The sequence below is a fragment of the Hyperolius riggenbachi genome, chromosome 1, assembly GCF_040937935.1.
Source record: "Hyperolius riggenbachi isolate aHypRig1 chromosome 1, aHypRig1.pri, whole genome shotgun sequence".
In the NCBI taxonomy this organism is placed as follows: domain Eukaryota; kingdom Metazoa; phylum Chordata; class Amphibia; order Anura; family Hyperoliidae; genus Hyperolius; species Hyperolius riggenbachi.
Window position 1 is genome coordinate 110,042,685 of NC_090646.1, and position 288,358 is coordinate 110,331,042.

A 288,358-nucleotide genomic window follows, 5' to 3' on the forward strand; every position below is an offset into this window, starting at 1 on the left:
CTTATCATGGTGTTAATAAAGATTAATTTTGCATCTCAAACTATGATGATAGCACCTCTCAGCTCAAGTGTGCGGCAAATAATAGCTGCTACACAAAATAGTTGAGACCATGGGCCTGATTCACAAAGCGGTGCAAAGTGTTTGCACGCCAGTGAAAAGCCCTTTATCATGCCTAAACTCAGTTTAGGCATGATAAGAAGAAACTCGCGCAAATTTTCGCGCGGTGCACAGTGCAGTGCGTGCGATGCGCCCATAAAACCCTATGGGCGCTGCGCGCGGGACTTTGCGTGCGATAAAGAGCACAAAGCGGTGCTAACTCAGCGGTGCAAAGGTTATCATGCCTAAAGTCTTTTAGGCGTGATAACTGAGTTATCACCGCTTTGTGAATCAGGCCCCATATGTGCGCTGAGTTTGGGGAAAAAAAAAAGAGTGGTTTGGATTCTCTGCCACTCCTTCATCTTTTGGGCCCCGAGGTAGGGAAAAGAAAGGCCATATTCTGAAAGTTTGGACTTGAACATTGATGCATTCCAGATTTATTGGAAGGATGTGGCAGAGGGATGAGATGGGATGCTTTTGTTTCCAAGATTATCTGTTTACTTGATTCATGTCCCGCCCCTGATCTTTTAATTTTTCACTTGGGGCAATGATTTAGGGAAAGTTAAAACGATAGACTTGCTTGGTAAAATGCAACCGGACCTTGTCCAATTTACTTAAGTCTTTTCCTGCTACTACTTTAATTTTTTCTAAAATTATCCTTTACCATTTGTGGTACGTTAAGACTCATCTGCATTTTCTAGAGGGGCTCAGGCCTCGGGTGGGAGGCATACAGAGCTGGAAGGTGGTATTCCTAGAATATACCACCCTGATTTATTCCATTTGTGTCCACTTGGACTTGATATTTTTAATATGGACGTTCAGAGTATGACTGAGTTCGCCGTATGCGGGGTAGCCAGACCTTAGCCTGGCCAGTGACGATGAAAATTGCTTTTTGTTTAACTGAATGTTAAAAGATATTGAGCTTGATGCACAAAGCCGTGCTAACTGTTTAGCACGGGTGTGCTAAACAGTTAGCACGTGAAGTGCCGTTTGTGGACTTTTGCACGCGCAGGTTGCCGCCAATGATCACGCGAATCGCGGCACTTTGCGCGCGCAAAAGTCAGCGAACGGCACTTCAAGTGCTAACTGTTTAGCACGCCCATGCTAAACAGTTAGCACGGCTTTGTGAATCAAGCCCATTGAGTCTAAAGACTAATATTTATATGGATTATATGGATTAAAATAAAGAGTTATTTATTAATAATGTATACATAGAAAGTTATAAGTTTAACTTTGAATATTATTTTACTTATATTTTGTATGTTTCAATAAATGTGTTGTTGTTTTTTAAACTAAAGTTTAATTTTCTGTTAATGACTTTGTGGTTGTGTATGAAAAAAAATATATTACAATGATTTTGTAGTATTGCCAGCAGGAAACCACCTGTTTAACTGCCTGAATTCTATTTCTTCTTACGTCTGAAGCAGTGGCGTTGGTTATCGCATATCATTTTATCCCTCATTCTCTTTTATTATTTTAGGTATAGGCTTGAAGCATTGGGTGGAAAAAAGTAAACATACATGGTATTTCCTACTGATTTCTGTCTATATTTTCCTCTGAGTTCTCTTTTAAAGCTTACAGCTCAACAGCAAAATAAACGGCTTTTAGACCTACAAACAGGCTAGAGGAATATTATCCCGGTATATGCATAAATTTCAGCCTTTCACACCAAACCCATATGATTTTTGACATACTCTCAAGCAAGCCATGACTTTAATTGCTAGTTTTAATCCAGTTGACAGAAATATATTTTTATCATTTTAATGAGGCAAAATATCACTTTTTCAGCTTCAAAAATCATTTTATTATCATTTTGACCCCATTACTTAAGTGATCTGCAGGTCCGCTGGCACTGTCGGAGTAATCATAACAGACAGGCATGACTGGCGCTTGGGACACAATGGTCAGAAACGAGGGGGCGAGGGGGCACAAGCAGTCCCAGAATCTCAACCATTTTGTCAAAGAAATAACTGTCTCAAAGGGAGAAAAAGACCTGCCAAGTGTCCCAGACTAATCACCGCCGATACTTTCAGCTGTGGGGTCATTATTCAAATAACTCACTCGATACAACACCAAAAACCGCAGAGACAAAAAATACAGATGGGGGTAGATCATCAAAGTTTTATTGTAATCTATTCCTGCCGTGTGGAAATTAATCATTTTTACCTTTTCCTTCAGTGTTTAATAAAACAGTATTATTGCGTTACATTAAAACTTGAGTGAAACATAAATTATATATGGTTACTTTTCCATCTCTAGCAGTCGTTTGCAGCAGCAGCGGCCTCACTCCAAATCCCTGACTGGCTTCCTCAGCCAGTTTCCATTTTTTTTACTACTCTGTGATGGTCACAACGTTGCAATAAAACCTCTATAACGTCCCTTGAATATTGACAATTAAAAGTGATTGCCACTTCATAACTGATATTAAAAGATGACACAGAGGATAATACACTGAGGATAATACACTGAGGATAATACAAGGCTAAAATTGTTCTCAGCATTAAAGAGGACCTGTACTCAGAACTTCCTCTCAGCTCCAACAGATAAGCAACAGCATAATAACCTTTAAAGAAAAACATTTCTTTGTTAAAGATGATACAAATCCTGAAATGAATCGGCAGTGTCTACTTCCTGCTTTGATGGAAGCAGACATATTGTTAACATCCTGTGTTTTCAAATTAGCCTCTCTGCAGTGGCAGTCAGCTGACACAGCAGAGTGATCAAATTACAACTTGTGATTAGTCACAGATGAGGGGGAATCAGACAGGCTAAATTCTCTAAATACATGCAGGGTGCATTTCTTTATTTTTTCCTTCTGTCTTGTGCAAGAGTTGAGCTCCACTTTAAAGAGGAACTATAACCAGAATAACTTAATGCTTATTTTTATAGCTTATTTTTTTTCAATATTAATTTATTATTATTATTTAGTCAGATTACCGATTAGAACTTTTATTCTGAGTTAAAATAGTTCTGTTACCTTTGTTCTTGACTTAGATATAAATGCTATTTTAGAGAACTGTATTGGGCATGGATGCCACAGTGCATATGTGACTCCATTCCCTGGAGTTCTTGGCTTCAGTAGGAAGGCACCCTAAAATGAAGTCCACTTTGTACTGTATATCTTCAACCTTGATTGTTTCTTATGAAACGGATGGGTACCCCTTTTTTACTTTACACATATTCTGTCCTTTTAACTGCAGAAACAAGAGTTGGTCTAAGAACTTCCTAAGCTGGGATTTCACTCCTGAAGAAGTGAACATTGCTTTGTTGTCAAAGTTCACGAAAATGTTGAGACTCTTTTTAAAACGTCAGCTGAAACTAATGTAGTATCTCAAATTTTTGATGAATTACTCTAAATCCGGGGTGACAGATGCAATTTTGCATGTGTGCCCTCCATTTGGAGTATATGTCCTTTTGTCCTGCAACACAGACTGTGAGCTTTAGCCATTAGCAGCAGTCATTCATGAAAAGTAAAACAAAAAAAAGTGACAGTGAAAAAATACAAATAAAGAATCACCCCCCTTCCTGCAGCAAAGTGTTAACGTCTACTTAACTAATTAACTCTGTATGTCACCTATGCTTAAAGAGTAACTGTCAGGCATAAAATAAAATAAAACAAACTTTATTTTTTGTGGTAAACAAGTAATAAAGATGCTAACCAGACAATCCAAAGTTAAAAATCACTCATAGTTTTCTTCTCCATAAAACATCATTCACCAGTTTCCATGGCTCTTATTTTGTACATCTGTCACACAAAGGAAGTTGCAGGGCATGCTGGTTTTTTTTTTTTCTCTTTTACTTTCCCCTCAGACTAAATTGATGCAGCCTGATTGGCTGAAGCCTCTTTCCATCCTGTTTTGCCTCCCCCACACCTCTGTTCCTCTTTAATTGGCCAATATTTCTCAATGCACTGTCCATTGCAGAGCTGGGTGGGAGAGTCTGAAGACTGGGAGGAGGGCGAGCAACACATACACAATCAGGCAGAGGAGAGTAATGGAGGAAATGATGTCAGGATTGGCTTCAAGATAGACACAGACAAAATGGAAAATCCTAAGAAAGAGTTTCTCTTTTTTACCATAGAAAAATCACTAAAATCAAAATGTGGACAGTAGTACATTACTTATGTTATGTAAGTAGAGCAAGTATTTATCCACTTATATATGTGGGTATTTCGAGATAGTATGGCTGAGGCTGCCAGCTCCACTTTAAAACAAACCTGAAGCAAAAATAAACTTAGGAGATAATGGGCCTGATGCTATTCCAGGTGATAAATAGATTGCAGATGCGAGCTACTTATCACCTTGCTATCGCACGAGGATTACCAGCAAATCCTATTGCCAGTTTCACTTGTGCGATGGCTGATCGTTACGGAGCATTACTCAGGCGAAAGCCTGAGCAATGCTCCCTATTACCGGGCGATAGGGAGCTAGGTTTACCATGTGGTGCTGTCCATCAGCACCACGGCCTCGCTCTCCACACATGCGCACAACCCGCCGAACATCCGCTGCCATCTTCCGCCACTGCATCTGGGGTCTAGTTCCGCCGCTAGTCTGTACAACCCCCCACGTAGCTGCAAAGATAATTGTAAGCAATTTCCCTCCCGCCTCTTTACACCCACCGGCCACCGCAAGTGAGTTACTGTAGGTGAGTTACTGTAATTACACTCGCTAATAACAGAGTCCCGGCAAAGCATCTTTGAATCAGCCGCCCGGGCTCTCCATTGGTTCACAGGCTGAGCCATTTCCATTGGTCCATACTGTGAACCAATGGAGAGCCCCGGTGGCTGATTCAAAGATGCTGCAGCTACGTGGGGGGTTGCAGAGACTAGTGGCGGCTGGTGGGGAGCTCTGGGGGTCTCCTTATTAAAGTAGACCCCCAGATGCAGCGGCGATGACGTGCGTTAGCATGTTTAGACCTGCTTTTTGCAGGTCTAAGCTAACGCCCATGTCGCTTCCCGGAGGCATGCAAAGTGCAATAGGATAGGGTGTAAGGAACTTGCTGGGCGATAATATCGCCCAAGCGAGTTTTTTTAACACCCTGCCTAGGGCTAAATGCAATTAGATCAGGCGACTTTATTGTCACCTGATTAACGGACTCACCAGCGTTTAACGCTGGCGAGTCTGACAATTGCATCAGGCCCAATGAATTGTATGTGTAGCATGTGTATTACAGCTAAGAAATAGAACATTAGTTGCAAATAAAAGTCACACATTGTTTTCCAGTACAGGAAGGGTTAAGAAACTTTAGTTGTTATCTATGTAAAAGAGCTTATCTGAGTTCTTCGGTCCAACTTAGATCGAATACAGTCCTCTTTTCTGAAGCACTTAAACAACAAAGACACATTGAGAGACAGATTGAGATTTTACTGCAGGCAAGTTCAAAGGATCATTAGCTCTACTCTGTTTTATAGTTTAAAATACAGGTTGTTGCCTAGCAATGCATTTGTGCAGCACTGAGGTTAACAAACTATGCACCACAGCAATCTCATACCATCGCTACAGACGCACAGGCTGGGGATAATTGTCCTCTATTAGCCCAAATATGGCATGTATGGTATCATTTTAAACAGGACGAGCCAAAAAATATATTTTGAGGCGTTATAAGAAACTGTGGCACTTGTCATGTGAACATTAGGAAGGGTGAAAAAAATAGTATTTTCTGCATTTATGCCTATTTTTCCCCTGTAAAGTGCCTATAAAATTAAATAATTCTTTAAAAAAATGTTACCCAAAGAAAGCCCAGATTGTCCTAGTAAAAAAAAAAACAATATATGTATCACTTTGATGGCACAAGCAATAAAAAAGTTATTGCTGTATCAATAGTGACAGGTGAAATGCCAAAATTGTCAGGAACCTTAAAGAGGAACAAATAAATCAATACATTGCAAAGTGAGAAGTTAAAAAACAAAAGAGAGTTAAATAAATGATTGATATTCGCTATGTAATTTGTTTATAATATTTTATTTACGATCAGCCTGCACGTAATCATCTTTACTACTAGCAGGAATGAAAAACACAGACAGCACCAACTACCATTTTCTATAACCACACCCCCTAAAATGTGGTAGGCTAAAAAGTTGTTGTTTTTATAGATGTACATATGCACAGAGAGAGATACTAGTTGCCTGACATTTGGAAACAGCCGTTATTTCCCACAATGCAACAAGGCTCACAAACAGGAAACTGTCAGGACCTAGGTCCTGACATCACAATGTGGGAGGGGTTTCACCACAATATCAGCCATACAGATGTCCCTGATGATCTATTTGAGAAAAGATAAAGATATCTCATGGGAAAAGGGGTATCAGCTACTAATTGGGAAGAAGTTCAATCCTTGGTTACAGTTCCTCTTTAAAGGGAACCTAAACTAAAGAAAAAAAAAAGATATGAGTTTAACTTCTACCAGCCCTCTGCAGTCGCCCTGTGCCCACATCATTATTAAATTATTCTCCGGTCCCCCGCAGTGACCCTCTTCTGGCTGGCTGAATGGACAAGACGATGGGAACTGCGCATGTGCAGTTGAGGCCTAGCACATCCTTGATCACGCTTCCACCGCCAGGAGCATTTCGAGCATGCACAGTAGAGATTTTCTCATATTAGGAGGCGTACAGACCATGGTTGCGCATCCAAATGGCTGAGGGTCACTGCAGGGGACCGGAGCATTGCTTTGTGACGGCGTGGGCACAGGGCGGCTGAAGGGGGCTAGTAGAAGCCCCGGGTAAGTTAAACTCTTTTTTCCCCTTCAAATCAGGTTAATTTTAAGGGATAAAAATTCCGGAACTTGAAATGGTTATGTTACCTCTAAATTCATGAATTTGACATACTCAAGAAACCTGTTACAGTGTGAAAACAGCCAGCTTGATGCAGTGCAGCTATTTTTATTGGTTTATAAAAATAACAATACAAAACAAAGAGAAAAAAAACACTGTTTGCAGGTTTGAAATAACTGATAAATGTTTAGCAGAACAAGCTTCAGGCTGCTGGCACAGTCCATAAATTGCATTTCCGTTATAATAATCATCCAAGTGTTCCTGTAGTTGGCACTTTAATCTCCCAGCTTCCGTAGAAATGAAAAATAATGCAAATTATTACGTATTTTTATAAATCTTAATTTCCTACATTTGCATATACTTGAAAGCTGCGGAACGCACATGTAGTTAAATGTTTTAATTAGTTCCCTTTTATACATTAATACGCAAATGCAATTAAGTTTATTGCTGTAACTTTTACATTTAAAACTAAGTCTGTAGTATTAGGTGTTTAGATTTCAACTGCAAAATATAGTCACGGTAACAGACACAAACATCGATCTTTGGCTATTTCTGGAAATTGTAAAATATTACTGTAATGATCTGCTCTGCTGTCTGCACAGGCAGACAGCTTTTTGACCATTTGTTAGGTCTGAGTGCTGCAGGTCCCTGGAAAAGAGACCTGTCTCCACTCTGCAAGCTGCAGAGTTGCTGTGCTGGTGAGGAATTTGCATCCACTTGTCATGCAAATTGCTTAGCTGCTTCCTCTGATGGCTTGCAGTATAAATACCGTTTCCTCCTAGAATTCCTTGCTGGTCATGGTGGCTTGTTCCTGCTAACTTACCTGGAGTCTCAGCCCTTTGCTTACTGTTTGCTAATATTGCTATCTTAGAGTAGTTCCTTGGGAGTGCCCTAGCATTCCTGTTAGCAAAGTCAGGTTGTTTGTTACATGTATTGCTTTGTACTGTCTATCTGTTGCGATTGTCTTGTCGCCAGCGGCGGTCGACAGGAAATCGTTCTGTCTGTTGGGATCGCATTCGCCCTAGCGGTAGAGGCGGTGGTTCCTTCTGTACTCTGTCTGGGAGTGTAGCCAGATCAGCGGTTGCTACTGGTTGCTCCATCTGTCTGTCTGTTTGGACTGCATTCGCCCTAGTGGTAGTGGTTCCTTCTGTATTCTGCCTTAGGAGTGTAGCCAGAGCAGCGGTTGCTACTGGCTGCTCCATCTGTCTGTCTGTCTGGAACGAACGTTTGCTGTCGTCTCGGTGAGGTAACCATTTAGCAAGCATTTGCGTTCTCTTTTGTTTTCGTGCTTCTTTGGTTAGTCAGGGTTGGTACGCTTCGTTGCTACTGCGCTCCTCGTGTGACGACCGTGTCGCGCACGCGCTTTGTCGCTATTGCGCGGCACGTGTGGTGACAGCGTGTAGTTAGTCCTGTCTGCTCCTGTGTGTTGGGTTTGTTATCAGTTCTGTCTTTATTCTGTTCCTTTGCTCTGTATTACTCAGTCTGGTGTCGCTATTAGCAATCGCCATTCTTGCGATTGCGTACCCACTTGGTTTTCATTGTTGTGTGTTCACCGTCGCCGGGTGGCGACTAGGTTGGTGGACACACATACATTCTGTCTCTGTGCTCTCTCTCTCTCTCTAAGGGCTATATTGCCCTATATTGCTTCACCTCGTACAATTCCCATCTGGCATCTGTGGCTGTGCAGAGGGTTTATTCCTCTGCACTCCACAGCTCCATCTGCCGGTCGGAATTTCCCTCTACAGGTGCATAGCACCATAGCTGAGTTCTGTTATTTTATACGCTTGTGGAGGATTTCCGCAGTGTCAGCGCGCATCTTGTGCGCTGACCACGGAAATAATTCCCCAATCGTTACAATTACTCAGCCTAAAAGGAAGTGTACAAGGAATGGGTATTACATGAGCAGTTGTCATTTTCAGATTCCTCCTTAATAATACTGACCAATCAGGTTTGTTTATTGCTGCGGAACCATCTGTGACCTATAAAATGTGCTGATTAACCAATCAGTGTAGTCTAAGAGAGGTTCATAAATGAATTGTACCATGAGGTGTGGGTGGCAGCTCCCTAGCCCTCCTCTTTATGCTGGCATCCATCAAAGGACTACATCTCCTGGCATGCATTGTGGTCTGTGGCCAGGGGTACTCAACATCTCTGGAGCTTCAGTCTGTGACACCTGCAAGTCTCCCTGGAAAAGATGGATGCCAGCATTAAGACAGAGAGTCAGAGACCTTTCTAGAGGGGTGCAGGCATGGCTAGTGCCATGGGCACCGCAGCACCATGGGCACTATGCCTGCCCCTGTGCTGCTCCCCGTCACTCAGACCAGATTAATTCTGTTATCTGGGGAACATGGCTACTTAATTTATGTATGTAGGGTACATCTGGCTTAGTGTTAGAAAAGAAGAAAGAGAGGGAATAAGAAGAGATATTTCAAAAAAGTAATATCCCGAGCCAATGAAACACAGGCAATCATAACATGTACACAAGAAAGGATGCTGTTTTTAGAGGGAAAGGGGGCTAACTCTGACTTGGGGGGGGGGGGGGGGGAGGGTGCAATTTAAACGTTTGCCATTGGCTCTATATTACCCAGATACGTCCCTGCAGAGAGTCAAGGAGCAGCCCTCCTACGGTAGGTAATGGCTCCTCTCCCACCTCCATTTATGAACCTTCCTTAAAGGGAACCTGAACTGAGTACAATTATTTAAAATAAACATTTTAAAAAAATGTTGTAGCAGCAAATGAATTTTACATACTTACCTCACAGTCAGTTCCTCTCAGAAGCTCACCATTTTCTTCTTACAGTGATCCCTTCGAGTTATGACAAGATTTGCACTGTCAGCGGATTGATAAGGCTGTTCCTGAACGATCCGCTGGGCGGATCGTTCAGGAACAGCCTTATCAGTCTGCCCGACAGTGCGTACACACGCACTACAATCTGCTGAAAACTCGCCCAGCAGGAGGTGCCGACAGACCCATCGTTGGCTGCTGTAGTGCGTGTGTACGCACCTTAAAGAGAAACTCCAACCTAGAATTGAACTTTATCCCAATCAGTAGCTGATACCCACTTTTACATGAGAAATATGCTGCTTTTCACAAACAGACCATCAGGGGGCGCTGTATGACTGATTTTGTGCTGAAACCCCTCCCACCAGAAGCTCTGAGTACCGCGGTACTCTGGGCAAACTGCCACAATGTAACAATGTTCACAGACAGGAATTAGCTGTTTACACCTGTCTCTAACAGCCAAAACAGCTAGGAGCAGCTATATAACCTGCCCACAGTAAAAATGTCACCATGTAATAAATGCCAGAATGTAAATTAGGGAGAGGAAAGATTTTACAATGATCAAACACTGACTAAATCATTTATACATAATTATGGTAAAAAATGAAGCACTTTTTTACTACATTATTTTCACTGGAGTTCCTCTTTAACCACCCTGGCGTTCTGATTAAATCGCCAGGGTGGCTGCGGGAGGGTTTTTTTTAAATAAAAAAAAAACTATTTCATGCAGCCAACTGAAAGTTGGCTGCATGAAAGCCCACTAGAGGGCGCTCCGGAGGCGTTCTTCCGATCGCCTCCGGCGCCCAGAATAAACAAGGAAGGCCGCAATGAGCGGCCTTCCTTGTTTTGCTTTCATCGTCGCCATAGCGACGAGCGGAGTGACGTCATCGACGTCAGCCGACGTCCTGACGTCAGCCGCCTCCGATCCAGCCCTTAGCGCTGGCCGGAACTTTTTGTTCCGGCTACGCTGGGCTCAGGCGGCTGGGGGGACCCTCTTTCGCCACTGCTCGCGGCGGATCGCCGCAGAGCAGCGGCGATCAGGCAGCACACGCGGCTGGCAAAGTGCCGGCTGCGTGTGCTGCTTTTTATTTGACGAAAATCGGCCCAGCAGGGCCTGAGCGGCAGCCTCTGGCGGTGTTGGATGAGCTGAGCTCGTCCAGACCGCTCAGCAGGTTAAGACTCTTGAGTAGCTAATATTTGCTCATCTGCTGCTCTAGGTGATCTGCATAGAGGAAAATACTGTTAAGTTCAACCAAAGGTACCATCTCTGTAGGGGACATGTACTGGCAGTCATTACCACTGTAATACTAATAAAAGAGCTTTAAGAATTAGGGGTCCTGGGCAGACATCAACAACAACATCACTTTCTCTACCTTTGTGTACAGAAATAGCTGTGAGGCTGGACTAAGCTGCATGTGGAAGAATAACGTATGGTGTAGACAGACAACTAAAATTATGTTTTACTTACAGCAGTGGACTCAAGGACCTGTATGGGTCCTGTGGAGCATAGCACTGGTCAGTGGTCACAAGTGCCGCCTGTGACCTCCTTTATTCTATGTTACTGTGATTTGTCTATTGCAACAGTCTACAACTGGGCACATGTTTAGGGTTTAATGAACTCGCCATATGTGGGTACCATAATTTAGTAGCATTTGTTACTTCCTGCAAACAGATTTAGATTTTTTATTTGCCTTGACATCACTGGCCATTTATAAGGGGGACCTTTTATGCTTAGTAATGTTATTTCAGGAACTCCAACATGTGCATAAATACACCCAATAGCTGGAATCCCAAATATTTATTACCAGAACATTCAAGAGTGAAGACATAGAAGACAGAGAAACGTATACTCTTGGGTGAAGGTGCTAAGTTAAAGTCTGCAATTATGAACAAAACAAAGAAGGACAAAGGGGCAGTGAAACAATAATAAAGATATTTGAAACACAGCAAGTCAATAATAATCACAAACCTGGAGAACAGGTTAAAGAACAAGCGACACCCATGCTAACCTATAAATAAAAAGCAAATATATAAGTAGATAAATACTACTTCTACTTACATAACAGATGTATTGTGCTATCCACGTAATGATTCCTGTGAAAAGGAAAAGCAGAAAATCCTATTCTAGGCAGTGGCCATCTTGCCAAGCTAATGCTGACATCATATCCTCCCTGACTCTTGTTTCCCCCTCCTCCCTTCTATTGCTCATTGTGTATTCATTAGCTGCCCTCCTCCCAGAGTCTTCAGACACTCCCACTGAGGTGTATACTAACAACTGCACTGTCTATTTTTTACTTAAGGCCCATACACACGTCGGATTTTAGCGAACGACCCGTTGTTTGAACGTTCCGTCGTTCGGACGTTTTCGCGTCAAATCCGACGTGTGTACAGACTATCGTTCGGGTGATAAGACTGGTTACCAACGATCCGCCGGGCGGATCGCTGGTAACCAGTCTTATCGCCCGAACGATAGTCTGTACACACGTTGGATTTGACACGAAAACGTCCGAACGACGGAACGTTCAAACGACGGGTCGTTCGCTAAAATCCGACGTGTGTATGGGCCTTACCACATCCAATCACTGAGTCACATCAGCCTTGCTTGTAAACACAAGTAGTCAGAGGGTGTTTCTGATAAGCAGCTAGATAGGGAAATAAATGGAAGAGGAGGAATATATTATAGATAAAAAGAACTCCCAGCATTCAACTCTTTGGCACTGTTTGGCACTAGGGCCAGTGCTCCTAAAGTATATGATAACTACAAACCATAACAGCAGAAAAAGTTTTGCAAGTTTTGAATGCAGGATTAGCATCTTTATCACTTAATACACTTAGACCAGTTGCTGTTGAAATTTGATTTTTATGGTGACGATACCGCTTTAAAAGATTTAGGATCTGGAAATGCAAGTTATGTATAACCTCCCTCAGTACCCACATCCCTTTATGGGGCACCTGGAAGGTTACATAGCTAGGTTAGTTGAAAAAAGACTTTTGTCCATCATGTTCAACCAGAAGATATACAACATTAGCCTGTACCCTCACAGATCAGAATCAGAATAATTTTATTTCGCCAAGTACAAGGGGAGTTGTACCCGGAATTCTTTTTGGCACTTACAGGGTCGGTGATGGTACAGTAAGCATTAGTTACAGCAAGCATTGCAGGTACAGTAAAACCTAAAGTGAACCTCCTGACTAAAAATCTACTCAGCAGCACTGAAAAGGCTTAGTGTTTCTTTAACAGTTTCACAGCATCAGAAATTTGTTTTTCTTATATAAGCCTTATTTTTAGCTGCACAAAAGCTTAAAGCGGATCCGAGATGAAAAACTAACTATAACAAGTAACTTGTCTATATATCTTATCTAAAGTTTAGATAGTTTACACAGCAAATCTAGCTGCAAACCGCTTTAATAGGAAATTATTATTTCTTCCTGTGATACAATGACAGCAGCCATGTTGTTTGTAAACATTACACAGAGGCAGGCTTATCTGTATCTTGATCGCTAAGCCTGTGAAAAAAAAAACGTATCCCCCTCCTCCCTCCTCCCCTCTGCCACTGAAATCAATGGCTAGTAACACCTCCTCCTGCCCAGACTGAGCTCCCATGAGCCATTGCTACTGCCAAGGCTCTCTGAAACCTTTGGGCGTGGTTTATTTCGTTTATAGGGAATTAGAGTATTAAAACAAAAAAGTATTTGGCTTGAGGAATGCCCTATAAACAATAGGAAAGGAACACAATTATGCAATGAGTAAAAGTTCACCTCGGATCCACTTTAAGCTCTGCCCCATCAAAGAAAACTGCCCGGGCTTTTTTACCCTGATGATGTGCAAAGCATGATGGGATTTCCTATGTTGTTATTCAAGTTGCCTAGCAAATGGGAGGGGTGATACGGACACAGGACAGTTGGAACTGTGTCTCATGCTCCCTGTGACCTCCTTTCAACCAAAAAGATGGCTGCCCTCATGAAATCAAACATTTGCCTGTTCTTTTAAAACAGGGTGGGTAAGAGATTATATTACCTATCTATTTTAATTAACATAACTAATGTAACTTAGTGACAGTATGTTTGTTTAAGCTGAAGTTCCTCTTTAAGAAGGCATTTGCACAGTACATAACCATTGTGAAAGAAGGACCAGAGGGGTAGTGTGAGTGCTATGTGAGTGGAGCTGCCACATTATCCTGCGGCGCTCAACAGCTCTGCAGCAATTCCAGATGCCCGCTGTGTGTCCTTGGGAACAGAGAAAGAGAGAAAGGATAGACGGAGAGCGAGGAGAAAGAGAGTAGAGACAGAGAAGGAGAGAAAGAAAATGAGAGATAAAAAAAGTCCTCCTGGAGTTGTGGTGGTGATACAGTTGACTAGTGGCATGGTTGGCTTGCTGGCCAAGCCTGTAGACTGTCCTAGGTACATTGGCTGCTGGGAGGCTGGGAGGCTGGTAGCTTCTGCGATGGACCAGCAGCTGTCGTAAACTGGTGAAACTGGCCATTCTATGCTTGAGATTTTTTGTTCCCAGCTTGCAGCCTGGGCTTGTGCGGCTGGTCGTAAGCAGGCAGGCAGCAAGACTTTAGCCGACTGGCAGTCAGAGCGCGGCAGCCATCAGCTGGTACCCACAAGGTGGGTTTCCGAGTCCTCAGGGCACCCCAAAGGGTCCTTGGTTTGCAGATTAGTGTGGGGCCAGGTGGACAGCACTGGCCTGCAGCTTAATGTGGGGCCAGGGGATCATCACTGGCCTGCAGTTTAGTGTGGGGCCAAGGGATAGGCGCTGGCCTGCGGCTTAGAGTGGAGCCAGTGGGTGGCATAAGCTTGCAGCTTTGTAGGGTGCCAGGAAATTTTTTTTTTTTTTTAATCTTTTTTTTTTTTTCTTGATTAGCTCAGAGCCTAGCCACAGTTTATGAAGGCCCAACCATATCGATAGGCCTCATCACCACGCTCTTGGTGTTGGGCATAAAGTCTCATCATATTTGCTAATCAGAATTTGCCAATCAAATTTAATTATTTCATAAAATTAAATAAAGAAGGGGAGAAAAGAAACAGACCAAAGATGAAGAAAAGTACCGCATCCTCCCGCGTACAAGGGTGCCAGGGAATTGACATTGGCCTGCAGCTTGTTTGGGGGGCGAGGGGATCGGCACAGGTCTGCGGCTTGGTGTGGGGCAACACTAACCTGTCAGCAGTCGGCCTCAGTAACCTAGAGTGGTTCAAGGGTGATGGTGCAGAGTGGATCCAGGCATTGCAGACAGGGGCAAGGCTGCCAGCAGTGATGGAGGGTCGGGTTCCCGCATGCCGTGCTGGACTGCCAAACAGTCACTGCATGGTGCACCCAGGCAGCGGCAGTGAAGTGGTGGTAGCACGGACCGGTATTCCTCAGAAGCAGCTGGGCCAGCATCATATCTCCAGGCTGCACGGTGTCCCTGTCAGTGGCTATGGAGTTCTGGAGCAGCGGCACCGTGCGTCTTCAGGCTGTGCAGTGTTCCAGGCAGCGGTGGTGAAGAGTCCCCAGGCAGCGGTGGTGAAGCAGGCAGCAGAAATGAGTTTGGAGCGTTTGGTGGTGGAGCGGCAGCAGAGTGGGACCCACCCGTGGGCAGTGCGAGTGATCTGCTTCCCACTGGTGTGGCAGACCAGGCAGCGGTGGTGAGTGTGAATCATTGATGTCCCTTGGCAGCGGTGATGGAGTGCTAGAGCAGTGCCAGCTGGGGCCAGCATCACATTCTCCAGGTTGTGCGGTGGCTCAGGCAGCAGCAGTGAGGAGACCCAGACAGTGGCGGTCAAGAGGCAGCAGTGGAGAAATACAGAGCTGCTGGGGCCGGCACCACGTGCGCCATCAGCTGAGCCGACCACGTGGTGAGCTGCACCTCAGCACGTGTGCCCTGTCGCTGGAGTCTGGGGAGCCAGAGTGTCTCACATCCTCCTGATGGTGTGGCGGAGCTGGAGGTAGATCATCGGAGCAGTCATGACCGTGAGTCCAGGGGGGAAAGGTGAAAAAAAGATAGATCTAGCCGGAGCCCTGTGGCCGTGGCTACCAGTCAGGCGCCATCCAATCCAGGTGATCCAGATGGCACAAAACCCTACAAGGCTTAGTCCTAACATGGAAAAAAAACAAAAGCTTCCAGACTCCAGATGGAACGCAGATGGAATCACTGGATCAACGCCAATGGGAATTACCTAGTAATTATAGAAATGAATGTCCTTCAATGCATGGAAAGCATTAAAGCCCTCTTTAATAGCAGATAGAATTTGCCATAACTACTTCCTGTCATAAGATATATCACATTTTAACTACCATTACTGTAAAGAACCCCTGTCTGAATACATGACTGGAATATGGAATTCAGTTCTGGGCACCGCATTACAGGAAAGATACTGCAGTTTTAGAACAGGTGCAGAGATGAGCAAAAAACTGATTAGAGGGATTGAAGGTCTCACTTACCAGGAAAGGTTAGATAAACTGGGCTTATTTAACAGAAAATATGCTTTTAGGTAGCCATACACTGGTCGATTTGCCATCAGATTCGACCAACAGATAGATCCCTCTCTGATCAAATCTGATCAGAGAGGGATCGTATGGCTGCCTTTACTGCAAACAGATTGTGAATCGATTTCAGCATGAAACCGATCACAATCTGTGGAGCTGCCGATGCCACCGCCCGCCAGTTATACATTACCTGATCTGGCCGGTGCGACTCCCCCGGTCTCCGCTATTTTCTTCGGCGCTGGTCTCCGGTCCGGCTGGCTTGCTTCACTGAACTTCTTGTCCAGGGGAAGTTTAAACAGTAGAGGGCGCTTTACTGTTTAAACTTCCTGCCGGGACAGTTCAGTGAAGCTGCAGCCCTGGAGCCCGGAGCGGAGAAGAAGACAGCAGAGACCGGGGGAGTCGCGCCGGCCAGAACAGGTAATGTATCTCCGCTGTATTTCGTCGGTCGTAGGGGATTCAAACGCCGCTATTGACGCACTCCCGACCCACCCGCGATCGAGAAAAATCTTCCGCACGGACGGATCGACGGGAACGATTGATTTTGGACAGAAATCAATCGTTCTGTCAGCGTTTGCACGACGATTTCACAGCAGATTCGATCACAGTGATCGAATCTGCTGTATATCGGTGGGAAAATCGTTAGGTGTATGGGCCCTTTAGAGGAGATTGAATTAACATGTATAAATACATCAGAGGGCAATATAAAAGTTTGACAGATTTGCTTTTTGTCCCTAGGCTTTTGCAAAGGACAATGAGGACATGATCTGCAGATGGAGGAAAAAAGTATTAGCCATTTATTTAGGAAATAAACATCCTTTACAGTAAGAGTGATTAAAATCTGGAATGTGCTACCATAGGAATTAGTTATTGCAAATTGTATATCTGCGTTTAAGGGGGGCTTCGGTGCTTTCCTTGCATTGAAAGATATTTATGGCTACTAGCCGACCCGCAGCATAGCATACGCTGCATAAGAGGGCAGAGGGCCTAAAGGGAGTATTGGGCACAGTGGCGGGGAGGGGGGTTGGACCCCCCCTCACCTGGGTCCCCCATGTGCACTCCCGCTCCAGCTTAAGCTCAGCAGGAACCCCCCCCCCCCCTCACCTGGGTCCCACTCCTGCTTAAGCACAGTAGCAGCTGCCACTATTAGTAAGAGGCAGCGGGCGGGGATGACTCACCTCTTCCGTGTTCCATCGTGCATTCCACTGTCGTCACTTCCTGCAATGCAGCACACTGTATTGGTGTAATTTGCCTTTTTAAAACAGAAGGAAATCTGCAATAATTCAGCTATAAGGCCTAGTGCACACCGGAGCGTTTCCGCTGCTGTTTGCGATCTGCTTGCGGGTGCGGATCCGCTAGGGTAATGTATTTCAATAGGGTGGTGCACACCAGAGCGGGAGGCGTTTTGCAGAAACGCATACTCCCGGGCTGCTGCAGATTTTGGATTGCGGATGCGTTTCTGCCTCAATGTTAAGTATAGGAAAACCGCAAACCGCTCTGAAAAACGGCACTTCAGAGCGGTTTGCCAGGCGTTTTTTGTTACAGTAGCTGTTCAGTAACAGCTTTACTGTAACAATACATGAAATCTACTATACCAAAACCGCTACACAAAACCGCAAAACGCTAGCTGAAACGCTGCAAAAAAATAAGAAAAAGCGTTTCAAAATCTGCTAGCATTTTGCGGATCTGCTAGCGGTTTTTGGTGTGCACTAGGCCTTAGTGAACATTTGTGGTTACTCACAATGCACTGCTACTAAATATGCAAATTACCCCTTTTCCCCCTCGGTAAGCCAAGCAAGCATCCAGAGCCACTGGTGTATGACAAGCATATAGCTTTAAATTTTACACAGTCATATCAAACCCACATGTAGACAGCCTGTTTCAGACTTTTGGTCCTCATCAGTACATGGCAGGGATTGATACAGCTGTATGCGATAGGGCTTGGACCAGTACAACAGAGTAACCAAGCAGCTCAGGGTGACCCAAACCACTCGGAATGTATAGGGGGATAAAAGGGACCAAAAATACCTCCTACTAAAAAAAAGCAAAGCTTGGTGTAATTTGCCTTCCTAAAACAGACGGAAATATTCAATAATTCAGCTATAAGTGAACATTTGTGGTTACCCACAATGCATTGCTACTAAATATGCAAATAAATCCTTTTCACCCTTAGTAAGCCAAGCAAGCATCCAGAGCCGCTGATGTATACCAAGCCTATAGCTTTACATTTTACACAGCCATATCAAACCCACATGTGACAGCCTGTTTCACACATTTGGTCCTCATCTGTACATGGCAAGGATTGATAAGGCTGTATGAGATAGGGCTTGGACCAGCACAACAGAGTAACCAAGCAGCTCAGGGTGACCCAAACCACTCGGAATGTATAGGTGGATGAAAGGGACCAAAAAGACCTCCTACTAAAAAAAAATCAAAGCTTGGTGTAATTTGCCTTCTTAAAACAGAAGAAAATCTGCAATAATTCAGCTATAAGTGAACATTTGTGATTACCCACAATGCACCACTACTAAATATGCAAATCATTCCTTTTCACCCTTGGTAAGTCAAGCAAGCCTATAGCTTTAAGTTTTACACAGTCATATCAAACCCACATGTGACAGCCTATGTCAGCCATTTGGCCCTCATCAGTACATAGCAAAGATTGATAAGGCTGTATGAGATAGGGCTTGGACCAGTACAACAGAGTAACCAAGCAGCTCAGGGTGATCCAAACTACTAAGAATGTATAGGAGGATAAAAGAGACCAAAAAGCCCTCCTACTAAAAAAAGCAAAGCTTGGTGTAACTTTCCTTCTTAACCACTTCCCGACCGCCCACTACACAGGGGCGACGGGGAAGTGGAGCCCTGCAGGACGGCCTCACCCACAGAGGCGGCGGTCCATTTAAGGGCATGGGCGGAGCTTTCGCGTCATCCGTGACGCGATCCTCCGCCGGCGCCTGTCACCGCTCGCTCGCCGCAACATCCCGCCGGCTATACGGAAGCGCCGGCGGGATGTTAACCCCGCGATCGCCGCATACAAAGTGTATAATACACTTTGTAATGTTTACAAAGTGTATTACACAGGCTGCCTCCTGCCCTGGTGGTCCCAGTGTCCGAGGGACCACCAGGGCAGGCTGCAGCCACCCTAGTCTGCACCCAAGCACACTGATTTCTCCCCCCCCTGCCCCAGATCGCCCACAGCACCCATCAGACCCCCCCCTGCCCACCCCCCAGACCCCTGTTTGCACCCAATCACCCCCCTAATCACCCATCAATCACTCCCTGTCACTATCTGTCAACGCTATTTTTTTTTATCCCCCCCCTGCTCCCTGCCCCCTCCTGATCACCCCCCACCCCTCAGATTCTCCCCAGACCCCCCCCCAGACCACCCCCCCCTGTTTACTGTATGCATCTATCCCCCTGATCACCTGTCAATCACCTGTCAATCACCTGTCAATCACCCGTCAATCACCCATCAATCACCCGTCAATCACCCCCTGTCACTGCCACCCATCAATCAGCCCCTAACCTGCCCCTTGCGGGCAATCTGATCACCCACCCACACCAATAGATCGCCCACAGATCCGACATCAGATCACCTCCCAAATCCATTGTTTACATCTATTCTCTCCCCTAAACACCCACTAATTACCCATCAATCACCCATCAATCACCCCCTATCACCACTTGTCACTTTTACCTATCAGATCAGACCCTAATCTGCCCCTTGCGGGCACCCAATCACCCGCCCACACGCTCAGATTGCCCTCTGACCCCCCCTTATCAATTCACCAGTGCATTAATTACATCTGTTCTTCCCTGTAATAACCCACTGATCACCTGTCAATCACCTGCCAATCACCTATCACCCATCAATCACCCCCTGTCACCCCCTGTCACTGCCACCCATCAATCAGCCCCTAACCTGCCCCTTGCGGGCAATCTGATCACCCACCCACACCATTAGATCGCCCGCAAACCCGCCGTCAGATTACCTCCCAAATGTATCGTTTACATCTGTTATCTTCTCTAAACACCCACTAATTACCCATCAATCACCCCCTATCACCACCTGTCACTGTTACCTATCAGATCAGACCCTAATCTGCCCCTTGCGGGCACCCAATCACCCGCCCACACGCTCAGATTGCCCTCAGACACCCCCCCCCCCCCTTATCAATTCGCCAGTGCATTAATTACATCTGTCCTTCCCTGTAATAACCCACTGATCACCTGTCAATCACCTGCCAATCACCTATCACCCATCAATCACCCCCTGTCACTGCCACCCAACAATCAGCCCCTAACCTGCCCCTTGCGGGCAATCTGATCACCCACCCACACCAATAGATCGCCCGCAGATCCGACATCAGATCACCACCCAAGCGCAGTGTTTCCATCTATTCTCTCCTCTAAACACCCACTAATTACCCATCAATCACCCATCAATCACTCCCTATCACCACCTGTCACTGTTACCTATCAGATCAGACCCTAATCTGCCCCTTGCGGGCACCCAATCGACCGCCTACACGCTCAGATTGCCCTCAGACCCCCCTTATCAATTCGCCAGTGCAATATTTACATCTGTTCTCCCCTGTAATAACCCACTGATTACCTGTCAATCACCTATCAATCACCCATCAATCACCCCCTGTCACTGCCACCCATCAATCACCCCCTGTCACTGCCACCCATCAATCACCCGCTGTCGCTGCCACCCATCAATCAGCCCCTAACCTGCCCCTTGCGGGCAAACTGATCACCCACCCACACCAATAGATCGCCCGCAGATCCGACATCAGATCACCACCCAAGCGCAGTGTTTCCATCTATTCTCTACCCTAAACACCCACTAATTACCCATCAATCACCCCCTGTCACTGCTACCTATCAGATTAGACCCCTATCTGCCCCTAGGGCACTCAATCACCCGCCCACACCCTCAGAATGCCCTCAGACCCCAGCCCTGATCACCTCGCCAGTGCATTGCTTGCATCCATTCCCCCCTCTAATCACACCTTGAGACACCCATCAATCACCTCCTGTCACCCCCTAGCACACCTACCCATCAGATCAGGCCCCAATTTGCCCCGTGTGGGCTCCTGATCACTCGGCCAAACCCTCAGACCCCCTTCCGATCACCTCCCCAGTGCATGGATTGCATCTATTTTCCCCTCTAACCACCCCCTGAGACACCCATCAATCACCTCCTGTCACCCCCCTAGCACTCCTATCCATCAGATCAGGCCCAATACAACCTGTCATCTAAAAGGCCACCCTGCTTATGACCGGTTCCACAAAATTCGCCCCCTCATAGACCACCTGTCATCAAAATTTGCAGATGCTTATACCCCTGAACAGTCATTTTGAGACATTTGGTTTCCAGACTACTCACGGTTTTGGGCCTGTAAAATGCCAGGGCGGTATAGGAACCCCACAAGTGACCCCATTTTAGAAAAAAAAGACACCCCAAGGTATTATGTTAGGTGTATGACGAGTTCATAGAAGATTTAATTTTTTGTCAAAAGTTAGCGGAAATTAATTTTTATTGGTTTTTTTTCACAAAGTGTCATTTTTCACTAACTTGTGACAAAAAATAAAATCTTCTATGAACTCGCCATACACCTAACGGAATACCTTGGGGTGTCTTCTTTCTAAAATGGGGTCACTTGTGGGGTTCCTATACTGCCCTGGCATTTTAGGGGCCCTAAACCGCGAGGAGTAGTCTAGAAAACAAATGCTTCAAAATGACCTGTGAATAGGACGTTGGGCCCCTTAGCGCACCTAGGCTGCAAAAAAGTGTCACACATGTGGTACCACCGTACTCAGGAAAAGTAGTATAATGTGTTTTGGGGTGTATTTTTACACATACCCATGCTGGGTGGGAGAAATTTCTATGTAAATGGACAATTGTGTGTAAAAAAATCAAACAATTGTCATTTACAGAGATATTTCTCCCACTTAGCATGGGTATGTGTAAAAATACACCCCAAAACGCATTATACTACTTCTCCTGAGTACAGCGGTACCACATGTGTGGCACTTTTTTACACCCTAAGTACGCTAAGGGGCCCAAAGTCCAATTTAGGATTTCACAGGTCATTTTGCGACATTTGGTTTCAAGACTACTCCTCACGGTTTAGGGCCCCTAAAATGCCAGGGCAGTATAGGAACCCCACAAATGACCCCATTCTAGAAAGAAGACACCCAAAGGTATTCCGTACGGAGTATGGTGAGTTCATAGAAGATTTTATTTTTTGTCACAAGTTAGCGGAAAATGACACTTTGTGAAAAAAAAACTATTAAAATCAATTTCCGCTAACTTGTGACAAAAAAATAAAAACTTCTATGAACTCACCATACTCCTAACGGAATACCTTGGGGTGTCTTCTTTCTAAAATGGGGTCATTAGTGGGGTTCCTATACTGCCCTGGCATTTTAGGGGCCCTAAACCGTGAGGAGTAGTCTTGAAACAAAAATGACCTGTGAAATCCTAAAGGTACTCATTGGACTTTGGGCCCCTTAGTGCAGTTAGGGTGCAAAAAAGTGCCACACATGTGGTATCGCCGTACTCGGGAGAAGTAGTACAATGTGTTTTGGGGTGTATTTTTACACATACCCATGCTGGGTGGGAGAAATACCTCTGTAAATGACAATCTTTTGATTTTTTTTACACACAATTGTCCATTTACAGAGGTATTTCTCCCACCCAGCATGGGTATGTGTAAAAATACACCCCAAAACACATTGTACTACTTCTCCCGAGTATGGCGATACCACATGTGTGGCACTTTTTTGCACCCTAACTGCGCTAAATGGCCCAAAGTCCAATGAGTACCTTTAGGATTTCACAGGTCATTTTGAGAAATTTCGTTTCAAGACTACTCCTCACGGTTTAGGGCCCCTAAAATGCCAGGGCAGTATAGGAACCCCACAAATGACCCCATTTTAGAAAGAAGACACCCCAAGGTATTCCGTTAGGAGTATGGTGAGTTCATAGAAGATTTTATTTTTTGTCAAAAGTTAGCGGAAATTGATTTTAATTGTGTTTTTTCACAAAGTGTCATTTTCCGCTAACTTGTGACAAAAAATAAAATCTTCTATGAACTCGCCATACTACTAACGGAATACCTTGGGGTGTCTTCTTTCTAAAATGGGGTCATTTGTGGGGTTCCTATACTGCCCTGGCATTTTAGGGGCCCTAAACCGTGAGGAGTAGTCTTGAAACGAAATTTCTCAAAATGACCTGTGAAATCCTAAAGGTACTCATTGGACTTTGGGCCCTTTAGCGCAGTTAGGGTGCAAAAAAGTGCCACACATGTGGTATCGCCGTACTCAGGAGAAGTAGTATAATGTGTTTTGTGGTGTATTTTTACACATACCCATGCTGAGTGGGAGAAATATCTCTGTAAATGGACAATTGTGTGTAAAAAAAATTAACAAATTGTCATTTACAGAGATATTTCTCCCACCCAGCATGGGTATGTGTAAAAATACACCCCAAAACACATTATACTACTTCTCCTGAGTACGGCAATACCACATGTGTGGCACTTTTTTGCAGCCTAACTGCGCTAAGGGGTCCAAAGTCCAATGAGCACCTTTAGGCTTTACAGGGGTGCTTACAATTTAGCACCCCCCAAAATGTCAGGACAGTAAACACACCCCACAAATGATCCCATTTTGGAAAGTAGACCCTTCAAGGTATTCAGAGAGGGGCATGGTGAGTCCGTGGCAGATTTCATTTTTTTTTGTCGCAAGTTAGAAGAAATAGAAACTTTTTTTTTTTTTTTTTTTTCTCACAAAGTGTCATTTTCCGCTTACTTGTGACAAAAAATAATATCTTCTATGAACTCACTATGCCTCTCAGTGAATACTTTGGGATGTCTTCTTTCCAAAATGGGGTCATTTGGGGGGTATTTATACTATCCTGGAATTCTAGCCCCTCATGAAACATGACAGGGGGTCAGAAAAGTCAGAGATGCTTGAAAATGGGAAAATTCACTTTTGGCACCATAGTTTGTAAACGCTATAACTTTTACCCAAACCAATAAATATACACTGAATGGGTTTTTTTTATCAAAAACATGTTTGTCCACATTTTTCGCGCTGCATGTATACAGAAATTTTACTTTATTTGAAAAATGTCAGCACAGAAAGTTAAAAAAATCATTTTTTTGCCAAAATTCATGTCTTTTTTGATGAATATAATAAAAAGTAAAAATCGCAGGAGCAATCAAATAGCATCAAAAGAAAGCTTTATTAGTGACAAGAAAAGGAGCCAAAATTCATTTAGGTGGTAGGTTGTATGAGCGAGCAATAAACCGTGAAAGCTGCAGTGGTCTGAATGGAAAAAAAGTGGCCGGTCCTTAAGGGGTAGAAAGCCCTAGGTCCTCAAGTGGTTAAAACAGAAGCAAATCTGCAATAATTCAGCTATAAGTGAACATTGGTGGTTACCCAGAATGCACTGCTACTGAATATGCAAATTATCCCTCTTTGCCCTTGGTTTGATATGACACTACGTCTTCTTCTTGCTTGGACCAGCCCCTTATTCTTGTTTGGACCGGCCCTGGGGGCAGGGCGCTACTTCTTCTTCTTGCTTGAAGGTTGAGGCACTTACTCTATTATATACTGTATATAGATAATTACTAGATAATTCCTGGTCGTGTTAATCCAAGGATTTTATCTGATTGCTATCTGGAGTCGGGAAGGATTTCTTTCCCTTTTGGGGCTAATTGGACAATGCTTTGTAAGGGTTTTTACCACCTTCCTCTGGATCAACATGGATATGTGAGGGTGCAGGCTAGTGTACTTTACCCCCCTTAGCGGTAAGCCTGACCTCAGGTCGGGCTATGCGTGCAGGAGGATTTCTCAGGCCCTGCTGGGTTGATTTGCATGATTTTTTTTGTACACGCAGCTAGCACCTTGCTAGCTGCGTGCACTTCCCGATCGCCGGCACTCCGCGCCGATTCACCACTATCAGCCGCGCCCCCCCCCTCCCCCAGACCCCTTGCGCAGCCTGGCCTGTCAGCTCCAGGCAGCACTGAGGAGTGGATCAGAACTCCCGGTGACGTCGATGACAATCGTCGCCATGGCGACGGGGGAAGCCAAACAGGAAATCCCATTCTGAACGCTGGAGGCGATCGGAGGGGGTGGGGGGATGCCGCTGCACAGCGGCTATCATGCAGCTAGCGCTAGGCTAGCTACATGATTAAAAAAAAAAAAATTAAGTGCTGCGCTGCCCCCTGGCGGTTTTAATAGACCGCCAGGGAGGTTAAACTTTCTAGTTGAACTTGATGGACGTATGTCTTTTTTTAACCTAGATAACTATGTAAAAAAAAAAATGTTTTCCTCCATACACAGATCACGTCCCTTTATCCTTTGCACATGCCTAGGGACAAAAAGCTCATCTGCCAAGCTTTTATATTGCCTTCTGATGCATCAATAAATGTAGTAAAGTAAAATCTCCTTCAATAAAATAATCCATAAATATCTCAAATAAAAAAAATCTTCCAACATGTGTTCATAAACCAGTTAATCAGTTTATTGACAGCTGCAAACTCCTCTGCTTTCAGATAACTTTCCTTGTACCTTCATCAGGAGAGCAGCACAGATGCCGGTATACAGTATTGTGGAAGTGGAACAAACAGATTGATGCATTATTCTAACACTCTCCACCTCCTCACATCACCAGTGCCAAAACAGAGGTGACTTGTTTTCCAGTGCCTTATGTCCAATATTTTGTAGCAATCAAGCAAATCTCCCTATTAGTGGTATTTAGCTGCATGCGGTTTTGCTGTTACACCTAATTAATTTTTGAAACCAACGTCAACTTCTAAAATAGCTGTAGCTTTTTCCTTTTTTTTCCCTCTGTCTTTTAATTTGACCTACTTGCTATATTCAGGATATCATTGGCACAATAATATACTAAACTGAAACAGAGGAAGAAGGGAAAAAAAGCAATTACGGAAATCTTTAAATGAACTCCTTGCAGTCTGAAAACTGGCTCATCCGCTGCCTTTCTTATACATCAGTGTAACACAGATCAAACATCATTTCATGCTAATTTAATTTAAATTCAGCTATTGACTTTATTTGCAATTTAACAGCCATTTTAAAGTGTAATTGAAAATAATTTTGACTGATTTTTCAATGCCACGCCACTTCTTTGCCAGAAAAGGCTCGCACCTGATCGCGGCTCGAAATATGGCGCCGGTGCCAGGTGTCATCAAAGCTGGATGCTCATTAAACTGTCAATTTAATAAGTCAGGGAGCACTCTGCGGCCAACATGTCGTAGATGCTCCTGCATAGCGTGGTATAACAGAAACCTTCATTTGTTACGGTTATCATAATGCCAATAAGTTCAAATTCAGACAAAACTTTTCTCGTCCCTGCCACCTCTCGATCTCCTCCATGCTGCGAGAATGAAGAGGAAGGCCACTGGGATCTCATGTGACCCCTCCCACCCGGGCAACTGCTTCCTTGAGCTCCTCCCATCGGGTCAGCATTATAGGGTCATCCCTTCCAGTACCACTGGGTGCAGGAGGAATTTCCAGGCTATCCTCCTGCTGAACGCTAGCCCAGTAGGCCTCCCTTTTAGTGTCCCTGGGGGGGCCCCGAGCACTGCATGAGGGGGCACAGCGCAGGAAGGAGGAGCAGCGGCGGGCACAGAGCAGCGGGGAGGGGGGGGGGGCAGTGAGGGCCCCCTTCGCTGCTCCCCCGGCTAGAATGTGCAGCGGCAGCGAACGGGAAACAACTTGATACTTACTACTTCCTGCATCCCGCTCTGCCTGCCACTGCTCTGGTCTGGTCTTCTTGCTTGTCCAATCACGCTCTCACTGTGCTTTCTGTGAGTGCGTGACACCCATTTTTTTCTTGCTGCGGTGCGCCGCGCGCACCGCATGTGTCTGTCTCCCTGGACTGTCCTCAGAAGTGCTCACAACCTATTCCCTACCATAATCTAATGTCCTACCAATTGATGTATTTATATAGTGCTAAATTTCTGGAGTACATGCGTATGTGAGCTCAAAATGCGGTGGCGATCCCAGTCCGACCCTCCAGGACTGTCGCTCTGTGCTACTCCTATCCCGTGGACAGCAGAAATTCCCCTGCGCTCGCTCCAGTCCTCCATGCACCACACGGGCACAGCACAGTCTTAGCAATCTTGAAGTTTAATATTACGTGTCCCAATATATATGTATATATATATATATATATATATATATATAAATATATATATATATATATATATATATATACAGTATATATATATATATCTTTCATGTTTGTAATTGAAAGTATGTCTGTACTGATGCCTGTTTGTTCTGTTCATGTGAGCCGCAAACAAATCCGGGTATGATAAACATATTACTTCGCAAATAAAGTTGATTCTGATTCTATTGAATGTAGTCACTGATGGAGCCAAATGTTCCTACACACAGATAGGCACCCAGTATGACAAGTTAGAACTCTTTACTGAAGAAAAAATCCGATATAGATCATATACAACCAATCAGAAAATGCAGTTTGCTTAGATCAGAGAGAATACAGAGTGAATACAGGAAATAACAATCGCATAAATATCACCATCACTTTTTACACACAGTGACATCTTGTGATTGTTTTACTGTACTGCAGTTTAAGGTAACTATGTTGTTAAACCTCTAACAGTCACAAGGTTAGAGGTGGAACCATCAGGCACTGGCGGGCAGCTGCAACTTTTGAGATTGTAGTACCCATGCATGGACATTTTACTGTCTTTTACACATCTAGGATGAGCCTTCACAGCCCAGCTGATTCTCCTGATTTATCTCCTTCCTTTTTTTTTTTTTTTAACCATAAAATTGCTTAGCAACAGCCTTACTGCCCATGCATGGCAGGTCCTGGCCATCATAAACCCCTTGCTGAGCTCCCTGTAACCCTCTGGTTATCAGATATTATAACACATGCACTTGCAGGTAGAGATACTTACACTGCGTCAGTGGTGCATAGTGTGCATGTCACAATGCTATTCATGCACAGTACAAACAGCAAACTGTTCTATTCAGTCACATAGCTTCAGTGTTGCAGCTTACTCCATCACTATGTTTATACTGTACATTGTGACATGGTCAGTATGCACCGCCAGATTCAAACATAAGGAGTCTGTCTGCAGCTGAGCATGTAAGTGACCTGGTGGCAGAGGTGTAGCTATGGGTGGGCAAGCGGGGACATAGGTCCCCGGGCGCAGCACTGTGAGGGCGCTCAGCACAGCTGCTGCACCCCCACACACGTGAGAGGCAGCTTGCTGGCTGCCTGAGATGCCCCTCTCCTTCCCTCTGCAGAGGAGTGCAGAAACGATACAGTAGCAGGAAAAGTGGGCACATCTGTCTATATAAACAGAAGGAAGGGGAACAAATCTGGCTGTATAAACAGAAGGAAGGGCAGCACATTTGGCTATCTAAAGGGGGGCACATCTGGCTATTTAAAGGGGGCACATCTGGCTATCTAAATGGGGGATTGGAGCACATCTTTCTATGGGGGAAGGGGACACATGTGGCTATCTAAACATCATTTGTCCATCTGTCTCCAGCCATTACCACGCCAACATTCTGATGCGCGTCCACGTCCATTTTGTCCGGGTGGCAAGAATTGTCTTTGTCTCTGGGTGCTTGAAACCATAGCTACGCCTCTGCCTGGTGGGGTCCTCTTGTCGCTACGCTACATCAGGACACCATAGCTAGGTACAAGCAATAGCTTTACAACTGTTCCTCCCATTGGGAGCTATAGAGGATGCTAGAAAAAGCCAGCTTTACGGGTTGAATACTCTCATTCTTTTTTTTGTTTCAAATTGGATATTCTGATGGACATTATCCATCGACCTGATACACTTATCATCAACCAGATTTCCTTAGTTTTTAAGTTTTTTTTTCCAAGCCTAATATCTATCTTCAGCCATATGCCATCTAGTTTATTTGCTGCTTTGTCACTGGCACATCCAAGATGCATGACTTTGCATTTATCAACATTAAATTTAATTTGCCATATATCAACCCGTACAGCCATGTTGTCAAGATCCTTCTATAGTATGTCACTAGCCAGAGGAGTGTTATCACTTTGAATCATTATTATTTGAAAACATGGCAACTTTGCTTTGTGTGCCATTCATTAGCAGGGATGCTCATCCGCATTTCGGGTATCTGTGTAACTCGGATATCCGACCATTTTTACCCTATTCAGCCGGATCCGGATTCCAGATAGTTGGGTAGATATCCGGATAGCTATCTGCGGATAGTTTACCCACCGACCCGGATATCCGCACCACCTCTCTCTCTCTCTCTCTCTCTCTCTCTCTCTCTCTCTGTCTCTCTCTCTCTCTCTCCTCTCTCCTCTCTCTCTCCTCTCTCTCTCTCCCTCTCCCCTCTCTCTCTCCTCTCTCTCTCTCCCTCTCCTCTCTCTCTGATCGTTAGGTATAATAGGTATGATTTCATTTTTGCACCTTGCTTTATCGCATGGGCAAAATGGTTTCCATAGCCCTGTAAGAGAAAGTGTTATAAGGGCCCTGCCGTAACATAGATATTACGGTAGCTAAGACTACTCCTGGGCTTTTCTTGTGGTTTAAGAGATGAGTGAACTGTGACACCACACTTAAAAACGAAAAAAAAAAACACAGCAAACAGCAAACAGAGAAGCTTCCCCATATTGGAACATTGGATTTGGTAAAGTCTTAAGCCAATGTGTTGACTCACCACACAGCCCTGCACCCGGCATGTGTCTCGTATGATTGTCTATATGATCACTCACCACACAGCCCTCCAAGCAGTGGACCTGTGTTTGATTCCCGGCCAAGGTATGTGAGCTTGCTTTTGACATACTACAAATCTCTGCAAGACAAGAGAGAGAGAGAGAGAGAGAGAGAGAGAGAGAGAGAGAGAGAGAGAGAGAATGAGGATGAGGATGAGGATGAGGATGAGAATGAGAATGAGGATGATATGTTTTTAGCTTCTAAAACGGGATAAGAAGCCTTGAAAAGACCATTTTCGGTTTTGAATTCTGATATCCGAATACGGCCGGATACTGGGGTCGGATATCCGAATTCAGTTCAGGTATAAAAATGTCAAATTCGGATATCCGACCCGGATCGGATATCTGGATATCCGGATCCAAATTAGTTCCAGATGGTGAAAAGTCGTATCCGATAGGGATGGTCGGAAATGCCAATTTCCGATTCCGCCATTGCCAAATACCGATTCCGCATTCCGCTACCAATTTCCGCATTCCAATGCGGAATTTCCGCCGGAAATCGTGGAAATTCCGCCCGACTTTAACATTGATTTTCTCAAAAACTATAAATTCTTTTTGAAAACTTTTGTTTGCATCTTGTTCAGGATTCTGTTTAATAAACCCTGAACATTTGGAGTTTCTAGGACCTACGGGGGCTTTGCTATCAACCACTAAAGTCGGTGGGTTTTTACTGTAATGTAAATGCAGAAAATAGGCAGATGCAGATTTTCTGCATTTTACATTACAGTAAAAATCCGCCGACTTTAGCAGTTAATAGCAAAGCCCCCTTAAGTCCTAGAAACACCAAATTTTCAGGGTTTATTAAACAGAATATGTTGAATAAGATGCAAAAAAGTTTTCAAAAAGACCTTATAGTTTTTGAGAAAATCGATGTTAAAGTCGGACGGAATTTCCACGATTTCCGGCGGAAATTTCCGCGATTTCCGGCGGAAATCCGCCTAAAGCACTTGCATTACCGATTTCCGCATTCCGATGCGGAAATGCAATTTCCGATCGGAATTTCGGAAATTGCATTTCCGTGGAATCCGAATGAGCATCCCTACTATCCGAGCATGACTGTTCACTAGGTCATTAATAAATAAGTTAAAGAGAACTGGAACCAGTACTGAGCCTTGCGGAGCACCACTGTTTACAGTTTCCCATTTTGAATTATAGTTGATGCAAACAGATATGTACTGCACTGCCCTTTTCTTTTCAATGAAGGAAGGTTGATAAGAGCACATCATCATGCTGCCATTACTGTGCACTGAGTACTGCAGAAGGCTCTGGAATTCAAGCAGCGTGGTGTGATATAAGCAACCTATCCTCCTCATTTAATATTTGGGAACACGTCTGCCTGTCTATGTCCAGCCACAGTGAATTGATTGAATACTGAAGCGATTGTCATGCTTCTTGATATCCGTTCTCTACCTGGCAGGATTATTCCAGCACTAATAGCCAGTCAACTGGATTCATTTTAAATTCCACACCAGCATAAGAATTAAATGATATATTTCAGGTTTTCAAGTTAATGCCAAGTGCATAGTTGATTTATTGAAAGAAAATACAATAGAGCGCAGTCAAAATGAAAGGTCTTTAGTCAATAGGAGATGAATATGGGATGAAATGCCAGCCTACTTATAACTTAATATCTATCACCCACAACAGCATCCATCTAGCAGGAAATCATCCCGAGATCTAGAATCTGCCCAGCAGCTGTGCTCACACTGGCTTGTGGTTTATATGGTGCTCGTCAGTATGCATGTGTGTCTCCACATGTACCGTTATAGGCAGACTGTATTAGCATGTCTGCAGAGGTGTGCGGTCATCTAAATAATCCTCTTTGCGCCTTTCCCCACATTTTTTCTTAGCAAAGACTTGTAAGCCAGAACCTCTGCTTTACAGTAAATCTACAATAGAGCAGCTGTCTATTGTCAAAACAGGAAAAAAGGGCGCAGGAGCCTTTACAGGAAAAATGGCGGTGTAAATTTGGGTGCCTCCCGGTGGCCAAATGTACCTTTTTGGCTTTTATAATGGCTGTGATATGCACCAAGCAGGGTAAATTTAATTTGTTTGCCACATATCACGGCTTTTGGTGGATAGAAGAGGGTTAAGGTTTAGGAAGAGGGGTAGGTTTAGGCGCCTTGGGGGGATTAGAGTTAGGCATCGGGGGTGGGGGGTTCTTAGCGTGGGACACCACCAGGGGGGTTCTTAGGGTTAGGCACCCCCAGGAGGGTAGAGTTAGGCATCGATAGAGGGAGGGATCTGTGTGAGAGTAGAGTTAGGTTTAGCCAGCCGTAGTAAAATATTGGTAAACATTACCGATATTTTTCTATCAGAAACCAGCAGTGGAATATCGCTAATTGTAGCAATATTCTACTAGCGGCAATCACCTGTGCCCTTTTTTCCAGGAGCCTTTTTTTCATGTGTGCGTAATTTGTACTGATGGTTTAGAAGGTAACTGCTTTCATATACAGAGGAGCAAATGTGCAATCTACTGACAGTTGAGCTGAATGTAAGCAATATCAAAGGAAAGGTCCTTAGCTACGCGGTACAAACTAACAAAAGGTGGGAAGAGGCACCCCAAACATTTTTGAATGGCTGGGAAACAGTGTAAAATAAACAATCTTACCTGGGTAGAGGAAGGAGGCACTCCAAGTCTGAAGAACTTGTGGTACAAGACACCGTATATTTTGACCTGAAGAAGCGAGTAAGACTCATAGAATGTGTAATCTTTAACCACTTCCCGACCACCCCCAGCCGATGAGCGGCGGCAAAGTCCGGGCCCAAACGACCGCAATACGCCCATCGGCGGGGGCGGCTGCGGGAGTGGCTATGCGGCGATCGCGTCATTCGTGACGTGATCAGCCGCTGGGGACTGGCTCCGCCCCCCGTTCGCTGTAACCCGCCGGCCGTTCGGAAGCGCCGGCGGGTTACTAGCACCCGGATCGCCGCATGTACATAGTATAATAGGCTTTGTAATGTATACAAAGCCTATTATACTGGCTGCCTCCTGCCCTGGTGGTCCCAGTGTCCGAGGGACCACCAGGGCAGGCTGCAGCCACCCTAGTCTGCACCCAAACACACTGATTTCCCCCCCCCCTGCCCCCTGATCGCCCACAGCACCCCTCAGACCCCCCCTGCCCACCCCCCAGAGCACTGTTTGCACCCAGTTACCCCCCTAATCACCCATCAATCACTCCCTGTCACTATCTGTCAACGCTATTTTTTTTTTAGTCCCTAATCTGCCCCCCACTCCCTCCTGATCACCCCCCCACCCCTCAGATTCTCCCCAGACCTCCCCCCAGACCCAGCCCCCGTGTACTGTATGCATCTATCCCCCCTGATCACCTGTCAATCACCCGTCAATCACCCGTCAATCACCCGTCAATCACCCCCTGTCACTGCCACCCATCAATCAGCCCCTAACCTGCCCCTTGCGGGCAATCTGATCACCCACCCACACCAATAGATCGCCCGCAGATCCGACATCAGATCACCTCCCAAGTGCAGTGTTTACATCTCTTCTCTCCTCTAAACACCCACTAATTACCCATCAATCACCCATCAATCACCCCCTATCACCACCTGTCACTGTTACCCATCAGATTAGACCCTAATCTGCCCCTTGCGGGCACCCAATCACCCGCCCACACGCTCGGATTGCCCTCAGACCCCCCCTTATCAATTCGCCAGTGCAATATTTACATCTGTTATTCCCTGTAATAACCCACTGATCACCTGTCAATCACCCATCAATCACCCATCAATCACCCCCTGTCACTGCCACCCATCAATCACCCCCTGTCACTGCCACCCATCAATCAGCCCCTAACCTGCCCCTTGCGGGCAATCTGATCACCCACCCACACCAATAGATCGCCCGCAGATCCGACATCAGATCACCTCCCAAGTGCAGTGTTTACATCTCTTCTCTCCTCTAAACACCCACAAATTACCCATCAATCACCCCTATCACCACCTGTCACTGTTACCCATCAGATTAGACCCTAATCTGCCCCTTGCGGGCACCCAATCACCCGCCCACACGCTCAGATTGCCCTCAGACCCCCCCTTATCAATTCACCAGTGCAATATTTACATCTGTTATTCCCTGTAATAACCCACTGATCACCTGTCAATCACCCATCAATCACCATTCAATCACCCCCTGTCACTGCCACCCATCAATCAGCCCCTAACCTGCCCCTTGCGGGCAATCTGATCACCCACCCACACCAATAGATCGCCTGCAGATCCGACATCAGATCATCTCCCAAGTGCAGTGTTTACATCTCTTCTCTCCTCTAAACACCCACAAATTACCCATCAATCACCCCTATCACCACCTGTCACTGTTACCCATCAGATTAGACCCTAATCTGCCCCTTGCGGGCACCCAATCACCCGCCCACACGCTCAGATTGCCCTCAGACCCCCCCTTATCAATTCACCAGTGCAATATTTACATCTGTTATTCCCTGTAATAACCCACTGATCACCTGTCAATCACCCATCAATCACCCATCAATCACCCCCTGTCACTGCCACCCATCAATCACCCCCTGTCACTGCCACCCATCAATCAGCCCCTAACCTGCCCCTTGCGGGCAATCTGATCACCCACCCACACCAATAGATCGCCCGCAGATCCGACATCAGATCACCTCCCAAGTGCAGTGTTTACATCTCTTCTCTCCTCTAAACACCCACTAATTACCCATCAATCACCCTCTATCACCACCTGTCACTGTTACCCATCAGATTAGACCCTAATCTGCCCCTTGCGGGCACCCAATCACCCGCCCACACACTCAGATTGCCCTCAGACCCCCCCTTATCAATTTGCCAGTGCAATATTTACATCTGTTATTCCCTGTAATAACCCACTGATCACCTGTCAATCACCCATCAATCACCCATCAATCACCCCCTGTCACTGCCACCCATCAATCACCCCCTGTCACTGCCACCCATCAATCAGCCCCTAACCTGCCCCTTGCGGGCAATCTGATCACCCACCCACACCAATAGATCGCCCGCAGATCCGACATCAGATCACCTCCCAAGTGCAGTGTTTACATCTCTTCTCTCCTCTAAACACCCACTAATTACCCATCAATCACCCCCTATCACCACCTGTCACTGTTAACCATCAGATTAGACCCTAATCTGCCCCTTGCGGGCACCCAATCACCCGCCCACACCTCAGAACGCCCTAAGACCCCATCCCTGATCACCTCGCTAGTGCATTGCTTGCATCTATTTCCCCCCTCTAATCACACCTTGAGACACCCATCAATCACCTCCTGTCACCCCCTAGCACACCTACCCATCAGATCAGGCCCTAATTTGCCCCGTGTGGGCTCCTGATCACTCGGCCAAACCCTCAGATCCCCCTCAGACCCCCTTCCGATCACCTCCCCAGTGCATTGATTGCATCTATTTTCCCCTCTAACCGCCCCCTGAGACACCCATCAATCACCTCCTGTCACCCCCCTAGCACTCCTATCCATCAGATCAGGCCCAAAAACATCCTGTCATCTAAGAGGCCACCCTGCTTATGACCGGTTCCACAAAATTTGCCCCCTCATAGACCACCTGTCATCAAAATTTGCAGATGCTTATACCCCTGAACAGTCATTTTGAGAAATTTGGTTTCCAGACTACTCACAGTTTTGGGCCCGTAAAATGCCAGGGCAGTATAGGAACCCCACAAGTGACCCCATTTTAGAAAGAAGACACCCCAAGGTATTCTGTTAGGTGTATTATGAGTTCATAGAAGATTTTATTTTTTGTCAAAAATTAGCGGAAATTGGATTTTTATTGTTTTTTTCACAAAGTGTCATTTTTCACTAACTTGTGACAAAAATAAAATCTTCTATGAACTCACTATACCCCTAACAGAATACCTTTGGGTGTCTTCTTTCTAAAATGGGGTCACTTGTGGGGTTCCTATACTGCCCTGGCATTTTAGGGGCCCTAAACCGTGAGGAGTAGTCTAGAAAACAAATGCCTCAAAATGACCTGTGAATAGGACGTTGGGCCCCTTAGCGCACCTAGGCTGCAAAAAAGTGTCACACATGTGGTATCGCCATACTCAGGAGAAGTAGTATAATGTGTTTTGTGGTGTATTTTTACACATACCCATGCTGGGTGGGAGAAATCTCTCTGTAAATGGACAATTGTGTGTAAAAAAAATCAAAAATGTGTCATTTACAGAGATATTTCTCCCACCCAGCATTGTTATATGTAAAAATACACCACAAAACACATTATACTACTTCTCCTGAGTACGGCGATACCACATGTGTGACACTTTTTTGCAGCCTAACTGTGCTAAGGGGCCCAAAGTCCAATGAGTACCTTTAGGATTTCACAGGTCATTTTGAGACATTTGGGTTCAAGACTACTCCTCACGGTTTAGGGCCCCTAAAATGCCAGGGCAGTATAGGAACCCCACAAGTGACCCCATTTTAGAAAGAAGACACCCCAAGGTATTCTGTTAGGTGTATGATGAGTTCATAGAAGATTTTATTTTTTGTCACAAGTTAGCGGAAATTGATATGTATTGTTTTTTTTTTTTTCACAAAGTGTCAATTTCCGCTAACTTGTGACAAAAAAAAAATCTTCTATGAACTCGCCATACTCCTAACAGAATACCTTGGGGTGTCTTCTTTCTAAAATGGGGTCACTTGTGGGGTTCCTATACTGCCCTGGCATTTTAGGGGCCCTAAACCGTGAGCAGTAGTCTAGAATCCAAATGCCTTAAAATGACCTGCAGTACACTGGAGGTGTGTTTAGCTTCTAAGGGTAGAATGGTTAATTTGCATATATTCAGCAGTGATGCACTGGGAGACATCTCAAGCTCACTCCAACCTGAATTATCGCAAATTCTTTCTGTTTTAAGAAAGCAAACTTTTGTTTTTCTTAACATCTTAGTAAGGGGGCTTTTAGGACCATTGTAGTCCCTTACACACTCCAATGAAGCAGTAAAGTGTTGTACCGTGTTAGCCATGAGTAAAAGCAAGAAGTTTTGAATCAGGATGATACCATTTATTGGCTAACTTAGAGATGGATAAACAGTGAGCTTTCGACTTATAAAAAGCCGGTACACTCCAATGAGTTCTGGGTCACCATGAGCTTGCTGGTTAGTCTGTACCTCTCGGTGTTACAAGCCCTACTGCATAGAGCCAAATTATTCCATGCCATGCACTGATGAGGATCAAACAATCCAAAACAGTCTGAATATCTAAGCCCCCTTACAAGCTAGAATCACCAAATTTGCAGGGTATATTAAGAAGATATGTGGGTACAAGAGGAAAAAGAAATTTTTCAAAAAGACCTTATAGTTTTTGAGAAAATCGATTTTAAAGTGTCAAAGGAAAAAAGTATACATTTAAATACAGTAAATGACAGTTACTGTAGCAAACCTAGCAGTAGTGTAAATTTACTAAAATCAAAAGAAAGGGCCAAGTGTAAGTGCCATGGGCTAAGTGCAAAGGGCCAAGTGCCAAGTGCAAAGGGCCAAGTGCAAAGGGCCAAGTGCAAGTGCAAAGGGCCAAGGGTCAAATGAAAAGGGCCAAGTGCAAAGGGCCAAGTGCAAAGGGCCCTTTGTCTTGGCCCTTTGCCTTTGCACTTGGCCCTTTTCATTTGACACTTGGCCCTTTGCACTTGCACTTGGCCCTTTGCACATGGCCCTTTGCCTTTGCACTTTGCCCTTGCACTTGGCCCTTTGCACTTGGCCCATTGCACTTGCACTTGGCCCTTTGCCTTTGCACTTGGCCCTTTGCACTTGCAATTGGTCCTTTGCCTTTGCACTTGCAATTGGTCCTTTGCCTTTGCACTTGGCCCTTTGCCTTTGCCTTTGCACTTTGCCTTTGCACTTGGCCCTTTTCACTTGGCCCTTTGAACCTGCACTTGGTCCTTTGCACTTGGCCCTTTGCCTTTGCACTAGGTCCTTTGCACTAGGTCCTTTGCACTTGGCCCTTTGCACTTGCACTTGGCCCTTTGCACTTGGCCCTTTGCACTTGGCCCTTTGCATTTGCAATTGGCCCTTTGCACTTGGCCCTTTGCCCTTTGCCCTTGCACTTGGCCCTTTGCACTTGGCACTTGGCAGTTTGCACTTGGCAGTTGGCCCTTTCTTTTGCTATTAGTACATTTACACTACCTCTAGGTTTGCTTAAGTAACTGTCATTTACTGCATTTAAATTTATATTTTTTTCCTTTTAAATTTTAAAATCGATTTTCTCAAAAACTATAAGATATTTTTGAAAAATTTATTTTTCCTCTTGTACCCACATATCTCTTTAATATACCCTGCGAATTTGGTAATTCTAGCTTTTAAGGGGGCTTAGATATTCAACACGAAAAAACGGACTTTAGGCGAAAATTAATGCGAAAATATCATTGCGAAATTTCACCTTTTGAAGCGAAAATAGTACTTATTTTCGCGAAAATTCGGCGAAATCAAAAATGGGATTTTCGATGCGAAAATGGCTTTGGCGAAAATTCGCAAGCAACACTGACACATAGCACATTACCTGCAATAAAGTATAGGATACTTTTTATTCCCATAGCCAAAAAGGGGGTGGAGACAAATACAAATTGCACTGGAAAATGTAAACTGCAGTCATTCTTACACTGTTACACTGGAGGTGTGTTTAGCTTCTAAGTGCACAATGGTTAATTTGCATATATTCAGCAGTGATGCACTGGGAGACAAGCTCACTCCAACCTGAATTATCGCAAATTCTTTCTATTTTAAGAAAGCAAACTTTTGTTTTTCTTAACATCTTAGTGAGGGGGCTTTTAGGACCATTGTAGTCCCTTACACACTCCAATGAGTTCTGGGTCACCATGAGCTTGCTGGGTAGTCTGTACCTCTCGGTGTTACAAGCCCTACTGCATAAAACCAAATTAATCCATGCCATGCACTGATGTGGATCAAATAATTCAAAACAGTCTGTATGCATGTTGGATTATTATGGCTCTGTACAAATTGACAAGCTGACACATCATTGCATTCCAGCAGTTCTGGAGGTGTGTTTAGCTTTTAAGGGTAACAATGGTTATTTTGCATATATTCAACCGTGATGCATTGGGAGACATTTTAAGTTCACTCCAACCTGAATTATCGCACATTCTTTCTGTTTTAAGAAAGCAAACTGTTGTTTTGTTTACTTTGTCAATGGCAGGTTTCTTAACCTTTTCGGGACCATGTGCATGAGATCCTACGCCGCACTTGTGGCTGTTCTAGCCTGATGCGGCGTAGGATCTACGCCGGCCCGAAATTTCCGCTCCCGACGCGATCGTGCGCACCCGGAGGGGGAGATCAAGCTGTCATATGACAGCCGACATCTCCCCCGAGTGATCAGCAGCCATCGCGTATGGCTGCTGATCACACGATCACTACGATCGCCGTCGGATCGTAGTGATCTGTTTGACAGCTGCGGCGGCAGGGGGGGAAAGAAGAGGATCCACTCACCTCCCTGCCGTTCCAGCGACGATCGGCGCCCCCCTCCGCTCTGGCCGGCATCTCCGCTTCATCTGACGTCAGCGGCGGGTCCCGGCTTGATGACGTCATCAAGCCGCGACCCGGAACTGCTCGTCAGATGAAGCGGAGATGCCGGCCGGAGAAGAGGGTCCCGTGCGGCTCATCGCTGGAGCCTGGAAGGTAAGTGAAGGCTGCTGGCAGAAGGGGGGGCCCAGGCCACCAAGGGGGGGACACAATGCCCGGCAGCCACACACGGGATCCGGCCGCCTGACCCCCCCAAACGCGCGCACCCCCTTCCCGCCAAAAATGCCTGGTCCTTAAGGGGGGGTAGGTGGCCGGTCCCGAAAAGGTTAAACTTTGCACAGTTGGTCACTGGATGACTGGGATTAATATTCAGAAAAGTGGGTGGAACCTACAAAAGCTAATCAAAATTCACCTATTGATTTTCAAAGGAGTGGAGTCACAGCCAATTAGATTTATTTCATTTCAATGCCAATTATTGATGCCAAAGACCGCAAAGCTCACAAACTAGGTCATCCTTGAGTAATTGTGTGTTAGGATTAGAAAAAGTGGGCAGAGGTAACACTAGCCAATTACATACCCGGGCAACGCCGGGCCACCAGCTAGTATGTTATATGTGCCACCAGTGTTTTTAGTTGTCTGTCTGGAGTCGTACTTTAACCCTCCTGACGGTCTAATGTTTTCCGCCAGGAGGCAGCGCAGCAGTTTTTTTTTTTTTTTTTAAATCATGTAGCAAGCCGCCCGCTTTGATTGCCTTCGGCGATCTCCGATCAGGAAATCCTGTTCAAAGAACGGGATTTCCTGGAGGGCTTCCCCTGTCGCCATGGCGACGGGGCGGGATGACGTCACCGACGTCACCGACGTTGTGACGTCTTTGGGAGTCCTGATCCAACCCTCAGCGCTGCCTGGCACTGATTGGCCAGGCAGCGCACGGGGTCTGGGGGGGCGGCGCGGCGGAGCAGATAGCGGCGATCGAGCGCGGGCCAGCGGCGATCGGTGTGCTGACGCAGCTAGCAAAGTGCTAGCTGCGTTTAGCAAAAAAAAAAAATTAAGCAAATCGGCCCAGCAGGGCCTGAGAAAACCTTCTGCGCTGCTTACCCCGGACTATGTTCGGGGTTACCGCCAGGAAGGTTAAAGAATCATTGATAGACGCATAACAAACGTATAATAAAACATTTCTATCTGATGCATTTCATCACACCTTCTTAAAAAAATATAAAAAAATAACTTGAACTGTGGAGCAATTTTAAGTTTCCTATTTGCAAAATGTGACAAACGGAATGTAATACATGAAACATTGGCATATCATTTATAAAATGTTTGTTTTTTAAACCTTTCTCTTTTCCATAAAAATGAATAAGGGACAAATTGCATTAAACGTACTGAGATATGAATAATATATGGTTCTAATCACAAGAGGCACGCACAGTGATGTAAGATTGATTGTCACGCAAGATGAACAACAGTATAGTGGAATAAAAATACAATTTGTTTTCATAATGCCTTCCTGTTGCAATTTTAGATAGAGATATAAGAGTGATGTTTATCTGATAAACTCCTTTACCTTCCTGAAGCACGTCAAGCTGTATGTTAAATAATATCTGAAAAAACAATAACAACAGCAACAGACCTTTGCTATTAAAACATCCAAGGATAAACTTAAAGGGTCACTTAAGCCAATCTAAAAAAATGAGTTTTAAGCACCTGGGGCTTCTAACAGCCCCCTGCAGCTGTCCGGTGCCCATGTAGACTCGCTCCAATGCTCCTGGCCCCGCCAGCAGCCACTTCCAGGTTTTGGCGACAGGAGCCGACAGGCCTGGGAACATGAGTGATTCTTCGCATTCCTGACCACAATAGCGCCCTCTATTGAAGCTAGGAATGCGAAGAATCACTCACGTTCCCGGCATGTTGGCTCCTGTTGCCGAAACCAGAAGTGGCTGCCGGCAGGGCCCGGAGCTTCGGAGCGAGTCTACATGGGCACCGGACAGCTGCAGGGGGCTGTTAGAAGCCCCAGGTGAGTAAAACTCTTTTTTTTTTTAGGTTGGCTTAAGTGTTCCTTTAACCAGTGGGGATGCAGAGGTTGTGACTACATTGAGGCCCCTAGTCTGACAATGTTGTATCTATACCTAGACAGGTATAGAGGCGCTCACACCAATGCAAACTGTCTGCTACCAAAGCAGTTTTTATTGATCTGAGGAAGCGGGCCAGCACCTGTGAAACGCGTTGTCTTATGTGCATAAATAAAATCTATACTTACCTTTTGTGGTTTGTCCTTGATGGAGGTAAGATCTAATTACTCCTATTTTACATATATAGTTGATATTAGAAATACCAAGCTCCACCAGCAATGTTGTCAGAATAGGTATTGCAAACCTCATGTTTCCAATCACCTAAGGAGTGCGACCAACCAGCACCTGCGCAGCAGACCTCGGATATCGAGCGGGAACAGTTAACTTCCTGCAGGCTCTGATGGTGGTTGCTAGTCTTGCAACCCACCTTTGTAAGTATATTATATCTAAGACCTAATATAACAACTCATACAAACAATACTGCGCCAGTGGGCTCCTGGTCTCTCTCATTCTCAGATACTTGGAGGCAACGTACGACCACCGAGAAACACGCCAGAACTTGAGGCCCCTAGAGCTGTGGGGCCCGAATGTGACCCTCCTCCAGTTGCATTAGCTCTTTATTAGTGCTTTTCTAAAGGTGCTCTCAATCGTGACTTTCATTAACAAAACATTAATTTTCCTCTCCTTACACCTTTCTCGCATAATGGTTGTCCTTAGTTTTGCTGGTCTGTATCATGCTATTGTTATGCATATATAACAATTTGTACTGGGTCCATGGAACTATTGTTAACTTTTTTCTTGCTAACTACAGCCCTAGTTTTGTTAAGCCCTGTACACCCTGGGGAATTTCTGTCACCCAGCAGGGATCAGTGCACCTTGTACTAGGGCGACGCTGTACAAATGTGTCACTGGCCTCCAGACTAGCAATGCATTTGCTGCTGTGGCAGGGGGCAGAGGGAGAATGGACGGAACATAATGAAGCAGATTCCCATAGGTAAGAGAGCAGGGAGAACAATGTGATTGGGCAGTGTTTGGTTGTTGGCGATTGCTAAACTTTAGCAGACATTGAGTTGCCGCTGTAAACACGCTTGAGTCATTCACCATTCTCATCCGAAGCGGTCTTTGTTTGCCATAGATGAGTTTATTCCAGCATGTGTATGTAGCTTTAGATGAGTCACATTTTCCATATGTGTTCAGATCCTTCTCCTTACTGTTGCTGCATTTTTGTTTCAGTTCAGGAAGAAAATTAATACTGGGGCTGAAATGTCAACATAACAACAGTCAGGCTACTAATATGATATGATATGTCATGGCAAGCAAAGATTGGGGATATACGTTTCAGGGCAATTTGTATAGACTACAACAGGATTCACTTCTGACACAGCTACAATTCAGTTTTCTAAAGCTTGCCTTATCTTGGCTGCTACATGTGATCAGCTCCTCCTCTCTGCACAGGCTCAATATTAAGAATAAACATGTTTATGCCATGAGTTTATATTTTGCTGCAGGTTCATTTTTACCTCATCCGCTATACAGCATATTTCGTGTTCTTATTTGAAAAGTTTTATTCTACTGAAAGGTCTGCATTGAACAACCAATCAGATAAAGTCTGATTAATGATTCCATTGGCTACAGACACCAATCATCTCCTCCAGCTTCCACCTTCTTTCTCAAGACAGATATCACTCTCCTATTCTTCCTGCTACCAAGCTAAATAGAAGCAAAGGCACAGTCTGCTTATAAAATATTAATATCACGAAAAATGTTAGATAAAAGGCAAATAGCTCATATGCAGCTCTTTAACAAACAACATCATTTATTTATTTTCTTGCAAATTTGACGGATTCTAATTGACTGTAATTTATAGTACGGTAATAAGTTAATAGTGAAAAGCAGCTGTTGCCAAAAACCAAGCCGCATTCATCAAAAGTTTAGCAACATCCAGACAGGCCGTGTTCCTAAAATTCTTCCCAAATAAATGAGACCATTTCTAAGATTCTGATTCATTTTTCCCCTTATCTGATAGAATTCCACCGATAAATCCTGGTATTTATTTAAAGACTTGTTTACTAAAAATGTACTATTTTTTCAAAGGAGCATCGTAATCCAGTGTTTTGTTGCTATGCTAGAGAAGCAATAATTCATTGGATGCTAAATTTGGATTCAGAAGCCTTAGGAAAAAGAATTCTTTTGTCATTTAAGATGTGATGGTTGATGAAACGCCTGTAGTGATACACATCAAGTGACATATGGGGAGTCTGCCGTCGGAGGGGGAGAAAAAAACGTGCATCAATAATTGAGAGTAAGATACATTACAACAAGAATTTTTATGCTGATTTCATAAAGAATAAAGTAACATGATTTTGGTTGTGAACCAAATCCACTTCAGACAAGGAACGGAAGCTGGAAAAAAGGGCGCTGGTGGCTAGTGCACGAAAAGGGCGTCGCCATAGACTCTAATGTAATTATCATTAATACGGCGCCCAAAGCAGAGAAAAGGGTGCCCAATAAATAACGTTAACACCATTATAGCATTACAAGTTTTTTAAATATGTTATCTATTATCTAAAATGTTTTATGTAATATGTTTTAGAAGCTTGCACCGTTATAGTTTTTGTCCTATTATTTTGTTTGTATGTACAGATTTTATGTTATCAAATATATTATTGTTTCTATGTATCTAAGGTTGTTTGTGCAGTGGTTAGGCACCACGGGCGTTGATAGGGTTAGGCACCACGGGGGTTGTTAGGGTTAGGCACAACCCAGGGGGCAGTTAGGGTTAAGCAACACCAGGGGGGTGGTGGTTGGGGTTAGGCACCATCAGGAGGTGTTTAGGGTTAGGCACCACAAAGAGGTGGTTAGGTTTAGGCACCCCCAGGGGGGGTGCTTTAATTTGAAAAGGGTACCAGAAAAAAGGGGGGCTGGTGTAGCCCATATATGCCAAATTAGGCTACAAAAAGGGTGCCTGGTGTAGCCCATATGCCAACTTCAGCTACAAAGGGCACCTGGTGTAGCCTATATATGCCAAATTTGTCTACAAAGGGCATCTGGTGTAGCCCATATATGCCAAATTCGGCTACAAAAGGGCACCTGGTGTAGCCCATATACTGTATGTCAAATTCGTCTACAAAGGGCACCTGGTGTAGCCCATATATGCCAAATTTAGCTACAAAGGGCGCCTAGTGTAGCCCATATATGCCAAATTCAGCTACAAAGGGCACCTGGTGTAGTCCATATATGTCAAATTCGGCTACAAAGGGCGCCTGGTGTAGCCCATATATGTCAAACTCGGCTACAAAGGGCACCTGGTGTAGCCAAAAAAGCTCGTTTTAGTTTATTAAAAGGATTCTGTTATAGGCAAAATTTGGTGGACTATAAAAGGGATCAAGATATAGCTGAGAAAAGTGATTACTATGACCTAACTTCTGTCTACTCTCACACAGAACCCTCATCTGATGGTGCCTAACCCTAACCCCCCTCCCTGGTGGTGTCTAACCCTAACCCCTCCCTGGTGGTGCCTAACCCTAAGACAGCCCTTGGTGATTACCATGACCTAACTTCTCCCTACACACAGAACACTCCCCTAACCCCCCCTGGTGGTGCCTAACCCTAAGACCCCCTGGTGGTGCCTAACCCTAAGAATCCCCTGGTGGTGCCTAACCCTAAGACCCCCCAGGTGGTGTGTAACCCTAAGACCCTCCAGGTGGTGTGTAACCCTAAGACCCCCCAGGTGGTGCCTAACCCTAAGACTACCCAAGGTGGTGCCTAACCCTATGCCCCTCCTGGTGATGCCTAACCCTAACCCACCTAGTGGTGCCTAACCCTAAGACACCCCCCACTTGTGATGCCTAATTCTAACCCCCCCTGCACCCCCCAATCAAAAATCTCAGCTAAAAAAGGGTGACCTCTTGTAGCAGAATCAAAAATCTTGTAGCCAAAAAACTTGTAGATGAATAAAAAATAAGGGCTACAAAGGGGTGCCCTTTTGTAGCAGAATCAAAAACCTTGTAGACCTTGTAGCCGAATAAAAGATATGGGCTACAACGGGGTGGCCTTTTGTAGCAAAATCAAAAACCTTGTAGCTGAAAACCTTGTAGCTGAATAAAAAATATGGGCTACAGTAGGACACCCTTTTGTAGCCAACAACCTTGTAGCCATATAAAAAATATGGGCTACAAAGGGGCGCCCTACTGCAGCCAAACACTTTGTAGCCCCGAAAAATATGGGCAGAGATGGTCATAGTCAGCCAACTTCGCTACGCTGGAACTATGCGTAGTTTTACGCAATTGTGCTTCGCCAAACTACGGCTTCGAAATCAAATATTTGCTTCGTATGCATTTTATAGACTACGTATTAAAATACGCAATTACACGTAGTGTGAAGCATAGTGTATGCGGATGCTTATGCCCGCATGCAGAAAATTTTACGCATTAATTGCATTGTAAATGCTTATAGAGGGAACTCTTCTATGCATACAATCCCCTTTCCAATGTGTAAATTTGTAAGCATACAATCGCACGTGGAAAATAAGACACGAGTAACCCATTCGTAGTTCACTACGCAATACACATGTTAACTACACATAGTGGGCGTAAGCTACGCGTAGCGGTACTTCGATACGAGTAAATACGTAAGCGTAGTTTTGAAACTTCACCTACGAACTATGATGTGTAGATGCGAATTACGATGCGTAAATTCGCACTGGCGTAGTTTCTGCTCATCCCTGAATATGGACTACAAAGGGCGCCCTACTGTAGCCCAAAACCTTGTTGGCAAAAAAAAAAATATGGGCTACAAAGGGTCGCCCTTTTGTAGCCGAAAATCTTGTAGCCGAATAAAAATGATGGGCTACAAAGGGGCACCCTACTGTAGCTGGAAACCTTGTAGCCGAATAAAAAATATGGGCTACAAAGGGGTGCCCTACTGTAGCCGAAAGTAGCAAAATAAAATATGGGCTACAAAGGGGCTCCTGCTTGTAGCCTGTATCAAAACTAGTGCGCCCTTTTTACCACCTAGTAGCCGATATTTGCAGAAATAACATTGATGTCTATGGAGGCACCCTTTTCATACAGGCAGTTCAGGCGCCCTTTTCAACTGATCCCGGGAGGGTTCTGTGTGAGAGTAGGGTTAGGTTAAGCTGTATTGTTGAATTGGGAACAATGTTTAATGTTAATATATTTTTGTTTTAAAATGGTATTAATCGTTAACCAATTTTGTTGACAATGTTTATCGTTATTGAGATTTCGTTATCCACCGACGCCAATTTTTTATCCAGACAGGCCCTTTTTCCTGGCGCCCTTTTTTCATGCACCCCACGGAACTGCTCTGCACATAGTTACTGCAAAAGCTTAAATGGAATATCACTCCATATCAGCACAACTCGAGTCACTTTGTTTCAGTTTCCACCATCGCAAACGAGACCTGATCCCATATTCACTGTATAAAAAAAAAACCTTGAGATTACATTAAAACTTTGTGTAGAGCTAAACTGAGTCACTAGAGGACAAGCAATAGAAATGCGCATCATTAAAAGTTTTGTTTACATTTTGACAATTAAGCCCTGTAAACACTAAACCAGGGCTGCCCAATAGATCGATCGCGATCTACCGATAGATCGCGACCGCCTGCAGAGTAGATTGCGGCCGGCCGGCCGCATTTTGTTACATTCTGAAGCCGTGCAGCTGCGGCTATCAGATTTTGCTGCCATCGCAGCATCAGTGAGTAGAGGGGAGATGCGGCTGTCAACTCTTTGTTGAGTGCATCTAGTTACCATCCCCCCTCTACCATCAAGGGAGTCCCCTATGGGCAATTCCTCCGTTTACGGAGGAATGCTAGCTCATGGGAGGACTTTATTATGCAGTCAGAAGATTTAAAATCCAGACTGGCTAGTAGAGGTTATCAATCACAATTAATAGATCAGGCCTTCTCCAAAGCAGCAGGGAGAGAGAGAGCTTCTTTGTTGAAACCAAAGGGGTATCAGAAAACAACAGAGAGGTTTTATATGCATTTCTCTTTCTCACCAATGTATGAAACCATCAAGCAGTCCATTAATAAAAACTGGTGGATTATACAACAGGATAGATTGTTAAAAGATAAGAGCACTTTTCCTCCTTGTGTTTCATATAAACGTGTCCCGAATTTGAAAGACAAATTATCCCATAGTGAATTTGTTAGTCCTCTAACAGAGACTTGGTTAGTGTCAAATCGCCCAATGGGTAATTTTAGGTGCCAACGGTGCTCGTGTTGCAACTTTTTAGTGCAAGGAGATACCTTCTACCGCTTTGGACAAGGTGCAGGATTAGACAATTCATCAATTGCAGAACCAAAGGTTTGGTATATGCTCTGGTTTGTCCTTGCCAAAGGATATATGTTGGTGAGACTACCAACATGCTTAAGGACCGTTACCAGGCACACTGCAGATCTGTTCACAGCGGTGAGGGTTGCCCAAGGGTAATCGAGCATCTTCGTCAAGCACATAACAGTGATGTAACTAAATTAAGATTTTTAGGCCTTGAACAAGTTAGACGGGACAGAAGGGGTGGAGATTGGCACCGCAAACTGCTGCAGAGGGAAAGTTTCTGGATTTCCTTTTTTGATGCAGTAGGACCTTTGGGCTTAAATGAGAAGAACAATCTTTCAGTATTCATTTAAAGTGATTTGATGCTTGTTTATAGTAAGATCTGTCATTCAGATAGAAGTTTTTAAATATGTAACTAAGCTGTACCCTCTTTTAATCATCTGTTTTCTCCTTTTTTTTTCCTACAGATTCTTTTTTGGCCTCTGCTTTGCTGGCCCTCTCCTCTTGGGGGTGGTGAGTAATAATATACATATATAAAAAAAACACTAATTAGAAACTAGATATTAATGTAATAATATTTGAGAGAATTTATCTCTACTTTTCATCCCCCCAATTGAGGCTTGGGCCATTCGAAGTAAGTTTAAAGTTTGTTTCTCAGTTTATTTTAATAAGGAATATATGTTTAATTGTGTAGCACCTTCCTCCAGCTGGCTACATTGCTGAAGTGAATTTATGAATTGCTATACTCTTTTTTGGCCACAAGATGGCATCATAGAGTATACGGCTCGAGATGCGACGTAGCTAGGAAATGTTTTTGAAGTGGAGCGCAGCGTGTCACTTTTGGTTTCTACGTAGCGCCGACCGGATGTGATGTAAGCAATATTCCCGGACATGCGTCTCACATAGAGGAAGTAATCCTCACACCACTGTTGGCGTGCGTTCCATGCACTTGCCCGGCGATGCAGCCATTACTGGAGGAGGAAACTGGCTACACGAGTCTGTATATGGTAAGAACCTATTTAAGGGGTAACTTTTGAGGGGGTGGGTTGTCCTGATGATGCGCCACAACACAGACGGCGCGAAACGGCTGTAGACCTCCCTGTACTGCCTGTACACCTCTCTCCATTTGTCCCATGTGATGCAATGTATGCCTTTTTAACAATTTTTTGAATAAAGCAAAGTTTTGTATGGGATGTGCATTGCCGCTCTGCCTTATTTTTGGAATTATCTTCTTACTGGCATGATTGCACTCCCAGCACTGAATAGCCTTACCTGTGCACAGTATATATTTCTCCTTTTTTGAGTTAGGTTAAGCTGTATTGTTGAATTGGGAACAATGTTTAATGTTAATATATTTTTGTTTTAAAATGGTATTAATCGTTAACCAATTTTGTTGACAATGTTTATCGTTATTGAGATTTCGTTATCCACCGACGCCAATTTTTTATCCAGACAGGCCCTTTTTCCTGGCGCCCTTTTTTCATGCACCCCACGGAACTGCTCTGCACATAGTTACTGCAAAAGCTTAAATGGAATATCACTCCATATCAGCACAACTCGAGTCACTTTGTTTCAGTTTCCACCATCGCAAACGAGACCTGATCCCATATTCACTGTATAAAAAAAAAACCTTGAGATTACATTAAAACTTTGTGTAGAGCTAAACTGAGTCACTAGAGGACAAGCAATAGAAATGCGCATCATTAAAAGTTTTGTTTACATTTTGACAATTAAGCCCTGTAAACACTAAACCAGGGCTGCCCAATAGATCGATCGCGATCTACCGATAGATCGCGACCGCCTGCAGAGTAGATTGCGGCCGGCCGGCCGGCCGCATTTTGTTACATTCTGAAGCCGTGCAGCTGCGGCTATCAGATTTTGCTGCCATCGCAGCATCAGTGAGTAGAGGGGAGATGCGGCTGAAGGAAAGGCGTGGCTGAAATTGAAAGAGGAGCAAATGAGGAGACAGCATCTCCTCCCCGACAGTCTACGAGACAGTGTCTCCTCCCCTCTAGGCTCCCTGTGATGAGATGTGTATAGAGTCTCCTCCCCACCTGGCTGCCTGTGAGGCTGTGAGATTTGCAGAGTGTCTTCCCCCTCTCCAGATGTCTCCTACCCTCAGGCAGAGAAAAGTACACAACATGGCCAAATAGCTTCAGTAACCTTCTGAAGCTGACTGCTGTGTTTGAAGGTAATAAAAGGATTGTGTGCTGGGATGGGGAGAAGGGATTCTGCAGTTATTTGCGACCTATGCTGGGATATTGTGTGTGTGTTGGGTAAGGGGAGGTGGGGGAGTCAAGACACTGTGTGTGTTTAGGGAAGGGGGGGGGGGGGGGTTGGTGGTAGATCTCCTGAGCTCGGCAATTTTTAAAGTCGCTCGCGAACCGAAAAAGTGAGGGCACCCCTGCACTAAACTGAAGTCGTTCAAGAAGCTAGCATGTGTCCAGGTGATCCATGATGTCACCTGCCGGATCTTTAAAGGGACTCCGAGCAGTGCAGAAACTATGGAAAGATGCATATCATTTTAAAGCTCTCTTTCTCCTCTTTCCGATGATATATAAACCGCTGCCCTACGCCTTTTAGTTTTCGCTATTTTTGCGATTGAAATTGCAACGGCCGCGATTTCAATCGCGAAAATAAAGAAAACTAAAAGGCGTAGCGCGACGATTTAGGTGTCGCCAGAAAGAGGAGAAAGAGAGCTTTAAAATGATATCCATCTTTCCATAGTTACATTGTATTACACAGGCCGACTTTTTCTGCTGAATAGAGCTGCTGACACTGGGGAAAGTGTTGTCCTGTGTAATACAAGTAACTATGGAAAGATGGATATCATTTTAAAGCTCTCTTTCTCCTCTTTCTGGCAACAATCGTCGCTCTACGCCTCTACGCCTTTTAGTTTTATTTATTTTCGCGATTGAAATCGTGGCCGCGGCTATTTCAATCGCGAAAATAGCGAAAACTAAAAGGCGTAGGGCGGTGATTTATATATCATTGGAAAGAGGAGAAAGAGAGCTTTAAAATGATATGCATCTTTCCATAGTTTCTGCACTGCACTGCTCGGAGTCCCTTTAAGTGACAGCAATGGTTAGGTTGTTCCCACTTGAGCGGAGAATGGACATGTTTTGTCCGTTCTCCACTCATTGAGTGAACAGCTTCTATTTTATAAATAGGAGCCTTTCACACTTTTTACGCTGCAACAGATCCTTGGGATCCATTGCAGTAAGCAGACCGTACTTCTGTGCAGTCCGCAATGCGTTTTCCCCTATAGCCTTTGGGGGGGAGCGCATCCATCCTGGGCTCCAGTTGGATCATCGGAGCTGGCATTGTACTGTCCGCTCCCACTGGGAACCGAGCCTCAAACTTTCTGACCCCCCCCAGCCACATGCACAGCTCCATCGAGCACAGTGCTGTAGTCCCTCCTCCCCAACCACCGAACCAGCACCAGTACATGTTGCCCCTCCCTTTGCTGTAAGTATTGAGTTCTGATAGGTATAGTACATGTGCACAAACCTTTACAAGCGTACATTCAAAATAGCCGCCGGCAAATTTAAAAACGGTGAAACCAAAAGTCTGCTGAAACGCCTGTTGAAATTAAATACTATTCCCACACCAGATTATAGCAACTCGGGAAGGAAGGGGTGGACGTAATTTGGGCTCTTAGTATTGAGGACAGCCACATTTCCTTTTTTTTGTTCAGTTGTGCCCCGGCTATTGCCGGCAAACAAATTCGTCACTGAGCGGCGCCATAGTCGTAATGCACATTACAGCCTATGACAGCGCCCAAATCATCGGCGCTGTGACAAAATTAGTTGTCTCTCCTTTACAATCCCTCAGAATGCCCTCCATAGACTTTTGTGCATTTTACAGTATTTACAAAAGCTTCCATTTGCCCCTGGGGACTTCCCTGCTGCTGCCCAGTACTTCACCCCACACCACTTGGCTGGGTCAATAGATGATTCCATCCAATAAAGTTCATACAAAACTTTGAAAAGTCCTTGTAGTGCTGCAGCCAAACTGAGTGTTATTCAGCATATAGCAAATTCAAAATATCCTCCTAGGCTGCGCTCCACATTCAAAACGCAAACGTCCCTCTGAGACACAATAATCAGGTATTATAAATGGACAACAGTCTCTGTTGGAATGCCACTCACCAGATGTTGAGGTCACAAATGACCTACTGTATATGAGCCTTCAGGGGTGTGCCCTCCCCCCCCCCCCCCCCACCACTGTTGTCCATGTATATGACTGTTGTAATATAAATGGACAACAGTCTCTGTTGGAATTCCACTCACCAGATGTTGAGGTCACAAATGACCTATATAAGCCTTCAGGGGTATGCCTCCCGTCCCTGTCGTCTCTTTGGCTAGTCCTTCAGCTTCACGGACACTCTCCACACTGGATCCTGTAGTGAATTCTGGTTCTAATGGCTCAGTGATGTAGGGACAAGAAAAAAGAGAGGAAGACCAGCTTCCAAAAGTGTAAAACCGCTTTTATCTAAAACTTGTGGTGCAAATGCGAACAGGGGGTTACAGACTCCAACAGGCTGACTTAGCTCCCAAGTGGCTGCCTGCATATGTGAAAGTCCTACTCCCGTCCGTGTGCCTCTGCGTGGGGCCTGACAGCATCCGCGTTGGTTACGTAAAAGATTAAGTGTGATGCCAAACCACCTTACCGCAAAAGTACACCACTGGCATAATCATTGCATGATGCATAAGATGCACATGCAAAACTGTACTACGTCACTCTGTAGCTCCAACAAACTCATGAGCATGTCCCTAACGTAATGCACTGTAGCGATGACTAACACATTTGATCCCCGAAAAAAAGCATCCTGCCCACCACTTTGCTTCTATTCACTCTCTATATTCACTTATTAACCTGATTGCTAATGCAACTTGACTACTTCAATGTTTGGTCCTGTTGGGCTTTAAAACAAAGTCATTTGCTATGGCTACAGCTCCTTCCTGTCACGCCATCATATGTCATTCCATACCCATGGGGCTTCGGGATTAGCATGTGCACATGGCCACCCACATGTCTCCACTAACATCTAGTAATTGGCCGAGCGTCACTTGGGGTGAGGGTCAGGGACTGTCAAACACAACCTGGAAGCAATGTGACAGGCCAGAGCAGTGACAGTGGCTGGGGACATCACATTAGGTAAGTGACAGCAGCAGCAGCTGGAAGATTATGTTCCATCTGCTTAAACAAGTGTCTACTTTATTATGTTTTTCTTTCCTTTTTACATCAGGATCACTTCAAAGCAATCAAGAAAAATATAAAGATTAAAACTTCATAAATAAGCATACAAGACGTTGACAACAATTTAATAAATACTTTTTCTTCCAGATTCTTGCTTAAATCTAATAGTGACTGGTTCTCTTTAAAGTGAACCTGAACTGAAAATTAAATGTCAAAATAAACATGCACATGTCATACTTACCTCCTGTGTAGTCTACTCATCAATTTCTTTTTCCTCTCCTGCATCCTGTTTGCCCACTGTGATCAATGGACTTCTCCGTCTTACGTTTTGAAAATGACCAACACCCCATAACAGTTTAATGATCAGCACACTGTTAAACTGTAATATCGCTCACTTGAGCCATAGGGAAACATGGACATTACCTTGCTCATTGGTTGTCCTTTCAGTTATAACTGACAACAACTGATATATAACTGAGAGCAACTAATATATTTCAGTTCTGACACAATATTGTCAGAACTGGAAGGAATCATTGCCAAAAGAAATTGGTGAGCTTCTGAGAGGAACTGACATTTAGATAAATATGTAATATTCATTTGCAGTTACTGTACATCATGTGTTTATTTTAAATAATTTTACTTGCTTACAGGTTCACTTTAAATGTTTCATTTTTTTTTTCTTATTGGCAACACACAACTGCTGGAAAGGTAATGGTGCCAAGTCTACCTTCATTTCTGCTTCTTTTTCTTCTACGCTGGGCACTTGGACACAGAATGCTGCTGGAGTCCAGCTGGATTTTGTCCATGGCAAACTGCTCCTTTTCCTTGCTGTGCACCTTCCCACATGCTGCGGTGTCTCTTATTTGTTCATAATTATCCTTATTGTGCATGCTGATCTGCAGTCCCTAACCCAGCTTTGTGTCATAAAATCTAGGCCATGATTATGCGTTATCTCGCAACAAAACCTGATAGGAATCAAATTGAAAGTGAATCTACGGCAGTCATTTTTAATGTACACAGAGAGCTCCTCCTCCCCATTTTATTCTTCACACATAATCGCACTGAAGAATCGTACTGTATTACTTATCACACTCGGAACAGGCTGTATACATCTAGATAAAGCAGGAGACTTACAAGGAACTGGCATAAAATGCGTGAGATTATTCATGGGAATAGGAAACATCTTTTTTTTTCACCCTCTCACATTAAACAAAATAAGAGTGCACTAGAAATCTGCATCATAAGACTGGAGATAAACTGGTCTCTAAAGGTATAATAATATACAGATTATATATAATTGGTAATATTATGAAGGTTACCAGTGTTAACAAATAATATAATATAACACAGATTCTCAGTGAAGTCAATCTGACATTGAAATATTACCTGCTTGGAAATGTTGTTTGTTAATTTATTTTAATTGCATAACCTAAGCTCACTATCATGCTGGAAGAGGTTTACACAGGCTTTTTTTTTTACATCCTTCTCAGTGCAAGTAAAAAATATTCTCTCCGGTGCTAAAACCTATATTTGTTTTTTTTTACTTTATATTTGAGTTTTTTGTTATTGGACAGTTCTCTGAATGTTTGCCATTTAGCAATAAGCCAGACAGGACATAAAACAGCTCGTAGGCATGGCACTTTGTACTGACATTTAAATGGGGTTGTAAAATCCCAAAAAATAAAAACAAAATGCCAAAAAAATAGTTAGTGCATATATTTAAATCACCTATCTTTTAAAATAGGTGCCCTATTTTAGAAAAAAAAGATCATGTGATCCTCCCTCCAGTAGTTTGCCTGGCTCCTCTTAACTGTACCCTGGCTGTTGTGACACTGACCCCTTCCATGGACCACACCTCTCTACCATGAAGAAGAACCGAAAGGAGATTGAGTGGCAGGCTGATCATAATGTGGTCTGCAGTGCAGACGGTGATACATTGTAACGATTGGTGTCAGCAAAACAGATTTTCTGATTATTAGTGATCTGCAGTATCACCAATATCACAGATGCTATACCTGATTATGAGATGATCTGCAGAATCACCAATAATGCTAGTATAGCCAGACACAGGACAACCAATGTGAGATAGTGTTTGGTGCAACAGTAATGAGGAAGAGGAGATCTCCCGAGGAACGGGTGACTCAGACAGTGCTGCAGCCAATGATCACCTGAGGAGCAGGTGATTCAGACTGTACTGCAACCAGTGGATACCTGAGGAGCAGGGACCACTGTCTGAGCTGCAAGGATGATCACCTGAGGAGCAGGCGATTAAGACTATACTGCAGCCAGTGGACACCTGAGAAGCAAGGACCACTGACTGTGCTGCAAAGGCTGATCACCTGAGGAGCAGGTGATTAAGACTATACTGCAACCAGTGGACAACTGAGGAGCAGGTGTTACAGACAGTGCTGCAGCTGAGCTTCACCTGAGGAGTGGGTGAAGGCTACTACAGATCCCTCACCAGTGGCTAGGCCCACTGGTGAGGATAGGAAGGTCAGACAAGCAGAGTAGGCAACGTACGGACAGATAAAGTACAAAGACAGAAGGCTGATTCAGTGTTGAGTTCAGGCAGAGTCGGCAACAGGAATCAGATGGGCAGAGGTACAGAATCAACAAGCAGGAGAGTAGTCAAAGGAAGCAGAAGGTCATAACAGATAATACAATGCAATTAGTACTTTAAGCTATCAACAGAATCTGGCTAAGTGTGGATCCCCAGCTCCAGCTGGTTCTAGCACACTTTGGGATCTGATTAGGGTCTGAGCGCTAAAACTTTAGCATTTGCAACAGCAGACACGGGGCAACTAACAGACTAGTACTATATATAAAGAGAAGCCCCGCAGCACCGCCCCATCACTCAGCCAATCCAAAGTACCATTGGAGTCAGCTGACTAGGCAGATCAGCTTACTCCCTTCCTATTCGCATAAAGGTCCTGTTGCCTGGCGCGCGCGCGTAACCTTCAATTTATGTGCAATAGAAGGACCAGGCAGAGCAGCAGCATGTAACTGCACGGCAGAGGCCGCCGGCTGATACGCGGAGATAGCCGCCATGCCGCTTGCCTCTGCGGCGGTATCTCCACTATCTATTACATACATACTGTATGTTCATATTGCACTTCCTGGGCTACAGGAAATGGCAGATAGACTTTTGAGTGGCAGACAAACTTTTGCCATTAAGCAATCTTGCTGAAAGGGCCAATATGATCCTGAAACATTGGCTTTTGTTTTCTTGAAATAAAACTAAAGTTCATGAGGAGGTGCCAACTTTTAGATGATTGGTTTGTGTTGGCAGCGTCATTCTCCAGAATTCACTGAAAACGCCTTCCAAGCATTGTACCATTACCCTTAGAGAGTGCAAAACAAATTAGTAGGACAGCCAGGTAACTGGTACTGTTTAAAAGAAAATAAATATGGCAGCCTCCACATCCTTCTCACTTGAGGTATCCTTTAAGTTATGCATTTTTGCCAATTTTAATAACATTTGGATGGTAGACCTCTAAGAACTGAACAACTATAGAATTGAAAGGAGGGATGGAAGGTCTCACTTACCAAGAAAGGTTAGAAAAACTGTGTTTATTTGGTCTGGAGAAAAGATGCCTTAAAGCGGAATATAACCCTGCATTTCAACTTTGCTCTAAAACATTATTTACAGCATATTATATGCAAAAAGCCATTTTTTTTTACTACACCAGCATTGGAAGGGTTAAACACAGAGGTTTTAAGTTCCGTGCAGACGTTCAGATAGTTACATTCTATTTAGTTAGATGTATCTATTGATAAACAGTTACACACTCTTTGGCTGTCCTCCAAGCTCCTTCTCAGTGAGAGAGATGAGTCACAATAAACACTTAAAAGATACATATTTGTAAACAAAAAGTATCTAACTGAAGTTCGGATGCGTCTGCAGAAATCTCTAGGGACTTTAAAGCCCTGTGTAACCCTTCCAATACTGGTCTAGTAAAAAAAAAAATGCTGGTTGCATATAATATACTGTAAATAATGTTTTAGAGCAAAGTTGAAATGCAGGGTTATATTCCGCTTTAAAGGGGATCTAATTAACATGTATAAATACATCAGAGGGCAATATAATAGCTTGGCGGATGAGCTTTTTGACCCAAGGCTTTCACAAAGGACTAGAGGACATGATCTGCGCATGGAGGAAAAACATTTTAGACATTTATTTTGAAAAGGGTTTTTTTTTACAGTAAGAGTGATTAAGATGTGGAATGCATTGCCACAGGAAGTCGTTATGGGAAATTCTATATCTGCATTTAAATGGGGCTTAGATGCTTTCCTTGTGATTAAAGACTTCCATGGCTATAATTACTAGGTAGTGCCCAGTGGTGTTGATCCAGGGATTTTATCTGATTGCCATCTGGAGTTGGGAAAGATTTTTTTTCCCTTTTGGGGCTAATTGGACCATGCCTTGTAAGGGTTTTTTGCCTTCCTCTGGATCAACAGGGATATGTGAGGGAGCAGGCTGGAGTTGTATTTTATATTCTGGTTGAACTCGATGGACGTATGTCTTTTTTCAACCCAAATAACTATGTAACTATGTGTAAAATAAAACACCATTGCAATGCTGTTCCTTGAAAATCTTCTTAAACTGTTGCTAATTGATATATAAACCCAACATGAGGTTTTTAGAGCTCAGAATTAAAGAAAAAAAATGGTGTTCACATCGGTAATTGTTATACAAACTGGGCACATTTTTGTCTTGACCGGAGTCTTCTTTTAAGCGCTGAGTTTTACAAAAGATAACAGCTAAATCAATTCAGAAAAACACTATGAGATTAAACAACTGATAGTCTTTAGAAAAACACCATTCATTAAGACTGCTAATAAGGCCTAGAGAGTTTACTGTGGTTAAGAATATCAATCTTCATCAAAACCTTTCCTCTTTCTATTTTACAATAAAGCCCAAAAGGTCAGATTGACTCTCTGTGGGTTGAATTAATGCCTAATGTACTGACAACCTTTTCTCCGCATTTAAAGCTGTGTAATACCAAAGAGATCTATTAATGAAAAAGTCAGTGTTCTCATTTGCATATTCGTGCCCACAGTCTCTAAATGTAATGCAAATAATGAGGTTAGGTGTTAATTGCTTAGGTACAAGACTTTTACTGGAAATTATATTCTTATGACTTTTGATCTTTTCATTTTAACTTATGTCTTAAGGATTCCATAGAAGCTGGTATGTCACACGGAGCCAAAGAGCAAAGGGCAGGGAGGGACTTCAGGCAGCCAATCAGAATTCAGCTGACAGCCGTAAAGATAATTCTTAACAAAAATTGACCAGATCTAAAGTTTTTGATAAGCTGTCACTTTCTGATGTCTGTGAATATCGGAGTTGTTCAATGAGCCAATAATTCAGGCTTGTGTGTGCAGGGCTGTTTCTGGCCATTGTGGAGCTCCAAGCAAGGCATCTTTTGTCTCCCTACTCCAATTTATTGACGAGGAAGGTCACAAGCTGCATAAATTAGTTTTGTGGGCACCAAGAAGCAATTTATACTGTAGTTTAAACAGAAATAATGTTAGTTCGCAAAATAAAATTCTAAAGGATACACAAATTATTATCAAGCCATATACATCTCACTGGCCTAAATTTACAGAACCCATAAAACAAACCCTTCAAAAAGGTTTTGAGGGGTGTGTGTATCCACTTTATAAACATTATACTGTTTTTGTACAGCCTGGACAGGATGGTTGTGAATGCCCATTCCTGTTTCCGGGGAAATTAAAATTTCCGCCAATGACAATTTCCTATTTCCATTTTTCCAATTTCCCATTCTTTTGATTTTCCGTTTTTTTTTTTTAATATCCTTTTTTTTTTATTTCCGATTTTAGAATTTTTCAGTTTTTCCAATTTTCCAAATTCAGAGGAGTATTTCATTTGTCATTTTTTGCATCAGAGAATGAATGACATGAAAGAATCGGAAATTTGAAAAACAGAAACTTGTGATTGGTCCAACATTACCTCAGTAATCCGATTCGTGCAGAAATATTCAGCATTTTTTGATTGATCCAGTTCCTTGATTGGACTAAGATTACCGGGTAGCGTTAAATTGGATTTGAACAGAATTTTGATGTCCATTTTCCCTTTACCGATTTCCGATCAGAAATGCCAATTTCCGATCGTAATTGCAGAAATTTCATTTCCATGGACTCTTAATAAGCAACCCTACAGCCTGGATCTTTAAAAGTTAGAATATTGTCCTGGAAATCCAATCAGAGTTGCAACAATTGACACAGCAGATGACATTCAGGAGTTAAAATTGCAATCCTTCCCTTTCCTAAAGGAAATAGGAGTTGGGTATAAGAATTCCACATAGTACAGTGTACTAAAACTAGCTCTGTGGTGCCCCCTCTTACAGTTGTTACCTCAGAGCTCAGACGCCCACCTGGTTTATCTAAATCTAAAATTGGCCCTGCTTGCATGCAAACGCACAGTTTGGAATTCCAAGCTGAGTACAATTTGCATGAAGTTGGAATTATTTGCACATCAACAATCAGTTAGATAAGTTGGTGCACACATTATCAGAACCACTCAGAAGTGCTACTTCCAAAAAATCAGCAAGTTCAGCGTTCAAAACAGGGAAAATGGGAGCATACATCTCTTGGATAATATATGTTTATTTCTTCTGTTAAATGCACTGTGGCAAAACAAATTCAAAACAGGCAGGCATTCCATATACTTAACGGAGCAGAGAGACACAAGTCTGTACAGTGTCGACAGCCGTTTTGCACTGGACCACCCAGCACTTTGTCAAGATTATTTTCACCTCGTTGACCATCTCTAGTAACTGAAGAAGGCCTTCTGCTGTTATCAGAGTCTATTTACGCACCAGACACACCATGAAGAGCTCTCTTTGATCTACACAGATACAGATATACCCCCAGGTCTCAGGGTAGGGGATAGCCTTGGACCCCATTTACAGGCTCCTAGGGCCTCTTTCTCAAAAAATGCGACCGTCTCCAACTAGCCTGGACCTCCGAGTGGAGTCGGATTTATTTATCTCCACCTGCCTGCAGGGGTTGGTTACCCCTTGCAACCTCCCTTTGTAAGTACCCTCTGTTTATATTGTTTTGTTCTCTTATCATTTGTGACGTACTGCACCATTTGGGCTCCCAGTGTCTCTGTGTATTTTCGTTCCAGGGTGACTGTTCACCCTCTACTTTATCCTCTCTTTGATCTGGTCATTTTATGCTGACTACCAGTAGTGTATGGGTATTCAGAACATTGAAGTCCATTTACAGAATAGTAAAAGAGGAAAGTGAGAACCAGAGTAAAATATCTGTTCATAGCAACCCACCAGATCTTTTATCATAACAAGAAGAATAAAAAGTAATTGGGTTAGTTAGCTATTATAGTTAAGCTCGTGAGCTTTTTCTTGGTCAGTAAAGTTACCCTTTAAGAAAGGACCAACAGGGAATCTTGGGAAATAGAATGGGTGGGACCTATCTGGTCTTTACAGGAAATGCTTACATTACTACTTTGACAATTTGACCATTTTTAGCTATGGATCAGCTGATTGGTTTGACATGTATGTTTAAATATAAAGGCAACAACTCATTAGGTAAAGCCTACTTTAATTTGTAACTTATAGTTTAATTAGGCATGATCTAAAAATACACATACACTCTAAAAGCGAAGTAAAGTAATGTTCCCCAACCTACTTTCATAAAAGAACTTGCAGTCGATAGGAGTTCATTAACTATACCCCAATGGCAGAGTGTAGAGCACATTGGGCTGGGAGAAAAATACATTGGGTTCAAAAATTTCCAGACGGTAATTATGTAGAAAGATTCATCAAATCCCTGATCGTATAATCTTCTGACCATCTAAGACAACTGATGACATCCTCCATAGAGTTCCTCACAAACATGTCTATCAAATTCTTCAGATCAATAGGCACTAATGTTTCATCCATTAACTTCCAACACTTTCACTTTTTTTTTTTACTATTAAAAAACAAAACAAAACAAATAAGATTATGCAAAAAAAAAAAAAAAAAAAAAGTTAGAGAATAATTCTACAATATCTGTTAAAATGAGCAGCAAACATAGAATTTCCCCAACAAGGTCACCCAGGAGTGTGGCCAGGCTGCTCATGCACAGTACGCACCAACTGGTGGGGACTGGAGGACTTACTGGGATAGCCTTCGGAGGATTGAGGCAGCCTGGGAGGATGGCAAGGAAACCCAAAGCCTGAAGGGGGCTGGAGGAAGTCCCAGGTACACAAAAATGCTGTCTATTTGGTCTCAGGTGCACTTTAAGCTAAATTCTGCCCCTTCCTGTACCTTGTTCTTGTCACTCCACCCTTAGCTCTCTAACAGTCTGGGACTAGAACTGTTAGAGATGCAAGACTCTGGCACTTTAATGGTAAATAGCTGAATGTGGGGATTAGCATCAGAAGAGCTTGTCTCAGCACTTGAAGGATGGGCATTAAAGCAAACTTCAGAAATCAATTCAAAAACTATTTGTGCAGCGCACAGGTGCCGAACTCCAGTTCCCGAGGGCCATATCCATCCCAGGATTTAGGATTGACTGAGAAATGGAGAAATGTGTTCTACTTGATGAATCCAACTCTTCCTGATTCAGCCCCATCAATGAATCTCAGCTGTGCCAAAAATGTGTGAGGACCTCTGGTATAGACTGTCCCAGAGGCTCCCCAGGTGCACAGAAACTGATTTATTTGCAGAGGTATGCTTTCTGAGATAATACAGGACTCCGATAAGTTAATCAGGCAAAACTAGATTACCTCCATTGTCTTTAACTGATACCGCACCACAAACCACAAGTGTAAAACCAACCTCAACAAAACAAGTAATCAACGGAGAAAGGAGTCAGGACTACTTCATAGAAATGCACTGACAGGTGAAGCACAGGCCTAACAGGACTGCTACGTAGAAATGCACTGAGCGTAAATATTGTCGCGTCGCCTGCGAGTTGGGCGCTGAGAGAGCCGAATGACGGCTCTCCCTGCTGCTGAAAAACTCCCCGGCAGCGTTAAATACTATTCACCCTCTGAGTTGCTGCACTCCTACCTCCCCCCTCCTCACTCACTGTCAGACTCCTCACACAGCACAACAAGCTGTTTTTCCCCAATGATGACCTCTTCACCTCGCTCTCTTCTCGCTTCTCCTCCTACTCTGACTGCATGCTATTAGTGTAAACAAAGTACAAACATGCTGCCCCTATAATCTCTGCGCCAGATGTAAATGTTTCACCATGTTTCATGAGAGAACCACCCTCGTTCATCAGTGCTCAAGTACTGCAATTGACCAATTACCCAGTTCACCCATGGCCAATATCCACAATAGTGTATAGATTTAACAATATAAATCTTTAAACGTTGTCACTGGTGAGATTTTTCTTATAGGCTGTGCTGCTTCTTCTGCTTTAACATAATCAACAGACTAATACACATCCCGGTATTCATCCACAGCTACATGAAAAAAACATAAAGCGCATATCAGTGATCACATAAGACATGCACATGCAGTCACTCTGCCCCACTCACAAGGCAACGATGCAGAAATCTAAGCACACGAGATGCTGTTTTATGGAAGAATGAGCTGCATTTGGTTAATGTGTCTGTTTCAATGGTCGCAGGCACTCTTCCTTAAATATCAAGTGATCACTGCACGCTACAATTACTTCTCTATGTTTAGAAATGGATACTGGTGATTGCTGTGAGTTTAAAACATCCAGATGCAAACACACATCAAAGTAATAGATTTCCACTGAGCAAGCAACACAAGCAGGTGAAATGAGTATATAGAACAGAACACAGACAGTCTACTGCAGACAAACACAAACACTGCAAATAAATTAGATTGCATGCATTTTGAAAACTCTTCCATCAACATCATGTCACTGTGCCACTTGATGTACCATAGGGGCCGATTTATCAAAATTTGGGGAAAAGAAAATGAGAACTTAAGTTGCCGTAGCAACTAGTCAGGATTCCTCCTTTATCATACAGAAAAATGATGACTGGTTGCTGAGGGAAACGTCTTTGTTTTCATAAATCATATACTCGGTTAGAGGAACTGTTGTACTTGCACGTTATACTTTCCTAACTCCAGGATGACCCAGTTATTTTCACCGTGAGGACAATGGTGTAAAGCAGCTAAATCCAGCACCAGGATTCCTCATTGGACACCAGCACTATGTTAACTTGATTGGTGTACCAAACTCAGCCATGCTGAAACTACCACAATGATAAAACAGGAATAGCAAGAGACCGTTCATGTTACTGGTATTTCTCTCCTCTTCATTAGGAGTGGTCAAAAATGCGATTTCTGATTCTGTGGAAGCAGTAGAGTGTTGTACCGTTTTAGCCATGAGTAAAAGCAAGGAGTTTTGAATTAGGATGATACCATTTATTGGCTAACTTAGAGATGGATAAACAGTGAGCTTTCAGCTTATAAAAAGCCTTCGTCGGACTGGTTCCTGACAAATACTGAAAAGCACAGCTTATATACACTGACATACAGAGGAGAAACATTTAGCAAACATACATGTAATTAGATGCCTCAACTGTTACTGAGGAGGCTTTCCCAGGCATCCTGGCTTTCCCAGGCATCCTTTTACAGCCCCGTAGCAGCAGTCTCAGCCTCAGTCCCTCGCCGCAGCTCCGGTGGTCCTCATTGTCTTTACTGGCCCACAATGCTGACGACCCGCCGACGGGGTAGGCTTTCCTGCACCATGCCTGCATGTCCACATCATCAGACGCATACTGTGCCTATGCAGTAGTTGTGCGGAGGCGCAGTACACACCAGATGACGTGGACACAGCGCAGAAGAGCCGACCCCGCCATCATTGTGGGCAGCCAGCGTGGACAAGGACCACTGGCACTGTGGCAAGGGACTGAGACTGCTGCTCGGGGCTGGAAGAAGCCCCAGGTGAGTAAAACATAGATTTTTTTACTTCACATCATAAGTCCTTTAAAGGATCATTGTGATTATGAAAACATGTAAAATATAAAAAACATGTGTGCTCATAGTGTTCATAAGATGTACGTGTCTCCCAGGGTAAAAATGCACTAAAAATGACTTCTTTCCAATGAAGTTAGTTAAAGTAGGTATTATTAATCTGACAACTCTGACCTACTTCTGATGGTTTTGGTCCAGTACACCTCCTCATGGGGGTTCCTTTGGACTTTTTTTTAGTTCCGTTATTGACTGTACGCACTTTGTTGTCAGGGACATTTCAAAGTGCATGTTGCTTGCAAGGAAATGGAACTTTAGTAACCCACAACGAAAGTCCAGGATTTAATGTGACAACAATTCTTACTCAGCGGGATAGTGTGCTGTAGTGTACACAACACACTGTCCATGTACGTGTTGTGACAAAGTGTTGATTTACAACGCGAAACAGCTATTGACCTCTCTGCTCTGTTTGATCCAGTTCCACTAGTATAGAGAGTGGTTTGCCTTGCTGTCTGGGTGTTTGAAATGAACTGTTGGAATACAGTATTGGAACTTGTTTTGGAATACATGGATGTTGCTCTGCTATTTATGCTACACAATGTACCCTTTTGAAACTGACACTGTCCTTGTGAGGAGCATGCATTTTAGTTGTCCCTAGTTGGATGAAATGGTCACACATATTTGCCCCTGAAGAAGCAGTTTTCTGAATGTAAAACGCGCGTCAGAACTTTTTTGTAAAGAAACTTGTGCAACAAAATGTTAACTGCTTCACATAGGACCGTTGATGATATGCCTGGACTAATTATTTTATAGTGCCAATTAAAACCCTGAAGTTTTTTTTTATTTAAATACATATCTTACAATATTATAACTGATACATGCACGATCTTAAGCCCCATATTATTATTATTATTAATTGTATTTATAAAGCGCCAACATATTACGCAGCGCTGCACAATAGATAAATGGGTTAACATACAGGTAGAACATACGGAAACTCACAACAAAACAAGATTATGCAAATTATTTGATAACAATACAGTGTCATAGGTCAAGATAGAGACTGTTCGAGTCTACAAGAAGGGTGGTTGTGAGTAAGATTGCATAATCAAGCTGGATGCACTAGGGAGGAGGGCCGTGCCAGAGGCTTACAATCTAAAGGGTGGGGTGGAGACAATAGGTGCGTCTTTTGAGAGGGGTCTAACAGAACATATTATGATGCTGGTGTAGGGGGTATGCGAGCGTGAAGAGGTGAGTCTTGAGAGCTTGTTTGAAGGTATTAAAGGTGGGGGCGAGTCTGACGGCTGGTGGTAGAGAGTTCCAGAGAGTAGGGGCAGCCCTGGTGAAGTCCTGCAATCGTGCATGTGACTGAGTTATGCGAGGTGCGACTAGGCGCAGGTCATTGGAGGATCGGAGGGGGCGGGCTCACGCTCAACAGCGGTCTTTTATGCAGCACAATTATCAAACAACTTTTGTTGTGAAACAAGTTGAAAGAACCCAAAAAAGTTGTTGGATTGACGGCTTATCAGTCTCATCAGTTGTGTGAACAATAGCAAGCAACTTTATTTGGTTGTTTCAACTTGTTTCACAACAAAAGTTGTTTGATAATTGTGCTGCATAAAAGAACACTGTTGGGCATGTGTATGGGGCTTTAGAGGATAAAACGTTGTGTATTTTACACAAAAGAGTTGAACTAACTTCTACCCAATCAGTAGTGAAATTCATTGTTGTACAGAAGTAAGAAGAACAATGTGAAGCCTCTCTTTCTTGTCTCTTTTTACTTAGATTTCAGGCAGTGAAGTAGAAGGATGTAGGTTTTTACTATTTTTCATTTATAAAGTGCCAAAATATCACACAACACTGAAGTGTACTCTGTCCATGTAGAGTGGCCAAGAATACATTTTAACTGTTGTTAATTGCTTTTATGGATGTATTTGTTATGCTTTAGTGTTTCCTTGTCCAGTAAACTTATGTTTTGTCTTCGAGATATCGGCGCTCTGGCATTTTGTTTCCTTAATGTCACTGCACATAAAAATACATTTAAGAATGCTTTCTTGCTCTCCAAACCATTACAGTAATAGAACGTTGTGAGTAAGTAGTGGAATAAGACACAGAGACTTTTTAAAAAGTATAATTTAATATGTTTTCATTGAGTGAATGTTGTGAAGAACATGAGCTGAGCTCTCAGAAAAAGTTACCCCTATTGAACCCCACCTGATGTTAGTTCCCTCCCCCCTCCCCCCTCATTTGTCCGCTTGGTTTAATGCGGCCCTAACCACCCTGTTAAATTTATATCGCTACGATATTTGTAATAACTATAGATAATGTGCCTGAATATAATGTTGTAGCACTGTTGATATAATGTATAGTACCAACTGCTTCCACCCAGGTTTTCTGGGCCCTTATCTGTACTTGTTATATTTAAACTCAAATAAAAACAAATTTGAAAAAAAAAAAGAAAAAGTTACCCCTTCAGGGAATTCAGATGCTTGTGACAGCCCACTATTCCCAGGCATGTTCTTCATGATCACTCAGAGAAGGTACAGGTTTCCTGGTAGTATGTTCCAGCTTGCAGTTGCAGAAGCAGCTATTGCCAAGGTTACAGGAGTGTCATCCAAGATGGTGGCAGTCAGGACTGCACACATGCCAGATGTTGACATCGCCAGTACTAGTAAGGCTGATGCTGTACTAGATAACAGGGGAGCACTGAGCCATGGAACAGGGAGACAACTGCTCCCATCTTGCCAGCAATCACAGAAGCCCCCCTACTGTAAGTATTTGAGATCGATGATAGAGAGGTGCCAATGAGAGTAAAACAATTAAAATATGTTTAAAAACAGAGATAGTGGTGGACTTACCTCCAGAAATTTGGGCACTGATAGTGTAAATTTCAAAAAAGCAGTTCTTTATTCAAAACAGCAACAACCACTCCACATGTGATGCATTTCACAGGTGTACCCACTGCCACAGGCAATTTTGTGGAGTGAAGCTGCCAGGTTCACATGTCTGGATAAGCAAATGCTACAAAAAATTGACTGAGGAAGCAGGTACACCCATGAAACGCATCGCATGTGTAGTGGTTGTTGCTGTTTTTTAATTAAGAATTGCTTTATGGAAATTAACACTATCTGTGTCCGAATTTCTGAAGGTAAGTCCACCACTACCTCTATTTTTAAACATATTTTAATTGTTTTACTCTTATTGGCGCCTCTGTATTATCAATCTTAAATACTATCAACGTTCACCCTTGGTGGAAGGGTGTACCCCCACTAGTCTTCTACTATAGAGGCTTTTAGCCCAAGTGGCGACGGATTCAGGATCCCCATCTGCCCATCCAGTGGTCACCTTTGTGGTGACCCACACTTGTGGGTATATTGAAGCTAAATATACAGTATTTTATTATATGGTCCTGGTCCCAGGAAGTCCCTTCACAAGGGAAGTGGAGAAGATCCTCTTGCCTGTAGAGAGGGGGAGACCGGGAGCCCAATAGTGCAGTATCGTAAGGTAAAATCAGGTAAAATTAAAAGTGTGGGATTGTGGGTAGTGGATACTAACAAGAATGGGTTGCAATCCTGCAACCACCATATGGGCATGCAGAAAAAACACTGTTCCTGCTCGGTATTCCGAAACCTTCTGGAACTGGGTGGTCGTTCTCCTCCTATGGACCTTTCTACTGGTGAACTGCATGCACGAGTAGTGAGGGCTATCACCTCTTTTAAAGGTGTAGGATTACAACTGGGTTGAAAGTTTTGGGAGGCGCCCAATATAGCTATAATGATAGGACTTATAGTTACTAGAAACAAGGAGTCTTTATTATAAAACGGTTATATTGTTGAAGTCAACAATATACCCGTTTTATAATAAAGACTCCTTGTTTCCATCTGTGTGAATCTTCATTGGAGGTAAGACTCCTTTTTTATTTACACATAGTAACTAAAAATCCTATCATTATAGCTATATTGGGCACCTCACAAAATTTTCAACCCAGTTGTAAACATATTTTAGCTTCTTGAGGCAGCATACTGCACTATTGGGCCTTTCGGGTTCTTCTTTATTTTTCCTTTAACGTAACATTACATCCATCACAGAAAACCTCAGCCACACAATATTGTCCACATAGTTGCCCTTTTGGTGTTACTATGGTCTGTAGTGTTCTGTAAGACCACAGATACAAGTCTTACGAACTGTGCATGCACAGAATTGCTCCTGGCTACAGATGCGCGATCAGCCATGCATGCGCAGTAGTCCACAACTGAGCCAACTCATGGACTTTACAAACAGCACAAAGGAGAGAACCAGAAGGAGAGGGCCAGAAAGACATCAATGGATCTAACAGACTACAGTGGGCTGGAAGAAGCCATAGTACATATTGTCTGGGTGCCGCTCAGTTCGGCGCCTGGAGAGCTGAATGACGGCTCTCCCTGCTGCCACTAAACTCTGAGGCAGCGTTAAATACTATTCCCCTCAGAGTTGTTGCAAATCGGAGGAAGATGTAATACAGGTGTGGCAGCTGCCAGAGCCCCGAATTACCGCTATGCGGGGTGTGCATCATAGCATTGCTGCTATGAAGGCGCCCAGCTTCGAAGCACGATGCTAAGTGCCGCGCCCTGAAATAACCTGCTTAGAAAAATCCTTTTGGTCCCTTTATCTCAGGTACACTTTGAGCACTTGTAAGAGCAGGTCCTCTGACTGCTGGCAATGGTTTCAACAAGCCAACAACGCCTCCTGCTGCAGAGAGCGGGATTGCAGAGCAGAGGATGCTACACTTTCTAACGCACGGGAATGAGGTCTGGTAAATACCCACTACAATGCTATGATGTGCTCTCAGCGCCAGAATACTTCATTAATTTTCCACAAAGCAACTCCCAGGTTCCAATCACAGCTTTTATAAAGTTATCACCAAACAGATAAACTGAAAAAAAAAAAAGACTTTCGCTGATCGAAAAAACCTAACTAAGCGGCTTCAACGTTCCCTGTGACACCTGAAGTACTAAAGCAATCAGTCTCTAATCTTGTTTAACGGCCTTCGCTTGCTATAGATCACAAGCAATATTTTTCTCATTCTGAGCTCTGCGAAAAGACTGGCACATATAACTTTGTAAGCGATCCTGACATATGACAGAAGGAGGACAAATATGGCAATTATTACGGCCCTGGCTTTCTTAATGCATGGCACAGCAAGACACGGCAGCTGCCGCTAATGAAAAGAATACACAACATTTTATAAAGAAAACGCAATGACATTAAATGATATCTACTACCTCATAAATAAAAACAACGGACGTAAAATTGACCCGGGCTTCAGTTTGTTTTGTTTGCTTTATCACTAAAGTAGATTTAAGAAATGTAGCTGTTCTGCTGTCTCCTGATAAAACGGAGTCCTTTTGGAAATGGATGGCATGTGGTGGCAGCTCTCTGTCACAAGGCGGGTGGATCATGTGAGGTGAAACTGAGCAGAGCACAGGCCTGGATTTACGTAGGCATTTAGGCACAGATGTCCTGGGCTGGTACTTTTGACTTTGTTCTCTATGGACCTACAGACCCACGATGAACTGCACCGCAAGTGTGCTGGCTGGTCCAGCTGTCACCTATCCCCTACTTTCTCTGCCCAGTGTAGGTAGCTACAGGTGCCCCTTAGTATAGCCAGAGGAACTTTCAGTATTAAGTACTCTCGGCTTAAGGGAGATCTTATCAGGGGTAATCTCGCATTTACACTCTGCTCAGGACCCTGCATAGTTTAGGCGGGAGGGAGGGAAAGTGGGGGGGGGGGTCCAGGTGGGAAGTGACCTGCAGAGGCGCTGCACCTAACTGAACTACTTCTGAGCTGCTTCTTTTTTGTATTTTGCTGAGGAAGCGGGCTTGAGACCCGCGAAACGCGTTGCAATTGTTTCTACTGGAGTACAGATTAAATATTTTTGTCTATACTAATCACAGTGGTTGTGTTTGGCTTCTGGGGAGGTAGGTCCACCCTTACCCCCCTGATTTTACCGGTTTTATATTGTTTCTTGTTTTATTCTGCTGGCACCTCTGTCACTTCTGCATACTGTTATCCACCTGGTGGATGGGTGTGAACACCCCTTCTTTCCTACTACAGAGAGCGACTTCTTAGCCTGAGTGGGGACAGGCCTAATATCCCCATATGTGCAAAGAGTGGTTGCCTGATATCTTGGCAACCCATGTTTGTGAGTATATCAATATCTGTTAATCACAATAGATTTCAAATATCATCTGTAATACATTATTGGTGGCCCCCGTTTGTTTTTTCTTTTGTTTTACATATCTAAATAGTGAGGTGGATCTCTTATCTTTCAATATGCTTGTGAAGTGCTAGAAATCCTGTATGTGTCAATCATATTGGTTGCATTCCTCTATGCTATTGCTCTTATTAATATTCCATATTGTGGCACCAGACCCTTAACCCATTCGCGTTCCGTCATTTTCACGTGAGAAATGTTCACCTCCCATTCATTAGCCTATAACTTTATCACTACTTATCACAATGAACTGATCTAAATCTTGTTTTTTCCGCCACCAATTAGGCTTTCTTTGGGGGGTACATTTTGCTAAGAGCCACTTTACTGTAAATGCATTTTAACAGGAAGAATAAGAAAAAAATGGAAAAATTCATTATTTCTCAGTTTTCAGCCATTATAGTTTTAAAATAATACATGCCTCCATAATTAAAACTCATGTATTGTATTTGCCCATATGTCCCGGTTATTACACCGTTAAAATTATGTCCCTATCACAATGTATGGCGACAATATTTTATTTGGAAATAAAGGTGCATTTTTCCATTTTGCATCTATCACTATTTACAAGTTTAAAATAAAAAAAATATAGAAATATTTCATCTTTACATTGATATTTAAAAAGTTTAGACCCTTATGTAAATATTTACATGTTTTTTTTTTATTGTAATTTTTTTTTCTTTATAGTAAACAATTTATTTGGGTAGTTTTGGGAGGGTGGGAGGTAAACAATAGATTTATAATGTAAATGTGTGTTCATTTTTATTTTTTTTTCCTTACAGTTGTAGTATTACTTTTTGGCCACAAGATGGCGGCCATGAGTTTGTTTACATGACGTCACTCTAAGCGTAACACACACTTAGAGTGACGCATCGGGGAGGGAACAGCCAGAAAACGCACAGCTTCCGAGAGAAGCTATCGCTTTTTCAGCGGGGGAGAGGAATCAGTGATCGGGCACCATAGCCCGATACATTGATTCCTTGGCTACCGAATCTGCGGCCGGGAGTGCGCGTGCACGCGCGCGATCGGCCGCGGGAGCGCGCGCTAGCGCGCATGGTTCCTGGACGTAGTTTCTTTGTCCAGGAACCAAAATAGGTTAATTAGGGTTAGTTGTGTGAGTTTATGCATTTACAGTCCTGGGACTAGAGTTATGCACTTGTAGGCACTGTGTTAATATTTCTGATATGTGAAGTTTTTTTTTACCAGAAATGAAGAATTTAATATTTTGAACATTTCAGTCTTTATTTTCTTATTTAATATATTCATAACTCTTCATGTAGAGCTGTTTACTCTAATTTATATCCTTTATCACATATGTGTGCTGTGATTATTCTTTAATAGTGGTTTTGAGAAATCGGGGCGTAGTTAAAGGTGTGGCAGGGGTGCATCTTAGTGTCCCCTTTTTCCTAGCTCCAAAAGTTGGGAGGTATGTGTATGCTTTATACACCATACTATCTGTGACTTTGCCACTGTATGTTACTGTATGACCACCGACCCTGTAGTGCGAAAACCACCTCCAGGTACAACCCCATTATACTTGGTGAAATAAACCTGATTCTGATTCCCGATGTTCTTCTATATATTCAGGGTGGTTTCCAAATATTCCCCTTTGCCTAAATGAAATTTTGTTTACTAAATAATGTCTAACCCTAAGAATGCCCCCCCCCCCCCCCCCCCCCCCCCCACACACACACACACACACATACACCACATTAAATCCTCTTTTGTTAACATTAGTTTGTTCCTAATGACCAATCCTAACCCTCCTCTCCCCCCACCCCCGAAATCAAACATCTCCCTAAATGCCTAAACCTCCCCCCTCCCCCAGCAAACCACTTCCTAAATGCCTTAAATGACGGGACCCATTACCGAAGAACAAGAAGGCTGAGGATGGCAGCATGGGAGCAATCCGTGCGGATGGGGCTGGAGGAAGCCTCAGGTATGTATAAAACTTTTACATGTAGTCATCTCTGGTACACTTTAAATCTACAAATATAACTGGAAAACTAAAGACTTGCGTAAACTTTTTCTGTACAGTGCCCAGCTATTTTTTATTTTTATGTTCAGTGCCTCAAGCTAGGTACAGACCAAGCCTCATGGAAGGGCAGCCGGGAATTCTAGAATCTGAAGTCCTTCATGTAAACAAGCTCCACCTCCCGGCACTCAGGATAGACACTGTGTACATCTTAATATAATGAGGACAATGCCACTGCTTTTGTAATGGCCTAAGGGTGTAACAAAGCCTGGGTGACACAAAGCTTACAGAACTCATCTGGGATTGGGAATTGCATTACATTTCAAGAGGCATCAATTCATTTATTTGTGTTGATTCACGCTCAGCCACACTTAATATTTAAAAACAAAAATATAATGTTCTTAGCGAAGTAAACAGGCATTTGTTCATTAATCCACTGATCACATAACTTTCACAAGTTCCCTATCAAAGACATCCGCCAAAGCATCCAGGAAAGGGCACCTTCTGCATTTAATTAAAAAGGTCATCAAAGGTCCATCACTTCCTTTCCTCTTATGACCCTGCAAAATAGATCTGACTTTCTCATCTTGGATGATTCTTATTTCCCCTCTAACCTCACATCATCATCTTCAAAGTCATTGCCGGCCTCTGAAAGAAAACGGATGGCACTCTACTTATTTACCTTCTTTGCCGTGAAGAACGAAGGTGGATCACCAGTTACGGAATATATAGAAGTTCTTGTTTTATGAAGGTTCTTTATTGTAACAGTTCCATTTCCAGTTTCCATTAACCCGCCCGTCATGATTAATGGGACGGCACCATCCTGACATTTATAGACTTATTCAATAAGGCGGCGTGTATCATGGCCGAATCAGTGGAACCGATGCAGGTGAATAAGAGCTTAAAAATGTAACTAATCTTTCAGAATCTGGCTAAGACCTTTACATTTTTTGGCTCCGTGTCATGAAAAAGATACAGTCTTGCTCAGATATTGACTGTACTATTTATAGCAGTTACATTCAACACATGGACAGGACAGACAGTTTAGATGTCATTCCCTTGTACGGCATGACTACATTTTCATGCACAGACCACAGGAAAACAGGTCAGAGTGTTAAAAATCGACTGGCTGAACATGTATGTGATATGACCTGGCTATGGGGAGAGGGTTTAAATCATCACCATTAAATGCCCTCCATTTGGATCCTCGACCTTTAACTCATTAGCAGCTTCAAATGAAATGTTTTGTTAGAAAGCTGCTGGTGCAGTGTGAGCCTTGTCGGCATGCCTCGATTGGCTGCCTAGTGCAGACAAACAAGTGTTTTGTAGTAAGCAGTTATATTTACCTGTTCTGGACGACTTCTTCTCTTGCTCCACCGGCGGCTCTAAACTCTCGGTAGGTCTTCTGGGTTCCGATCACATCCGATCACTTGATATGACATGTGATCGGAATCCAGGAGACCGTGTCAGTGTTAGAGGACCAACCGGTGGTGGAAGAAGGGTGATGGCAGAGATGAAAGATAATCTTCTATCACCCCTATTCCACCATTGGGTGGCGCTGTAAGGCTGGCACGGTCTCCTGAATCCCGTTACGAGATAGTAACCGAGATGATATATCAAGAGTACTTTGCCGCCACGGTGGAGGAAGAAGAAGCCGATCCAGGCAGCCATTCGGACAGGTATGTATGAAAGCTCCTTGCCGCCAACGATGCCACCCCATACCCTGCCGAGCCTGCCAGGCTGCGGACGGCACACTTCCCGAGCGGCAGGAAAGATTTGCTCTGCAGCCAAAGAAAGCTGACAACTCTGATAGTTTTTGCACTATTTTATCCCCAATGGGAGATTCTCAATATTACCTTTATTCTTTAGAAAAGCACTAAGATGTCAGCCATCTTTTCTACCTGTTTATTCACTATACTGGCAGTTAGATTGAGCAACTGCATTTCGTTAAGTATTTAATGCAAACCTGAACTGAAAATTAAAAGTCAGACTAAAAATATACATGTTATACTTACCTCCTGCGTAGTCTGCTCATCAATCTCTTTCTTCTCTCCTGCGTCCTGTTTGTCCACTATGATGGATTTTTTTTGTCCTCCATTTTAAAAATGGCAATGACCCCGTAACAGCTTCCAGGTCAGCTCACTGTTAAACTGTAATATCACCCACTTGAGCCATAGGGAAGCATGGACATTACCTTGCACATCAGTTGTCCTTTCAGTTATAACTGACAGCAACTGATATATAACTGACAGCAACTGATATATCTCAGTTCTGACAAAAGTTTGTCAGAACTGGAAGGTGAGTTTCTGAGAGGAAATGATGGTGAGGTAAGTATGTAACATTCATTTGCAGGTACGTCGTGTTTATTTTAAGTAATTCTACTTAGTTCAGGTTCCCTTTAAATAAAGAAATAAATGATAATCATCCATGAAGAAATGGACTAGCCCCAAACCTTTCAGATCTGTCAGAAGATTTTCACTACCTTCTGTTAATGACAGAGACATAGGAAAAAGTAATAAATAGTGCGTTTTACTTTGGGAGAAAGGAATGTATGCAGAATGTATAAATGTGTGTTTTTAAATACGTTTTCAATCATTGTCCTTAAATAATATAATGGTTGTAAATAGCTAGACCAATATGTACATTTTATTAAATCCTTCCTGCTCTACAATATTTCATGTACACAGATTATAAAAACGATTTTAATTTATATTGTGTGTGTGTATGTGTGTGTCTGTGTTTGCGTGTGCGTGCATGTGTGTGTCTGTGTATTTGTGTGTGCGTGTGTGTTTGTGTGCATTTACGTGCATGCGTGTGTGTGTGTGTGTCTGTGTGTTTGTGTGTGCGTGCATGTGTGTGTCTCAGTATTTGTGTCTGTGTGCATGTGCATGCATGTGTATGTGTGCATGTGTGTGCATGTGTGTGTGTGTGTGTGCGTGTGTGTGCGTGTGTGTGTGTGTGTGTGTGTGTGTGTGTGCATATGTGTGTGTGTGTGTGTGTGCATATGTGTGTGTGTGTGTGTGTGTGTGTGTGTGTGTGTGTGTGTGTGTGTGTGTGTGTGTGTGTGTGTGTGTGTGTGTGTGTGTGTGTGTGTGTGTGTGTGTGTGTGTGTGTGTGTGTGTGTGTGTGTGTGTGTGTGTGTGTGTGTGTGTGTGTGTGTGTGTGAATGTGTGTGAATTTGTGTGAATGTGTGCGTGTGTGAATGTGTGCATGTGTGAATGTGTGTGAATGTGTGTGTGTGTACGTGCGTGTTTTTGTGCGTGTGCGTGTGTGTGCGCTTGTGTGTGTTTGTTTGTTTCCCCCTATATGTTTGTAAGTGTGTGTTTTTTTTTACCCTGGCACTGTATTACATTGTATAGCCTGTTTGGTTTCATGTTATTACATGGAATATATTACAAAGCTGTGAGCCTTGCAGAAAGGATAAATATGCAATGTCTTCCACCCAGAGATTAATTTAAAAGTGCTGACCCTTTCACTTCTTTCTGTATAATAAGTAGATGTATACTCCAATTCATCAGGTGCATTCAGCCTTACATTCCCTTTATTATGCACACACAGAACACATGACTGATGGGTTTTTAAAAGCATACCAGATTGGAAAGTATATTTATTGCAGGCAAGTTGTGTGCAACATTGTAATAACCTCACAGAACTCATTGTTCATTTCTCTGTTTATGTCAAGAAAAACAAATATGCAACAAATGTCTAATGTTTGGAATCCCATGCACATAACATACTGGTAAGTTAATTGTTTTCCCTAAAATTGGCTGTAGTCTATGGAAGGGGCATTGTTATTACTAGTATTATGATTTTATATTGATATAGCACTGATATCTCCTACAGCACTTTACAGTACAAACAAAAATCAGCAGGTGTCTTCAATCTCATATATAACGTATTTTATGAAGCAATCCAATAAATACAGCCATGAAAAAAAAACCTCCTACCCCCCCTCCCTAAAAAAGTGACAATTGATGGCCATCTAATGTACATCAGCTGATGTTCCAAGCACACTCCATGCACAACCACAAGCAGTCAGGTGGCCCCCATCTAAGATCCTCTAAGACAATGGCTTCATATAGATCATAAGCTTATCAATCTTAAGATATTTGTCTGACAGTTGGTCTAAAGAAGATCTTAATATTGATAAGCGTATGAGCTATATGAAGCCATTATCTTCTTAGAGGATGTTAGAAGGTGGCCACCTGACTGCTTGTGGTTGTGCATGGAGTGTGCTTGGAACATCAGCTGATGTACATTAGACGGCCATCAATTGCCACTTTTTTAGGGGGGGGGGGGGGGTAGGAGTTTTTTTTTCATGGCTGTATTTATTGGATTGCTTAATAAAATACATTATATGTGAGATTGAAGACACCAGCTGATTTTTGTGTGTACTAGGGATTGTTACTGTCACGAGGTGGCTCTCCAACACACGTGGGGTACTCACAGTAATTTATTGGTTATGCGCTCCCCATTGTAATTTTTTCTACAGCACTTTCCAGAGCATATAGTCATTTCACTAACTGTCTTCATATGGGGTTGCAGTCTAATCCTTTCAATAGTCAATTATCCATGTTGTAGACCAAAGCCACATACACAGATTACAGGGGACAATTCAGGGGCCCGATGCTGTACAAATGCATCACTAGTATTCTTGCTATGAAGAGGGCGGAGGGATGGCATACAGGAGATCAGCGAAGATTGACTGGACTGGAGGCAGAGCTACAGTGCAAAGCTCTGCCTCCCCCGGGCAGCAAAATCCACGACCTGGAAAGTCGTGGAATTTTGCCCCGGGATTTTGTGGCGTTCTGCCGCAGGAATGCGGCCTTTCAGCTATGATCTTATTGCTGAAGATAAACAGCCAGTAAAATCAGTTATTTTTTTTTGGCTTCAGACTTTCTTTAAACCCCACGTTTGACCTGCAGGCTCCGGCCTGCTAAAAACCAGAGTCTTTTTGAAATGTTTAGCCTTTTAATCACTGTGATTAGTTCAAAGTCATTATAGGGTCAGGAGCCAATAAAATGGATTCCTGACTGGTGCACGGAAGTTGTCATTACATGTTTAGCGGTGACGGAAGCACAATTGTGGTGGGAACCAGTAGGGCCAGTTAATGAAATCTATGCCCTGGCAGAGATAAGAGGCTGCAAAGACGATGTACAATATATTTAAATAGGCTACACCTGGAAAAGGTTAAAAGCCCCCCAAAAATCTTTCTTGTGTGAAATCTTTTTTTCAAAGTGTGGTATCCATGGGAAGTGTTTTTGAGCATCAAAGTAACCACAGAAAGCTGCATTCGGGCCAAACAAGTTCATGATACACATATACAGACGCGGTCAATTGCTAATGTTGTACATGCACACATTTACCTATAGTAGGCACCCTGTAAAACCTGATATGATTTTTGCTCATCTGGGGCTTTCTTCAGGTCCCTGTAGTCTCTCTGCTTTCTTGATGTCCTTCTGGTCTCTTCCGTTTGCCATTGTGAAGTCTGCAGTCCAGCTGGGTTGTGGGCCACTGTGCGTGCACTATTCTTGGTCAAGCGCTTCCTCTATTGTGCTCCTATGGCTAGGAGCATTCTGCGCATCATAGTTACAGGTTTAACCATTTGGGGACTGGCTGCCTAACCCTCCTTAAGCACCAGGTGATTTTGCATGCGGGGGGGGGGGGAGAGTTTGGGGGGGCCAGGAAGCCGGATCCCCACTTTTGGTAATGGGGCATGGTGTGTCCCCCTGTAGCCAGATGTCCCCCCTGTGGCCAGCAGCATTTATTCACCTCCCAGGCTCCAGTGATGAGCCGCTGTGGACACCTCCGCTCTTGGTGGCATCCCTGCTCGCACTGGCGCTAAGTTCCGGGTCGCTGGTGTAAGGCTTGGTGGTGTATTCTCCACAGTCAGCATGCAACGCATGAGCTGGCGTGGAGGAGGTACACACACTAGCACAAGGAAACAGGCTATCCCTAGTATAGTGGAGGGGAGGACTGACTCCAATAGGAGATTGTGGCGCACAGAGCCGGTGCAGATCTGACAGCCACAAACAATGCTTTCGTTATAACGTCTCAGCGCAAAGTAGCGCTGAGCGCATAAACCAGAACTGAGGAGATCAGGACAGGTAGACAGAATGAACGCTTGCTAGCTAGCGGCTACTTAGCGACTGCAAGCGTCCAAAACCAGACAGACTGGAATGAGGCAGCCAATGCGATGCGGCGATGGCGTGCCTCACAAAGACAGGACAGGATAGTCAGAAAATAGCAGGATTAAGATAGATGAACGTAACACAGATAAATATACAATAAGTATGTTTTCCTAGCGTATTACAATTACAGCTATCAATGAAACTATTTGTAACGTCTGACTAACATATGTATATATCGGCAATGAACCGATATATGACATAAGCAGGAACGCTGACTAGGACTGGATTAATACAGGGAACAGGACTCAGAAGGATTCGCTATCTCTTCGCAGAGATGAACGCAATCCACAAACGGTAACAGAACAGGATTCAGAAGGATTCGTTATCTCTTCGCAGAGATCAACGCAATCCACAAACAGTAACAGAACAGGATTCAGAAGGATTCGTTATCTCTTCGCAGAGATGAACGCAATCCACAAACAGAACCAGGAGCAGGGTAACTACCTCAGCACGGGTGGTCACGGTACGCGCAACCTACCAAAACGTACTGGAAGCTGACTAACTGCACACAGGATATAAACAGTTCGTGTACGTATACATCAGCGACACTGATGTATTAACGTAACACAAATACAAGGAAAATAATAAACGTGCTGGTATGCATATATATTGGCAATGAACCAATATATGATGCAAAGACCAGCAAAGTATCTTTAGAACAAGAAACACGATCGGGGGCTGAAGCGACAGCAAGGCAGGCTTAAGCTGAAGCTATGAAAACCCAAGGAAACCCTGCAGGAAGCAGATCTTTATACTGAGGTCATCCAATGGGAGCAGACATGCAGATTCCCACACAGGTGAATGATAATCAGTCACAAGCTGACAGCAGGGAAAGACAGACAAAGCTATGCAACTTGCATGGAAATAGATCAGAACTGCCTGAGCTGCAGCACTACTACTTCCAGTAATAGCTGCTGCAGCAGCGATCATTACAGTACCCCCGCCTTTAAAAGCGGATTCCAGACGCTTTTCAAAACTGAAATTCCCAACAAAACAGTCTGACTGATAATTCATGATGACCGGGACAGCCCGGCAAGACCGAATTCCAGAATCAGTCCCCACAAGACTGGACCCATCAGAACCAGAACCTACAGAACCATGCCCATCAGTACTACAAGCCCCAGTGTGACACCCATCAGAACCATGATTTCCAGAAGAAAGCCCTCCGAAACTCCCTGAGCGATACCCACCGCCTTCCAGGAACCGTTCAGAAACGCCAAAGCCTTTGCAATGCCCACCGGTACTGTCTTTACCAACACAAAACCCACTGTTGAACCAGTCCAAGGCACCAGGACAAGTTTTCTCAGAGACCTCCCAGAACACCTTGAAGCTCCAAAGAGATCCCCATAGGTCAGAATGCCCCTTAGGCTCACATGGAGAACCATCAAGAACCCCTATGGAACCTAGGGCAATTCCCGAGTCAGGGCCACAAGGACAAACATCAATATCAGGGCTTTCAGGGACCAGAACCATCTCTGGGCATGCAGGCAGACTGGCAACATCAGAACGTGTTCCCACTAAGGAAGCATCAGAGCACGCTAACACCTTAGACACACTTGGGCATTCTGGCACACAAAGAACATCTGGGCACACCGGCACAAGAGAAACCTCTGGGCATGTCAAGGAACTGTGAGCCTCAGGGTCAGCCAAGACAGGACCAAAACCAGGACTGGCCAAAAAAAAATCATCATGACTAAACTTCGCAACTACTGGACTTTTACACGAGAATGCTGGATCAGACTTAGATGTCGCTGATTCCAGCAAAGTCAGTAACAAATCAGATTCAGGGGCACTAACAAGACAGGACAAATCTTCTGATGTATGCACTGAACCAGACAGGGACTCCACAACTACCTCTGGACTGGACAGAGACTCATTTAATACACTGGATTGGAGCTCATGAGGCGCTGCAGAACAAGTCAGTATTGCAGCAGCCCCCACTGGACTAGGCAAAACTGAGGAATTCCCTGGACAGGAAGGGAACTCTGGAACCTCTGCCACAGCGGCCAGAGAACCAGAATCTTTCAGGATACAGGGCTGGGTTTCAGGAACACTCATCAGACCGGACTGAAATTCTGAGATTTCTATTATTTTGACCAGAGAATCAGAATTATCCATGTTACAGGGCAAGACTTCTGAAACATTCAGAGGACAGGGCTGGAGTTCCTCGGCTGTTACAACACTGGAGAGGGACTCAACAACATTGGTTAAATCAGACTGTGTACAGGACAAGGTATCTGACACACTTGCTGACGAGGACAATATTTCAATGGCTTCTGCTTTGCTGGGCAGAAATTCATCAAGTTTTATTAGAGCAGACTGTAATTCCAAAACAGCTGCTAGACAAGTGAATATTACTGCAACACCAACTGAGGTAAGCAGTGCTTCAGCCTCCTCTGCTAGAGGGTTTAAAGTATCCAAAGTACTGGGTGAAGCATAAGACTCTGCGACCACAGCTTCACTGGACAGGATCACTGAACAGTCCATATTGCAGGGCAAAACCATGGAAGCACCTGCTGGACAGCATAATGATTCTGTGACCTGAGTTTCATTGGAGAGATCTACTGCACAATTCATGGTACAGGGCAAATTTATTGGAAAATTTTCTGAACAAGGTAATAATTCTGCGATTTCAGGTTCACATAGCAGATGCTCTGAGCTATTCACGAAACTAGAGCGAGGTGTAGAAACAGGAAGATCAAGACACAATGTTTGCGCATCTGAATCACCATTCATTTGTAAAATTGGAAAATTCAGATGCTGGGGTTCTGAGTTTACTAGACAGGATTGCTGGGACTCGGAAACTGATGTAGTGCATCTATTGGCATCTGCTGGATCAGACAGGAGTTGAACTTTATTAACACAGGTAATTTCTGCAGAAGTGTTTGCAGAGACAGGCAAGATTTTTCTGGTGTCTGTTTCACTAAACAAAGAGTCATGAGTACTGGCTAGGCTGGACTCGGAAGTCAGCAGGACCTCTGGATTCTCTGCTGAGAAATTTGCGCAGGGCAAGGTTAAGAATGTATCAGTGGCTTCTGTTTTACTGGGAAGTAACACTGAGTTATCCATGGTACAGGGTGGAATTGCAGGAACTTCAATTTCACACAAAAAGAGCTCCGAATCACCTGCTGAATCAGCCAAAGGTGCTGAAGCAGGCGGGTCAGAACGCCAAATTTGCGAATTCGGAGTCACATAAAAATCATCCAAAATCAGTTCCCACACATCAATCAAGGGAGCCACACAGTCATACCTACACACACCAGCCTCTATTAGGTTATAGGCTGACTTAATGCATGCGTTCAATACCATTTCACTTTTTGCACTGTAAAATTGACAAAATGAACTTGAATCATTCTTCCATTCACAGACCAGGGCTTCCATCTCTCCCCTCTCGAATGGAGGATCCCATGCATACTTAACAGCGAAACATTTAGGCTGATCACAGTCTGCAGATATGATTGTGGCAGGCACATGTATAGGGTTAATTAGCAGGTGATTGGCAGATTCCTTATTCTTAAGAATCTCCAATACCTGTAGCAAGTGTTGAACTGTAGTGTATGCAAACTTCCCTTGGTTCACAAATAAGTTGATTTGTTCAATACTCTGTAATATCTCATCATAATCATACTCAGATAATTCTTTTAAACAAAAATCTTTATTTTCCCTAGCCAGGGAGGAAAGTTCATTAGTAGTTTCATAAGTCCATTTAACTCCCCTGAAAGACAATTGCATTTCATTATCTGTTAATGGCAGAATCTCATTATAGGTCTCAGTCGCTAAGGATAACGATTCTGCAGATTGGACACGTTTCTTAGAACGTTTGCGTTTTGCCTTTGACCTTGCGGTTTTTGGTGATTTATTCAAAGCTGCAGGAAAATTATCAGTAACACTTTCTGCTTGCTGCTCATTCTTGCAAGCAATTGAAGGAGCAGCTGATTGGCCTGCTGCCAGGAGTCCATTAAGAGGAAAAGGCAATGGATCTATGCGCAACTAGTTATGGATCACAAACGCTAGAAATTCCAGCGGTCTATCTTTCAAATCGGAATGATTGAGAACATCAAATGCCCACTGGAATAATTCCCCTTTAAACAAAATATAACTTAGTTGGAGTGCCCAGGTTGAAACAGGAGTCGCTTGGAGATCAGGATTGGTCAGGAACCTGGCACATTCAGAGAAAAACTCATTTTCTGTTTCAGAGCTAAGTTCTTCAAATTTCTTAAAGGAACAGGAACCATAATTAACAGTGTCATACTTTCTGGGAATCCCCCCCACAATGGGGATTGGTAATGGGGTTTTCATAATGTAAGGCTTGGTGGTGTATTCTCCACAGTCAGCATGCAACGCATGAGCTGGCGTGGAGGAGGTACACACACTAGCACAAGGAAACAGGCTATCCCTAGTATAGTGGAGGGGAGGACTGACTCCAATAGGAGATTGTGGCGCACAGAGCCGGTGCAGATCTGACAGCCACAAACAATGCTTTCGTTATAACGTCTCAGCGCAAAGTAGCGCTGAGCGCATAAACCAGAACTGAGGAGATCAGGACAGGTAGACAGAATGAACGCTTGCTAGCTAGCGGCTACTTAGTGACTGCAAGCGTCCAAAACCAGACAGACTGGAATGAGGCAGCCAATGCGATGCGGCGATGGCGTGCCTCACAAAGACAGGACAGGATAGTCAGAAAATAGCAGGATTAAGATAGATGAACGTAACACAGATAAATATACAATAAGTATGTTTTCCTAGCGTATTACAATTACAGCTATCAATGAAACTATTTGTAACGTCTGACTAACATATGTATATATCGGCAATGAACCGATATATGACATAAGCAGGAACTCTGACTAGGACTGGATTAATACAGGGAACAGGACTCAGAAGGATTCGCTATCTCTTCGCAGAGATGAACGCAATCCACAAACGGTAACAGAACAGGATTCAGAAGGATTCGTTATCTCTTCGCAGAGATGAACGCAATCCACAAACAGTAACAGAACAGGATTCAGAAGGATTCGTTATCTCTTCGCAGAGATGAACGCAATCCACAAACAGAACCAGGAGCAGGGTAACTACCTCAGCACGGGTGGTCACGGTACGCGCAACCTACCAAAACGTACTGGAAGCTGACTAACTGCACACAGGATATAAACAGTTCGTGTACGTATACATCAGCGACACTGATGTATTAACGTAACACAAATACAAGGAAAATAATAAACGTGCTGGTATGCATATATATTGGCAATGAACCAATATATGATGCAAAGACCAGCAAAGTATCTTTAGAACAAGAAACACGATCGGGGGCTGAAGCGACAGCAAGGCAGGCTTAAGCTGAAGCTATGAAAACCCAAGGAAACCCTGCAGGAAGCAGATCTTTATACTGAGGTCATCCAATGGGAGCAGACATGCAGATTCCCACACAGGTGAATGATAATCAGTCACAAGCTGACAGCAGGGAAAGACAGACAAAGCTATGCAACTTGCATGGAAATAGATCAGAACTGCCTGAGCTGCAGCACTACTACTTCCAGTAATAGCTGCTGCAGCAGCGATCATTACAGCTGGTTGATAATGTCATCAAGTCAGGGCTTGGCACTTACGTCAGAGCAAGCGGGGATGCCAGCCAAAGTGGAGGGGAGCGCCGATCGCCAGGGGAATGGCAGGAAGGTGAGCGGATCCTCTTCTTCCCCCCTACCAACGCATCAGTAACAGGGATCACTATGATCCGCCAGCGATCAATACATACATGATGGCTTCTGATCACTGAGAGATGTCAGCTGTCATATGACAGTTGAATCTCCCCTCTCAGGTGTGCACGATCGCGTCGGGAGTGGAAACGGCGCGTGATGTAAATCCTACGCCGCATCAGCCTAGAGCAGCCACAAGTGCAGCGTAGGATTTACTTGTGTCGGTCCGAAAGAGGTTAATAAACTGTGCATGAGTAGAATGCTCCTGGCCACAGAGGTGGTGCTGACAGCAGCACAACAAAGGGGGCCAGGAGAACATCGAGGAGGAAGCCCCAGATAAGTAAAAATCCTTTTGCCCACTCATCTCAGGTTCAATTTAATGCAAATGAACAAAGCATCAGTTACAATCTGGCCTCGTTATCACATATACAGTACAACAGATAGCTAAAAATGTAGCAACAAGACAATATGTTTTTTCCTTGTACGTTTAACGGCTGTACCACTCCTATTACTGTATTAAAACAATGCAGACGAGATGCCAATTAATTTGAGTAAGGAACTAACACTGTCTAACAGACATAAAAAATAGTAATTGTTTCCCAACTGAAAGTTAATTGAAAGTTTAGTCAACTATACAAATTTTGACATTAAATACCACGTCTTTTGTATCTTTAATTATTTAGACCTTTAATCAACACAAACCTGAACCAACGCTGAACAAAAGAAGCAATTAAATTCACCCACCTCTTCTAATTTACCAAAGCAATTTACATTGAGCAGGAGGTCATTTTTTTTTTCAATGTACAGAGGGAATAGATATAGAAGAATATACAATAAAACTACTTGTTCATTCATATAATATATATATAAAAAACAGGATGTATGTGGTTACAGTAAAGCTGCTTTTTATTGCTTTTCTGTATAAGTGCTCTGTGTATATCACAGTGTTTCGCTTCTGATGAAGACAGACAGTTAATATAGATGCTCTGACATAACCAGAAAATACAGACTGATATAGATCACACAGAAACATTCTAGGGAGATTTCGAGTGGAACTATCAGTAACTCTCCAAGACTGCCTGTGTAAATTGCATCTTTGTCACAATATATTCCAATAATACTACTGTACTTTGTCAAATATATACTAATAGTATTTCACTGGTAAAATAAAGTGTGCAGTATAGTGGCCATCTGACTAGCCCTCCTACCTTGCAGCACTAAAACTGCAGATCTAAATCCTGCCCAGAAACACCATCTGCTATAGAGTTTATCATCTCCCCTTGTTTATGATGATTTACTCCAGCTGACAGTGCTTTCAAAATTTCAAAAACATGCAGGTAACTAACTCCACCCATAGAACACTTTTAGGGATGTTACACTGAACTACTTTGAGTGGCACTGAGAGTAGGGAAACCCTTTTATACAAAGCTCTACATCAGATGTCCCCTTTATACTTTCCCTTATTAATCTCCAGATACTAGCACCCCTTGGAACTATTGCTCCTCCCATGAGACCTTTTTGTCGTCCAGCTTGGTCACCTCCTCTTACTCTTGCATCAATAACTTCTCACAAGTCTCCCCTCTCAGGGCAGGTTCTACACTTTTTGCTGCCTGAAGCAAACTTGTGAGGGTGTGCTCTATAATTCAGGCAGGAACAGCAGAGCCAAGGAAAAGACTGAAAAAGATTTGCTTAGTGTAGAGTTGATGCCACCCCCTACAGTCTGCTGCGCTGACTCACGTGATTCAGTCATCTTCATGGTAGGGCCAACCCTGTCTCCTTTCCTTTGTAACTCTCTCCCACATTCTGTCCGTCATGCTTCAAGCCAGGAAACCTTCAAATAAATCCTTAAAACACATCTTGTCAGACAAGCTTATAATTTTTTACAGCTTGAATTAGAGGCTTACTGCCTCATCCGCTAAGCTCTTTGTCTCCTCCCCTACAAGTGTCTCCATCCCACAATCATCTAGATTGTAAGATCACAAGGGCAGGAACCTCATTCTAGTGTTTCTTGTTTCTGTTCTACTTTATTAAATGAACGCGTACCAGTACAGACACAGCAAACCTTTCTCTTCCTGTCTGAAAATACGACTTTAGCCAAAAGTTATATTTTTCAAGGAGTGATTATGGTAACTGAAGGGAGTGAGGGGCGGGATGGACAACACAGAGAGGTATCTGGATCCAGCATGAACTTTCCTCTGTGCTTAGCTTTGGTAGCTTTGTCTTGAGTCAGGTGTGCTTTAACTCATGACGTATCTCTCCTTATTTGACTAAACTCAAAATGTACCTCTACTTGTCTATTCTATATGTATTTATTTTAAGTATTTATATAGCGCAAACATATTATGCAGCGCTGTACAGAGTATATTGTCTTGACACTAACTGTCCCTCAGAGGGGCTCACAATCTAGTCCCTACCATAGTCATATGTCTATGTATGTATTGTGTAGTGCATGTGTCATAGTCTAGGGCCAATTTTTAGGGGAAAGCCAATTAACTCATCTGTATGTTTTTGGGATGTGGGAGGAAATTGGAATGCCCGGAGGAAACCCACGCAGACACGGGGAGAACATACAAACTCTTTGCAGATGTTGACCTGGGTGGGATTCATGAATTATCTTTCTTTATCTGTTTATCTTATCTCTCCTTATAGGGTACCTAAACTGAGAGGGATATGGATGTTTCCTTTTAAAGTATACCAGTTGCCTGACTCTCCTGCTGATCAATTTGCTTCAGTAGTATCTGGATCGCACACCTGAAACAAGCATGCAGCTAATCCAGTCTGACTTCAGTCAGAACACCTAGTCTGCATGCTTGTTGAGGGGCTGTGGCTAAAAGTATTAGAAACATAGGATTAGCAGGAAACTCAGGCAACTGGTATTATTTTAATGGGAAAAAATCCATATCCTTCTCAGTTTAGGTTCCCTTTATAGTTAAGGTGAAAAATAAGTAAGGGGAGATTATTCAAGAGATTAGTTTTGTCAGTAAACCCCGATGTAACCAACCTATCGCACGGCATGTTAGACTTTAGTTTTGCCTCCACATGACATTAGCACTGACCAACAAACATCAATACTATCACTAAGCAGTCACATAATAAAAAGCTTTTTCTTTTTCTCCTACTACACCACACAGCACAAAAAAGAGTCTCAACAGCATGAATAGAAATACAATTCTCTTATTTATACCCATCTCCATTTACATGAAACACTAACTCTGAACAAATCAAGTATGAAAAACCTTGCCTTTCATGGCCTGCTATTATTTCCACATTGCTATATAATGAGAAAAGCTGTGGCCCTGTTAGCTTACAAAACAAATGAGGGGAATACATAGTTTTCTCCTAAGAATCAGGGACAGGTGTGCATGCAAGTCTATGAAAGAACGGACAGGAAATAATTTATTCAGGTCAGTGTGGTGTGTATTTGTGACAGGTTGTGAAGACACTGCTGTTCTATATATATATATTTGGATATATATATACTGTGCTTTCCTGAAAATAAGACAGTGTCTTATAGTCATTTTTGCTCCAAAAGATGTGCTATGGCTTATTTTCAGGGGATGTCTTCTATCAGGAAGGGCCCCTCAGGGGAACATTTCCTGTTGTACTGTGCTGTTGTTGATGTGCTGTGTGCCCTCCTGCCTTCCCCATTGTCCCGCCTCTTCCTCTGCTGGATCCAAAGGCATGCTACTGTACTGATCAGGTACCTGCCCTGTCATCCATGTGCCCAGCTGATAACCTTGCTGTGTGTTGAAATGACAGGACTGGTGCCCAATTGGAACTGCACTGTTTAGTCCCTGCTTGCTGGCTGACCCTTCACGCCCCTTTAACTGCCGCTACTGCTTATTTATAGGGGATGTCTTATATTTCTATCAGGAAGTGTCCCTCAGCAGAACATTTCTTGTTTCTTTGTACTGTGCTGTTCCTTCTGCCTTCCCCACTGTGATGCTTCTTCCTCTGCTGTACAGATCATGCACCTGCCTTGTCATCCCTACACACAGCTGATAACAGGATATATGGGGCCTGATTCACAAAGCGGGGCTAACAGTTAGCACCCCGGTGAAAAGTCCTTTATCTCGCCTAAACTCAGTTTAGGCATGATAAGTTAAGGTGTGATAATTTTAGGTGTGATAAGTTTAGGCATGATAAGTTTAGGTGTGATAAGTTTAGGCATGATAAGTTTAAGAACCAACTGCGTTAGCACCGCAGTGCACAGCTGATCAAAAGTTTTGTGCTAGCAAAGTCTGGTGCACTCCGCATAGAGTTTAATGGCGCTGCTTTGCGTGCGGGACTTTGCACACTATCTATACTTATCTAAACTTATCACGCCTAAACTTATCACACCTAAAATTATCACACCTAAACTTATCACGCCTAAACTGGCTTTTCACCAGCGTGGTGCAATGGTTATCACGCCTAAAGTCTCTAACTGGGTTAGCACCACTTTGTGAATCGAGCCCATACTGTATGTATGTATGATGTATGTATGTATGTATGTATGTATGTATGTATGTATGTATAGATAGATAGATACAGTGCTGCCCATAATTATTCATACCCCTGGCAAATGTTGACTTAAAGTTACTATTATTCTACCAGCAAGAAATTTTTTGATGGGAAATGACATAGGTGTCTCCCAAAAGATAATATGACGATGTACAAGAGGCATTATTGTGGGGAAAACATTTCTCAGCTTATATTTACATTTGAGCAAAAAGTTTCCAGAAATTATCCATACCCTTCACAAACTGTCACAGTCTGTGGGAAAATCCAAAGTTCTATACCATTCCAAATAGGCCAAGCTGTTCTAAAGCATCCTAATTACCCTGATTAATTGGAAACAGCTGTTTTAATCATAGGTCATTTGTCCTTTGGACATGGGGCAATGCAGGGGCACGGTTTACACTATTCCATTATGGTTTCACTTTCTATATTGTGCTCCTGCTTTGCCTCATGTTTAGGGGACATGTATGATGTCATAGTTTAATACAATTAACATTCAATAAGGTTTATGGTAACCTCATATGTGGTCATCTTGAGAACCGTATGTTTTGAGACATTTGTAGGCTGATTGGCCTGTTTTGGACTAAAATTGTCCTTTGGAGAACATATATTCATATGTAACAACTTTTTCAACAATAATCATTCGTATATGACCTTTTATACTGATTTACAATTTATAATAAATAATACAGGTGGTTGAACAGCATATACTGGTAGTGTGTGGTGTTTTGTTGTAAAGAAGAAAGCGACCTGATTGCAACTATTACAACTCTTCCCTTATTTAAAACTTAAAAAAATAGATTCAAAAGTCTACATCTGATATATGGGAATTCTGACCAATGAAAAAAAAAACACATTAGGAGGTAAGCCGCAGGGTTTTTCTCCTTTCCATGTTGAATGTGGAATTCCCTTCTACAGTTCATGAATTTATGGTTCCTGCCATATTTCAATGTGACAAAAAATACAACAGCTAAAATAATATTCTAAAATATTTTGGAGGTGTTATGATAAAGATGTTTATATGCTGTGTGATAGGAAGATCATCATAGATTTCCATAAGAACACCTGTATTGAGAAATATATCCTACATGAATGTTCTACAACTGAGAAGCGCAATTTTCATTTGTCCTTTGTCAGGTAACGATATAACCCCAAGTGACTCTAGGGAAATTTTTGTGTAAGCGAAAAACCATAAGGGGCATGTGATATATGTTACAGAGTATACCGCTTTAGGGTTTCTTAATGTAACAATTTCCCAAGAGTCCTTAGCGTGGTTTTGACCTCTCTTCATAGCATTGCTACTTTGTCCTCCCCTGTACTGATGTCTGCCTTGTTTTGTTTGAATATTATTTGTACCAACAATTTTATACACATGTAGGGCATCAGCGTGGTACACTGTGAATGGTGTGTGTGTGTGTGTTTGTGCCCGTGTGTGTGTGTGCCCGCGCATGTGTGTGTGCCCTCGTGTGTGTGTGTGCCCGCGTGTGTGTGTGTGGGGGAGCCCCAAGTATGTATACATTTTTTATTTTGCCTCATCTCAGGTACACTTCAAGGTGCCCATACACTATGAGACATTCCTCAGCAGATTTGATCACTGTGATTGCACCTGCCAAAGATGGCTGCTTCAGCACACTTCCTCATTGTCATTTTGATTGGCAGTGATCTTTCAGCTTGTGGGTAAGCAAACATTTGCAGTACAGTGCAAAGAAATATCCAGATAAGCAGTCATTTGAGCCAGATAATATTACACTGAGCGACAAGTTTCAGAGTGGAGATGCAGATTATTAAATGTCTATTTGTGACAAGTAAGTGTACTTTAAGTATACGCAAGAGTTGACATGCAATGCAGTAAATGTACAAAAGATATTCAGGGCGTTAATGTCAGCATTCCGCATAATCCGAACAGACATGAAAATCACATCAGGTATTATGAAATTGCATTTCAATGTAACAAAAATATTAAAGTTACCAAGACTGACAAATCATAAATGCAGACAGAAATAAAAAATGGAGGCCTTAGAATAGAACATGGGAGAGGGAAGGAAGATAAGAGATGATCAGGCAATTGCCTGGAAGATATGAGGAGAATCCTGTGAGATGCAATCCATAGGATCATATTTTTTATGGATCTAGCATAAGTGTCATGTTGTTAAAGGACCACTATTTGTAAAATGTAAATACATGTAAACACATACAAATAAGAAGTATGTTTCTTTAGAGTAAAATGAGCCATAAGTTACTTTTCTCCTATGTTGCTGTCACTTACAGTAGGTAATAGAAATCTGACAATACCAAGAGGTTGTGGACTAGCCCATCTCATCATGGGGGATTCTCATGGTTTTGTTTAGTTTCAAAAGTACTTAGTGAATGACAGTTGCTCTGTCCAACTGCCAAAAAAAGTACACCATGAGCAGGGAGGCTGGCCAGCATCATTGTATCATCCTTTTCAGGGAGTGTCTGTATAAAGAATTAAGGTCATGCTGAGAATCCCCCATGAAGAGATTCTCTAGTTCTAAACCTGTCGGTAGTGATGCTCAAATACCCCTTTTTAAAATTCGAGTTTGGTCGAATTCGAATAGTAAATTATTCGAGGTCAGTCGAATATTCGAGTCGAATAATTTTTACTATTCGATTCGACCTCGGACTTCGAGCTCACTATTCGAGTCGGTATTCGAGCTAACTATTCGAGCTGACTATTTGAATTGGCCTTAAATAGCTTCCAACACTTGTTTTGAGGGTGAATGATGCAAGAAACCTCTTTTTTTCCAAGTAACAACAGCAAGTGATTATGTGGGGATGTTCCTTTAAAAAAAAATGTGGAAAGAGAAGTTGTGTCCTTAATTTTGTTCAGTAGTGTTACTGTATATACTTGTTCTTCTTCTTCTTTATCTTTCTTCTTCTTCTTCTCGATCTTCTTCTTCTATATCTTCTTCTTCTATATCTTCTTCTTCTTCTTCTTCTTCTTCTTCTTCTTCTTCTTCTTCTTCTTCTTCTTCTTCTTCTTCTTCTTCTTCTTCTTCTTCTTCTTCTTCATCATCTTCTTCATCTTCTTCTTCATCTTCTTCTTCTTCTTCTTCTTCATCTTCTTCTTCTTCCTCTTCTTCATCTTCTTCTTCTTTTTCATCTTCTTCTTCATCATCTTCTTCATCTTCTTCTTCATCTTCTTCTTCTTCTTCATCTTCATCTTCTCCTTCCTTTTCAATATCGTCTTCTTCTTCTTCACGTATTTCTCTTTTCAATTTTTTTTTTTAAGAAATGCAGCTATTTTTGAGCGTAACAAATAGCTGGTGGGCGCACGCATGTTGGAAGCGCCATTGTATGTGCTCCCTGGCAGTGGAAACACAAAGACAGCAGGAGGTAAATTCAGCAGCAGGAGGAGGAGGATGAGTGTGTGGCAGCAGGCAGTCAATGAGGCAGGCAGCTCGCCGTGACATAATAGCCCTGGTACCTAGCGGTGATACCAGGGCTGTAAATAAACACAACAGGAGGTCCCAGACAGCGGTCGTGCAGCCCACATTGTGTCCAATACACAACTGGGACAACACAGTTTTCAACCCGGGCACCTCAGAAAAATTAAACCTTTTTTTTTTTTTTAATGGTTTGTTTGGTTTTGGTTTTGCAACCAATATAGCTATTGTTTGACGTAATAGCTGGTGGCAGAGTGGCAGCAGAAGGTAATTCTGTGTACCCTGGCAGTGGGAAACACAGACAGACAGCAGCAGCAGGAGGAGGAATGGAGGAGTAGGCGAGCAGCTATTGTTTGACGTAATAGCTGGTGGCAGAGTGGCAGCAGAAGGTAAATCATCTGTGTACCCTGGCAGTGGGAAACACAGACAGACAGCAGCAGCAGGAGGAGGAATGGAGGAGTAGGCGAGCAGCTATTGTTTGACGTAATAGCTGGTGGCAGAGTGGCAGCAGAAGGTAAATCATCTGTGTACCCTGGCAGTGGGAAACACAGACAGACAGCAGCAGCAGGAGGAGGAATGGAGGAGTAGGCGAGCAGCTATTGTTTGACGTAATAGCTGGTGGCAGAGTGGCAGCAGAAGGTAAATCATCTGTGTACCCTGGCAGTGGGAAACACAGACAGACAGCAGCAGCAGCAGCAGGAGGAGGTATGGAGGAGCAGTGTGAGTGTGGCAGCAGGTAGGCAGCGTGACATAATAGCCCTGGTACCTAGCGGTGATACCAGGGCTGTAAATAAACACAACAGGAGGTCCCAGACAGCGGTCGTGCAGCCCACATTGTGTCCAATACACAACTGGGACAACACAGTTTTCAACCCGGGCACCTCAGAAAAATTAAACCTTTTTTTTTTTTTATGGTTTTTTGGTTTTTGGTTTTGCAACCAATATAGCTATTGTTTGACGTAATAGCTGGTGGCAGAGTGGCAGCAGAAGAAGGTAATTCTGTGTACCCTGGCAGTGGGAAACACAGACAGACAGCAGCAGCAGGAGGAGGAATGGAGGAGTAGGCGAGCAGCTATTGTTTGACGTAATAGCTGGTGGCAGAGTGGCAGCAGAAGGTAAATCATCTGTGTACCCTGGCAGTGGGAAACACAGACAGACAGCAGCAGCAGCAGCAGGAGGAGGTATGGAGGAGCAGTGTGAGTGTGGCAGCAGGTAGGCAGCGTGACATAATAGCCCTGGTACCTAGCGGTGATACCAGGGCTGTAAATAAACACAACAGGAGGTCCCAGACAGCGGTCGTGCAGCCCACATTGTGTCCAATACACAACTGGGACAACACAGTTTTCAACCCGGGCACCTCAGAAAAATTAAACCTTTTTTTTTTTATGGTTTTTTGGTTTTTGGTTTTGCAACCAATATAGCTATTGTTTGACGTAATAGCTGGTGGCAGAGTGGCAGCAGAAGGTAATTCTGTGTACCCTGGCAGTGGGAAACACAGACAGACAGACAGCAGCAGCAGGAGGAGGAATGGAGGAGTAGGCGAGCAGCTATTGTTTGACGTAATAGCTGGTGGCAGAGTGGCAGCAGAAGGTAAATCATCTGTGTACCCTGGCAGTGGGAAACACAGACAGACAGCAGCAGCAGCAGCAGGAGGAGGTATGGAGGAGCAGTGTGAGTGTGGCAGCAGGTAGGCAGCGTGACATAATAGCCCTGGTACCTAGCGGTGATACCAGGGCTGTAAATAAACACAACAGGAGGTCCCAGACAGCGGTCGTGCAGCCCACATTGTGTCCAATACACAACTGGGACAACACAGTTTTCAACCCGGGCACCTCAGAAAAATTAAACCTTTTTTTTTTTTTTATGGTTTTTTGGTTTTTGGTTTTGCAACCAATATAGCTATTGTTTGACGTAATAGCTGGTGGCAGAGTGGCAGCAGAAGAAGGTAATTCTGTGTACCCTGGCAGTGGGAAACACAGACAGACAGCAGAAGGGCAGTACACAGCAGCCCACTGTAGGTGTAAAATGTGTGGCTGCAGGCGACGTAATAGTCAAAGTGAACCAGGCTGGCTTAGTGAGCAGGAGCCAGGAGGTGGTAAAGGGTGGTAAGGCACATTAACGATGGTTCCGGCAGCCAGTTCATGTCCCCCTCTCGCCGACAACAGGGGCCAGGAACTCGCCTTCCACCCACGCCTGGTTCATCTTGAGAAACGTCAGTCTGTCCACAGACTTGTGAGACAGACGTGAGCGTTTCTCGGTGACCACGCCACCAGCTGCACTGAAGCAGCGCTCGGACAGCACGCTGGAAGGGGGGCAGGACAGCACTTCCAGGGCGTACTGCGCCAGCTCGCTCCAGATCTCCATGCGCTTGACCCAATACTCCATGGGATCAAAAGGGGCATCGCTGTCAAGCCCGCTGTACGACCCCATGTAGTCAGCCACCATGCGGGTCAGGCGCTGGCTGTGACCGGAGGAGGATGCTGCTGCATGCATCTCCTCTCTAGTCACTGCTGCCGGAGCCTCTACAGTCCTGTAGAGCTCGTGGCTGAGAGACAGCAGGTCTGTGGGGCGCTTGCTGCTGCTGGATGCAGGCACCTGCTGCTGCCTCTGTGCTGGCTGCTGGACAGTGGGGGTGGAAGGCTGGGGGAAGGCTTCCTCCAAGCGCTCAACAAGGGCCTGCTGCAAGCTCCTTATTTGTTGCGCTGGGTCTCCTCCTGCAGGCGGCAGGAACTGGCTCAACTTCCCCTTGAGGCGTGGGTCCAACATCATGCTGATCCAGATGTCCTCCCTCTGCTTCATCTGGATCACCCTGGGGTCCCTGCGCAGGCACGTCAGCATGTGCGCTGCCATTGGGAAGAGGCGGGCCACGTCTGCTGGCACATCGACGTCAGTGCTGTCTTCATCCTCCTCCTCTGCCGCCTCATCCTCTCTCCACCCCCGCACCAACTCAGCTGCGCTGTGCTGATCCCCCTCATCAGCAGCCAGGTCAGGGACCTCCACCAAGTCCTCCTCCTCCTCCCCCTCAGAGGTGGACTGCGCAGCTGGTTGCCGCTCCTGCTGGTCCAAGGCTGCCGCTCCCTGTTCCAGCAAAGCATCGAGGGCCCTGTTCAGCAGAGAAACCAGGGGCACCCACTCGCAGACCATAGCATGGTCCCTGCTCACCATGTTTGTGGCCTGCAGGAAGGGAGCCAGCACTAAGCACACCTGCTGCATGTGCCTCCAGTCATCATCGGGGACGATGGACGGGAAGTTGCTGGTCTTGTCCCTTCTCTGAGCTGCGGAAACAGTGGCCAGGGCAAGGTACTGTTTGACAGCGCGCCTCTGTTCAACCAGACGCTCCAACATCGCCAGGGTGGAGTTCCAGCGAGTCGGAACGTCAAGGATCAGCCGATGGCTTGGCAGATCCAGCTCCTTTTGCACGTCTTCCAGGCTCGCACAGGCTGCAGCCGAGCGCCGGAAGTGACGCACAACATTCCTTGCCGTTTCCAGCAGTTCGCCCATCCCCTGGTAGGTGCGCAGGAACTTCTGCACCACCAGGTTCAGCACGTGAGCAAGACAGGGGATGTGGGTCAGGTTTCCCCTGTCTATTGCGGCAACCAGATTGGCCCCATTGTCGGCCACCACCTCTCCGACTCTGAGGCCTCTGGGGGTCAGCCAAATCCTCTCCTGCTCCTGGAGTTTGGCCAACACATGGGTTGCCGTCAGCTTGGTCTTCCCAAGGCTGACCAAGTGCAGCAGCGCTTGGCAGTGGCGGGCCTTCACGCTGCTGCTGAGGCGGGGGGTTTGGCCAGGTGTGCCGGAGGATGGCAGAGGATCGGAGGAACCTGCTGCAGTTCCCCTGAGCCTGCGGGGTGGCACCACCCACTGTGTTGCTGCTGCTGCTGTGCCCGCTGCTGCTCTCCCATCCTCACCCCCTTCCACCAAGCTGACCCAGTGGACAGTGAAGGACAGGTAGCGGCCTGTCCCGAAGCGGCTGCTCCAGGAGTCCATGGTGACGTGGACCCTTTCACCAACCGCGTGCTCCAGCCCTCGCTCCACATTGGCCATCACAAAGCGGTGCAGTGCAGGAATGGCCTTGCGGGCAAAGAAGTGTCTGCTGGGGAGCTGCCAGTCTGGGGCTGCGCAAGCAAGCAGCGCACGAATGTCGCTCCCCTCCTGCACGAGCGTGTACGGCAGGAGTTGGGAGCACATGGCCCGTGCCAGCAAGCCGTTCAGCTGCCGCACGCGACGGCTGCTGGGAGGCAGAGCCCTAACCACCCCCTGGAAGGACTCGCTCAAAAGGCTCTGGCGTGGCCTTTTGCTGACACGGGAATCAGCAGACACAGCAGAGGAGGCCACTGAGGACTGGCTGCCAGAACAGGCCTCAGTGTCGGCGGCAAGAGTTGCAGAGGGGGGAGGAGCAGTGCGTTTCCGCACTCCTGCTGGTGCTGCTGGAGGAGCAGGAGGGCGGGTGGCTGCTGTTGCTGCTGCTGCTGCTGAAGGCTGTGCAGTGATGGGTGTGGTGCCACTGCCAGCACCAGATGCCTTCAGCCTCTGGAACTCCTCATGCTGGTGGAAATGTTTAGCCGCAAGGTGGTTGATGAGCGAGCTGGTGCAGAACTTTAAGGGGTCCGCACCTCTGCTCAACTTCTGCTGACGTTGTTTGCAAGTGGCGTACTTGCTGTACACTGTGGGCATGGTGAAATATCGCCAGATTGGTGACTTAAACATCCCCCTACGGCATGGAAGCGCTGCTGCCTGTCTCCCTGTGGTGGTTGGGGGGGGGGCTTGGGGGGCTTGGGTGCGGCTGGTGGTGGTACTGGCAGATGCTGCTGCTGCTGCTGCTGAGCCTGAGACACCAGCAGGCTGTGGGACATGCCTACTGCTGCTGCCAATGCTTGCAATGATGCGCCTCCTTGCAAGGCCCACAAGAGCATCCTCCTCCTCCTCCTCAGAGCTGCTGAGGACGACATCCCCTGGAGGTGGTGGCACCCAGTCTCTGTCTGTCACCGGGTCATCATCATCCTCCCCCTCCTGAAACATGTCCTGCTGGGATGAGGACCCCCCAAACTCCTCTCCTGATGCATGGATGGGCTGCTTGACTGTCGCCACAGTCTTGCTGTCCAATCCCTCATCCCCCAAAGTGCCCATCAGCATCTCCTCCTCAAGATCGCCAACAACAGCAGACAATTTACTCATGATGCCTGGGGTCAAAAGACTGCTGAATGACAGGTCGGCGAGTGACGGTGAACTGGCCTCCTCCCCAGACCCTGCTGGGCGGCTGCTGCGAACAGGGGTGGTGGTGGTGGTGAGGGTGGAGGCCTCGGATGCAGAGCTGATGGCGGGCTGCTCATCCTCCGTCATGAGTTGCACCACAGTGTCTGCATCCTTTTCCTCAATGGGACGTTTCCGACCCGGCTGGAGGAAAATGGGAGCAGGTGCTACACGCTGCTGCTGCTGTGTCTCTGCAGCGTGAGTTGCAGATGCTCCTGCTGGGCGGCGCCCAAGGCGTCCACGGCCAGTGGCTATGGGAGGAATGTTAGCCACTGACGCTGCTGCTGCTGCTGCGGAACTGTGCATGGTGGCGCGCCCGCGGCCGCGGCTTGCCACAATGCTGCTCCCTCTCCTCCTGATTCCCTTGCTGCCCTTCCCCTTGCCCAAACCGCGCTGGCTGCCACTTCCAGACATCTTAAATGTTTTGGGCGTATAGACAAAAGTTTTGTAAAAGGGCGGGTGAAAAGTGGGGTACTTTAATGGAGTGGGTTGGTTGGTGAGGTGACTGAGTGAGTGTCCCCTAGTACAGTAAGTAAGTAGTAACAGTCAGGAAGTACAACTAGCAGTTACAATAATCAGTAGTAATCACAAGTAAATTTAGTGTGTGTACACTCAGACAGTGAGTGCACGCACGCAGGAGCTAGTAGCCTATGAACACAGTGACTGAGTGTCCTAGACTCCTAGTACAGTAAGAGTAAGTAGTAACAGTAAGTAGAACTAACTAATTACAATAATCAATCAGCGATCAGAAGGAAATGGAGTGTGGGTGTGTGTACACTCAGACAGTGAGTGCACGCACGCAGGAGCTAGTAGCCTATGAACACAGTGACTGAGTGTCCTAGACTCCTAGTACAGTAAGAGTAAGTAGTAACAGTAAGTAGAACTAACTAATTACAATAATCAATCAGCGATCAGAAGGAAATGGAGTGTGGGTGTGTGTACACTCAGACAGTGAGTGCACGCACGCAGGAGCTAGTAGCCTATGAACACAGTGACTGAGTGTCCTAGACTCCTAGTACAGTAAGAGTAAGTAGTAACAGTAAGTAGAACTAACTAATTACAATAATCAATCAGCGATCAGAAGGAAATGGAGTGTGGGTGTGTGTACACTCAGACAGTGAGTGCACGCATGCAGGAGCTAGTAGCCTATGAACACAGTGACTGAGTGTCCTAGACTCCTAGTACAGTAAGAGTAAGTAGTAACAGTAAGTAGAACTAACTAATTACGATAATCAATCAGCGATCAGAAGGAAATGGAGTGTGGGTGTGTGTACACTCAGACAGTGAGTGCACGCACGCAGGAGCTAGTAGCCTATGAACACAGTGACTGAGTGTCCTAGACTCCATGTACAGTAAGAGTAAGTAGTAACAGTAAGTACAACTAACTAATTACGATAATCAATCAGCGATCAGAAGGAAATGGAGTGTGGGTGTGTGTACACTCAGACAGTGAGTGCACGCACGCAGGAGCTAGTAGCCTATGAACACAGTGACTGAGTGTCCTAGACTCCTTGTACAGTAAGAGTAAGTAGTAACAGTAAGTAGAACTAACTAATTACAATAATCAATCAGCGATCAGAAGGAAATGGAGTGTGGGTGTGTGTACACTCAGACAGTGAGTGCACGCACGCAGGAGCTAGTAGCCTATGAACACAGTGACTGAGTGTGCTAGACTCCTAGTACAGTAAGAGTAAGTAGTAACAGTAAGTAGAACTAACTAATTACAATAATCAATCAGCGATCAGAAGGAAATGGAGTGTGGGTGTGTGTACACTCAGACAGTGAGTGCACGCACGCAGGAGCTAGTAGCCTATGAACACAGTGACTGAGTGTCCTAGACTCCTAGTACAGTAAGAGTAAGTAGTAACAGTAAGTAGAACTAACTAATTACAATAATCAATCAGCGATCAGAAGGAAATGGAGTGTGGGTGTGTGTACACTCAGACAGTGAGTGCACGCACGCAGGAGCTAGTAGCCTATGAACACAGTGACTGAGTGTCCTAGACTCCTAGTACAGTAAGAGTAAGTAGTAACAGTAAGTAGAACTAACTAATTACGATAATCAATCAGCGATCAGAAGGAAATGGAGTGTGGGTGTGTGTACACTCAGACAGTGAGTGCACGCACGCAGGAGCTAGTAGCCTATGAACACAGTGACTGAGTGTCCTAGACTCCTAGTACAGTAAGAGTAAGTAGTAACAGTAAGTAGAACTAACTAATTACAATAATCAATCAGCGATCAGAAGGAAATGGAGTGTGGGTGTGTGTACACTCAGACAGTGAGTGCACGCACGCAGGAGCTAGTAGCCTATGAACACAGTGACTGAGTGTCCTAGACTCCTAGTACAGTAAGAGTAAGTAGTAACAGTAAGTACAACTAACTAATTACGATAATCAATCAGCGATCAGAAGGAAATGGAGTGTGGGTGTGTGTACACTCAGACAGTGAGTGCACGCACGCAGGAGCTAGTAGCCTATGGACAGTGACTGAGTGTCCTAGACTCCTAGTACAGTAAGAGTAAGTAGTAACAGTAAGTAGAACTAACTAATTACAATAATCAATCAGCGATCAGAAGGAAATGGAGTGTGGGTGTGTGTACACTCAGACAGTGAGTGCACGCACGCAGGAGCTAGTAGCCTATGAACACAGTGACTGAGTGTCCTAGACTCCTAGTACAGTAAGAGTAAGTAGTAACAGTAAGTAGAACTAACTAATTACAATAATCAATCAGCGATCAGAAGGAAATGGAGTGTGGGTGTGTGTACACTCAGACAGTGAGTGCACGCACGCAGGAGCTAGTAGCCTATGGACAGTGACTGAGTGTCCTAGACTCCTAGTACAGTAAGAGTAAGTAGTAACAGTAAGTAGAACTAACTAATTACGATAATCAATCAGCGATCAGAAGGAAATAGAGTGTGTGTTGTGTGTGTACACTCAGACAGTGAGTGCAGTGCGCACACGCAGGAGCTAGTAGCCTATATGAACAGTGACAGTGAGTGTCCCTACGGGTACAGTAAGAGTAAGTAGTAAGTAAGTACAACTAACTAACAATAATCTATCAGTAATCAGAAGGAAATAGAGTGTGTGTACACACAGACAGTGAGTGAGTGCACACACGCAGGAGCTAGCTAGTAGCCTATAAACAGTGACAGTCAGTGAGTGTCCTACTCCTAGTACAGTATAACTACAATACTATTAGTAAAGGACAGCAGAAATACTGGTATAGATGAGAGAAATAAACAGAGGACAGCTGCCCACAGAGGCAAGGCCCCCCTGAGGCCTAAACCTGTAAGCTTGCAGCAGCTGCCTGTCTCTAATGTAACACACAAGCTACTAACTAAAATACAATGTCTATCTAACTAACAACAATATAGGTGTATATGGCAGGTGTAGGTGAGCAAAAACGCTAGGTAAATGATCACAATAGAGCACTTGCTAAGCCAAAGCACAAAGGAGCAACTCTCTCTCTGTACAAGTCTCAGGCAAGCATGGAGAAACGGAACATGGCGGCCGCTATTTATAGGGTAGGGGCTGGCCAGGGTCCCCCTCTGTGATTGGCTGCCGTCAGAGGGCCTGGGAGCCCTCTGATTGGCTCTAAGGACATCAATCTGGGCTATGACGCTATTCGAGCTCGGTACCGAGCTCGAATAGCGCCGAGTTGCTCGAATAGCTCGAATAGTGAATGGGCTATTCGAGTGTACTCGGATAGCCCATTCGAATAGCTCCAGCTATTCGGAGCTCGAATACCGAGCTCGAATAGCTGAAAAAGAGCTCGAATATTCGAGCTACTCGAATATTCGAGCTCTGCTGAGCACCACTGCCTGTCGGTTCTGTCAGATTTCTATTACCTACTGTAAGTGACAGCAACATAGCAGAAAAGTAATGTATAGCTCATTTTACTCTGGAAGAAACACTTCTTATTTGTACTCGTTAACATGTATTTTAAATTCTACAATTTTTTGCGATAGTGGTCCTTTAAGCAAGTACTAGGTTAATTTACATTTGTTTTAGTGAAAATATGCCAGAAGAAACAAAATGTATATATTGGTAAAAAGGAAATGAATTCATTAACAATGTGAATAGGCCTTGCCTGGATTTATATCACAGGAGGCTACAGACACAGATGTCTTGGCACCCTAAAGTTCACCCTCCTTGAATCTACAAACCCTCACCGAACCGCATCGCAAGTGTGCTGGCTGCCTAAACGTTCTCTTCTCCTTTGCTTCTTTTGCCTGTCAGAGGTAGCCACAGGTGCCTCAAAGTATTAGGTAGCTAGATATGCCCCTTTCTATCATCAGTCTTTTCTATCATCATCAGGTGCATGTTCGCAAATGCCTACCTTTGCTTTATGGTAAATCTAGCCTTGGAATAGGCAGATAATCATTGGCTGGGATTGTAAACCTGCTAACAGGAGACATCCTCCCCCCTCCCCTCCCCCCCCCCCCAACTAACTGAGCATGCAAGTTCAGGGTAATGTTCAGCCTTTATAGTATTTTTTTGCTCTACAACTTTGCCACTAGCTTCAGAGGATGCACTTTATAATGAAAACTAGCAATGAACATAATGTGCTAATTTAACGTCAAATTTCACAATTACACATAATAACAACTGATTTTGTGTAATCTATTCGTAAAGATGTGTATGTTGCACAAAATTACAAACGCAGCAGTCGTAAATAATTTTTCACATACAGGTAGTCCCCGGTTAACGAACGAGATAGGAACTGTAGGTTCGTTCTTAGCCTGAATGTATTCTTAAGTCGGAACATTGTGCCATCTCTGTCCCCTGTACCTCCTCTGTGTCTCCCGTGCCTCCAGTGTCCCCCTCTGTGTCACCTCTGCCCTCTGTACATGCTTATACAAGTTTAAAAGCCATTTTTTCTTTCAATTTTTTAAAACCGATTTTCTCAAAAAACTACAAGTCCAATTTGAAATTGTTTTTTTGACTTGTTCCCATGGAAACACAGTATCCATGCCATTTGTATCGGTAGGTCGTTCGTAAGTCGGGGACTACTTGTACATTACAAATTGGAATATGCTAGTTATGTTAGAAAGCATAGTGGGATCTAGTCAAAAAATGTAAAAAAAAAAAATTGTAGTTTTTTAGAAAATCAATAAAAAAATGTTTTTAAATTTTTTTAAGTGTGGTACACTTTTACATATATCATTTAATAAAACGTATGGTGTAGGGTTCCCCTCTAAAGCCTCTTTAACCCCTTGTCCCTCATGTAGACTGGAATAGAAAGCAATCAGAGAATTTTGTACTGTTTATCCCTTTGTCAGATCCCCTACACTTCACTTTTATTTCAAGGTTTTTATTTTTTTTGCCACATTTTTAGGTTTCAGCTGGGACAGAGTAAAGCACTTCCACTGTTAACTTGTTATGAACAACTTTGCTTTTCTATTTATGATGTTCACATGGCAGGGCATAGGAGCACATGTTGTCATTCTTTGGTCTTTCATCATCTTTGTCATTTTTTCACCTCACTTAACTTTAAAGCCCATCTTTAGTGAGTTACAGGTGTGCAACAGTCATTCTTGCTACTCTTGCTACTCTTGCTACTGGCTTAGTTTCAGATATTTACTTGGGACTGGAGCAGGTGTCCAATATTTAAACCTTGTTGGCTTCAGTTTAGCAAACAAATTAGAAAGTAGATGATGTAACGATGTTGCTGCTTACTCCTCCAATTACAGCCAAGGAAGAAGGCAATAGGCCACCAATCCCTCACTTAGGCATATTTATTTAATAGCAGAAGCCAGATGGTACAGTATTAATTGATGTGTTGCAAGCCCAAAATGAGCTCTTAATCATAACACATTGGGGTTTTGCTGTTCCAAAAAGGTACCTAACTAAGAACACAGTGGTTGTTGGTGATTACTGGATTCTCTTTCTGTTCATTGCAATTCCCCTTTAAGTAGGGTCTGCTACATCTTGACAGAGGTACCTTTGGCATCATACAGGATGTTTTTTGGCCCAGATCCGGGGTATTGGCTACGGCCATGAAGTGTGTAGTCATGGTTATCTTAAGCGAATGTCATCATTTGAGGTAAGTGAATATTTTACTGTCACAGAGTGTTTCATTACTCCCTTCAGAGGTTTAGAGGATCATGGACTAAACATTTTTGTGGGCCACACGACCTTAGATGACCACCTTATTAGATGATCCATTACCTAAATACGGTTTGTTTACCCAAATGTCTTTACAAGTGGATATTCAGAGGTAACCCCTAGGCCCCCCCCCCCCCCATGGAGAATTTTCTTCTATATTGCCCTATTCTTTTAGGCCACATTTCCATGGATATCTGAAATTTTCAACCTCCCTGCTGCTAGCCACGAGCTCCTTTTACCTGCAATTTTATGTAGCCGGATGGCAGTATTTGATAATGCCATGCGTGCCATCATTGATTCATGGTAGCAGATAACAGGTGGTGAATTCACTGCCCTCTGCCCCTGTAAAAATGGGGGCCTTCTTGTTAAAAAAAAGGTACCTAACTGAGGAGACATTGGTTACTGTGGGTCCTTAGCCCTTCTTTCTTGTCCTTTATTAAAACGGTCCTTTGAGCAGGGTCTACTGTATCTTAAAGTAGACCTGAGACAGGAGAAGAAAGTTGACTTTTACGTACCTAGGACTTCTTCTGCCCCCGTAACCTTTCAGATCCCTCTGTGTCCTCTGGGTCCCCTCCATTGTGCTGCTCTCAGCCCAATTAGTCTGCGACCTGACTGGCCCATGCACTATCCCGGTCCTGTTTACCGGTTGAGTATAGTTGAAACAGTAAAGCAAGTTCACATTACTCAGCCTTTTTAAAACCCAAACTATGAAGTCGCCAAATAATAGTTTTCTAGCTTTTTATTTTATTTTATTTTTTATTTACAGTTCAATTAAATTCTGTAGGCTGCTAAGTTTGCATGGTAAACACTTTTACGTAGCTCTTTTCATCATTTGCAGTAATTTATGTATGTACACAGTATGATGCATATTTATTGTAAGCTTTTCTTTTTTTTATCTTATCAGTACTTTGTGGATGCTGCTAATCCCAGCACAGCACAGAAGAAAACCGAGCACCTTTCTTTTTCTCACACTCTTGCTCTCGCTAAAGAAAACATTGCTTGTAATGCATTTTTTGCATCTACCAAACCCTCCTCTAATGAGGTTTGAGAATGCTATAAATAACACTAATGAGACTTTGTCTTCCTATGTAATATATTTCCTTGATATGTCTCACAACCCTCTATATTGTGTTCAAGACTAAAAGCCAAGGGAACATCTTGCTAACACTATAAAAAATAAATGACTTTGGAAATTCTGTGGCCGGGATTCAAGAAAAATTAAAAAGCAGAGTCATATTACCATTATTTTCTTCCCATAAATAACTGTAATACAAGAAAATGGACTTACATTACTAAGAGACCTGCTTGATTTACTGACTGCTGGTCTTTAACAGGTAGCCGGTCTTATTTGTGTAATGTATTCTAGAGAACCCATTGAGAAAACAGATAGTGCCGTGATTGGATGGTAGAGACCACAGCAACAGAAGAAGTACAACATAATGGTTCTTCGATGCTCCAGCCAAGAGCTTTCGAATATGAGAGGATTCAAGTCACAGGAGTGCACATAGTTCATCGTCTAAAGCAGGAAAATTGCTGTTTCATGGCACTCTGGTGCTTCTCCGAGCACCATTTCCAAGGTCTTTAGAGGCTAGTTCTATAATCTAAATAAATTCAGTGTTTTAGCTGTGTTCCCACTGGTTTCTTCAATATTTTTTTTCCTTTTCCAGTAAATTGATCACCAGCATCTCAACATAAGTGCAGGAAGGTTCTACTGGGACACGTAATTGTGGAAGATAATTGTTCTGTGCTCTTGTATATTTAAAAGCATTTGGCGGCAACACCTTATTCTAACAGCATATGAGCTGTGCAATGTTTATTTTTTTCCCCATAACGGCACATTGAAGTCTATGCCTGGCGGGCGGCGGCATGCTGATTTTGCATACACAATACAGAAGTATTAAAGGACATTTTAAATTGATTGCCAAGAGGGTGGACAGAGCACTGATGTACCGTAGGTTGCAGTGACAAGCACTGTGTGAGTCAGATATCTGTCCAACACAAAGGCTGTGGCACAGTAGCTACACTCTAGCTGTGGCATGCAGGAGAGATATGTGCAACTGAAATTAGAGTGCTTGCGGGTAGCGTGTCCAGTGCCTGATTTGTAATTTTACTGCCCAAGGCCACTATCACTAGCCACCTTCTAGTCAACAGCAACCCCTCCCCACATACACACACTTTTACTTGTCACAGAAATCAGTGTATTTAAGACCTTACTTGTGCTATTTGTAGACACCCGTCCCAATCACATGCAGACTCTGTGGGGGAAGCAAGGTGGCCACGCACAAGGTTTGGAAGAGTGTTTTCAGCAGAGTGCACAGACAGCATCGGCATTAGGAATATTGAGGTCAGGCGCTTGTCGCTGTGGTCTGCATCCTTGGCAATTTAACTACCTGAGTGTGCCAGCCTCCTTCCAGCCTCTTGCTTACTAGTGCACTAGGCCACGGCCTTTGTGGCCTTGCCAGAAATCCGGCCATGAGTGTATAATAGTTATTAGCAGCGGCAGAAGTCCATTAAAGTTGTTAAAATTTGAAAGCACATATATTGTTTAGTGTGAATTTTAGCCATTACTTTTGGTACTGTATTTTTGAATGTAAAACCCTGTTTTATAGCTGTGTTTTCCTCCAGCTGCCCACCTATCCATATAGATGCATTGGCTCAGTGGCTGCTCAGGAAATTAGATCTTGTAATCCCATTTCTTTTGAATTACAAGTGTGCTGCAGGCTGTACCAAGCTTCTACCTATATCTTGTGCATATATCTAAATATGGATGAGGTGGTTGGTGAATTGTGCAGCTAAAGAAACAAATGTGCAAACTGTTTCCATGCTCCATTTTTTTCAATGCTTCTGTTCACTTCAATCACATTTTCTACTGTATTGCTGGGGAATGTAGCCCAGCTTCATTTTTTTTTGTTTTTACTTTGGAGGTCAAATGTTCTCACTTGATTGACCTACCAAGTAGCAGTATCAGTTGATTGCTATCAGAATTGTTCACTAAATAATGGGTTTAGTTGGCTTTTCAGTAACATTAGGAAAAACTGTACCCAAGACAATATTGTATTACGGTACCTATAATCTCTATACCATGCCCTTTACATCCATAAATGTGTAATGGACTAATTTGTAAAATTTCTTTGAAATTTGTAATTCTGCTAGTATTATGTGATGGAATTCTGTTGTTGAAACTTACATCCTAAATGTATAACAAATTTATAGCATTGCTTGGTAAGAATGAATGTGTGAATCTTGCATCCGGCCACTAGAGGGAAGCAGTCACAATTTACTGCCCACCCAGCATGAACTTTTACAATACACTACATGCGCCTTGTCTCCTCCACACAGACTGACACAATAAAACTATACTTGAACTGAATGCCCTTTTTCAAGGAAAACAATTGGCTGATAAAATATTTACTAGTTGGCAAAGTTATCAAAATACATTTAAAGCAATCGTAGTCAGCCAGAGAAATACTGCTAGACAGTCTGAAGAGGTAAAAATATCATTCCAATAAAACTTTAGAAAGAGTAATTGTACTTTTGTGATTTATCTGTAAACGGGCGTATTTGTTTTTGCAGCTGAACAACTTTTTTTGTAAATTGAGAAATGTCTCTTAAAATCTTTAACTGCATTCCCCTGTGTAACTATGCCTGTGTAACTATGCCTGTGTAACTATGCCTGTGTAACTATGCCACTGCTCTTCAAGCTGGTGCTTTGCATTTTTATTTCCACAATCATAACTTTTAACTATTAAAGCGGACCTAAAACTCAGAACTTTCTCTCTGCTCTAAAAGAAAAGCAACAACATAATAACCTTTAAAGAAAATAATTTCTTTGTTATAGCTGATACAAATCCTGAAATTAATCTGCAGTGTGTCTACTTCCTGCTTTCATGGAAGCAGGCGTATTGTTAACATCATGTACTTTCAAATGAGCCTATCTCCCTTCTTTGCCATGGCAGTCAGGTGACACCGGGAGAGATCAAATTACACTGGTGATTAGTCACAGATGAGGGGAAATTAAACAGGCTAAACTCTCTAAATACATACAGGGTGTATTTCTCTATATTTTCCCTGTCGTGTGCAAGAGTTCAGGACCACTTTAAAGTAAACCAGAGATGTCACATTCTAAAGCTTTGATGCTTACATGGGGCTTTCGATAGCCCCATAAGCTCGTCTGAGTCCCATGCCATCCTCCCGCGGTCTGCCATTCAGTCGCGATCAGCCCCAGTAACTGGCTCAGTCACGTCAGTCTGGGTCTAGTGCACATGCGCAGAAGGTCCGCACATATGCAGGAGACCCAGTCAGACTGGGCTCTCATCCAGAGCCCTTAACCAGTACACCATCCAGCTAAAGGTATGTAGATATCAAAGCAGAGACCATGTATTGTTGGTGTTTTGTGTCAGTTTTGTCGTACTGCATATTTATCAGTTAGATCATTAAATACTGCAAGGTCTGCATTATACATTTTTTTGCCTTAGACCACCTGAATAGCATTTACGTTTTTTTGTGAGGTGTATTTCTCTTCTCAACACCCGAATTGTGTAAAGTTACCACCCTATGTAGCTACAGTACATTTTTCTACACAAAATAGCATGCTTCTTTCCCTGATTTGAACTTTGACAATATATGCTGCTTTCTACTAGGAAAGTGTGGCATGACTCATACAATTAAAAACATGTTACCCAAATCCTTATCAACTATATAGTCAACTTACCTGCCTTTGACCAGATGACTTATAATCATCTAAGTTAGGGCTATTTCACACTGGACACTTTGGTAGCCTTTTGCTGATCGCCAGCGATCAGCAAAAAAGCAGTTTTCTCACTGTACAGGAAAGTGATTTAGCAGCGATTGCGTTTTGTGATTCTATAACATTGAAATGCAATCGCTCCAAAATCGCTCCAAAAATGCTGCATGCACCATTAGCAAATCGATAATCGCTGGCAATCGCTACAGTGTGAACGCTACCATTGACTTGCATTAGCAGAAGCATTTTGCTGATCGCCAGTGATCAGCACATCGCTGAAAAATCGCCCAGTGTGAACTAGGCATAATAGTCATCTGTGTGATCATCACAGTATTTCATGGCAGCTAGTACTGGAAGCAGGCTTTTCGAATAAATACAGTATCCATGAACACGCCACGTATGTTTTCATCCACACACAATGCAAGCTGTTGTACATATTGTGGGTTCTTGTTGTGTACATTTGCTTTTTTTGGCCATTGTCACTTAAAGATCCTCACCCCTCAAAAAATGCACACTTTTTTATGAACAATTGTCCTATTTTCATTGAAAACATAAAATATATATATAAAAAATATTAAGTACTGATATACCTAGTAATAATAATTTCACCTATACAACATCAGCAAATCATCATTTTGTTTTGCATTACTTATATTACACACCCCGCTGCCAAATGTAATACTCACTGAAGAATGTATAGAGAGTGGCCCTCAAAGTGTTACAATGAAAATCCTCTGTACGATGACTACTGCGGCATTCCTGCCCCTAGATCAAGTATTTGTGAGTAACATTAGAGTTAGTATAGCTTAGTAGGGTGTATAAAGCTGGCACTGCTTTCAGTGGTTGCCCTGTCTACTAAGCTGAGCTTTGGAATAATAGGTGATTTAAAGTATTTAGAGTTTATACATTGTTTATTGAGTGATTTTGATCTATATCAAATCACTGCTGCATGTCTCATCCGTAGCTATTGACAACCAAAACAGGACATGCCACAGTCCTTATACACATATACATCAAGCATTAGAATAATCTCATGTGATGGAGCAGAGAGGTCTGTACATGCAGATATACACCCAGTGTAACAAGTTACAAGTTCTTTACTGAAGAAAAACATGCAGAGATAAAACATAAACCACTATCAGGAAATGTGGCTTACTTAGAACAGAGAGGAACACAGAGAGAATACAGAAAATCCCTATACCACAATACCATAGAGATCTTTGCAGGACTTTACATTTTAGAGTGACATCTTGTGGTTGCTTTACTATACTGCCGTTTAGGTAATTCTGTGCATTACAAGGGGATAGTGACCTCCTGACTACTATTGATAAGATTACTTGGACAATATGTTGGCAGTCATATATGCATCCTATATCGTTTTTTAGCTAAATAAGATACCAAAGCGCATGGGTCTATGCAAGATTATGAAGGATATAGCAGTATGCAAAAAAATAAGATATGCAATTGTTCTTTTGGTTACAGGAATAACTGTAACATAATCACATTAGATTTCTCAGAACTGCCCTGCTCAGAAAAGAAGACTGCCCTTCCATGCAGGTATGTGAAGTACATCAAGGCTGGTCTCAGCTCCACCCCTGCATGTTTGTAGATCTGAACAGAATGTGATGATGTCATCGGATTACCCAACCCCAATACATTTCAAATACATATATTTTTAACTGGTAAACAAGTATTGATACATCGATTTTTTTTTCAAATGTGGTATCCTGAAGATCAGCTTCAAGTAAACCCTGAATGCAATATTGTAAAAATCAAAGTACTGCAGCACATGTAATCATTTTTGAGCATTCATTATTTAAAGCACACTAAGCTCTTACCATTTTAAATCAGCAAAATATATATTTAGAACCCACATTCAGTCCATTATCTCAAAGGGTCAATCCACCTAAAGCTGGTATGTTGATTTTAGTGTAGGGAAACATAATAACAATAACAACAATAATGCATTGTATCATTTACCAGATTTTTATTACCACTTAAGTAACCCAGCTAACATGTTCTTGGTCCCTAAGTTCCTTGACCCTTTCAAACTCAGTCTATCCTGCAGATTTATATTAATCTTACTTAATACAGAGTACAGCAGGGGACATTAGAGTGATAATCCAAGCAGAGTAAAGTCGAGGTGTGATGTCAACCAGAGAGGTCTCACAGCCACAGACAGTTTGCTTACACTCTCTCTCACCCCCAGTGGTTTTGTAAATTAAGATCTGCGGGTGTATTTAGGAATGCAATGTAGAAAGCAGAGTAGATAGGCAGCTTCAATATTTTAAAGTCAATATTTTACAACCCAAAATTATTGTCTTTATCATCCTCTCATGATGGCCTTGTCTACAGCAGCCAATCATAAATCACCTCTTAGCTAAAAGGATCGTAATAATGATGAATTCAATTGGCTGCTGTTTCCACATCCTTATTGCACTTCATCCTGCAAAATGATTAGTTTCACTTACACCACACCAAACCATTTCAAACACATAAAAATACCAATGCTGTCACAAGTTCATTATTAAGGGTACACTTATAGTTAAAAAAAATGCTGTCACCTCTAAAAGGAGATATGGGTACAGAACAAGGAGGCAGTTGATTTAGGTGCAATGCTGTGCCTATCGTTTCGTCACCAGTGCTGCATGCCTGGTTTGGCCACCTGAAGTTTCAGCCGTGCTCCTTACAAGTTAGTAAAAAAAATGGTAATTCAGCCTCCAGCAATAGCCAGTAGTGGTGCTCATCACAAGCTCGTGATCATGAGTCATTTTTTGATCACAAATGCCGATCCCGAATGCACTCGTGATTGCACTCGCTACCTGACTCATGATCACGAGTTACTCATGATCACTAGTCGGGATTCGTGATTAAAACCCTGCTGACTTTAACGGTTAATAGAAAAGCCCCCTTACATGCTAGAAACAGCATATTTACCAGGTATGTTAAGAAGAGAAATTTCAAAAAGACCTTATAGTTTTTGAGAAAATTCATTTTAGAGTTTAAAAGAAAAAAAATATACATTTAAATGCGGTAAATTACAGTTAATGTTTTTACCGCATTTAAAGAAACTCTGAAGCGAGAATAAATCTCGCTTCAGAGCTCATAGTTAGCAGGGGCACGTGTGCCCCTGCTAAACCGCCGCTATCGCGCCACTAAATGGGGATCCCTTCACCCCCAAACCCACCCCCGCAATAGTTGGTCGTAGACTTGGTCGTTCCTGGAGGCAGGGCTAACGGCTGCAGCCCTGCATCCAGTCGCGTCTATCAGACGTGCATCGCCGCCTCTCCCCCGCCCTCTCAGTGAAGGAAGACTGAGAGGGGCGGGGGAGAGGTGGAGATATGCGCTGACAGACGCGCGTGGGGCAGGGCTGCGGCGGTTAGCCCTGCCCCAACCAGGAAGCGCTCCCCCGCTGCACCGAGGGGATTTGGGGGTGAAGGGACCCCCGTTAAGCCGCGGGATGGCAGCGTTTTAGCAGGGGCACACAAGCCCCTGCTATCTATGAGGTCTGAAGCAAGATTTATTCTCGCTTCAGACTCTCTTTAAATGTATAATTTTTTCCTTTGAAAGGTTAACATAGATTTTCTCAAAAACAATAAGGTCTTTTAAAAAAAAGTTCATTCGTGATTACATGCAGTTATTCGACTCAAAACCGCACTCGAGGCGGATATCTGTTTCTATTTGTGATCATGATCATGAGTCAATGCGTAAGTTGGCGGAGTCGAATTCGTGATCACTCCAATTAGTGATTGGGGGTATCCGAGCATCACTGATAGCCAGTGTCCGAATTACATGTCTCTTAGAGTTGCTTCAACTCAGAGGGGGAATAGTAATCAGTGCAGGCCCAGAGTTTATGCAGGAGCAGGGTGAGACAAATGGCCCACGCTGATAATGAATGGGCTCGCAAACCAGTCCAAGAATTTACTGAAGTCAGGTAAAAAAAAAAAAAAGATCAACAAAGTGATCCAATTCACTTTCTGTATTTTTTTTTTATTTCTTTATTTTTATTTTTTTGTAATTTGCAACCAGCTATGAAAAGTAGCGCATTGCCCCTTTTAATGTAGTGATCTCATACATTTAGAGTTGCTTAGAGTTTAGAGTTGCTTAAAATTAGCAAGAGCAGGAGATGGACAGTCCACAATGCAAACTGGGGCTCTATTTATCTAGATCTATGCTGGAACCTATTCTTGTACAACAAATGTGAAGTGGTAACAAAGCTATACTGTATACGGAACCACTAGGTTATTGGCCTAAAACAATACATTTAAACTAAAATTTCAGTTTTAAGCACACTGACTTTTTAAACGCTGCAATTCTCCCAAACAAATGCAAGCTTGGTTCCTATCAAGTCTAACATTGGGCCCCAGTCCTTGTGGGCCAAAGGCAAATGCTCAAGTGGTTGCAAAAATGTATATGGGTGGAATAACGTGCATAAGCTTTGTTAAAGACAAATCTTATTCACAATATAAGTATTATAATACAAGTATATATAAGTATTTTTAAAGCAAAGAAACAACCACGGAATGCCATACCAAAACAACCACAACACATCCGCAAAGAAAACAAATTAAGTGACTGAAAAATAGAGTCATGGCAAAACAATGCCGAGTTACCTTGGAGGAGATACCCACGGTGTAGCTATCCATCCCATATGAGATCTACAAATAAAGAAAAAAAAGATATTGATCTTGAAGAACAATTGATCACGAGCGCAAACCCATCATTCATCATAAGAACAAGTTTTAACAACAACAAAGCAAAACATGTTCGGAATATCCATCAAAGTAAAAAAGAATTCAAGCAATTTGACTTTTCGATACCTTGCTTTTTTTATCGCAATCCAAATACACCCACTATTAAAACGGCAAATGTGAATTTGTGTGACGCTGATGGGAGGCATTGTGCTATGCTGAACAATGTTTCCATTGTGGCTTATTTAAATATTTATATTCTAACATGCAGGTAAAACTCAAACCCTTTTTGACAAGCTGTCTTGTTGTAGCGTGTAGGTGGTTTCTGTTGTTATAGTTCCTTATTATTAGCTAATAATCTGCTCCGAGAAAGAAAAGCACACCGTTCTACTGAATATATAACTGAACTTTTAACCTAATATTACTGTCGCAAAGCTGTAAGTGTTTTCATGAAATCCACTTTTAAAATAAGAAATTGTGACATTTCCTGCATTATAACACCTTTTTTAAAGACTTCCTTAACAGCTATAGCAATTTATGGCTGGCTGTGGACAATATAAACTAGTGGTCAACTGGCAGTATAACTTAATGGTCATGTAACTACATTTTCTGGCCAGCTCTGTGGCTGTAAATAGATCATTCATTATATTTGACAGCACAGGACAGTAATGTATTGGATGAATTGGCTTGACCTGTCTGTAAGATGAAGTTAAGGTGGAAGAGTTTTGTTTAAGGTGCACTTAGAGGTTCGTATTAAAGTGCATGACAATGTAAGGGGGGGGGGGGGGGGGTATTAATGTAAAAAAAAAATACTCACCTAGCCAAGGCAATCTTTATTCCAGGTGTCATCTTATTGCTGCAACCAGGGAAGCAGCTGTTTATCCAGGATCTCTATACCCCCAGCACACACCATTCCTAATGATGTAGATGGTACGACCTCCCTACTTCTACTACATGATGCACTCACTTTCCACCCGGTTGGTACTGAGTCCAGGACAGAATTCCTGGAACAGTGGCATGTCAAGCTGTTCCCTATCAGGCCTTGTGTATGACGTCATTGCATGTGCATGTGCATTACAAGGGGGAGCCCAAGGTAGAGAAGGGACCACAAACTCCTGCCCACACAAGAGGCCAGGAGGATGGGGATACCTTGACTGACATCTTGGCTGGATATATGACTGGATAAATCTCACCCCACTACCAATCACCTAAGGCTCACAACTTTTTGGATAAAATCCAAACTGGGGGAAGTAAAATGATAGAGTGAACACATACAAAACAGAACAGCTTATCATTATCTGGATGATGGGCTCCTGTGTTTTCTGGCATCTCTCCATCACATTGCATGGAGATAGCTAGCCTCTATTGCATTCCTACTTTTTATATCCTCCCCCAGCCTGATCCAAGGTGTAAAGTCTGTGCTCTGGGAATAGAAATTACACATTTTTTCACACTTTCTATTCCTTTAGATTGATGAGGGGTGTCCGGTCAATGAAATTTGGATGACAAACCTCAGGAATCGGGAGAGGAAAAAGGAAACAGAAAATACCAGGACCGTCAGCTAGTGTAGTATTTCCAGGCAATGAAATAATAATGTGTGGAAAAAAATACGACTTACAAACCTCGGTTGCTATTAGGCAACCACAGTGTTAGGCAAGTAGAGAATTCCATCTCTACAGATTGGGTATCCTCTTCAGGATAGGTTGGGTCACACTCCAGAAAAATGACCACTGGATAGTTATCAGAGGGGACACCCTGGGGGGGTGGGGTAGGGGAAAATCTGTACACGAAATGGAAGGATGCATCTCAATGTAGTATGCAATGATTAAACCTGAGTACGGAGAGATGTTATCACAGGTAGGAGGTTTAAATATTATAATTTTATTAGACACAGGAAAAAATTACGTGTTTTGTGGGACCTGCCTGCTTCATCGGGTCTGCAGTACAGTCAGAGCCGGATTAAGGCTAAATGGGGCCCTAAGCAAAGTAACTGATTTCCCCCCCCATATTAGAATGGGAAGATGCAGCTGCTGTGTGCACAGTAACATGCCGGACACACCGGTGCAGCCGCTCTACTGGGTGCTATGGGCAACAGCCCGCTTTCCTCTGCGGGTGCACAATGCACGGAATAGCAGCGCCAACATGCAGAGGGAGAGATGAATGGCTGGGATGTTGTCACTCGGGGCACCCATGTAAAGAGGGTGCCAGATATCACAGCAGCAGCACTTTCCCCCTGCATCTCCAGCCTGGCAATAACAGAAAGCTCTGGACACCGCCAACCCGGAAGCCCCCTAGACAGAATTACATACCCCCCCCCCACCACCACCGAACAACCAATTTCCTCCCAAACTAGACAGCCACATCCGCCATGCAGCCTCCACCCCCGGGAATACGATAGTCCTGCAGAGAAGGGCAGCCACAGTGGGGGAAAATTACAGCACCAGATGACTCGCATTCACATATTGTGATCCAAGCAATAGAGGTCCCGTCATCTGGAGCCCATCTGTCTCCACTAGAGTGCCACTGCTCTGTTACTACAACAACAACAACAAATAACATTTGTAAAGCGCTTTTCTCCCGTGGGACTCAAAGCGCATAAGCATGGCTCCGACCATCGTGGTACAGGGGAAGAATTTTATAAATCTGGAAATGCCAGGCTAAACAGGTGGCTTTTCAGTCTGGATTTGAATAGCTCCAGGGATGGTGCTGTCTTTACTGGGTGTGGTAGGGAGTTCCAAAGAGTAGGGGCAGCATGACAGAAGGCTCTGTCTCCAGATTTTTTGAGGTGCACTCTGGGAGTGACCAAGTTTATAGAACTTGCTGATCTGAGGTTGTGAGAGGTGTGGTGCAGCTTCAGCAAGTCCTTCATGTATCCAGGGCCCAGATTGTGCAGGGATTTGAATGTCAGCAGTCCAATCTTGAAGAGTATTCTCCATTCTACTGGTAGCCAGTGCAGTGAGCGAAGGATCGGTGTAATGTGACAGTGGCGAGGCTGGTTTGTTAGCAATCTGGCAGCAGCATTCTGCACTAATTGCAGGCGACGCAAGTCTTTTTTGGGGAGGCCAGCATAAAGGGCATTGCAGTAGTCCAGCCGTGATGTGATGAAGGCGTGGACTAGGGTTTGAAGATCCTCTGGGGGAATCAGATGTTTAATCTTTGCAATGTTCTTCAGATGAAAGAAGGAAGATTTAACTACAGATGAAATTTGGTTTCTGAAACTCAATTCCCCATCGATTAGTACGCCAAGGCTGCGCACAAGGTTGGAGCTGTTTATGTCTGAATTCCCAATCCTGATTGGTGTTGCTTTAGGATAGAGCTGTTTTGATGGCGAGTGCTGGCTTTGGACAAACAGGACCTCAGTTTTGTCAGCATTCAGTTTCAACCAGTTATCATTCATCCATGCCTGAAGCTCAGCTAAGCAAGAGTTTATTTTTGGGGTAGGGTCTGTTCCACCAGGTTTGAAGGACAGGTATAGCTGTGTGTCATCGGCGTAGCAGTGGTACGTCAGGCCATGTCGTTGGATAAGTGTACCGAGTGGCAACATGTAGATTGCAAACAGCAGAGGGGATAGGATTGATCCTTGTGGCACTCCGAATTGTAGAGGTGCAGGTTTGGACATTATAGGTCCTAGGGATACTCTCTGTGTTCTGTCAGTCAGGAATGATCTGAACCACTGGAGGACTGATCCACTGATGCCACAGTACTCCTGCAGTCTGTTAAGCAGGATTTCATGGTCAACTGTATCCAAAGCAGCTGAGAGATCCAACAGGATTAGGATGGAGCATTCCCCTCTGTCCCTTGCCATGAGCAGATCGTTGCAGACTTGGATTACTACTACTATTACTACTTAAAGGGAACCTTAACTGAACGGGGGGTAAAGAGTTTCACTTACCTGGGGCTATTACCAGCCCCCTGCAGCAGTCCTGTGCCCTCGGCGCCGCTCTGGAATCCTCTGGTCCCCCGCTGTCACTTAGTTTCGTTTTTGACGACTCACCAGTCGCTGGCCGCCATGCGTATTATTGGACGCATTCACCAACGCAATTAGCGCTATTGCGGACCGCAACGCGTACAAAAATACGCGTTGCCGCATTCTGCACGCGTAGATATGCGGTCCGCAATAGCGCTATTTGCATTGGTGAATGCGTCCAATAATACGCATGGCGGCTGGCGACTGGTGAGTCTTCAAAAACGAAACTAAGTGACAGCGGGGGACCAGAGGATTCCAGAGCGGCGCCGAGGGCACAGGACTGCTGCAGGGGGCTGGTAATAGCCCCAGGTAAGTGAAACTCTTTACCCCCCGTTCAGTTAAGGTTCCCTTTAATACTTCCTGTCTGATCTGAGAATCAGGAAGTTCAGAGCAAGCGGTGGCACCGTAGAGGAGACAGATGGGTTTTGGATGATGGTACCTCTATCGCTTGTATCACGGATAGGTGAGTGGACGTTTGTCATCTGCTGCTATCATTCCTGCCCGCTGCAGCTGTGGTTCTCTGTGGGAAGGAAGGGAGGAGTGGGCAGCAGCAGAGCGCACAGTAGCAAGAGAGGGACCCAGGAGGAGAGCCCGGCTCTGAAGACAGTCAGCAGTGGGCGTCAGCCTTTGACAGGATGGCGAGGGCTGGATTATGTTCTGAAGGGGCCCCTTTGACTATGAATGGGGGCCCCAAGCGACTACTTCTGTTGCCTGGTCAGTAATCTGGCCCTGAGTACAGTGTCTTATACAAGGACTGGGGGCGCCATGGCGGGAAGTCTGTGCTCTGGGAATAGAAATTGCTAATTTTTCACACTTCCTATTCCTTTAGATTGAAAGATCACAATAGCAGGGCTCCCTCATCCTTGGAATGCATTATTCATTTTGTGTCTTGAAATTTGTAGTACATTGTATTTATTATGTTACATTTACATCACTGTAATTTCCATTCCATTTCCATTCCTGTATAATTGATGTACACCCTTATCTATATTATTAAGTACCTCATGTTTGTTTCTTACTTTGTACAGCACCAAAGAATATGTTAGTGCTTTATAAATCAAAAATAATAATTCTATTTTAAATTGTATCCAGCTTGGAATTGGGCCATTCAAAACTAGCATCATAATCAGGTAAGGTGACAACAATGTGTAGTTAATAAATTGAAAATCTAGCAATGGAGATACGTGTGGTTGAATAAATATCAAAGTGAGATGTGTTGTGGTGGGCTGGGGCAGAATAAATAAAAAATAAATAAAAAAGCATTGTCAGTAAACAGATTGATAAAATAGCAGCATATAACTTTATACCCACTACAAATGCTACAATTGGTAACTTTATATGATTTATACTTTTATTAGTGCAGAACATGCTGAGCCTGCTGCACAGCATATTCCGTACTTTAGGAAGTTCCTTCTCTGCAGTAACTGAGGCGATAGCATGCACTGATCATTCTCACATTAACTGTACTGGACTATGCACAAGGATACCACATAGTTACTGAACATTTGTAAATTTGCCCCAATGACAGGTACAAAATTATTTATTTATTTTGGGCAGGGGAGAAAAGAGAACTGCCAGCATTGAGTTGTCAAAGCTTTCCCTCAATTTCACTTCCAGGACAACCAGAGTTCAGTACAAGGCTGTGGAAGGTCATAGACATACGGACATTCCAGGGACAGGAAGTGAGGTAATGCTACTCTATAGAGACACAATAGGAGAAAGAGATGCCCAGAAACAGGGATGGTCATAGTCAGCCAACTTCGCTACACTGGAACTACGAGTAGTTCTACGCAATTATGCTTCGCAATCTACGTTTTCGAAATCAAAACATTTGCTACATTTTGTAGACTACGCATTAAAATATGAAAGCTTTGTGTAGTGCGAAGCGTAGTGTATGCGGCCACTTATGCCATTATGTGGAAGAATTTCCGCATTAATCCGCTAAATATGCGCATATGTGAACTAATATATGCGTACATTCCACCTTCCAATGCGAAATTGTATACGTATAGAAGGGCAATAATATTTCTGCGCATGCGCAATTACAAACAATGACGCGGTTAACGCACGCGTAGTTGACTTCGCCATACATACGTCATCTATGCGTAGCAGACGAATATACGAACAGTGGTACTACGACTATGCGTAAATACGTAAGCATAGTTTTTAAACTTCGCCTACTAACTATGATGCGTAGTTGCGGACTACGATGCGTAGATTCGCACTGGCATAGTTTACGAGCAACCCTGAACAGAAAGGATAAAATGCAATACAAAGAATTGTAAATGGGAGGTGGCTTATCTCAAATATGACACAGATATAGGAAAAGAAAATAAGTTTATTTGCAACGCATTTCATGAGCAAGTACAGCTCACTTCATCTGGCCAAATATCAGAGTTGCTAAATCAAAAAAGCCTGGCATTGAGTGCGCACTCAGTAGAGATACAAACAAGAGGGTAAAAAAAATCAAAGAGGTTCTGCCCCTTTCCAAAGCTAAAATGATTTTTTTCCCCTGGAGTGGAGATTTAAGTCTTATATACACACTTAATTCCTACATGGTTGGTTCTGCTCTGTAATATCTACAAATCCTACAACCTAACAAAAAAGCACGCCGGGAAGCTACATAATAATGTATGGATTGCCTGGATAAATGTCCTCATGGTTTTACGCCCAGCTATATAATCCCATAATGTACACTGCAGCCATTTATAGAAATTCCTCAGCCCTGTGTACATTAGGAGCTCTTTTTTTATATGGACATTATTATACTTTATGCATGACTGTAAATATAACTAACTCTGACTTTCCAGTGTATGGCTCTTTAGGTTACAGCTAAATATAGAAATACTACGGCCTAGCGTTTTAATAAAACCACACAATCCCCCAGCTGCGGAGCGCCATGAACATGTCTCTTTATGTAGCGGAATAACATTTATATTGATAACAAACATAGGGTTCCGTCAGCCCCGCATTACTTATTATGCGCCACAATTTATTTTAGCGTGCAGATTCCCAGGTTCCATCTGCTTGAATCTTTCAGCCGCTATCTCGGATTCCAGCCGTCAAAAGGTAAGGACTATATTAAACCAAAACTATCATCAATTTCGGATTTCCCGGCTATAACTCAAAGCAAATGTATGATCACGGGGAGAGAAAAAAAATTGCTGTTCTTGTAAAAACTATTGCAGCCTGAATTTACAGCAGATTTCCCAAGCAGCCCTGTCCCTTTCATCTGTAGATCATCATACACCCGGAGCATCCTGCGTGTAATAAATAAACAGTCAGAGATACCAGCTAGGAGGTGTATAGACACTGCTGCATCTGGCTCCCAGCCACTACAAAGTCCCCGGCACACTCACTAAAGCCTCCTTTGATTTTGCTAATGGAAACTGTATTAAAACTCGAGTATGCGAGAACAAAAACGAACTACAAAGAACAATGAATCCTGCTTGCCTGTGAAGTTTTAATCCTAAAGGATGCAAAACATTATTATACAAGACAGTCTGTTTGTAGTGATTTCCCCCCCCCCCCCTGTTTGTGTAAACGTTATATTTGAGCTTGGAGGTGGAATGCTGCTGAAAATACTGCCGAGCTGTCCTAAATTCTCTTAAGTGGATTGGACTTATAGAATTATTTTACAGAGAGGATGCTAGAAATCCCGGATCCCTAAGGTACCGGGAGGCATCAGTTAGTTATCATTGGCAGCTAGGTGATTCACTGGAACAAAGACTGACAGAGAATCTTAATAGACTTGTTTCTCTGTATCTGTGTCTAGCAGTGATGGAGCACTCTACTGTACCACGTTATTCATTCACATGTATACTCAAGGCCGGAGTTAAATGTAAGGGGGGGGGAAAGAGCGGCGTTGAAATAAAAAAAAAAGTACTGTGTCCCGTATTTCCCCGTCGGTGTGGTCTGAGGAAGAGCATCAAATCATTATTATAATAACTGATTTATATAGCGCCCTCGTCATCCATGCTGATGTGCAAAGGAAAAATCAAACAAGGAAACATAGTACGGATTTGGTAGTCAACACAAATGTGACAGTGACTAATACGTATAATTGAAAAAGAGGGGTGAGGAAATTTGGGTGCCAGGGCATAGCCAATAGTAAAATATCAGTAAATGTTACAGATATTTTATTACAGCTAAACTAAAACCTATTCTCAAAGAGCACCCGCCCTCCTCCGATGCCTAAACATGCCCTCTGCCGGTATACATATGTACGCGTTGCGGCTGAGTTGGGCACAGGGCGAGCCGAATGACAGCTCTTCTTGCTGCTGCAAAAACCCCTGGTGATGATAAATACTATTACACCTCTAAGTTGTCACAACTTGGAGGGAGATGTAATTCGGGATTCGGCAACTGCATTTGGAGCCCCGAATTACCCTTACGCGCCCCGTACAGCATTACATTGCGGCTATGGGGCATCTAGTTTCAGTGTTCGTGTGCCAAAACAACCTGCTTCACTCAGCCGATGCTTAAAGCGGATCCGAGATGAAAAACTAACTATAACAAGTAACTTGTCTATATATCTTATCTAAAGTTTAGATAGTTTACACAGCAAATATAGCTGCAAACAGCTTTAATAGAAAATTATTATATCTTCCTGTGATACAATGACAGCAGCCATGTTGTTTGTAAACATTACACAGAGGCAGGCTTATCTGTATCTTGGTCACTAAGCCTGTGAAAAAAACCTAATCCCCCCTCGTCCCTCCTCCCCTCTGCCTCTGAAAGCAATGGCTAGTAACACCTCCTCCTTCTCCTGCCCAGACTGAGCTCCCATGAGCCATTGCTGCTGCCAAGGCTCTCTGAAAACCTGTGGGCGTAGTTTATTTAGTTTATAGGGAATTAGAGTATTAAAACAAAAACAAAAAAGTATTTGGCTTGAGGAATGCCCTATAAACAATAGGAAAGGAACACAATTATGCAATGAGTAAAAGTTCACCTCAGATACACTTTAACCCTAACCTTGCCTGCTTACCTAACCTTAAAACTCCCTACCTGATGCCTACCCTTAAACCATCACCCCTTGTCTAACCTTAAAATGCTGGTGCCTAACCTTAAAGTGCCTAACCGTAAAGCACCCCCCAAGCCTATCTTCACATCCTCCTCACTTCCTGATGCCTAACCTTAACAGACTTTTGTTTCACAAACTCGAGCAATGATCACCATGATTGGCTCACAGTGATCATGATGCAGAAGCCGATGACGTAAGCTCTTGAATGAGATACGGAGTTGTTTAGTACGCCAGGGTTGAACTCTAACAGAAGGTAGCTTACTCCTTTGAAAGTGTTAGAGGGGAATGTCCTCTGTCCTCGATGTAAGTTTTACTCTTTTCTATTAAAGTTTGAGGGTGCTAATGGATTTAGTAGTCTGACAGCCATTACTCTCGGGCTTCCTGGTCACTCAGTTGTCATAAGAGTTGTCAATCTGAGGTTTGTTTACTTATAGACCCACCCTAAAGGTTAGGATAATATTGAAGACATAAGCTAGCACTAAATAGCGCTGGGCAGTGAGCTGGACTGCAGTGACTCTTCCTTTCACAACAGACATTACAGTGAGTGACACAAATGACATCACTAAGGGCTCCATGGACATCTCTCTAAAACCCTCAGGCCGGTTTCACACTGGAAACCAATGGTAGAGGTGTGATTGGATTATCGCATTGCTAAAAATAGGCTTTGGGGATTTCCGCATTAATACGCGGTAATCCCCCTTCTGGCTGAAAGATAAATAGGAAGAGAGACTCTCTAGAGATCACTTCCTGTGGTTGAAAAAAGAAATATGCGGAAGTGTATAAACAAAATACACTTGCGCGCACGTGGGCCACAACGTGAAAATGGTTGAATAAACCTGCATTGCCATAGACTAACGTGACTTCCAGTCCGTTGCACGTCACCACGCATGTTACCCGTCAACGCATGGATAGTCAGATACAATACTTCCGGCCTATTGCATAGTGTGGAAGGCCCATGGACTTTCATAGCCCTAGCATCACCCTGCGGTAAAAAAGTGTAACCCACTGCAATAAAAATGTCTCAGTGTGAAAGTGACCTAAACTGGGACTTCTTGATTCTGATTAAGGTAAGAGTCAATGATCAATGGAAATCATCATTTTCGATCATTCTTAGCAAGCATACGAGATTATTACAATGCAATCACTATCACAAAGAATGCTTTCACTTGTAGTGGACCTGAGAGTTTAATATTTCAGTTCTTTTTCATTTTTTTTTTCAATGTAGTGAAGGCAGAAAACAATTAGCCGCCTTTATTCCACATATTAAAATCAATCAGAGAGCATTATGAGAGACATGCAGCTGTAATTTGCATGCATCTCCAGCCTCCTGAAAAAACCCAGAGGAACTTTAATGATAACGAACAATTAGTGACAGCAGTTATAATGTAATAGAATGTCAATAACTGCGGCTGGCTCAATGAGTGGCTTTTAACAAGAAAACCATTTGAACGTTCCCTCTCCCTTATCAATTATAACAAATAATATAAACAGTCAACATTTTCTCGGAAACCTCTTAGAAATGAAAGAATTTCGCCTAGTTCAAAGGATTATTAAAAAATAAATAAGAAAAAAGTAATTTGAGAGTAATAGATGAATACCCATTGCTGTCACCGCCAATTAAGTTTAAAACTTAGTCATTTTTGGATCTAAAATAAATACTCTACCCTTTATTTGTCGCTGTGAATATTTGTCATTTACAGTTAGTGGTTTGTAGTGATAGGCACAAATTTCACATAATGGTAATTTTGCATTGTAATTCGCAATTACGATGCAAACTCATAATGCAATATTTCGGGAGAAATCGTAATTAATTTTGTAAACGTAATAAGGAATCGTAATTTCACATAATTTTTGAGTAATTTCATGCTGACTTTAGGGGTTAATACATGCTATCATCACCAAAATTGCTATATATGTTTAAGGGAACAGTGAAAATACGTCAAAAGGGACATTTTCAAAAGGACCTTGCACAATTTAAAATAATTGATTTTGAAAATTTAAAGGAAAAATGGTTTTTAAACTGTCATTTTTTTTTGTTTAAAAATCATTTTTCCTTTGCAATTTTAAAATCTATTTTCTCAAAAACGCCAAGGTCTTTTTGAAAAATTATTTTTTTACTTATTCCCACTACTCCTTTTAACATACCTGGTGATAACATGTATGAACGACATGCTAATAAGAGGAACTTCAGTGAAAATAACGTCATGAAAAAAGGTGCTTAATTTTTATAGTAATTATTTATAAATGATTTAGCCAGTGTTTGCCCATTGTAAAATCTTTCCTCTCCCTGATTTACATTCTGACATTTATCACATGGCGACATTTTTACTGCTGACAGGTGATGTCAGTGGAAGGAGATGCTGCTTGCTTTTTTGACAGTTGGAAACAGAAGTTATTTCCCACAATGCAACAAGGCTCCCACAGAGTGATATCTACTTACCTGAAGGTTCTTCTATCTCCCTGTAATCTTTCAGGTCTCTTGGTGCCCTCTGAGTTTTCTCCATTGTGCTGTTTCCCCCTCTCAAAGATCTGCAACTGGAACTCCAGTTGTAGCTACAGCACATGCGCAATCCCATCCGCATGCCTCTTCAATCACGCTCCCGTGGTCAGAACATTCTGCACATATGCAAGTCTTTACGAACTGCATATGCACACAACGCTCCCAGGCAGTTATGAGAGCGCAATCAAGGAGGTATGCAAGTGGGACTGCACATGCACAGGAGCTGCATCTGGTGTTCCAGTCACAGATCCTTTGGAGGGGCTAGTGGCACAATGGATGGGACCCAGAGGACACCGGAAGACCTGATAGATTATGGGGGGCAAAAAGAAGTCCAGGTAATTAAAAAAGTACTTTTTTGTTCCAATTCAGGTGTGCTTTAAGCCAAATCAGGTCGCTCTTCTACCTGCCAGAAAGCTGAGGCTGCAGTGAGTAGAGTACTGGCTCTACAAAACTGGACAGCTGACGGATTGGAGAAACACACTTCGATCTAATGAATCTCAACGTTTGTTCATGAGTTGGAATTCATTGGTTTAACCTGCTTTTGACAATAGTTCAGTCTTATAGTGGTGAAACGGAGAGGAATTTTAAACACTTCCAACATACTGTGCATTCTTGAAGAATGGAGGCTCTGTTAAGGGTGAAGGAAAGCCCTAGCCAGTATTATTGTAGTGATCCTAATAAAGTACTCAGTGGGTGCTGAAGAAGAAGTGAAAATGCAAGGCTACCTCAATACGGGGTGGTACTATCAAACGTCCCAAAGAAGAAGCCATGGTAATGTATCCTTTCGATTTCTATTGGACCCTTAAATGGATGCAGTTTAATATCAGATATAATCTTTAAAATCTGTTGTTAGTTTCTTAATGTGAGAGTGGTTTTTAAGCTATGGGAACAATATATAGTATGTATTGACTGTGGAAGTGAGATATCTAAGAAGACTGTACTCATCCTAAGTACTACTTATCCCATTAGTAGCCATAATAACGTACCCATAAGGGTTGAATTGGATCCATATCGGAATTAAATTTATTGCGGAATGAATATATAATGACTCTTTTCATTTTGTTTTATTCACTTTTTGTTTTAATAATTCACATTTTGCTTTAATACTGTTTGTGCTTAATAATACAATCCAGATTTTCTTTTTCTTTTTTCATGTGGAAATAAAATAATTACAAATTAATATCTTAGATATTTATTTATTGATAGCTGTGCCTCCAGGTTGGACTGCTAAGTTGTCTATATTACTGCAGTGGAGTGAAGATATCTCTGTATCATGAGTACTTCAATATCCTTCACCAAGTCTGAAGGCTTTGCTTCCACAATATTGTACCAGAGCCATAACCAAAACATCATTCTTCTATTCTTTCAAAAGATATCTTTGGAATACATTCATTTTCAAAGTACCTGACCTGAAAGGAATATTGCATGATTACCTTGCAAACCCCCTTAGAATTTGCTACTTCCCTAGATTGTGTACAGATTGTCTGCGCCATTTATGCTTTCTGAAACACTAACCAAGGACCAGCAGTTACGTTTTCGTGAATTTCGATCTAAAAAATAAATAATTTCATGCTTTTTGTGCATTTTCATGGTAAAAATACAGGTTTTCACATTTTTGCAAATTTTCACCATATTGCGAAAATACAATGTATTTTCACAAATATTTTTTCAAAATCGAGAATAGCATTTTCAATGCAAAAATTACTGGTGAAAATTCTCAAGAAACACTTAAAGCCAGAAAATACAGTATGACAGCCAAGCCACTGGCTTTTTTTTTAAAGGTAGTTGGTAACACCAATATGTCTAAACTTTCCACTAAGGGAAGTTCATAAATGGTGTGAGCTCTAGGGGAAGCCTAGCTCTGGGAGATGTAGTCCATTAATGTAATTATATTTCCCGGCCTGAGATGTAACCACATTCATGGACTACATCTCTAGTCATGCATTGCAAAGGTGGCACTGCACAATATCCCAGTGGGCATGGTGATCTGTGGCAGGAACAGACAAGATGGCGGACCACGTACAGATGGGAAGCTAGGGAACAGCCCTCAAAGGTAATTACTGTATATGCTTGCCACCCCACAACTGCCCACACCATTTACAAACATCTCTTATGAGGATGTTTGTTTTATATAATTTAGTGTTTCAGTGTTCCGTTTACTTTACCCAGATGTGGTAGATTTGTTTCGTCACAAAGAAGTAGATAGTAACTAATCCTTTATCTGTCTTTTTCCCATAAAAGAGGAGCTTTTTTCAGTATTGCTTCTTTTAAAGAGGACTCGGTTATTATTGGAAACAAAATTATCCAATGAGCCTGAATGCTACCCATTCTGAATACTTTCCCAGCTAAAGTTCATACAACTTAATGCCAACCCTTGTAAGAAGATTAAAATTGGTGGCCGTGTCCAAATCACCAATCTGTGGAGGATTCTAAACCCGTCAGAGAGGGACTATGCATATTATTCATGTGTAGAGGATATTCTACTTAGAAATCATTTAAATATAAATTTCCCATAACTCATTAACAAACTGCAAAAAGGGACAATAAAACTAATAAATCTCTCTATCAAGGATTAATAGAAGGTGGAGGCGAGAGCTTGAAAAGTAAATAGTAGTTTATTAATTCTTGAAGATTTGAGTAAAAAGGTGAGGAGGAGACAAAAAATTCTATGAAGTTAATCATTGCTTAGCCTCATCCCTCTTTATAATGTGGGAAGCCTATAAAGTAGTAATTAGGGGTATTTTAATTAAAAGAGGAGCAAAGCTGAAAAGAGAAAGGAATGGCAAACTAATTTACGAGATAAAATCAAGGTTAGCTCACAAAAGCAAGAAAGAGGCCGACAAATAAGAACTGAAAGAGGACACCGAGAAGACATACACCACATACTGTAATGTCAAGAGGGATATTTTTTATGTCATAAACACTTTTATCAATATAGTCATAAAAGGCCAAGCTATAGGAAAGCATACTGTAGATGTTGTAATTATCTGTGAATACTTACAGTCAAAACATTTGAAAACACAAATTGGAGGAAATAGTAGACGTTTGAGAAGAAAATCATAGCAACTTGTACAATTTAAAACGTCCTAGGTCCACAAATGTAAAGAGATGACGAAATACAAAACATTAAACAAATCCTATTTGCTTATGTTGCAGAGTCCATATCAAGCTGATCTTTAACAAAATAAATAAAAATCAGAAGAACTATAGCAGATAGCTAAACCAACTACACATGGAAAACACCCTGGATCTGATGTGTTTGAATAAGATGTTGCAAAATTATGCTGGAAGCTTATTAACCTAGACAAGAGTAAAGCTACTTAGCTTAAGAGAACCAGAGTGGAACCTTGGGTAAGGAAAAACATACTTACCGAAGAAGTGGGAACTCTCTGGATTCTGTAGATGCTTCCTTTGTCCTCCTTACTGATGCCGACACTCGTTGGAAAGCTGTGGAAATTACGGACTGTGCTCCTCTTTATGCATGAGCATTGCCATGCTGCACCAGCAAGCATGGGCGCACCTGAGCTGTAACATGAAGCCACTCCTGAACGAGTATGGATGCGCTCATTCCTGAACAGTGCCTGGCCCTCTGCAATCCAAAAATCCCTCATTGGATTACTTCGAGGATCCATGAGCGCCAACAGAGGACCAGAGGACAGTGTGGGAAGCCTCTACAGGATCAAGAGGCTTCCCTCTTCTTAGGTAACTATGCGGTTTTTAACCCAAAGTTCGTCTCAGGTACACTTTAGGTCTGACAAAAAAAACCAAAACACTTTTTTTTTAAATTCCCTAAAAAATAAAGATATTAGCCTTCTCTCACTCTTGCATCCACAATTTGTCCCCCATATTCTGAGCCTGGAAGTCTTCAAACACACTCTTAAAATGCACCTCTTCAGATAAGTCTACACTTATTTTTGTCTTAGAGAAGAGAAGTTCTGACATCTACATGATACCTTTCTCATCTTCTACATCCTTCACCAACTCAACTAGTGTTTCCATTCTTCCACCTGACCAATTGTAACCTCCTCCAATATTATTAATGTTCTTCTGCTAGAAGGGTAACCTTCTTTAAATAATAGGCAACCCAGAGGTTCTCACATCCCTTCATGGAGCAAAATGAGCAATTCATTGTCATTTCATCACTGAACAGAGTTAAAACTAGGACTCAATTAACATAATATTGTTCAAATTTTTCCATGAGGAACCTTCTCCTTAAGGATTATTTATAACTCAAAAACAATAAGTACTGAAGTCAGTAATATAGTAACTTAACTTTTTGTATTGTGTAAATTATGAAATTATGGGCATATATCAAATTCAATCGGTGTCCTGACTTCAGATAAATATATATATATATATATTGACCAGAACAGTGGGTGTCAGAATGGTTGTAACTGATGGCTCAGCAGTTGTGAGTCAGACACTGGTAGGATTCATTTATGTAAGACAAATGCAGCAATCAAATATCTCTCACTTAGAAAGTTGATTGGTGGTTGTCAGAACACAAAGTGAAGTTTATCAGAATACTCCCATTTCTCAAAATTAGATCACATTTCTGCGTAGGAGGGCGACATCAGACGTCATCATGCATCTCATCTCGCAGCTCCCCTGCTAAATTTAAAAACATTTAAAATTCATGTATGGCTATCGGTTTTATCAGATAAATCTTCTGTATTTTATTTTAGATGCAGTCATAATAAAATGCCATTCCAAGCTGAATGCTGCTGGTGCAATAAAAATATGAAGTTACAAATATATACAGTAATATAACCTTGTTTGTATATTACTCTGTACAGCGCCACAAAATATGTTGGCGCTTTATAAATCCGTAATAATAATAAAAATATATCTTTGAAGAGGTCATTCAAGCTATATTAAAAGTGATGTTATATCCCCCTCTCTCATAGTAAAAAAGAAACAAACATTTTTTATATTATTCTCATATGCAAGTCTTTTTATATGTGAATTTGGTGAATGCCATTTTGGGCGTGGAAACCGTAAAATCACATAAGATGTGAGTTTTTGTGAACTTTAAGACTAAATTCATCACAAGATGAAGATGTTTTGTTTTCCCTTTGTATGCTCCAATGTGTCCTCCTCTCAAAATGTAATGTTGTATGCATGTTTTTGCGCAATCTGATTTGTGTGCATATCCAAATTGTTCACCCAGATTTTTACAAGAACAATACATTGTTTCAGCATTTGCTGACATCTATAAAGCACTGGTAAATTTTAAAGGCCCATACACACATTTGATTAAAAACAGTCAATAGCTACCACCTCTGCTCAACCTAGCATGTATACAGCAGCCCTTGACCGCCGCCTTGCAAACAATCCACCAGGTGGATCAACTTGGCCAAGTAACGTACGATGACTCTGCTGGATAAGCAGATCAGCCAGGCCCTATGCATTGTTTATGCATATGCATAATGAAATACTGTATGTCAGCCTCCATATCCCTCTCAGTTCAGGTGTCCACTCTTAAATAATGAAAGGCCATAAAGGCCAGACACCAAAACAACTCCCAAACTCAAGCGTCATGAACATCGCTATTAGTTGGCTCTCATTGAACAGCCAAAATGTGTAATGAATTAAACTTTGACCCAAACTCAAACAGCAAGACTGTTGTTCAGTAAAAGTGATGAAATGCTTTCTACTGTAGAACAAAATTAGGGTAGTCCTTTAAATAATCTACCATAAATACATCTACGAAGTAAGAACCATGCTGCTTCAGCCAAATCCTTAACATGGACAGGAACTCTTGCACAGGACAAAAGAAAAACATAGTGACATGCACCCTGTACTGTATGTATGTAGAGAGTTTAGCCTTTCTAATTCCCCCTCATCTGTGACTAATCACAACTGTAATTTGATCTATCAGCTGTCAGCACAGGAATAGAGATGGCTTGAACCTCCGATTTTCGGTTCACGAACCTGGAACTCGCACTTCTGAAAAAGTTTGCGAACCTGCAAACTTTTCGAACCGCAATAGACTTCAATGGGCAGCCGAACTTGAAAAACTACAAACACTGTTTCTGGCCACAAAAGTGATGGAAAAGATGCTTCAAGGGGTCTAACACCTGGAGGGGGGGCATGGCGGAGTGGGATACATGCCAAAGTCCCGGGGAAAATTACAGATTTGCCGCACAGCAGGGTTATAATCCCTAAAAGACAGAAATCACATTGCATTGCTAAATTGGAGGTCGAAAGTGCTTGAAAACATCTTGAGTGTGTATACATGGATCAGGTAGTGTAAGTACTGTACTTCTTCACACTGACAGACCAAACTCACTGTGTAACGCACAGCAAACAGCTGTTTGTGTAGTGACTGGTGTGCACCATGGCCAGAGTGCAGGCGATGGCGGTTTTCAAGCCCATATGGCCGGGCTGAGGTAGCACAATGACAGAATAACTGTCCACAATGAAGCAAGGACCTTATTATCTTGGGTCAGGTGTGCCCCCCAACACACTCATATAGCCTCTTCACACCACTGCAAGGTAACGATCACAAGGGGAATTGACACATGTATATGTCTTGTTTTGTTGTTGCAGCCGCAGTGCAGCCAGAAAAATTAGGCAGGCATGTACACGCACCACAAAAAAATAATTATTGTTTTTGTTAGCAGCCGCTGCTAGCAGCGGCCTTAAAAATCCACCTGGACTCCTGGTCTGGACCCTGTTGGTGGTGGCGGAGAAGGCAGTCAAGTGGCCTGCAGGCAGAGATGCTGTGTGGGGACTGACTTAGTCTTGGGGCAGGCAGCAGCAGCCGGCAGGCAGAGATGCTGCGTGGGGAGCGACTTAGTCTTGGGGCAGGCAGTCACACGGCGTGCAGGCAGAGATGCTGTGTATGGGGACTGACTTAGTCTTTGGACAGGCAGTAGCCCTCCGGGATCCATGCCGCTTTCATTTTGATAAAGGTGAGGTTCTGAACACTTTTTTGACCTGACTGCTGGTGGTATTATACCAAGTGCAGTCACACAGAGGCAGTGAAAGGTATGCACTGAATGTGCTTGGCCTGGCACAGTACAGCAATTAGCAAGGGCAGGCTGCGACAGACAGGGCTGTATATGCAGTGTCAGTGGCACAAACACACAAAAAAAACCCAACACATCAGAATAACATTAGCTCTCAAAGGAGCAGTTTTGGGGTGCTTTTCATCAACACATTTCAGCAAGGAGCAAGCTAACAGACCTCCTAACTAAGCTTTCCCTATCTCTCCAATGTCTCTCCCTTCTCTCACTAATACAGCAGCACACAGAGTGAGAACATTGCCGATGCTGCTGCCTTTTATAAGGGGGAGGGGGGCTCCAGGAGGGAGTGCAGCCTGATTGGCTGCCATGTGTCTGCTGACTGTGATGTAGAGGGTTAAAGTTTAGCCCAATGATGTAGTATAGGGGGCAGGTTGAACTCGCTAAGTGCTCGCGGTTTACTGCAAACTCGAACCAGCTAAGTTTGCGCAAACAAGTTCTCCGTGAACCGTTCAAGCCATCTCTACTCAGGAATCTCATTTGCCTCTGCAGAACAGCTAATTTGTAAATACAGCATGTTAACCCTATGTCTGTTTCCATGATAGCAGGAAGTAGATACAATGCAGATTTATTGCAGGACCAGCTTTGTACCAGCTGTAACAAAGAAATGTTTTAATTGAAAGGTTATTATGCAGTTGCTTATCTTTAAGAGCAGAGACAAAGTTCTGAGTTCAGGTCTGCTTTAAGAAAGTACAGTATAAGGCTGGTGGCAAATAGTCTGATGCCTGGAATTTTTTATCAATTACAATTGTTTTCCGCTAAAGGGTGAGGTATATTTATCTCTAGCGCAGTATCTTGTGGATGTATTATTTTGTTACATAGATAACAGCATACATTAATTGATGTACACACTGCCTCACACCACAAATACCTACTCTATTTGTTAACCTTTATACATAACAGTTCTCGACTCTAACACTAACCTTCCCTCATGCTAACCCAACTCAATAGTTGTTGATAACCCCAACCAATAACCATGGGCAAACATGCATTCGATCACACAAAAAGTCTAGATTGAAAAGATATTAAACATTTGCCATTAGACATTAGAATCAATATTAAGGGCTACAATTGATCTTAAGACTGATCTGCAATGTTGTTCTGTAGTCGGTTGTAAAATAATTGGTTGTTATATTGATTGTAATATCAATTGTAAACAAAATCGAATGATTACTGAATAGTGTACGGCCAGCTTTACTCTTACATCAAGGGATGTCATACTCCAATTCTCAAGGGCCGAGGTCCTCTCACAGTTTTTGCACTGCTCAGATTAATTGATGGAACTAATTTGGGAAAAGTGCGGTTCATCAAGTAGAACACATTTCTCAGTCCATCCAAAACACTGGCATGGATACAGCCCTCTAGGACTGAAGTTTGACACCTGTGCCTAAAGGCTCATACACATGTCTAACATAATGCACAACCAACTGTACACCATGACCAACCACACAACAAGTAGTTTACACGATAAGTACATTCACACACACCAACCAACTAAACAACCAACTCAAGCAAAACGACAAACTGCACAACATGTCCACTTTCAAAAACAACAAAGTTGTTCAAACAACTTGTACACATTTGGCCAACCTGCAAGATAGTTGTGCAGGTTGATCCACCGGAGGGATCAGGCAAAACACTTGTTATTGGGTTAGTCATCTTGCTGTTTGTTAGCCGAATACATGCCCAACTGTCTTCCAACATACAAAGTTTAGATGATAGTTGGGCAGATTGTTTGGACGCATGTACAAGTCTTTAATCTGACTGACTTTCTTGACTTTTAGATTAGCTGTACTTACCTATCTACACTTGGAATACAGTGAACACAGATCACCATACTGAGGAGACCTGCTTTCCATGTGATGGAAAATCCTTTTGTTACTGCTTGACCATTCTTGACTGCATGGACAGTTTGTACTTTTTTTTTTTTCCAAATAAGTTTTTATTGAGAAAATTTTTAGTTTAACAACAGAGAACAATAACAAACGAGTGAGAGTTACAGATCATACATATAGTTATTGCGAGTGAGATGAGAGAATAAAGTTGATACTTTTTTTTAACTTTTGGATTTTTGCATGTGTTGGAAGTGAGGAGAAAATGCAGAGAGAACAAGAATATTCAGTGACCTAACTTGGAATGATGAATGAGAGCAGTGAGTCAAAAAAACAAAACAAAACACATTTTCCAAATTGTACCTGGTGACACACAGGATGTGTGCTTTCTTGGCTCTCGTCTTATCAATAAAACTGACACCATGCTTACTTTCCTTGGGTTTTATAACTACTTTGTATTCACGTGTAGACTTTGTTTAATGATCCTCTCTATGTATCAAATACATAGCAAAGCAAGGAAGATAAAAGTAGACCATTTATCAACAATACATTTATTAGAAGGATCTGAAAAATATATGTATTTATTTTAAACATAGAAGCTGGGAGATGTCAGATTGTACAAAATTTATTTTTTTTCAACAGTTCCAGACCCTACTTCAAACCTCTCTGTACTTTTATTATCTAGAGGCTTGTTGGTCAATCTTTCACTAGCTTTGCCAAAAAAGATTTGAATGATTTCACAAAGTATCACATAAATCTTGCTCATCAGTGGTTGTTACTTGTGGGCTACATAACATCCAGGGGGAACAGAAGTAAGCTGGTTTATCATACAAACAAATGAATTCACTGTCTTCAAATCAACTCTGCCCTGTTTGCATCGAGGAACTAAGGAAAATATGTATATGTAACAACTTCCCGTTAAAGTGGCATGAAACTCAAAATGTAATTTTTGCTCTAAAATGTTAAACACAGTAAAAAAAAAGAGAGAAAAAAATCACTTATATGAAACAATATAAAGCTACACATGCTAGATGAAATGCAACCAATAATGCTGGCTGCTATAGCCCACTGCCCCCTCTCCAACCCCTGATGCCTTGGCCAGTGATCAACCAGGTGGATAGACTGGCCTGAGCACAAGACTAAAGCATTAATATCCACACTCACCCCGCCCCCAGTAGCATGCAGGAGTCTGTACATCCTAAGCTTTGTAAGAGAGGGATCATGTCCAAATTCCTGCCAGGTGACATGTCTTGTACATATGTACCTAGCATTAGACTGCTCTGGTGTCATTTAAAAGCATGTTTACACTTCACTGAAGGTAACTGATAACATTAAAGGCCGCAGAACATATTATCAGAATGACTTGCATTTAAATAATTACTGAGCAGATAAATCAGAGAAAGTTCTCTGCATTCTCCCTGAATACAGCAGAATGGAAAATATTTCTGCATTGTTTACATAGCTAAGTGAAAAGTTTGAGTAGTGACCCCTCCAGTACCTTGGAAACCAGTTGTCTGTTTTTAGCTCAGGATGCTTATTCGGATTTGCGAAATTGACATTTTGGCATTTCCGATTAGAAATTGGCATTTCAGCAGGAATCCCACATTGCCACAACCCGGTAATTGTAGTCCAATCACGGAACTTGGAAGCATAGGACCAATCAGAGAATGTAGAGTCAATTCAAAAGTATATTTGGCCAATTGGAGAATGCAAACATGGCCAAAAAAAAAGACTCCTTGGAAATTGGAAATCTGCAAAATCGGTAATCGGAATTAGTAGAAATCGGAAATTTCTATGGAATGTGAAATCGTCAGTTACAACCAACCCTATTTTAAACTATTTGTTTTATGCTATATGCTTTAGACCATATGTAGACACAATTTGAGTTTCATCTCACTTAGAGATGCGGATTGTTGGAATAATATTCAAGATCTTTTTCTTTTGTAAAGATCTACCATGCTGCGTTGTCCACTGTAAGATGACATCTCTTCAGCATCAGATAGATACACATGGCTTATGGCTAGCCCTGTAACACAAGAGCACCTTTTTCCACGTCAGCCTGGTTGTTTTATTTTTGTGGTATGGCAAAGTATAATGATGTTATTCTTATGTAGATGACTTTACAAAATGGTAAAGCAAATAAAGGAGTACATGTTGTAGAGGCATTGCTGGAAATGAATGGCAGTTAGTTTACCTATATTTTATTTTTCACCACCTGGGACCCAATCTCACATGAACCCTCCATTATAAGTGCTTAAACCACCCCCACACACACACCTAATGCCTAACCCAAGACCCCCCCTGTAGTATTGTAAACCAAACCTCCAACATAACGCCTAACTGTAATCCAACCTCTTAGTGCCTAAACTAAACCCTGCACCTAATTCCTAACCCTAACCTCCTCCTCTAAGGGCCTAAACCTAACAGCGTAAACCTGGCACCCAAACTACTGCTAGTTGTAGCCGATTGTCTACCATCCACTTCAACCAATAATTCCTATATAGTAGCCGATTGGTTACTACTTGCATCGGGTGCCCAACTCACTACAAATGACCTGATCAAAAATGACTGCCCATACATAATAGTAATAATGGTCACCTCATTTGTGATCATTCTGGAGGGCATTTTACCTATACAAACACACTGCTGGGCTTTTAAGCATGGTTTTGCAGCATGCTTAGTTACTACTACTACTACTAATAATAATAATTTTATAGCATTTTTCTCTCTGCAGTCTCAAAGGCTCGGGAGAAGAGGTGGGTTTTTAGCTTTTTCTTAAAGCTGTCCAGAGAAGGAGCCTCTTGCCCTGATTGTGGAAGTGAGTTCCATAGAGTAGGGGCTGCATAGGAAAAGGCCCGAGCAACAAATGTACTAATGAGCTGTCAGCAGACAACGAAGCGCCCCTTCACATGCTTGGAAAAGATCTTGCATGATCATTTTGGGTGACCTAAATTGCAAGTGTGTACAATCATTAGGAAAAAAGTTCAAAGGACTTTCAATCTCTTTCTCTCTCTTAAGTTCCCATTCAGTTTCAGAGCTTGATCTTATTTCAACAATGAAAGTTTCCTTTCAGAGGCATAACTAGACTTAAAGGAGAACTGTAGTGAGAGGTATATGGAGGCTGCCATATTTATTTCCTTTTAAGCAATACCATTTGCCTGGCAGCCCTGCTGGTCTATTTGGCTGAAGAAGTGTCTGAATCACACCAGAAACAAGCATGCAGCTAATCTTGCCATATCTGTCAAAATTGTCAGAAACACCAGATCTGCTGCATGCTTGTTCAGGGCCTACGGCTTAAAGTATAAGAGGCAGAGGATTAGCAGGATAGCCAGGCAACTGGTATTGCTTTAATGGAAACAAATATGGCAGCCTCCATATACCTCTCACTACAGTTATCCTTTAATAGGGCCCTCCTGCAAAAATTATAGCATGGGGCCCCATTGATCCCCGAACCTCATGAGGGTCATGTCTTTAGGAGCCAGCGAATGGCAGCAGACAGATTGTGTAGTGCTGTGAAGCAGCATCTGGAAGCAGGAAAAAACTACACGTGCTCCAGCACACGGTTTTAGTGAGAGAAAAGGAGGATTTTTTGCTAATTTCAGCACTTGAGGTATGGGAGAGGGAGAAAATAAGGGCCCCCAAAGCCTTTAAAAAAGCCCCCCCCCCCCCCCCGCAATGGCAGTAGTCACAGGGGATATTGCTACACCATGTTTCCTTTGAAATAGTAGAGCTAAGCTAAAACCTCTCGTTTTTTACACGGTTGACTTGTTCAAACATTTCCTGTAAACGTGCAGAAAAGCGCTTGAGAGCTTTTAGGGGCGAACAGTGTTTTCACCTCCGCAGGGGACACATTAATTTCCGCAAAAACAATGTCAAATTCAACTTTCCTGTGAAAATGCTTATGGAGATCATACTAGGACTAGGAGTGATTTTTATTTTTTAAGAATTTTCACTTTAGAAAAAAATTGTTTTCTTTGACTATATTGCCATACATCTATCGAAAATAGAATTTTTGCTGCGAAAATTATTTCGGAGAAAATTTGCAAGCAACCCTGTAAATGACCCTGTAGCAGCCTGTTGCTTCCATTGTTTCCTCAAACAAGGATACAAAGGGTTTAAAATGCAGTGTTTGAGCAAACCACTGTAACTGGTGGGAAACGACGGTACAGTATCATTTGAATAGGGATCGCTTAATCATGAGCACCACGGCCACCGATAAATGATGTGCAGGCAACCATGTGAACTGGCCCTAAAGGAAAAAAAATGGCAATATGGTCACAAGATAATCAGAGACTAAAGCTAAATACACAAGGTTATACCCAGCCAAGGCAGCCATTCAGAAGGACCATCTCAGTGTAGAATCCAGCATGTGCAAAAGTGTCCTTCAAAGTTGCATTAGGAACCGGAATGAAAGACAGTAAATCAGCAATGCCCCGGGACATTTTTCCTTCCTCATCCTGCCCACATGAAAGAAGCTCCATTGTACGCTGAGCAGTCCCCTGCCCCCCCCCCCCCCCCCCCCACACACACACACACACACACACACCATGGCAACAGAACGCATTGCTAACCTGTAGGCTAACGATGCATCTGTAGAGCACTTGGCCCTGATTGAGCCCCGATCCAGTAATGGTACGTGTGTATGCACCTTTAAACATCAGCAACATCATCAGATCGATCACATGATTTCTCTGATAGGACAACTTAGATATAAATAATAGAGCTTCTCACTCCATCAGCTATTAAGACTGTATTTAACAATAGTTTTAATCATCTGTTCTGAAGACATAAATGATTTTTTTTTTTAATTATTATTGTTTGTTGATTTCACATTTGCATGAAGCTCAGTTTTAAATGTTCCAGAAAAAGTAGGAAAAAAATAGGAAAATAAAAGTATTTGTGAAACATAACCAATTTCTATGCAGTTATAGCACATTAACAGAAGAACACTAACGCAACAGAAAACTCATTTGAGTCATAGAACTGCTGACTGCAACTCCAGATCCTTAATTCATTACACAATAAATATTGTTTAAACATTTGAATGCCTTCTTATTGGAAACAATTACTGCATAATTATACGGCAAGTTTAAATTAACATGATAAAAAGCACAATTCAACAACAAATCGAAATGATTTAAAATAATTGGAGGTAATTACAAAAATGGCCAAATGGATTAATAAGTCACGCAAATAGAATAATTCACAAGAAAATTGGAACCTGTATTTTAGCACTGGTTTGTGTTGACAGGAATATTAGTGTTATTGCTATTACTGCGAGGCTTATTCAATACTGTACAACCTTTTTCAGCATAAAAGAATATTCTTTCCCAGCTTATCCAACAGCCCTGGAAGAGTGTTCTACTAGAATGAGATACAAATCAAAACGCTAAGGAGCATATAAGGCATAATAACTTCATCTGTCCTTTCTTGTACTTCCTGCTTTCATGGAAGCAGACATATTGTAACATGTTGTGTTTACAATTTAGCTCTCCGCTGCGGCAGGCAGCGGACACAGCTGAGGGATCAAATTACAACTTGTGCTTAGTCACAGATGAGAGGGAATAAGACAGGCTAAACCCTCTAAATACATACAGGATGCCTTTCTCTATGTATTCCTTCTGTCCTGTCAGGTCCACTTTAAGTAACTGGCTCATGTTTATACAGGCATTCATTAATGTAATGGTCCCGTTTTGCTTGGGCAAATGTGAATACCGAAGTAAGTGTAAATTACATTATATATTCACCACTGAAGCCCCACCCCTTGACACACGCACGGCCCTGTTTTGCTTGGGCAAATGTGAATACCAAAGTAAGTGTAAATGAGTGTAAATTACATTACATACACACACACACACACACAAACACACGCACACACAAACACACAAACACACACAAACACACACAAACACACACACAGTGGTTAGCGCTCTCGCCTTGCATCGTTGGGTCCCCGGTTCGAATTCCAGTCAGGTCAACATCTGCAAGGAGTTTGTATGTTCTCCCCGTGTCTGCATGGGTTTCCTCCGGGCACTCCGGTTTCTTCCCACATCCCAAAAACATACAGATAAGTTAATTGGCTTCCACGTAAAATTTGGCCCTAGATTACGATACATACACTACACAATATAGACATATGACTATGGTAGGGACTACATTGTGAGCTCCTCCGAGGGACAGTGTGACCAGACTATATATATTCTGTACAGCGCTGCAGAAGATGTCAGCGCTATATAAATACTAAATAATAATAATAATAATGCTGGTAGTTTACAGTTAAAAGCAAGATAGAGACTGTACGTTCGTTGAATGTGTTTGTAAGTCAGAATACTGTACCTCCCTCTTCCTCCATTGTCCCTCTGTGCCACCTCTATCCCCCTGTGACTCCAGTGTCCCACTATGCTTCCCACTGTGCTACCACCAGTGTCCCCCTCTGCACCACCAGTGTCACCAGCTATGCCTCTACTGTCTTCCTGTATCCCCTCAGTCCTCCAGTCCCCCTATGCTAGCTCTGTGCCTCCTCCTCTCCTTTAGTGCCTCCTCTGTTCCTTTAGTGCCCCCTCTGTGCCTCCTTGTGTCCCCCTGTGTCTCCTTCTGAACCTCCTCCAGTGTGCCAGTGCCCCCTCTGTGCCGCCTCCTCTCTACCTGTGCTCTTTCTGGGCCTCCCCCGATATCACTGTGTCCCCTCGCAACTCCAAGAAACTCTTTGCAGCCTCTGACGCTGTTGCCTTTATTGCATAAATGACATCATACAGTCAGGGTGCGTCACTCACAACGGTTGGCTATTTAGGCACATGGTGAGGATTACACCTCCTGTTGCTGAAGGATTGGATTGAATGAGATGTCCTCGGCAGAGCTTCAAGACTACAGGGGCCCCAGAGATCCTCATAGCTAGCATAGCTAGCAGCATACACATTGTCAGTGGAGGGAGGGGGGAGGTTCAGCCACACAACAAGCAGTGTCCCCCCCCCCCCCCCACACACGCACACACACACACACATACGCTGATGACTGAGCTGCATTAGTAACTTAATTTCCAAAGTCTTACCCAATAAACTTAAATGCTCCTAGTTCACTATGTGCCCTTTTAAGTTGGGCATCAACTATGCAATGTATAATAGATTAGAAGCTCAACTTGAGGGAAAAAGAAGCATCATATAATACAATCCTCTATTAAATTTATTTGAAAAAACTACAGTCTTTCTCAATTGATTTTGACTGAGTAATCAATTTATGTTGACAGGAAAATGTTTTTTTTTTATTCAGCAAGTATGGGTGAGAACTTGGGGAACATGGTGGGGGGGCAACCATTACACTGAATCAAGACATACAAAGCTAGAGGTGCCATATCCTCATTCAGATCCAACTTTGATCAGATTTCTGCTAATGCACAGATCTAAAATGATTTATATTGGCTGAGCAATTTTCAATGCGGAAAATATCAATAGTTTCCTGGACACTAAAGGTTTTCTGGCGCTTTAGCATGACTACTATTAATCACTATAGGTTTTCTTATGGACCAGAGCAATTTTCATATTTCAGTGCTCCTTCAATGCATTCACCAATAACGTTATCACTACTTATCACCCCAAAATGATCTATATCTTGGTTTTTTTTGCCACCAATTAGGCTTTCTTTGGGTGGCACTTTTTGCTAAGAATTATTTTATTCTGTATGCATTTTAATGAGAATAATCAGAAAAACAAATAGACAAAACTGTTAATTCTCAGTTTTCAGCCATTATAGTTTTAAAATAAAATGTGCTACTGTGGATGAAACTCACACATTTTATTTGAAGCAAGACGATAGGAGGTGCCCTAGGGGGTACTAGTCGAATAATCTGTATACCAATCAGGATATATATCAGGCGCCCGACTCTGGGATACTCTACACATAGGCACAATACACGACCTGATGAAGCGGTGTGTACCGCGAAACGCATTGTCATTTAAAGTGCCCCATTAAAGAATTTTGTTCTATTTACTGAGAGTGACTACTCATTAAGGTAGGATCATGCCGTATTATCCTACGTTGAATTAGCATATTTTTTTCATTTTTTAATGTAAAAGTAGATATATATCCTGATTGGTATAAAGATTATTCAACTAGTACCCCCTAGGGCGCCTCCTATCGTCTTGCTTTGGGTTACTATCCCCTGGGCTCAGGGGATACCACCACCTTGACAGGTGGTGGACTATTGTAAGGAGCTGCGACCACGAAAGCGACATCACAAGGCCGAGTGGGGACGGTATTTCCTCACCTGCGATTTGGATTGGTTGCCTCAGGTGCAACCCGGCTTTGTGAGTATAAACAATCATCTTCTACACCAACCGTATCACACGTGAGATAATACACGAGATTGGGCTCCCGTTGTCTTCTCGTCCTCCTTTTTTATTTTCCCAGCACATACATTTTATTTGCCCATTTCTACCGGCTACAACATTTAAATTATGTCCCTAGTATAAGGTATGGTGACAATATTTTATTTTGATATAGAGGTGTATTTTTTTCAGTTTTGTTGTTTGTTTACACTACATCACTAATTACAAGCACTTATTTGCAAAAATAACAGTAATATACCCTCATGACATACATATTTAAAAGAAAAATTGAGTCACTTAGGTAAATAGTTATGTATTTTTTAAATGTCATTTTTTTTTTTTTTTACTAATGTTTTATTTTGGTAAGTATGAGGGGGGGGGGGGGGGGGTAATTTAATGTATGTAGGTGTCTTTTTACTTTTTGGCCTCTTGATGTCTCCCTAATTTATTTCTGTGTAATGTGAACAGTACACAGGAAGTGTTGTGTGTTTTTTCTTTCACTTTGACCACTGGCATATACCTATCAGTCTACTAATGTGGGGTGACAAGAATGCACTTGGACACACAGCTGGCAATCATGACGAGGTACGTATATATCTATACCCCTGGCGCTAAGATAAAGTCCAAAGGGGCATAGATAAACTGGCGTCAGTCCAGTGACTGGTTAATAGCATCTGAGTCACTCACATGACATTGCCTTAGAAGACAACTGAAAGGAGATGGATATGGTAGCTGCTATATTTATTTACTTTTAAGCAATACCAGTTTCCTGGCTATCCTGCTGATCCTCTGCCTCTTAAACTTTTAGCCATAGACCCTGAACAAGCTTGCAGCAGATCAGGTGTTTCTCACAATATTGTCGGATCTGAAAAGATTAGCCACATGCTTATTTCTGGTATAATTCAGGCAGTACTGCAGCCAAATAGATCAGTAGGGCTGCCAGGCAACCGGTGTTTTAAAAGGAAATAAATATGGCAGCCTCCTTATTCTTTTTTTGCATGCAAAGCTTTAAAGGGACTCCGAGCAGTGCAGAAACTATGGAAAGATGCATATCATTTTAAAGCTCTCTTTCTCCTCTTTCCAATGATATATAAACCACCACCCTACGTCTTTTAGTTTTCGCTATTTTCGCGATTGAAATTGCCGCGACCGCGATTTCGATCGCGAAAATAGAGAAAACTAAAAGGTGTAGGGCAACGATTTAGGTGTCGTCAGAAAGAGGAGAAAGAGAGCTTTAAAATGATATCCATCAAGCCATAGTTATATTGTATTACACAGGCCGACACTTTCCCCAGTGTCAGCAGCTCCATTCTGCTGAATGCAGCTGCTGACTTTGTCAAAAAGTCGCCCTGTGTAATACAATATAACTATGGCTTGATGGATATCATTTTAAAGCTCTCTTTCTCCTCTTTCTGACGACACCTAAATCTTCGCCCTACGCCTTTTAGTTTTCTCTATTTTCGCGATCGAAATCGCGGCCGCGGCAATTTCAATCGCGAAAATAGCGAAAACTAAAAGGCGTAGGGCGGCGATTTATATATCATTGGAAAGAGGAAAAAGAGAGCTTTAAAATGATGTGCATCTTTCCATAGTTTCTGCACTGCTCGGAGTCCCTTTAAGGATGAGTATTTTAGATAAAGGATTAAGAATTCCTTTAATGCACATTTATAAAGCAGGGCAAGTGATTCCTATTCTCGACACACTGTCATGTTACCCTTATGATTACTTTCTCAGCTGTAACTCAAACTGTAACAATCATAAACATCATCTCCAACACTGAAGTTTTAGTACAAGTACTAAAATATCTTCACCAGATCCCTCCAGTCAGCACTAAAACGTCAGACTGAGATGTGCAAAATATGTGGATTTAATCGAATATTGATTGCGTGAAATCTAGGTCTCTCCTCGAAAAAAACCTTGCAAAACAACGAAAAAACAGTATACTAACGCCTTTGTTGTACCAACAAACAGAACTTTAGCTGTTTCCTGCATTTAGCTGGGTTTTATAATGAAACAACTTTTACGGACTTTTATGAGGCTGCTGATTAAGGCACTTCAATCTCATTGCAGCTTAAATGTCGCAATAAATTCCATCATTGTACCTATGAATATGTATTGCAGAGGAATAAAACAGATACCTATTAAATCTTCAATGGCGCTCAGAGCAGTTTTTATCGGACCAGTATTAGGTTGGCCAGTGGCATATTTACATGACTCAGATAAATGGATGGCACAAAGGAATATTGCCTGCTCAGAATTAGACAGTCTCTGATTACATCTAAAAACGACTTTTTCAAACAAATATATGTCTGCACCTCCCATTCATTTAAAGTGTTTTTTACTGTTTTACCGCTGTGCAATGGAAAGTCTCATCTAGTTAATTATTTTTATTTGACAGCTATTACTATATCCTGATGTATTAAGTGGGACTCTGTGGGACTGTCAGTGCGCCGCTCACTGCTCTAATACAATGCACATGCTGAATTTTGTACATTTAGTGCGCAATAAAACTGTTCTTGCAACAAGTTTATTATTGTACTGGCGAATCAGGCTTTTCTCTTATTTATATACTTGCAGTGACCGTAATGGCAAAAACCGCAGGGAGGTATAAATTTTACCTTTCCGATACAGATTCGCTTTTTACCCTTTAAGATTTTAGCATCACATTCTGCTAGGAGGGGAAAAAGGACTTAACCACTTTGCTACAATGATACAATCAACCAGATTTCATTTGTTCTTCCAATATTCTAACCAATTGTTTCTCGGCTTTATTGCAGAATGTAGCCATTTATAAAACATAGTGTTTTCCAAGTTGCCCCTAATGTGGTTAACAACATCTCAAGTACCCCTTGAATGTCTTTCAAACAGTCTATTATTTTATTAATTTTCGAAAGTACTTATTGGGTAAATATATATATATATATATATATATATATATATATATATATATATATATATACAGTATATGCACAGAGACTCACAGACAGGAACTTGTCAGAGCCATGGTCTTGACATCGCACTGTGGGAGGGGTTCACCACAATATCAGTCACACAGATGTCTCTGATGCAATATTAAGCTGCATACCCACCTGGCAATTTTCCCGATGGTTTTCCCGACGACCGGCAATTTCTACACGACGTTGCCAGGTGGGTACAGAATTACAATGCGAACCCCGCTTAGCACTGCGCCGATGATTACAGACCAACACGGCAGATCGGATCTTTAAGATCGCCGATGACACAGCGCAAAATACCGCGATTGCTGGAAGTCTCGCTCATGCCGCCGTGTACATCGCGTGACCTCACGCTTAACCCGCTGACAGGTAGAGGCGTCGCTGGCGACCGTCGTCAAGGGGATGTCGCAGGAGCCATTGGTCGGTGAATATGCAGCTTTAGGGAAGAGGTAAAGATTTCTCACGGGAAAAGGGGTATCAGCTACTGATTGGGATGAAGTTCAATTCTTGGTTAAAGTTCCTGTTTAATTCCAAACGTAGAGGAGTTGAGTAGCAGCTCAGTGATGCCCCCTTTCATTACTTGTTTGGGCAGGAGGTAATGGCAGCTCAGTCCAACCCTCCATCTCAGAAGTTGATATGGCAAAAGAGACCAAGCATTTATTATGTACAGAAACACAGGCATTGGTTTTTATAATCTTATAGAGGACTATCAGTTTTATTAAAGTAAGCAGATTTATAAGATGGAACAATCAGAATTATGAAAAATTACTAGAGTGGCCAAAGGAATGGTTGTTGAACAGGTCTCATTTCCTGCATGCTATCTTTTTTCTTAATGGAAATATCCAGTATAATTATTTATTTATTTATTTATTTGTTTTTTTTTTTTTGTTTTTTTTTATTGTTTTATTGTATTGCAAGCATTCTACCTGATGGTTTGACTAGAAAGCTTTGAAGGTACAAGAAATATGTTGTTTTGTTGCAGTGCTAAAAAGGCACAAATAAAGGTAAAACAACATGGCCTACAAGGGAGTAGCAATAGCCATAGCACCTGCTAGGGGGCACTGTAGCAAAGGGGGCCCAGTGGTAATTGATATGTTTACTATTTATTTTCCTCTGTTTCTCCATACTCTGACTTAATCTCAGTTCCCATGTTTGCAGTGTACAATGCATTGGAATGTACATTGCCCAGTTAATTGATATCCCATAGGGTAGGGGCAGGTGGCATTGCTCTGGAGCGCCTAGGTCTGATGGATGCATCAATATTCTGCTATGGGGCCCCATAACCTCTAGCTAGGCCACTGATGGCCTACCTAATAGTGACCATGTCCAGAGACTTTTTAATGTTAGAGGTTTTTTCCCAGTCATCTATCGTGCCCATAATAGTGAATAGAAGACAATGGACATGGAATGAATAATCATAATAGTAATAAACCTATATAATAATCCCTTACTGTCCCTGCATCATCATTTGTCTCTGTGTCCATGTGAAAACTGAATTGCGCGTGTGCAGACGGCTCGCTCTGTGCTGTCCGTGTGGTTGCTAGGGCAACAGGGACGCACAGCACAGAGCTGGGAGGGTGACACCGGGAAGGAGGAGGACGACAGGGCCAGGGGGGCGGGCGTGTGTGCACTCTGGCTTAGGTCACTAGTAATAATAATAATAACAATAATAATATGTTTTATAATTTTGTTTATAATATTTGATATTTCAATTAAAGGTGTTTTCAATGTCTACAGTATGTGAACCAACTAGATTTGCCACAAATTTGAGTTTTGCCTGATCATCCCTGGTCTTCACTATTTATCCCCTTCAATGCTGACAATGTGGTTTCTGCTACTTCTTAAATATTTCACAAAGTCTCCTACCAAAAGTCCAATGAATACTTTTAAAACTTTATTGTCCTCATCGCTTCAGCTTTATAGGCATCAATATATGCAAAAACAGCTATAAAGTCTCTTGGAAAAGATGGACAAAAAGAAACTGCAGAGCTGAAACATTTTACAACTTCTTTCCAAACAAGTTCAGTAATATGTATATTTGCAGCATACAGTATGTGCCTAGATAATGACAACCATAGAAATATTATGCAGTCATAAACATAAATTGTACTTTGTACCTGTCCAAAGACTTATCTAATGAGCATTTCTATCTTATTAGTAGCCTGGAGTATATGCAACTAAGGCTATGACCTTGTAGCTCTAGGGTTTTCAGGCCCTATTAAGGATACTATCTGCATGGAGTTCATATGCTCCACATGTGTGTACTGTGACTTATTTGCCCCTGGCCTAGCGTGTGCCTATACTAAGGATAAGTAGGAAAAAAAGAAAGTCTTTAAAGAGACACTGAAGCGAGAATAAATCTCGCTTCAGTGCTTATATTCAGCAGAGGCTTGTGTGCCCCTGCTAAAACGCCACTATCCCGCGGCTAAACGGGGGTTCCTTACCCCCCAAATCCCCCCCCCCCTGCAAAATCTACGACCAACTTGGTCGTAGATTTTGCTGCTGTTGAGGCAGGGCTAACGGCTGCAGCCCTGCCTCTCAGCGCCGACTATTAGCGGCGCATCGCCGCCTCTCCCCCGCCCCTCTCAGCGAAGGAAGACTGAGAGGAGCGGGGGAGAGGCTGAGATACGCGCTGACAGAAGCGCGTGAGGCAGGGCTGCGGCGGTTAGCCCTGCCTCTATGCGGAAGAGATCCCCGGGCACCACGGGGGTAAGGGACCCCCGTTTAGTGGCGTGATAGCGGCGTTTTAGCAGGGGCACACATGCCCCTGCTGAATATAAGCTCTGAAGCGAGATTTATTCTCGCTTCAGACTCTCTTTAAAGTAGTAATGAATAGGAAGTGTGCACCCATTGATGTGTATGACTGACACGCCCCCTTGAGAAAGCCGGAAGTCTACCGGCGAAACATGTCGGGTTCTTGGCGTTTTGGTACGGCCTGCCTGGAGTAGCTGTCTTCTGCCACCGCAGCCGCCTGACACCTTCACCGCATCCTCTCTCACACTCCGCAGTGCGGATTCCTGACTCCATCTCCCGCACGGCGCGGACCCCCCACCGTGCATACTCGGATCTGCACTGGTCGGACTCATACAGCTTTCAAGCTATAGCACGGCGAATCCCGGTCTCAGCACCATCAGCCGGGAGGCATTTCACTGGCAGTTTCACAGCGGCTCTACTTGGCTCGTCTGGAGTATACACGCTTGTGCTAAGCTGGAACAATTTCATGACGCTGACACCGTGGAGCCGGTAGAGTATGTTTACAACCTCTATGCATGCATCATGCCGCTTATGCTGTTACCTTGAACTGGCTTGCGAGTGGAGCCTGCTTCCTTTCTCCTTCTTCTGCTACATCGCTTGGATTGCTATTGCTTGATTAACCATTGCTGGGGCCATGCTTTTCTATGAGGAACATCATTTGATTTTTGTTGAGAGGAACTGAAGTTGTAGTGAGTTTTTACACAGGAATTCCTGTCTTTTCAACCGAGTGATCACTCTAACTCATTACCCCCTGGGCGCGTGAATGGATGTGTGGTGTGTGCGGTGAGTTTGAAGGTCGGCCGACCTCATTGCAGGCATTGTACCTTTTAGTGGAATTCATTTCCTTTTAAACTGTGGAATGTAACAATAAAATGTATATGTTTATAATTTAGTTAGCACACTTGCTTTCTTTGGAGTGTACTCCTCCTCCAGTTTATCCTTAATGATCCTTTGATTCTTCTCTTTAAAGTAGACCTGTGAGCATGGAAAAATCAAAAAGATAATTTCCTCGGGAGAGAGAAGCCTCTGGATCCTCTAGTGTCTCCCCCTGTCTCTCTTCACCTCCCCAATTCAGTACTGCGTCCTCCTGAAGCTTGCTGCACTGTGCCTGTGCAGTAGCGCGGACCGGCTCGGGCTTGCCTTTTCCTGCCGTAGCCCAATTGGGTCCAGGCTACTTTCGTAAGGAAACAGAACTGGAACAGGCCGGTGAAGGAGGACAGATGAAGCCTCAGGATCCAGAGGCTTTCCTCTCCTGGGGTAAGTACCCAAATTGGGCACTTTTTGTTCCTTCAGGTTTCCTTTAACCATCATAAAGCCAAACTTCTTCTGCCACAAGTGTGTGCTGTTTACTTCAATAGTTCAGAGTTTATATCTGATGGGCCAAAGAACAACCAAAGTAAATTCTCTTAGCTGGTCAACTGCATCTTTCAGGCATCCTTATCAAAATAACCAATGTTGGATAACATCGGCATAATGTGCATGGGTGCTCTAGCAACAACCAACAGAGATGAAGTTTAGAAGGATAGAAAGGCTAGGTACTGTTCTAAAAGTACTGTTCTACAAGTGATGATGCATTTTGTGCTATGTATATATTTTGACAGTGTTCATTTTAATAAAAGGAAAGTACAAAAATGTAAAACAGTGGCTTTTACAGCACATGATTTCCTCTAAACCTCAGGAACACTATGACTTTTCATTCTAGTCTAGCAGTTTTACTCTTGGGTAGTTGTTGGGGTTTGTTTGTTGTTTTAGATCTTTAACAGCCACAGAGCAGCCTAATAACTGCAGGGTTAGTTATTTAACAGTGTGAAGCCATACAGCAGCCTGGTAACTGCAGGGCTAGCTATTTAAAAGCGTGATTTTATAGGACAGCCTAGCAACTACAAGAACAACTCTTTAACAGTGTGCTGTCATAGGGAAGCTTAGTAACTACAAGAACAACTCTTTCATGACATTTTCGCCTGCAAAAATCGTATAAGATTTTTCTGAATGGTGAAAATGTGCATGTAAATTTTTATGCGAATATTCACATTAGTTAAATATAACATAATCTGCCTAGTAACAGCTTAGTCATGACTGCTGACAACTTCCTGTAACCATGGATCTAATGCAAATTTTCGGGCAAATAACGTGAAAATTTGCATTGCCTATGCAAAGCATTGTATGTGAATCATACACGATGTCCGAATAAATGATACAGGACCTCAGATTTGTTTACACGTACGAATGCATACGAAAATTCGCATTGAATGGAAACAGCCCCATTCACCACCATTAGTTGCAAAATCAATGTGAATTTTCTGAGAGAAAAATCTGACACAAAACGCACAAGTGGAAACCAGGCCTAACAGTGTGATGTCATAGGGCAGCCTAGTAAAAGCAAGGCTATCTCTTTTAGAGTTTGATGTCATAGGGCAGCCCGGTAACTACAAGCATAGCGCTCTTACTCTGTGGTGTTAAAATCCCAAATTTAAATCTCAGAATTTGTTTTCTCTCTCTGTGTCTGGGTGGGTTTCCTCCATCATACCGGAAACATACTGGTATGTTAATTGACTCCCCAAGGGCCAGCCTTTAAAAAAACCTGTCTCTACGCTGTGTTGGGGACATATGAGTGTCATTGTGCTATATTTGGAGGGAGAGGTGGGATGTCATCACCTTAGTGCTCTGGGCAGCACAGTCTCTAAATACAGCCCTGGATGTGACACGTTTATGTTCTCTGTAAAGGAAAAAGTGCTGGTGCAATAGAAATATATAATGATATGAAAGCTGCCATTGCTATCTGCATTTTCAAAATGTTAGTTGCACACATTCTTTTAACCTCCCTGGTGGTAAGCCCGAGCTCAGCTCGGGCTATGCCGCGCAGGAGGATTTCTCAGGCCCTGCTGGGCCGATTTGCATCATTTTTTTTAAACACGCAGCTAGCACTTTGATAGGCTGCGTGTTCTATACGATCGCTGCCGCTCACCGCCGATCCGCCGCTACCTGCCGCGCCGTGCAGCCTGGCCAATCAGTGCCAGGCAGCGGTGAGGGGTGGATCAGGTCCCCGTCTGACGTCACGACATTGATGACGTCGATGACGTCATCGCGATCGTCGCCACGGCGACAGGGGAAGCCCATACAGGAAATCCCATTCAGAATGGGATTTCCTGTTGGGATTATGCTCCAGAGAGGATCGGAGGGGCTGGGCGGATGCCGCAGGGAGGGGGGAAGAATGTAGCTAGCGCTAGGCCATACTATACTTCGCAGGCCATTGGTGCGTGGCTGCATGGCCGGAAGCATTGGTTCAGACATCATATGCAATCTAGCATTTTTAGAGTTGTTTCCAATTTGGGTGTCTGTGGTTCTATGGGGTGAGTTTTTTCGTAACAGGAAAGTTTTGTTTAGATATGACAACATGGCTGTAGTTGCTGCCATTAACTCACTGACATCGGCTTCCCTCCCTGTCATTAGATTGCTTTATCGTTTTGTGCTAGATTGCCTTAAATTGAATATTAATTTCAGAGCAGCACATATTCCAGGAAAAAGAAATGACATCCCTGATGCGTTCTCGGTTTCAGTGGGCCCGGTTCAGGGAGCTGGTGTCGGGAGCCAGGGCAGAAGGGGAAGTGTGCTCGGACTACGTATGGGACATCATCTAGAAGGACTTTGAACCTGGATAAAACGGTCAGTAGCAGATTCCACTTTGCAGGCTTACAGCAAGGTATGGGGTCAATGGTTTGATTGGCAAGGTAAGCTCAGCGTGTCGGATACAGCGGAGGAGGGGGGGTACATGATGTTAGCTCTGTTGTGTATGTGGTTCGAGGATCAGGAGTCCCCTTCTGTCATTGACAAAAAGTTGGCAGCGCTGGCTTTTCTATGTAAATTGATGGGGTGGGATGACTTCATGAAACTCTTCATGGTACGACAGGCATTGCAGGGTTGGAGGAAGGGCAGATGGGCTCTCGACTCATGCAGGGCAGTCACATGGGGGATTTTGGGGGGTCTGTTTCACGCCCTTCCCGAGGTGTGTAATTCTACGTTTGAAGTGTTGTTGTTTCAATTGGCATTTTCGCTGGCGTTTTACGGAGCACTGTACATTAGCAAATTAGTGAGCAGGGATCGGGTGGTGAAGGGTCTTGGCATTTGAAGAGGTTTCAGTGTCAGGAGACTGCATGTCAATTTGGCTGGGTAGATCAAAAACTGACCAGGGGGTAATAGGAGTGGAGGTTGAGATTTCCTCCCTGCCGGGGTCTGTGTTATGGTAACAGGAAAAAAGGGCACTGGCAGCTAGTGGACAAAAAGGGCGCCTCAATTCACTACCTAAATAAATAACGTTTAATGGGCGCCGAATAGGAAAAAAGGGCGCCGGAGATTATTAACGTTTTAGAAACAGCGCCCGGAGATTTTTAATATTTTATAACTGTGCATGTGATGATTTAAGTTTAGAAAATGCGCCCGTGATGAATAACGTTTATAAAAATACTAAACATATTTATCGTATTTAACTAAAACATTGTTTAAAATTTTATCCCTTACTGTTTGTAAAACATTATTATTCACAAAATAAAGCGATCAGAACGTAACGTAAATTGCAATATATTTTTTACAGTCACTATTTGTAAAACATTATTATCCACATAATAAATCGATCAGTAAGGGGGTGGTTAGGGTTAGGCACCACCAGGGGGGTGGTTAGGGTTAGGCACCACCAGGGGGGTCTTAGGGTTAGGCACACACCAGGGGGGTCTTAGGGTTAGGCACCACCAGTAGGGTCTAGGGGTTCAAGATAGGTACACGGAGGGTTCTGTGTGAGAGTAGGGTTAGATATAGTTACAGTACAATATACACCACCAGGGGGTGGTTAGGGTTAGGCAGGCACCACCAGGGGGTCTTCGGGTTAGGCACCACCAGGGGGGTATAGGGGTTAGGGATAGGTACAGGGAGGGTTCTGTGTGAGAGTAGGGTTAGGTATAGTTTTAGTAAAATGTTAGTAATACTTACTAATGTTTTACAACACATATTACGAACGTAGTTATATTTATATCATCGTTATAAACAATATTTTCAGATTTTATTATAAGAAGAAACGATAAATAAAGGTTATTCACAATAATATACAATTTTAACAATTAAATATATAGCATCGTTTTTATAACAAACATAATTATAAGTTTCACTTTTGAAACAGGGAAGATTAACGTTTTCACAATTGGCGATTTCATACACATTATTTAAAGATTTCAAAATTTGTAAAACATTATTTGTAAACGAAATACAACACAATATTTTTATAAACGGTATTACTGCTTATCGTTTACACCCCGCGCCCTTTTTTCCCATGCCCTTTTTTGATGTACGCGCGTATCATGTCCCATCGTGGCATGGCACAGATATGTTGCGGTTCGCCCTAGGATCCCCGGGGGGCTGCTACGACATAAAGATGGGTCAATCTTATCTCGTTACCAATTTTCGGTGATTTTGAAAAAATGTCCAAATTGGGTTTGTCGGCTAGTGATTATGGGTTACATTCGTTTAGGATTCGGGCAGCGACAGAGGCCAGACGGTTAGGATTGCCGAAGGATTTAGTGAAAAGGATTGGGAGGTGGCAGTCTCAGCGCTTTCAGTTGTATATTAGGCCCGGACGGGTGGAACATTTATAATAAAAAAAAAAGTTAGGTAGAGTGGTTCATATTCGATGGTTGTCTTATGTCGGTATGTTTGTTCTTATGTAATTTGCAGATCGGGCTGGCTGTATGATTTGGATTCTGGGCCATTCTTTTGTGTTCTGGGTGGCTAATAGAGCGGAACTTCGGAACAGTGGACGGCAACTAGGTTTCCCCCCTGACCAGGTGCAGGTGTTCTGGTTTGGAGTAAGGGGGTTAATTTGGGAGGAACTGTTTCCACTTTTTTTGCGACAGTTTAACAAGGGCAGGGCCCCTCAGGTGGTGGTCATTCACACAGGGGGATGATCTCGGAAAAGTACACATGAGGCTGCTGATCAGGGACATCAAGGCGGATGTGTTGAGGATGCGAGCTTTGGTCCCAGATTTGATGGTTCTATGGTCCGAAATCATTCCCCGTTTGCATTGATGTAACGCACGTTGTCCGAAGGCACTTGACAAAGCCTGTATAAAGGTTAATCAGGCGGTGTCGAAGTTTGTGGAAAACAATGGTGGCCTGGTTGCGCGTCATGTTTTGCTTGAAGGTAATAAGATGTACTAAATGATACTATATCAGCGCAACCATATAGCAACGATACAGTTCATATGAGAGCAGCCAAAGTCCAATACTTCAGTATAGCATCTTCAACCATATATATATAACCTTCAGCGCTAGTTCATATACATCCACCACCACGACACCATAGAAAATGGATGCGCTTACCAGAAAAAACAGACCTTAATTACAGGGTCTGTAATAAAGCATAATACGGTCAGCGGCAGGTGTCTTCCCAGCTGGCCTCCCCTCCACAGATGTTTGTCAGCAATATTTCAGACTCTCAGAATCAAGGAGCATGAAAAATAATAATGGTAGACTCATCTGAGCGTATCTATCTTAAATTTATTAATCCTTCAAAATGAGACATTAAAATTCAGCAATCACTTACATCAGGGTCCTTGTTACAGGGACCCAGTGCAGCAAATCAGCATATAAAACATACAGGACGCCGTCCAGCCACTCGTCCGGACGAGTGGCTGGACGGCGTCCTGTATGTTTTATATGCTGATTTGCTGCACTGGGTCCCTGTAACAAGGACCCTGATGTAAGTGATTGCTGAATTTTAATGTCTCATTTTGAAGGATTAATAAATTTAAGATAGATACGCTCAGATGAGTCTACCATTATTATTTTTCATGCTCCTTGATTCTGAGAGTCTGAAATATTGCTGACAAACATCTGTGGAGGGGAGGCCAGCTGGGAAGACACCTGCCGCTGACCGTATTATGCTTTATTACAGACCCTGTAATTAAGGTCTGTTTTTTCTGGTAAGCGCATCCATTTTCTATGGTGTCGTGGTGGTGGATGTATATGAACTAGCGCTGAAGGTTATATATATATAATAAGATGTACTATCGGAAGGATGGGGTACAACTTACCGACGTCGGTTTGGATCTGTTTAATTTACTTTTGCAAGAAAAATTGGAGATGGCCATTGCTTTGTGGTGATCAGCTATGAAGTAAGGGGTCACTTCAGGCTTCTTGTGGCGTTGGTCCTTTTTTGCTGGTGGAGGAGAATACAGTGGGACCGAGGGGGCAATGGGAGTGTAATGTTATCTCTGGACACCAAAATCAATAAAATGTTGGGGTTGTGTGGATAGCAAAGAAAACGTGGGGTGTCCGGGGCGGTTGGGGATGGTAAACAACTTTGAGGTGGAAGGCATTTAAGCTAAAGGGCTCCTGGGTCACCTGGGCCGCTGGGAGCCAGGGGTTTCTATGCCGAAGCCTAATTGGTTTGGTTGGTTCTTTTGGGCCCCGTCGGTCACCATCAGCAATAGAGGGGCGAAGAAGAAACATTCTGGTTTACATAATATTTTTATGTATTAATGTGTTCTGTTATTTACTTATTTTTTGTTGTTATTATGGTTTACGTTAAACCGGAATGTTATTTGATGTATTATTAAGATTGTTGTTTTTTACAGCAGTTGTGGCCAATGCTTTATTAAAGTATCATTCCAACGTCAACATTGCTTTTGGTCTAATTCTTATGTGATAGGTAATTTAGGTCTGGTTGGAATGTATGAGGTCGGCTGCAGTTCTTTTTCGTGGTGGTTAAGATAGGGGTTTGGGTGGTTAGATCTTAGGTTAGTACATTGGGTGGGGAGCATGAACGCTGCAGGGTCATGTAGGTATTCACCACTGGATGACAGCTGAATGGGAAAATACCGGATCATAGTCTTGTAAAGTGGCGTTTAAATGTATCCTTTTGCTGCATTGCATGTATTCTATTTTTTTTTCTTCAGCACAGATTTCACAAATAAGAGTTTTAGTGTTTTTCTACTTCTGCCCCATTATATTCAAAGTGATTGAAATATCGTGGCCTAAACTATAATGGTAAAACAGTAAGTAAACATACTTTGTAATTACATATAGCAATAAAAACCACACAAAAACAGCTTTCAAATTCACGTAGCAGCTGTTTGTGATCTGTGCACCTGCTAGATGAGCAGAGCATTGCCAATTAATAAAGCTTTGTAGATGATAGAAAACATTTCATGTTCTCTGTAACTTTTGTTACACAATAAAGCAGCAGAACAAAGGATTGAAAAAAAAGAAACTAATTTTATGGTTTACACAATCTCTACCCTGGATCAACTTTTGCAGTTAACTAGTTTTATACTTGATTAATATTTAACACATATAACACTTTCATTAGCTGACACACAGTGACTTACAATAATCACAGTGGCAAATAACTCCAAGTACCGAGACGTTTAAGGTACCTATATAACATTGCTGGACTGGCCTAAAATAAGGTTAGGTTCCAAATGGACATTGCGTTGCATTCACTGTAACAGCAGGAATGTAAAGCAATGGAATGAAAAAGCGGCGTTGCACATTATCTGCAGATTGTGTCACACATAGTGCATTCCAATGCTAACGCACACAATTTGCGGTGATGCACTGCATACAGTGCATTACAATGCCGCATGTCATTATACTGCAGCGCACATGGTCCATTGTGAATGTCACATAGGCGGTGGATTGCAGTGTGACATGCTACGTTAGAATGTTAGCTGTTACACCGTACCGCAATGCACCACTGTGGACCTAGTCTAAAGGTGGGAACACATGTGCAATCTGTGTTAAAGTGGAGCTGTGTGTACTATTCATTGGAGTGTGGAGAAGGGGTGATGGATGGTAGAGGTAGAAGTTTTTGGCAGCACAAGAACAATGTACTCCTCGGTCACTTGGTTGTTAGTTTCACCTGAGCCGACGGCCTACCTATTGAGTTGCACCTGAGCATTGCGGTTGCTATCCTCAAATGTGACGTGAGACGTTTTTGGCCACTGGGTAACACCACTGTGTGTCAAACGTGACACCATTCGGCTGCATTTATTTGTATCTGAAAGGCACATTGTATACACCTGTACACATGCTACATTCTCAAGATAACAGCTTAAGTTTTTGTTGTTAAAATTTGCTAAAAAAAAGGTCAACCCCCTTATGTTTACTCCGAGTCCTAGCAACTACAATGCACATTACCGTAGCAACACTCACATTACTTAGGTAATGTGGGTTAACCTAATTAGGCAGTTTAGTGCATCATGGCCATTATTTTACGAATATCTTTCCTTATAATTGGAGTGAAAATAAATAAAGTGCACCTGAAGTGAGAGGAATATGGAGGCTGCCATATTTATTTCCTTTTAAACATTGCTAATTGCCTGGCTGTCCATGTAACAGGCAGCGTGGATCGGAGGGTTGGCCCTAGAGCTGCGCAGCCGCAGTAGCGGCTATGCGGACTGCGCAGCCATGGCCAGCTCCGGTGGCCATCTTTATGCAGGCTGCAGATACCGACCCGGACCATGGGGTCGCAGCCTTTCGGGGGGCTATTGAGCAGAGGGGACCAGGCGGAACGGCACGGAGGGCGCGGAAGGCGTCCTCCGTGCCTTACAAAGTCATGCAGGTAGTTAACTTTTTTTACGTTTTGGGGGCAGATTTTGGCCTCGGAAGTCCTTTAAGGCAAGATAATGCAATAGAAATGGTTTGTGAATCTGCCCCATCATCATTACCTTGGGAAGCAATACCCAATCTCGTGGCAGCTGCCTGTTTTCTAAAGTGATCTTTTAGTCACATGACTCACTCTTCCAAAGGGAATTTCTTGGGATTGGCTGCATCAAATATGAAGATTGTGTAATGGCACAGTCCACTTGTTCATAAGGGCTGAGACCCACTACGGGCAAAGCAGGTGCAATTTAGCGAATTGTGGAAATGCTGTCATTTCCCATAGCTATCGCGATTAGGCTACTGTAGACACTTATGTGATTGCTCCGGAATTGTTCTAAAATGCTGCTGTAACGCTGAGTGGTGACATATCACTAGCGGAACAGACAATAGACTGGAACTCACAAATGAGACCAGAGCAATACAAGAAAATAATAAAAACGCCTCCCTAGACCTAAGAACTGTGTTGCAAGTACTAACTACTTGCAAGCACAGGAGGAAGAAGAAGAATAGTCAGAACAGGCCGAGATCAAACCAGGAATCAGATGACTGAAAGTACAGAAGGAATAGGCACAAGCGTAGTCTGGAACGAGCAAAAGGTCAGACTCGGCAACAATAATCAGATAGCCAAAGGTACAAAAGGATGAGGCAGAAGCATAGTCAGAACGAGCAAGAGGTCAGAACACAGTAATCAAATCACAATAAACACAATAATATATCAAGCTAACTAGTGGCTATGAATCGATATATGACATTGCACAAAGTCTAACTAGCCCCATAGCACACAGCAAGCTGTTAGCTATCACGGACACTGGCTGAATGAACAGCCAGGTAATTTATAGCAGGACCTGGATCACAGGCCAAGCCTCCAGAACAAACAACCAATCAGCAACATCCCTGCAGCAAGTGCAATCAGCTGACACACTTCAAACATGCTTTCTAAGCCTATAAAGGCAGCTCTGCTGTTCACGCGTCCAACTATGGGAACTGCCAGAATCAGTGTGTGGACTCACATCTACAGGGGAGCCGGGGATGCCATTGGAGAAAGAAGAACAGGAAGCTTGCTGAAGCTGATCAGCACTATCCAAGCACTTGCTGGAGACAACATCAGGTATGTTTGTTACAGCTGCAAGCAGCATTTTGTGATCACAACACTACTAGTGGGACCACCCTCATAGGAATCCACTGGAGTAGCACTTTGCTGATCGCCAGCAATCGGCAAGCGCAGAAAAAGTTCTCTAGTGGGTCCCAGCCCTCACCGACAAGAAAAAAAACATGGCTGTGTAAACTATGGTTTTAATGCTAACACCAGCTGATGAAATAGCAGTTTTTCCTCATGGTTCAGTAAAATGCTACCATTTGCACAATTTGCTATAGAGGACAAAAAAAAGACTATAAGATACAAGTCCCCACTCATTGCTAAATACAAATCTGCACAGCTCAACAGTACAGGACAACATAGTAGTTAAAGTGACACTGAAGCGGAAAAAAACAAAACAAAACAAACTAAAAAAAACACTTATGATATAAAGAAGTGCATGTGTAGTACGGATAATTAATAGAACAAGAGTCTCATTTTTATTTTTAGTTGTATAGCCTTTTTTATAACATTCCATTATTCTGTCATATATTCACAGTAATAAATGCATGTACACTATGAAACAGAGTAGAACAAACGACCCCTTGAACTTCCCTGCAGTTAAACCTTATCTGAAGCCGTGTCTCACTGTCTCTTTGATGTATAAGTGCTTCAGAAAACAGCACTGTAGCCGACCCAAGTTGGGTTTGAAGAGCTCAGAAAAGCTCTTTTGCACAGATAACAAGTGAAATTTCTTAACATGTTGCCGCCCGCGTCACGCCAACGGGCATGGCCCCAGGACCGCCTAACACCAATTGGCGTAAAGTCCTGGGGCTGTGTTTTTCAGAAGATCGCGCGCATCTCCTGCTTGGTGGGCAGAGCGGAGCTCCGCCTTCAGTCTCCGAGCCGCAGTTGCCACTCGGGAGACTGTTAGACGGCGTAATCGTCGTCTATTTACAAGAACAGCACTGCAATCAGCAGCAGCGCTGTACTGGGGACAGCCCTGTGACACGGCTGTCCCCTCCTGAGCAACAGAGGTGATCGGCTGTCATAGGCTGGAGCCTATGACAGCTGATCACGGGGATTGGCTAGCGGGGGGAGGGAGGGGGGGTTTACACTGAATTTAAAAAAAACGACATTTTTGATAAAAAATCAAATAAACAAACATAAATAAACAAACAAACTTGGGGGGGAGGGCGATCAGACCCCACCAACAGAGAGCTCTGTTGGTGGGGAGAAAAGGGGGGAAGAATCACTTTTGTGCTGTGTTGTGCCGCCCTGCAGCTTGGCCTTAAAGCTGCAGTGGCCAAGTTAATGAAAAATTGCCTGGTCTTTAGGGGGGTTTAACACTGCGGTCCTCAAGAGGTTAAAGGATACCCGAAGTGACATGTGACATGATGAGATAGGCATGTGTATGTACAGCGCCAAGCACACAAATTACTATGCTGTGTTCCTTTTTTCTTTCTCTGCCTAAAAGCGTTAAATATCAGGTATGCAAGTGGCTGACTCAGTCCTGACTCAGACAGGAAGTGACTACAGTGTGACCCTCACTGATAAGAAATTCCCCTTTTTATCTCTTTCTTGCTCTCAGAAGCCATTTTCTGCTAGGAAAGTGTTTTATAGTTGGAATTTCTTATCAGTGAGGGTCACACTGTAGTCACTTCCTGTCTGAGTCAGGACTGAGTCAGCCACTTACATACCTGATATTTAACTCTTTTAGACAGAGAAAGAAAAAAAAGGAACACAGCATAGTTATGTGTGTGCTAGGCACTGTACATACACATGTATCTCTCATCATGTAACATGTCACCTCAGGTATCCTTTAACTCTTCCTGTACTGGAAACAATATGACTCTTTTCTTTACTTCTTTTGTTCTATTGCTTAGCTGTGCTACACATACAATTCATTAAGTCATAAGTTGATTTTCACTTCAGATTCCCTTTTAATGCAAAGTGTTTTTAGTCATTTATAGGTTGCATTATAAAATGAGGACTACACAATAAAGAAGACAAGCTGATTCATCAGGAAATTGCATCCACATATCTAAAAATCCTAAGCAATATTTCGGATAATAAAAAGTGCAGTTCATTGCTGGCTTTCTTGAAAAGCCCAGACATTTGAGATGAATGATGTTTTCCTGAGCAGATGATAAGTTTGAAGTGTTGTAGACCAAGGTTGCAGTTCTGTCAGTACTGAGGCTAAATCGGGCATCCATCTCAGGGCATCCAGTGCTATAGGCAGAAAATGCAATGTTACACCATAGACATCTCAATATATCTATTCTCCAGCAGAGGTGTGTATTGCACCCTCCTTGTCTTGTGCTGACAGAACAACTTTGATTGAGAAATCATTTTTTTCCACCACAGTAACTTCAGGTTTTCAAGGTTATAAAGTACCAATAGGAAAGCCTTTAAAAGGAAAATACAGACCTAGTTCAGGCTTGCGTGCATATTGTGCAGAGCATGATGCAATTTGTAATGCGCAAAGTTTTGCACATTGCACATAAACCATTTTTGCATAATTCATTTTTTAATACATGGCTGATTGGCTTTGCAAAATTTAAGATGTATGTGTCACCACTGAACTATGAGTTAAACACTTATCAACTTTTATTTTACTCGAATTGATAATAATAAAAAGGAGCTTTTATTTTATCATGACTGGGCCATGTGTGTTTATTTTCACTTTGCATGCCAGAAGCCATCTGGCCCCTAGCAGTCTCTGAGAAGTGTTTGCACCTTCCAGTTTCACCTCAAAGGAAACAAAATACAGGACTTGGCAGAGATGGGGTGAAAGGGATGTCCCTACAAGGGGCATGGCTCACTCTAGACTTCCTGTCCCTAGCACCATGGGGGGTGATAAATTATCATGCATTTTTTCATGTTAATTTTTTAGCTAAATCATACAGCCAATCACTATCAAAATATATTAACCCCCTTGGCGGTATGAAAAATCCCGCCAGGGGGCAGCGCAGCAATGTTTTTTATTTTTTATTTTTTTTAAATCATGTAGCGAGCCCAGGGCTCGCTACATGATAGCCGCTGCTGAGCGGCATCCCCCCGCCCGCTTCGATCGCCTTCGGCGATCTCCGATCAGGAAATCCCGTTCATAGAACGGGATTTCCTGGAGGGCTTCCCCCGTCGCCATGGCGACGGGGCGGGATGACGTCGACCGACGTCACTGACGTCGGGACGTCATTGGGAGTCCCGGGCCACCCCTCGGCGCTGCCTGGCACTGATTGGCCAGGCAGCGCTGGGGGGGGGGGCCGCGCGCCGCAGCAGATAGCGGCGATCGGGCGGGGGCCGGCGGCGATCAGAGTGCTGGCGCAGCTAGCAAAGTGCTAGCTGCGTCCAGCAAAAAAAAAAATATGAAAATCGGCCCAGCAGGGCCTGAGCGGCACCCTCCGGTGGCTTACCCCGTGTCCAGCACGGGGTTACCGCTAAGGAGGTTAATGATACATTGCTGGCATCAAGCCAAATCCGTGCATATAACTTTTGTCTGGATATCTCTAAACAAACCTTGGTTAATATGGTAGTATTTTATGCTAGGAAAATGCTGTTTGATCCTAAAGTAAACCTGTAAGGGGAAAAAAGTGCCCCTGTGGGGTGCATATCTCCGTAGGGGGTTTACCTTGGGAGCCCCTAATGACGCTTCCCCAGTCTCCCTCCGGCAGCTCAAATCAGCACTGACAGCCCAGAGCAGAAGCTGACAGCAATATTTACTTCTGCCTGTTGGTGCAGGCGCAGTAGCTGCTCTCCGCTTGGGCTCTGGTGGAAATAGCTGAGACCAATTGGGTCTGCTCTACTGTGCAGGCGCAGACCCGCGTCTGCGCTCAGCTATTTCTGCCGGGAACCTGGGCGCAGAGCCTCTACTGTGCCATGGATCTCCGAGGGGTCCAACGGCTGGATCCCCTCTGCTGCAGAGCACAGGGGAAACTAAAAATACAAAAATCATTTTTTTTGTTTTTAGAATAAAATGCAAAAAAAAAAAAATCACAAACGTGTTACAAAATTATTTTCAATTACATTTTCGCTCAAAAGACACATTTTACTTTATTTTGGTGAAAATGAATGCAAAGAGAATATCAGCATTTTAGCTCTTCACTAGTAATTATGTCTGGTAATTAAATTAGTCCCCCTAAATATTGCCTGTAACCTTAACTAATGTCAAGTGCTGCGTAATATGTTGGAGCTTTATAAATACCGTAAATAAATAATATATAGCATAAAGGCAGTATAGAAACAGATTTCTTCTTTAATGTGCTTCTGTCTTTTGGAGATAATGTCATCAAAGAAAACAGGCACTGTACTGGCAGCCACACGTGGCTTCACAAGGTGTGAAGAGAGTGGAGAAGGAGGGAGAGGGCTGTTCTGCATTTCACTGGCCAGATCTGTTAAAGGGGAACTGAAGAGAGAGGTATATGGAGGCTGCCATGTTTATTTCCTTTTAAGCAATACCAGTTGCCTGGCAGCCCTGCTGATCCTCTGCCTCTAATACTATTAGCCATAGCCCCTGAACAAGCATGCAGCAGATCAGGTGTTTCAGACTTTAAAGTCAGATCTGACAAGACTAGCTGCATGCTTGTTTCTGGTGTGATTCAGATACTACTTCAGAGAAATAGACCAGCAGGGCTGCCAGGCAACTGGTATTGATTAAAAGGAAATACATATGACAGCCTCTTACTTCAGTTCCCATTTAAGAAGCTCTGCAATTGCCTGAGCTGTGTAACAGAGTTGAAGCTGCGTTGGATGCTGCTGTTTGTCTTCATATATATATATACAGTATATAAAGTGCATTCTCATTCTGTGCTGATTCAGCTAAGCTGCCTTGACTAATAAGTACCCAGGTCTTTAGAGAAATTCAAAAGAAGAGTAAAACAGCTGCCAGGAAATGGGCGCTGCCCTATTACATACAGAATAGAGGAATGTTGTGATTTCGTTTTAGTCATGCTGCATTGATTTGATCATCTATGCTTGCTACAGCTATTGTAGACAGCTGGGCTGGAACATATTTTTTGGACGGTGCCTGTTACGTTAGTCCACTTTCTGTTGTGTCGTTAAAAAAAAGTGAAGTCTGAATCTGACTAGTGTGGATGCAATTGGCATATTCCGATTTGGAATCTGAATCTTTGTGCATGTGCACCTCTGCAGGGTATGTTAACTCACCCATGTCGCAACCTCTGTGCCCTGCCTTCCACATCACGTTCCCGCTGTCACATACTTCCTTGTTCAAAAGCCAGTATGTGACCACTGGAGCTCAACTTGTAGAGCAGTGCATAGAAGCGGCAATGCAAAACACAACTAACGCTTTCCTATGGAACTGCTAAAATTTCGGGAGGCATCTGTGATTCTGCAAAGCATTAAAAAAAAGATACAACTTGCACTACTTTTCCACACAATGCAAGCAAATCCTCATTGAAACACTGGCTACTAGGGATGGTCAAAAATGGCAATTTTGGATTCTGTGGAAATTCAGATTTCTGCCAATGCCAATTACTGATTCCACTGATTTCCAATTTTACTTTCCGAGGAGTCTTTTTTTGGGTCATTTTTTGCATTCCCTGATTGGCCAAATACTCCCGAGTTGACTCTGCATTCTCTGATTGGTCCAATGCTTCCAAGTTCTATGACTGGGCTAAAATTCACGAGTTGTGGTAATGCAGATTTTTTTTTCTGCAATTTCTGCAGAAACCTGATTTCCGTTTTCCAATTCCCAAAGGGTCTCTTTTTGGGTCATTTTTGGCATCCTCTGATTGATCGAATACTTTGGGGTTGACGCTGCATTCTCTAATTAGTCCTGTGATTAAGCTGAAATTACTGAGTTGCGGTTATGCGGTATTTCCCCAGAAATCCAATTCCCAATCTCCTTTTTTTGATTTCAGAGTTCCGAACGGAAATGCGGAAATGTAATTTCCGTGGAACGTGAATAACCATTGCTACTGTCTACTATAAAAAAATGCATTTCTAAGGTCCCTTTTGCCAAACAAGTGCAATTTGGGTGAAATTTAAATGCAGCCAAATTGCAGTGGTTGTAACACCACATGTGCCAAGCATTGACAAGCGGTGGTGTCGCCAGGCGGTAGAGAACCGCAACATGTCGAGTCTGAGCGTGGCTGCGGTCACGCTTAGATCTCATTTTGTGGGATGGTGCCTGTACAGTGCCAATACTGGGCGCTAACAAACGCTGGGCTGACTCAGGAGAGCAGCTGACAGGCGGTGATTTCACCGCTTTTCAGCTGCCCGTGTGAAAGGGCCCTTAAAACGCAGACAAAATGCGTTTTAAGGACGTTTACATTTCTTTCCTCTCTTACATTTCTTTCATTTCAATATAAACCCTGATCCAAGTAGTCTGATCTGCTCATTGTCAACTTGTGCTGCAACCACTGTATGGCAATGAAGCAAATAATAATTCCAATAATTATTATTTAGTATTACTACAATCAGTGCTAATACTCAGGTGTTGCATTGCACTGCATTGCAGTGTCTGTAAATTTCTCTTCATCTAGATGAAGCAAACTTTAAACTGGGAAATACACTTTAGTCTGACAGCACTCTGCCTTGTAACACGCTTGTTTAACATCTCTGCAAGTATCTTACCAATTAAGGTCTATTTGATTGCTTATGCAAATACATACCCCAAAGCGTAATTAGGAAATGCACAGGAGCAAATTCTAAAACACATATTGATTTCCTGATGCTAAATACTCAGAGTTTGGGACTTAGCAATAAAAGGAAAAGGGAATTCAGAAAATTAATAAAACGTATGCATAAGCAGCAACATCCAGCAAACGATGTCAGTACAAAAGTTCTGATAGTTTCTTTCCAAGCTGTTGCTCCTTCACCGACTGTGGTGTAATCGGCTAAGAAACAGCAAAAGAGAAAAAAACAATTCTAACTTGATATAGTACACATTTTTTTTTAGCCACGTGGAACAGGTTTGACTGTCAGCTAGATTTATATGTATGTTTGTCCCTTTTGGCAACACTCCATCATTTTCTGTGGTGTCACTAACGATTAATAGTGGCGGTAGAGTATTAATGGGAGGGAAACTTTACCAGTGGGTACACAGATTTACAGTCTAAACTTTCCCAATCTCACTTTAAAGTGCACCTGAGACAAAAGTCATCTTGGGTTTTATACTCACCTGGGGCTTCCTCCAGCCCCCTTGAGGCCAGGGTCGAGCCGAGGCAGAGGCGACAGAGGCTCCAGCCTCAGGGCGCAGTGTAGGAGGGGGGCGCACAACTCACTCAGCTATCATTCCCCTATTGTGTTTAAAGCAGAGAGAAATATGAAAAGGGGACACATGACAGTGACTGCAAGACAGATAACTAGAGATTAAGGTGTTGGGGAGGGTTGGGGGGCTTTGGGGTGCCTCTTAGTCTAATAGCAATCAGTGTGTGACGGCTGGGGTGGGAAGGATGGAGGGGCACACTTTGGCGACTCAGCCTTGGGTGCTGGAGGACCTTGTCCTGGCTCTGCTTGAGGCCACTCAGTTCCTGGCTGTCTCCCTGGACTGCTCCTGTCCTCCACAGGACAGCCCGGAACTCTGTTCGAATCACAAGCTTCTTTGAAAGACAGTATTTGGCATGGCTATAGACTCTGCAAAGTGCTGTGGGCAGCTAGGTAGCATGCTGATTAAGGGTGTTGCCTTTGATGTAGATCTCGAGCCTTTGACCTGCTTTTGAATCTCAGCTCAAACCTGTATGTGTAAATAGTAAGGAGCCATTGGGCAAGGCTCCCTAATGCTCCTGATCACAAGTGGCCCCAGTGCAAGTGCAAGGGGCCCCCAAGCACTCTATACATCATAACTGATACAGCACACAAAACCCTGCCAAGGACAACCACAGTGTCAGAGGTGCAAGAAGGGGATTGGGAATAGTTTGTTAATGATCACTACTATTCAAAGCATCTATATAATTGATTATTACCTGCACAGGTCCAATAGAGAGCTAATACTGCGGTTGAGCCCCTTGGGGAACCTCTGGCCCAAGAGCCCCGGTGCAGTTGCAACCTCTGCAACCCCTTTTCCTACGCCACTGCTGGTCACATAGGATGCCGACCTCACCATGTTGGCATCGCTTGCACGAACATGCGGCCTTGCTGCTCGCAATCACGCTCACGTGGCCTGGAATGCATCTGCAACAGAGGGGACCCCGGGACACCAGAGCTGTGGCGAGGGACGGATATGCTGCTTTTTTTTTCTCAGATGTGTCTTTTAAGTACACTTTAAGAAATAAAAGGAAGGGCTTTTCTAGCTACACAGATGATGAGGAGACAGTTATGTGGTGTGTATAAAACACAAGCATGTCCACATGTAAAGTAATTGCAAAGTCTAGACAGGGTCTTCCCTGGCCCATTAAGACCACAAAAAAAAAAGAGAGAGAGCAGCAACTCCCACGAGACTCAGTGTTCCAGTTTTAAGACTGCTGTAAGCTGGAAATAAACTACTGGAAATTCACCTCTTTTTAAATGCATATTGGCACTTCCAGTGCATTATGGTGTAATCAATGAGGTCAGGACACCTTGTTCAATTATGAATTTACTGGGATCATTATTCACTTACAAAAAAAAAAAAAAAGAAATCACGAATCTGTTAAGTGCCAGAGATCGTACAGTGGAAGCATATCACTAAATCTTTAAAGCTCAATTAAAATATTTCAGAACGCCATTTTTAGAGGTCTTGTGTAATAATTAAAAGTGCAATGATATTTAAGCTCGGGACTCCACCTGAGCGAGCAATTTAATAGTTAGAGGGAAATCGCCCATGTACTTAAAGGGATGATAAATAATGTCTGTGGAACCGAGTATGAGAGCTTTATTGTAAAATAAATGTGATTGTTATTTTGTAGTGCTTTGTGGAAAAAATAATATATTTTTGTTATATGATGACTCTTACCCTGTCGTTCACAAAACTTCTCTCCAGAACCATTTCACCTCTTCGGCTCCTCATCTTGCCTATATAAAACTTAACAAGCAAAAGAGCACTGAAAAAGGCAAAAAATGTGAAGCCGAAGTTAAAGTGAAACATTACGGAATGTAATCTTATGAATAAAATTTCTTCTTTTTTAATTATGACTTTATCACAGAGGCCAGCGTATTTACCGCTGGCAAGGTACATTACTGTGGAATGTTTGTTTGCTGTGAAGTGAACAAGGACACCTCGTCTCCCAGAATGCTCTGGGGCATAAGGCTGTGTGACATCATAGCCTAGGCTAAGCATCACCAGGTGGGCGTGGTTACATACCAATACATGGCAGTATATACTGTAGGTATAGAAAGTGTTTCTGACGCTGTAACCATTATAATTAACATATAAATGGGTATCCTAAATAATATAGTACATTCTGCTGTAAGTTTTTACAGTTCCTCTTTTGTATTTTTTGTTTTGTTTGTTTGCTTGGAAAGTGCTGAAGAGTTATTTTATAGATAAGGTGAGAAATGGATAAGACAACATAATTCATATGTGTTTTGTGAATCAGCCTCATTGCCATAGGCATGCAAGGCCTTATTTGAAGCTCAGACACAGACAACCTAGTAAGCTGTTACTTGTGTCCCCAGTTACATGTGGCTGCCGCTACATATAACATGGACAGTCATCATATCCTTTGCCCAAGTTACATGTAACATATGAAGCTATTACATATGTCCCATAATTTGCTTCAGATGACATTGTTCCATGTGACATGTTCTACTATTCCATGTACCCACTATATAACTCTATGTACCCTATTTTACTTCTGCAGACCTTAATACATTTACTCCTGTGTCCTTAAAGCAGTTTAAAACTCTGACAAAATATTCAACAAACATGTGTTTTCCTACTTTTTATAACCCACACAATTATCATATTTGCTTTTGTGCACAAGTATTATAACTTCCCAAAGTTCAGTTTATTTACTTTGAAAGCTGCTGGTGCATTTTATTCATAACTGTTGTAATTCTGTTTTAAATGCAGCCATCAGTGATTTCTGACCTGTGTTTCACTCCAGGACTCATTAGCATAAGTTTCTGCACAGCCAGAGAATGTTTACTGAATTGTATCAAGTAAAGAATGTATACAGAAGATACGCTAATCACCAGTTCGGATGCGGCAGACCCTGCAGGAGAAAAAGTCAGTCCTGTGATGTAACCCTTTAAATGCTGTTTTACTAAAAAACAACAACATTGTGTTAGTATATAATATGCTGTAAATAATATTTTAGAGCAAAGAAATACTGGGTTATATTCCACTTTAATACATAGGGCCTATATAACATTTCCAGCCCCTTCCAATGCCTAGGTTTGACGTACTGCATTTTGTATATCTACTGCCTGCTCCACTTGGTTCTCTGCATTAGTTTATTTTGTATGGATATTTTGATCCCTGCCCCGAACAAGGTAACTATAAAAACTGTGCGGTACCCTGAAAAACACCGTATTTGTTGGGAATATGTGTGTTTGTTGTGTTTGTTTGGGAGAGGTGTTGGCAGGGGAAAGGGGGGGGGGGGGTAGTCATTGACGGGGGAAGGGGGGTGGATCCAGAAAGACTACAAAAGTTTGAAAAGAGGAGGAGTAAGGTAAGCCAGATTACATTTTTTTTTTACATGTACCTTTAAGAACGCTATGATCAACTAAGACAAAACTGACAAAAGTTAAGTCACAATGGTGAGCAATTTAATGTTTTCCTGAAAGCTGACAAGGCTTTGGAAAATGTCTGCCATTTTTCAGATCACTATTGGTTTGAATGTGACTGATAAATTTGGATTGTAATAAGTGAGAGGGATATGAAGGCTGCCCTATTTATTTCCATTTAAATAATTCAAATTGCCTGGCTGTTCTACTGATCCTTTGCCTCTAATCAGGGGCAGTTGGCCCATGACACCAAATGACACATTTTCGTCAGGCGGCATGGGTCCTGGGGCGGCATTCCGCTGCGCCCTTTAAACACCCCCCCCCCCCCCCCCCCCCGTGGCTGCCACTTGTTGCTGTGGGCAACTATACTACCTATACTGTGGCAACTATACTATCTATGCAGGGGCAACTATACTATCTATACTGGGGCAACTATACTACTTATACTACGGCAACTTTACTATCTATACTCGGGCAACTATACAAGCTAACTATACAGGGGCAACTGTACTACCTATACTGCAGCAACTATACTACCTATACTGCAGTACCTATAAGATTTATACTGGGGCAACTATACCAGATAAGTATACTGGGGCAACTATTCTACCTATACTGAGGGTAACTATACCTGGCTACCCTATACAGGGGGCACCTATACCTGGCTACCCTATACAGGGGGCACCTATACCTGGCTACCTACCAGAGCAGGGACAAGGTCCTCCAGCACCCAAGGCTGAGACACCAAAGTGCGCCCCTTCATCCCTCCCACTCCAGCCGTCACACACTGATTACTATTAGACTAAGAGGGCCACAGGGCCCACAACCTCCCCAACACCTTAATATCTAGTTATCTGGCTTGCAGTCACTGCTATGTATCCCCTTTTCTTATTTCTTTCTGCTTCATACACAATTAGGAATGACAGCTGAATGAATTGTGCGCCCCCTCCTACACTGCGCCCTGAGGCTGGAGCCTCTCCAGCCTATGCCTTCGGCCCGGCCCTGCTACCTACCTACCTATACTGTTGGATGAAAAATTTTAGGCGCTGTGCGATCACTCTAAATTGGGGGAAGGGGGGCTTGGGTTGCCTTTTATACTTTCAGCTATAGACCCAGAACACGCATGCAGATCAGATATCTGACTGGATTTGCCACATGCTTGTTTCAGGTAGTGTGATTCAGACACTACTAATGCATTAAAGATCAGGATGTCAGGCAACTGGTATTGATGAAAAGAAATAAATATGGCAGGCTCCAATTTCCTCTAAGTTGTCCTTTAATTTCAGTAGTACATTTTCTTACCTCTTTGCTGCCAAACTTGCTATCCTATCATATAAAATGTTTTCTACCAGATCTTGAGGAAGGACTGTGATCGTTGTGAAATAAGAACATAATAGATGGACATGGAACAAGCCTCTGGAGTAGATGGGACATAACTATTATTTACTTCATTGACCCCCTGTACCTTCTCCATCTAATTATTTAGTTCCTCTCTAACTTATCTGTTCTGAATAAACAATTCTGTTTTTCAGGAGAATCTATTCTCTTAGGATAACAGAAACAAAGAGAGGAAACCATCTCAGAATATGCCCAAAAGCTTTTCTGCATCAACAAGTCAACAAAAAACAAATCTATTAATGTTTACCACCAGTATTTCTTTGAACATTGTAATCATCTCAAGCATGTGGGGAGTCTGCTGTATTCCTGAAAGGCAGGAAATAATGTATGTGTCCCACACATTTTATAGTATAATACAAACACACTGGCTTTTTTCCCCCCTGTACTATGAATAATTCCTGCATCCTGACTGCCCTGGAGCGGACAATTACATGCATTGCTTTCCAATGCTTTTTATCAAAAGGCTGTAGGGTCTCAGAGGCTCATATGACAAAATGTTGATCAAGAACTTTAGTTTCGGTTCACAAAACACAAAAAAAGAAAGAAAAAAAGACTTGCACGTCTTCGACAGTAGTGGCATTGCTAGAGGTGGTCTTTCAATATGAAAAAAGTAGCTAAAAAAAGATAAAATACAAAACAGCAACTTCATTCAGTTTCTTTTATGAAAATTACAGACCTCAATGTATAGCTAAGTTTTACCCTATAGCTAACGTCCTTCTACTGAATTAAAACAGATTTTGTTTTCCTGAATTACATTTGATAAACTGACTGGGAGATCTGAGAACCTTCAGTGCTTATACACCCTTAACCCCAACAAAGGCAGGGTTGTCTTTTTAAGGCCTCTTTTGGGTACGTATGGTCCTGGCATCGGTCAGATAGGCATGGGGAGGAGCGGAGAGATGGTTCTCCTTGCATGCCACAAACTAAGTAAGATTATATAACAAACATATTCCCCTACTAATTACCTAGTCTCCCCCGGTTATGTACTTCTGGATCCGGCTATTGCCAGGATCTGAATTACATGTACGTGGACGTTATTGCTATAGCGGCACCCATATCGGGCGCTTCACCATAGCTAGTGAGCACAGAAAAGACCTGCTTGGGCAACCAAATTGCTTGAGCAGTTCAGCTCAGCTGCTGGTCACAAGTATAATTTGGCTGCAATTATGTCATGCTGTGGTGTCACCCGCCAGTGGAGAACTGTCTCATGGAGTGTCTGATTACAGCAACCACCATGCTCATATGCAACTACATGGGGGGCCACTTGTCCACCACCTGTGCCAAGCGCTAGCAAAAGTTAAGCTGGCAGACAAGAGAAACTGACGGGTTCTGAATTCACTCATTCAATTTTCAGCTGCTCGTGGAAAAGAAGACCTAATGTAACTGCAATGACATACCCTAAAATGACCAGACTGGTCACTATTATTTGTGTAACTTTTCCTTTTATTGTTGTCTCTAGTTCTTGTTTCTTTGTCCAGTTAACACCTCACCCCAGGAGAATTTTCTCCATTTGATTAGCAATGAGCAAATATACAAATATTCTTTTCCCACAAAGCATCGTGAAAATGTGATATTCAAATAGAAATGCCTTTGAAAATCATTTTGAAAGTTCTGAAAAAATACATTTGTGAATTCCGAGACTTGTGCTGCTTTATTTTCACACATCACCACAATTGTGTAAAAACATTTGCAGATTGTCACACAGCTGTACTAATATTTAGCTTACTGTGCCTTTTTAAAAGTATTTTTAAATCAGTTTTAGTTTTTAGGATTTGGCCCTTATTTTTGACAACAAAAATGTATGTTCATTTTGTATGTATGTTTTCAGTGACAATGTTGTTGTGAAAATACAATCGATACAAAAATGACTTGACAATGTGAAAATGATAAATATTTGAAGTCAGCACTATATTTGATATCTGCTAAAATGCAAATTACCTTTGTTTGAAAATTGCCATGCAAATCTGCAAATCGCTTCCTGGACTTAAGGTACACATGCATGAGTACTGTTGACATTTTGGGGCAAAGTGTTGCGCAGCCTCATTGCTAACCTGTAGGCTAGCAATGCATGCAGTTTCTATGGAGCAGAGGTGACGCACAATGGAGCAGTTGGGGTAAGGAGGAGAACACTGCCCCATCCTGCACTCAGCCCACATCTGGATCTCTCAACGCCCTATCAGGGAGAGTTAGAGGTGATTTTACACACTAGATTCTCAGCAGAGGTGGCCCAGACCAACCACCTCCAATGTCAACCATCTAGCATGTGTATGGGACCTTATTCTCTCTGCACTCAGCCCACATCTGGATCTCTCGACGCCACATCAGGGAGAGTTAGAGGCGACTTTACACACTAGATTCTCAGCAGAGGTGGCCCAGACCAACCACCTCCAATGTCAACCATCTAGCATGTGTATGGGACCTTATTCTCTCTAAACTCAGCCCACATCTGGATCTCTCGACGCCACATCAGGGAGAGTTAGAGGCGACTTTACACACTAGATTATCGGCAGAGGTGGCCCAGACCAACCACCTCCAATGTCAACCATCTAGCATGTGTATGGGACCTTATTCTCTCCATAATTTGGTTGTCTGTTATATGCAGCAGAGGTGTTTCTAGGGGGTGCAGGCATGGCTCATGCCATGAGCGCCACAGCATCATGGGCACCATGCCTGCCCTGTGCTGCGCCGCCATGCCTGCCCTGTGCTGCGCCGCCATGCCTGCCCTGTGCTGCGCCGCCATGCCTGCCCTGTGCTGCGCCACCATGCCTGTCTTGTGCTGCGTTGTCCTGCCTGCTCTGTGCCTCACTGTAACTCAGACTCAGATAAGGTTATTTTTGTTTTCAGTGGAACATGGCTACTTAATTTATGTATATAGGGCACACTTGGCTATTTAATTATTTTATCTTCACACACACGGCTATTTAATTTGTTTATCGTGAGGCACCTGGCTACTTATTTTTTTATCTGAAGCTGTGTGGCTACTTAATTGTTTATCTGGATACTAGTGACTACTTCATATTTTTGTAAACCAACAACCTCTAAGTTTTGAGAGATGGTAGGTAAATGGGATAATAAAAGTATATACAGTATGTCACAACTATAATAGGCATATACAATTATATTCTCACGCACCATGCCAACATGCCATATTTAATATTTTGATTGGAGGGCTTGTGACTACTTGATGAATTATCTGGAGGCATGTGACTACTTGAATCTTTTATCTGGTGGCATGGAAATATTTGATTCTTTTATCTGGAATCAGATCATTCCAGTGACTATTTATTTAATTGTTAGGCACATGGCTTCTTAATTCTAATATCTAGGGCACCATGGCTTCTCAATGTATGTATCTAGCAGCATATTAAACTCTAGTATTTGGGTAACCCAGCTGCCTGATATCTAAGGACAACACAATTGCCTCACAACAGTAGTGATGCCTACAGATACAAGTTAAAGGACCTCTTCTGCAGTGTTGAATTGTTCTCTCCCATTGCTTGTTGGACTGAGATATCCCAACTTGCCTTAACACCCTATCAACAAATAAACAGGCAGGGTGGGGTAAAAAGAGGGGACACATATTAATTGGTCTTCCTGGGACCCTGTATGGTCTTAATCCGTAGCCAATGCTCAAACTAATTACCTGTGATTGTGAGTGGAAAGGTTATTGTTAGCAGTGGAGAGATGGAAGTTAGAATTAGGATAGGAAAGTGTTAGGAGTCAAGAGGGGAAGGTTAGGACCACAGTGGGAGGTTTGTGTTCGGTGTTAAAAGAGGGGAAGGGTAGTGTTAGAATAAAATACAGAGAGAGAGGGAATAAGAAAAAATATTTCCCAAAAAGTAACTTCAGCAATATCCCGAGCCAAAAAAAAAAACAAAAAAACATAGGCAACCATAACAAACTAATGTGAGAAAAAATGCTGTTTCTAGAGGGGAAGGGGGCACTGACGGGGGAGGGGAGCAACTTCAGTGTTTGCCATAGGTGCTATATGACCCAGACATGCCCCTGATCCGCAGTAAGGTTCTATAAAAACTTCTGCATCTAGGTGAGGAGGACTGCCAAAACAGTTATCTGGAACCCCATTTCAATGCTCAAAGGTTAGTGTTGGGTAGTAAAACTGTTTAGGCAATGTTAATAGTAATGGTTGGAGAAGCCATCAGTTTAGGCCAGAGTTCTATCAGGTGGGATGTTATGAATCCTTTGAAGTGCATAGTTTAAACTTTTGGCTTTGGAAAATGCTAAGGCTAGAGTTTGGGGAGGTTAGGATGAAGGATAGGCACAAGGATTTAGATAGGGCCATAATAAAAAATAGAAAAAAAAATTGCAGTGGGGTTTACCTTTGATTTTATCACTACTTCGCTTTTTACGTTGGTATGTAAAGATCTTTATTCTTGTGTGTTCAGCAAAAGAGTTTTGTTTTTGTATGAAAGTGTTGGTTTGAATCTCTGCTATGTTATGCTGTAACACATAGATTTGCAAGTGGTTGTAAGTGGTTTCCCAAGACACTTAGGGCCTGAGCCCACTGCTGCATTTGTGTCCGCTTTTCAGTTACACATCAATGTTAGAGATGCTAAAAAGCGGACAGAAGTGGATACAACTGCGTCAGTGGGCTCAGACCCTTAAAGGACAACTGGGGTGCCATATTTATTTCCTTTTAAGCAATGCCAGTTGCCTGGTTGTTCTGCTGATCTGCTGTCTCTAATACCTTTGGCCATAGACCCTGAACAAACATGCAGCAGATCAGGGGTTTCTGATCAGGTGTTTCTGGGGTGATTTAAACACTACTGCAGGCAACTGGAAATATATATATGGCTGCCTCCATCTTCTTCTTAATTCAGTTGTCCTTTAATACAAGACATGGAACATTTGGGAAAGGTGAAGCATATCGGGAAGGTTGCCAGTTAGTAAGACATAAATACAGGGGTCGAGTCCTGCGTGGACGCGGGTGAACGGCGTCCACCCACTTTTTCTTCAGAGTGAACGCCGTTCACCCTGGCTTGTGTGGAGGGAGCAGAGCAGAGAAGGCGAGCTATGGGGACAGCAGGGATGGGCGGACATCTCCCCCCCTCATCCCTCACCTTCGTGCTCCCCTTACTGCCTCTCCCCTCCAGCGTTTTGAAATGTCGGGCCCGGCGGTGAAAGTGGGCGGAGACTTTCCGCCTTCTTCCAGCTGCAAGGGACACTCCGCTCTGTGTGCGGCTAGAAGACCAGACTAGCCGCACACAGAGCGGAGCGTCCCTTGCGGCTGGAACGAGGTTAGTCTCCGCCTACTTTCGCCGCCGGGCCCGACACTTCACAAAACTGGAGGGGAGAGGCAGGAAGGGGAGCACGAAGGTGAGGGATGGGGGGGGGGGGGAGATGTCCGCCCATCCCTGCTGTCCCCATAGCTCTCCTTCTCTGCTCTGCTCCCTCCGGGTGGGGGCACACCTGGCTACCTGGGCACATATACCCCTGGCTACATATACTGGGGACATATACCTCTGGCTACATATACTGGGCACATATACCCCTGGCTACATATACTGGGGACATATACACCTGCCTACATATACTGGGGACATATACCCCTACCTACATATACTGGGCATATATACCCCTGGCTACATATACTGGGCACATATACCCCTGCCTACATATACTGGGCATATATACCCCTGCCTACATATACTGGGCATATATACCCCTGGCTACATATGCTGGGCACATATACCCCTGCCTACATATACTGGGCATATATACCCCTGCCTATATATACTGGGCATATATACCCCTGGCTACATATACTGGGCACATATAGCCCTGGCTACATATACTGGGCACATATACCCCTGCCTACATATACTGGGCATATATACCCCTGCCTACATATACTGGGCATATATACCCCTGGCTACATATTCTGGGCATATATACTCCTGGCAACATATACTGGGCATATATACCCCTGGCGACATATACTGGGCACATATACCCCTGCCTACATATATACTGGGCATATATACCCCGGGCTACATATACTGGGCATATATTCCCCGGGCTACATATACTGGGCATATATACCCCTGGCTACATATACTGGGCATATATACCCCTGGCTACATATACTGGGCATATATACCCCTGGCGACATATACTGGGCATATATACCCCTGCCTACATATACTGGGCACATATACCCCTGCCTACATATACTGGGCACATATCCCACTGGCTACATGTACTGGGCACATATCCCACTGGCTACATATACTGGGCACATATACCTCTGCCTATATATACTGGGCACATATCCCACTGGCTATATATACTGGGCACATATCCCACTGGCTATATATACTGGGCACATATCCCACTGGCTATATATACTGGGCACATATACCCCTGCCTATATATATACTGGGCACATATACCCCTGGCTATATATACTGGGCACATATACCCCTGACTACATATACTGGGGACATATCCCACTGGCTACATATACTGGGCACATATACCCCTGGCTACATATACTAGGCAACTATACCTCTGGCTACATATACTGGGGACTACTATACTCATGGCTACTTATACTGGGGACACCTATAGACCTGACTACCTGGGGGTACCTATTTTGGGGGAACTGCTGTCAGATTATCTGCATTTTTGTGGAACCGCTGTTATGTATTTTGGGGAACAGCTGATAGATTATGTGTATGTTAGGGGAACGGCTGCCAGATTGTGTATGTTTGGGGGACCACTACTGCCAGATTATATGTCCTTTGGGTGTTACGTTATTTTGGGTGATCCGCTGCCAGGTTTTGGGTATTTTGGGGAACTGCTTCCAAATTATGTGTATGTTGGTGGAACTGCTGCTGCCACATTGTCTATTTTGGGGGAACCACTTCCATATTATCTGTATTTTGGAGGAACTTCTACCAGATTATGTGTCTTTTTGGTGAAATGCTGTCAGATTACATCTATTTTTGGGGGATACACTACGGCAGAGCTCAAACTTCCTCGGCAGACCTTTTACATCACTGCTAAGGTCATGTATTTTTGGCCCCACCCATGACCACGCCCACGGTGTGCTTGACCACGCCCATTTTTGGCGCGCCGCGGGAGTTCTCCAAGTGAGTCCACTCACTTCTTTTCCCAGGACTAGACCCCTGCATAAATACACTCTATTGCATAATGTAGTATTGTTATAAGGGCCTACATTTACATTATGTTCTATATGGTCTGCTTAGCGATCTCCATAATCCTGACATATGTTTGAATTAGATATCCTAGTTTCAGGATACTGTACTTTGTTTCCATTTGGAAACCATAACTTACTATATTTTAGCACAATCCATATTTCCAAGAAAATTAATTGTAGAGGTGAAATGATCTCTGTGTCTATGACATACTAATATTCCCTTGCTCTTTGCCAAATGTTAAACATATTGCCATCATAAATTACACAGCTGGAGCATAGCCTTTTCGCTGAACGTCTACTTCTATATAATGAACTATTCTATATGTCTACTAAGTTATCTTCATCAGAAAGGAAAGTACAAGAGATCCCTTGTGAAGGTTTTATGAAAAGTGGAACTCGAGAAGTATAGGCTTAACTCTGTACAATACTGTAAGCATAAAAACTTATCTCAGTAAAGAAGAATGGCTCATAGACTCTGTTGAATGACAGGCTACTCTACAGAAGCTCTTACAGTGGCCTATCCACCAATACCACACTGGGCAAAGTGCAAAATGCAGGCTGGAAGGATAACATTGATGGGGCTCAGTGTTAGTCTGGGCTGCTATCTTGCTGGTGGTGGGGTAGAGTAAGGGGGATAATGTTGCAAGTGATGGGATATAGGGTAAGACTGGGTGGATAATATTGCAAGTGATGGGATACAGGTTAAGACTGGGTGGATAATGTTGCAAGTGATGGGATACAGGGTAAGACTCGGTGGATAATGTTGCAAGTGATGGGGTACAGAATAGACTGTGTGAAAAATGTTTAATATTTAATACACTTTATCTATTAAAAAAAACCTGTTCAACACTTTGCAATTGCAAACAAACAAAACAAAACAAAAAAATTACCCAAAATAAGTTTGAGTAACCTAGCTTTACAGAGGAACTTTACCAAAAAAGGGGAAAAAATAAATCAATACATTGAAAAGTGAGAAGAAATTATTGATATTAATCATGTAATTTATTAATTCAGCCTGCACTTAAAGGGACTCCGAGGAGTGCCTGAATTTAAAAGAATACCTGGGGCTTCTTCCAGCTCACCGTAGGCGGCGAGGTCCTGCGGCGTCTTCCTGGCTCCTCTCCTTCAGGCTCCGCCGGCCCCACATTACTGGTGTCACCTGGAGACACCCGGGCCTGGTGTCGGGCCGGCTTTTCCTGGTTAATGACGCAATGCGTCATCACACCCGCTGCTTCGCGTCATCACGGTGGCCGCTGTGACCGGTCTTCACATGCATAGTTTTTCCGGGCATGCCTGAAGGAGAGGAGCCAGGAGGACGCCGCAGGACCTCGCCGCCTATGGTGAGCTGGAAGAAGCCCCAGGTAAGTGTATTCTTTTAAAGTCGGGCACTCCTCGGAGTGCCTTTAATCATCTTTACTACTGGCAGACATGAAGAAAAAACAAAACACAGCACCAACTGCCATTATTAATAACGTCACCCCCTAACAATGCAATAGTCTAAAAGGCTGGTTTTTATAGATATACATATGCACATAGGGAGATACTGGTTGCTTTGCAGTTGGAAATAGATATTATTTCCCAAATGCAACTAGGCTTCCACAGTGTCCTAGGTCCACCTAGGTCCTGATTTCACACTGTAGGAGGAGTTTCACCACAACAACCATACAGACATTTCTGAAGATCTATTCAAGAAAAGGTAAAGATTTCTCATGAGAAAAGGGGCATCAGCTACTGATTGGGAGGAAGTTTAATCCTTGGTTACAGTTCCTCTGTAATATTATTTTTCCAGCCTTACTGTATTTTTTGTTCTTTATTGCTTTTTATGCGCTTAAATGTTTTTATATGGAAACGGTGAAAACAAATAAGGATAAATGATTCATGAGTATTAACCCCGTAGTGAGAACAAAAACTGAAAAACAATTATTAGTTCATATTTATGAACAATGATATAGCTCAAATAGCACTCCCCCCCCCCCCCCCTTCCATATTTTGGTTATGTAATCTACACTAAAACAGCAAAGGTCATATATTTGTGCAAAGATTTAGCCACATTAAAGCAGTAATCCTGACCAATGAAATTGTAATGTAGTCAACTTTAAAAAAAAATAAAGAAAAGATAACAATCACAAAAGAACATGAAGTAATAAAGGAATTGCTTTTAAAACAATCAATCAAATTCAGTTCCATCTATTCGAAATTTTCCAATCTCCCAAATTACTTTTGATTGAAATGAATCACAATTGTTATATTTGTACTTAAGATTAAAGTTAAATGCTGAAAAGAGTCTGGGGATAATGTAACACCTAAACATTGCACAGATTTACAAAATGCTGAGTGTTGGAGGGCTAGAAGTGTTAGTGATAACAATTTGCTCACAACAATTAACGTAGCTTAATTTCATATTCTTTCTACATGTGGGTTTTTGTGTGGAAGGCATGCTGTGCAAGCTTAATTTCTCCTACAACTTCTCCTACAATTGTTATTTCTAATTATCCTTTTGTAGTCAAGAACACAAGGGCCCAATGGGCTAATCTCTATTTTATATAACCACCTAATCTAAAAAAAAAAATAGGCCATGGTATGTTTTCTGCCCTTGAAATGTGGGTTGAAAAAATGTCAAATTTAAACTACAGCTATGGACATCCTATCTTCTCACCTTCTTGTTTACCCTTAAATTAATGGTTTCACTCCTACATAGTTAATTTTTGCAAAGAGCTGGTCAACTTCCTTTCTGCTATACTAAACAACCAACTCCCTCTGACAACCATACTTTGCCTTTTTGGCCGTCTAGATTAGAAGAGCTACTCCAAATATTATTGTGTTTTTTTATGTAAGTCATTTTTTATGGGTAGGAAAGCTATTTGATTGCAATGAATTAATTAATTCTGAAGCAATTGGATAACCAAATTAAGTATCCCCTATAAAGCCTAATTTATAAAAAAAACATCCCTACAATACAGAGGATATCAGATGTGCAATTGTTGTAAACATTACATTATAAAAAATTTAGTTTATGCCTCATCTTTGTTTAATTAACACAATTTGAATTTAAATTAAATATTTAAATATTTAAAATTAAATATTGTGGCATTTAAATGTGCTTGGAGGAGACACCCCAATGGAAATAAAATTCTTAACAACTGTTTAAACTTTAAGCATAACTTTCCTAAATGACAAAAAAGGTGGATAAATAATAAAAATGTTTATTTTTCATCGCTTAACACATTTTAGAGGTGTTGCCCCACTTTTTCAGGTCAATAAAAAGTGGCTTTAGGTAAACAGAAAATGTCTGGAAGCGTCTAATTCATACATACTGTAGGTGGTCAAGGCACTTTTAAGGCTTGACAGGTTATGTCCACAATCAGTCCCTATGCCCAAATCCAGTTCTGTGACTCTGAGCCCGGCCCACGGTCTTGACCTATAGACAAGCCCCCGCGTGAACAGGACACTTCATTTGTCTCCTCACTACGGTCACCCTCAGGTCTTAACGTGCAAGACGTACAGACTGAAGTAAAGTGGACAATAACCCTGGACAATAACCCCCCAGAGGCCCACAATGGTGACAGGCAGTCAGAGGATCCAAGTGACAGGCAAGGTTGGTCCAGGCAGAAAGCAAGAGTGTCCAGGTAACAAGCAAAGGTCGGTCCAGGTAGCAGGGAAGAGTATCCAGGTAACAAACAAAGGTCGGTCCAGGCAGCAGGCAAGAGTATCCAGGTAACAAGCAAAGGTCGGTTCAGGCAGCAGACAAGAATGGTCAATAACAAGCCAAGGGTCAATTCCAGATACAATTACACAGGTAAGAGTGCGCACCCAGCAACTAGCCACAGCTATGCTATCACGGGCCATGACTGGTAGCACTCAGCATGTTTAAATACAACTCTCATCCAATCAGTGGCTGGCCACACTCCGCACATCCAATCAGACAGCAGTACATCCTGCCTAAGTGTCAGCTGTAAAATCAGCTGACACTGTGCTGTCAGCCGACTGCAGTCAGCTAACTACTGTTTACCCTTGGGAGGGAGTACTTAGAACGCGTCCTCCACCTATCAAGAAATGCGGCCTGCATTCCAGCCTGCACGTCATCAGTGGGGAACAAGCACCGAGACCCGGAAAGTAGAGGTCTCAGCCGGGCTATCGCCACAACATTAACTAGATACAGATAAGTTCTTTATAAGAAGCAGGGGTCACACCCACAAAACACTTTGTTAAGGGATAAATAAACCTTGGTATTATTTTTCCACCTTTGTGCATCATTGAAGTAAGTTATATTTACATTTTAAACTGTTTTTAAGCGTCTTACCTTTATTGGGGCACATCCTCCAAGTACATTAGTTTACCACATTTTATTGGTTATGTCTTCTTGGACTATCTACAAGATTTTTAAATAAGAATGTAGTAGTCTTAAACGTTAAACTGAACACCTATAATACAATAGGGGCGTACAAAGGAATTGGATAAAACTAGGTTAAAATCAATAAAAACGAAAAAAGTAAAGTGGTTTACCTTAATAACGACAGCCTCATAAGACAACAAAGTATATTTTGCTCAGACAGCCTCTTATGAGACTGTAAAGTAATTCAGGGACTTCCTGTATGTTAGGGTTTTTGGTTTGAAATGGTATATCAGTATTGTTTGATATAATGCAATTCATCAGGTACAAAGAACTAACTTTCCCTGAAACATTTTAACCTTTTATACATGTTTATAAGAATGGGAGAACCAAAAGGATGTTTTATTTAATTGTTTGTACAATATGTTGCTTCCATTACTATTTTCTGCATTTGAATGTCTTATTCACTTTGGGAGGTAAGGTTTCTCTGCAGTTAATTGCATGAAGCAAAACTCCAAGAAAGACTTAGAAAATTGTGAGCATTTTATTACTGTCAATGTCCCATTTGGATAGATTCCTGCTTGCTCCCTGCCCCTGGAACCACAAGGGATATTTATGTCTTTAAGAAGATTGGTGGTCCAAGGAACAAGAAATAAAGCAGAACGATAAAAACAATTTCTTCATTCATATTTTTCTCACTCTATAGCAATTGTTTATTGATGTCACTGTCGCTGAGATTTTTTTCTTCCTGTCGCAACAGGAAGTGAGAGAAATTTTCACTGATGGGGAAATAACCCCAACAACAACACATTTGTAAAGCGCTTTCCTCCCTAGAACCTAAGAATTATACTAAATAGAATAGAATAATACTAAAAACAGAAAATCCTTACCACACTTAAAAAAGTACAATAAAACTACCGGTAGTTATAATAATCTAAAACTACAATAAACATAAGAATTTTAAACTTTTAAAAACCCTCGATGATGCAGCCGAGGATTGCAAGCTGTTACCACCCACTAGCAAACAATTTTTAAAATAGTCCTAGATAGGTTTGTAGAATCGCCAGTGCTATCTAATGAACCTCAGAAAAAAAGATTCTTTTTTTTTTAATCATGTCCTGTATCGGTATATCACTCTTCTGTGCAGGGTTGACATTGGACATTGACCCATTTATGTCAGCCGGCATCACCCAAGGTAGCTCATGATATAATGTCCCTGCCACAGTCGTACACAAACACGCTTCCAGAATAAATCCCCAGCATCTGCTTTGTAATATTTAACGTTTATTTTGCTTGTTAATTCGGTGCTCTTTCAGAAAGTTTCATCTCTTCCTCCCAATTTGCATTTTAACTCTGAGATAAATCTTTAGAAGCCAAATTCATTTGTATAGATCAAAGCAGATCGATATGTCATAAAAAAGATCTGACAGAGACAGAATAGAACTTTCTTTGAAAATTCTAACTTTGTGCATTCTGATGTGATCAATAGTTTTATGGCAAGCCAAAAAAATAGGTTATGTAACCTCTCTGACATGCAGCGAGACTTCTATTGAAGATTATTTACTTGCCGGTGAATGGACTGGAGAAATGCTTGGCTCGACTCATGTGAAGCTGATTAATAAAAACATAAGGCATCCAGAGCTAAAGACAAATGGCTGCTCACAGCAACTTGTAAGGTTTCATCTTTCACATGAAGCAAAAGCTCTAATTAGTCAGTACGGGCAGCTATTCTAATATTGTCCCAGTTTCAGAAATCAGCCTTTTAAGATAAGGCTAAGCTCACATGGGCAGTTGACTGGAAGTAAGTTTACTGCCTGCTGCTCACCTTTAAGCCCCTTCTACACTTGCAGGTTAAATCTGTGTTGTATATTACCCCATTTACCGCAAGCGGCCGCAAAAGCAATGAAAGTCTGTAGAGACTTTGACGCCTATAATGGTCCGTTGCTGTGCTCCTCAATTAACCGATCTAATGCAAGGGCTGCCTTCGCCGACACATTGCCCCGTTTCTAGCGACACAAAGTTCATCTTGAGGGTGAGGCTTTTCTGTCTGTCTTACTTTAGCTGCATTTGGAAAGAAGTTCGGGGGAAAAGTGCTGGGAAGGTTTCACTCTCAAGGGAATATTTGGCTTGTTAGAGCTGTAACTTGGTGAGATTTACAGCTCAGGTACTAGCAATCAGTTTCATGTGACCCACTATCTTTCACCAGGTTCCCTCATTCTCCCAGCTTTAGGGGTCCCCAATTATCCGGGAGATGGGGCCCCTATCCATCAAGTCACGTAAGGAATAGGAATCTGCAGGAAATAAGAGTATAATTACCCTTGTTATGGGAGGGAGGCACTTAGGTGCACATCACTTACAAGGGTATGCTGTAAGAGTGAGGAACAGCTCATGTGTGGGTAAGGGACTCCTTTAAAGGGAACCAGAGGCCCCAGAAAAAAGAAAGTATACATACCTGGGGCTTCCTCCAGCCCCATACGCACGGATCGCTCCCACGCCGCCATCCTCCGCTTCCTGTATCAGCCAGTTCCGGGTCCCGTAGTTTCGGGCAGTCGGCCAGTCGACGGCAGCACGCGGCCAACTGTCCGCATCACAGGGGCTCCCAGCATACCAGTACGCATGCGGCTGCTTACTGCGCAGCTGCATGCGTACGGGTATGGAGAGAGCGCCTGTGATGCGGACAATTGGCCGCGTCCGCCGGAAGTGACAGGCCCGGTACCGGCCGATCCAGGAAGCGGAGGATGGTGGCGTGGGAGCGATCCAGGCTTATGGGGCTGGAAGAAGCCCCAGGTATGTATGAAATCTTTTCCTTTTTTTTTGGGAAAGTTCCTCTCTGGTTCCCTTTAAAATGGTTTGATATGGGACCTCATGATTTGTAGTTATGCTTATGTAGATATCCTAGTATTAGGGGATTCAATAGGTTGGGGAGTTTTACGTTTGTCCTAGATCATTATTAGTATCTGTTACTAGTTATTCTGCACTAAAAACATCTGAATCTATGGGCCCAGCACCAAAGTGCTATGTATAGAGCTCCTGTCAGGCTTGGATGGAGGAAAGTCTGTAGTTCTGCATGTAGGGAGGGTTGGATTTCGGGACAATAAACAAATCTCCTGTACAGAATAAAACAGATTTACAGATGCAGTTCGGTACACGTGTTTGATGTCCCTGTGGTGACTTTTGCTTTTAGTGTGGCATACAACAGATGGCCGCTGAGCTGGTAAACAATGTAGTCATATTATGGATGGAAGAGTAGTTACTGTACAAAAATAGGAAAAAGACAAAAACTAACATTGTCAACTTACAAACTGGTCAATGTCTATCCTGTTTTGTTTTTTGGCATATGTATTTTGATTCTCAAAAGCCAACAGTTAGTGGTGCTCGTAATGGGTCAATTACGATTATGCAAAATTTTGCATAATTTTTCGATTAGATTATGGAAAGCATACTACAATTATGCGTAATTCGCGTTCAATGCGTTAAACTGTTCACATTTGTACGCCAGTGAACTGCGTATATGTGGCTATTAGTTAAATATGCAATGCGAAAAATGTGGTCGTATGCTAAATAAATTTGCATTCATCAGCTGCACATGTGTGGCTATTATTAAAATATTTAATGCAAAAAATAAGCTTGAATGCGAAAAAACGGTTGCATCCGAAATGTTATGTAAATTACACTAACATGTGTAATTACGGTTAGCGATTATGTTTACGTGCAAAATTTTGTACGTGTATTTCACATTACGATTACGATGAGTAATTGCAAATTAGGGTGCATAATTACACATAGGCATAATTTCTACCCACCACTAGATAACAGATATTTTCAACATGTTTGTGTAGAATTTGTAAATACAAACCAAAAAAATAAAATCAGAGAGGGTACCGGAGCATCACCTGAACTTCAATGGAGTGCCATAGGGGGCACTGTTCTATTTAAGCACTGCTCACTAAAGATCCTCATTACGGTGTGTTTGGTTAGTGAGCTTTACAAAACTTAAAGAGAATCTGTATTGTTAAAATCGCACAAAAGTAAACATACCAGTGCGTTAGGGGACATCACCTATTACCCTCTGTCACAATTTCGCCGCTCCCCGCCGCATTAAAAGTGGTTAAAAACAGTTTTAAAATGTTTGTTTATAAACAAACAAAATGGCCACCAAAACAGGAAGTAGGTTGATGTACAGTATGTCCACACATAGAAAATACATCCATACACAAGCAGGCTGTATACACCCTTCCTTTTGAATCTCAAGAGATCATTGTGTGTTTCTTTCCCCTTGCATCTCTCATGCACTGAAGTTTCAGGCTGCTCTTTTCTTCCTGCAAACAGCTTTGCCCTTGTCTGTAATTCCTCAGTATGTGAAAGCCCAGCCAGCTCAGAGGATGATTTTTCCAGATTGTAAAAGATAAGAGAGAAGCTGCCCTAATCTAAATAATACACAGGCATTGTGCATAGAGGGGCCTGGAAGGGGGAGTTCATAGCAGAACCACAACACTGAAGAACTTGGCAGCCTTCCAGACACAGGCCGACAAGTCTGACAGGGGAAAGATACATTGATTTATTACAGAGACTGTGATAGTATAAAGTGCTGCAGTAAGCCAGAACAGATTAGAATAGCTTTTGGAACTTGTAGGATGATAAAAAACAGGATGCAATTTTTGTTACGGAGTCTCTTTAATGCTGTGTAATAAAGGATTTTCGTGCTAACAAAATAATTTCTACCGAGGCGAGGAAATAACTTTACCATGGAGACAAATGTCAGCACATCTCAATAATTCAACATGTCTGCCTTCAACACTTTTATTTAGCCAACGATTAATTTCTATCGCTGTGATGAAGATATAGGTCTGGAGATCATATCCTTCAGTTAGTCATTTATCATTAAAGAATCCCAACAGCACATTAATATTAAATTGAAACGTGCAGAACAAAAGGACATAATTTTAATTCCATTTGTGCCCCTTAGTTCAAGAAATAGGAGGGAGATGTCATGTTAATTTGGCTCCTTCATTCAAATTATGTAAAACAGTTTCCTAATCCCCTAAGAACAAGAAGCAAACATTCACTGTTATGGTACTGAGGCATGTGATCCTATATGCTATTTGTCTAATACACCAGTATCTCTTGTGATAGTTGGATGGTTATGGTACAGAGGAGGCATGTGATCCTATATGCTATTTGTCTAATACTCCGTTATCTCTTGTGATAGTTGGATGTTTATGGTACGGAGGCAGGTGATCCTATATGCTTTTTGTCTAATACACCGGTATCTCTTGTGATAGTTGGATGGTTATGGTACAAGGGAGGCATGTGATCCAAATGTTATTTGTCTAATACACCGGTATCTCTAGTGATAGTTGGATGGTTATGATATGGAGGCATGTGATCCTATATGCTATTTGTCTAATACACCGGTATCTCTTGTGATAGTTGGATGTTTATGGTACGGAGGCAGGTGATCCTATATGCTATTTGTCTAATACTCCGTTATCTCTTGTGATAGTTGGATGTTTATGGTACGGAGGCAGGTGATCCTATATTCTATTTGTCTAATACTCCGTTATCTCTTGTGATAGTTGGATGTTTATGGTACGGAGGCAGGTGATCCTATATGCTTTTTGTCTAATACACCGGTATCTCTTGTGATAGTTGGATGGTTATGGTACAAGGGAGGCATGTGATCCTATATGCTATTTGCCCAGTACTCCAGTATCACTTATAGTACCATGTAGTCAATTATTCAGGATACTAAATTTAACTTTTTATTATAAAAGTAGAATTATAGCTATAATAGGAAAGGCAACATATGTAAGCATGTGGGCTGTGTGTGATCCCTAGAGGAGCCCTATGCTCTCCCAATGTTTGCATTATTTAATTGTATATAACAAAGATTATTATCCATTTGCAATAATTGCTATCTAAAAAAAAGAGAAATCTGTTCCTGTGGCTGTAGGCTATGGCCACTTCATTATAAATTAGCATACTAGCTAGTGGCATAACAATAGCCCTGCAACCCCTGAGACCACATGGGACTATAGGGCCCATCCATTCTCCCCCCTCTTATGCTTAATAAGCTCAGGGAGCACTGTTATAATTACCTAGCACATGCCACATCTGGTCTTCTTTTCCTCCCAAGAACCAAGCGCTGTATGCTGCCATCCTGCGGCTCCTGATGAAGTAACGTGCATCAGGAGCTAGAGGATGTTGGCATACAGTGCTCAGATATCAGGAGGAAGAGGAGACTAGATTCAGCGTGGGCTAGGCAGATATAACATCACCCCTGTCCCAGCGCTTACTCGGCAAAAGATGAGCAGAGGAAAAGCAAAACAGTTGACCATCATGGGGGGTCATGAGCCAGAACAACCATGACGGGGATCAGTGTTGGGGGTTCCACCACAATAATTTTGCTTGGGGGCCTGGGATTACACCCCTGATACGAATTGGCAGGAAATGCAATAAAATAATGATACCAGGACTACCCTATTATGTTATAGTGGTACAGCTTTCCATTTGCCCTAGATAGGACACCTTACTTCTCCACTCCTTAAGGACTTCTCCACTCCTTGACACTGTGGACCATATCCAATTAATTAACTTTTCTCACGAGTTTTCTCCAAGTAGATCATGTTCCATCTTATATAAAAGATAACCTTTCAGCACTTAGCAATTGAAAAAGTGCTAAAAAGTAGGTAAAAGGGTAATGTCAAACTTATTTTGTGTAATTTATTGCTTGGTGGAAGCTTTAAAACTAATTTATTGATATGGTTATTGATACTGGAGAAAACTCAAGAGAAAAGTTAATAGGATATGCCCCAGTATCTATTAAGAAAATGTCTACGTTTCAGAATGAGTCGGAAGGAAGATGTACCTGGTCTAACTACTGCAATTACTTGCTGTTAAATAAATTGTACAAAAACAGCCACATCCTCCATCCACATGACCATACAACTGCCTCTAGCTGACCCACAAAGCTACAATGCGTTTCCCCACTTGAAGTTAGAATGATATGGTGTAGGTGCTGGATGAGGCCATAGCTTGGGGGAGTCATGGCCATGTCCTCTGCCCAATGATGTTACTACAACCCAGCATATACTTCAATGTAGAGTCATAGGTATGGTCAGGACAAGAGTAAGACCACAGTATTTTCGAAAGGCATACTTTGTACATACATATTTGTACCACAAAGTACAAATAACATAGAAACCTGGTACAGCCTAGACCAAATACAGCAGTACCCTTAAGGGACACTGTGTTAGGCATCACACAGGTTTTCCCTCAAAAGCAAAAAGCATGTTTACTGGCCAGTAAGGGCTCACATACATGCGAGTTTGCTCTAGGCAGTGCTAACAAACCTTCAGTTGTGGCCAACCAACCCTGTGACCTCCATATAATTTTACCAGTATACAAACTAGCCACTCCCTGACTACATTACAACTGGTCACCACTAGTCTGCATTTGGTGACCTTAGCTTGTGAGTATTTTTCCTCTTTCATAAACCATACTGCACTATTATTGGCCCTCGGTCTCTCTAATCTTTTTTTAGCCACTATTACACAGCACCAAGTGTGGTGATATATTGGGGTGCTGATGATGTTAAGAATAATACAGAAACATATTTTGTCATTTTTCTGCCTGCACTACCTCAGATACGTATGTCTGCTAAAAGCTAGTCTGGCTTTTGAAGGTGTCACCTGGCTCCAGGAAACTGAATGCTAATGTGTTAGTCTGTATGTAGATTAACTCTACCATTGTCTGCTAGAAGGAAGCTGTTACCTGGAATTACTAGCTTGGGGCAAGGAAATGGCTCATTAGGCCTCTAGCCCATCTGCTGTCTCAGGTGTGATGGTCTGTTTGTCAATGACCACTACATGTGCCTCTGAAGGTGAATGGTGAATAGGAACAGGAATGTTTGATTACATGACAGCCTACTGGAAATTGGATGTTAAGGACGTCTTTTGTTGGGTGTGTGCGAAAATGCACTCTTACATGTTTAGATCTCTGGAAACTAAATTATGTCTGAATAGTTAATTAAAACTAGTTCCTCCCCTCCCCAAGGAAGTTGCAGCCTCCAGGCAAATCTCACAGTATAAAAAGCAGGGCCAGATGCCTAAAAAATTATCTTCTCTTGGAGGTAGCGCATAGCTAGAGGGATCCCGAGCGAATCGGAACGGTGTTCTCCCGCCAACCACGTTCTAACCTACGCGGTAACGTTATATCCCATTTTTATTTGTATGCAAATATCCTTGTGTGTATCTTTGTAACTTTTATCCTTGCAACTTTTAGTTTGTAACTTTTACTGTTTTTGTTAATCTTTTGTATTTATTATTTTCTGCATTGTTCCATTTTTTTCCTGGAATATTAAATTGTTATTTACTAAGTTTGACTTCTGCTGTACTAAACTAACACCCATAGCCTAGAAGAGACTGAAGTGTAACTGTGTATCAGTCCATGCCTGATTGTATGTTTTAGCAACCCTACCGTATGAGATTGTAATTGCATTGTGTGTATGGGGCACTTTTGCGCTCGACAGCAGAGTGGCTAACAGTATCGTTCGGAACGACTGTTAGTGGTTTTGCTGCACGACAGTGTAACTTGCATTACAAGTCAGTGCCTGATTGTGCCGTGTTACTGTACAACTGTACTGTGTGTGTGTGTGCGTGGTGTTCCCGTATTCGACCTAAAGCACAAAGCTGACCCGAATACGAAAACGCAGATTATGCGCTGAGCACTCGACAGCCGAGTGGACGTGTCTAGCGACAGCTAGTGGTGGCAGTGAGAAGTGTTCTGAGGGGTCCCAGCCTTGTTTTAGCTTGACTAAGGCTGCTTCCCCTCTTGATCTGGTCAAACCCGCAGTCGGGAACCGTATACGCATGCGTGCCATGGGCCGGTTCCTGACACCAAGGTCATACTAACATCTTTGAAGGAATGGGGCTGTGCTGTGCTGGTACTGCAACTGCTACCACTTAAAAAAGAAAAAAATGAATTGGGGGTGGGTCTTTCAGAACAATTGAATCTGTCCTATGCTCTTCCATCCTGGTTTGGTACGCCAGCTCCTCCGCCAGTGACAGGCTCAGACTGCAGAGGGTCATCAGATCAGCGGAGAGGATCATCGGGAGACCCCTTCCCTCTCTGGACCACCTCTACCACTCCAGGTTGTACTCCAGAGCATTAAAGATCACCAACGACCCCTCACACCCAGGCCATCGCTTCTTTAGTCAGCTCCCCTCGTGCCGGAGGCTCCGGTTTCGGTCCATCTTCACCAAGACATAAAAACAGCTTTTTTCCCTCGGCTGTCAACCTTCTGAACTCTACCCACAAAATTGCCCATCCCCAGCCCACAATACGTGCCCACACTGAGGCACTCTGCACATAGAGGGCGCTCTAGCTTAAGCGGACTCCTTGGTTGTTTTTGTGTTGTAACTTATGCCAACATTGTCTCTCTGCACCTGGTATTATGTTCTGTTCTGTATCTGTATCTATATCCTGTATCAGTACCCTGTACGTGCCAAGTCCAATTCCGGGCACGACCCAGTCGTGCTTGGCGATAATAAAGATTCTGATTCTGATCTGATTCTGATTACTCAACTACAAAAGTAGAACTGAAACACAATGTAGAGGATAGTGGGTTGGCACTATGCCTGATGTAGCTCACGAGCTGTGCATTGGCATACCTAATAAATAGCCCATTGGATCAGCTAGAGAATGCTCTGGTGTGCAGTACTTTGTAGATGCCAAAAAAAAAGTGCAAAGAGAACCGGCACTGCTGCAAGTGTTTTTTTTTAGACAGTAACTTTTTGTATGTGTTTGTTCACACATGATGATTGCATCTATTTTTGATAACAGTTAAATCAGCACTTGCAGCAGTGCCGGTTCTCTCTGTACTCTTTTTTTCTTGGCATCTAAATAATAAAATGAAACATTGCATTTTAAACCTCTAGAAGCTAAAAACAGTAGTTTATTGTTTTATTTTTAACAGCATGTATGTAAGCCAGCTCAGAAAGATTAGCACTATGAACCACTGAATCAAGATTTAAAGAGAACCTGTACGGAGTAAAATTATTTAAAATAAACACATGAGGTAACTTCAAATGAACATTACATAGTTACCTTGTCATCAGTTCCTCTCAGAAGCCCACCATTTTCTTTTTACAGTGATCCCTTCCAGTTCTGACAACATTTTGTCAGAACTAAAATATATCAGTTACTGTCAGTTACAGCTGAGAGGAGAACTGATGTGTCCATGTTTCCCTATGGCTCAAGTGGGTGATGTTACAGTTCAACAGTTTGCTGACCAGGAAGCTGTTTTGGGGTAATGGCCATTTTCAAAATGGAGGGCGGAGAATTCCATTGATCACAGTGGACAAACAGGACGCAGGAGAGGAAAAATAGATTGAGGAGTAGACTACACAGGAGGTAAGTATGACTTGTGTATGTTTATTTTGACTTTTAATTTTCAATTCAGGTTTTCTTTAACCACTTCAGGATTCTGCGTACGCATAAGTACGCCCCTGAATCCTGAAGTGGTTTCCATGGAAGCGGCCATTCCATGTCAGTTTACGGAGGGTGTCTCCGATCGTGGCTCGCAGGGTAAATGTAAACACGCGGGAAAGATCTTCCCCGCTGTTTACATACATACGGCGCTGCTGCGCAGCAGCGCCGTAGAGGAGATCGGCGATCCCCGGCCTCTGGCTGGGGATCGCCGGCATCTGATAGGCTGAAGCCTATCTGAGGCGGCGCAGGACGGAAATCCGTCCTGCGCCGCTCACAGGGGGAGAGAGAGGGATGGAAGGAGGCCAGAAAGCGCTGCGGAGGGCGGCTTTGAAGAGCGCCCCCGAAAGCGCAAACAGCCGGCGGTGATCAGACCCCCCCCAGCAGGACATCCCCCTAGTGGGGAAAAAAGGGGGGGAGTCTGATTGCCCTGGCTGCTATCTGATCTGTGCTGCATGCTGAAGAGCCCCCGCAGCACAGATCAGCAAAACCACCCGAAACCCGGAAGTGGTTAAGGACCATCATAGTAACAGTTTTACAATGATTTTCCCAAGTGCAAAAATCATTGACACCAAATTTATCAGAGCAAGTAAATGTCCTTGTTTCATTCTGCACTTCGTCCAGTACTAAGCTGAGACTACCTGTCAACTCATCCACTGTTTAAAGAGGAACTTTAGCAAAATGGGGAAAATAATAAATCAATACATTGTGAAGTGTGACGTTAAAATCTAGAACGGATATCAAGACATGATTGATATTTACCATGTAATTTGTTCATATTGTTTGATCCACAATCAGTCTACACATAATCATCTTTACTACTGGCAGACATGAAAAAAAATCAGACAGTACCAACTGCCATTATTTATAACCCCCCCCCCCCCCCCTAACAATGCGATAGGCTAAAAGATTGTTTTCTTAAAAAAGATATACATATGCCCAGAGGGAGATACGGGTTGTTTGGCAGTTGGAAAAAGCTGTTATTTCCCTCAGTGCAATGGAAACTGTCAGGACCATGGTCATGACATCACACTGTTGGAGGGGTTGCACCAAAATATCAGCCATATAGACCCCCCCCCCCCCCCCCCCCAATGATCTATTCAAGAAAAGGTAAAGATTTCTCATGGGGAAGGGGGTATCAGCTACAGATTGGGATGAAGTTTATTCCTGAGTTACAGTTTCTCTTTAAGACATCTTTGACATGGCAGCCTTATGTAAGCTCAATGAGCAGCCTTATGTGAAAAGGTCCACGGACGGAACACCTTAGTCAGGTCACAACTTTCCTGCCCCACTATAGTTATTTGCAGTTTATAATCAGACATTAGAATTACACTCCCACCGCAACTACCATAACAGAAAAATATTTGCAGTAGTAAAGCAAAGTCAACAAAATTGCTGAAAGTTTCGGGAATGATATACTCAAATTACACATTAGGAAGATTCATATTTCTAATTAACCTTCAGCACTTCAGTGGTCATCCACAGGGGGGGAAAGATCTCTTCAGATAAGGATGAAAATCTATTTAGCCATTTCTCTTTGTGTTTTCATTTCACTGTATATGTAGAAAATGTCAAAGATAAAATACATTATACCATTTTCCTTGGATGGCTGCTTCCCCATCCCATCCTCTGGTAGCCACAGTAGGGCTTTGCTCTTTTGATAATAATAACTGATCAGTAATCTATTCTTATGTAAATGAATTAGACCCACTGCCAAAGTTCTAGCCAGCAAAGTTAGATTGGATGATGTCAACTTTCATTGACCTGCTCTTGGTCGGGAGATGGGATAGAAGTTATTTGAAAGAGGAAAGTACGCTACGTGAGTTGGCTAGCAGCGGCCTTATAATTGGATTTCACAAACAATGTATATTTCATTGATGTGGTTGGGAGCTTTAAAATCAGTGTTATAGAAGTTGTTTATTATTTATGCTGCAGCTTATTAAATTGATAATTCATCAGAAGAATACGTTGGCTTGAAGGTTCAGAGGTCTCCTATGAAATTATGATATCAAGACTTCCTGGAAGTGGTACCTTCTAATGTCAATGCCCTTCCATTTGACCTAAATAGAAAACCTTATTTATTTACTCCAGAAAAGCCTGGAAATTTGCATTTAAGCTCACTAAAGAGCCAAGCACCACTGCTAAGTGGCTTTAATTTGCATTCTGGCGTACATCTTCAACACCGGTCTCTCCTGCTTTATCTATACAGGCACAGAGACCCTTATTTTCTGGACCAGTAGTACATTCATCTGAAAACATACATGCCAGAGAGTTCAGGGAATCTATCTGAGCAATGCCCTCTGTAATAAGCAGAGATGGGGCTTGTACATTATAGAATCATGTTATACTCTTGAAACCGTCACAGACAGCAATGATCATGTGTAGCAGGATGAAGGGTTAAAATAAATCTAAAATGAGAGGTATATGAAGGCTGCCACACTGATTTCCTTTAAATCAATACCAGTTTCCTGGCAGGCCTGCTGATCATTTTGGCTGCAATAGTGGCTGAACCACACACCTGAAACAAGCATGGGAATAATTTTCTCAGGCAGATGATTAGCAGAACATCAAGTAACTGGTATTGTTCATGTTCAAAATCAAATAAATATGGCAGCCTCCATATCATCTCTGATTCACTTTTAAAAAGGATAGCTTTGGATACACAAAAGGGGTTAAAGGACAACTGAAGCAAGAGGGATATGGAGGCTGTCATATTTATTTCCTTGTAAGCAATAGCAGTTGCCTGGCTCTCCTGCTGATCCTCTGCCTCTAATACTTTTAGCCATAAACCCTGAACAAGCATGCAGCAGATCAGGTGTTTCTGACATTAGTATCAGATTTGACAATATTAACCTCATGCTTGTTTCTGGAGTTATGCAGACACTACCTATACCAGAAAGATCAGCAGGGCTGCCAGGCAACTGGTGTTGTTGAAAAGAAAATAAATATGGCAGCCTCCATATTCTTCTCACTTCAGCTGCCTTTTAAGTGCAGTGAAGAGATAGAGTGTGGCTTAGGTGCTTGAAGGCCTTGCAGGCAGAAATAAAAAGTAGGATGGCAGTGCAGGCAAAGAAGCCTCTGTTTAGGCCAAGAAGGGGTTACATGCTGGGTATATGCACAGGGTAAAAAGGGGTTAAGTGGTAAAGCTGTATAGAAACAGAGAAGAAATACAAATCTTGGACTTCATTCACATAAAATGTTTTTCTGAACTGGAGGTATTTTACTGACAGCCAAATAACACATTTTTATGTCAGTTCGTGAACGATTTTTCCTTGTAAAGTATTTTAGAGACCGATGGGTTTCCTCCTGATTTATTTTAAGGATTCCATGTGGTATTTTAAGAATTCCATATGGAATTTCAATCATTATTGCAACACATGGGATATGGAAGCCAGCTGTGACATAATTAGCATTTGTTATTATACTTGGCATGTGAAGTGCATTGCTTTCATTTAAATGTTTTCGTATATAAATGTGTGATGCCATACATAATGTGTGATGCCATTTACCATGATGATTGTGCACTAATGTCTCCAGGATGGCAGTGATAGCTGTACTGAGCATATACAGTGGTGCAGAGGTCACTTCTTATCTAGCGGGGCATTTAGCCTGCCCTGACACCTTTTGCAGCTCAGTATATGCTGTATAGTTATGAACTGTCCCTCAGTCAGAGGTGCTCAAAATCTAATCCCTTCCATAGTTATATGTCCCTCCCTATAGTAGACTAGGCCAATTTGAGAGAGAACTAATTAATGTATCTTTATATTTTTGAGCTATGGGAGGATACCCACACAAATGGGGGTAGAGAATATGGGAAACATAACATTTGGGCACCAGAGACGCACAGAAGTTTGGCCATAGGCGCCCATAAAAAAAGCCACTATGGAAACTGTGGCTCTTTCACTAATTATTGTATGGGCACCTATGTGCCTGCCAACTTTTACTTTTTTTTTTACATGTTAGGGGGAGGATGGGTCAGTTATGGTTAGGAGTCAGGAAGAGGTTTGTGCAGGCAGGAGGGGGAGGGGAGATTGTTAAAGGACATCTGAGGTGAAAATAAACGGATGAGAAAAACATTTGTATCTGTCCTCCTTCTCCTAAAAGTGACTTTTTTAAGATATCCTACAGTTTTATTTTGTATTTAAATCAAGTATTAAGTATTTACTGTTATATTGTCTCTGCTCAATGACACCTTCATTGAAGTATGCTAGTACTCAAATCTATAAATTATTTACCGTTTTTATCTCTTTCCTGCTCTCAGAAGCCCTTTAAAGGGAACCTTAACTGAGAGGGATATGAATGTTTCCTTTTAAACAATACCAATTGCTTGTCAGTCCTGCTGCCAGTCTCTTTGGCTGCAATAGTGGCTGAATAACAGACCTGAAACAAGCATGCAGCTAATCCAGTCTGACTTCAGTCAGGGCACCTGATCTGCATGCTTGTTGAGGGGCTGTGGCTAAAAGTATTAGAGACACAGGATCAGCAGGAGGGTCAGGCAACTGGTATTATTTTAAAAGGAAAAATCCATATCCTTCTCAATTTAGGTTCCCTTTAATGACAGAAAAGTGTTTTATGGTTGTAATTACTTATCAGTGAGGGTTATGCTATAGTCTGACCCAGTCCAACCAGAAAAGAAACTGTCACTTGCATACCTGATGTTTAACTCTTTTAGACAGAGAAAGAAAAAAAGGAGCACAGTCCAGTTAATTGTGTGCTTGGCACTGTACATATACATGAAATAATACATAGAACATACATAGAAATAATACAACATAATAGAAGAGGAGGGAACTTTATAGATAAGATGTCCCGGAATGAGTCCAAGTGGATCTATCAATTGGATACAATGGCACCAAAGGGCCTAAATAGCGAAATGGCCTTTTTTAAATGATGTGATATGAGTGTGAATGTTATTGTAAATATCCATTGTATCTCTGTATTATTGTATTCTTCGTATATTTTTGCATATTCTTTTTACCTTTATTTTTATCTTTATTTTCATATTTTATGGCCATATTTTATTTGATAAAGGAATGTACAATTAGGAAAGAGACAATTCACTACTGATGCAGAAATATGCAGGATATAGGTAGAGAGTAGTGTAATTTAGGCACTACGACTTTAAGAAAGGTTGACACTTAAGGAATTTGCATATGGGCGGAACAGAATGGTGGATTACAAGTTATATACACTGGAAGGATGGCCGGCAGCTCAGTATGATTAAATCCTCCTGATGAGGGCCAACGATATTGGCTGAAACGCGTTGAGTTTTACTCTGAAATTTGCAACACTCTGCTACAAAGATCCTGAACTTGGCTAGCCGCTAAGCGCGCAGCGGCAACCAGAAATACAAAGTTCTAAAGGTCTTAGGTGACGTCACCGAAGTGTATCAGATCAGCTGAACGGATGTGCGGCGAGCGGAACTCTGGACTTTACAACCGGAAGTGACATATGCCGCGAATAGAAGCTGACAGCGGAGGTAACGAGTACATGAATACTGAGGAGGGGTCCGTCTAGGTACAACAGATTACCGGTAAGCGGACTAGAAGCCGGGCAAGCATTGGTGCCAGGCAAGGATTGCACTGCGGAAACATGAGTGATACCCATATAATCAATTGTGGGAGCCTGAGAATAATTGGAATATTGATCAGCCCATATGACCTAATGCTGGGAATAGTACGAACTCTGCCTTTCTTTGCACATGTTTTTTGGACCATTTTAGGAGAGATTTTAACGGTTTTATTGGTTTTGATGAAATTTAGGAACACTATAGCCATTTCAAGTTTTCTGCATTTTTTCATTTTTTTCTGAAGGGCCTTTCTGTGAAGGATATGAGTGTTGGGAGTGTATGGTGAAGCAGTGTATTTTTATGTGAATAAAGTATGTTGGGAATTTTTGATTAGGAATTCCTTTGAACAATAAAAGGTTCAATTTTAGCGCGAGTTACTATTTTATTCTAACTGTACATATACATGTCTATTTCACCATGTCACATGTCATCTTGGTTGTCTTTTAAGGTTAGGCATCAGGGAGAGGGTGACAATTAAGGCTAGGGGTGAGAAAGGGGGTTTGTGCAAATGGGGGGGAGGGGGTAACGTTTACCAATATACTATTATTGACAATTACAACTGAAAAGTATTAGAATATCAGTAAATTTACTGATAATCTAAATTTGGTTGTTTCCCCGTGCTCGAATTTCCCCGAGCCCTTTTTCCATATACACGAACATACAAACTCCATGTAGATAGAGTCCTGGCCCAATTAAGAATATAAGAGCCTGTCACTATACACCATGCTGCACAAACGTAAACACCTTTGTGGATCACAATCACAATCAAAGCTTCTCGGTGCCAATATTCAAACAGTTTGTACGCAATCTTCATATAAAAAATGTGTCCATGCATGTAATTCAGAAACCATTATTGACTTTCCTATTGCCGTTGCTCTCCCCACCCTTTATTTTGATTTGTCCACTTCTTCCCATCAGTACAGAACAATTCGAACCAATAATAGCTCAATTAGCACATATATTATAGATGATAAAAATGTCAACCCTCACCTTTCCACTAAAGGATAACAGGCTTAAACCCCCCTAAAGACCAGGCCATTTTTTGATGACAGGGGATCACCCCCGAGCCTACCAGGGGGACATCCGTGTCACACAGCTGTCCCCAGAACAGTACTGCCTTAGATCGCAGAGCTGTGCGGAGTAAATAGATAGCGGTTTTGCCGTCTAACAGTCTCCTAGTGGTGATCGCTGCTGGGAGGCTGATGACGGAGCGGAGCTCCATCATTCAAGCGGAGATGCACACAATCAACTGCAAAACACGCCCCCAAGACTGCACACTGACCGGCGTTAGGCGGTCCTGGGGTTGGCGCCGCGTTCATGCCCATCGGCATTTTTTTTAAATCATGTAGCGAGCCCTGAGCTTGCTACATGATAGCCGCTGCGCAGCGGCATCCCCCCACCCACTCCGATCGCCTTCGGCGATCAGAGTAAGCAGGAAATCCCGTTCAGAACAGGATCTCCTGCTGGGCTTTCCTGGTCACCATGGCGATGGGGCGGGATGACGTCACCGACGTCATGGATGTCGTGACGTCAGAGGGAGTCCCGATCCACCCCTCAGCGCTGCCTGGCACTGATTGGCCAGGCTGCGCAAGGGGTCGGGGCTGCGCAGCACGGCGGGTAGCGGCGGATCGGCGGCGAGCGGCGTAGATCGGCTAGCTGTGTGTTACAAAAAAAAAATATGCAAATCGGCCCACCAGGGCCTGAGAAATCCTCCTGCGCGACATACCCCGAGCTCAGCTCCGGATTATCGCACAGGAGTTTAATGGAAACAGCATATGTTTATACAAATTCCATAACAGCACACAATGTACCAAAAATAGCTACGTGGTAACCCCGCCCCCCCTCCGCAGATGTCATCCCAGGCACCTGCCTGGCTGCCTATCCTAAAAACATCCCTGCTTGCAACAAGGTTTGATAAATGAGCCTAAGTGTGCATCAATATGAAGTACATACACTACACCCCACTTTTTCTTCCAGGATATACATGTGGGTGTGCATGCATGAAATAGAGGTGCAAGGAAAATTGGGCACAGGGTGAAGCCGATATATGTCTAAATGATAAATACTGTTGTGAATTGGGCACCAAATGTAAACAAAAAATATTTTGTTGTAATGATGATAGTAAAACATTGGTAAATGTTACCAATAATTTACTACAACTAAACTTAACTTACTCTCACACAGGACTCTCCCCTCCCCCATGCATAACCCTAAAACACCCCTTCCTGACCCCTAAGGTTTAAACCCCCCTCCCTGATGGCTAACCTTAAAATTCCCCTTCCTGACACCTTACCCAAAAACCCGCCTTCCTGACGCCTAACCCTAAACCCCGCCTTCCTGAAGCCTTACCCTAAAACTACCCTTACTCACGCCTAAGCCTAAACCCCCCTTCCTGACACCTAACCCAAAAACCATGCCTTCCTGATGCCTAACCCTAAAATCCCCTTGCCTGATGCCTAAACCTAAAAGCCCCCTTCCTGATGCATAACCTTAAATGCCCCCCCATGTCCCTACCCCCGCCGCAAATAGTGTAATTACAAAAATGATAAATTTCAAAATGATAATTTTCAAAAACCAAACATTTTAGTTGGACAAGCCCAATGCCCAATGAATATTGGAAGCCCAAATTTCAGCTTTTGACGCCTAATAACCAATATTTGCATTAGCGCCTATGGCGGGGCCCATATTTCCTGCTTCCATGGGGGTAGCAGGACTTGTGTTTTTCTAGTTACATTTTGGCAATTCATTATTTCTGTCGTCCTTTGATGAGAGTGGGGGGCAGCGGGTGTCTTTGGAACCATTCATTTTCATTACAATTCATGTTCAGACTTCATTCTATTATACATACATTCTCTTTGTGAAATATATGGAGTATGGAAGAAACAATAAGAATGTCAGAGAGTTTAAAATGGAACTGTTTGCCTCTATTGAATTGCACGCTGATGCTTACACAGTATAATATTAATATGTAATGCCTTGCTAGAAAAAAAGCTCATTACAAAAGCAGGTATTGCTTAATGGAATTGTGAGGCCTCGTTGGACTAATGACACAGATTCTTCACTCTAATAATTGACTGGAGTTGTGAAAGCAAGAGATACGAGAAAGCATGCATTTTCAAGTTTGATTTGGCTTATGGCTTTGAATTGTCTTGTCTTGTGATGTTTATGTACATTATCTTTTTTTGTTATTGTGCATTTAGAAGATAAGAAATGGGATTGCAGCTTTCACACGGTGTGCAGATGAACATTTTTAGAGAGAAAAAACTGAAAGCTTTAATAACCTTTTGTGTTTTTTCTTTTTGTTTCTTTTTTAGTTTGTTTGTTTTTTTTGCTCCCATTTCTTTTTTGCAGAGCACTCTATCACCCCCCTTCATCACCACTGTTTACCACTGTCCACACACACACTATTATAGGGCAATCACTTATTCAATCATAAAAACAAAATTGTTATATTGTTATAAGATACAATAATATAACTATACAATTACTTCACTTAGCTAAAGTGCTATCCTCTTATCCAAGTTTGACACGGGTTGCCAGAATTCCAAAATATCCAAAGCACTTCTGGGTGCAAGATAAAGAGGCCATCTGAGGCACATTCAGGTAGGTAGTGCAAATAGTAGGTAGTGTCGGGTCATGGGGGGTGGATGGGCACTGATATAGACAAAAAAAGCCAGATTTGTCTACAAGAAGGGACTGGTGTAGCTGAAATGCTAAATTTTGCTACAAAAGGTGCCTGGTGTAGTTGAGATGCCAAATTTGACTACAAATGACACCTGGTTTAGCCGAGATGCCAAAAGCGGCTACGAAAGGCGCCAGGTGTAGCCGAGATGCCAAAATCACACAGAACCCTCCCCCGGTGGTGCCTAACCCTAAGACCCTGACAGTGGTGCCTAACACTAAGACCCTCCCTGGTGGTGCCTGTCCCTAAGACTCCCCCTGGTGGTGCCTAACCCTAAGACCCCCCCTGGGTGTGCCTAACCCTAAGACCCCCCCCCCCGGTGATTACTATGATCTAACGTCTCCTAACGTCTCCCTACTCTCACACCCTCCCCTGGTGGTGCCTAACCCTAAGACCCCCTGGTAGTGCCTAACCCTAAAACCCCCCACTTGTGATGCCTAATCCTAAACACACACCCCACCCCCCTCTGGTGGTACCTAACCTTAATCCCCCATGGTAGTGTCCAGTCTTTGCCGCATATCATGTCAAGCAGATTTGTTATTTTGAACAGATATAAAACAATTAGCTGATATAATGGAATTAACTGATATAACCAAATTAACTGTTATAACGTAATTTAGTCACCTGCTAATATAAACGATGTTGTAGTCACATTTATATAGCCTAAAAAAATCTCAGCTATATCCAGCACCCTTTTATAGCCAAAATAAATCTCGGCTGTAAAAGGGCACCCTTTTGTAGCAGAATCAAAAACCTTGTAGCCAAATCAAAAATCTTGGTTATAAAAGGGCGCCCTTTTGTAGCAGAATCAAAAACCTTGTAGTCAAACCTTGTAGCCCAATCAAAAATCTTGGCTATAAACGGTTGCTCTTTTGTAGCCAAATCAAAAACCTTGTTGCCAAACCTTGTAGCCCAATCAAAAAATCTCAGCTATAAAAGGGCGCCCTTTTGTAGCCGAATTAAAAACCTTGTAGCAGTATCAAAAACCTCAACTATAAAAGGGTGCCCTTTTGTAGCCCAATTAAAAATCTCAGCTATAAAAGGGCACCCTTTTGTAGCCGAATGAAAATCGTTGTAGCCAAATCAAAAACTCGGGCGCCCTTTTCACCAGCTTGTAGAGATTTGCAGCAAATAACACTGAAGTCTATGGAGGCGCCCTTTTTACACAGATGGCTCAGGTGCCATATTCAACTGATCCTGAATGAGTATCAGGTAGTGCATATAGTGGCTAGTGCATGTAGTGGGTAGTGATAGGCAGAGGGTGGTGGCTGAGCAACAAGTAGTGCAGGTACCAGGTAGTGACAGTGATTGCCATATATAGGTGTATGTGTGTGTGTATGTGAGGTGACACAGAGGGCTTTGCCTGGGGTGCCAAACAGGTCAGAAATGGCCCTGGGTTGGGGAGTGGCGTTAGCATCCAGCAAGCATGCTGATAGAGCTGACAGAGCTCTCAGGAAACTGAAAGTGCAGTGAGTGCACCCTTTGTACTTTGCAGTGCTCCAGGGACTGGCCTGGAATAGCTGGCCTAGTAACGACACTGCTCTATGTATTGACTTTTTAAACCTGTGTAATTTGAAGTACACTTACATTTTTATATATATTAGCTATCCCCCCTGCCTTATTACAAAAAACTGGAATCTGATCAGTTTCTCTTGGCAGTACCTTCACTTTCTATTTCTTTTTTCTCCCGTTTCCAAAAAGGGTTCTTCGGATTGATTATTTTTCTGTTTCCTTCCTTGTCAGCCTTGGCATAACCCAAAATGAATAATGAATTATGTATTCCTGTTCCATTCAGCTTTATGAGCTTCAAGTGTCCTTATTATCCACTCAAGAAGACACATTAAACCATAACAGAAGATGTCCCTTTTGTCTCTCGCTGTATTATATTAATCTTACTTCTCTCTATTGTGTTTACCCTGTGTGATTCTTATTAATACAGAAGACTGAATGCATAACGTACAGCCTAGAATATCAAGTAGCATTCAAAGGTGGTCAAGGGTTCTGTGTCATATACGATTACCTTGTCCCCTCTCCAAATATCAGTAATAAGCCCACGGCCAAGTACTTTTTTTTCTGCAATTATTTATAAAGTGGAACACTCTCACCGACAATAAAATATGACAACGGTGTACGGGTATAAGGTTGTTGTGTCCAAATATGTTTATAATTAGTGATGTGTGAAATGTCTCCTCTCCCTCACAATTCTTGCACCTAGTGGTTGCTGATACAAGCATGTCAGTACTGATGCTGTATAAAAACAAACAAACAAAAAACCTTTCACCTACAGAAGAATTCTAAGTTAGACATTTCTGGCAATGTAAAATTAAAATGCACACATATAAAATGTTCATTTCTCCCAGAGTAAAATGCACCATAAATTACTGTTTTTCCTATGTTGCCGTCCATCTCTTCATGGATGAGGTTTTAGTATTACCTTGAAGCCGGCTTCACCCTGTAGATCGTAAAAAAAAGGCCTTAGGGCATAATCGCGTTAGTACGTGATAATCCCCATCTAGCATCCAGCCAAATAGTGACGCTCAATTCCTGTTTTGCAATTGATGACGTTGCGCAAAAGAGTATTTCTAAAATACATTTCCGAGCATACGCGGCACAGATAACTGTGGCGTTTTCTTTTTAAAAATGCGCGTGTTGCCACAGACTTACATGACTGCCGGACGCAGATATTAGTAGTAGGAGCCGTGTGGTAACCTAGCTATTGAAGCACGTTGGATAGGGCACTTCTGGTGCAGCGTACTGCAACGTGGGGAGCAGGGTTGGACTTGTGCCACCAGGAACATGGGAGAATTCCCGGACCAGGAACATGGGAGAATTCCCGGTAGGCCTAGCTCCTTTACTTTCAATGGGCCACAGGAGAGGGGTACTAGCATAGCAGGAAAGGGGAGCTTGGGTACACAGCAGTAGAGATGGCCCAAACAGTTCGCCCGCGAACGATTCCAGGCGAACTTTCAGTGGTTCGCATTCGCCGGTGAAGGCAAACTTTTGCGGAAGTTCGATTCACCCCATAATGCTCCATTGAGCAGAACTTTGACCCTCTACATCACATTCAGCAGGCACATTGTCACCATTCAGACTACACTCATTCTTGGAGCCCCACCCCCCCCTTATAAAGGGCAAGGTTCTCCTGTCGTTTTACTCACTCGTCTGCCTACAGTAATTAGTTAAGGGACAGCTGCTGACAGACTCTGCTAGGGAGAGTTTAGTTAGGCTCTTGTAGCCTTGTTCCTAGCTGATTGTTATTCCTTATATTACCCTCCCTCCTCCCGGAGGGAGGAGGGTCTCGTCTTCCAGGGAATTGTAGTATTTCAAAAGCCAGCTAACATACCATGGCTGGGAATTGAACCCAGGTCTGAGTGTGTGGTAGGTAACTCACTTAACCACTATACCACCACCAACACTACATGCTGAAGCCAGTCTAGCATGTACCATTATGATCAATCCAAGAGAAAAATTAGCTTGCTTAAGGATTTGTAGCATGTCAAAAGCCAACGCACATTGGCTGGGAATAGAACCCAGGTTTGAGTGTGTGGTAGATAACTCACTTAACCACTATACCACCACCAACACTACATGCTGAAGCCAGCCTAGCATGTACCATTATGACACTTATAACTTGCTACCTATACTGGGACCACCTATATCTAACTACCTATACTGTGGACACCTATAGCTGGCTACCTATACTGGGGACAACTATACTCAGGCTCTAGGCCCTTCATATGACACTTGCCTCAGGCCCTGCATACACTAAGGCCATCCTGCATTGCTGGTAGTAGCACTCAGCAAAGCACCCAGCCAGCCCCTGCTACCTAATACTGATATATATGGACACATGGCTACTTAATTCTCTTTTCTGGGGAAGATGGCTACTAAATTTATGTATACAGGGCCCATTTGGATACTAAATTATTTTATTTTGACCCACCTGGCTATTTATATTGTTCATTGCAAGGCACATGGCTAATTAATTATTTTATCTGTAGGTATGTGACTTCCTAATATTTTTATCTAGCGGCATTTGACTACTTGAAGAATTATCATGTAACTACTTGATTATTTTATCTAACGTTTATCTGGTCAGACCCACTCTCTGTGAATAATACCGCTACTTATTTTGTGTATTTTTGGGTCTGCGCATGACCCATCAAGACCACGCTCATGTTCCAGTGCATGGCCACTCCCATTTTTTTCCCTGCTGCATGCGCCACATGTAGCCATTTCCCTGTTATGAACTGTCCTCACCTCAGAAGAGCTCACAATCTATTCCCTACCATAGTCTAATGTCCTACCAAATTATGTATTTATATAGTACTGTCATCTGCGCCAAATTTCTAGAGTACATGTATATGTGAGCCCAAAAAGGGGGTAGGGGGGTTAGGATGGTGGGCCCCAGGCTAAAACTTTCCTGGTGGGCCCTTAGTGCCCCAGTCTGATCCTGGTGGGGAGTGTGAACTCCCCCATCGACTTGCATTAAGTTGCAGTGTGTGTGGTAAATTTACCGCACCACCTCGGTGTGAAAGGGCCCTGCTTCTTTTCAAAACCACTCTTCCAGGAATGGATCTATACAAAGATGTCAGCCAGCTTCCCTAGTCATTTTCCCCCTAGCTGGATTGAGCAACTGCAGTTCAGTAAGTGCCTTTGTATATAAAGAAATAACAGAATCCCCTATGAGGAGGTGGACTTACAGTATTGGACTAGTCCAAAACCTGACAGATGTGTTACATTTTCACTACCAACTTTAAGTGACATCATCAACATAGGAAAAAAGTAACTTATATTGCATGTTACTCTGGTAGAAATGTACATTTATATTGTACATGGATTTATTTTAAAAATGTATATTTTTTTCATAATAGTTGTCCTTTAAAGTGGTCAACATTTCTACTTTGCTCTAAAAGATTCCTCATAGCTTGAAAGCTACTATCCCAATTTTTTTTTTTTTTTGCAGAACATCACTGAAATGGTTAAACAAAGCACTTTGTCCTGCTATTCAGCTTCACATCTGCATTCAAACTGTAGATAACAGTATCTTTGCATTCCTATGTTGATACATGTGTGTAAACACAGTGTAACAAGTGAAAAGGAGCTCTTTGTGAAGCTCTCTGTGCTTCAAGCACACAAACAGAACAGCTAATTAGAATATGTTAATATATACAGTGGGATGCAGAGTTTGGGCAACCTTGTTAATCATCATGATTTTCCTGTATACATCTTTGGTTGTTATGATAAATAATGTAAGTGAAATATAACATATAGGAGACACACACTGTGATATTTGAAAAGTGAAATGAAGTTTATTGGATTTACAGAAAGTGTGCAATAAATGTTTAAACAAAATTAGGCAGGTGCATAAATTTGGGCACCACAAAAATAAATGAAATCAATATTTAGTAGATCCTCCTTTTGCAAAAAGTACAGCCTCTAAATGCTTCCTGTAGGTTCCAATGAGAGTCTGGATTCTGGTTGAAGGTATTTTGGACCATTCCTCTTTATAAAACATCTCTAGTTCATTCAGATTTGATGGCTTCCGAGCATGGACAGCTCTCTTTAACTCACACCACAGATTTTCAATTATATTCAGGTCTGGGGACTGAGATGGCCATTCCAGAACGTTGTACTTGTTTCTCTGCAACAATGCCTTAGTGGATTTTGAGCAGTGTTTAGGGTCGTTGTCTTGTTGAAAGATCCAGCCCCGGCGCAGCTTCAGTTTTGTTGCTGATTCCTGGACATTGGTCTCTAGAATCTGCTGATACTGAGTGGAATCCATGGGTCCCTAAAAATTGGCAAGATTCCCAGTCCCTGCACTGGCCACACAGCCCCACAACATGATGGAACCACCACCATATTTTACTGTAGGTAGCAGGTGTTTTTCTTGGAATGCTGTGTGCTTTTTCCTCCTTGCATAACACCCCTTGTTATGCCCAAATAACTCAAGTCTAGTTTCAGCAGTCCACAGCACCTTCTTCCAAAATGAAGCTGGCTTGTCCAAATGTGCTTTAGCTTACCTCAAGCGGCTCTGTTTGTGCTGTGGGTGGAGAAAAGGCTTCCTCTACATCACTCTCGCATACAGCATCTCCTTGTGTAAAGTGCGCCGAATGGTTGAACGATGCACAGTGACTCCATTTGCAGTAAGATGATGTTGTAGGTCTTTGATGCTGGTCTGTGGGTTGACTCTGACTGTTCTCACCATTCGTCACTTCTGTTTATCTGAGATTTTTCTTGGTCTGCCACTTCAAGCTTTAACTTGAACTGAGCCTGTGGTCTTCCATTTCTTCAATATGTTCCTAACTGTAAAAACAGACAGCTCAAATCTCTGAGACAGCTTTCTGTATCCTTCCTCTAAACCATGATGGTGAACAATCTTTGTCTTCAGGTCATTTGAGAGTTGTTTTGAGACCCCCATGTTGCTACTCTTCAGAGAAAATTAAAAGAGAAGGGAAACTTACAATGGACCTCCTTAAATACTCTTTCTCATAATTGGATTCACCCATGTATGTAGTTCAGGGGTCACTGAGCTTACCAAGCCAATTTGAGTTCCAATAATTACAGTAGTTCTAAAGCTTTTGGAATCAATAAAATCACAGCAGTGCCCACATTTATGCACCTGCCTAGTTTTATTTAAACAACTATTGTGCACTTTATGTAAATGCAATAAACTTCATTTCACTTCTCAAATATCACTATGTGTATCTTCTATATGATATATTTAACTGACATTTTTTATTGTAACAACCAATGATTTATACAGGAAAATCATGACGATTAACAAGGTTGCCCAAACTTTTGCATCCCACTGTAATAAAAAGCAGTTTGAATAAAATGCAATGGCAGGTTGCAGGGCAAGATAAACTACACTTTGGAAACTTGTAATTTGTAAACAGACAGTATTACTACTGCACAAAAGCAAATATGCTGCCTGTATGAGTAATAAAAAGTAGGAAAACACATTTTTATTGAATGTTATGTCGGAGTTTCAGAGCACTTTAAGATACCTGCTGACACTGAAGCCATGTTACTAGGACACTGCACTAATGCAAGGCAATAATCCATTGCTTTCTCTGTAAAGTTTAAAATACGTTTTTCGTTTTTAAACTAGCGTGCAGGAATGGATACGTTCAGTAGCAGATTTTTTTCATTTGGACTCTTCTACACAACCGTCTATGGTGTGCAGCATGTTTTCAACACTGAGACAATCAGCAATTACAAGCTCAATTTGCATATTAATAGCACCTGTCACAGCATTGCTATACTGACCCAGAAAACACTGCTATGCTAATTTGAGTTTCCATTTTGGTGTCAACATTTACCAGGTTTTATAAGATGCACTGCAAATGTTTGTTCCACGCAAATGCTATAAATACTTCCCATCATTTTCTTAACATAACCAGAAACTGCTCTTCACCCTCTGCAGATGGTATGCAGCCTCCGGGTGTCTCAATCAAGGTCCACCTCACCATTTCTGTCATCAACATGTCTGCATCCACCCTCTCACAAAACCTTAAAGGAAACCTGAACTGAGTAAAAAAGTAAGACACTGACCTCAGTAGACCTCAGTCTAGATTAGGGGTAGGGAACCTATGGCTCGGGAGCCAGATGTGGCTCTTTTGATGGCTACAACTGGCTCACATACAAATCAGTAGGTGTTGATTCACTAAAGAGTAACTGTCAGGCTGCAGAAGCTAATTTAAACCTCTATTCTCCTGTGTTAAACAGTTTAGAAGGAAGCCCAAAAGCAATGAGTGAAGATAAAAATCTCAGTTACCTTTCATGTGTGCTTATCAGCAAGTCTGTTATTCTTAAGAAGACGCAAGCCGCATATCATACTGCAAAGCATTCTGGGGCTCTCCCCTCGGCTGCTAATGAGAAGTTAAAGCAGCTTGTAATCCCGTAGCACTGATAAATCTCGGGCAGACTACACTGCAGGAGTCAGCTATTGTTCCTAGCCACATGGCTGATTAATATTCACTGCACACTGTGTTATTTAGTACAAGCTTATCTGTGATCAGGAAGCAAGCAGGACATGACGACACATTTGACAGAAAAACATGGAGCCTGCCATGAGCTGTCAGGAGCATCTATCTCTGCATATACTATATACAAATTCTGTGAAATCCAAACGTGGACAGTGAAATGCATATGTAATGTAAGTACAGCCAATCTTTAGCTACTGATATATGTGTTTATTTTCTCTGAGACCTTATACCTAACAGCTCCTCTTAAGCTACACTGCTCAAGCAGCGCAGCTTAGTGTGGCAGCGCGAATAAAATGTTCAAAGTAGTGCCGCTACTGCTGTAGCATGTACTACTAACTTACTCACGCTACCCCAAAACTAACGGCTGCTCCAATTGTTCCAGTCTGGACCCTGTCAGGTCCAGTGACTTTGTAGGACGAGATCCCCACACTTTGAATGGCCCAATAGGCTGCCTGTCACTATAGGCAGCCTATTGGGCCAAAGTTTAAAAACGTGCGCTAGGCTGTGGACACGACCACCCCCCCCCCCCCCCCCCGCACTGCGCTCTCTCTAATTAGCCACGCCCACCCCCTTCTGCACCCATCCTCCTCTGCCACGCATCATTCCTCCCAGCTCCCAGCAGTGTCTCTGCATTGCTGCACATGCACAGACCTGAAAAAGCACTGACACAGGGACATGGGACGCAGAGACACTTGCCTATTATTAGGTAGGATAGGCTACTCTTTTACATGGGGGTGACTGTACATCCTAATCGTAGGTTTATATTCTACTATGCAACTGACAGTTTTTCTCCAGACGGAACCCAGTCGGACTACTGATAAGGAATTACAGCTGCTTTGCTCTAGGAAGCCGGTTCTCTGCCAGAAGAGGATAGATAAAAAAAGGTCAATAGTTCATATATTTGAGCACACTGAGACAAGCTGTTACATTCAGCTGAGACAAAACAATAAATCTGCTGTTTTTTAAGTTTTTAAACATAACATAAAATTGTGGAATATTTAAAATTCCTTTTTAGGAGTAGGAGGATAGATACAGTTGCTTATCTCTTCACTTTGTTTTGACTTAAGTACCACTTTAAAATTTGACCCTATTTTCTTACCTCTGGGATTACTCTGAGGTTCCATAATGGTTCCATAACTCATTTTATTACTAAATGATTGCAGGAATGAAGTATTGGTAAAACTGTGGAGCAGATAATAGTGCAATTTGGAACTGGTAACATTTCCACTGTAAATTCGAGGGAAGGGTCTATTAATAATAAAAGATCCACTCTCAAAAGGATGGAGCTCATTGAAGGCCTCGCGTATAAATGAACTGCAGCTAAAACAACATAGCTTAGAAAGTGGAACCTAAAAAAAAGAATTACCAAGCTGCTGGAAGGAAATATATCAGAGGTCCGGAGTCCATATAAATGTTTATTTTTTGCTCTTTTCCTCTTTATGTTTACACAAAGCAAGCCATAAAGTTTGAGTGGATTTATCTCCAGGCTACTATTTAAACCTTTCTGGTAGATATAAATAATAAAGCCTTGGGGTGTTCTTGCTTTTCTTATTAAAAGACCAGAGTATATGTGTCTTTTGCTATTCTGTAGCCTTGAATCCCCTGGCAGGGAAGTGCGAATCATTCTTCTTCACAAAGAAAGAAGAGCAGGGAGGGAAGGAGCAGAAAAGTCCGCTATGATACTGAGTGCGGCTGGCTGAGCAATTCACATTTCCTGAGCTCATCCTGGGCTGCATGGATTGTAAAAGAGCTGCACTGCCGCTGTATATGATAGACAGAAATGTCTACATTTATCCCACGTGATCACAACTTGCCCAGCCTAGTGTGGGGATGAAAGCTTTGTTCACTAGGGCCGGATTTCTGTAAAAGCCACAAAGGCCCAGGCCTTGGGTGGCTGCAGCCCAGGGGAGCACCTGGATATGCAACGGGGTTGCTACATATGAAAGAGGAGGCTGGAAATAGGGAGCAACACATGGAAAAGGGAAACGGATGCTCAAGGGAGCTGTTCATGAAATACAGGAGCTGCATCTTTTAATAGACAAATACAGTTATGTATTCAAATCTATACATCAGGCTAAAAAGAGAAATGTTAGAAGAAGAAGAAAGAGGGATAGAGAGAACTGCTTCCAAAAAAAGGACACTCTTAATGCTTCGTACCATCTCTTGGCATAACGCGGGCCAGATTTCTGGGAAGGCCACAAAGGCCCAGGCCTTGGACGGCTATACAGTGGGATGCAAAAGTTTGGGCAACCCTGTTAATCGTCATGATTTTCCTGTATAAATCTTTGGTTGTTACGATAAAAAATGTCAGTTAAATATATCATATAGGACAGTGTTTCTCAACATTTTATTGGTATGGACCCCTTTTAAAACCCTGTACTCATCGAGTACCCCCTAGCATAGTAAACATGATCACAAGTACCCCTTGACAAATATATATTTAATCGTAGTACATGATAATTGGTTCTAAACAATGTGCAAGCATTTATTCTTGCTTTTAATTAGCTAAAATACTAATTTGATGTTGTTTAAATAAGAATTATAATTTTCTAAATCTCTAAATTTGTTATTCTTGGTTAAAGAGAATCTGTATTGTTAAAATCGCACAAAAGTAAACATACCAGTGCGTTAGGGGACATCTCCTATTACCCTCTGTCACAATTTCACCGCTCCCCGCCGCATTAAAAGTAGTCAAAAACGGTTTTAAAAAGTTTGTTTATAAACAAACAAAATGGCCACCAAAACAGGAAGTAGGTTGATGTACAGTATGTCCACACATAGAAAATACATCCATACACAAGCAGGCTGTATACAGCCTTACTTCTGAATCTCAAGAGATCACTTGTGTGTGTTTACCTTCTGTCCCCAGCTTCTCTCATGCACTGAACATTACAGGCTTCCTGCAGACAGCTCTGCCTATGTGGTTAATTCCTCAGTATGTGACAGACCAGCTCCTTTCACAGCCTCCAGAGGAGGATTTTTATCCAGCTCTCTTCTATCACTGATAAGATAGCAGAGAAGCTGCTGGCTTATGTAAATAAAACACACACTGGAGTGTGCATAGAGGAACAGTTCAACACTGAAGAACTTGGCAGCCTTCCAGACACAGGCCGACAAGTCTGACAGGGGAAAGATACATTGATTTATTACAGAGATGGTTATAGTAGAAAGAGCTGCAGCAAGCCAGATCACATTAGAATAGGTTTAGGAACTTGTAGGATGGTAGAAAAAACGTTGTAATTTTTGTTACAGAGTCACTTTAAGTATATCAAGCCCGAGTACCCCCTGGACCCATCAGAAGTACCCCCTGGGGTACGCGTACCGCATGTTGAGAACCTAGGATATAGGAGACACACACAGTGATATTTGAGAAGTGAAATTAAGTTTATTGGATTTACAGAAACTGTGCAATAATTGTTTAAACAAAATTTGGGCACCACAAAAAATAAATGAAAAAAATAAATGAAATCAATATTTAGTATATCCTCCTTTTGCAGAAATTACAGCCTCTAAACGCTTCCTGTAGGTTCCAATGAGAGTCTGGATTCTGGTTAAAGGTATTTTGGACCATTCCTGTTTACAAAACATCACTAGTTCATTTAGGTTTGATGGCTTCCGAGCATGGACAGCTCTCTTTAACTCACACCACGGATTTTTAATTTTATTCATGTCTGAGATGGCAATTCCAGAGCATTGTACTTGTTCCTCTGCATGAATGCCTTAGTGGATTTTAAGCAGTGTTTAGAGTCGTTGTCTTGTTGAAAGATCCAGCCCCGGCGCAGCTTCTGCTTTGTCACTGATTCCTGGACATTGGTCTCCAAAATCTGCTGATACTGAGTGGAATCCATGCGTCCCTCAACTTTAACAAGAATCCCAGGCCCTGCACTGGCCGCACAGCATGATGGAACCACCACCATATTTTACTGTAGGTAGCAGGTGGTTTTTTTTGAAATGCTGTGTTGTTTTTCCTCCATGCATAACACCCCTTGTTATGCCCAAATAACTCAATTTTAGTTCCAGCAGTCCACAGCACTTATTCCAAAATGCTGGCTTGTCCAAATGTGCTTTAGCATTCCTCTGTTTGTGCTGTGGGTGGAGAAAATCTTCCTCTGCATTACTCTTGCATACAGCATCTGCTTGTGTAAAGTGCGCTGAATGGTTGAATGATGCACAGTGACTCCATCTGCAGCAAGATGATTTTGTAGGTCTTTGGTGCTGGTCTGTGGGTTGACTCTGACTGTTCTCACCATTCATTACTTCTGTTTATCTGAGATTTTTCTTGGTCTGCCACTTCAAGCCTTAACTTGAACTGAGCCTGTGGTCTTCCATTTCCTCAATATGTTCCTAACTGTGGAAACAGACACCTATAATCTCTGAGGCAGCTTTCTGTATCCTTCCCCTAAACCTGATGGTGAAAAAATCTTTGTCTTCAGGTCATTTGAGAGTTTTTGAGACCACCATGTTGCTTCTCTTCAGAGAAATTTAAAAGAGGGAAACTTACAATTGACCCCCTTAAATACTCTTTTCTTATAATTGGATTCACCTGTGTATGTAGGTCAGGGGTCACTGAGCTTACCAGGCTAATTTGAGTTCCAATAATTAGTTCTAAAGGTTATGGAATCACTAAAATGACAACAGTGCCCAAATTTATGCACCTGCCTAATTTTATCTAAACAATTATTGAGCACTTTCTGTAAATGCAATAAATTTCATTTCACTTCTCAAATATCACTGTCAATGTCAGTACTCTCCAAAGGCTTGTCATTCTGCCCTGCGAGACCCATAGACAGGATTGCACTCTGTGGAGATATGAAGGAATTTTTCAGAAAGCTGCAACTCAAGGAACACTACCATAAGGAGGCCTGTAATACAACGGATAATGGACCAAAACGCACCAGAACTAAAAAGAAGAAAAAAAGACGGACCCCTAAAGAAGGAAAAAAACAGACGCTGGACAAATACATCAACAGATTCAGATGCAGAATCTCTGACAGGATCCTGAATAAAAGAAAGACACTGGCCCAGAATGTAATACCACAGGAGCGACAGGCCATCAGATCCCTTAAGGAGAATAAGGACATTATTATTAAACCAGCGGAAAAAGGGAACATTGACAAACTGAGAGGGAACGAGCTGAATGGCGACACCAGGCCGAGAGGGAAAGTGCTGAACGGCGACACCAGCTGGAGCTGGCTAAACTTCAGTAGCAGAATAGGTCTGCTGCACCCGCAGAACGCGAGGGTGAGCGAGTCCCCAGAATCCCCCTGGATAAGTTCTCCGCTATGGACGAGAACTCTGATATAGACACCTTCTAACAGGGGTTTGAAAGGACTTGTCGTCAGTATGGGGTGCCCCGAGAGCGGTGGGCAAGATATCTCACACCAGGGCTGAGAGCCAAGGCCCTGGAGGCGTTTGTGAGTCTTCCCCAGGAAGAAGAAGCGGACTTTGAGGTGATTAAGCAAGCCATCATTAAGCAATTCCGCCTCACGCCAGAGGTGTATCGCAAAAGTTTCAGGACAGTACAGCGAGGTCCTAATGACAGTTACCTGGTTCATGCTTGCAAACTGTGCACTGCCTTCCAGAAGGGACTGTCAGTTAAAACCTTTGATGCCCTGCAGGAACTGATGATCAAGGACCAGGTCCAGCTCTTTGTGCTGGATCGAGAGCCAAAGACCGTGGATGAGGCTGCTGAAATTGCCGATTCCTACACAGTCCATCGAGCATCCGGGAGGACTACTGCACCCAGCTGGAGGAGAGAACAGATTGCTAAACCTGCTTCACCCATCACCCAGAGGAGGCAAGCACCACTGTCTCCTGGATTCAAGCCACCAAACACTGACACCCGGAAATGCTTTGTATGTGACAAGGTGGGTCATACCAGTGTGACTTGCCCAGAGAGGAAGAGGGAGGCCCCAAAACCCAGTGAGGCCCCAAACCCCAGTGAAGTCCAAGCCATTTTGTGTGCTACCAGGAATGCCACTAGCTATGCAGAGAATCTGCAGCTTGTCACAGTTGGGGGTACAGTTGCCACTGGGCTGAGAGACACTGGAGTTGAAGTGACTCTCATACATCCCCAGCTTGTAAATCCAGAGCAGTATATTCCTGGTAAGATGATTGCTGTCAAAGGAGTTGGGGGTGTCACCCCAGCCATACTCACCGCATTGGTCCACCTGGATTGGGGTGCTGGCAGCGGAATGAAAGAAGTTGGGGTAACTGATGCCATCCCCACCAATGTTTTGCTGGGTACTGACCTGGGACGGTTAGTAGCACGGTATGAGCCTAATCCAACCCCCGTGGAGCCTGCATCCCCACCAGGAGTCCCAGAGTCATGTAAGGTACTGTGTGATAACTCTTTGCAAATGGGGGGTGCTGGTGAGGCTCCAGGGGATAAAGACTGTGTGCTAGGAGCCAGCCCTAGTAAGTCTCCAGTGCCTAGGCTTGGAGTGGGACATGCTGATACCATGAATGAAGATACTAATGATGTCATTCATGAAGTGCTGTTGATTAATACAATCGATGCAGGAACTGTTGATGTTACTTGTGAAGTGCTAAAGAGCGATGTGTGTAATGCAGATAATGTTGATGTTGTATGTGATGTTCTAAATGACAATATGTGTAAGGCAGATAATGTTGATTTCATGTGTTGTGCTACATAATGCTATGTGTTATGTGGACACTCCATCAGCTGCAGGTGTAACCAGCAATGTTCACTGGTCTGCAGCAGATGAACTGCCCACTGAAAGGGCAGATGGCACCAGGCCAGATCCTTCCCCTTCAGATGATTCTGCGATCAAATGTAATGTGATGAGCAATGATATGTGTGATGCGGACACTCCCTCAGCTGCAGTGGTAACCACTAGTAGGTCTACAGCAGAGGGACTGTCCACTGATGTGGCAGATGTTGCCGGGTCAGCAGCGTCTGCTTCGGAACTTGGCCCTGAGGGCCCAGTAGCCTCTCCATTTGCAACCTACCTGGCGTGTGTGACAGGCAGCAATGAGCTCTCTGGGGCTGTTCGATTTGACAGCCGCCTGGAAGAGCTCAGGGGTCTGGCCAGCAGGTCACCAGCTGGGAGAGGCAGGCTGAGAGGGTTCTGGGAACTGGGAAGTTATTCCCTCTGAGCCGTCTGAAGTGGAGGAGGCAGATCAGCAGATAATCGTTCCCCAAAGGGACAGAAAGGTAGCTCCTGCCACTATAGAGAAAGTGCGTGTAGTGACTGTCGGGACCCTTCACCAGCTGCAGCATTGTCTCTATGGTCATGAATTTACGGTCATCACTGACCATCATACCTGTAAAACCTATTGCTGGACTGATCAAATTCATTCTCACCCATACTTATTTCACTTTTGGACAGGACCTCTATTGACAGCAGATGGGCATGGCAATGGGTTCACGATTTGCACCACAGTATGCAAATCTCTTCATGGCCAAACTCGAAGAGGAATACCTCAATGCATGTTGCATAAACCCATGGCCTACTTCCGCTTCATTGGGGATATTTTAATCATCTGGTCCGCAAGTGAGGATGATCTTCTCCAGTTCCACAGAAACTTCAATGCTTTCCATCCTACAATCAAATTGAAACTTACCTACACAGAGATTAACTTTCTGGACACCACCATATACATCAGGGGTAACAACATACAAACCTCTGTGTATCACAAACCTACAGACCGTCCCACATACCTAAGATATGACAGTTTTTCATCCCAAGCACATTAAGAACGCTATAATTTACAGCCAAGCTATAAGGTACAACCGGATTTGTTCTGACAGGATAGACAGAGACAAGCACCAGGATCGCCTTAAGAACACTTTCATTAAGCAAGTTTACAGTCCTCCCATGGCTGAGGCCCAAATCAGGAAAGCCAACATCATCCCCAGGACTGAACTCCTGAAATATAAGCAAAACCAGAAAGAGGATCATGTCCCTTTGGTTGTCACCTACAACCCACACCTGGAAATCTTAAGGAGGATTGCTAAGGAGCTTAATCCCATTTTACACAAGGATAACAGACTGAGAAAGATGTTCCCTAAACCTCCCCTCTTGTCATATCGGCAACCACACAATCTAAAACAGATAAATGTCAGGAGTTCTTTGAATAGGCCACAACAAAACGGAAAATCACACTGCCGACAAAAAAGGTGTGGGACCTGCAGACACATTTACTACACTGACAGGTTAACGATACCAGATTCACAACAGGAGTACAGAGTACAAGGCACATTTTCCTGTGGATTCACCAATCTGGTATATCTGATCATGTGTGCCAAATGCCTCAATGTTATGTACGTGGAAGAAACTGGACAAACTCTGTGCAAACGTATGAATGGACACAGGCACACTATTAACGATACCAAATCTGAACTACCAGTCGCTACACAATTTCTTTCCAATGGACACAGCATGAATGATCTTCGTGTCACTGCCCTGAAGGGTGGCTTCAAAACGTCAAATGATCGATTAATAGCAGAAACAAAATGTATAAATTGGTTCAAAGCGGTGGACAAAGGCTTGAATAAGAACAACTTTTTATATTGGTATGAGACTGATGATATGTAATGCTAAAACTCTCTCAGCCTGTATAGCTAAACTTGTGAACTCAGAATTTACGATGCCTCTGTGACAGACTCCCAGGTCTGTGAGCATGGTGTATGTAAATAAGGATTCTTATCTCAGCTAACAACCTCCCACCCCATTTAGATGTTTAGTTTCACTTAAGGCATCTTAATGACATGTATGTATGCTTGAAAAAAATCTATGTAACCCCTTTTGATGTTGCATGTATAAAGCTGTCTGTACCATCAGCCTGCAAGCAAACAAAATTTAAGCCCAACGAAGGCTGCAAAGCCGAAAGCTTACTTATTCTTTTTAGTTAGCCAATAAATTATATCATCCTGATTTAAAACCTCTTGCTATATGATATATTTAACTGACATTTTGTATCGTAATAACCAACAATTTATACAGGAAAATCATGATGATTAACAACATTGCCCAAACTTTCGCATCCCACTGTATATTGAAGAGAGGTTGATGCATATGGAGGAGGAGGCTGCAAACTGAAAATAAGAAAGGTTTCAAATGGGGAACAACACATAGAAGAGGGGAGCTGCTGCACAAGGGAGCTGTATATGAAAGAGAGGGATGCTGTGCATGGATATTTCATATGGATGAGGGAGCTGCACATAGAATGGGAGGGCACTGCTGTATATGGAAGGGTGGCAACAAGCAAGTTGGCCTAGGGGCACTAAAAATATAAATCTGGCCTTGGGCATAACAAGGTACAATTTTGTGTGTGGATGGGAGCCACATCAGAACAGTGCCCTCCCTCTGCTAGATTGCATTGCAGTTGCTGATCTCTGCACTCAAGTACTGTAGTGTCAATTAGTGTTGGGCGAACAGTGTTCGCCACTGTTCGGGTTCTGCAGAACATCACCCTGTTCGGGTGATGTTCGAGTTCGGCCGAACACCTGACGGTGCTCGGCCAAACCGTTCGGCCATATGGCCGAACTAAGAGCGCATGGCCGAACGTTCCCCGAACGTTCGGCTAGCGCTGTGATTGGCCGAACGGGTCACGTGGTTCGGACCCGAACGCGCTCTGATTGGCCGAACTGTCACGTGGTTCGGGTAAATAAATACCCGAACCACGTCATATCTCCGCCATTTGTCTGTGGGTTTAGCTTTGGGTAGGCAGGCAGGGTAGTTCGCGCTCCAGCCACGCTAGCCAGGGTCCCCCCCAGTCATTGTGTGTCGCTGCTGGGAACAGTAGTACACCGCTCGTTCAGCCACACTATATAGCATTCTGTGTACTGTTCTGTGTCTGCTGGGAACAGTAGTACACCGCTCGTTCAGCCACACTATATAGCATTCTGTGTACTGTTCTGTGTCTGCTGGGAACAGTAGTACACCGCTCGTTCAGCCACACTATATAGCATTCTGTGTACTGTTCTGTGTCTGCTGGGAACAGTGGTACACCGCTCGTTCAGCCACACTATATAGCATTCTGTGTACTGTTCTGTGTCTGCTGGGAACAGTAGTACACCGCTCGTTCAGCCACACTATATAGCATTCTGTGTACTGTTCTGTGTCTGCTGGGAACAGTGGTACACCGCTCGTTCAGCCACACTATATAGCATTCTGTGTACTGTTCTGTGTCTGCTGGGAACAGTGGTACACCGCTCGTTCAGCCACACTATATAGCATTCTGTGTACTGTTCTGTGTCTGCTGGGAACAGTAGTACACCGCTCGTTCAGCCAGACTATATACCATTGTTTACTGACACTATATAGCAGACTATATAGCATTGTGTGTACACCGCTCAGCCAGACTATATACCATTGTTTACTGACACTCTGTGTACACCGCTCAGCCAGACTATATACCATTGTTTACTGCCACTCTGATTCTGCTGGGAACAGTAGTACACCGCTCGCTCAGCCAGACTATATACCATTGTTTACTGACACTATATAGCAGACTATATAGCATTGTGTGTACACCGCTCAGCCAGACTATATACCATTGTTTACTGACACTCTGTGTACACCGCTCAGCCAGACTATATACCATTGTTTACTGCCACTCTGATTCTGCTGGGAACAGTAGTACACCGCTCGCTCAGCCAGACTATATACCATTGTTTACTGACACTATATAGCAGACTATATAGCATTGTGTGTACACCGCTCAGCCAGACTATATACCATTGTTTACTGACACTCTGTGTACACCGCTCAGCCAGACTATATACCATTGTTTACTGCCACTCTGATTCTGCTGGGAACAGTAGTACACCGCTCACCCGCCACTGTATAGCATTGTGCTCTGTGTCACTGCTGACAATAGTGGTACACCGCTCACCCACCACTGTATAGCATTTCTGTACTGCCACTGTACTGCTGCCAGTCAGCGTGTACTTTAAGTGAAATGAGGAAGAAATCCGGTGAAAGAGGGAGGGGCAAGGGAAGAGGTGTTTCCCCTGACGGTTCACGTACAGGCCACAGGGGAGCACCCAAGAAAACCCACTCAATACTGCCCATGTTGTCCAGGACAACAACCCTCACAGATCCAAAAGAACAGGACCAGATAATTACTTGGATGACCTCTCAAGCGTCCAGCAGTGGGTTAAGCAGCACCAGCACATCACGCACGAGGTCCGAGTCCTCAGCCAGTTAAAGTCTGGGCTTTCTTTGAAGACTGCACTGAGGATGTTACCATGGCGATTTGCAAGGTGTGCAAGACCCGCCTGAGCAGGGGGAAAAGTATTAACAACCTCTCCACCACCAGCATGAGCCGCCACATTCTATCCAAACATCCCACTCTGTGGGCAAACGCGGCAGGACAGGGTACCACCGTACCACCAGCAACACTGCCTCCCTTGGGTTCACCAGACTCACCACCAGACCCGCCTCAGCAGCAGCAGTAGCCCAGCCATTGCGTGGTTCACAACATTCACAAACATCAGACGATGCTGACACTGTCACTTTCCGGACTAGTGCTCTTGAGGTCTCCCAGTGTTCATCAAACACAACAACCAACAGCCCTTCGGTGTGCAGTGCTACGGTTGAGTTGTCTGTCTCTGAGATGTTTGAGCACAAGAGGAAATTGCCAGCAAATGACCCGCGGGCCGTGGCAGTAACAGCCAGCCAGCATAGCCAAGCTTCTGGCCTGCGAAATGCTGCCATATCGAGTGGTGGAGACAAACAGCTTCAAGGGCATGATGTCAGTGGCCATCCCACGTTACGTGGTTCCCAGCCGCTACCACTTTGCGCGCTCTGCAGTGCCTGAGTTGCATGAGCACGTGGTCAGCTAAATAACCCGAAGCTTGAAGAATGCCGTTGCCTGCAAGGTTCACCTCACCACTGACACCTGGACAAGTGCGTTCGGCCAGGGTCGATACATCTCCCTTACCGCGCACTGGGTGAACCTTGTGGAGCCTGGCAGTGATTCCTCACCTGCTACGGCGCGGGTGTTGCCCACGCCGCAAACAGCTGCACCGCCGTCCCTCCCACTGGATAACAACAGCAGCACCTACCTCTCTGACTCCTTCTCCTCCAACGCATCTCAAAGCTGTACCTCATCCGGAAACGCTAACCCAGCACCAGCAGCAGTAGGATCGTGGAAGCAGTGCAGCACAGCTGTTGGCATGCGTCAGCAAGCGTTGCTGAAGCTGATCTGCCTTGGGGATAAGCAGCACACAGGGGAGGAAATTTGGAGGGGAATAAAGGAACAGACGGATTTGTGGCTGGCACCGCTGGACCTGAAACCGGGCATGAAGCTAGACACCTGGCACGAACTGGCAATGTACGCAATAGAGGTGCTGGCTTGCCCGGCAGCCAGCGTTATGTCGGAACGCTGTTTCAGTGCTGCCGGAGGCATCATCACAGATCGGCGTATCCGCCTCTCCACAGAAAATGCAGACCGTCTGACTCAAATTAAAATGAATCAATCCTGGATTGGAAACGACTACGCAACACTCCTGGACCCCAACCAAGTAACATGACCGATGAACATCTGGGATGGTTTAGCGTTTCCGGTCCCTGTTTATTGAACCTCTCATCTGTATTACATTTATGACTGCATGGCGGCAAAAAGCATTGCTGCTATATCCGCACGCTTTTTGTCCTCATGCAAGGCCTGGGTTGTTGTGTCTCACAAAGCGTGGCCTTCTCCTCCTGCGCCTCCTCCTGTTCCATCACGTGTGCTGCTGCTGCTGCTGCTGCTGCTGGGTTACCGTTGCCGGTCCCTGTTTATGGAACCTCTTATCTTTATTACATTTATGACTACATGGCGGTACAAAGCATGCTATCCGCACGCTTTTTGTCCTCATGCAAGGCCTGGGTTGTTGTGTCTCACAAAGCGTGGCCTTCTCCTCCTGCGCCTCCTCCTGTTCCATCACGTGTGCTGCTGCTGCTGCTGCTGCTGGGTTAGCGTTGCCGCGTGGTCCCTGTTTATTGAACCTCTTATCTTTATTACATTTATGACTACATGGCGGTACAAAGCATGCTATCCGCACGCTTTTTGTCCTCATGCAAGGCCTGGGTTGTTGTGTCTCACAAAGCGTGGCCTTCTCCTCCTGCGCCTCCTCCTGTTCCATCACGTGTGCTGCTGCTGCTGCTGCTGCTGCTGGGTTACCGTTGCCGGTCCCTGTTTATGGAACCTCTTATCTTTATTACATTTATGACTACATGGCGGTACAAAGCATGCTATCCGCACGCTTTTTGTCCTCATGCAAGGCCTGGGTTGTTGTGTCTCACAAAGCGTGGCCTTCTCCTCCTGCGCCTCCTCCTGTTCCATCACGTGTGCTGCTGCTGCTGCTGGGTTAGCGTTGCCGCGTGGTCCCTGTTTATTGAACCTCTTATCTTTATTACATTTATGACTACATGGCGGTACAAAGCATGCTCTCCGCACGCTTTTTGTCCTCATGCAAGGCCTGGGTTGTTGTGTCTCACAAAGCGTGGCCTTCTCCTCCTGCGCCTCCTCCTGTTCCATCACGTGTGCTGCTGCTGGGTTAGCGTTGCCGCGTGGTCCCTGTTTATTGAACCACTTATCTTTATTACATTTATGACTGCATGGTGGTACAAAGCATGCTATCTGCACGCTTCTTGTCCTCATGCAAGGCCTGGGTTGTTGTGTCTCAAAGCGTGGCCTTCTCCTCCTGCGCCACCCTCCTCCTGTTCCATCACGTGTGCTGCTGCTGGGTTAGCATTACCGGTCCCTTTTCCTGGAACCTCTTATATGTATTACATTTATGACTGCATGCCGACAAAAAGCATGTTACCTGTGCAAAGAAAACAGACATTTCCCGCATTTAAAAGACAGTTTTCCCTTTGAAACTTTAAAATCGATTTTCTCAAAAACTATAAGCTCTTTTTGCTAAATTTTTTTTTCCTCTTGTACCCACTCCCAAGGTGCACATACCCTGTAAATTTGGGGTATGTAGCATGTAAGGAGGCTTTACAAACCACAAAAGTTCGGGTCCCCATTGACTTCCATTATGTTCGGAGTTCGGGTCGAACACCCGAACATCGCGGACATGTTCGGCCTGTTCGGCCCGAACCCGAACATCTAGATGTTCGCCCAACACTAGTGTCAATACGTTCAGCAGGAGCTTGGCAGGAAGGAGATTAAGAGTTACTGATGTACAGAAAAAGATAAATATTTTGTATCTGTCAGTAACACAACGGATGACTACAGTTTTGTTATACCATCTATCTTCTTTTCTTCTTTGTTTTTTTTGTTTTTGTGAAGGTTTAGTTTTCAAGTGAACTTCAGACATTTATATTTCAAACCTGACAGGTCTGTTTCCAGTTGCACTAAGGACCACTCAGTACAGAGATACAGAAAATCTTGATGACTCATTCACGCCTGGAGCCATCGCGGTAGCAGCACACATCCCAGTGCTTAATAACATGTGAAATAGATGTACAGCTGTGATTTGTGAGACACATGATATCCAACACTAGATAACTACCGCGGAAGGGATTGATTGGAGTGTTTCATCGAGGACTTCCAGTCCTTGTTTTCCAACTGTGTTGCTTATAGAGCTAATTAATTACAACAGCATTATAATACATTACACGCTGTGACTATCTGTAATCTCTGCCTTTGGCGAACCCATTATGTATTGGAGACCGGAATTCATTATGGGCGCTCGGGCTTTAGGTCTCATGCAAAATTTGCGTTCCAGCAATTTATTTCTGCAGAGGTGCTATGGACTGCGCACATATGGAAAGTTTATTTTGTGTGTAATGGGGAAATTCTTCCATCCTAGCAGAATATCACTTGATACGAGAAGTCATCAGCAGGCAGCCTTTGACCCTGAAGGTAATTAACAGAAGCACACCGCAAAAACGCTTCGGCACTTATCACTGAAGATTCCTGCCTTTGCTGACGTCAGTGACACCATTTTGTCTGCTTGTGAGTCTGGCTTGTAAAAATAGATCTGCTCTAAAGACTAGTTTAGACTTTGACTAGGATTCTTTTACTTGTACTTGTGATATCACAAAATGTTTTTTTGCCCAGTCCATGGTCTATCTTTGGGATCTATGATATGCCATATGTTCAGATTTAAAGAGGAACTTTAACCAAGAATTGAACTTCATCCCAATCAGTAGCTGATACCCCTTTTCCCACGAGAAATCTTTACCTTTTCTCAAATAGATCATCAGGGGGGTCTGTATGGCTGATATTGTGGCAAAACTCCTCTCACAGTGTGATGTCATGACCAAGGTCCTGACAGTTTGCTGTCTGTGAAGCTCGTTGCATTGTGGGAAATAACAGATTTTTCCATATGCCAAGCAAGCAATATCTCCCTCTGTGCATAGAACTTTCAGTAATGAACATTCCGTACAGATCACCTGGCAGAAATGAAGATGTCACCACCAGTGATAAATCCCAGAATGTAAATCAGGGAGAGGAAAGATTTTACAATGGGCAAACATTGATTAAATAATGTATAAATGAATATTGTAAACAGGGGCGTAGCAATAGGGGTTGCAGAGGTAGCCACCGCATCTGGGCCCTCACTTACTACAGTATTAGCTCTCTCTTGGTCCTGTGCTCATAATAATCACTTCTATAGATACTTTGAATACTGGTAATCATTAACAAGCTATTTCCCATCCCCTTCTTGCACCTCTGACACTGTAGTTACCATTGGCAGGTTTTGGTGCGCCATATCAATTGTTATGTATAGAGTACTTGGGGGGCTCCATTGTAAAACTTGCATCGGGGCCCACAGCTCCTTGGCTACGCCACTGATTGTAAACAATAAGCAATTTTATTAATTATGTTATTTTATCTATAGCTCCTCTTTAAACATTAGCGTTGATCATAATGGATAATTTTGGTTTTAGTAGAATTTTAGCTTAATTTTCGCAGTTATGACAATTGATCCAAAAAGATGTTGCGCTCCTTTTCGCAGTTATGATTCCGATCGTATTTACGGCTTTGTGGATAACCTTGATTTCACGTAATTTTGCATAATTTTAACACAAATGCATTGAAGACTATAAGGTAAAAAAAAAAAAAAAAGCACATTTTCGCATATGAGAAAGCCCATTTTTGCATAAATGCATTGAAGTCTATAGACAGGAGAAAGTTCTACTTTTGCAAAATTAAGCATCATTGTGGATTTACGGATCATAATTATAATTAGATGCAACATTAATTTTGCAATAGTCTGCAATTACTCATTACAATGTTGCATCGTAATTCTGAATCGTGTTGCACAGCAGCACAGTGGCATTGTGGTTTGTGCTCTCTCCTTGTCAAAATCTGCAAGGAGATTGTATGCCCCCCCCGTGTCTGTGTGGGTTTCCTCCGGGCACTCCAGTTTACTCCCACATAGCAAAAAAATTACATATAAGTTAATTGGCTTCCCCCTTATTGGCTTTCCCTAAATTGATACATACATAGACATACAGTATGACTATAGTAGGGACTAGATTGTGAGCCCCCTCTGAGGGACAGTTAGTGATGAGACAATATACTCTGTACAGAGCTGCATAATATGTCAGCTCTATATAAATACTTAAATAAGGCCTCGTTTACATCATATGCGCTTCCGTGCGCATTTGGAAGCGCGTATGATGTGCTGAAATGCAGGAACGGCAGAAGGGCATAGAGTGCCCTTCTATCGTTCACATCTACTACGCTGCACAGCAGTACGATGCACTGGGAAGCGCTTGCGTACTGCTGCCTGCATTTTCCCGGAAGCGCAGAGCTGATCCCATCACTGTCAATGGATGGGATCAGCAGCGGGCAGCGGCGCAGATTGCGTGCAATCGATGCGCTGCTTTCTGATTGCACAGCCATCTGCGTCACTAGATGTGAACGAGTCCTAAATAAACAAAGATCTATGCAGGATTCAAGCTCATCCCTATTAAAGCGGAATGAAACCCAGCATTTCTTCTTTGCTCTAAAAAATTATTTACAGCATATTATATACAACCAGCATTTTTTTTTACTAGAACAGCATTCAAAGGGTTACACACAGGGCTTGAAAGTTCAGTGCAGAGAAATCTGGACACATCCGAAGTGGAGATAATGTTATCTTGTGTTTACTTAATCGTATCAAGAGAGGAATGTGACACATTCTCTGACTGTGCAGAAGCTTCTGGACACAGCCAGACACTCAAAGCATTTCTGTCTTCAATATATAATGAATAAAGCCAGTTATGAATACAATGCAAAGTCAACTCTCAAAGCAAAAAACTGTACTTTTGGGAACTTGTAATTTCTAAATGAATACTAATACTTATGCATAAATGCAAATATGACAACCGTATGGTATATAAAAAGTAGGAAAACATGTTTTTATTGAATATTATTTCAGGGTTTTATACCACTTTAACCACTGGTTTTGCATTATCTTCACTGCATATTTTTGTAAGTACAAATAGGAGAACAACTCTACAGTTTCTGTGAACTAGACAATAACCTGTAAATAAACCTAGTTTCAGATATCCTTATCCGAAGTGGAAGTAGGGCGCTTGGCAAGATAGTCGCTTTGGGGCCTCCTTGTGGCTTTTAGTAAGCTAAGGTAAAAGAGGAGTCAGAGAAAGTAGTAGGTGGGCCCCTTGATGCCCACTATGCCCCAGGCATCTGGTTAGGTTGCCTCTTTGGATGATTCTGCTTTGTCCGTGACTTCTGAACACAACAGGTTTTGTTGCCCAAAGTTATTATTATTATTATTTAGTATTTATATAGCGCTGACATATTACACAGCGCTGTACAGTGTATATATATATATTGTCTTGTCGCTAACTGTCCCTCAAAGGAGCTCACAATCTAATCCCTACCATGACCATATGTCTAAATTATGTAGTGTAAGTACTGTAGTCTAGGGCCATATGTTTTTGGAATGTGGAAAGAAACCAGAGTGTCTGGAGGAAACCCACACAGACACAGAGAGAACATACAAACTCTTTGCAGATAGTGCCCTGGCTGGGATTCAAACCAGGGACCCAGCACTGCAAGGCGAGAGAGCTAACCACTACGCCACCGTGCTGCCCAAAGTTGCACAGTTTTGTGGTAAGCGTTAACGGTTGATGCACAGGTCGCAGAAGTAACTATACAAAAAGTACAGCTCCTACTTCTATTCTCAGTGGGTTCTGACATGTGATCCTCTCTCTCTCCCTCTCTCTGCTCTTCATCTAACTTGTCTGGGCATCAATCAGCACCTGCAGAAGACGAGTCAAGGGGGATTTTAACGAAAGCAATCACAATCGTCAGTACATTCGCTCTTCTGTGCTTTAATTAAACTGTCAGTTCTAAATCAGTAATAAATTACAAAGAAAAGTGCATTTTTCACCTTTAAAATAGATCCTAAAAGTTTAATTTCCAAGCTTGTTATTAACATTTTAGGATGCAAATGAGGACCAGAAAGATGAGTCGTTTGGGAAGCCGTGGTCAATCTCTAAAAACAGGTTAATAGGAAACACAGGGCCATTTGGAAAGAGTTCACTAATGGTATCACTCTTTCTCTTTTTTTTCCGCTTTGGCTTTGCTATTTTTCAAGAGTGTTTTGTTAACTGCATTGGGGCTCTCTTTACTCTGAAAAATAGAAGAAGCTGTGCGTTCCGACACTGAGATCATCACCCAGCGCTGTAATTACAAAGCAGGCATAGCATATAAGCAGTAGGTTAATGAGCTATTCGAGACACAGTTTTTGTTTGGTCTTTACGATCAGACAAGAGCTGCCAGTGAAAACAATATTTCAGGCAAAGGGCAAAGCGTGATAAACAAAAATAGCCCTGATGTGTTCAATGCTGCCAACTTAGGCTGTTGATAAATTCTATAAAACAAAATCCTGAACAGTGGAACGTTAGTACTGCTGCCACTCCGTTTTGGTTTCCTGTGGTTTTAGACAAAGAAGATGGGTTGCTACTTTTTGTGCCATGAAAACCAGAAAGTGAGTGAGGAGGGGAATGGATACAGCCATAGTGGGCATGGTCACGTTCGACAAAAACGTTGTGCCCCAACAGCACATGACAAAGTTCCAGCACTTTTAACAATGCCCTCCAGTTTTCTAGTGACCCCTAAATCATGTGCCAATTTTTCAGTGACGTCTGAAGTGCGTAAATGCAGCATGCTAATTTGGACGCGGGTGTACTGATATTCTACAACCTAATTGATATTGTGAAATGTGACCTAACTTCTCCTTACTCTAACATAGAACCTTCCCCTGGTAGGCAACTAATAACCCTCCCCCTGGGCAACTAATAACCCTTCCCCGGGCAGTTAACAACCCTACCCCCAGGCAACTAACAACCCTTCCCCCGGGCAACTAATATTACTCCCCCAGGGCAACTAATAACACCCCCCCCCCCCCCCCCCGTGACCAAAAATGGGTGTATGCTAAATAGAGGTCACCAGGGCCACCTGCTATGGGAACTGCAGCTATTAATGCCGTGGCTGGATAGTGTAATGGTTAAGGGCTCTGCCTCTGACACAAGAGACCTGGGTTCAAATCTCGGCTCTGCCTGTTCAGTAAGCCAGGACCTATTCAGTAGGAGACCTTGGGCAAGTCTCCCTAACACTGCTACTGCCTATAGAGCACGTCCTAGTGGCTGCAGCTCTGGTGCTTTGAGTCCGCCAGGAGAAAAGCGCAATATAAATGTTCTATGTTTGTTTGTATTAATGGTGGACACTTCACTCCCACTATTAGTAGCCACAGTTCCCATTTATTTATATAGTAAATAAAGAGAAAACTGTTTCAGGCATTTCCCATGTTTACTGCCTCTGACTGAAGCCAATCCTGTTGTAATTTATTCCCTTAGGCCCCGTTCACACTGCACGCGTTTCCAGCCGCGTTTTGGAAACGCGTGCAGGTGGCCGACACGCACGACATCAGACATTGCATAGAGTGCAATGTCTGATGTTCACACTGCATGCGTTTCGGACCTGTGCGGTCCGGAAACGCATGCTGCACGCATTTTTTGTAAAAACGCATGGCTGTCCCATTCACTTTTCAGTGATGGGATCAGCCACGCAACGCATACGAACGCGGATGGCGTGCGTTCGTACGCGTTGCGGTCCGCATGCGTTGCGGTCTGCGTTCTGCAGTCTGAACGGGGCCTTACTATTTTTTTCTCCTAGAAACTGCACTGTCATATCTAGCCAGCTTTATAAACACAGGTGAGCACAGCATAGATTGTATTTCAGCAGCTTCACACTGATCTTCCCTCAGCCAATCAGTGAGGAGCAGGAATGTGGGAGGGGAGATGACAAGCTTCCTTCTCGTCAGCAATGTACCAAATAGAGCCAGGCCGACTGAGATAAGATTTATTACAGCAGAAATATTTATGATTAAATTGGAATGCTCGCAATGCAGGGTCAGGTTGTAGACTGCATAATAAACAAAAAGCAGTGGATAAATGGAATTTGATTCTATGGCTGATAATCCCTCTTTAAGATATTTGGTTAAATGGTTAGCATGAACCCCTGTGCCAGGACAACTCAGCACTTGGAAATGACTGTCACTCAGTCCTCATTAACTTCCTTTAGTTATATCATTCTCACTCATTCTTGGCAGGCCTGGCCTGGAATGAAGTCACATGACATTTATTAGTGTCAAGCCTTAACCACACACAGAAGTCAAGACTTCAGACTCTAATTAAAAACCCTGCGGAGCCCAAGGAAAGTAGACAGTAGCCAAGTCCCAATTATATTGCTTTGCTAAACTTCCTAATGCTGATTCACTCTAAAGTTCAACTGAAGAGGTGAGTTTAATCAGGAAGATGTCAGAAAGTTAATGCAAAAGCAACTGTGAGGCTTCTGAAAGCCTGTCAGCTCTAAAGCTGCAGGTAAATGTCTGTTTAGACTGATCGTTCATCTTTAACGTCCATCCTAATATGACCCACCGTGAGCAATCGACAGAATCCAGGCAGGAGCGATGTCCTTTCCTGTCCTGTAGAATTGACTCTGAGGATTATCTTATATCTAACAAACTTTTTCTGCCTCTTTTGTGTTTTCTGTTGTGCTTCCGACACGTTGTTGAGTGTTCAGGAGACTGAAAAACGTGTCAGTTGGAAAGAGAAAGAATGCAGAACAATTCCGTACTGATCTGCTCAGATCATATAGTTTTAATTCTGGAATATAATTTGGAACACCAAAATAGTATTTATATTTGTTGGTTTGTATCTAACATTTACTGGATTTGCCTTAGGGCCAGTTCACACGGCCCTAAACGATAGCCACTGTGTTTGTTGCTTAAGCGATGTCCATTCAAATGAATGGACAGAGCCAGTACCATTGTTTACCATAGTTTTGCCAAAAACCACACTCGATCCCGATTTTTTTTCTTTCATCTCATTTATTACTGGAAGCTACATGTAGCTTCTAGCATCGCCAAGCCAACCCCCCCCCCACCCCCCCTTTGCAGAAAAGCCTTTGAGCGTGACACCAGGCAGTTCTCGTCTGTAACCCAGTGCATATTATCATATAATAACATACCAAGGGTCACAGAGAAGATACAGCTAGCAGTAGATGAAGATGGGGAGCATGGTGCTATGGACCGACAGAGGAGTGCGCCCACCGCACAAGTGAGATGCTAATCTGCCATAGACTCTTCTTTGCCCCCGGGGAGCAACAGTCAAGTTAGGATGGAGACCTGGGGCAAGGTCGGCAACTGGTTCAGGGGCCTTGGCGGGGAATTTGGCATGGACAAAGATGTCCCTAATGCCGCTTTAGGGAAGGGTGGTAAGGTCAATATGGCCCCCAAGTTAATTACAGGGGCCCCATTGTAGCTAGAAATGGCCATGTCTCCATGTTGCGGCTGCCAGGCAGTAGATACAGTTTGGTAGTTTCCCCGGTTACTTGTCATCTGAGCATCAATTGGAGGAAATCCCAAGGCCATAGCCTGGAAGTGTTTCAGTGTAGCTACTAATTAAATTCAACATATTATTCTATGGTGCTGGCATGAAGACCCACACTCGTCTCTGACAGTGACAGAGGATATTCCTTTCACACTTCCTGTCATTTCTGACTGATGCTGAATAAAGCTGGTGATAATTTAAAAAGAAAGAACTGCTTAGCTTCAGGAAAGTCAGCAAATGAGTTACTACTCATCTCCCTCACTCAGCAATGAAAAATGTGTAATTGCTGAGGTGATATGGGACTTCATTATTATAACTGGTGTTATGTTGCTAGCAATATGATGAATTTTCAATCACATAGTACATTTTGGTTTTAATAAAGCAACAGTTAAATCTGGTCTGTATATCCAACAATATAGAAATATAGAATAGGTTTTCTTTTAACCTCAGAGGATAACAATAAGACAATGGAATAATGAAAATTTTCCAGTGAATGAAAAGTCTGCAAACGGAAGAAATTATTATTATTATTATTATTATTAATAATTTATATAGTGCCAAAAATTTCTGTAGCACTGTATAAATTATTATATATTTTATTGAGAACGTACATGGACAAATACAGCCAATACAGAGAAAATCTGTACAGCACACCATTGGCCATTTTCTAGAAATATAGGTAAAGTTGCCATGTGCGGGGAGTCCACATCAGTTTTATTGTTACTTATGCTGACTACGTTGGATAGGTTGTGTAGTTGGTGTATTTAACAGTAAAAGTACCTTGCGCTTACTGCGCATAGCGACGTTAGTGAATATTTAGTGAATATGGCCCCTTGTACTAAGTCTATTTAAAAATACAGTAGAAAATCCCTGCCCAGGTGCGGTGACCAGGACATTTTAAAATGGACCCAAATTAAAAATACAAGATTTCAGAAATAAAATCTATTTTCTAAATTATAATAATAAATAGCAGCCTTTTTTCAGCTGCATGATGACAAATATAAAATATTTTACATTTAATGGAGGATCCCCTCCCTTCCTTTCATATTGACAGAAACCAGCAGTCTGGTGGAGTAGCAGGCGTCTGGCAAAGGAGGAATTGCTAATGGCTGCCACCTGTATAACCCTAGTTATCAAAATAGAAGGGTGAAAAGCATGCACTGAAATGCTCATAGGCTTGAGGAGTGTTTATTTATCTTTGTATGTGTCACAGTGGTGCAACTAAATATTTTGAATTAAAAATGTTTGGTTTGGGTCCGCTTTAATAACTTGATGGGGGAACCATTATATGACCAGCGAGCCGGCGAGCACTATTCAGCGAAGATCAGGTATTCGTGCTCGCCGCGACACGCCCCATACAACATCATTGGGCTAAACTTCGACCCCTTACATCACAGTCAGCAGGCACATGGCAGCCAATCAGCCTGCACTCCCTCATGGACCCACCCGCCCCCTACAAAAACGCATCAGCGCCCGCCATACTCCAGTCTGTGTTTGGCTGGAATAGCTAGAGTAAGGGAAAGACATTGCTGGAGATAGGGAAAGTGGTAGATAGGCTTGTTTTTTATTATTATTTAGTGCCAACATCTTCCACAGCGCTGTACAGAGTATGTTGTCTTGTCACTTAACTGTCCCTCTGAGGAGCTCCCAATCTAATCCCTACCAATGTCCTATGTCTATGTATGTATTGTGTAGTGTATGTTTCATACTCTAGAGCCAATTTAGGGGGAAGCCAATTAACTTATCTGTATGTTTTTGGGATGTGGGAGGAAACCGGAGTACCCTGAGTAAACCCACACCGACACGGAGAGAACAAAATCCTTGCAGATGTTGACCTGGCTGGGATTCAAACCAGGGACCCAGCGTTGCAAGGCAAGAGCACTAACTACTACACCACCGTGCTGCCTTGTTTATTTTGATCCTTGCTGGCTGATAGCAGTTTAATCATCCCAAACAGCAGTTCTGAGGGTTGCTTCATCCTTCTGCTGTTTTTTTTTTTTTTTTGTGCGACCAGGGGCACCTGGAGGCACAGGCACTACAGGCAGCCGCTTGGGGCGGCATGTCTGTCACTAGGTGCTGGCCACCTTCATTAATCTCCCCATTTTGCAGGCTGAGGCTTGTGCACACTGCAGGGATTGCTGTTAGCTCGCCAGCTGTGCAGCAGACCAACTTGTGACACCTCCATGGCATGCAGGCTGCCGTGGAGGTGCTATAATGATTCCTGAGCAAAGCCAGACTGAATGCTCAGTCGGGGATTTTATCAGGGCTGGTAACAAGCAGGCTGAGCAGTGAAGAATGAAACAGAGAGCAGGGTAGGCGTTTTCTCTAATGTTCTCACTGATATATATGGTAAAATACATGAGGGTGCTTCGTCTCTGGTTCACTTTAAGTCGTTTCAGGGTTGCTCTAAGTCAAACATCTGATCTGCATGCTTGTTCAGTGTATATGGATAAATGTATTACAGCAAAGGATCAGGACAGCCAGGCAATTTGCATTGTTTCAAAAGAAATAAATATGGCAGCCTCGATACCCCTTACTTCAGGCATCCTTTAACTCAGTATATGTAATAGGACGGGGGTCTTTCTTACAGTGTTTATAGCACCAGCAGTTTTTAATATCCTAGCAATCACTTTTCTCTTTAATAGTGCCGCAGGATATTTTGGAGCGTTTGCTGAAAGATCAGACTTTTGAGATTAATCTCCCTGAGTTATAGGTAAACTGGGGGAACATTCTGTGAGCATTTAATCTCCTCCTCCAGAGTCCAGATCAGACCTATGGAGGAGAGGAGAGTGGATTAATTGCCGGTACTATGAAGTTAATATTGCAGTAAGCCCTGTGCAAGAGATCAGTACCTCAGTTGTGCAACTTAAAGGGGAACTGAAGAGAGAGGTATATGGAGGCTGCCATGTTTATTTCCTTTTAAACAATACCAGTTGCCTGGCAGCCCTGCTGGTCTATTTCTCTGCAGTAGTATCTGAATAACACCAGAAACAAGCATCCAGAAACAAGCATGCAGCTAGTCTTGTCAGATCTGACTTTAAAGTCTGAAACACCTGATCTGCTGCATGCTTGTTCAGGGGCTATGGCTAATAGTATTAGAGGCAGAGGATCAGCAGGGCTGCCAGGCAACTGGTATTGCTTGAAAGGAAATAAACATGGCAGCCTCCATACACCTCTCTCTTCAGTTCCCCTTTAACAACAGCCAGGGGGAACGAATGTAAGATCTTAGCCACATAACTGAGCAATTAAAAAAATCCCCCATGTCACCCTTGCCCCAGTTGGCGAGGGCAAAGTAGGGAGGGATGAGTTACCTAGCATGACTTGGTCTGGAATCTGTGTCACTTATTCTAAGAACTGCAAGCTGTAAGTCACAGGTTGTTTAAAAGTTATTATTGTTTTGCGTAATTTTCATGTAATTTCTTGTCGACTATATTCAATAGCAAATCCCACGTACATGCTATTGTCACCAAAATTGCTAAGTATGCTAAGGAGAATAGTAGGAACAAGTTAAACAAAAAAAAAAGAAAAATAAAAATTCAAAGGATAAATGTTTTTTTTACGCAAAATTGTGAAATGACAGTTCCTGATTACATTTACAAATTAAATCAATCAAGATTTTTTCCAAATTGTGCATTACGATTTTGCATGCAAAATTAGGATTATGCAAAATTGGTGTTCATCACTACCAGCCAGGAAGGAGAATTGGGCTTTAACCTTCTTGGCGGTAACCCTGAGCTGAGCTCGGGGTAAGCCGCCGCAGAGGATTTCTCAGGCCCTGCTGGGCCGATTTTCATAATTTTTTTTTAGAACACGCAGCAAGCACTTTACTTGCTGCATGTTCGAGTCGATCGCCGGCGCTTGCCGCCGATGCGCCGCTACCAGCCGTGGTACAGGGCCCCCCCACATACCCCTTGTGCAGCCTGGCCAATCGCCGCCAGGCTGCGCTATGGGGTGGATCGGGACTCCCTGTGACATCACGACGTCGATGACGTCACTCCGTTCATCGCCATGGCGACGGGGAAAGCCCTGAAGGTAATCCCGTTTAGAACGGGATTTCCGGATGGGCTTGATCGCTGACGGCGATCGGAGGGGTGGGATTAGGCCGTAGGGTGGGGGGAATCATGTAGCTAATGCTAGGCTAGCTACATGTTAAAAAAAATTAGGCTTAAAAAACCTCCCGCGGCCGCGCAGCCGCAGAACAATTAACTGCCAGGAGGGTTAAAGGGACCTTGAGCTCTGCATAAAATCGCAATCTGGACATACCTGGGGCTTCCTCCAGCTCCCCATAGCCCGCAAGGTCCCCTGGCATCCTCTCCCAGTCCCACTGGAAGCCGAAGTTAATTGACAACTTCGGCCTAAAGTCGCCCCCGTGCGCCCCTAGCCCTGCGAATGTGTGGTTTGGTTGAAGAGAACCCTGCATGCGCAAGGCTCTCACAACGGCCGGCATCATGACACGTAGCGTGCGTGGCAGGGACTCATACTGGTGAACTCATGCTGAAGTCGCCAATTAACAGAGTTGACAGCGGGACCGGGAGAGGAGCCAGGAGGATGACGGGGGTAGCACCAGGTAAGTCCAAATTGCAATTTTATGCAGAGCTCAGGGTCCCTTTAAAGCGGGATTGTCACCATAAAAATCAAATTTCAACAGCAACTGGTCAAAGATGCTAATCCTGCATTTAAAACTTTCCAAACTTTTTCTGCTGTTATGATTTGGAGTTATCACATACTTAAGGAGCACTGGCCCTTTAGTAGTCACTGCCAAACAGTTGCATGATAGGGGTACTTTTTATCTATAATATATTCCTCCTCTTCCCTTTATTTCCCTGCCTAACTGCTTATCTGGAACATGATCCCCTGCTCACTTGTGTTTATAAGCAAGGCTGAGGTGGCTCAGCGATTGGAGGAGAAAAGAAAAAAAAAGTAAAGGGAAGAAATGACACCGGGATTTAGCCTAAACTGTGGGCAAAAGACATGGTTCCCACCAGGAACAGAATTCTCTTCATTTACTATATAACATTCACTGAAATCAAAATGTGGACAATACAAAACATGTGTTATGTAATTAGATCAAGTATTTATCTACTTATATATGTGTTTTTTCCCTGGCATAGTATGGCTAATCCTACTGCTTTAAAGAGACTCTGTAACAAAATTTTGAGCCTTTCTTCTTCTATCCTATAAGTCCCTATAGCTGTTCTAATGTGCTCTGTCTTACTACAGCCTTTCCTAGTTGCACAGTGGCTGTGTTATCTCTGTTATATGATCTAATCTTCTCTCCTCTGTCGGGTCTGTCGGGGTCAGGGAGTCAGGCTGGAATGTGCTGTGCTGCTTGTGATTGGATAGAAGCCATACACACCCTCTCCAGGCCCCCTGCAGGCTCTGTATGAGTCAGACTGAGCTTCTCTCAGCCTACAACATGATGGTTAGGAGACATGTTTTTTGTTTGTAAACACTGCCCAAAACTGGCAATTACAAATGAGGATTGCAGCAGGGAGTGGCAGAAACAGCACAGAGGGGCCCAGGAGAACATAATGAATAGAATGGTATGCTTTTTATTGTAAGAAGTTTACAGTACATATTCTCTTTAAATTACAAAAGCACTTGTGCATCAATGATGTTTGCTAAGCTGTATCATTGTTTTTCTTCTCTGAAAGTATAGCTACACTTTAATTGCCTTGCAAACTTTACTGAATTTTCTGCATAAGGTTTCCTGCTGTTTATGCTAGTTGGTAAACATGATGCAAAGCTTAGTTGCTGTGCAAAACAATCAGGAATGATTCCACAGGGCATCTTCCGTAATAAGACAGTAAATCACGGCCAATGACAAATGAACAGGACAAGCATAAGCTCAGCTATATCCCTGTAAAGTCCTTTAGTAGTTTGTGCAGCTGTACTTTGGGCTTTTACACACCGTCCTGTGCTTTGCCACTGCATCCCAGGGGCTTGTTAACATGTTTTATTAGGATTCGCTGATCTCACAGTGAGCACCGGTGACTCTAATAGTAATCCTGCAAGAATTTCACAGCTACTTAATTATATTGCTTTTACATACAATACCGCATCTGACTCGTCTCAGAATAAGCAGCACCAAAATATCCTTTTCAATTAACTCCAGAGGCACGAAATGAACCGCCAAGGGCCTGTTCCCCCTTTTTAATTATTAGGAGAGTGTCAGAGAGGGGCTGCAACGTGAGCAGATAACAGTGTGGGGTGCGCTGCTCCAGCGTGGGGTGAGAGTAGGGATGTCAGCTACTCAGCCATGCTCTGTAGTTAAACACTGGATAATAGACACTACTTGAGACACCGTTATTGCTTAATTGTTGCTTGCTAATCCCCTGGAGATTTAGCAGAGGTTAGACTTGTGAAGTGTAATAACACCACTTATGTGCATCAAAGACTCTAAAGCTGGCATAGGCATTTTTTTTCTCCCTAAAACTTTCTTTGGGAAGATAGGCAACCACATTACAATAAAAGGCCGCGTAAAAAAAAAAAAATAATAATAATTTCTTTCTGGAGTAGCTACAATTTGTGGGGAAAAGTAGCAAATGTAGTAAATCATTTAAGTGACTTCTCTCCCAACTGCCCAACCCTCCCTTATTGAGTCAAATACCCCTATATAACAAGCTCAGACTCATACCCCCAAAATGATAAGGGGATCACGATCAGTGGTGCTCGGATACCTCCAATCATGAATTAGAGTGATCACAAATTCGACTTCGCCCACTTACAAATTGACTCGTGATCGGGATATCCGATTCGAGTGCGGTTTTGAGTCAAATAACCGCATGTAACTTTAACGTTTAATAGCAAAGCCCCCTTACATGCTAGAAACATCCATTTTCCAGATATGTTAAGAAGAACGGTGGGAACAGGAGGGAATTTTTTTTTCAAAAAGACCTTATCGTTTTTGAGAAAATCGATTTTAAATAGATTCAAAGGAAAAAAGTATACATTTAAATGTGGTAAATACATTAACTGTCATTTACCGCATTTAAATGTATATTTTTTTTTTCCTTTGAAACTTTACAATTGATTTTCTCAAAAACTACAAGGTTCTTCTTAACACATCTGGCAAATGTGGTGTTTCTATCACGTAAGGGGGCTTTGCTATGAACTGTTAAAGTCGGTGGTTTTTTAATCATGAATACCAACTAGTGATCACGAGTCAGGTAACGAGTACAATCACGAGTGCATTCGTGATTGAGAGCCGATCACTAATGCCAATTACGACCTTGTAATCGCAAAGAAACTGCTCGTGATCACAAGTCACTCATGATCACAAGCTTGTAATGAGCACCACTAATCATGATTCCCTGTTCCCCATATAACAAGTGAATTCTTAGTCATGTCCCCAAACCCTACCGTAACAAGTGCAGCTTCATCCTCCCTGAAATAATAAGGTTATCCTGATGCCCACATATAGCAAAGGGAATTATTATGTATTATGTAACCCTATATAGTTATCCCCCCCCAACTCCCCCCCATCTCATGGCTGTGTTATAATAAATAGAGCATACGGCCCTCCCATTAGACAAGTATGTCCTTATGCCTATCCATATAACAAATGCTTCATTATATACCCTGGTCCCTGTATAGCTAGTGTAGACTTGCGCAACCATGTACCAATGCATCCGTATACCTCCAAAGATAACAGGTTAATTATCATGGCTCCCCCAACAATAGAACTAGTGCAGTCTCATAGCCATTATATAAGAAGGACAGCATCAGGACCCACCATTTAACAAGTATGACCTGATGCCCCCATATAACAAATACTATGGTATATACCCTCATATACATTGGTACATAGTTGTATGATTCTACACTAGCTACTGTATACGGGAGTGCTATGATATATACCCCCATATACAGTATCTAGTCTAGACTCATGCAACCATGTACCAATGCATCTGTATACCTTTACCAGCTTTCTATTTTTACCTTTACAAGTTAATAATCCAGCATGTTGTATTGGGACTCCCTTCTTCTTGTCTCTGGCTTCATGCTTATTATGAAATCAAAATATGTGCAAGACAGCCTGGAAACTGGAATTTTAAGGGATGAAAAAGTGTCCTGATGCCTCTTCCTCCCCTCCTTAACCCCTGTGCATTATACTTGGTACCCTGTAGGTCAAGCAGTAACCATAGCAACAGGGTTCATGCCACAGTGGAGGTGGGATTAACTGTGATGTTGCTAGGCTATTAGTCAAAAGGCAGGTAGTATTAGCTCACTATGACATGGATTGTATCACTGCAGTCACTGCATCGCTTCACATAACTTAGAGGTGGCATCACGCTGCAGGTCATGGTGAGCTAGTAACCTGTAATCTGCTGTAGCAAGTAACTTTTTTTTATACATTCCAACTGTAAAGAATTTTTGGAGATTGACTTTTAATGCCTATTTTTGCCATACATTTATTAATAAACACACTTTTTTCAAGGAATATGCTACGATAACATGGAGATTATTAACCTCCTTGGCGGTCTGATTCTTTCCAGATTTTAGGGTCTAAAAGCGGTGCAATTTTTTTTACTCTTTCAGACCCTAAAACCTGAAAAAAATCATTCTGGCAGTGAGATCTGCAGCAAAATAAAAAAAAAATGTACCTTCCTGGGCTCCTGTGCTGCAGTTTTCTCTTTGTCCACAAGATGGCGCTAATATACATATAAACGAACTTCTCTATATTTCTCTAATATAGAGAAGTTCGTTTTCAATATTAGCCCCGCCCCCGATGACGTCACGCTGCCACCACCGCTCTGCTGCCACCACCACGGCTGCGCTGCTCCAACTGGCTGCCGGGTCCCCGGAAGAATAGCGGGGACATGGGGGATCCCGGCGGCCAGGGAAAGACCCACACTGCCGGGGAGAGAGGCTGGAGTCCCGCTGTGCAGCGAGATCGCGCGCGGGACTCCACAACCACAAGTAAGGCTCTGCAATGCATACCCCGACCTGAGTTCGGGATCACCGCTAATAGCTTGTTTTTTCTACCCCGAGCTCAGGTCGGGAAAACCGGCAAGGAGGTTAACTAGTCATTTTTTGCAAACATCTTTTGAAGGCCATAAGCACACAAGTGACTTGTAGTATCATTTAATAGTGTGATCTGCTGCTACAAGGCCCGTGCAGTTAATTATGGATGATTACTACAAAGATGGAACTGCAGGCTGCCTATGGAGCAAAGCACACAATAGCGTGTACCTGCTATCAATCATACATAGACAGAGCAATGCCGTAATGGTGCTACTAAATGCTACTAGAAATGATGCATGTACTCTAATTCTATGTGAACCAATGTCTATTAACAATGTTGTTGCCCTTTTTAAATGGACATTTCCTATTTTAGAATGAACCCCCATTTGTTTTTGTTTTTCAGAATGCAGTTTCCCCTTTTTTGTTGCCGATGTTGACCAGTAAAGCTCATAATTAATCTATAGGCTGCATGTAGGTGTGGCAGGTGTACTTTTTGGCTAAATATTTCTGCTCTTAGGCCTAGTTCACAGTGCTCAGCTGCGTTGCACTTTACCTCACTAGTCGGTAATTTGCCTGATTGGTAATTTAGTTTTCGATGGGACAACAGCCCTTGTGAATTGACATTTCATAAACTGTTCCGTAAAATCACTTGTTTTCTGCTTTACTGAATGCGGTAATGCTTTGTGAATTGAGCCCAATGTATTTTGGCTGTTCATTTTTTTCTGTTCTCAGACTTTATGGAAGCTTGGAACACATCTTTAACCAAAAGATAGCTTAGAGAAGTTCTAGAGTACTAAAACAGAGAGAAGTTATAGAGTACTAAAACAGCAAAAAGTGGGCATGTTCATAACAGTTTGTGAACCTAGCATCAAAGGTCTCTCTCCTCTGCACAGGGGCGTAACTAGAAATCACTTGGCCCCCCTGCAAAACTTTGGATGGGGCCCCCTCCCGCCAACCCCCCCCCCCTACTTTCTGCACAGGTAAACTAAAAACCGATGTTATTCAATTGGCTATAGCACACTTGAATGTGTTTTCCCCATGCACATAAAAACAGACCGCAGTGAAGCAATGGGAGCATTTTCTCTATCAATTACCTTAGCTGATAAAACGTGAATGTTTTCACACATACAGACACACATGGTAAACAGAAAACACATACAGAAAACCAAAAGACGAGTGTGCTCCCAGCCTCAGATTATCACACTCACTCTGTCCATCTCTGATGGAGCAAAACTGGCTCTGCAGACTGGGGGCTGTACTCGTACGGAAGAGCCTGCTGCACACTAAGTAGGGACTGTCTACAAATCTTTGCCGGCAAAACTTTGTATGATTCCGTATCAGTGGCTTAGCAGATGCAGTAATTAGAACAATTGTGCAGAGAGCAGAACCTTTTTTCTCTGTGCCCTAAGTTGTCTGTCTCTCAGGAATCTGCCCCCCCCCCCCTGTGGCTTCTGGGCCCCCCTGCGGCTGCATCCCTTGCAGGGTCTATTGTTACGCCCCTGCCTCTGCATATAAAAAATACCATATAAGCATCCACATGAAATGCAAAAATACAGGTATAGACTGTAAATGCACTGTTTTCAACAGTAAGCATTTCTATAATCTTTAAGATCAGAATTAAGGAAGCATATCCCCACAAACATCAAGGTTGTATATTCCCCAAACAACCTAATTATACAGCGTATTTATAAAATAATAATAATAATAATAATACATGTATCCACAAACAACAGAAATAGGTACCCTATCTCTCCAAACCAACTCAGTTAAGCAGAGTATACCCACATACATCATTTAAGCAGAGTGTTTCCCCCCAACATCACCAATTATTATGCAGCATGCCCATCTCAAACATCATAATTAGGCAACATATTTCTCTAAACAACATTATGAAGAGTGTTCCACCTCACAACATAATTAGGCAGCATGTAGCCACCAAATTAGGCAGCCTGTTTCCCTCCAAACATAATTAGCTTGTTTTTCACCAGGTGGACAGGGGTGCCTATGTAAAGTAAAGTAAACCTTGCTAAATTTTCAGTACCTTGAGTTCCCCAGCACATCTCCCACATGCCAGACTGGATTATAATAAAGTGCTGAGTGATGTGGCTGTAGCATACATCACTCTGCATCACTCAATACCTTCATTACAGACAGCTTTGGCCCATGAAGGATCACTGCTGCCACCTGCCTGGCTACATATAAGATATTCAGAAGCCAGAATATATTGAAGGATGAGAGCACTGCTGCTGAGAATTCAGGCATAGTCCCAAATATTTAGTGATAGTGATACCACTGCCGGCTGCTAGTTCATCAGTTTTGTTTTTAATTGTCTATTTTTGTGTATGATCGGCCTTGTGGAGAGTAGATGAATAAGCAAGAGCTGGTGCTCAGTTATTTTAGTATCAGAACAATCTTTCAACAAAAGGAGCTCAATTGATGTGAAAGTTGTGCCAAACACAGCTGTACCAAAACTACAACACCGGGCCTTCCACCTTGCCACAGCAATCTGGGGCTTAGTGTGGGAACTTTCTCCACTCTAGATTGTCTTTAAATTGTACCCGAAGCGACATGTGATTTGATGATATAAACACATATATGTAGAGGGCAAAACATTAATCACCAGGCTGTTTTACTTGTTTTATTTTGCTGTCGGAAAGAGTTCTGGGGCATACAAATTTCCTGTCAAAATTCAACTTCTAAGTCCAGGGAGAAATAAAAAAAAATTCTCTAGCTCATGTATTTTCACTCAGGGCCATTTAATAGGCTGCCACTGAGCAGAGTCAACAAAACATTCATTCTACTTTGTAAATGTTGAAATATAAAATAAAACCATGGAATATCTAAAATAAAGTCATTTTTAGGAGTAGGAGGATAAATACAATTGTTTCATTAGTTTATTTTCACCTTGGGTTCACTTTAAAAAGCACCAGCAACGTTTTAACCAGGGATGGTCGTAGTCAGCCAATTACGCTTTGCCAAACTGCGGCTTCGTAATCAAATATTTGCTTCATATAAATTTTGTAGACTACGCGTTAAAATACGCAATTACGCGTAGTGTGAAGCATAGTGTATGCAGATGCTTATGCCCGCATGCAGAAAATTTTACGCATTAATTCCTCTTTAATTGCTTATACCGGTAACTCTGCGTACATTCCCCTTTCCGATGCGTAAGTTTGTAAGCATACAATCGCATGTGGAAAATTAGATGCGAGTAACGCATTCGTAGTTCACTACGCAATACACGTTAACTACGCATAGTGGGCATAAGCTACACGTAACGGTACTTCGCTACGCGTAAATTCGTAAGCATAGTTTTGAAACTTCACCTACGAACTACGATGAGTAAATTCGCACTGGCATAGTTTCTGCTCATCCCAGGTTTTACCATAAAAGTTTTATACATACCTGGGGCTTCCTCCAGCCCCATTCGCACGGATGGCTCCCCTGCTGCTGTCAGCCTTCTCTATCTCCAATACCGGGTCTAGTGGTTGTCAGTCTGTGCAAGAGAAGTGCACCCTCTACTTATCTCTCCGGTGGCTGGAGGAAGTTATGGGACCCGGCACCGACGATAGAGAAGGTTGAGGATGGCAGCGTGGGAGCAATCTGCACAGAAAGGGCTGGAGGAAGCCTCAGGTATGTATACAACTTTTATATAAAATGTTTCTGGTTTCCTTTAAAGCAAAACTCCAAACACAAATACTGTACTTTAGCTTTCAGAGCAGCATAGGCTTTGAACACCTATCATGTTTTTAGTGATGTCTAGTTCCCAGTTCGTAATATGTCCTCTGACTTCCTTTCCTATGTGTGCATGAAGTGACCATTAATGCTTCCAAATGTGTACCCCAAAGTCAGAAACAGACATTTCAGGTGAAAGAGGAACAATTCATGTCAGTTTATTATTGTTTCAGCATTTTATATTTTTTAACTAATTGTTATGCTGCTGGCTGGGAATAGGCCTGCTTTTAGATATTTCTGTACTGAGCCATGTACAGAACATAGTTGTATGGGACAAATAAAAAACCTTTGCATTTCCATATGTAGTAGCCAGTCTATGAAGTGGTTAATTTTAATTTTAATTATTTGTCTAAGAAAAGACCCTTTTTTGTTGCATGTTTTGCATACATGACTAAGTCGACAACACCAGAGTGTAATAAATCATGTAATGGGGGTATTTTACATGGAAAGGTTGTGTTTAGCTATTATAGACCTGACAGTTGTTTGCTTCATTAAGCAATATGAGGAGCTTATCTAATTAATGAACAGAGATAACAGCAAAATCAATTTGTGCGTTAGTGGTATAGCAGCAGGAAGATAACCCTTGTATTCTAAGGTGGTATCAAGCAAATCACAGCATTGAAATATTTGCTAAGATGAATCTGTTAACAATATTCTGTGTCTTTATTTGGTACTTTTGTTATGTCATCAATAATTTTCAGAGAAAACAAGATATTGATCTTCTCCACCATGGAATCCACAGCGGGCACATGTTCACTGTGGATCACTGATTATTATTATTATTTTGTATTTATATAGCACCGACATCTTCCGCAGCGCTGTACAGAGCATATTGTCTTGTCACACTGTCCCTCGGAGGAGCTCACAATCTAATCCCTACCATAGTCATATGTCTATCGCTTAGTGTATGCATTGTAGTCTAGGGCCAATTTTAGGGGGAAGCTTATCTTAACATATTTGTATGTTTTTGGGATGTGGGAGGAAACCGGAGTGCCTAGGGGAACTCACACAGGGAGAATATACAAACTCCTTGCAGATGTTGACCTGGCTGAGATTCGAAGAGTAATGAGCAAAAATGCCAATATTGTTTTTCGAAATAACTCCTGCACTGGGCTAGACATTTTAAAAGTTGCAGCAGCAGTGCGGTTCACAATGAGTTAATATCTCACCAGCAAAGGAGGGAGGTGGGATCTGTCAGATAATTGCCTATGCTGACATGGAAAGACTAGCTTGTGTCCCCTCCTAGCTCCTCCCTAACTGGAGGATGGAAAATAATCTTGACAGCTTCCTCTCTAGTAAAATTGCACTGTTGGGAGAAGAAATGGGACTACAGGAGCAATCCGACTGGATAATTTAAACACTTCAGCCTACAGTTTTGTTTCACCTTACTTATGCATCCGAATAACTTTCACCTCCCATTCAGTCGCCAATAACTTTATCACTACTTATCACACTGAAAGTATCTATATCTTGTTTTTTCCGCCACCATTTAGGCTTTTTTGGGTGGCACATTTTGCTAAGAATTATTTTATTCTAAATCTATTTTACCAGGAAAATTAAGAAAACAAATGGATTAATACATGATACCGTAATTAAAACCCATGTATTTTATTAGTTCATTTGTCCTGGTTTTTACACTGTTTAAATTATGTCCCTATCACAATGTATGGTGCCAATATTTTATTTGGAAATAAAAGTGCATTTTTTCAGTTTTGGTCCATCACTTATTACAAGCCCATAATTAAAAAAAAATAACAGTAATATACCTTAACCTTACTACATACATATTAGAAAAGTTTAGTCCATAAGGTAACGATTTATGTAGTTTTTTATTGTATTTTTTTTGTACAAAAAAAAAATTTGTGTAGCTATTAGGGTGTGTGGGAGGGACTAAATAAAAAAAGTCATTATTTGGAAATTTTTATTTCCAGATGTAATTTTACTATTTGGCCACCAGATGCCCTCGGAGCTTACTTCTGCATGCGTAGTATTACTACACAAGCGGAAGTAAAGCGTAGATGGGGCAGAAGGAGATTTATGAAAGACGGAGCCATCTCGCTGACGGTGTCAGTCTTTCATACGGGGACTTAGATCAATGAACGGGAACTGTGTTCCCATTCATTGATCCCTGAGCTAACAGAAGGCGGTGGGAGCACCCGGCTCAGCGGCAGCAGGGCAGGCTATCTGGACGGATATATCCGTCCAGATAGACCTAAGTGGTTAAATATATTCACTGCAGTAAGTACAGACATGCAGTGAACAAAACATTGTGCAATGCTAATGAATGCAAAAATTACTATCATATGTATCAATAAAATGCAAGGCTGGACTAGGATATTAATGTGAACCTGAACCGATTAAAATTATTTAAATTTAACACATAGTTACATACTTACCTCCCTGTCGGTTCCTCTTAGAAGCTCACCATTTTATTTTCTAACATGACTGCTTCCTGTTCTGATTAGATCTAGTCAGACTTGTCTCTCCCAAAGCTGAAAACCTTAGGGCCCTTTATCTATGTATCAGTTGCTGTCAGTTATAACTGAAAGACAACTGATGTGCAAGGTAATGTCCATGTTTCCCTATTGCTCAAGCGATATAACTGGTTAACAACATGCTGTCCCAGACATTATGGGGTTATCACCATTTTTTAAATGGAGGATGGAGAATTTCATTGGTCATCACAAACAGGAATCAGAAGAGGAGAAAGAGATTAATGAGCAGACTACATGGGAGGTAAATATGGCGTGTGCATGTTTAGTTTGACTTTTATTTTTGAGTGAAGATGCAGACATCCAGAACAACAGTCATCCTAAACAGAAGTGAATAACTAATTAGTATTTACTGGTGCCTCCTACTTACACTAAGTTCACCCAAAGCAGAATGTCAGAATGTCTTTAAAAAAAAAAGAGTAATAGGAAACCACTTCTGTTAGGACTGCTAAGTTTTTCAGTTCCCAGGGTTAGATAACTGCACAGCAGCCTTAAAGTGGAATTGAACTTAGAACTTCCTCTCTGCTCTAAAAGATAAGCGCACCTCTACAGTCAGTCCACAGCTGCTGATGAGAACTAATTGATCTGGCTAAACAAACACAGAACACAGATCAGTGCATTTTTTCAGCAACTATACAGTATGTGGAATAAAGACTTTACATTGTGTGTTGTGCAAGAGTTCTGCGCCACTTTAAAACCATTATGAATTCTTCTTCTCTGCACAGTGCTTACATGTACAGCTAAACTCTGTTTTGCACTTGTGTGTTTCCTGCAATATTAAAGCTTCCCTAGTAAATGTGAATCTTATTTTTCTCTCTGCACTATCATATCCAGACACATTACGAGTGCCGTTTCCCGGTTTACAGGGCTTACTTTATATTTCTGCCAGTGGGACATTGTGATTCAGTCCTTGAGTCTCTCTTCTGTCAGGGCTCTGCTGCTTGTGTTTGTCATTGCTGTTACAGTCAGCTAAAAGGAGGGCAGAGATGCCACCTGGTATCAGAAAGAAAGGACACGTCCCTCCTTATGTGTCAATGTCTTCCCAGGAAATCATAAATGATTCACAGCATGGCTCATTGTTCTTAATGCCGCTCAGCTAAGTGTAAAAGAATGGAGCTCACTATGTAACACTTTATAATTTCCAGCACTCACACAATTCAGTGTTTAATGATTTATGGCCAAACGCTACACTAAAACACATGCTCACCGGCGATCTTGTTTTAAAGTTATGTTGTGTAAAAACTAAATGTCTTTCTTTTTATTATTTTGGTTCCAAAAACCCACAACCCGACCCCACTCTAAAAATCACTGCCGCTTACAGACAAGACACCACTTTTAGCAAAATGGCCTGATGGCCACGCCTCTCCTTCAAGTTCAATTACATATATGGCAAGCATCACTATTTATTTTACATTCCAAACTGCTTATTTTTGTATTAAGATAGACTCTTACCTACAGCCCATAATGGAGTTATATGTGTCTATTTCCTCAGTGGTAACTTTTCTGCCTGTTACATGCAAAGGGGAGAAATCTGGTCTTCTTTAATCCTGTCAGGTGCAGCTCCGTGAAATGTTCGTTTATGAGAATTTGAAAGCCGGTGAAAATAATTCTTGGTGTCCCAGAATGCTCTGGGGGAAGAGAATTCTTCATAGCTTAACAACCTAGGCCAAGCATCACTAGGAAGGCAGGGCTGCATACCAATACACAGCAATATAAAGATATAGGAAGTATAAAGCATACTAGTAATTTGCATGATGAAAGCACTGGTAGCCATGCACACAATGCAAATTGTGCTATTTGTGCAATACCTGTTATGTAGTGTATGTAAACCAGGGCTGCCATCAGAAATTTTGGGGCCCCTCACACCTTCAGGCCTGGGCCCCCCCCCTCCCTGGACCCACCCACTGGTCGCTGTGCCCGCCCACTAGCCACCCCACCCACGTGTCTGTGCGCAAAGTGCGCTGTGACAGAAAATGTGCATGGCTCCGCCACTGATGAAAGCATCATGCACAGTGTGATGCTGCAAAAAGTGGGCGTGACCATAACATGTTGTGGGTGGAGCCAAATACTAGCAAAATACAGGTAGTCCTCGGTTAACAAATGAGATAGGGACTTGTAGGTCCAATCTTATCCTTTATACATTCTCTTTTGTCCCCTCTTTTCTTCCTGTGCCTCTTTTGTCCCGATCTGTCTCACCTCAGTTTGTGCCTCTTTTTTGTGTCCCTCTGTGTGACCTCATGTTCCCATCTCATCGTTTTTCTCCCCATGCCACTTATGTCTACCTCTGTTCCCCCTGTGCCTCCTTTATCCCCATGTTACCTCTTGTCCCCTTCTGTCTCAGCTCGTGCCCCGGTATAGGTAGCCTGGTATAGTTGACCCCAGTATAGGTAGCCAGGTAAAGGTGGTGCCCTCAGTATAGGTAGCCAGGTATTGGTGTTGCCCCAGTATAGGTAGCATGTAGCCAGATGTAGATGGTGCCCAGTAAAGAAAGTCCACTGTAGCGGGCTACCTCATCTGCTACCCATGTTCAAGCACTGATGTCACTCTTCTCTCAGTTCTGGAACGCAGTGTGCTGGTGAGCGAGCTGCAGGCCCACAGCCAGCACATGCGGCCCTTCCAGTGCTTTAGGGGGCCCAGGGCCCCCAGAAGCCCTGGGCCCCTCACTTCAGTGTCAGTTGTCCCCCCCTGATGGCTGCCCTGATGTAAACTCATGCTACTGTAGTTGCATGCATTAACATGGCAATCATTTTATCCAGCAACATTTCTAAGATAAAGGACTCAGTCCATGTGTATGCTTTGACTACAGTAGTATAACATTTGTGGTATATAGAGTATAACAATTTACTAAGCTTTCAGCTTTATTGACTCCAATTTATACTTTCATAAAATGGGGAATAGGTCTGGTAGAAGATTTCTGTACTCATTACTGATGGCCGAGGTGTTTATCTAATTGCTTCTCTGTTTGGACAGTTGGGTAGCACCATAACTGCTCACCCCTTTATTACCAGACACCTCACCAGGCCAGGAAGTTTCCAAAATGTTTTCATGTCACCCTCCCTCCTAGCATGGCACCCCCACAGCCGACGACAGTAATAGGGTTGGTGATAACATAGACAAGTTTAAGGGGGAGGGGATTTCTGGTGCCCACAATCCCTCCTCAGAATGGTCCAGTGTCTGGGGACAGGCAAAAAATTAGACACCAGAATGTCTGCAGGCATCCTGCAGTTCGCCACACTGCGCTGCTGCCTGCACTATGTGTCACCCTGCACCCTTTCTTTACTGGCTACAGGTGACTTTGGATGTAGCAGTAGCATGTGTACAGAGCATAGAGCAGCTCTGGGGAACATGACAAAGCACAGAGTCAGGTATGAGCACAGCCCTGTGCCTCTTCATTACAGATGTCAGCTGTCCTCATTATCTGTATCCAAACTACTCCTGATCGATCCCATTGTCGATCGGGAGCGAATCAGACATGTTGGAAATAATTGTCAGATCCTGTCAATTGGACAGGAAATTGCATATTGTGTACCCAGCATGATGTCCTACTACATTAATATATTATGCATGGCTGAGACCTGAAAATCCTGGGTTTGCACCTGAGCTGCAAGTGACCTGCAAGATCTCTGTCTCTCTCTACTCAGCACTAGCTCCTGTACCTGGGGGAAGGGAGGTGGGGTTTGTGTACCACTATCAGGAAATGGTGTTGTTTTTCCTTTAAAGAGAATCTGTATTGTTAAAATCGCACAAAAGTAAACATACCAGTGCGTTAGGGGACATCTCCTATTACCCTCTGTCACAATTTCGCTGCTCCCCGCCGCATTAAAAGTGGTTAAAAACAGTTTTAAAAAGTTTGTTTATAAACAAACAAAATGGCCACCAAAACAGGAAGTAGGTTGATGTACAGTATGTCCACACATAGAAAATACATCCATACACAAGCAGGCTGTATACAGCCTTCCTTTTCAATCTCAAGAGATCATTTGTGTGTTTCTTTCCCCCTGCAGCTATCTTCCACTGAAGTGTCAGGCTGTTTCTTCCTGCAGAGTGCAGACAGCTCTGCCTGTATGTAATTCCTCAGTATGTGAAAGCCCAGCCAGCTCAGAGGACGATTTATCCAGCTTGTAAAAGATAATAGAGCAGAGAGAAGCTGCACTAATCTAAATAACACACAGGCAGTGTGCAGAGAGGGGCCTGGAGGGGGGAGATGCATCACAGAACCATAACACTGAAGAACTTGGCAGCCTTCCAGACACAGGCCGACAAGTCTGACAGGAGAGAGATAAGTTGATTTATTACAGAGATGGTGATAGTAGAACGTGCTGCAGTAAGCCAGCGCACATTAGAATAGATTTTGGAACTTGTAGGATGGAAGAAAACCGGATGAAATTTTTGTTACGGAGTCTCTTTAAGAGCTGACCATGTTCAGCACTAGGGGCGATCAATGAGATGGAAATAATTTCTCCTAACATTCAAATTTTCTGTTAAATATATGCTGCTTGATATTGGACCAATCAGAATAACTTCCTGTCAGTTTTTATTGGTCCAAGTTTAAGCTGCATATACTTTACATGAATGATTTGCATCTCATTGATCATCCCTATTCATTTATTCTATGGGAAAAGAGGCCAGCAGGCTCAGATAACTGCATGAGATAATGAGCACTGCTCTAAAGCCGCATCTACATGAGTAGATGCGGCCGCGATGCTCCTTATCAATCGAGCCGCTGATGCGGCTCGATTGATAACATCCGACAGGACGGATCTCCGCACCGCCGATTCCCTGCTCGCTCCCCACGAGGGGACAATGGCAGGGAATCGAGTGGAAGATAAGCGGCGCCAGCGGGGACGAGCGGGGAATTGAATGCGGCGCACACGCGGCGAGCGGGGACGCGCGGGCACGTGGAAGAGGCGATCCGGCGGCTAATCGAGCCACCGGATCGCTGCAATGTCCCATAGTGTAGATGGGGCTTAAGTGCAATGCAGCACCAGGCCACCAGCTCACAGATGTGACAAATCTGCTGTAAATCAAGTGGCTGTTGCAGGCTACCTCAGCCCTACTGAACAGTAATGACTCACTGAATACAGGCTTGCATGCTTTTTCTACACCTTTTTTTTTTACTTTAATTCATGTTTGAAATTGCTGACCTTTGTATGTGAAACAGAAATATCTCTCTAGTTTTCCTAGTGTTTAAAAGAAGAATCTTTGGAATGTCAGTAGCTCATTTTTGTCTTCTTTCATTTGAGTAACATTTAGTTTGTAGCAACTGAAAACCCTAAAAAGAGGCAAAAAACTGTTTCTGATTCCAAAGGAAAATATTACACAAAAGGGTAAATAAAAACTTTCAAAGATTCACTGGAGCTTACAAGGCATTCACACTAAACAGTGGGAAAGAGGTGAATTTATCATCACCGTGGATGATTTGGGGCACTTGATAGTACTGATATTTTTATAACATCAAAAATCTCTGCATGCTCTCCCTTAACGTTGCCATGCACAGGAAGTGCACGGTAATGTTACTGGTACTAACGCTGCAAGAACATCGCCCATTAGCATTATGCACATAGCCATATTATCATGTGCGTTGTTATGGTAGTGTGCACTTTGCTATGGTAACGTGTGTCAAGCCACCTGTTACTATAGCAACGCACATGTCAACCAAGTAATGCATGTGGCGCTAATGAGTTTAATGGTAGTGTTCTTGCAGCGCTTGTACCGGTAAAATCACTGTATGCTACCTGCGCAAGACAACTTTACTAGCATATAGTGCATCAGGCCCAAATCTTCCTCTCCTTACCTAACACCAACCTCCTTTCCCAATTCCCACTACCTTACTGTCAAACACTTACCCTTGGGGCTCAGCTATATAATAGCCAAACCCATTCCCCTCCCCTCATGCTAACCTGCAAATCCTGCCACTATGTGAGTCTGGCTACACTGTAGTAGAACTCGCAACTGATCTGTGCACCTTTCCAACCACTATATGAGTTCACCTATCGGAAACCCTGTTGCCCCATACTGGCTAAAAGTTCACTGTCCCTACAGCTATATGAGTTCAGCTACACTGCAGCCATTCCTTGTGCTTTACCTGACACTACACAATAGCGTGACCAAACATTCTAAAAAAAAAACAAAAAAAAACACAGACAACAGGAGTACAAATGGTGCAGTATGCCACAAGAAGATTATTTATTGTATTTATAAAGCACCAACATATTACGCAGCGCTGGACATTAATTTAGGTTACAGACAATATTTAGGGGTGTCATACAGCAATATGACAATACAGGAATACAAGAAAACCAGATCACACAGCACAGTATGAGTACAAGGTAATGCTTAGTCAGTCACTGGATGGAGCATGGAGATTAGGCAAGTTGGGTTCCGTCAGATCCATAGCATGGGTGCACAGTAACGGAGGTGCATGATCAGGTAGGACACAAAAGGAGGAGGACCCTGCCCAAAGGCTTACAATCTAGAGGGAGAGGTAGGTACACAAAAGGTAGGGGACAAAAGTTCAGCTGTGGGTTTGAAGCAATTATGAGGGGTGGTAGGCCAGAGTGAAAAGGTGAGATTTGAGGGCCTTCTTGAAGATGTTGAAAGATGTAAAAAGAAAAGGAACTAGGGTACTCTCAGAGAAGGGTTGCATAAGTGGCAACCAACCGCTGAAAGAAAGTGGAGATCTATAATCCCAACTCCACTGGGGTGTCCGGCTAGAGCGCTCCGTAACAGGCTCTGATACATCTCTGGCACTTTATTTGGCCTGAGGAAGTTGGAGCAGACCCAGGAAACGCCTTGACTGTACTTATTCAATTTCATATTTATATAAACTAGTGGTTAGTAAACCACCTGTGTTTATTTTATTTTTAGCTGTTTTAACTCTGTTTCATTGTTTCCTGGGCGCCTCTTACCCCCTTTGTGTTGTTTTCCTGCCACTAACCCTCTGACACCACATAGCTGCAAATTGCACCTCAATCACCTACTTTGCTGAGTAATAAAGGAAATTAATTCTCTTCTTCCACAGACAGAGGTCCCAGAACTAAAACATGTCCTACACAAAGCCTACAGAGCATGGAAATAAAACAGCAGGCACATACTTGTTCCTGCTCGTCGTCATATATCTGTACATGCGTTTAGCCTTGTAAGCACATCTTTCATACTTCTTCACTTTTCCTATTTTGCAGACTAGTTTCTTTTAACGGTCTTAATAAAGCAACCCGTTTTTTACATCTATCTGCCAGTGTGAAGGTAAAGTCACCTTATGAGTTATGGCACAATCCAGCCACTTGCTGAGTTCAAGGATGGCCACACATTCTCCAAAATAACTTGGCAACAAATCCCAGATTTGGTTATAGACTTTGTCGAAAAAAAAACCCCACAGCTCTTTTACTGTTGACATTTACTTTCTCTGCATTAATGCTAATGCAAGCTTGTGTCCTCTACACCACTATCATTATTCATCCTTGCCTTGTTTACTCTCTGCTACTTCTCTTGTCTTGTCATTTACACAGTATCATTACTTTAATTAGCACATGTGTGCAGAGAGCGGGCCATTTGCTGCATTACACATTTTTGTTTTGCCCTTGTGGGAGTCGCGGTAACAAAAGAACGAAAATGCAATTTTTTCCCCCTCCTTTGTATTCCGTAATAAAATATATCTCAGGTCTGAAATACATATCAATAATAAAGAACAACCGAGCATTGAACAACTATAATGTAATGCAATACCTCAATGTCACGGCTTTGACCCTCTTAAGTTGTCCGGGCCTTGTCGTCTTTCCAGTAAATTGCAAATCAGGAGTAACCAGAGCCACATTACACATAATCAGAGAAGAAAGGCATGTTCTCTTATGCTATACGGTATTTTCAGATGCGCTTAATGGAATCATTAAAATGAGAATTCCGCAGCAACAAAAAAATATGAAACTTAAATCTGGCTGGTTGGATTTTTTAGATGGCTTTAATTACTTGGGAAAGGCTTCCGCTGCCCGTTCGGCGTGATGAGTTACGCGGATATAATTTGGATATGCAAATTAGAAATGGGACATTGGCGTGCTAGACTTATTAGCAAGCGGAGAGTTATAAGATATAAATACGCAGATAAGCATTTAAAATAAGAAGATGCTTCCGCGATAGCAGCCTCGCAAACAAGGCTGGAGCGATATTAAGAGGATTTCCTGCATCGCTAAAAAATAATGGCTTGTATTTGAATAGTTGTAAAGCTGCCTATAGATGAGTAGATATTAGTGAGTCCAGAGGCATAACTAGAAATCATGTGGCTCTTAAAGCCTAGGCCTGTGATGGTGTAAAGTTAAATGACCATTAAAGGGTAAATTATGGCACTGGGCAACCCAGAACTAGTATGAATATTCTGGTTGGCCAGGATTCCTGTCCTTTGGCGTCAGTAGATGAAAGGAGGAGACCAGAGAAGAGCTAACATTAATGAATAAAGACATTGGCCTCAATACTGGTAGCTATGTGGGGTAAATATTTTTCTGTTGGCAAAATACCGCAATCAGTATTTTCTTTTTTTGGGGGGGTAATTCTGCTTTTTTGAAAATGTGGAAAAAAGTGTAATAAACAGTGCAGAAAATATGGTAAAAGTGCAGTATTTCAGCGGTAAATAGAGATGGCCCGAACCTCCGATTTTCGGGTAGGGATTCACGAACGTGAACTTCCGCAAAAGTTCGGTACACGCAAACTTTCGCAAACCGCAATAGACTTCAATGGAGAGGTGAACTTTGAAAACTAGAAACACTTATGCTGGGCTGGCCAGAAAAGTGATGGAAAAGATGTTTCAAGGGGTCTAACATCTGAGTTTTTGCATGGATGAGTGCAATAGAAGCCAAAAGTCCCGGGGAAAAATCTGGATTTGACGCAAAGCAGCGTTTTAAGGGCAGAAATCACATTGAATGCTTTATTGCAGGCCTAAAGTGCTTTAACATCTTGCACGTGTATACATCAATCAGGTAGTGTAATTAGTGTACTGCTTCACACTGACACACCAAACTCACTGTGCAACGCACTGCACACAGCTGTTTGTGTGGTGACGGCCATGCTGGACTGGTGCGCACCATGGTGAGAGTGTAGGCCGTGGCTGTGTTCAAGCCCATATGGTCGCCGGGCTGTGGTAGCTCAATGATAGAACAACAGTGACTGTCCAGCTGATCAAATTTGGTCTGTCCGAAATGAAGCCCCCAACCCCCCCCCCCCCCCTCCGAGACACTCATATAGCTTCCGGTCGTTGCTTCATTGTGATACGCAAGCCCCTTCACCGCGGCAAAGTAATGATCACGAAGGGGAATTGGCACATGTACATGCCTTTTGTTATGCTGTTGCAGCTGCAGTGCAGCCAGAAAAATTAGGCAGGCATGTACACGCACCAGAAAAATTATTATAGCGGCCGCTGCTAGTAGAATCCACCTGCAGTCCTGGACCCTGTTGGTGGTGGCAGAGAAGGCAGTCAAACGGCCTGCAGGCAGAGGTGCTGTGTGGGGAGCGACTTAGTCTTGGGGCAGGCAGTCACATGGCGTGCAGGCAGAGATACTGTGTGTGGGGACTGACTTAGTCTTGGGACGGGCAGTAGCCCTCAGGATCCATGCCTCATTAATTTTGATAAAGGTGAGGTACTGAACACTTTTGTGACTTAGGCGTCTTCTCTTCTCAGTGACAATGCCTCCAGCTGTGCTGAAGGTCCTTTCTGAAAGGACGCTTGAGGGAGGGCAAGACAGAAGTTGGATGGCAAATTGGGACAGCTCTGGCCACAGGTCAAGTCTGCACACCCAGTAGTCCAAGGGTTCATCACTGCTCATAGTGTCTACATCCACACTTAAGGCCAGGTAGTCGGCTACCTGCCTTTCCAGGCGTTGGTGGAGGGTGGATCCGGAAGGGCTATGGTGAGGCATTGGACTAAAGAATGTCCGCATGTCTGACATCACCATGAGATCGCTGGAGCGTCCTGTCCTTGCCTGCGTGGACATGGGAGAAGGATTACTGGCAGTGGTGCTTTTATTGCACTGTGCTGTGACATCATCCTTAAACGCATTGTAAAGCATAGTTGCCAGCTTGTTGTGCAAGTGCTGCATCCTTTCTGCCTTCTGGTGATTTGGAAATATCTCCGCCGCTTTGTGCCTATACCGAGGGTCTAGTAGCGTGGCCACCCAGTACAGCTCATTCCCCTTGAGTTTTTTCATATGGGGGTCCCTCAACAGGCTGGACAGCATGAAAGACGCCATCTGCACAAAGTTGGATCCAGACGTACTATCCATCTCCTTTTGCTCTTCCTCAGTGATGTCAGGTAAGTCCTCCTCCTCCCCCCAGCCATGAACAATACCACGGGAACGTTGAGCAGCACAAGCCCCCTGCGATGCCTGCTGCGGTTGTTCTTCCGCTGCCGCCTCCTCCTCCTTCTCCAAAGAAACACCTTCCTCATCATCCGAGTCTGACTCCTCTTCCCCACATGACTCTTCCTCCTCCTCCCCCCTCTGTGCTGCCACAGGTGTTGAGGAAACATCTGGTTCTGATGAGAATTGATCCCACAACGCTTCCTCCTGTAACTGTTCCTGTTCACGCTTCTCCACAGGTTGATCCACCACTCTACGCACGGCACACTCCAGGAAGAAAGCGTACGGGATCAAGTCGCTGATGGTGCTTTCACTGCGTCTCACCAGGTTGGTCACCTCCACAAACGGTCACACGAGCCTGCATGCATTTCGCATGAGTGTCCAGTTGTTGGTTGGGCCAGAACATCTTTATCTCCCCAGAGTGTGTCCTTCTATTGTAGTTGTAGAGGTACTGGGTGATGGCTTTCTCCTGTTCTAGCAGGTGAGAGAACATAAGGAGGGTCGAATTCAAGCGAGTCGGGCTATCGCAAATCAGGCGTCTCACCGGCAACTTGTTTTTCCGCTGAATATTGGAAAAGTGTGCCATGGTCGTGTAAGACCACCTGAAATGCCCACACACCTTCCTGGCCTGCTTCAGGATCTTTGAATGACTAGATTCAGCACATGTGCCATGCAGGGTACATGTGTCAGCTTTCCCAAATTCAAAGCAGAAAGGAGATTGCTGCCATTGTCACACACCACATTGCCGATCTCCAGCTGGTGTGGGGTCAGCCACTGATCCACCTGTTTAAGAGCAGCCAGGAGAGCTGCTCCAGTGTGACTCTCCGCTTTGAGGCAAGACATGTCTAAAATGGCGTGATACCATCGTACCTGGCATGCAGCATAGGCCCTGGGGAGATGGGGCTGTGTAGCTGGAGAGGAGATCGCAGCACCAGTAAAGTTGAACTGCCACTCATCCAAGGAGGAGGAGGATGATGACAGCGAAGAGAATGTAGCAGAAGGAGAGGAGGTGGCAGGAGGCCTGCCTGCAAGCCGTGGAGGTGTCACAAGTTGGTCCGCTGCACAGCCATGTACTCCCTGCTTGTCAGCGGTCACCAGGTTGACCCAATGGGCTGTGTAAGTAATTTACCTGCCCTGACCTTGCTTGGCAGACCAGGCATCCGTGGTCAGATGGACCCTTGACCCAACGCTGTGTGCCAGAGATGACACCACTTGCCTCTCAACTTCGCAGTACAGTTTGGGTATCGCCATTTTAGAGAAATAATTATGGCCTGGTATCTTCCACTGCTGTGTCCCAATGGCCACAAATTTACGGAAGGCCTCAAAGTCCACCAGCTGGTATGGTAACATATGGTATGGTAATATAACAGCTGGTGAGCTAACTGTTCTGCCAAGCCAGCTGTCAGACGCCGGGCAAGGGGGTGACTGACAGAAATTGGCTTCTTCCGCTCAAAGATTTCCTTCAAAGACACCTGGCTGCTGTGGGCAGAGGAGCAGGAACCGCTCAAGGTCAGAGGCGGAGTGGAGGAGGGTGGCTGTAAAGGTGGAAGGGAAAAAGCGGCTGAAGATGCTGCACCTGAAGGAGGAAGAGAAGGAGGGTGGCTTTTCTTTTGTGTGCTGCTTTTGCTCAGGTGCTCTTCCCATTGCAATTTGTGCCTTTTCTGCATGTGCCTTCGTAAGGCAGTTGTCCCTACTTGGGTGTTGGCCTCTTCACGGCTCAAATTTTGGAGGCAGAGAGAACAGATGGCATTGCTCTGATCTGAGGCAGACACATAAAAAAACTTCCAAACCACTGAGCCCCACTGGGGTGATGGCACTATGCTGGCATTAGCAGCTGACATTGAAGGGCATGTTGGCTGGCTGGCTGTCCATAGGTGGCGATACATGGTGCCGGACACTGCCATCAGCTGTTTCTGATGACGAGCTCCCCCTGCTTCTTTCAGGAACTCGTCTCCTCCTACTCCTCTCTGACTCCCCCTCTGAACTTTCCCCCTGTTCATCTCCTCTATTGGGAACCTACGTGGCATCCGTATCATCATAATCATCCTCCCCAGCTTCGCTTGCCTCAGACAACCCATAAACTGCACCAACAGCAGGTACTTCATTATTATCCTCCTCACACGTTACGTCCATAGTGTCGCCTAACTCAGACATATGAGGTGGTGTAACTTGCTTAGCACCTTCATCTTGTTGTAACAAGAATGGCTGTGCATCAGTGATTTCCCCACCAAATAACTCCTGTGAAGTGTCAAATGCAGCGGATGTGGTGCTAGTAGTAGTGGCTGCGGAAGATGAGGTGTTCTGTGTTAAATAGTCAACCACGTCCTAACAATCTTGGGAGTTGATGGGACATGCCTTCTTCTGAGCACTGTACTTTGGGCCAGGGTCGCACTAAATCACGTCAGCACGACCTCGAACAGACCTGCCGGGTGGCCTGCCTCTGGGTCTGCCCCTGCCTCTGCCTCTACCTGTTTTGTCCATATCGGGGGGAGATGAAGTGAAAGATATGCACTAACTTGACTAATACAATGTGCAGTCACACAGGTGCAGTGAAAGGTATGCAGTGACAGGTATTACAATACAATGTGCAGCTGCCATGCAGGTGCAGTTAACAGGCATGCTCGGAGTGGTATATTACACAGCTTGCGGTCACACAGGTACTGTGAACAATTATGCAATGACTGGTATTACAAATGTGCACCTGTCACACACACACACACAGATACCGGACAGGCACAGTGACACTGCGTGCGCTCACGTAGGTAGGTTGGTGCACTAAAGTGAACAGGTGGGTATATGCAGTGATGGGTATTACAATGTGCACCTGTCACACACAGACAGGTACCGGACAGGCACAGTGACACTGCATGCGCTCACGTAGGTAGGTGGGTGCACTGTGAACAACAGGTAGTTATATGCAGTAATGGGTATTACTAATCTGCACCTGGCACAGTAGTAATTATCACCAAGGGGCCTTTGGCCATCTGCAAAAGACTGACAGGGCTGTATATAATGCAAGTGGGCCACACAAAAAAAAATAGATCACAAGAACAAGATTAGCTCTCAAAAGAGCTGTTGAGGGGTGCTTTTTTAGCAATAAGAATCAGCAAGGAGCAAGCTAACAAGCCTACAAGAGCCTAACTAAGCTTTCCCTATGAGAGTCTGCAGCAGTTCTCCCTTCTCTAATTACTGCAGGCACAGGAGTGAGTCCAATGCCTGACGCTGCCTGCCTTTTATAAGGGGGAGGGGCTCCAGGAGGGAGTGTAGCCTGACCGGCTACAATGTGGCTGCTGACTGTGATGTAGCGGGTCAAAGTTGACCCTAATGATGCACTATGGAACAGGAACTGAATAGGAACTCAACTAAAAACTGCAGAATGCATACAACTTGACTTTACCCCCAGGTGCAAGCAGTTCTTAAACTGATTGGTAAATTATGTGTTAACACTCTCCCTATTTTCCATGAGAATTCCGTTTTTGGTAAAATATTGCAAAATACTGCACATTTTATGACATAATTTACCGCATTTGGTAAATTATGACAAAAATCTACCAGAATAGCAAACTGCTTTTACCACATGCAGTAAAATACTGTGTATGTGGTAAAACTGACGCTAAGCATACCAGAATTGAGGCCATTGAGACTAGGACACAGTTCAATCAGCAAAATGTGCATCAATATGATCGATTTTTATATATTTTTAATAATTAACATGGCATCCTGCACTTTTCTTGCAAGATAGCTGCCCAGTTGTAATCTAGCAACTTATGTTATGAGGTACATTTCTTTGGCAGTAAAATTGCTAATACTGTTCATGATTCAATATTGTCTCGCACAGAAAACCTTCATCTTTCCTAAAAAACTCATTTGAGAATAGTACTAGAATAAAGCTGGAATAAATATAAAGATAATATCTCATTAGCCAAGGCACAGCTTTTATGTGACTTTAAATCTTATATGCCTTCTCAACAAGAAGATTCTATAAGAGCATAGCTGTAGAGGTCAGTGTATGAAGAGTTTCCAAAATTATTTGCGTGTCTACTTGTCTCTCTCTGAAGCCCAAATACCCTTTTTTAACTAGAAAATAGAGGTCAGGTGACCTGTGCCAACTTTTTAAACCCTGTTTATATTGTGTATCATCACTGTAGTAGAATACAAAGAGACACTGCTGGATACATATTGAATAACCAGACAGCTCATAGTGACACAAAACCACCTGGAAAGTATAATGAGCTTAAATAGGAACTTCCCCCTAAACAAACATACTGTCATTGAGTTACATTAGTTATGTTAATTAAAATAGATAGGTAATGTAATCTCTTACCCACCCTGTTTTAAAAGAACAGGGAAATGTTTGTGATTTCATGGGGGCAGCCATCTTTTTGGTTGAAAGGAGGTGACAGGGAGCATGAGACAGTTCCAACTGTCCTGTGCCCTGATCACCCCTAACAGCTGCACACGCTAGGCTTCAAATCTCAAATTCAAAATTGAAAAAAACAAATTAGCGCCAAAACAGCAGAAGGAGAACAACAACATCAGGGATCCTATCATGCTTTGCACAGCATTAGGGGGAAAATGCCCAGGCAGTTTTCTTCTGTGCTGCTAAAAATGAGGCTTGGGTAAGAAAAACAAAGTTATGATGCTGTGAAACTGTTAAAGAAACACCAAGCCTTTTCAGTGCTGCTGAGTAGATTTGTAGTCTTGACTCTTGCGCTTCTTTTTAAAGTAATGAGATGAGGGTGAACAAATCTGATGAGATAAACAATTGTATTTATCCTACTACTCCTAAAAATGACTTTTTAGATATCCCATGATTTTATTTTATATTTGCAGATTTACAAAGTAGATTTAACGTTTTGTTGTCTCTGCTCCGTGCCAGCCTATTAAGTGTCCCTGAGTGAAAAGACACAAACTATTGACCTTATTTCTAGCTCACCCTGCACTCAGAAGTTGAATTCTGCCAGGACAACTTTTAGGGCTGTAATTTGCCAAAAATAAACTCTTTCAGGCAGAATAAAACAGCCTGGTTATTAATATGTGCTGTCCTCAACATACACCTGTTTATCTCATCATGTCACCTTGGGTACACTTTAAAGAGACTAATAGGCCCTCTATTAAAAATGCTGAATGTAATTTTGTTTTCTTAAAACAGAAGGTATTTGTGATAATTCAGCTGTAAGTGAACTGCGGCTTCCCATGATGCATCACTACCAAATATGTAAAACATCTCTTTATGCCCCTGAAAGCAAGGCTTCAAATCCAGAACCACTGCTGTATAGTGAGCCTGTAGCTAATAAGCTCACCACACCATACCAAAGGTGGAACTGGGTCACCATGAGGGGTCTGGGTATTCCTTAGTACCAGTCAGGGGCGTTGCTAGCCTCAAAGATCTATTCTGGGGTGCCTCAAATGTCTTCCAGGCAGAGTCAGCTGTGATGCAGCAATGGCAGGCATGCTAGGAGCTATGGAGCTATGGTGCATCATTCGAGGGTATGCTGGGCACTTTGGTGCACTTTACCTGCCCCCTGTAACGATTGGGGAATTATCTCCGTGGTCAGCGCACAAGATGTGGGCCGACACTGCGGTAATCCTCCACAAGCATTTAAATAACAGAACCCAGCTTTGGTGCAATGCACCTGTAGAGAGGAATTCCCACCAGCAAATGGAGCTGTGGAGTGCAGATGAATAACCCCTCTGCACTGCCACAGATGTCAGATGGAAATTGTACGAGGTGAAGCAATACAGGGCAAGATAGCCCCTAGAGAGAGAGTGAGCACAGAGACAGAATGTATGTATGTCTACCAATCCAGTCGCCACCCGGCGACGGTTGACATACAACAGCAAAAACCAAAGTGAGAAAGCAATCGCCAGAATGGCGATTGCTAATAGAGACACAAGACTGAAGCGTGACTGAGTAGGGAAGACACAGCAAAGAACCACAATCTGAACGTCAAAGAAAATAACAAACGAACTACCTGAACGCGGTCCCCGCACGATATGCGCAACAGAGGCAAGAGCGTTAACGGTACGGTCACCGCACGAAAAGCGCAACAGCGACAAAACGTACCAACCCTAACTAACACATAAACCTAACAATGACGACAGACAAATAACGTGAACGCTTGCTAATCGGTTGCCTCCCACCAGACAACAGCAAGCGTTTGTGCTGGACAAGACAGACTAAAGGAGTAACCAGTAGCAACTATAGCTAAGGTTATACTCCAAGACAGACAAATGAGATCCACCACCGCCTCTACCGCCAGGGTAAATGCGATCTAGGAACGAGACCAAACTATTTACTGCCAGCCGCCGCAGACGACAGTACAATCGCAGGGACCAGACAAAACAGCACAGGAATAAACAGTACAAATAATACAAAGCCTGACTGCACTATAGAGAATGCAAGATGCACTCCCCAATATTAACTACACTAGAATATTCACAAACAATCAGCAGAGGGGCTGAAACTCAAGGTAAGTCCAGCAGAACCAAACCTTTATGACTAGCAGGGAATTCTGGGAGGAACTGGTATTTATACTGCAAGCCTTCAAAGGAAACAGATAAGCAATTTGCATGACAAGTGGATGCAAATCCCTTAGCAGAACAGCAGCTCTGAAACTTGCAGAATGAAGACAGGTCTCCTTTCCAGGGACCTGCAGCATACAGACCTAAAAAATGGTCAAAAAGCTGCCTGCCTGTGCAGACAGCAGAGCAGATCATTACACCCCCCTGGCCCCATCTTTCTCCTGTCCCAATGGCCGCCCGCGTACTGCGCATGTGTGGTGGTAAGAAGCATGGACACAGGAGGAGGACACAGGAGTTTTATTAGGTAGGATGCTGCATTTGAGGGGTTTTTTTTGTATTCTGCTGGGCAGGCCTACTTAGACCGCTGTAAAGATCATGTAAATTTGGATCCACCTATGACCACGCCCACATTCTTGAGCATTGCCACACCCATCCATTTTCTGGCTGGAGTGCCCCAGATCTCTTAGGATCCAAGCCACGCCCCTGGTACCAGTAGTAGCCCTATCTCCCTATCCCCATAGAGCCATAGGTCAGCTGGATAGCATACTGGTAAGGCTATAGCCTTTGATATTCAATCTCTGTCTCAAGCCAGTACATAAAACAGTAAGGAGTCTTTGGGCAATGCTCCCTAGTGATCCTGGTAGCTTGTGGAGCACTCCCTAAGTGGATTCAGCCCCAAAGCACTTTAGCACTTTAATTTAGTGGGAAACCATTTTCTGCCTTGGGTGGGTTAAGGTTAGGTGTGGGGAAGAGATTATAAGTTTTCCAGGAGGGTTATTAGTTGCCCGGGAAGGAAGGTTATTAGTTGTCTGAGGGGAGCGTTATTAGTTGTCGGGGAGGGTTATTAGATTATACCAATATTCTGCTACTGCAATAAAATGGTCCATCAACCAGGTTTTTTTGCTCTCCCCTTTACGCCATGCCAAAATAAGTGGCAGGGTTTTGAAATGTATGCTTTGCCAGTCCCCCGTGATGGCATAGCTTTATGGGTCTAGGGAAGAGAACGCAAGCCAACATACATCTTTGCAAGTGGATCATGTAAACACAATCTGATGGAATCAGCTAGAGAGGCATTCCTCTGACCTGCTCAGTGAAATGTTATAAAAATAATTTTTATGGTTAGAAGGCTTAACACTGAATTGTGAAGGGCAGGTTGTGAATAACATTGATAGGATCTAATGCAGACATGTACTGTTATAAGAGGCTGTTGAATTTGAGCCCAGCCACATTGAAAGTTGTGTTGCTTGATTTCTGTGATGTCCGTTTAGCAATAAAAGTAAAAATAGTTACCAGGGGCGCCGCCAGCATACAAAGGCACCCCCCCCCCTCCGCTTGGGGCCTCACATTGCGGGGGCCTTGCTCTGCAGGTGGTGGCAGGCGAAGCGGCAGGAGGGTGTGGGCAGCGGCGGGGGAGTGGGCAGAGAGAAGTTTCAACTTACCTGCCTCGATCCTGCCAGCTTCTAACTACTTCCTGTTCCAGGATCTGTCGCTATGGTAACAGCGCCCCCTGTGGTGACGTAACTGCATGTCGTCATAGGGGGCGCAGTTACCAATGCGACGCGCACCGGGACAGGAAGTGGATAGAAGCTGGGTGCCGATGGAGGCAGGTAAGGAGGAACTTCTCTCTGCCCGCTCCCCCACCACTGCACACAACCTCCTACCTATACTGGGGGCATATACCTATCTAACCTATACTGGGGCATATACCTATCTAAGCTATACTGGGGGCATATACCTATCTAATCAATACTGGGGGCATATACCTATCTAATGTATACTAGGGGCATATACCTATCTAACCTATACTTGGGCATATACCTATCTAACCTATACTGGGGCATATATCTATCTAACCTATACTGGGGACATCTACCTATCTAATCTATACTGGGGGCATATACCTATCTAATCTATATTGGAGCATATACCTATCTAACCTATACTGGGGGAATATACCTATCTAACCTATACTGGGGACATATACCTATCTAACCTATACTGGGGGCATATACCTATCTAACCTATACTGAGGGCATATACCTATCTAACCTATACTGGGGGCATATACCTATCTAACCTATACTGGGGGCATATACCTATCTAACCTATACTGGGGCATATACCTATCTAACCTATACTTGGGCCATCTGCCTATGTAACCTATACTGAGGGGTACCTACCTATCTAACCTATACTGTATACACCTACCTATCTATCCTATGTTGGGGGCAACTGTACTAGCTAACCTATACTGGGGGCAACTATGCTGGCTACCTATATTGGAGGCACATACCTATCTATCTAACCTATACTGGAGGCACCTAGCTATCTAACCTTTACTGGGGGCACCTACCTATCTAACCTATACTGGGTCAAATATATTGGCTACCCATATTGGAGGCACCTACCTATCTAACCTGCGTAATATGTTGGAGCTTTATAAATACAATAAATAATAATAATAATAATAGTAATAACCTATACTAGGGGCAACTATATGGACTACTTATACTGGGGGGACCTATAGCTGGCTACCTATACTGCAGGCACTTATACCTGTCTCCACATTGGGGGCGCATTTTACGCCCTTGCCCTGGGTGCAATTTAGCCTAGAAACTGCTAGTATTTGGCTCCACCCACATCATGTTTGGCCATGTCCATTTTTGCCACCGTGTTTGGAGGTATGGTTATCCATTTTTCACCGTTACCATCTGCAGAAAAAAGTATCATTATTTCTGCAATTTTTGGAGATTACATTATTTATAAAGCGTAGCAATTAGCTTAAATGATTGCCACTGTTATAAGGGTTCATCACTTTGCAGGACCATCTCCATGCAGTCCAAAGCTTGTTAATTTTGTGATGAACTCTGTACTAATAAAGATTTGATCAGCAGTACCATATAAACTGCTAAGTTTGTCGCAATCTAAATCTCCACGGACAAATGATATGTTAATTAAAGGGGCCCTATAGCAAAAAAATTGTAAAATTGAAAATATGTGTAAACATAAACAAATAAGTACATTTTTTCCAGAGTAAAATGAGCCATAAATTGCTTTTCTCCTATGTTGCTGTCACTTACAGTAGGTAGTAGAAATGCGACAGAAGCAACAGGTTTTAGACTAGTCCATCTCTTCATACGGGATTCTCAGCAAGGCTTTTATCCTATATAATAAAACCCTACCTTTCCCTGCGTCATCCTCCTGTCCCTGTGTCCCATGTGTTTTGGCTACTGCGCATTTGTAGCCATTGGGGCAGGAGGAGGACAGGGCTAGGGGGGGCGAGCAGACGGGCGGGTGCGCACACTGACTGGTGGTGGCTAGATAGACCTACAGTCTGTTTTAAAATGGGCTTAGGTGTACTAGTTCTTTATAAAGATTTCCCTAAAAAGGATTTAACCACTTCAGGATTCGGCGTACGCATAACTACGCCCCTGAATCCTGAAGTGGATGCCATGGAAACGGCCGCTCGTTTGAGCGGCCGTTCCATGTCAGTTCACGGAGCGTGTCTCCGTGAACACCCTGCGAGCCGCCGATCGCAGCTCGCAGGGTAAATGTAAACACACGGGGAAGATCTTCCCCGGTGTTTACATGTAAACGGCGCTGCTGCGCAGCAGCGCCGTGGCAGAGATCGGCGATCCCCGGCCTCTGATTGGCCGGGGACCGCCGGCACCTCATAGGCTGAAGCCTATCCTATCCGGCGCAGGACGGAATTCCGTCCTGCGCCGCTCACAAAGGTAGAGAGAGGGAGGGAAGGGGAAGGAGGCCAGGGAGCGCTGCGGAGGGGGGCTTTGAAGAGAGCCCCCCCCCGCAAGCGCATGCAGCCGGCGGCAATCAGACCCCCCCAGCAGGACATCCCCCTAGTGGGGAAAAAAGGGGGAAAGTCTGATCGCCCTGGCTGCCAGCTGATCGGTGCTGCGGGCTGGAGAGCCCACGCATCACCGATCAGCAATTAACCCCCCTGGCACAGAAGTGGCTAAACAATGATGCTGGACAGCTTCCCTGTTCACTACACAGTTTTTTCGCAGTTGGATAGAGCAACTGCCATTCACTAAGTGCTTTTGAAAATAAATAAATCCCTGAGAATCCCCCATGAAGAGATGGAGTAGTCCAAACTTGTCACCTGTCAGATTTCTACTACCTACTGTAAGTAAGTGTAAGTAGAGGGTATTGCAACGCTTTACATTTTACAGTGACATCTTGTGGTTGTTTTATTATACTGCAGTTTAAACAATAATGGTGTTGTTACTACCCGCAATTCCTCTTTTCTCTTTGTTTCCTTAACTGGATGGTGTTTATATACTCCTTGTTATTAAATGTTGTAATTTAGGAGTATGAAAATACACCTTTATGCCCTGTTTGTACGCTTCATACTTATCTTGAAATTGAATAAAAATTATATATTATGTTATTATAATTAAAATATAGTGTAACGATTGGTGTCAGCAAGAACAGATTTTCTGATTATTGGTGATCTGCAGTATCACCAATAATACAGATGCTATACCTGATTATGTAGTGATCTGCAGAATCACCAATAATGCGAGTATAGCGAGACACAGGACAACCTGATGTAAAGATAGGTGTTTGGTGCAACAGTAATACAGATAGAGATACCAACTTCCCAGAGGAGCTAGTAGAAGGAGATATCTCTATAGAACACAAGGATCAGCATTCCAGCAAGCCGGAGATGCAGATGAACTAGTAATCAGATCACCCGAGGAGCGGGTGGTGCACAGTAAGACAACATATACAGATCACCCGTGGAGTGGGTGATTCAGACTGTACTGCAGCTACTGGTCACCTGAGGAGCAGGTGATTAAGCTGTACAGAGAATCCCTCACCAGGGACTAGGCTCACTGGTGAGGGCAGGAGAGTCAGACAAGCAGATTCGGCAACAAACGGACAGATACGGTACAAAGATAGAAGGCTAAATCAGAGTAGTGTTCAGGCTGAGTCGGCAACAGGATCAGATAGGCAGAAGCACAGAATCAGTAAGCAGAAGAGTAGTCAAGGCTAGCAGAAGGTCGTAACAAATAATACAATTCAATTCGTACTTTAGCTATAAACAGAATCTGACTAAGTGTGGATCACCAGCTCCTGCTGGTTCTAGCACACTTTGGGATCTGACTACGGTCTGAGTGCTAACACGTAGCATTTGCAACAGCAGACGAGGAGCTACTGGCAGGCAGGTCCTATATATACTGAGAGCGCCCCACAGCGCCGCCCCAGTCACTCAGCCAATCAGGAGCACTACTGGAGTCAGCTGACCGGCTGCTCAGCTGACTCCCCTTCTATTCGCATAAAGGTCCTGTCGCCTCGCGCGCACGTGTAGCCCTCAGTCTATGTGCAACTGAAGGACCAGGCAAAACTCCACCATGTAATTGCGCGGCGGAGGCCGCAGGCTGAGATGCGGAGACAGCCGCCATGCCGCTCACCGCTGCGGCGGGCATCTCCGCTATCTATTACATATATAAATAAAAATTGTTAAGTAAAGTCCACTATTTGGAAAGTGGGGTATGCCATTGGCTACATTGGTCGTGTAAACAGAGCGTGGTCACAACAGACGTCAACAGAGGACCTTTTTTGGCAAACAGCAATGTACCCCTAGTGACTTTTGGATTAGTTCAAGTGATGTGATAAGTGACTTTAGGGTAATGACAGTAGACAATAACAACCCCTTATGTATCAGTTTAAATTGAATTCTTATTGCTGCTGCTCTTACTGATATCTGTATGTAGGAATAGGGAATGGAACAATTAAAAGTGTCCAAAAGCAAAATGTCCCAGTCTAGAGCTGTTATGTCTAGATATCATTGTAATTCCTCTTTCCTTCTTCCTGCAGCAGCAAGGGCTCGATGACCCAGTTGCTACCCATTAGTTTTAATGGCACCTATAACCGTAAAAATGCTCATAATGTTGAAAGCTCCTATTCAATGGACTGCTGTTTTGAGTGCAACCAGGGTTAAAGCAGAACTCCTGAAAAATGTAAGATAAATGAACTGTTTAGGCCAGTGATACTCTCAAAAAAGAAATATTAAAACATTTTTTTTTTTATGTAGCTAGTCAAAGTCTGTCTATTGATATCAGTATAATCCCCTTACCTGCAGCATTCTGGGAAGTCTGCATTCTAAGTCAATCTGGCTGTGCCGCATAGCACAATACTGTCAGTCTATAAGGAACTTGCCTGTGAATACTGATGTTTGTGTCAAGTAACGGGGTAGTAGTAGTGCAGAAAAGCACAGCCCCACGTAGTAGTCAAGCGGATGTGCCCAGGCAAACTCAGTCACCACCTGAGTATAACAGTAAAACAAAAGGAACAGCCGACACCATCCAATATGCTCTTTTACTTTATTAAAAGACCGTCATAGTAAATAGAATGCGACGTTTCGGAGCGATGTCGTGCCCCTTTATCAAGCCTTGACAGTCTCAAAGTACATACCTTAACACATTTCTTATATAGTACATCATTGTTATAAACTGACCAATCAAAGGTCTCAAAGATCAGAGCGACCAATCCCTGTCCGCTACATCACGAGCGGACCTGATGGGGAACCTCATTTATTTTAAGCTAGCCAATAGACATCGAAAAACTCACCGCCATTGTGCCTCCAAACATCTATACGCCATGATGGAACAGCCTCTCCCGACGCCAGAGCCGATGGACACACCCATCTGAGTCTCGGACCAGATGGGGAACTGAGAGCGGGGGCGGAGATGCAACGTCACTGCGTTGCCAGGGAGACGGAGTGGAGGCGTACGCGGAAATACGTACGTCTACCAAGCGGCAGGACGACGTCACTGCCTACGCCAGCCGATCACGTGGACAAAGTCCACCAATCGACTGGCCTTCCGTCTCCCTGTACGGAGACCACAGCCGTAGCCGTGTTACCATGGTGATGTACATGCTAGAGGCTAGCGGTGTATAGGCGTGATGGCACAATGTAACAAGCTGAGAGATAACCATAAATATTCCACATTTGGTCCATTTACATATCCAAAGATATATTGTTATTATATATATCTGTCATCAGTCAAGGGGACACATAATGCTATAATCCAATGCAGTAGAGATTAGTATTGAAACGACTATGGAAATGATAGAATGACTGTAGAGATAATACAATAAAATAAAATAGAATAAAAATAAAATAAAATAGAAGAACAGCTGTAAAAATAAATATTAGATGTGGATTTACCATCAAGGGGTCTACATGAATGGTAATAAAGTAAAAGAGCATATTGGATGGTGCCGGCTGTTCCTTTCGTTTTACTGTCAAGTAACGGGGAGAATCCACTGCTTCCGGGTCTCGGCGCTTGTTCCCCACTGATGATGTGCAGGCTGGGACACAGGCTTCCTGATAGGTGAAGGGCGCGTTCTCAGTACGCCCTCCACAAAGGTAAACAATAGACAGCTGACTGCGGTCAGTGGACAGGTAAGCATCAGCTGACTGTGCGGTTGACACTTGGCAGGTGCGTCTGCTGTGATTGGATGTGCGGCATGTGGCCGGCCACTGATTGTATGAAAGTTGCCTGTGATAAGCATAGCTGTGGCTAGTTGCTGGGTGTGCACTCATATGATCTGACCTATCTGGAATTGACCTTGGCTTGTATTTGACCTTTCTTGTCTGCTGTTTACTAACCCTTGCTTGTACCTGGATACTCTTGCCTGCTGCCTGGACCGACCCTTGCTTGTTACCTGGACACTCTTGCCTGCTGCCTGGACAGACTCTTGGTTGTTGCTTGGATAATCTTGCATGCTGACCTTGCTTGAACTCTCTCGCTTGCTGCTTGCATCAGCCACTGCCTGTTCCCTGAACTATCTGTCATTACTGGCAATCAACGCTGAGGACCTCATCCTCCTAAAATCAAGGTACTAGTCCTGTGTGATACTTATGAACTATTGAACTGTATTATACTTACCTCAGTGGGGTTCTGGCAGGTTATTGTCCTTTCTACTTCAGTCTATATGCCTTGCATCAGCCACTGCCTGTTCCCTGAACTATCTGTCATTACTGGCAATCAACGCTGAGGACCTCATCCTCCTAAAATCAAGGTACTAGTCCTGTGTGATACTTATGAACTATTGAACTGTATTATACTTACCTCAGTGGGGTTCTGGCAGGTTATTGTCCTTTCTACTTCAATCTATATGCCTTGCACATTAAGACCTGGGGGTAACTGTAGTCAGGAGACAAATAATGTGTCCGGTTCACGCGGGGGCTTGCCTATATAGGTGAAGACCGTGGGCCGGGCTCAGAGCCGTGGCACTAGATTGGGGCATAGAGACTGATTGGGGACATAACCTGTCAAGCCTTACAGTCTTATTCCTAAGTATTTACATGATAGCATCCAGGCTTGCTGGTGGCATAAGCAAGGTTAAACTGTTGCTGATTCACTAATGTTTCTGCTAACAGTAAAGTAACATCATCACTAGTCAGTCAAGCCACTACACCACCTATCCTCAACTGGAAGAACCCTAGTGTTAAGGGAGAACTCTTCAGGGGACTAGCAACATTGTTGTCACTTCTGCAGAACAAAATAGTATTGCTTCCCTGTGTTTATGGGACAAGACTGCCTCATTCCCCCACTGATGTGACTGACGGGTTAAGCCAATCTGCAGTGCATCACCTAGGCTGTTTTTTTACTATCTTCAAACCTAAAGCCAGAGAATGATGCAGTGAAGCGATGTAAGTGATGGTGGCATTACAGCGAGAGAGCAAAAAGTGAGAACACAAAGGGAGAGGCAGCACCGAGGCTCAAGAGAAGAAGAATGGGGAAGAAGAAAAGATCCAAATGAAGTGGCAAGTATTATTTCCCCTACTGAGCATCAGTGATCAGGAGGGAGAGCAGAGAGGCAGACATCCTGAAGCCCACCGGCACCAATGATTATAAGTAATTGTATAAGGGGGCATATGCTGCATAGGGCACACTTTTATTATTGAAACACAAATTACTGCTTTTATATATATTTGGATGATTTGTGCATTCCATACATGGAGGTTATTGCTGCATTTCATACATGGGATGATTGCTGTATTTCATTTGTGGGGTTGATTGGTTTATTTCATGTATAGGGGTAATGGAGCGCCTTTTAGCAGGCACTCTGAGCTAGATACAGCTTTGGATGAGGCTTATTTACCCGAGAAAGTGGCTTTTAAGTGGCTTCAGGCTACAAAACACATTGTTTTTGTCCCGATTATTAAAACTGTCTAAACTTCAAACTTTCATCTTAACATTTTTAGTTTATTGGACACCTCCAGTCACTAGCTACATGCCTTTAAATGAAGTTCTTCATTCAGAATTAAAAACACAATGGACTCAATTCTGGTAGGCTTATCAAACAAATTACCTCATATGAGGTAATTTGCCTCATGAGGTAATGATATTTAGCAATTCTGGTAGGTTTTAGTCATGTTTTACCTCATGAGGTAAATTATGAGGTAATTCATGAGGTAATTTGCATTAATTTTACCAAAAATAGCTATTCTCATGGAAATCAGGGGACATGTTAGCACATAATTTACTGATCAGTAAGACCTGCCTGTACCTGGAGGTAAAGTCAGTTTGTATGCATTTTGCAGTTTTCAGTGGAGTTCCTATTGCAGTTTTAGTTTTGTTCCTATTCAGGCTGTGCAATAGAAAAGAACAGTAGAATTAAAACTCCAAATATTTACTGGATTTTTTTTTATAAGGGATGCCTATAAATATACTTTTCATAGGTTGCTACATAATCAAATACGCCTTCCCCCTCAAAAAACAAACAAAAAAAACCATCTTCCAAAGACTATCCTAACTTATGGAAGACAATTAAAGACTACTATTATTTATTTACTGCATGCTTACTGCTGAAATACCTTGTTTAACTGCACTTTATGCATTTACCTCATGCTTTACCTCAGGTTCGGAAATGGAGAAAAATCTTTCAGAAGTGCTAAAAAAAAGAGGAAAATACCTCATGAGGTATTTTACCTACAAAAAAAAATTACTTCACATAGCTACGAGAATTAAGGCCAATCAAGGAATAGTGTGAGGTGAGCTACACAGGCTGCTTTAATATCCGTATTAAAACATCCTACAGTGTTTCCAAACAGAAACAATACTGACACCATTTGATTTCTTTTCTCATTCTTCCCCAAAGCCATAAAATGCTGCTGCAAACCATTCCCCTCTTATACATGAATGAACAGAGCCACCTGGGCATTGGCAGAAACAAAAAGGTCAAACTGCTTATTTGTTCGGGCTGTAAACAGTAAACAGAATCCACACTGTACAGAGGAATCACAAGTCTTGAGCGCTTAGCTTTATTGAAAACTCTATAGACAGAAAAAAAAAATGCAGGAGAACGTCAGGCAGAACAGCTGCCTCAGATAGATTTCTCTGTGTATCAGATGAATAACATTTATTGATATAAAAAAAGATGAAACAACAAACAGGATTGACTGAACGCTCCCGGAGTAGAATTTTTGGGAAGAATGCCATGCAGCACATCAGTACCGTGAGTGATTGATGCTGAAAATCCGTACGGCGATCATTTTCTGGGGGTTTGCCTAGCCGGCCAAGCAATATGTCTTCAATGCTGCGTTATCAATATTTATGACAAAGAGCAGAGATAAGTGGATAACCACTCAGTAAAGCAGTGGACTGAAGTGAGAATTGACTGCTTAGGTATTGGTTATCTTTGTTAAAGAACATTTTTATGCAACAAGTAAACTCGGTCAATGAACCGCTATAGTATTAGCCAGGCAGAATGTCCCATGATCCCTTGCAGCTAGATTAAGCAGAGTAGACCTGTTTTCTCAGGGCTACAGCCACTTGCTATGTGTCATTCTGCACCAGGCGACCTCAGACTCTTCATAGTGCAATGAGGTGAATTAAGGGTAAGAGTTCCTTCTATAAGATAATGTGATTGCATAATCAGAATGGTCCTCCACTGTAAAGAGCATTGGTGATCATACTAATGTACGGTATATGTCACTCCTTTTAGGCTGTATTGATTCCTTTACTCTGAATGGAATGCAAGATTATAATTGCTGGGGATAGTGTAGCAGTGCATGGATCCATGCAGCTTATCTGACTGACTTGAGAGGTCAGGAAGGGATTTTTCCCGTAAAGTCGGCCATTGTTGCCAGGTTGTTTTTCATTAAACAGCTGGTCCCATTTATGCCTGTGCATCCAGCTGCAAATTTCCATATTTTTTTCCCAAGTCTGTGCATGTACAATTTTTCACTGCCGTTTTTTTTGTGCATGTTGTATATGCGATTTTCCATGCACATCAATGAAGTAAATTTTACATAAATTGCTTGCAATTAACCACTTGAGGACCACAGTCTTTTCGCCCCTTAAGGACCAGAGCCTTTTTCTCCATTCAGACCACTGCAGCTTTCACGGTTTATTGCTCGGTCATACAACCTACCACCTAAATGAATTTTACCTCCTTTTCTTGTCACTAATACAGCTCTCTTTTGGTGCTATTTGATTGCTGCTGCGAGTTTTAATTTTTATTATATTCATCAAAAAAGACATGAATTTTGTCAAAAAAATGACTTTTTTAACTTGCTGTGCTGACATTTTTCAAATAAAGTAAAATTTCCTATACATTTGAGCGCGAAAGTTATTCTGCTACATGTCTTTGATAAAAAAAAAACCATTCAGTGTATATTTATTGGATTGGGTAAAAGTTATAGCGTTTACAAACTATGGTGCCAAAAGTGAATTTTCCCATTTTCAAGCATCTCTGACTTTTCTGCGCACCTGTCAGGTTTCATGAGGGGCTAAAATTCCAGGATAGTACAAATACCCCCCAAATGACCCCATTTTGGAAAGAAGACATCCCAAAGTATTCAGTGAGAGGCAAGGTGAGTTCATAGAAGATTTTATTTTTTGTCACAAGTTAGCGGAAAATGACACTTTGTGACAAAAAAAAAAGTTTCCATTTCTTCTAACTTGCGACAAAAAAAAATGAAATCTGCCACGGACTCACTATGCTCCTCTCTGAATACCTTGAAGTGTCTACTTTCCAAAATGGGGTCATTTGTGGGGTGTGTTCACTGTCCTGGCATTTTGGGGGGTGCCTAATTGTAAGCACCCCTGTAAAGCCTAAAGATGCTCATTGGACTTTGGTCCCCTTAGCGCAGTTAGGCTGCAAAAAAGTGCCACACATGTGGTATTGCCGTACTCAGGAGAAGTAGTATCATGTGTTTTGGGGTGTATTTTTACACATACCCATGCTGGGTGGGAGAAATATCTCCGTAAATGACAATTGTTTTATTTTTTTTACACACAATTGTCTATTTATAGAGATATTTCTCCCACTCAGCATGGGTATGTGGAAAAATACACCCCAAAACACATTATACTACTTCTTCTGAGTACGGCGATACCACATGTGTGGCACTTTTTTGCACCCTAACTGCGCTAAGGGGCCCAAAGTCCAATGAGTACCTTTAGGATTTCACAGGTCATTTTGAGAAATTTCATTTCAAGACTACTCCTCACGGTTTAGGGCCCCTAAAATGCCAGGACAGTATAGGAACCCCACAAATTACCCCATTTTAGAAAGAAGACACCCCAAGGTATTCCGTTAGGAGGATGGTGAGTTCATAGAAGATTTTTTTTTTGTCTTCTATGAACTCACCATACTCCTAACGGAATACCTTGGGGTGTCTTCTTTCTAAAATGGGGTCATTTGTGGGGTTCCTATACTGCCCTGGCATTTTAGGGGCCCTAAACCGTGAGGAGTAGTCTTGAAACCAAATGTCGCAAAATGACCTGTGAAATCCTAAAGGTACTCATTGGACTTTGGGCCACTTAGCGAACTTAGGGTGCAAAAAAGTGCCACACATGTGGTACCGCCGTACTCAGGAGAAGTAGTATAATGTGTTTTGTGGTGTATTTTTACACATACCCATGCTGGGTGGGAGAAATATCTCTGTAAATGACAATTGTTTGATTTTTTTTACACACAATTGTCCATTTACAGAGAGATTTCTCCCACCCAGCATGGGTATGTGTAAAAATACACCACAAAACACATTATACTACTTCTCCTGAGTATGGCGATACCACATGTGTGACACTTTTTTGCAGCCTAGGTGCGCTAAGGGGCCCAACGTCCTATTCACAGGTCATTTTGAGGCATTTGTTTTCTAGACTACTCCTCACGGTTTAGGGCCCCTAAAATGCCAGGGCAGTATAGGAACCCCACAAGTGACCCCATTTTAGAAAGAAGACACCCCAAGGTATTCCGTTAGGGGTATGGTGAGTTCATAGAAGATTTTATTTTTTGTCACAAGTTAGTGAAAAATGACACTTTGTGAAAAAAACAATAAAAATCCAATTTCCGCTAACTTTTGACAAAAAATAAAATCTTCTATGAACTCATCATACACCTAACAGAATACCTTTGGGTGTCTTCTTTCTAAAATGGGGTCATTTGTGGGGTTCCTATACTGCCCTGGCATTTTACGGGCCCAAAACTGTGAGTAGTCTGGAAACCAAATTTCTCAAAATGACTGTTAAGGGGTATAAGCATCTGCAAATTTTGATGACAGGTGGTCTATGAGGGGGCAAATTTTGTGGAACCGGTCATAAGCAGGGTGGCCTCTTAGATGACAGGATGTATTGGGCCTGATCTGATGGATAGGAGTGCTAGAGGGGTGACAGGGGGTGATTGATGGGTGTCTCAAGGTGTGATTAGAGGGGGGAAATAGATGCAAGGGTTTGGCCGAGTGATCAGGAGCCCACACGGGGCAAATTAGGGCCTGATCTGATGGGTAGGTGTGCTAGGGGGTGACAGGAGGTGATTGATTGGTGTCTCAAGGTGTGATTAGAGGGGGGAAATAGATGCAAGCAATGCACTAGCGAGGTGATCAGGGCTGGGGTCTGAGGGCGTTCTAAGGTGTGGGCGGGTGATTGGGTGCCCGCAAGGGGCTGATTAGGGTCTAATCTGATGGGTAACAGTGACAGGTGGTGATAGGGGGTGATTGATGGGTAATTAGTGGGTGTTTAGAGGAGAGAAGAGATGTAAACACTGCACTTGGGAGGTGATCTGATGTCGGATCTGCGGGAGATCTATTGGTGTGGGTGGGTGATCAGATTGCCCGCAAGGGGCAGGTTAGGGGCTGATTGATGGGTGGCAGTGACAGGGGGTGATTGATGGGTGGCAGTGACAGGGGGTGATTGATGGGTGATTGATAGGTGATTGACAGGTGATCAGTGGGTTATTACAGGGAATAACAGATGTAAATATTGCACTGGCGAATTGATAAGGGGGGGTCTGAGGGCAATATGAGCGTGTGGGCGGGTGATTGGGTGCCCGCAAGGGGCAGATTAGGGTCTAATCTGATGGGTAACAGTGACAGGTGGTGATAGGGGGTGATTGATGGGTGATTGATGGGTAATTAGTGGGTGTTTAGAGGAGAGAAGAGATGTAAACACTGCACTTGGGAGGTGATCTGATGTCGGATCTGCAGGCGATCTATTGGTGTGGGTGGGTGATCAGATTGCCCGCAAGGGGCAGGTTAGGGGCTGATTGATGGGTGGCAGTGACAGGGGGTGATTGACGGGTGATTGACGGGTGATTGACGGGTGATTGACAGGTGATCAGGGGGGATAGATGCATACAGTACACGGGGGGGGGAGGTCTGGGGAGAATCTGAGGGGTGGGGGGGTGATCAGGAGGGAGTAGGGGGCAGATTAGGGACTAAAAAAAATAGCGTTGACAGATAGTGACAGGGAGTGATTGATGGGTGATTAGGGGGGTGACTGGGTGCAAACAGTGGTCTGGGGGGTGGGCGGGGGGGGGGGCTGAGGGGTGCTGTGGGCGATCAGGGGGCAGGGGGGGAAATCAGTGTGCTTGGGTGCAGACTAGGGTGGCTGCAGCCTGCCCTGGTGGTCCCTCGGACAATGAGACCACCAGGGCAGGAGGCAGCCAGTATAATAGGCTTTGTATACATTACAAAGCCTATTATACCAAGTTCATGCGGCGATCCGGTTGCTAGTAACCCGCCGGCGCTTCCGAACGGCCGGCGGGTTACAGCGAACGGGGGGCGGAGCCAGTCCCCGGCGGCTGATCGCGTCACGAATGACGCGATCGCCGCATAGCAACACCCGCAGCCGCCCCCACCGATGGGCGTATTGCGGTCGTTTGGGCCCGGACTTTGCCGCCGCCCATCAGCTGGGGGCGGTCGGGAAGTGGTTAACTTCAGGGCTCTTTTACACTACATGCCATTCTGATTTCCGATTTTTTTGCAATTTTACATGTAATTCCGATTCTGATTTTTGATCCGATTAAAAAAGTCCTGCATGCTGCGTTTTTCTGAATTTTTCTTCTTGTGTTGGTAGCATCCAGTAAAAAAATTGTAAATTGAAATTGTGATTTGTAGTGTAAAAGAAGCCTCAAAGTGCAATGTTACTCAAACCAAATGTGATTTTTCTGCATTTACATTGACTCATTTGCATATCGATCATGGAAAAATGCAGCACTGCAGTGTGATTTAAAAAAGCAGAAAAATAAGATCTAAAAAGTGCACAAATGTGATGCCATTGCCTTGCGTTAGATGTGTTGAACACAAATTGGTGAAAACAAAAACCGCACACAAATTCTGCTTTGTGAATGACTCCTTAACCACTTCAACTCAAAGGGGTTTTTACCCTAACGTACAAGAGCGATTTTCACCTTGCAGTGCTCATCCCTTTCATTTGCCAATAGCTTAATCACTACTAATCACAATTAAATTATCTATATCTTGTTTTTTTTCACCACTGTACGAGCGGCCTTTACATGTCAGTTCACAATGGGTGTCTCCGTGAACTGCCTCGCAGGCTCGCAGGCTAATTGTAAACACGCGGGGAAGAAATCCCCGCTGTTTACATCATACGGCGCTGCTGCGCAGCAGCACCGTAAAGGAGGTCGGCGATTCCTGGCCTCTGATTGGCCAGGGATTACCGGCATCTGATAGGCTGAAGCTGTCCTGTGCCGCCCACAGCAAGGAGGGGAGGGAGGGAAAGGGAGCGAGGTGGAATATCGCTGCGGAGGGGGGCTTTGAGGAGCCCCCCGCTTGCCCACACAGAGCGGCGGCGATCAGATCCCCCAGCAGGTCATCCCCCTGGTGGGGAAAAAAGGAAGTCTGGTCGCCCTGCCTCACTGCTGATCTGTGCTGTGGGCTGGAGAGCCCACGCAGCACAGATCAACAAAAAACAGCCCGGTCCTTAAATGTAAGGGTTGATATTTGTTTCCAGTAATTACTTTATTTTCTATGCATTTTAAAGGGAAAAACAAGGAAAAAAATGAAACAATACACTATTTCTCCCCTATAGTTTTAATAGAAACACTGCTACTGTACATAAAACCCACACATCTTATCTGCCTATTTGTCCTGGTTATTACAAGATTTGAATTATGTCCCTAGTACAAAGTATGGTGACAATATATCATTTGGAAATAAAGGTGTATTTTGTCTATGTTGTGTTTTTTTGTTTTACTCTTCTCACGTGCACATGCGTGGGAATGCACATGTACACATGCACGCGCACAGCGGCAGCAATGCTGCTTAACTTGTAAAAACATCCTGGAGCCGTTAAAAGGCTCCAGCAGGATGTTAATACGCCTGCTTGTCTTTAAGTGGTTAATGTCCTTTAGGTCAAAAACTTGCATGGACTGAGGTTAAGGCTTGATTCACACTGTGTGCATTGCATAAAGCTTGCCTTATAATGTGTGTGAATCGCAATGCACACTGCACGGGTTATACCATACGTTTTACTTCAAGCAAACCTGAAGTAAAAAAAAAACGTATAATATACCAGTAATGAATTTAATGTCTAGTATGGATAAGGAATATAACCTTAGTAGCAAACAAAAGAGTCTTGTATTTTCATTTTCATCTATATAGCTTTTTAATAACCTTGCATCATTCTGTAATGGTTGCAGTTTTAAAAGCACACTCTGTCTTTTAAACTATAAAACAAAGTAGAAATAATGACCCTTTCTTGGCTGTTTAAGTGCTTTAGAAAACAGGACTGTATTTGACCCAGTGGGTCGAAGAGCTCAGAGAAGCACTTTTGCATAGATAACAACTGAAGTTCAACGCTTCCTGTACTGGAAAACAATATGAGACTCTTTTCTTTGTTACTAATGTTTTATTCCTTAGCTGTACTAGAAATACATCATATCATAAGTGTGTTTTCTCTTTAGGTTTGCTCTTTAAATCAAGTAATCACCTTTAAATGTACATTTCACAAGGAGTTTTATAAAGTCAGTCAGCCTATAGCACATAGTTAATGCCAGCCTAGTGTCAGGGTCTTAACTAGATGTGATGAGGAGTTGGGGACCCATAGCAGATTCTTTTGAGCCCCTCTGATCCTTTACCCTTCCCTTCAAAAGAAGCCTTTCTACTGAGCTCTGATCATTCTAAAAGTTCAGAAGAGCATACAGATTACTTTGATAGCAGTTGTAAATATCTTCGGTTAAGGTAGCCATACACTGGTCGATTTGCCAACAGATTCGACCAACAGATAGATCCCTCTCTAATCGAATCTGATCAGAGAGGGATTGTATGGCTGTCTTTACTGCAAACAGATTGTGAATCGATTTCAGCCTGAAACCGATTCACCATCTGCTGAGCTGCCGCTGTAGCCTGTACCCCCCCCCCCCCCCCCGCATACATTACCTGAAGCCTGGTCCCAGCATCTTCTCCGCATCACGGCATCCGCGTATAACTTTTTGTCACTCCAGTGACAGCGGAAGTTCAAACAGAGCGCCCTTTATTTGTACTTCCGCTGTCACTGCAGTGACACAGGAAGTTATGCACGGATGCCGGATGTCGTGATGCGGAAGGTGATGCGGAGAAGATGCCAGCCGGGAGATGATGCAGAGAAGATGCCGAGAGCCAGCTTCAGGTGATGTATACCTGCGTCGATCGTACCCCGCTAGCGAACGACGGTAATTTCCCGCACGGAGCGATCGATGGGACCGATCAATTTCAGGACGAAATCGATCTAAATTTAGCATTTAGCGTGAACGATTTGACAGCAGCACATTCGATCCCAGTGATCGAAACTGCTGTCGATCGGTGGGTAATCGGCCTAGTGTATGGCCGGCTTTAGGCTCATATTATAATTGTCTATTTACTGTAAGTGCCAAACCCAATTTTGGACATGACCCAGTCCTGCTTGGCAAATAAAATGATTCTGATTCTGATGATCACATGACTGCAAAAAGCCAAAGACTTGCAAATTAACTGCTTGCTTTTCCATGAAGTCCACTTAAAGGAAAACTTAAGTGAACTATAAAAAATGAGATTTACTCACCTGGGGCTCCCCTCAGCCCCCAGCAGCCGATCGGTGCCCTCGCAGCCCCGCTCAGATGCTCCTGCACCCGCCGGCGAACACTTCCGGTTTGGCCATCACCGGCCGACAGGCATGGGAACGCGAGTGATTCTTCGCGTTCCCAGCCTGTATATCGCCCCCTATGCTGCTATTGCGACCAGCTGGCCGCAATAGCAGCATAGGGGGCGATATACAGGCTGGGAACGCGAAGAATCACTCGCGTTCCCATGCCTGTCGGCCGGTGACGGCCAAACCGGAAGTGTTCGCTGGCGGGTCCGGAAGCGTCAGAGCGGGGCTGCGAGGGCACCGATCGGCTGCTGGGGGCTGAGGGGAGCCCCAGGTGAGTAAATCTCATTTTTTATAGTTCACTTAAGTTTTCCTTTAAATGTCAGGTTTATATACTTTATTAAAATGTACTTCGTTTGCTCTAGCATGCTGTGCTTTGAATATGAAATAAACATATTAAATAAAAATATTGTATTTTGTCCTCCTGTTATGCCTTTTGATTGTGGTATATTTTAGGCTCCATCATCAGACAAAGCTATAACCATCCAGTGTCAGCATGTCGCACTTTGCTTCCTGTCACACGACATTGTATCTTGCATAATATGCAATTTATAAAGATGATGTTTCTGCTGCTGAATGTGATGTGCTGCAGAGTGAAATTGGTAAAACAGCAGTATGTATGTAATGTGCAGAAAAGTCCCATTAAAAGGCAGTATGAAAGAAAAAAAATGCTCATTGCACCCCTAAAGATAATGTCCTTCCCTACTGTCTGTTCATTAGGGAGAAAGACACATCACCACCTTCAGTTTCGTAAGTGCCACATATGGAAAAGCTTAGGTCACTGTTTAAAATATTGCACTGCAATTATGTAGCCTGCCATCAGGAACAGTGCTCTGCTTTTTAAATGGTAAATATGTAAGTGTTCAAAATTACGTATTGTGAACTTTTCCATGAATGTACTCTTTGTCGATTTGGGCTTTATGTTTGTCATTTTTTTTTTTTATTTATTATGTTTTATTAGGATTTTTGGTAAACTCTACAAATATAACATTGATATAAGGTTATGCAGGAAGCATGCATGACAATACAAGTAACATTAAGTAGCCTATAAACCCGGACATTGATCCACAGTATGCAAAATGTGACATATTCGTTGTGGCCAAGCCAACCAACAGCTCCTCATCTTAGATCAACTAGAAGATATACGTTTATAAAACAAAAAACATTAAAGACAAATAAACCATTAACATAATATATACTTTCTAATTAAACCAACAACCAGTATTACACATTAGTACCAAGGGGTTTTTAGCACTCAAGAAAACAACCATTTTGAAAGTAGGTGATATCGACTGAGCATCCCTGTGGGTCTGTGGAGGACCATGCCTAGTTATGAGGGGAGGGAGCAATGTAATATATCTCCTGTAAGGATTAAGGGACCAAGGGAGAGATCCACATGGGTTGGCCCCAGTATATAGCATTTTCCCTAGTTGGGTGTCTCTGACATGCCTTTTTCTATAGATAAATTTTGCTCCACCCTATGACAGGGGGATGACAATGGCTGAACGGATTTGAATGAAATTTGGCACACACATAGTACATTACCTGGGATAACATACAGGATACTTTGTATCCCTGTAGCCAAAAAGTGGACAGAGACAAATACAAACCCGGAATATATATATATATATATTTTGTATATATTTAATTGTCTCATTGTACTCTGAAAAGTGGAGTGTGGAGCAAAAGAAGTAGGAAAATAACTGCATACGGGCTAATTGAAACATCTTGAGTTACAAATGTGTCCTACACACAGTTGTCCTCACATACAAAATATCCTGTATTGTTTTTGCTATTACTAATTTTTGTTGTTACATGTTACAGTTTTGTATAAACTGTTGTAAGCAACTTAAAACAATCAAAAAACATTATTAATACTGCATGTCCTACTGCATGAGAGGCACACAATGTGTGTAGGCCGTATATACATGAAGGTAAGAAAATAGAAATGGAGCTTGTAGGACCTCTGTCGAAGGTGCGCCGCTAACTCGTTTCTAAATTGAGGTCTGCCTGTACTTAGCTCCCAAATTTATTAAAAATATACTCATATTGGCAATGAGTCATGCACAAAAATGTATTCAATTTCCTCTGACCCCTATAAAGATCTTAAGCCAATCAAAGCCAGCAGCTGAAGTTTAATATCTGACAGCTGGTAAGCAATTAATACCTAAAGGCTTTGATTGGTGAAATTCAATTCCCTCCCCAAATGAAGGCACATTTGCATGCTAGGATAATTTTTGGCTCATCATTACTGACGATTAGCAATCCTCATTAACAATCTTGTCAAGATGTAAACATATCAGACTGCCTTACTCGCAGCAAGTGTTAAAGTAGAATCATTTCTCACATCATAACTTCCCTTTCTTGATCTTTTAGCAAAAATAAACGATTAAAATAAATGAGTGTAAGAAAATAGCTCTACTGGGCCAATGGCTTGAACTAATTTGATGCGTGAAACACGTGAAGTTCGCTCATCTGCACTGGCATCCTATATACCATTGTAAATCACATCCTACAAAACAGCGTGAGCGATCCCATTAATTCTACCAGATTTAAATTTTCATCCAAGACTCAAAAATTAATAACTCAGAGAATAGCGGTTTTATGAAAGCATATATTCCAAAATAATGAATCATGATATGTGGGTTTTAAAGCATGCAGATGCTCTTGTACAATCTGGCTAATTAGAATTACATAAAATCTGCCACAAGTCACAAGAAGAGATATATAACTTAAATCGACATAAACTTTTTACATCTACATAATGGACTTTGCTGGTAGCAGCTGTATTTATCTTTTATTTTTGTGGAATGAAAACTAAATGGATACTGTAAATACTTTACAGTGATCCATTCTGTCCTTTCGTATGTTGCAACACGTCCTCCTATTGGTGGATTTGATTTGTACTTTGGGTAAAGACAATGGGCCATATCCTTTAAACTTTTCTTCTGAGTTTTGTCCAAGGAGATATTTTTTAAACCTTACTAATAAAATACCTAGGTGACGGCGTATAACGGCTATTCAATGAGCGGCGTATACATCGCCAGATCGAATTTTGTGGCACTTGCCTCTGCTATGAATGAGCTTCCACAAGTATAGTTATAAGCGCCTTTTAGGTTGCAACCATGTTGGCTATATGCACCGTTAAAGAGAACCAGAGACGAAGCACCCTCATGTATTTTATTACATTTATCAGTGGGAACATGACAGTAAACACCTACCCTGCTTTTAGTTTCATTGTTATCTGCCTAATTAGTCTATTAGCAACTGTGATAAGAATGCACCGACTATTCAGTCGAGGTTTGACCTGGAATCATTATAGCTGAGTCACTCTTCTGTGGAGTCTTTTCAAGCCCAAGCCTTCCCCCTCCTGGCTTAGATTTCCTGCTTTGCATACTGAGAGCTGTGATGACATGGGAGGGGCTGCTCCTGCTGAGAGAGAAGCTCTGTGGCTGCAATATGATCCCTGTGTGCTCTGTGTGCACTAGATACTGATGATGACTGCAGTTTCATTCCTATGAGAGACTCTTCCTACAGGCAGCTGTACATCATACCAAAATGAAAGCACATAAATGAAAGGCTGCATTTAGCCTAGATAGCAGCATAGTCTCATATAGCCTAGACAGCACATCCAGAACAACTCATAACCCGGAAGAAGGGATATGAGCCGGCGGCCATATTTGATTTTTCCTGGAGCAATAATGGATAAAAAACACTAAAAAAGGCACACCAGAGCGGCAAAATTATCAGTTAGAGCATTTATTCTTTACAAGCTATCGACTGATATGTTTATTTTGTGTGAAACGTTCATCTCTGGTTCCCTTTGAGATCACATTTTTCCAAGCCATTGCAGTTTATTTCCTGATAGGTGGATCTTTACTTTTTTGAATGGTGACCGACCAATAGGAGGAATGGTTTTTAGACATCTCCTGTCAATTCTCCATCAGGTCCACTCATTAGCAAAGTGGGTTGTGGATTGACCAGTTTAAGTTCTTTGGATGCTATATAAGATGATTCTATTCCAAGAGAAGAGACCCAACACTGTCTTCAAATGTATTTCAAGCTCTTTATTTGTTTAAAGCATCAAAAACATAAAAAAGGGCAAGTCTGTGCAATGTTTCGAGAGGAGCCTCCTCAACACCAGCCTCCTCAACACCAGCCCTTCTACTTCATTTTCAATTTTGAAATTTCACCTACATGCAGCTATAACCAACCACTTCAGTTCAGCTCAACAAATTGCTAAGACTGTGTATCTTGATTCTGAGTAATGAGTTATGAAAACCACCCGCCACGTCATCAGCCCCTTCAAATAATCCTATCCTTTGTTTGTCATTTTGGGGGTGCCCATGTTGCTGTAAGTCTTTCAGTTAGTGCAAGTGTGGGAAATTAGAAGACTGTAACGATTGGTGTCAGCAACAGATCTTCTGATCACTGGTGATCTGCAGTATCACCAGTAATACAGATGCTATATCTGATTATATGGTGATCTGCAGAATCACCAATAATGCTAATATAGCGCCACCAAGGTACTTGATAAGTGTAGGGTGGTTGGTGCAACAGTAATACAAAGAGCACAGGCAATTGCAGCAGTAAGGGAAGGCTGAAACACAGTGAAAGTATAGTGATTCAATCCCAACTGCAGAAGAATATTCCCGAGGAACGGGAATAACAAGAATCCCTCAGCCTAGGCTAGAGCTGGTGCTGAGGGTTAGAGTAGTCAGACAGGCAGATTCGGCAACACACGGACAGAGGCAGTACAGAAGCAGGAGGCAAGAGAGCAGTCAGGCAAGCAAAAGGTTGTAACAAATAATACAGTTCAATTAGTACTTTAAGCTATCAAAGAATCTGACTCAGGTCTGAGAGCTAACACATATAGCATTCGCAACAGCAGACAAGGATCAACTGACAGGCAGGATCTATATATACCTGGAGCGTTCCTAAGCTCCACCCCATTCACTCAACCAATCAGAAGGGTTACTGGAGTCAGCTGACCGGCAAGTCAGCTGACTGCCCTTCTACCAGTACAAAGGTCCTGTCGCCTAGCGCGCGCGCGCGTGACTCTCAGCCTCCGTGTGTCAGAGAGGTCATGCACACTGTCAGACCGTGAAAATGTCGCTGGCTGGGCCGCGAGAACCACCTCCACGCCGCCGGCCGCGGCGGCGGCGTTCTGCGACGGCGTTCCCGCTGCCCTGCAACACAGGCGCTGCGCTGGGAACTGACCGCGCAGCGGAAACTGCCGGCCGAGACGCAGAGACCGCCGTCATGCTGCCCACCGCGGCGGCGGTACCTCTGCTAGCCCTTACAAAGACCTTCTACTTTTTGTAACTGGTTAGTCATGCAGAAAAAGAAGATACCTGGGCTATCTGCTCCCAGAGCACAGATGCAAAGCTAAAAAAAAAATACCTGCATTTTATGTTTACAGTGAGGTTTAGAAATGTATAGATAGCGACAAATTGAAATGGAGAGGTCATTGGTAACAACATTAAATTGCAATTAATTTGTACAGCCCTGAGATATTTAGAGTTAATATGTATAAAATGCATGTATTTAATAGGAATGAGCTTCCAAATTCCACGGAATTCTGATTTCCGAGTTTCTGATCAGAAATGTTCTTTTCACGGTGGAAATCAGTATACGGGAATCGGTATGTGGAAATCAGAATTCCGTGGAAATACTGCATTACTGAGACATGGAAAATTTAGGTCATTCACAAGACAAGTCAATCAGAGAATCATTATTGTACCACAGAAAACTGATCACCACAGAAATGCTGAGCCAATCACAATACTCAGAAGTATTGGGCCAATCAGAGACTGCAGAAGTGTACCGCAGTAGCCATTCAGAAATGCAGATTACACATAATAGTGTACATTCGCAAAAGATAGCGGGTTCTGCTGAAAACATTTTACTTATAATTAATTAACGTTATTGTAAAAAAAAAAAAAAAAAAAAAATAAAAACATTCCACTGGAAATCGGAAAGTCAGAAATCAGAAATTCAGAAAATTGGGAAGTCATTTATTGGAATGCGGAATCCTGTCAGAACCGTAAATAGGCTTTTCCAAACAGCCCTACTATTGAACTAGGATTAACTGATACTGTTCCATTATAGAGCCAATAACGCAAGAGACAGGAAACAATGGGCTTAATTCACAAAAGCGTAATAACTGCTAGCACAGCAGTTATCACGCGACCTGCCGCGCACGAAGGTTTGAGCTCGTAAAGGATTACGTTCGCTTGTAAATGAAGGTTTGCATGCGATCACGTGCATGTTTGCATGCGTGATCGCGTGCAAACCTTTGTTTACACGCGTATGTAACCCTTTAAGCGCGCCATCCTTTGCTCATGGCAGATCGCGTGATAACTGCTGTGCTAGCAGTTATCACGCTTTTGTGAATCCAGACCCATAACTGAGGCAAATAATTATCGGCAGAAAACAGGCTAGATATTTTGGATTTGGCATTATCCTAAGACAGGTGGACCTGATCCTCAAAATTCAGCCCCTGATCCACTCCGTGCTCAGAATGCACATGGCTCTCAGAGATCTAGGGAAACCTGGCAGCTTGACAAAAACCTGTCTATTACTGTACCTTTCACAGATTTCATAGAAAATTATGTACAAAAATTGAAGAATGTGCGGTTAGTCTGGAGAGTAGGTCACAGCAGAAAAAGCTAGATTGAGGTTAACATAAGGTGTACACCATTATACATCATGAATGAATATATGACAGCATGATACATGGCAGTAATGTAAGTCACTCAATTAACTTGGCCTTTACTAGCATCTACAATGAAGCTGTATGTGCCTACTAGTGTCTTTCATATTGCATGGTCCCTATGATGTGCTGACTTAGACAAACATTGTTTGGTTCATTACACCATTACAAGGGCGAACCTGTATTCAGATGAAACTGCTGCTGCCTCTTCCAGACCCAGAGTCCTATTGTATTTTCTTAGTTTTTTGCATTTGTAGTACAACAAGATGGCCACAACACTTGCATTGCAATTAGTGTGCTAGGGTCTA

General features: G+C 43.1%; 1 long non-coding RNA gene across 1 annotated transcript; it reads right to left on the reverse strand.

Annotated features, from left to right (window-relative positions):
• Positions 1 to 112,632: 112,632 nt before the first annotated feature.
• LOC137545981 (uncharacterized) lies at positions 112,633 to 238,997 on the reverse strand. The gene is made up of 3 exons (XR_011026141.1): positions 238,829 to 238,997; positions 227,165 to 227,251; positions 112,633 to 112,679 (listed from the first exon to the last, which is right to left on the reverse strand). It is a non-coding gene; the product is annotated as an uncharacterized lncRNA (long non-coding RNA).
• Positions 238,998 to 288,358: the final 49,361 nt, after the last annotated feature.